Here is a 208259-nt window from a genome sequence, read left to right as displayed (position 1 = left end):
GTCCATGGCTTACGCTAACTCGGGACAACTCTCATTCCACAGGAACAGCCTCACTTGGCGTTTGAACGCTACCTTGAAAACCACGGGGAAATGGGGAAAGCCACAGGGGAGCCAACCCAAAGTGCTGGGGACCTGCCAATTTAAAAGCAGCAGCAGCTGGAGTTGGGCAGGGAGGGCGGAGGATTGGTGCCAAGAGGAATCCTGCAGGGGCAGCCCTGAGGAAGCCAGGGCAGACTGCACCCTGGGTAGCACCAGCTGAGAAGGAAGCGAGCTGGGAGGCTGGCTCTGCGTGAGAGGGGGAGGAACCAGGCTGTTTAGCAACAAAACAGGGTGTTTGTCGACATGGAGCACCGGTTGCCAGCCTCCCACAAAAGCCGGCTCATTATCCCCTAATTATTGCCTTGGCAGCTCCTGCAATTAACGCCTGCTTGAGTGGCTGCTGTAGGGGGAAATAAAGGGTTAGAGAGACATTACAGTCAATCAGGCTGCTGGAGGGTTGATCAGAGCCCAGACCACCAAACTCCTGTGCTACGGGGCCCTGGGGGCAATGGAGGAGGACCCAGAGGCATGTGGCCCCTACCTGAGATGGCTCAGGCCTAGCAGAGGTAACCAGGAGTCTCTTGGACCGAACCCCACAGAGAGTCACCCACTTCCAGCTTCCCTGATGTCATGGAGACCAAAATGCTCTTCCTCTCTTTGGGGTTTGGGGGGGATGCAGTAGAACTTCACCCCCTTGGCTGGGAGGATTCCCACCTGCCAGAAGCTGCCTTTTCCATTGCAAATCAAACAAGGAGGGACAAAAGCTTTGATTTTCCTGCAAATGGGGCATTTTTCACCACTTCACACTCCCCGAACCCCGGACCATCAGGAATGGTTCTGCATTGCTCAGGAGAGAGGAAGACTGGCAGCTAGGCAGCAGCAGACTCCTGGAAGTGGGGATTTCATTACATGAGAAGCTTGTGTTGCTTCCAGCAAAGGATCTCAAAACACTTTGCAGACACTGATAAATGGAGTTGCATACATCCCTGTAAGGTGGGTCTTATCCTCAGTGTACCGATGGGGAAACTGAGGCACAGAAGACTTGACAGTGCCAAAAGGGGCCTTAACAAATTGGGGCAGATTAGAATCCACATTTCCTGACTCCCAGTGTCTTAATGGTGACTGGTCAAGGGGATGTGAGAGAGAGCAGAACGCTTCAGTGTCCGTTTGCTTCACTCTGATGTATGAAGGTTGCATCGAAAAGGTATTTTCCCCAAAAGTCCTTCCCCCCGCCACTTAGAAATACCAAGACTCTCAAGTCTCCCTGGTTTAAAATGAAGGTCGCCTTGGATGACCCAGAAATAGGGAGTGGGAGGTTTCTTCCCTTCTTTGGGGGATTAGGGTGTCAAATCTTTATCAAAGAGCTTTTATCTTTGTCGATTTTAAGACCAGAAGGCACCCTTATGATCTAGTCTGACCTCCTGCATAACACTGACCAGAGAATCTCCCCCGGTGATTCCCGCATCCAGCAGAATTGTCTCCTGACTCTTTGAAAGGTCTTTGGGTTTAACAGAAAAAGAGAAAAATGCCTACAAAGTGTTACACAACCCAAGTACAATTTGCTTCTTCTCTTAAGTAAGTTAGCTTTCCCTGCCTTGTATCCCCAACATCAAAACACTCCTAGGTCTTTACTCTACTGGAGTTTCCCATGAAAAACAGGTTTTGACAAGAGCTGATTTGCTAGTGTAAAACCACGTTCCAAGCATCTCTATGCATCACAAAGGGCTCAAGCTGATTTCCCCCCCACCCTTCTACCTCCCAGCTGCAGGTCACCTCTAGCCACAAGTATTGTCCTTCCTTCAGCTCACTCCAGAAACTGCTCCACCCTGCACGCTGATGAACCCTGCTCAACAAGAAACAGACTCATCCCACCGCCACTCTGACTGCAACGCACAGAACCAGGGCTGCATATCAAACAGCTGCAGCCAGAGCCCTGCTGGAAGAGAGGGAGACGCTTTGGAGGGAGCTGTACCCATGGGCTAGGTTCGCTGTGGCCAAGCAGCAGGAGACAGGAACAGCCCTCTGAAGAGCTGGCCGGGCATGCCGGGGGACGCTGTCTAGCAATCTTCTTCTTCTGCCCAGCCCTGGCTTGTGGGGCAAAAACACCAGGTGCAGGAGCAGAAGTGACTCTGTCTAGTACAGCAGTTCTGAACCAGGGGTCAGAGGCCCCCTGGGGGGCCACGAGCAGGTTTCAGGCAGTCTGCCAAATAGGCCTGGCATTAGACTCATTGGGGCCCACCACTGCCCTGAGCCCCGCCACCTGGGGCTGAAGCCAAAGCTTGAGCAGCTTAGCCTTGCAATGCCCCCCATGGCATGGGCCCCCATGCAATTGCCCTGCTTGCTACCCCCAAATGCCAGCCCTGGCTTTTTTATGCAGAAAACCAATTGTTGTGGCACAGCTGGGCTGTGGAGTTTTTATAGCATGTTGGGGGGTGGGGGGTTAAAAAAGAAAAAAGTTGAGAACCCCTAGTCTAGTACACTGGCAGTATGATCGACCCCTCCAATAGATGTCGTGTCCTTTTTATTAATTAATTAATTATTATTATTACCACCTTTCTCGATTCTAATCCTTCGAGGTGCTCTCCGGTCACATGTTCCAGCTTTGCTATGCAGCTGAGGGCTTGCAACTTTCATTAAAACAAAACACAACACCCCCCCCACACACACACCATTTTCCCACCAGGAGCTGCAACTTTAAGAAATACCCTGACTACCGAGAGAGCTGGCAACGTTGCAGAGAAAAGGAACCCACCAGCCACAGTGATGGCAGGGGGAAGTGACAGGTAAGGGGGAGTGATTTCCCCCCATATGCAAAGCACAAGATATTTATTTGAAATACAGATTATTTTATTTCAGATTAAGGAAAACAAAGTCAAGCGGGAGAGACAACAAGCGAGCAGTGACTGCCTCTAACATTCCATATCTGGAAGGCAACACAAGAGAGAACTGGGGTGGCCGTAGGTAGAAGAAATTCCTCCCACGCCTAAAAGATACCCTGCACAGAAAGCTTAATGACGCCTCTCCTTTAGTTTCCCAGCTCCCACACAGAACAGGGGCGTTGGTAGGAGAGGAAACAGCAAGGCAAAAATCCTGCAGGGCTACTAAGGGTTAACCAAACCTCACCAACCACCAGGGAGGATTAGGCCGTAATGCACATGTCTGGATGGTGTTTGCACTGAATTCTATTCCAACTGACATAAGGTCTGGGCTGGAGATTGAGCAGGGCTCTGGGATCGCTCTGGCCACCGCCCAGGAGACAGGAGGGCGTGCAAACACGCACACAACCCTCTCCAAACCACTACCAGGGAAAACAGGAGACGCTGGCACTGAGCAGCACTGCAGGATGCTAGTGGGAGGGAGCCACTGAGCAGTGAGGGGCTCAGCCAGCCAGCTGCTAAGACCGTGCCCGCACGGCCCAATGCCTTTGCCCTATGCCAGTCGAGGACAGAGGCTAGGCAGCACTGACAATTGCCTGCCATGGGATTTGACAAAGCAGTTCATTGGCAAAGGGCTTGCCAGGCACTGACAGCCCATGAAGAAGCCATGGGCCTGGATTTCTCCATCAAGAATGGGGACCCTCTCCACTGGGATGTGGCATGCACCGCCAGGAGATGGCAGCATGCATCCCCAGCAAGTGAGCCCCCAGACACAGGCACCTCCAGCACCATCTCCTTAGAACTCAGGCGCCGCCCAACCCTTGCACCCCTCTTCTCTCGTACAAGATCTCTGCCTGGACAATCTCCTCTGGCCGCAACGGCGCCGGCTCCCAGCTCTGTCTCCAGAGGGCATGATTCACTGAACGCCAGGCTCATCCCCTCTCTGGCGCTCCGGCCTCAGAGAATCTCACCGTTAGCCCTTCCTTCTTCCTCCCCAGCTTCTCCAAGGCCAATTACTGCTACCCTCTGGTTTCCATGGGAACTCCACAGGCAAAGCTGGCTCCCCAGCAAGGTCAAAGATTACCCAGCGTGGATGCCGAAATGCAGCCACGTGTGCAGCTGCTGGAGGCACAGGCCCATTCCAGAGATAAAGCCTAAAGCCCAGTGCACCTCCACCCCCATCTCACCTGCCCCCCCGTCCTTTGGGAAGAAAGGGATGCAGGGCCCTACGGAGCCCAAAATTGGCGCTGTATCTTTATCACAAACCTGCTTCCCTTTCTGGACCAGAGAGCTAGCGAGGCCATAGACACACGCGGGCCAAAAAGGACAGCACCCTCGGGACCTGCTGGGTTGAGCGCTGCAATGGACGGATGAGGCAGGAGGGGCTCATTTGGGGAAGCAGCTGCACATTCGGGTACACTCGTTAGGTGAGACTTAAAATGGGGCCACGTGTCTCCCTACATACAACACCCGGCGCTTTTAAACAACGCCTCCCACCGACTTCAGGGGAACCGTCCCCCGCGCAAACAGGTTTGGGCTGAGGTCTCAGAGGGTGGCTACTGTATCCCAGCCAGTTCACCCTGCCCGACTCGTTAATCAACCCAGCTGGATGGGCCACCCTTCGCATGGACCGCATATGGTTACCAGACATGCAAGAATTTTAATATCTCTGCCCTTCTCACCAGGAGTTCCAGAGTTTACTGGGTTCTGGGAGACCAAATTTTTTCAACCTTAAGTGCCTACAGTTATACCTCTAACGAAGAGGCCTAATGGCAAAGGTTCTGAGCACCCTATTTCCAAACAGAGTCAAAACTTCTGAGAACGAGAAGTGTCAGGCCGTTGATTACAGCATCTAACGCTCGGGGCCTGAGTGTGAAAGCATTCAGCCTCTCTGTGCCCCCGTGTTTCCATCTGTAAGACGTGGGTGAGAACACTGGCCTGCTTTCATTCATTACTGACTGTAAAGTACTTTGAGGTCCTCAGACAAAAGGCACCACAGAAGCCTACTGCAGGCAGCTGAGTAGCGTGCGTGAGGGCTTGTCTATAAGGAGAGTTAGTGCACGGCCAGCCAGGGCCTCAGTCCGCAGCACGCCAAGACTTTTACTGCACGGTTGCAGCGTCCACATAGTGAGCTACTGCACAGCAAGCTGGTGGACTACACCCTACACACTGAGTAGACAAGCCCTTTGAAAGATATATATACACTCCGTCCCCCCACTGCTATCTACTGGAGAAAATCAGAATAGTTGACCTGTGTATCATACACTCCATACTGCAAACACCTAAGGGAGAGTCTCCTTTAGCTCAGGAGCCTGTGCTTTTGTAATCAGAGGGTCTAGATTGGCCCTGGGAATGAAGCTCTGAATAGTCATGGTTGTCAGCAGATTGAACACTGTCCAGGTCCCAGGTGCTGCAGATTTGTTGAAAACCATTATTATTGGGTTTTAAGGGCTTGGCAGGCTGCCTCCTGCTGGAATTGCAACTGCTTGACAGCTCCATTCCCCATGTGGCTCATTCTGTCCTAATTTGCCATTTCTCAAGGTGGCAAAAAACACACTCCAAGACATTCAGAGTGATGGGAGAGTGGGAAGAAAAGGACCAGAAGAGCAGCTGCAGCTTCCCCTCCAAAGAGGCACTGCTCTCCCCCCTCTGGACTGTGCACAGCAGCCCGGAAGAGCTGTCCACGTGGGTGCTCTGACAGCAATAAGCCTGGCTGGGGAAACAGGAGGTAATTAATTCAGATGTGTGTGTGTGGATGTGAAGAAGAAGGGGAAAAAAAGCCATCTCCCTCCTCCTGAGGGGCTCGTTCCGCCTTCACTCCAGCCAAGTGCTAGAAAGCCAATATGGTCTTATTAATTCCAGGCTGCAGAGCAACATGCAGTGCCTGATAATGTCCTTGTTCCAAAGGAAACTGTTTCCTCTGGTAAAAATAAATCCCCTGTCCAAGAAGCCCTCCCCCACTCGAGGATACTTTCTAAGGCCGCTTCAGCCACTTGTGATGTTTAAGTTTCCTGGGTAGCGGTGCCAGCCGTGCCGCCCTCCATCTCCTCCTGTACCTACGAGTGTGCCTCCCTGGAGACCTCTCAGGCTGGATTTCAGAACACAAGGACCCCTTGTGTGAACAAAGAAACATCCTTCCAGGGAACCTCCCAGGAACAACGCCTGCCTCTTCTCCCCTCTCTGCTGGAGCATTTCAGTGAGGATCTGCCACTCTCGGTTTCACTTCCGACTCCCAGATCTGTGCAGATTACACAGCCATCACAGTAGCCATCTGGCAAAGGGGTAAGCTGTGCCCAGCATGGCCTTGAGGGATAACAGGCTTGGAGTATTCACGATGGGAGGATGTCATTAACGTCATTCAGGGATCAGATGAGGCCAGGTCAGGGGTTGCTGGGCACCGTTCCAAGTGAAAGGTACTTGGTGTGTTTTTTATTGGACCAGTGAATTAGTTTATTTACACTGGACTTCAGACCAACAAAGTCCTTACACGTGAACCTAAGACAGCTCCTACAATGCACCTCCCATCTGACCTGCCCATCTCTAGTCCAGCCCTAGAGTATGCCCACCCTCAGCTCCTTTGATGCACCTTATTCTTGCTCTCGATTTATTCCTGTGTCCTCCCACAGCTGTGGATACACCTCACTCCTGACCTGCAAATCCCGCCTCTCCCCCAGTACTGCCCTCACCCCCACCAGAGCTCTGCCAATGCACCTCAACCCCAGAGCTGCAGCCTCCCCCTGCTACTCCAGTTCTGGGCTTCACCTGAACAGAGAAACAGCCTGTCATGCAGAGTTGTGTGAAGAGCTGCACAATGCCCACTCGGGTTTCTCTAATTCCTCCCAGGCATGGGTGCGAATGAGCTGCTGGCATTTTGTCGAGCCCCACTTCAAAGAAGTCTAGATACCACCAGTGTCTACACAAAGACTTCCACCACTGTGAGCACAGATGGAGCCATACTAGTGGGAGAATCCTGCGGGCAAGCAAGGCCTAGGAGCTAGAATGAGACACACACAATTCCTGCTCACTTAGGCCCCTATAAGTCTCTGGAAGAGACAGTGAATGTAACTCTTTCTGCCACTGTGGCATCTTTTAAGGGCACAGCCTTTTGCTTTGCTGACCGAGATGCTCTTTTTATTCATCTGTTTCAAACACCATAACCCACAGCACCTGGAGCAAGCTCTGTGCAGCGGGGATGGGCACATATGCAGAGTTCTTTCAGCTCCCAACTAAAACCTTCCAAAGCATCATCAACCTATCCTGAAGGACGACCCATCACTCTCACAGATCTTGGGAGACAGGCCAGTCCTTGCCTACAGACAGCCCCCCAACCTGAAGCAAATACTCACCAGCAACCAGACACCACACAACAGAACCACTAACCCAGGAACCTATCCTTGCAACAAAGCCCATTGAAAACTGTGTCCACATATCTATTCAGGGGACACCATCATAGGGCTTAATCACATCAGCCATACTACCAGAGGCTCGTTGACCTGCACATCTACCAATGTGATATATGCCATCATGTGCCAGCAATGCCCCTCTGCCATGTGCATTGGTCAAACTGGACAGTCTCTACGTAAAAGAATAAATGGACACAAATCAGACGTCAAGAATTATAATGTTCAAAAACCAGTCGGAGAACACTTCAGTCTCTCTGGTCACTCAATTACAGACCTAAAAGTGGCAATTCTTCAACAAAAAAACTTCAGAAACAGACTCCAACGAGAAACTGCTGAATTGGAATTAATTTGCAAACTGGATACAATTAACCTAGGCTTGAATAGAGACTGGGAGCGGATGGGTCATTACACAAAGTAAAACTATTTCCCCATGTTTACTTCTCCCCCCACCCCCCACTGTTCCTCAGATGTTCTTGTCAACTGCTGGAAATGGCCCACCTTGATTATCACTACAAAAGATCCCCCCCCCCCCGCTGGTAATAGCTCATCTTAAGTGATCACTCTCATTACAGTGTGTATGGTAACACCCATTGTTTCATGTTCTCTAGGTATATAAATCTCCGCACTGTATTTTCCACTGAAGGCATCAGATGAAGTGAGCTGTACTTCACGAAAGCTTATGCTCAAATAAATTTGTTAGTGTCTAAGGTGCCACAAGTCCTCCTTCTCTTTATGCAGAGTTCTGGGATCTGACTCTCCCTAGGTCAGGGGTCTGTGGATGTACATGTGTAAGAGGAAAAAGAAAAGGAGTACTTTATGCATCCGATGAAGTGAGCTGTAGCTCACGAAAGCTTATGCTCAAATAAATTGGTTAGTCTCTAAAGTGCCACAAGTCCACCTTTTCTTTTTGCGAATACAGACTAACACAGCTGCTACTCTGAAACATGTGTAAGAGGAGGGGCACACACTGGTCTAAGTTTTAACCATCTCATCTGCAGTGACAAACCCTTCGAGGCCACGCGTGGCTCCCCAATGCCGTGGAAATCTCCAGTTCCCAGTACGACACCTGAAAGAGTCAGAGGTTCTGCTCCTCAACAAGAATTGCTTCTCAGTCATCTTCCAAGCCTGTGTTTCTAAGGCCCTTCCTGCCGGACACGGCAGCTGCAAGCCACAGCCAGGAAACACAGAGCACTCTTCTCCTGCCCCTCAGGAGGGAATACTCTGCTCCCTCCATTGCCGCCTCACCCTGAGCAGGGGGAACATGGCTGTTGGGACCAGCCCAAACATTCCTGCCGCTAACGAGGGCAGGAGAGAAGAAGTGACCTCAGTGATGAGGGGGATGCTTGAATCTCATTACCAGCACAAGACAAATGAAAGACTCATCACTGAGTGAATTCATGCAGATTTATTCACACCTGGGGCAGAGACATCTTGGGATCGGTCAATGCCCACACCTGAAATGCCACCGTGTAAATGCACAGTATTCCGATTGCCTGTCTGGCCAGGGGAGACGGTGTCAGCTCCTAATGCCCCCTGCCCCAGAGCAGCCAAGAAAGCAAAGGGTGAACCAAGCCACATAGCTACTTCTGAGAGGCTGCCGTTAAGGAGCGGGGGGATCTCCCTTGGGGCTGGGGGTAGGGATGCCTGGTAGAAAAGAACAGAGCTAGCCCAGAAGAGAAAGAGGAGATTGGAGTGCTGGGTAGAAGAAACTACTTGGAAAGAGAAGATGTGCCAAGTAGTAGGAAGTTAAGAGGCCTGGCAAAGGCTGCCCCACTCACCTAGTTTTAATTCTGCTGGTCTTGGGTTTGTTTTGTATTAGAGAGGGTAACAATTCACCAGCCCATGCACCAGCATTCAGAGGCCCCCTCCACAGAGCATCCCAGACTCCACTATTGCATGGGAGCTTTCCTCCAGTCCTGCCCCAGGTGGGGAAGGGACTTTGACCCCTCCCGCTCCCATGATGCATCTCTAATCTTCATTTCACTTGGACTAAACAGAATCACGAAGGGCAACGGGATGCTCGGGGGATTCAGAGATGGAGAATTTTACCTTAAGGCCCAGTTGTTGGCCAGTAGGGGGGACTACATGAAGAGAATTTGCTGGGTTCAGTCCAACTCTGAGCAGATATGACCACAGTGGAGACAAGCCACCCACCACCCAACAGTCCCATTGTGAGCAAGCTTAGAAGAGGACTGTCTGCGCCATGGGGGGCTGAATTCCCCTTTCACCCATCGAGCAAGTGCCACCAGGCCAGGGATGAGGCACAGCAGCAGGGTGAGGCTCACCTGTACCATGCCTGCTCTGGGGACGGAGAGGCAGGTACTCTCCAGAACGGTCAAGCCAGCTCCTCACACCAGCATTAAGTTCACAAAGCAAAACTACACCACAATGTAATAGACTTGATGATGCATGCAAAATCAGCCCAGGTGATGAATCAGAACATCTTCCTTGAGGTTTAACAGTAACATACTAAAGCATCACTTGAATGACAGGCTCATAACAATCAGCCAGGATTTATTCCTTCAGCCCCTGCATAGTAGAACACCTGCGCGCACTGGCTAGTTGAGTGCATTTGGGATCTTTAATAACAAATACACATAAATAAGTATTGACCATGGCTCCTGGCAGAAGAGGAATGTGCTTGTTTTCTGGTAGAGACACCAACAATTGGAAGTCCCAGAGACAGGCTGGGGTTTCCTTTAAGTGTCAGACAACATCTCAGACGACATCGATCGTGATCTGTTTAGGCTGTAGCCTAAGCAAAAGATCTCTCCAGATCTGAGATTAGACCCAACAATGCACGGCTGTTAGGGAAGATATGGGTTCAGCCTATTACAAACAAATCGTTAGGCATAGAGGCCTTTCTGTATGTCACTAGACTGTACAATGTGGCCATTTTGGACTTCAGAGGGGCAGCAGGCATAGAACCCAGATCCTCCTGTTCCCAAAGCCCAGGCCTCTGTCCGTTGGGCTAAAGGAGAGTCTCCAACCCACTATACTAGTAGGACATGCAGTTGAGTATGTCCAGGTCCATTCAGTAGAGCACAATGACAATATCTATTACATTTATACTTCCCCTTTTTTTGCTGAGAGGTCTCTCAAGTACACATGCAGGAATCACTTCTCCAGCACTGAAATGCAGCCATGGCTGGTGCAGAGCATGACAGTTGTTGCTGGCACAGATGCATCACACAAAAACACAAGGTGATGAAGAATTCTTTATCGAACTGAAACTGCAGGGGAAATTTAGTTTGGCAGAATGTAGCAATCCACATTGGAATTTGGCCAAGACAATGGGTCCCCCCAGCCCCCAATGAAACATGCCAGGGATCTTTACTGAACATACTGGTCAGGGCTCAGTTTTGCCTGGCACCTTCTCCAGCAACATAGCACCTCTGGGGCATTGGCTACAGGACTGTCTTAGAGGGGAGACTGCCACATTCTCAATCACCACCAGCACTCCCTCAGGACAGTGCACTGACTCCAGTTAGCCCTTCCAAGCAGCATCCTGCAATGGAAGCACATTGTAGTCTAAGGGTCAGAGAACAGGACCAGGAAGTCAAGTTCTAACCTCAGCTCTGCCACATCACTTTCCCTCTGTGCCTCACTTTCCCCACCTGGAAAATGAAGAGCCCCAAAAACACAACAGATCCCCCCCTTACCTCACAGATGTGGTGTTCCTCCAATCTCACCTGATGCGTTTTCCCTCTCTCACCATATCCCAGGCCCCCCCTCTGAATGTGCTCTGTCCCTTTGAACACTGTTGCCTCGTGCCTACAGACCTTCTTTCCTCCAAGAGGACATACACTCAGAAAGCCATTTGTGCAAAGGCAGGGCCCACCCCTGGCTGCTTAGATCCCCTTTCCCTTAAGAAGGGCTTGGGTCCCCAGCACTGGTGGGATGCCAAAAACCAATTGATACAAACTGACAAGCTCATCAGGGTGTCACCGCAACAGGGACGCGAGATCACTACAGCCTCATGAGAGCTTGTCAAAGCCCCCTCTATGGACATTCGTCCACTCACAGGCTATAAACATACACCCAGGCATGCACCACAAACGCGTACAGAGCAGGGGAGCCTCTTGCTGCCCATGAAGCCGGCCGACACACACTGCCCCCAGGAGCATGCACTGGCTGGCACATTCAGCCCTGGTTGTGGCAGCAAAGCTCAGTAATATTCATGGCACAGCGCAGCAAGACGGCTGTCTATACAGAAACTGGGGGAGGGGGGGAAGGGGGGGATGCAATTCAAGTGCAGGCTGCAATAGACCAGGAATCTGGCATCTAGAAGCCTCCTTGCCAGGCGGATTCCCTGCACTGGAGGAGGGGAGCTCTGCGCTTGAAACATTTATCCTTCACCCTGGATATAATTAGCATCCTCACAGCCTCCATGATCCAGGCACCTGCCAGGGAAGCAGCCCAGGTCGGGCGCCGTGGTGAAAGCGGTTGCCAGCACAAGACTGTGCATGATGTCAGCTATTTGAGGCATTAAACAAGGACTCACCGTGCTGCCGCTCCGCGTCCCTCCTCGCCGTGTGGCTAGATCCCAAGCCATGGTGACCCTTCCTTGCAACTTCCTCCGGCCAGATCCCCTTCTCCTTCCCTGCAGAGCTCCCTGGGGAATGGAAGCCGCTGTCTCTCTCCCCCCCACCCACTCAGATCCCCCCTCCCTCCCTTGCTAGTCACTCATCTCTGTCTCCAGACAGTCACCGGGCTCAGCTCGGCAAGAAGATGCTGCTGCGGAATCCGGCATCCTTCCCTGGGAGCCGGAGCTGGGCATGCTCCATGCGCTCCCGAGGGTACTTAAAGGTCACGTGATGCCTGAGCTGTCATTTCGAGCAAGAAGTAAGTAGTAGGGGAGCAGGATTAACTCTGTCCTGATCCTAGGAAGAGCAGTGACAGCAGCCCCCCACAGCTGGGTGACCCCTTACAACCTGGCAGGCCACGCAGTTTAATCATTACTGTCACCCGCATGGAAAGGTGGCTAACGTAGGGGATGGGGCCACGCCAGGACCACTGAGCGGTGCCCAATCCTGCAGCCTTGACTCCCATGAGTAACCCCGCCACTGTCAGGGAGGCAACTCAACAGAGTAAATGCACCAGGATCCACCCCTGTACAGTGGGGCTGGGTGTGGATTTTTTGGCTAACCCTTTGGGGTTTTTTGCTGCAAATGGTTTTGGTTAAAACCAAAACTGTTCATGACACAGGGTCAATTTCTACGAATCTCCCGTCTGGAAGAGAGCTTTGAAATGGTCACCATGCCCCATGCCGACATTTTTGAACCAGAAAGTTTCAGTTTTTCGAGTCAAAATGACTTTTTCATTTAGAAATTTGAGTCAATGAAGACTTAAAGAGATAAAGAAGAAGAATCATAGAATATCAGGGTTGGAAGGGACTTCAGGAGGTCATCCAGTCCAACCCCCTGCTCAAAGCAGGACCAATCCCCACAACCCATTTCAACTGAAGCGAACTCAACAACCTTTTGGTTGGCAAAATTTGAGGTTTCAACTTTTCAGCCCAATTCGGGATGGGAAGCATATGTCAATCTTGAAAATGTTCACAGGAGAGGAAAACGGCTTCCTGCCCCACTCTCCAGTACATCACCCAAGGCATGCAGTGCCACCTCTCACCAGTGCAGGATGGGCATCAGACAGTGTCTTGTTCAACCTAGCTTTATTCATGCCATGTGACTGGGCACCACTCCTTCCCCTGGGAAACAATTCCCAGCTGGAAAGGTCTCACTACGGGGGTGTCTGTACTTGGATTCTTACAGTGGATTTTTCAATAGCACTCAGCCCTGGCTTAACTCAGCTCCCATTAAGTCAGTGGGAGGTTTACTACCTATCTCTGGTACTTATCTGCCCCCCATTGCTGTAGTATCTGGACATATTTAGTGTATTTATCCACACAACACCCCTCTGAGGCAAGGCATGGCTATTATCCCCATTGTACAGATAGGGAACTGAGGCACAGAGAGACCAAGTGACTGTCCCATGGCCACACACGGGGTCTGTGGCAGAGCAGGGAATTAAACCCACATCTCCCAAGTGCTAGGCTAGTGCCCTAACCACTGGGCCATCCTCTTATCAACTCCAATGGCCTAACCCCGTGGACAATGCTGAGTGCTTCTGAAATCCTGTACATATCCATGATCTAACCTGTGTTACTATAACAGCATTATAGAGCCTAGGCTGCAGCTTAGGGTTAAAACACTGCCGGGGCAAATGTTTGCATGTTGTCCACATTCACTTCCATCCCAGTGCTCCCAATTACACCCCCAGCAGCAGCAGGGAACACAATCGGGGGGTTGTTTGAAGACTTAGCTGCCCCCGGGGAAGCAGCTGCCCACAGCCACCTTGGGTTTGACTTGTGGTTGCTGGGAAAGGCTCTCTAAGGAGCACAGCCCTTGAGCATCTGGATGTCCAATTATTGATGCAGCATGGACGTCAGCATGAAGGGGAACTGGTAACAGGCTGATAGGAGGGAAGAGAAGCAGTGAGACAGACAGACAGACTCGTCCTCAGCAGCCAGCAGACAGACACTCTACAGCTAACTTTCAGCACAACCCTGAATGGGCACAGGCCTCTTTAAGACACTGATTAACCAGACTGTCTGGCCACAGCTGTTCATTGTTGTCCCGTTTGAGCAATAAGAACCTCACGGTACCTTGCTGAGCAGAAGGGTGAGACACCAAGATCCTGGTGCTCAGGGATCAGAGCCAGAGATTTTCTGAGCAACAGGCGGGCAGGCGGAGAGTTCTTAACTGAAGAGGGTCCCTTGCTGGTGCAGGGGCCTGGCACACAGCACTGCCCTGGTTCTCCCTGCCCTGCCGGGGACCACAACATTAAGAGAAGTCACCATGCTGGGGGGAGGCGGGGGGAGAGAGGCTATTCTCTCCCCCCCCCAGCAGTGCAGGGCTCTCTGGCACTGGAGCAGAGCCAGAGATGTGGCTGGCACAGGGTGGGGGAGGGTCACAGGTTCTCTGAAAAGAAAAACACCCTTGATCCTCTAATCCATGTTAGCCGGAAGCTTTAGGGGCTGAGAGGGGATTGGCTTTCACTGAATTCCCTGCCCCACATCTCCAAACCCCTCCCTCACCGGTGATGGGCTGAGGACCCAGGTTAACCCCCTCCCTGCCAGGCTTGTAGGGCTAAGGTGACCTTGGACCAACAGCACTGCTAATGAATAGCTACGTAGGTGCAGGGCCAGCACCATCTGGGGGCACGAGGCCTTCCAGCCCGAGTCAACAGACGAGGGCTAGCAGGGCTCATGCTCGCGCTCTAAAACGGCTGTGTAGAGTAGACAACGCTTTGAAGTCGCATCTCAGGCTGCAGGGAGCTCAGGCCCTGAAGCCTAGGGAAGGGCGGGCTTCAGAGCTCCAGCCACAGCTTCAAATACAGCTAATTTTAGAGAGCCAGCTGAGCCTTAGCCTTTCATCCTGGGTCAACAGACTCACTCCAACATCCTGTGTGGGCACCTCTTTCGCAGTCCCTTCCCCTGTTCCATCGGCCTCTCTCTTCCCCCTCCACCCAGCTCGCCCATCGCTGACCTCTGACAACCGCAGGCCCCACAGCCCCACCGTAAATTTGGCCTTGTCCTGCAGCCCTCTCCCCCACTGCCAAAATGCCCTGCTCCCCACCCCACAGTCCAGGGATTTCTAGGGGCCCAAAAGCCAGCACTAGGAGAAGGTCAAGGGCAAACGCAATTGGCGAGGCAGGCTGTCCTTAAGGAGGTGAAAGTTACATCACAGCCAGGCCCAAAGGAGGAAAAGGGATATGCCAGCACAAGAGACCAGGGGAACCTCACGAGCACCCTTGCATTGGCACCTGGGGCTGGAGGGGCAGGGGGCTTGGCACAGCTCCTGACAAGAGTCAGCCTTCAGCCGGAGGCTGTTTCAATCCCTTACCCCTCACCACAGTGGGAGAAGCCGTGGCCCACAGGCCGGTGGTCAGTTCTAGAGCCCCTGCGCCTAGAGCCCCTGCTTCCTGCTCTGGGCACAAAAGGGCCCTTCTTTTTCAGGGCACAATTCTGATGAACAGAGCGAGGCGAGGCAGCAAGAGAGGAAAGTGCTTTCTCCTTGCCGCCTCCGTGCTGGGGAGAGGAGTCCAAGCCCCCAGCCAGCACGGAAAGCAACAGCCAACGCTCCCTTCCTCCCCAGAGGGCCAGGCTGACCGAGGGGCTGGAGCAGACAGGGCAGGGAGCGATTTCACAGAGCCAGTCACACTAAAATGGTGGCTAAGGAGGACCAATACAGTAGCCCTGATGCTAAGCTGTGTTCTCTTACCACCCACCACCCTCCCCCCGCATCACACTGGCACCAAAGGACACTCAAGCAAGATTCTGCCCACCACGCATTTTAGCATGGAGGGTTGCGCCTCACGTGTGTGGAAATGTGAAGGGACACACACACACACACAAAAACAGACCTCTAAAGCTGCCCGTTGTACATTTCCTGCACACTTTGGCACCACCTCGTGGGAAGCTGTTGCAAATGCGGCCACACCACCAGCACCTTGCATGGCGGAGCACTTTGCAGGGAATATGCAGATAGTATGGAGAGCAGCAGGCAAACAGAACTACACAGAGCACAACAGACAGGAGGGGTGGCAGAGGAGGAAGCTCTAGCCAAGGCACCTGGGCAAACCCTCTGCTTACAGCTTATTATTTGGTAGCTCCTAGGAGCCCAATCAAGGCTCAGGGCTCAGCTGCACTGCGTGCTACACAAGCAAGTAACAGAAGACAGTCGTTGCCTAGAGAGAGTATGATCTAGGCCGCTAATCAGCCACTTTAGGATTTTTGATCTCTCAAGGTATTTATTGCACCCAGTGCTGTGGCCTCTTCAGATTCTGTGATGTCACTCTGCAAAGCAGATAGCACCATGGTGTAGAGATCTCCTCTGAAACGCCAGCCACAAAGCAAGCTGGAACTCTGCTTAGTGCCTTGGCAGAAAGGAAGGCTGAACCAAGTGGCCCAGGAGCCATAATCCTCCCATCTGGGGCGTCAGCATCCGTTCCACAGCAGCCCACTGCAGAGTTACAGACAAGATGGCCCCGATTTAAGGCAGGAAGTGAATCAGAGAGAAAGCACCACTGCTCCCCCCCAAAAAATCCTGTTTAAGAGATATGCAACCCCTAAGCAAGATGGGAGGATTTTGCTGATTGCAGCAGGTCATTTAGGCCTCTGAAAGGCATTGTCTGGGTATACAAGGACAAGGCACCGCATGCTGCTATCAAGCTTCTACCTAGTTTCCGACAGTGCTAACACAGGTTCCACTCCACGGCTTGTAGCAACACTGGGAGCTCTGCCACCGATGAGGTTTTGGCTGCTACCCTCCTTTTCAGCATTGTCCTTTAGTCCCACTGAGGGCAGGTGCAACTGACTCAGTGCAGCCGGAGCAATGCGTGATCTGAAGATAGCAATTGTCCACCCAACTCCACACCCCCACCCACTCACCCTCCACCAGCACAGCGGCGTCTGAAGCAATCCTACCCACAGCATAGCTGCATACTGTGCACAAGAAGCTATCAAATGTTATAGCAGTGTCAGCCCCACTTGCCCTTCCAACATTTCAGTAATTACCCAATAGTTCTGTCCTCCCAGTTTATACCCACTCCCCCAGCCCAGAAAACAGCTAAAGGCATTTGCTGGGGGGGGGGGGAGTAGCTCCTAAAGTTAGCAAACAGCAAGAAACAACAATAAAAACCTTCCCACTTACTTGATAAAATATATGGCCCCCTGGCATGTGGTGCCTGTCTCCCAGCCTTTGGGCAAGTCTGAAAAGATACAACAGCAAAAGCAGACGTCATTCATCTGTTCAAGAGCGGAACTCCCTGTTGCAGGATATTACAGATGCAATTTTTAGCTTATTACCTTTCAAGAAAGCACTCATTTGAATAAGAATATCTTATGCAGTTACATTAGGCAAGCTCAAAATTATTCCAGGATACCAGCTTTTGGGGCACAAACTGATTGCCAGCTAAGCTCAGAGGAGCTTCCCTCACGTGAGGTAGTATTGCACAGTTACCTGCAATCTTTCCAGTCTCCCACCCATCATTGGTCACTGTTGAGAAAAGGGAGGGACCAGAGAGACAATGAGCTAGTTCTAGGGAGGCAGGAGGTGGGGTACCGGAATAGAAGGGCCACTGAGTCAGTTCCAGTCTGACAACTCTGTCTGTTCCCGAGTTACAAACCCATTACTATGCACCTGGAATGTGGCATCTCAGGAAATTTCAGCTGAAAGTGACCCGTCTTGACACCCTCCCTCCCAACCCATGCGGAGTCAGAAATTACAACCCATGTTGTTTTTAGCTCTTCCCCTATGGTTTTACGAGGGTCTGGCTGAAGCACACAGAGGACAGCAGCACAGAACTAGATTGTGGGACAATTCGCTTGTTCAGACGCTCACAGCATTTCCAAGGGCCTAGTGATTTGAGCCCCTGCCTCAAATGTGAGGCCCCGTAAAGAGATCCAATTTTCAGAGAGAGCTGAGCACCCGCCCTTGGGAAATTAGGCTCCTTACAGGCCTTTCAAGTCAGGCCCAGTTATGTTCCCTGCATGTGTGCTGTGAAGTTACATAAAAACAAATACTCTTGCCAGAAGGTTGTAATGTAACATGACTTGATTTCTTAGAATTCAGAAGGATAACACATAAGAACCCCAAATCAGAGACACACAAAGCAGGCTGCACCCTAAAACTGAGAGGCACAACTGACCCCCAACTTACTGGCTGCAAACTGACACCTGCTCCCAAACTTCACTGCAGGGGCCCCCTAGCATGCAAGCAGGGCCAGGGAACCCTTCCCCCCAACCTCCACATTCAAAGAGATAACTTGCAACTCCCACAATCCTCCGTACATCACAGCTCACCCACTCCCCTTCTGAAACCCTTTGGGTGTATGCAGAGAGACAAATTCAGTGTCCCTGAATTGGAGTAGAACGTTGCAGACCACTGGAAGCGGAACAGTTTGTTAAGCTAGTTTAGTTTTCACCGCTGAGGCTACAAGAGGATTTCCAGTATTTCACTCAGCTTGGTATAACTCTTATTTCTAGCCAGTTTTGCTCTCTGGCTCCCTCTCACAGCAATCCAATGCTAGCATGTCTGGGTTCTCAGCAATACAAGGAATCAACCCCCCTTTTCAACACTGTTAGAGACAAACACTGCTAAAACTAGCCGACATTTCACATTGGCTCTTGAAAGAGGTTGATAGTATTGGCGTAAGGAGCAAAATGTATTAACCCCTTCATCTCTGGATTGTTTACAAGGTAGCTCTAGAAAAGATCCTCTAACACTGACAGCTGCAGGATGTTCTATTAACTGTGCAGAGGGGGAAGGGAAAACACATGTGACCAGGAGAGCAGCTGCAGTCTTGACAACACAGTCGGCCATTGGCAGTTTTAGCAGGCTTGTTCCTTACCTCTGCTGGCAAAGTGCCCACTCTGGATGGGGGATCCGGTGCCTGGGTGCACCCAGCTGGTAGATTTTGTGTCATCGCTGTGAGGGACAACAACAGAAAGTCAGAACATGCACTTGACTCTGGGGAGGACTCCTATCCTGGCTTCCCAAATACATCACACCTGTCTGGAGGAGCGGGGTAGGTGCTCGCCCTGCTGCCTGCAGAGGGGAGCTTTACAAGGGCCCTTTTCTATCAGTCCCCAGTAGCATGAATGGGAAGCAGAAGGTGAAGATCAGGGATAGGGCTGGTCTACAGCTTCCTCAAAGGGCTTGCCAGACAGCAGATCCTATCAGTGGCTGCACTATGGAGGGGCTCCACTCCTTCCAATAGTTGTGCCAGGCTCCAGGGCACGAGAGAAGGAGTATCAGCCAGGTCACCCCTGAACTCCTCCCAGGCAGTGAAATAAAAGGGGGGGAAGGGAATGAGGAATAAAAATGCCTGAGGTCTGTGTAGGGTCAGGTGTGGAGGCATCAAGGGGACTAGTAAGAACTGGGGGTAAACCCCTAACTCCCACAGCCCCCAGTAATTCTGTTACTCCCTACACTTGGCCACAATCCCCCTCTTCTTCTCTGTGCCATTCCTTCTGCCTTGTCCCCCTCTCCCACAGCTCTTCTGCCAAGCCCCCTTTCCCACCACTGTCCAGACACCACCTGGCTCAGAACATGCACTAGATTGTAGAGGGGGGAGATGAAAAACAAACACACACACACACTCACTGCAAGTAGGAAAACAAAGAAAGCCAGCTGAACATACTTGATGAAGAAGACTCGCCCGCCTCCACACACTCCATACGTCCACCTGCCAGGCAGGTCCAGCCAGTCAATGTCATCAGCCATGGAGCCCCTCTGCTGCAGGACACCAGCAGATGGAGAGAAATCCAAAGCCACCCAACTCAGAAGTCAGCCACTCCCACCTGAGTGCTCCTTGCAAGGCAGGGCTGGAGGGGAGAGAAGGCTGGTTGCTGCTTAGTACCTAGAGAAACCCTCTACAGCCAGTTCCACCAGGAGACAAACACTTGTTTAGTTCAGACCTTCCAGCGAGATTCTGTTTGCTGCAAACAGCCGTGAGGGGTGGGGGGACCCATAAATTTAACCCTGTCAGAGGCAACCTGCTGATTTGCCCATGACCTGGAGCACACAGGACATTCCTGCAGCACCAGCTCCCTGCATGACTCTTAGGGCTAGTGCATAGCCACTTCCTTCACTGCCTACTTTATTTAATTACTATCAATTAACTCGTGAGTAATTATGACATCTTCACTCCCTTCTCCTGTTAACTTTAAACACTGTCAAATTCTTCTGCTTTTCAGATCTCAAAGCCAAGTGGAGGCAGTATGCAGGGATCGTGGTTACTATTCACAGTAGTATCTGGGCTGTCCAACAGGTATTCGCTCTCGCTCTTCACAGCCTCTTTTAAAGGGGATAGGTGGAGTTTGGGTGGCACCTCTTACAGGGCTGGGGAGACTGGAAACAAGGTGATCCCAAGTGGCTGCACGTCTGCAGTACTTTTCAAAACCCCTGATGGCAGTAGGGGGAAGATTCATTTTGAAACATTGCCTGAAAAAGATAATGCAACAAATGAAGGACTCTCTCTCCAAATGAGTGGGACTGGACAGGGCTGAGCTCCCTGCTCAAACTGTGGGGAATGGAGCTTGCCTAAAGCCTGGGAGAGGGACATTTCAATAGCTCTTTGAATGACTGGGAGCGACAAACATGTCTGATAAGTCACAGTGTAGCACTGAAGAAATGGATGAGCTTGGTTTTGATTTAGAGTCAGTCCTTGGGTGATGGTTTTGCACGACAGAGGTGCCACCACGTTGGTGGATTGGCTAGGCTAATGTTGGTTGTGAGAAGAAGGATGGCATTACGGCTAAGGTGCTACCCTGGGAGATCTGGGTTCAATGCCTGGTTCCGTGTGACCTTTCGTAAGTCACTTAGGCCTCACTACGTCAACCACCTCCGTGTAGCAGTCCTGCTGAAATTAATTCCATTACTCATGAGCCTAAAGTTAAGCGTGCGATTGGGGCTTTAATCTCTCTGGGCCTAAATTCCCCATCATTAAAATAGGAATACTACTACTTCATTTGTCCCACCCTATGACTGCAAGAGTGAAATCCCAGCCCCATTGACTTCACCCTAAATTCTTTGGAGGGCAGGGACGGTCTCTTACTGTGTGGCTTTACCACACCTGGCACAATGGGGTCAGGGCCTCGGCCGCATACCATAACAGAAATAACAAACAGGGAGCCTTCCAACCCAGATGCTTTCAGATTTGTAGGCAAGGTACTACAGTAATATAAATAGTGAATAATCATAATAAACAGCTAAGGATTGGTGCTTAGAGCTGGTGCACAAAGGGACAGTGCGTACTGTCACTTTTGGCAGACACTTCTAATGGACAGACTCCTAGAACCACAGCAGCAGGGGTGACTCAGCCGTGGCTTCTTTTGATCCTGGGATCTGGAACATGTGGTTTCAGGCCAGGAACAGATTCTGTGATCTGTCTGGCCAAGTTAAATAGTTTCAGTCTTTTTCAATAGATGAGGAGGGAACAACAGAGTTGGCTTTGGGACAGGGATTGGGGTTTTGAGCTGGTTTAAGTTTAAAAAAAAGAAAGGTTTTAAAAGTCAAATATCACAAGAGATCTGTTCATAAGATGCCCTAATCCTAGGTGAGGTGCTGTGAGGTTTAAAAAAAAAAAATCACATTTTTCAACCCCAAACTTCTTTTCCCACCCTTGAGCCTGCAAACATACACATCCGTAACTTTACTTATGGGAGCAGCCTCATTAACTGTAACAGGGCTCCCCACATGTGCAAGGGCCCACTAGCGCTTAAGAGTTTGCAGGCTCTCTAATCCCCTACTCCTGCAAACTGCTCTGGACAGGTAAAACCTCTGTGCCCATGATTCACCCTATTTAAGTTAACAGGGCTCTATCTGGGCATAGGGGTTTGCCCTAATGGCATGGCTTCCTGGATCAAGGGCCAAACTCATTCCGTTTATTTTTCTGCAATTGAATAAACTTTGTGCATGATATAGATACCTAGGAGATGACAGGAAGAAGCAGGGCCCATCACTATTCACTGTGCAGTTGCAGGATCCTGAACCAGATCCTCATCCTGCAAACACTGGTTCACAGACCTAACACTAAACATGGTGTGAAGTCCCACTGAGTTCAATGGAACTGTTAAAAGTTAAACACAAGCACAAGGGTTTGCAGGATCAGGGAACATGTGGTATACGCTCATTTGATCTTAAAAAGAGTCTCTTCCTTCCCAGGGTAATTCTCCTGGGTAAGCTGATTCTCCCCCCACCCTGTGGCTCCTTTTCCCTATGTACTCGGGGGAAATGCCTATGGCAATTAAGAACTTGCTAATCCAATATTACCATAAGGAACCAGCATGAGCTGTTCCAGACTCCAGGGTAAATAATATGTGGATTTTTGGAGAGATTTAATACTCTCCTTGCCAAGAATCCAGAGCTGCTCCAGGCTCTGTCCTGTCAGGTGAAAAAATCAACTTTTGTTACTTTCCACAAGAGATTTTTTCCCTTCTTTATTTCTTAATCCAATGGAAACTCAAGTGGAAAATACCAGCAGGGTGTTGGGTTTTTTAAAAACCTTCCTTAAACATTCCTTCACCAAAAATACACATCTTAGGAAGTGAACAGGCACATAGACGCACCATACAAACTACTGTTGTGGTAAGACTTTGCACTTGTCTGCAGCATGTCCGCTGAGGCTTTCAAAGCACTTTGCAGATCTACATCCATCAAACATCACAACCGGCCTTGGTGGTAGGTCCGATTACTGCCCTTTTGACAGATGGAGAAACCAAGGCACAGAGAGGTGAAGAAACTTCCCAGAACATCTTGAGAAGAGAACCCAGGAGTCCCCATTCCACTTTTTCTCAGAGAGCTTCATCAATGGGCTCCCAGCTAAAAAGATCCAGATCTGTTAAGACTATGACACAAATGCAGGAAAACTCAGGAGATACAGAGAAAAGCTGAGTTAACTCACACGCTGCCTGTCAGCTTTCCTGGCATAGGCTGGTGTGTGTTGCAACCTTGACATTGCAGTACTAAAAGTGTCATTACAGTACTAAAAGGAGGGTGTAGGGAAGAATGCATGAATTACATTAATAGTAGGGCACGTCAGGGTGAGGTGCAGTCCGAAAAGGAGGAGACTTGCCAAGCATCCCTGTGCGTAAGGAGGAGCGCAGTCAATCACAGCTTATTTTTAAAAGAAAGGATGGGAGCTCAGAAATTATGTTCTGCCAATTAGTTGCTATCTGTCAGCTGGTGAGAAGTCCAGTCTGTACGGTGCTGTTTCTGTGCTGAGGCCGCTTCCCAGCCAAGCGTACTTGGTGCAATCCAGTTCTGGTTTAGGGGCTGGAGCCAGCTCAGCACTGTAATGAGGTTTGTAATACAAGTGGCTAGACTGACCACTGATTACCTCTAGATAATGCTAAAAGCCTTTGCTTGCAGAGATTGTGAATAGCAGTGCGATGTGTGTGGCTCAGTTTAAAAAAGGAAAGGGGGGCAATGCAATCTACTCATTCTAGGTCACTCTTTTAGGTCAAAGTACGTTGAAAAGGACTGTGATAGGTGGAGCACTGATGCTATACACACATAGGTACAGCTTAATGGTTGAAGAGTTAAGTAGGAAATTCCTCCCGTCCTTGGAACCACAAATTCAAACTGTCAGGGCAAACTTAGCCCTTCATCCTTCTGAGGCAGATAAATCAAATGCTCTGAGGTTTATTTTATGCAGATCTTTCATCTGGGACCTTATCTACTAAGATTCCAGGAATGTTAAAGATGTACAGGACTTCGTTCTGTATGGGAAGGAGCCACGCCACTGCCTTTGGCCCACGTTCCCCTATCTATGCTGTGCTACTGGCTAGTCAACCCCAGAAATGCATAAAGCACTTGGAGCTCCTTGCAGACGAACGTGTAGACATAAAATATATCCAGGCTGTCAACTATATGAATGCATAGCAATACATACATACATATACACACACAGTCAACAAAGGGTACTGACTATTTATTTCTATTAAGATAAAATCCATATTATATCAGTAACGCTCTCAGCAGTGTATGGTGGTCATAATATAACACACACCTCAGACTACCCTTGCTCACAGTAACCCCGGATGGAGTTCACATTTCTTAATAGTGTCAGAAAGACTATGCTGATTAGAGGAATAAGTCACAACCAGGCACCTATTTATAATCTGCACTTCAATAAAGGAATTCTGGCACCACCTTCTGGACAAAAGATTTTCTTCTCCGAATGAAAATTCTACACCAGAACTAGTTTGTCAGGAAGACATTTTCAAGCAGTCCAACGGAATGTATTGATAAGGTGTTTATAAGGGGTCTAGCGCATCTCAGTAATATACTATTAATTGTACAATAGGATTAAGCCCAGGGAATGGGCCCAATTCCCGCCTAAATAATAATTCTTCCTACCTAATTTCAAGTGAATCTATACTTGCAATTTATTCCACCATGACCACCTCTCTCCCTTAAAAAAAAAATCACTCTTGATTTCTGCTATGCAGTTTGGTTACTCTGTTCAACCTCAGAGATACGGCTCATTCAACTGCCTATGCAATTAAACTACTCTACAGTGCTTGAAACATGTTGGGGACCATTGAGGATAAGGAGGAGGTAAATTTAAATCACGGGTAAGTTAGTTGAAAGGTCATATCATGTAATGGACAATATAGGAGTCCATGAATTATAGTTAATAGAGCAGGGAATAGAGAGTCAGGAAACTTGATTCTAGAGCGAGTTTTGGAACCACCTTGCTTTATGACTTGGGTAAGTTATTTGCCCAGCTTGGCTTCACCATCTGTAACATGGGGACAATTATATTCACCCCTCTTTGAGATCTTTGGATGGTAAGTTCTAGCTAAATGGAAAGTATAATTATTCCATACTTCTGTCTGCATTGTTAAGGACTTAAAATTTAATATGTTGAGGAGCATCACAGCTGCAAGTTTTGCTGTAAAGCCCGCAGTTGATCCTGCTGTGCTTTGCTAATAGCTGTAGAATACTAACCACAGGGAGAAAACGTAGGCTGGCAGGATGGAGTCCACAGAACTGCATTCCGAGCAGATGTCCAACAGCCTTATATTGGCAAGTATTACCACCACGCATGATGATTAAGTACCACTTTCTAGGTTTGTTCTAATCTCTCTCCATCCCTGTATTTATACAATGCTTGTCACCATGGCATTTGGGAGCCTCCACAAGTTGTGATGCTCCACAAGGATAACACTGTAAACCTGTTCTCCCACCCAGAGCCTCACAGTACAAATCCCAATCCCTAGCATTTCTCTGACTCTAATACAAATTCTATCTTTTCTCTGGGAGAAGAGTGGGCTTGAGCCTGAGATTTGGCCAACAAACTCATTGCTAAGAAGCAATCTTCTTAAAACCGAAAATTTAAAATAAGCAGCCCTGGTCACTGAGACATAGTAAAATGACACGAAGTATAAATACAGTGGAAGCCTCTTATCCGCTCCCTGCCCCCAGAAAGCTTCATTCTGTGAAATTTCATTGGAACAGATTGCAACCTGTTCATTAAGATGCATTACAACATAGGACTTTCATCCAATTTCTCTATACACAGGTTTCAGAGTAGCAGCCGTGTTAGTCTGTATTCACAAAAAGAAAAGGAGGACTTGTGGCACCTTAGAGACTAACCAATTTATTTGAGCATAAGCTTTCGTGAGCTACAGCTCCTTTCATCAGATGCATAAAGTGGAAAATGCAGTGAGGATGTTTTATACACACGGACCATGAAAAAATGGGTGTTTATCACTTCAAAAGGTTTTCTCTCCCTCCACCCCACTCTCCTGCTGGTAATAGCTTATCTATTACAGGGTCAGTGTTTTCACTATAAGAGGGCTCTAGTCTGTATAATTGTGTTTTTGTGCAGTTCCTCAACTAAACAATAACTACATTTTAACAACAGACGCTTAGTTCTGGGATCAGTTTCCAGCTGCTACAAACTTTGTGTGTGACCATAAACAAATTGCTTAATCTCTGTGCCTCATGTCTGCTCCACACACAGAAGCTGCATCCATTTAACTAAAATTCATTTGCAAACAGATTTAAACTGGCACAAACATGTCACATGTGGACACACCTTTGCTTATTTTGTCTTTACAACAGACATAGCAGATTTACCAACAAGTTAAACTGCTGAAACAGTTGTACATCGATAAGTGTATTCTGCTAGGGGCGTGCACGGGTTTAACAAAATCAATTTTAAAAACCAAGATCTCTTTATACTGGTGCAAGTTTGTGTGTCAACAGGGCCTCAGTTCCCCATCAATAAAATGAGGATAATACTCCTTTCTCCCATCCTTAGCTAAATACACAAGACACGCTTATAAACTGTTCAGGACAGAGACTCTCTTACTGTATGTATGTACAGAATCAAGCACAATTGGACCCTGACCTTGGCTGGGGCTTTGCGTGCAACCTTAATACAAACAGATATTCTATAGGAACTTCTATGTACAACTTAATACAAATAGATATTTTATAGGAAAAATAGGAACTTCTATAGGCATTAAATCCCTCAATTAAAGGAACACTAATTTAAATGACCTCTCTGAAACTGTTCCACATACTATTGCAGCATCTAACATTACTATAATTGAAATTTTAGACATTAGACAGCATTCTGCATACAGCTGGTTTTCCCCTAGCTTTGTGTCTTTTCTACTCAGCTATAGCGGACAGAAAAAGAGTGCTGAACGCAAGATGTCCTCAAACAACCGGGCCAACTGGAAAGTAGCAATTGTTTTTGTTACCAACAGACCTGTCATTACGTGCTGTAGCATCAGGAAGCACTAACAGATGGATGCCTGCTACTAATAGTTTCTTGTGCTTCTTTCCCCCAAGGGAAATGGCCAGCATTTATAAGGTTGGTTTTTTGTTTTTTTTTTAAAATGTTGTCTCCCCATTGGTGAAACCACCAACCAGCCAAGAGCTGATGTAACCTGAGCTCCTTTCACAGTAACAGCTGATCAGTTCTACAGCGTGGATAAAAGGTGCGAATGGAACTTTTCCTGAATTCCACTCATTAGGATCCAGTCATTGTGCAGTGTCCCTTCCTCCATCCACATGGTGGATTTTCTGAGGAAACCTGTTCTTTGGTAGGGCAAAACTATCTCCATGTAGTAATATCAAGCAATGCATAAATGGAATTTGGTGTTGATAGAGTGAACGGTAACAATAGCAGCTAGCATATTTACTCCGTGTGTCAATTATTCATAGCTGTTTAACTTGTCAGTAGTTACTCCTGTTAGGCCTGTGGAGATGATACAGAACTAGAGGACAGCAAAAGAAATTGTGCGCTGCCTAATGTATCAGCTAAATTCAAAGTGCAGACTCTTTAGTACTAGTAGAATAAAAAGCAAAAAGTTACCAACAAGATTTTCACATTCCAGCTTGCAGCTAGATGTGCTGGCAGACAGGAGAAAAAAATAAAGTTTTTGACTCGTGAACCAACTAAAGGCTATGTTCAACTAAATAAGGTACCCTAGAGTGTTGATTTTTATTCATTATATGCACCATAAGACAGACCTTAGAGCCATTTGAGAAAGGGGTTAAAACAGCTTTTCAGAAACATTTATTGTCAGAATATGTGGAGACAATAGCTTTCGGACATTTGATAAACTATTTGTGATTAACTCAGGTATTATTTCCAAGGATTTCCACAAGCTGAGCAGGATCTCTCTCATTGCCTAAGAATGATAATTTTCCCTCTAAGCCATTGTTATGGAAACAAGTGTGGCAATCTTGGTTCAAGAGAGATCAGGGAGAGCTGTGGGCTCAGACTCAGGTGCATTTTCTATGCTGCGAGGGGGGAAAACAGTGATACCCCACAGTAATGCCTGGCCCTAGCCAACATCATTAATTCCTCATATTTGTTGCTACTGACTTGAAATTGAAAATTGAGTCAAATTTCAAATCTACAGTCTACTGAAACACTGCCTCTAGAACCACCATTGAAAGGTCCATTATCCAAAAGCACCAAGCCCCCCTGAAACAGTCACAATGGCAGTCTGCTGTTAGAAATGGTCAGCCAATTGAGCAGTGCAATTGTCTGAATGTCCATCAAGACTTTATACTGAAGGTTCCATTGTCAGCAGACTGCATGGCCTGGAGGGAAAGCACCAACAGCAGCAGACATCAGCTCCAAGCAGGCCATGTTTACTAAAAACGGAGGCACTCAAAGAATAGAACGGACCACGAGATGGCAAGGAAGCGCAGATCACCATCTGCCTACTTAAAGCTCCAGTTTACACAGACCTGCCCCATCTCCCTATTCACATCTGCCAATTCTCCGATAACTGAAAAGTGCACAAAGCAGATTAAAATGGTTATTACACCCATACAGCTGCAACAGCAGCAAATACTAATCTGCACTATTAAGAATTTGCTTACCAAGAGACATTACATATCAATAGATTATGCTCTCAACAGGAAGAGCAATGGAGTAACTGATAACGCAAGACATCTTGAAACAGTTTTCACTTGTACTGTAATACCATGTTCCTGCTTTGCCAGGCTTGTCCAATGCCAGGCACTGAAATCTGCTTCCTCAATTTATTTCTACTCTTTGGTTTTGCATTTCCCTCATAAAGCATTCCAAATGAGTATTATTACTCTTTGAATGAATCAGCGAGGACTCACTTCCCTCTTTATAGGAGATAATGCAAAAATGGTAGTTATTTGAAGCCTTTAATACAAACATCGGAAACAGTCATATTAATCCTTCAGATAATTTATTTTACTAATTAGCATAAACCCAACTTTTTTTTTAAGCCACTCCTCTCAGCAAATTTTTCAGACCTATTATCTTTAGCATCCTATGATGTTGCTTCTTTAAAACAATTTGATCCTTCCTATGCTATATTGACCAATTGTGCATTCTATATTCAAGATGGGAACCTCTTAATTCAATTGACTTAAGAACGCTTCCATTCACTAAATAGTAGAAATCCCAAATCTGATGCATGATTTACACCGTAGTTGCATCACCTGATTTTGTGCATTCTATTCTGCTGCCAACAGTGACCTCTGTTGCCCTTTTAAGAAAACAGCTGTTGTACAGTTGTGATTTTTGCACTGCCACCTTCATAAACACTTACCTAAAAAGCATATTGTATATTTGAATATAGCATTTCATTGTGGTGCATCATGCTCCTTTCCTCCCTTCCCCCCCAAATACATTTTCATAACATTGTCAACTCGCTCCCATTTTATGTGTAACAAAATATTTTTCCTTGATCTACAAGAAATTTGGAATCATGAGCAGGTTTGCATAAAAACAAATCAGTGACATGGGCTGGTACTACCATGGATTAGGTCTCCACTGAATTTAGCCACCCTCTGGATCTGTGCGCCTGCTGTTCTGTACCAATCACCACACATTCATGGTCTATTACAGCTGTTGAAACACATACAGAAGAAAATGAAAAATTTAGACAGTGATGCCAGAAAGCAACACATGGAAAACATAAGTGATTCTAATTTAAAGCAGCATTAGATGTTTAGCTCATGAAACAAAACAAGTAATAAATTCCATGGAAGGAGGGGGGGGGAGAGCAAGTCTTTTTTGGAAGATCCCGAGATACTTTATAGACTAACCAATTTATTTGAGCATAAGCTTATGCTCAAATAAATTGGTTAGTCTCTAAGGTGCCACAAGTACTCCTTTTCTTTTTGCGAATACAGACTAACATGGCTGTTTCTCTGAAACATGAGATACTTTATATATATTCACTTCACTATTAAAACACAACAGCTGTTTAACAGCATAATACTACATATCTTGACAAGAGAAGTATGTATGTATACTACATCCAGTGTCAACTACAAGGGGAATTTCAGCAGACAAAATGTATTATCCAAATAGAAATCTGATCAAGATTAAAACCCTACTGTTCCAAAAAGGGACACAAGATCTTGACTGCATGTAGCCTGGACCCTAAACTTTATATTTTGGCCAAAAGGTAGACATTTCAGCTACAGAGTATCCCTTACCACCACGCAGAGCTATTGGGTCAGAGTGAAGAGTGACAACTTCTGAATCACCAATGTCACTTTTACATCAATTTGTTTTCCTTAAGATCTCTCCAACCTCTGATCAAGCCCATAGCAGCTTAGTTTAAGAAATAACAGCACAAAACTGCTCACATATCAAATAAAACAAGCTTGTTAAAGGAAAACAAAGCACCGTATTTCTCTCTTACAACAGCTGCACATCAAAATTCTATACACATTTATAGTTTTTACTGGACCACAGCTACTGTCTGAAACAAGGGTACAAGTTACATATAGATGTTTAGCAGACTCTGTTTGCAGTTCCACCCCTCATACCTCATGTAATACCCTTCAAAGACAAACAACTTGGCACTATCTTGCAAATATCTTTATTTCAATTTACACATTAGTTCTGAATAAATTTTATTATATACAGAAATATAACATTAGATATAAAAACCCAACAAATTGGATACAATCAAATCAATTAAAATCTGTATAAATCCAATTTAGAAGGTTGTCAGGCTTCTAACTTCACCTCTCTAAAATTATATAAAAATAAAATCTGATAATTACAGCTTTGATTTAAAGTTCAAAATTAACAGGTGCTCTTTAGTGAAACACTTATACATACAAAAAACAGCCTTCCATATCCTTCATTACTATTTTAAGATATGTTGTAGAGAAAGGAAAGAGAATAGATAACTAAAATTGGTTTGCTTTTGTTTAGGGATTTTATTTTTGGATTTCTATGGCTGAGAGGTTAGTGCCAGAATCCCCCTCTTTTCATTTTGCACCTAATGCTTTGAAGGGGACAGCAATTTAGTTCGAAGTGCTTACCTATGCAGATATGTACCTCAATGAAAACTATGTTTATTGCTATGAAGAAGATGTATGGAAAAGATTGAGATGCTGTCAGGTTGAAAATTAAGCAGATTCCTTACATTAAAAACTGACAGAATTTTAGTCTAATTTTACTTAATTAGGGACAATGAAAACCCACTCACTAGTCAGCTTCACTTTTGAGCTCCTTTCTAGTTCTTTCCCCATTGAGTCAATATTTATATTCCTATAATGCTGTCTTTCACATGATCTCACAACACTAACAAATACTAATGAATTAAAACCTCACACAACCCTTTGAGGCAAGGGAGCATTCTTAATTTTACAGAGAAATAAAGGCAAAAAAGTGACTTGTCCGAACCTAGAGGGAGACTGGCAGAGCTGAGAAAAGAATGGGATCTCGTGTGCTTTAACCACAAGACCATCCTTCCTCTCACTATCACACAGTTTGGCTTGCAAGCACTGTAGGGAAACTGGTGGTTTAAGAGTTGTTGCCATTGGAATTTTTTTTTTTAAATCATGGAAGCAGTTCTACTAGCTTTATGTTTTGTAAGTTTTTACATAACCCAATTTTGGGTTTAAATTTGACCTGAGATCATTTCTTAAATTGCTAGAAGCTGAAATGCCAAAAAAGATTCCAGAGGATTTCACCAGGACACACTAATTTAAGACAATTTGCAGGAAAAGGCAATCCAATTCATGCTTGCTTAATAGGGATTAAAAAAACTCCGAACAAGGTTGGTGTATAGTTTCTGTATAGCCAATTTTATGGCTATTCAAGTTTATCAGACAAGCTCTACAATAAAGTAGACCTTTAATTTTACAGGAAGACAGTATATCTTACTGTCTTTTTGAGCAATATTCAACTTCATTCAAATAAAGAAAGATTACTACTAGTTTAAAAGAATAAATAGCTTCCGATTGAGATCGTAAACTTAGAACGTGACTAAAGAATGCATTTTTCTTCAATTGGAGACATCTTAACTGTCAGTTTCCATGTATATGGTTTTATACTATCCGTTAATTGGAGGTGCTGAGGCAGGGTGGTATTAATACTTGTTTTCTGTAAAGAACGTGTGTACTTGGATGTAGCTTTAGAGCTTGACGAGTTGGTTCAAAAGGCCAAGAACCTGATGTAGAATTGCACTTTTCACTGTCCTTTGCAGGTCAACTGCCACAAGCTGTTAAAGTGAAAACTAAAGCATAACCGGCAGATGCCTGCCCATGATACAGTCTAGGCTCAGACTGTCACCCTCAACATCAGTACATGTACTACATGTTGCATATGCTGATCAGGGTAACAGAGCTTTCCAGAGCTCTGAAAGAACCCGGACCTACTGCACAACTAGCTTTGATAAGTACCAGGCAAGAATTTTATATTTAGAAAACACAAGAACAGCAGCACTGGTAGTTTTCAGCTCTCCTGAAATCCAGCTTTAGTTCAAAATATTTAAATACATACATTATCGAAGGTGTTATGTAACAACGAAAAAACCTGATAAGCAAAACTGAATTCTTGAGAAGGAGACCAAGCACTGTTAACTAATACAATTAGCAGGAAAAATAAAAAAAGAAGTTGAGAAAAAGACAACTGAACTGCAGCAACTACCAATTCAAACTTTAAATCAGAACTGTAATCATTGGGTTTTGAACCCTATAAATATTTCAGATTCTTGTTTTTTCAAAAGTGCAAAATTCCAACTTAATAGCCACTCTTCTCCTACATATGGCAGACAGAGGCACACAGAGACACAGCAGAGAGGGAAGCAGGGTATCCCTTCTCCCTCCTGGGCTTCCCATGGACTGGGGGGGGATAGGGGTGGGTGGCATGTGCCACACAAGTCTTTGAACCACCGCCTTCCCTGGGCTGCAAAGCTCACAGAGCGCGCTAGGTACCCGGCTCCTGGTTGAGGGAAACTGCTCCAATCCCTCTGGGGTGCTCTCCCTTGCCGCTTCCGACCTATGGGGTAGGCAGGCAGTGATGGACGGCATACGGAGTGCTGCCCGGCACCCACCAGCCAGCTCTGCGTGACCTCAGGGGGCATCGTCCCAGAAGGCCCGCTGAGAAAGTGCTGCTGTGGCCTTGCCCTCTCCCAGGGATCCAGGGTTTCACTCTGTTCCCAGCATGACTGGGAGGTGGACATGACTGGGGCCACTGACTTTTTCCCTCCCCTCGTGCACCATCCCGGCCACACACCTGCATTGAGTTCCACCCCCCCGGTCCAGGGTCAGTTGCCCACCCCGGTCCTGTCGCTCCCCACGCACCCCATTAATGACCCTTCATTAAGTTCACCTATGGAAACCTTGTTACAACTTTTACTTCCCCTAGATAGTCAAGTTTGACCATCTTCTCGGTACTCCACCATAGCCATGACCGACCCTAGCAGGGCCGATCCGAGGACCTCACTAAACCATCCAATCGGTTGTAGCGACGGACAGTGTGTACAAAAGGCATTTATGGACTGGATTTTACCTGAACAGTTGAGATACAAACCGCTTTCAGAGCAATACAATTACACCACTCTTATTCTTCAAGTTGACCAAGGTATTTTTTGTTTCCATGTCAAAACTGGACATAATTAGGTATATTTTATTGGCTGAACATTAAATTTGGAAGCAGTATTAAAGTTATGCTTAGCTCCCTGTTATAGGAACAGTAGGGTAGCAGGGCTACCAAATTTAGGGGGCTAGAAAACATCAAACCTTTTGTAGTACACCTCTACCCAGATATAATGCGGTCCTCAGAAGCCAAAAAATCTTACCGCATTATAGGCGAAACTGCATTATATCAAACTTGCTTTGGCCTCGAGCATTTCCATTATTAATAGTCACTTCCCACCCCGACTGGCCCCTCAGAACCCCCGACCCATCCAAGCCCCCGCTCCTTGTCCCCTGATTGACCCCTCCAGAGAACCCCCCCAAGACCCCAACCCCTATCTAAGCCCCCCTGCTCCTTGTCCCCAATCGCCCCCTCCAGAAACCCCCCGTCTCTAATCACCCCCAGGACCCCAGCCTCACCCAACCCCCCTGCTCCCTGTCCCGACTGCCCCACCCCCATCCACACCTCTGCCCCTGACAGGCCCCCCGGGACTCCATGCCCTATCCAATGCCCCTATTCCCCATCCCCTGACCGCCCTGCCCCCAGAACCTCCGAACCATCCAACCTCCCCCGCATCTCCCTGTCCCCTGACCGCCCCCCGAGACCCTCTGCCCCTTATCCAACCCCTCGGCCCCGGCCCGGCCGCCTTAACACGCCACTCAGAGCTGCATGTCAGAGCCAGACACGCGGACGTGCCGATCCGCCAGAGTGCGCAGCCCTGCCCTCCAGAGCGCTGCTTTACTGCGCTATATCTGAATTCATGTTATATTGGGTCGTGTTATATCTGGGTAGGGGTGTATATTTCCTGGAGTCTATTAAATATCCTCTGTCTATGTTCTATGGTTAAGCAGTATCCAATAGCATCTTCTGTTTCTTGAATTCGTTTCTGGAACCTGCATCCATCCCGTGCAAGTTCTTCCCAGGGTCCTTTCCGATCTTCTTCACTGCTTACATAATACTCAGTAACTTCTTCAAGGAATGTTACCTATAAGAGATAAGATATTTATTAAAGCAGGAGCACTCCACCTTTTTCTGAGGCCCTCCCCCCAACATGCTATAAAAACCTCCATGGCCCATATGTGCCACAACTGTTTTTCTGCATATAAAAACCAGGACCAGCATTAGGGGGTAGCAAGCAGGGCAACTGATCAGGGCCCCATGCCACCCGGGGCCCGTAAAGCTAAGTTGCTCAGGTTTTGGCTTCAGCTCCTTGTGGTGGGGCTTTGGCTTTCTACCCTCGGCCCCAGCAAGTTTAATGGTGGCCCTACTTGGCGGACCCCCCTGAAACCTGCTTGTGGGCCCCCAGGGCGCTCCGGACCCCTGGTTGAGAGCCACTGTATTAAAGCACTGGACAATCATTTACGCAAAGCAATCTCATTCTTAATTAGTATTTGCAGTTACTGTTACCATATTTTGCCATGAGGGCTCTTAAATTAAGAACTGTTCCAAAAAACCTACTGAAAACATAATTCAATGTTGACTGACTTGTGCAGCGTGGTCTTTACACTAACATTGGACTATGACAACACAAGCCTGTTTTTAAATCGGTGTATTTTAGTTTCTCTTTACAAAGGTAAAAACAGGATAACTTAGTTCCTGAAGGTTACTTAAGTTGTGTACTGTTCTGAATAGACTGTATGGGTACTAAAGTGTAAACAAGAAGCCCCACATCAATATAGAGAAGAGGATGTCATACAGTTTTTAAACTTAAGGAAGCGGCACTCTTATTGCTACATGGCTAGGAGAACACAGATCAGTTATTTAGGACTCTCAGCAAATTCAGCATGTCTATTTAAATACCACGAACAGAGTTTTGAAATTACAGTAATGGTATTTTCAAATGTCACAACCCTAAGCTTCATGATGCAGCAAATAAGTATATCTTTAAAGCTATGACCAAACCTTTGACAGGCATGCTACTAAAACAGAGGCAGTGTCCCCTTCCATAATGATTATACAACATTTTCATTATATTTAAAATTCAAACAAAATATTTCGAATCACAGTATTAGCTCACCACCTAGCCAAATACTATTTTAAAGATTTAACTACTGTATTATCCTTCTGATCTTAGCTATTAATAGGCTAAAATGAATGCCATACTGTACTTTAAACTCAGCATACAGTATCTAATTATGTACCTCTTCGTTTTGCTATGGTCAGTCTTTCAGATGCAATTTAAACCTGAAGCACTGACTATTTGTCATTAAAGATCCCATAGCAATGTTCAGAACAAGTGTATTAATTCCAATTTCTTGGAAACACTCCACTTTGAACAATCAGCCCTGATCTACACTACAAACTTATGTCAGTATAACTATATTACTCAGGTGTTGCAAATCCACATCCCCAAGTGAAACAGTTATACCGACCTAACTCCCAATGCAGACAATGCTACAATAATGGAAGGGCTTCTCCCATGGACTTAGTTACCACCTCTCAGGCGGGTGCAGTACCTATGCCAATGGGAGAAGCTCTAGGCGCCGCAGCTGTGTCACTGCAGTGCTGTAAGTGTAGACAGGCCCTTATACTCTGCAAAACATTCTCACTGAGAAGCTGTTCTTTGCATCTCTCTCCTCCCCCTCCGTCCCCCCAAAATGTATGACTGACATAGCTACTATGGAATCCTTCAAGAGGAAAAGAGCTTCTATAATTTAACAAAAAGGCAAAACCTCTGATGCCAACATCTAGACAAAGGCATTTCCAATGCAAATGGATTCTGTACTCAAATAAAACCACAAGAGGGGCAATGTGAGTCTGTCAGAAGTTTAACTTAAGCTGTATAAACTTGCTTAATTTTTTTTTTAAAGCTAGCCACTCAGCCAAGAAGCACTTTATTTGCAACCTCAGTCATCCAAGAAGCACTTCATTTGCAACCTCAAAGTCATCCAGCTTTTTGTCAATTGCAAGTTAAAGTAATGTAAATGCAGAAATTGCCTAGAATAATTTTTTGTACCTCTTAAAATTACATACTTCGTACCAGGAACAGCCATCAGTGACAGCCTCCAGCATAGCTACACTACGGAGTTATCCCAGTTCAAACAGGCAAAGAGGCTATATGCACTTGTGTTCTTATCCCTGCTTGAAACAGGAGTAAAGCACACTGGTGCAGGCTGCAGCTTTGCCTTACACTGGGCATTTACTCCGGTGGTGCCAAAGATTGAAATCCCCAGTGTGCACAAGCCTTAGTTTTACACTTCCTCAAGGCTACTTCCAGGAGGTTTCAGTTACCACTGCCACCCTCACCCCACACCTGTGTACACTTTGAGCACTGGCAGTGAGGAAGATAAAGCTTCTATGTAGTGACCTACTGGGCTATTTATCAAAGGGATCATACAATGACTGATCAAAAAGAGTCATCATAGTCTTAAAACTAGTCCAGAAAACTCCGTTTTAGCTTTAATTCCCCATTGGAAGTCAAATCTTTAGTTAATTCAACACAGTGTGTTAACAGATACCCTGTTCCCCTATAAATTAAAGGGTCTTCAAGTTTTTAAAACCTGAACAGGAAAATGAACACAATGTTGTATGTTAAATTATTCAAGGTGATTTGCACAATTTGCACAAGGTGATTTGTCTAAAACCCTCTGGCACTTTTTAGCAATCTTTGGGTAATAGATCAGCCATACCTAATTAAATATCTGCTTTCAAATAAACTGGATAGTTACATCAGCCTGTCCCTTTGTGGCCTACTAATTTCATCCCCTTTACATCAGTCTACGACACGCCCTTGGGTACAATTATCAACTTTTGTAATATCAAGCTAGATATTGCATACAGATCATTGTTCATTCACTGTGTTACTAGGAAGGATTACGTAAAGGGTTTGAAAATTGTTTGAAAATTACTATATCTAAATTACCACTGCAAACAAGTGAAATAGGTAAGGTGGTCCTAAAAATTCAAGTTTCATGCACTCCAACAACATTTTTAAAAGCAGGTTTCAGAGTAACAGCCGTGTTAGTCTGTATTCGCTAAAAGAAAAGGAGTACTTGTGGCACCTTAGAGACTAACCAATTTATTTGAGCATGAGCTTTCGTGAGCTACAGCTCACTTCATCGGATGCATCCGATGAGCTTTCGTGAGCTACAGCTCACTTCATCGGATGCATCCAATGAAGTGAGCTGTAGCTCACGAAAGCTCATGCTACTTCATCGGATGCATCCGATGAAGTGAGTTGTAGCTCACGAAAGCTCATGCTCAAATAAATTGGTTAGTCTCTAAGGTGCCACAAGTACTCCTTTTATTTTTAAAAGCCTTCATCTGACATGCAGCAAGATACTGAAGATAAAAGAATAAGTACAGGAACCTTTATATAAGTGCACTATGTGGCTCTTTAGAATGCCTACACAAAGCCAAAAAAATAAAGTATAATCGAAGAACAGAAAGTAAATATCTACTTGGAGTTAATTTGCACATAACTACACTGACATTAAACTAAAAGTTGCTACTATATGAAAACATTCCAGCTGCAATATCCACTAGCCACTTTGTATGTGTATGCGCTATGTAGTATACGTGCATACTCTTTAAAACTAAACCCTTCAGGTGAGGATTCCGATCTTTGTCTAATATACTGTCCATTATAAAGTGTTAAGTATACTTTCAACATTACACGAAGTGCACTTCGCACGAAATGGTTGCTTCTAAAATGAGTCACTTTCTAGAATCTTTTTTCAGTCTCATGTCTTCACTGTTTCCACAAAACAGAATGAAAAGCTATTCAGTGTTAAATTTGCATTAAGTTTTTAATGTTAATTTGCTGCTACAACTCAGCTAATATTTTTAAAATGCAGTTACACCTAATTTGAAGAGTTTCAAATTATGAAGTGGGACTTTACAGTGAAATCCTAAGAGCTGGACTTTTGACATATACACATGTACCCCCAAGTGACTGTAGGGAAGTTCATCTTCACAGCAATTCATTAGTGCCTGCCCCAGGTCAGCTGACTGTCAAATTGCTATGTAAGCCTTCAGGCTCAGACAGGAGCCAGAGCTTTGGGACCCGAGATGACCCCCGCCAAGCCACAGTAAGCCACAGCCCTGCCTTGGGTCTTTTATTCGAGTGCTGACATATCATTAGGGGGCGCTCCTTCAAACTCACCTTTGAGCTATGGCTCAGAAAATGCGAAGGCTGATCTAGATGGCTCTACTCTTTTAAAGGAATAGGACTCAATCTGATAAGAGAGCAGTTATGTGCTATAGGCCCTCTAATCCTTCGCTTCATCTTCAAAAGTATACTAGAAAAGGACACAGGTCGAGCTACTTTCTGCTAAATAGCGGAAATGCTAAATTCCCATAATCATGGTAAAGGCTAACTTAGATATACATATAGTTTTAGGCTCAAACAGCCATAGTTTATATATTCCATCCCAGTAGCAGGAAAGGGTGGGGTCAACAGCATCCAAAGAAAACTATCAACCTCAAGCTCCCATCTCCCAGCAAGTTTGCTGTTGCAAAAATTCTGCTATTGTCAGGGGAAAAACCTAAGAATAGAAATATAATTTCTAAAATAAAGATTTTAAAGTAGAGATGTTAAAAACAAACTAAAATAAGAAAAGCAGTAGCACCTGATGCTAGGTGAGTCAGGAAGTACAAAATGCCACTCCCTGACCTAGCAGAAGTTAAAAATACAACCATCATAAGATGGTGAGGGAGAGAAGATTGGAGATGTAGTTCTCCCTAGTCAAACCTCAGGGAGGTGCTCATAAGGGAAATGCTCTCCTTTCTCCTATAAGGAAAAGCTGGCAAACTACTTCAAATCACAATCTGATCAGATCATGTCTGGAAGAAAAGGTACTTGGAATGACAGGTGAAGGACTGGGAAATTGGGCTGTTCATAAAGCTGCAGGGCACAAGCCTTGAAAATCAGAATGCCCCCAAGCCAGGCTCTCAAAGTAATCACAAAATGGCCATACACTATGACCACTACAAAAACAGATTTTACTTGTTCCATCTATTTTGATAAGCTGTTACAGTATTATGGAACTCAATCTTACAAACCCTTATATGGTGTTTGCAAAATTTGACACCATTTTACAATATGCTTGTAAAGGGACTCAATCTATAGTAGCCTAAAAGTAATGGTTAACTTTTTAGACAGCTATTTAAGCTAAATCCTAGTACACAAGATCAACATCCATCTAGCAAGCCAACTCCTCAGAGACTTGGTAGCAAAACCAGTGAACCCATACACAGATCTCCATACTTGTCTATTTGTATTTAGAAGTATCGTGTTAAAATATTTTAACTAATTCCTTGGATTACTATAAGAATACTTCAATCTCACTAGTAAGAATTGTTGCTATCATTTAAACTCAATAGAAGTGTTATGATGCATTTTTAAAAGACTCAGACTGTTTGGAAAGTCTCTATAAGAACTAAGTTCTTGACTTCTGTTACCAAGTGTTAAGAAAAAAGGTACTTCCTCCCCCCCCTTGCTGGTAATAGCTCACCTTACCTGATCATTCTCATTACAGTGTGTATGCTAACACCCATTGTTTCATGTTCTTTGTGTTTATAAATCTCCCCACTGTATTTTCCACTGAATGTATCCGATGAAGTGAGCTGTAGCTCACAAAAGCTTATGCTCAAATAAATTGGTTAGTCTCTAAGGTGCCACAAGTACTCCTTTTCTTTTTATAGTATTAAACAGTTTCCTCTCACTGCACGAGAAGTATGATTAAAATGACTATGTGCTCTTACACAAACTAGTCTAAAAGTAACTTGGCTACAATCTGAAGAAATAATTTCTGGGTAATTTATAAAATGCAAATAAGGGCCTGACACAAATACAAACATTTGTATGTCACATTAATTTTTTTGTTAAGATTAAAAGAAAACAAGGAATCTTTACTAAATCCTTAATGCTTCCAGATACTGCCAGGAGAAAAATAAAAAAAAAAACAGTAGACAGTGTCAGAAAGCAGAAAGTACAAGGAAACCCTGCTTTAAAATGAAAGTTAAATTCCAGAACTCAGAGGATTACGGAAACAAAACTTTGTTAACTCACATCATACCAACACATCAAGTTTTTGATAAAATGGCAAACAGTAATGTACACTCAAATATTAATTGAACAATTAGCTTCTAAGCTTGTTGGGGGGAGGGATCATCTCTTGCTATGGGTAAAAGTCCTGCCACCAATGACTTCAAAGGGCCAGAATATCTCCTTATGTGTTCACCTATTGTCCTAAGCAATGGACCCCTGATCCTGAGTGAGGTGCCTAGGCACTAAAGCAGAACCTCAGTTAGGAACACCAACTGACTGCTCAACCACACACCTCATTTGGAACCGGAAGTACACAATCAGGCAGCAGCAGAGACCAAAAAAGCATATACAGTACAGTACTGTGTTACACAGAAGCTAGTAACAAAATAAAGGGAAAGTTTAAAAAAGATTTGACAAGGTAAGAACACTTTGTGCTTGTTCATTAAATTAAGATGTAAAAGCACCATTTTTCTTCAGCATAGTAAAGTTTCAAAGCTGTATTAAGTCAACGTTCAGTTGTAAACTTTTGAAAGAATAACGTTTTGTTCAGAGGTATGAACATTTCAGAGTTATGAATAACCTATGAATAACCTCCACTCCAAAGGTGTTCTTAACTTTAAGGTTCAACTGTACCACAATACCAGTACATAAGTACATGAATATGAAATATACCTTTTTTCTCTTGGTACTTGTATGTTTCTCTCCAAAAAGAATGCCATGCTGCACAATATCTGAACCCCCACAGTTATGGTTCTCCAGCAGCTGCACCTGACAGGTGAATAAGAGATTGCACTGAGAGCTGACCATACACAGCCCTGATGCTCCTTCTAAGTCACGCTTCCCTTTCTTTTTTGCAGTTTGAAATGGTGCCTTGAAATTGAAGGGGTTATAGGGATCATCTGAGTTACAGAATGAGTTCCAAAGTTTCAAATTATCTTCCTCATCTGCACTATTACACTCCCATTCATCATCCTCTTCAGAACTGAGGGCAGGAGAGCCAGGAAGGCTTTCAGCCCATGAAGAATCCTCCTCTACATATGACTCACCAGACAAAACCTTCTCTGAATTATTAACAGCAGTTCGAATAGCAGCTGTAAAGTTCTGAGGATTGTAAGGATCCAAACTGCAGAAGGAGTTCCAGAGGTGCTGGCTCTCACTATCCTGGCTAGTTGAGTCTGAATCTGAGAGGGACCCCTCGCTATCAAACCCATCATCATCCCCATCCCAGTCTTCCTCACCCTCTGAACTTTCCTCTCCACTGGAACTGCCCCTGATAATGTAGTCTATCAGTTTGTTAGCACAGGCAGGCCTGGACGACACTGGCAGGTCTTGCTCTAGATCAGAATCCTCATCTTCATCCTCTTCCGAGACGGGCGCTTCCTCAGTTGCCTCCTTCTCAGGACGCCATACTTCCTGTTCTAGGGGGCTGTCTCCAGCTTGCCCCACTATGCTGTGCTCAGGCAGTTCCTCAGGGCCTCTCAGCATCCCAGCCTCTTGGCTGTTACCCCTGTGTTGCTGTTCCTCCTCCAGGCTGTGGTAGCCATGGTCCGGGTCAGGCACGGCCAAGCAATTAGTCGCCAGTTGCTGCTGCTGGAGAAACTCCAAGCGCTTGGTGCGGAGGTGCTGGATTTCTGGCAGCCCCTCCCGCGATGGGGGTCCCCGCCAGCCGTCCGCGGGGAGCTCGGCGCTCAAGGGCTGGGGCAGGTGGCTTTTGTCGGTGCAGCAGGCTTGGCCGTAGCCGGACCCCAGACTGCCGCCGGGGCCCAGCATGTAGGAGACCAGGTCCACTTGCCGGACGCTGAGCGGGGCCAGGCCGCTCCGCACCAGCCCAGCTCCCCACAGCGGCTGGGCAGGCTCCAGGCTACTCTTCCGGCGCATCTCCGGGGCGCCGTGCAGATGCCCGTCGGCCCAACTCAGTGAGGCGCTGGCCTCGGACAGCAGCAGAAGATTCGCGGCCTGAGATGCCCCCGCGGGAGGCTCCCCCGCCGCGGGGCACAGGGCGCTGCTCAGCCCCTGGCCGGGCAGCAGCCGCTGGAGGAGACCGGGCAGCGGGGAAAGCAGCTGCGAGAAGAGCCGCAGCCAGGAGAAGGGGGCGCTGAGCTGGGGCTGGGCCGCGACGTCAGGAGCCGGGGGACAGGGGCCGAGCTTCAGCCAGGTGAGTCCTAACCGGGAGCTGGCCTGGCCGAGCCCGGGGCTCGCCTGCTCCCGCTTCCTCGGCTCCATAGCGGGGCTCCTCAGCGCTCCCTGCGGCCCGGCCGCTTCTCCGGCGCCGGAATCCAGCTGCTGCCTGCGGAAGCTCGGGATCTCCTAGCGGCGTTGCAGTCTCCTCTCGGGCAGGGCTCCATAGTGCAGCGGGCCGGCAGTCCCCTCAGGCCCGCGGCGGCACCATAGAGCCCAGCCCGCCAACGGACCCAGGCCAGCCCGGCCGGCCGCCTCGCCTAAAGGAGCGAGAGCAAAATGGCGTCGGAGCCGCGAGAGCGACGGTTAAACCGCCCACCCGGCGCGAGACCCACACGAGCCTGCGAGGCGCGCGCCCGCGGCCAACTCCCATTGACCTGACAGGGCTCAGGCTGTCGCAAGGGGAGAGTGGGCGGGGCCGTCCCGCAACATCCGGGCAACTGCGTCAGCGCCCCCGGCCTGTGATTGGTTCCCTGCTGGATTGCAACCGCCCACCCGAGCTGCTGCCAGCTCGACTTACCGCCCGCACCCAGCCTGGAGAATTGCATCAGCCACGGAGGAGAAAGGGGGAAGAGCGCATGCGCTGCCCAGCCACCGCCCGTCACGCAAGGCCTTGCGGAGCCTGTTGCACGACAGCGCCCCCTCTGGACACCCTGCGGGAACTGCACTCCTACTGCTGTCCTACCTCCAGCGCCTCCTGGCTGCATCCCAGATTTCCTCCCCCCCACACTCCACCTCCCTCTGGTTCCCCGGGGGCTGCTCTGCAAACTGCCAGCTCCCCTGTGCCTTCCCCCCTTTGGCTTGGGGGCAACAGGGATGGCGAGGCACTGCTGTGGCGCTGACCACTCCTGCTCCGGGCCCAGCTTGGCTTCTCGTAGGCCGGGCCCTGTCCCACTGAGCTGAGGTTCCCTGCGCTCCTGGGAACCCCCCTTAAAAAGCAGGGCCTAGCAGTCAACATCCCATCCCCAGCTGCAGGCTCCAGAGCGAGGACTGGGGTTCCTTCCCCTGCAGCCACTAATGGGGGCTGCAGGTAGCTGCTGCTGTAGGCAGGGTCTTCCTATATGTTCACCCCCTATGTTCCCCTGAGTCCAGGTTTCCAAGGCCCTTGCTACCCTCAACTCCCTGACCTCCATACTGGCAGCTACCCCATTGGCTTACCCCTGCAGGGGCTTCTCCACCTGGACCATGGATTTAATACTTCATGAAGAGTATTATTTCATTTCCGCAAGCCTTCTTCTTGCTGCCACCCTACTAGATGTCTAGCAAAGCCCCAGCTGCAATAGGGATCAGCTAGTATGTTTCAGCAGCTCTGCCTTAGAGGATATGGCAGTGGAGCAAAACATTGGTGGTAGGAGTGGGTGGGTACCTTTCCTACATCTTGTTGCAGTATCCTTGATCTCATGGAGGGGCAGCCACACAGGCTGGGAAACACTGTCCTAGAGGCTGCACTGCAGAACAGACTGGTAAACAGAATCTGCATTGTGTCCCGCAATCCATTCTGCACTCTCAGTTTAGAGATTCCAAATGATGAGACATTCCTTCCTCTACTTTCTTGGGGAGTTTGTTCCAGAGCCAATGGGGCCATTATTCCTAATATCCATCTTAAATTTTCCTTTTAATTTTATCACATTTCTAATTACACCCCTTGTACTGTCCTGGTATCTTAGTGTTTTGCAGCTTCTCTTAAACTTATGAGAACCTCCACCTGAAACCCATGTTCTGCAGTTTGGCCAGGCTGTCTTAATTTAGTCCTTTTAATATTTTATCGTAAGTCTACTGAGTCCTTTATTTTTAGACGTGGCTAAGAGGCAAAGAACAATTATGAAACGAAATAGAAAGTGTGGGGGGAAAAGCCTGTGGTAGGTACCGTTATCAGCTGGCATAGGGTGAGACTGCTCTGCAAACAGTGATAAGAGGCTGGTAACCACATTATCAAAGGGCACATTCATCAAGGTCACGGAGATTAGGGTGAGCAAGTTGCCAAAGGTCCACTCCACTCACCCTTTTAGGACATAGCTGGTTAAAAGTAAAAGTGAAGAAATCTAGGAAAGGAGCAGATAACTTAATTGCAGCTTATTTAATTGGCTATTTGGTCTATCATAGGCATCCTAAGACTGCAATAGGGTGTCTTATGCAAACCAGAAAATATTGTATACAAGGATAAACTGTTCAGTGAAGCACCAGGAGACTTTGGTTCCAACGGGCAGAGGCTGCAGATGTTAAAGCGCAAATTTTTAATAGAAAGACAGTGACATTGAGACATCTCTGAGCTTGAGGAAGAAATGGGAAGCGTGGAACTGATTGGGTGCATGAAGATCTTTTTCACATGAGAAGATATGCAGCAGAAACTGCAAATGGTAATCAGAGACTTAAGGATGAATGTGGACTAATAATAATAATAATTAATAATAATAATGTCCTGCTCTTATCTAGCTCTTTTCAGCAGTAGATCTCAAAGTGTTTTACAAAGGACATCAATATTGTTATTCCCATTTTACAGATGGGGAAACTGAGGCATGGAGCCGTTAAGTGATTTGCCTGAGGACACTCAGCGGGCCAGCTCTCCCTAGTCTTAAGCCTACTGATTAGAACAGGGGACTAGAGGTTAGGATCACTGGGTTCTGTTCACCACTACTAGTTGTTCTTGCACCATCCATTGAGGTCCACAGTGTAGTCAGTCAGTGACTGCATGTGTGTTCTCTCTGCATGCACAGGCCAGTTAGCCTATACAGCAGGCTCTGATCGAACGGCCCAAAAGACCACAGACTCTGTTTCTGTAACGAGGGCACTTGGCCAGGTTCATTGGCCACGGAGTATGGTCCTAGCTCCCCGGATCAGTGTCTACAATTACACTATGACATGTATGCCTGTGACAATGGATGTGGCTCAGTGAATGGGGAGACTTTCCATTCTCCCCAGCCCTTGGCGGGACAAAGACTCGGACCCTGTGACCCCTCTTTTATAAAGCGATACAAACAAGTTACATATTGCCCCTCTGCCTCGTACATGTAGGTTCAGTGAAAACATCTCTATTCATCATCCTGACCTTGTCTTTAAGAGGGGTCATTGTTTCCTTGTATCATCTTCAGAGCGTTCATTTACACTATAACCCTGTATCAGGGTGTTCTGGCACCAATTGTTTTTAGTCCTTTATGATGGGACAGGGAATGTTAGTCCCGGGACCATGATTGAGGAATGTAGTTTTATGATTGAGCCTTGCGGGCACCCCCAAATAATTAAAATATATGGATATTTTATAGTTTTTTATATATTTTATTTTAAAATATTTGCAGTATATATAGATATATATGTATAGTCTGTATGTGTACGTACGACACCACCTCATATCCAAGCATATCAATCCTTTTCCAATCTGGTGTTGTAGTGTGGCCCTTTTACTTCGCTACTTAGCAACACACTCCTATTAGGGCAATTACAGTTACCACCTGTATCGTTATTAGTCGTAGGCTGAGTATTTTGAAATACTGGGTTAGGCATTATTACAATGTGTCCCACAGTGCTAAGTATATGAGAAGTGAAACAGAAATTGGTAGTAGTGACATTACAAATGAGGCCTTTATATATAAATTTCTTGTAATTAGTTACTACACAGTACTGCCCATCCATGTTACAGGTTACCCTTACTGCTGGTTGTCACCCTCTGGTAAGCTTCGCTGCGCAAAAAAAGGAACAGCTAGCTTCTCTGTCCCATTGGTTGCATTGCTCTGTGACACACCAGTAGGTGACATGGATGCAGTTTTTTCCTAAAGATGCTGTCTTCCAGCTAACTTGAATGGATAGTAGCCAATTTATCAAATATTGCTGTGTCAGGTCCTAGTATTGGTATCCAGACAATGAACAAGATTGTTTTGAATAACATTTGCCTCAGTTAGGATGCGGTGTCACTGACCCCAAGTTGTGACGAGTACTAACGGGATTTGCCTACACAATTCATAGTTACTACAAAACGTAATTTCTTTACCAATTTGTTTTTTTTCCCTTGCCTTGTTGTTTGCTGCCATTAGTTTGTTAATTTTTACCTGTGTGTTGGTGAAACAGTTTAGCAATGTTATGCACACTGTGAATGGTGTACAACAATAATAGTTGCTTTTACACAGTAGCCAAATTCATCCATATTTTGATGCTAAAGATTTAAAATCACTGACACATGAATCCACTTTGCTTAATATACAGTTTAAGTGACAGATAGACATGGTCCAGCTAGTGGTTTTTAGCTGATTGCCTACTTAATAGTCCATATACGGTAAACTGAGGTGTACTTGACCAGTCTGTTATTTATAAAGCACTTCATTTTTCTTTTCTTGATGCTTGGGGTTTTCTTCCGTGTGTACTGATATCTTCTAGTGTCTTCAGGGTGTGGTATCTTCTGGTGGCTTTGGTCTGTGGGATGCAACCTTAAACAGCTTAAATTAGTTAACATCATAATGTTTTGATTGCTTGTTTACATTTCTCTTGTTTTCAGTAACCCAAATTTAATACACAGATTAACTTTGTTTACAATGTAATAGGGACCAAGTGTTTTATAACACAAGCTATACTTTTGCAATTGTTGTATAGACGTTCATTTTCACTTGTGGGGCATTACTAATATTTTATACTAAATAAAATGTTTAACTGCTAAAATAGATGCTTACAATTTTCTAGGAGAGGGTGTATTGCTTTCCCCTGCTGAGCACTCTGTTTTAGCAAAAGAGTTAGTAAAAGAATTTTTACCCAAGCTTTTTAGAGTTAATTTGCTTGTGATACCAGTTCCACTTTTGCTAATTGTTTAGAAGCACAAACTTTAATAAACACTCCTTTCCTTTAACATAACATAAAAGAGAATAAAAATGAAACCAAAATGAATTTTAAATACAAGTCTATGCAAATACCTGGAGGCTATTAGACTTTCATGACACTTGTGTTTGGGAGACAAAGATGAAAACCTGTTGAAATTGTTTGGTTAGCTTTATGCATAAACTGTTATTTTTAAACAAACATTCTTATAACTATATTTAAAAGTGAAAACAAGTTTATAAAAACCCAAACAAGAAATTGACATTTTGTTAACATTACCCTTACCTTAATGTTGTGGTTTCCCCTTACAATTTTTCTTTAAATTAAAAAAACCCCAAAACTTTGTGATTCATAAAAGAGATTTTTTTTGGGAGGGGGGTGCAATTGCATTATTTGTTAAGGCAGAAATATATGTTCATATCTTTAAAACTGAGACCTTTTTGAACTTTGCAAAAAATAATAATTGGTGTTAATAATATTATGTTTATATCCCAACCACAATATTAAAATAGTGTGGCACTACTTCTATTAAAAAGAAGTATAACTGACTTTCATTGCAACAAAATAAAAACAAACAAAAAAAAGTAATTATGTGACACACACAACGTACATCACAGGACAACATACGTGACATACTGTACAGGACAAACTTACAATTAAAAGCAAATGGCACCAGAATTCTATTTATAACTATACAAGATAAGGCATTAAAACTTCAGTTACTAAAGCAATGCAGTTTAAAAAACAGACAAGTAAACAGAAGGGTTAAACATTTAAATAAGCAAGTTATTATCTTTTTATTGAATCTTTTAATAAAAATTGGTTACAAATTCATATTGTTATTTCCCCCCCTTTGTTGTATTAATTTAGTAACGTCAGGCATTTTCCTTTATTTTTCATTACTTTATTTAAAAACTCTGCTATATGGAAATAAGGAAAGCCCATGTTTCAAATAGCCGACAGTGGTTAGGATTAGAAGCGGAGTCGGAATTTCTGTTGCTAGGCAACCATATATTTAGGAAAGTTAGGAGTATTTCCAGCTGTTGCATTCCTGAAGGGTAGAAATAATTAATGTATTGGATTTATTGAAAGGTTTGACCTTGTTTTCTCTTTGCTTGTTTGCTGTTTTTGTTTTGTTTGCAGTTGCTTTTATGCAAGGTAGCCTGTTTCCTCTTGTTTTTTCCTACCCCCCCCCCCCAGATGTTCTGGTTTAACTTGGATTTTAACTTGAAGAGTGGTCAGTTTGGATGAGCTATTACCAGCAGGAGAGTGAGTTTGTGTGTGTATGGGGGTGGGGGGGATGTGAGAACCTGGATTTATGCAGGAAATAGCCCAGCTTGATTGTCATGCACATTGTGTAAAGAGTTGTCACTTTGGATGGGCTATCACCAGCAGGAGAGTGAAATTGTGTGGTGGGGTGGAGGGTGAGAAAACCTGGATTTGTGCTGGAAATCACTTTAGATAAGCTATTACCAGCAGGACAGTGGGGTGGGAATAGGTATTGTTTCATATTCTCTGTGTATATATAAAGCCTGCTGCAGTTTCCACGATATGCATCTGAGGAAGTGAGCTGTAGCTCACGAAAGCTTATGCTCTAATAAATTGGTTAGTCTCTAAGGTGCCACAAGTCCTCCTTTTCTTTTTCTGTAGAAACTGTAACTTTTAAAACAAAGAGGGAGACCAGGAGTGAGAAGAGGCAGGGAAAAGCGGGGGAAGAGCAGCCTAGGAAGGGAGAGATACCTGAGCCAAGAGAGATTAAGTCTATCAAGTTATCTGAAAGTACAGGCAGCAGCAGCAGTGAGTTTAGCAAACTGAGAAAGGATGTAAAGGAAAACTTAACCAGTGTGTACAAATATTTGAGAAATAAGGTTATATTATTAACTCTGAGCAAAGAGTAGGGCTCCATGGGTCAAAGCAATTAGCAACCCGCACTCCTTGTTTTTATCCTGGCTCTAAGAGGAGAGATGGGGTCATTACTTACTCTTGTGAAACCTGAATTTGTTCCCCCAGTGTCTGTTGCTTTTGTCTGCACGCCAGATGGGTTGCAGGAGCACCCTTGTATGCTACAGTTAATTGTTTTTGGGCAACTTCATGTGTTAACACATCAATTCTAGCTGTTAAATCACTCAATCTCAGTTTTTCACTTTGAAATTCTTTATTCACTCCCCTGAGATTAAGTCACAATTCCTGTCTCCTAATGTGCTCTGTGAATTGTTCCATTTTTCCCTTTATCTGATTTACCAATCCAGTGAGAGTATTATTTGCTACTTCTCCCTCCCGTGCACTTACTTTTCCCATTGTGACAGGCACCAGTCTAGGTCTCTGTTTCAGTTTTACCAGAATCTGGCTTGTATCGTACGGTAGTGGTTCCAATGTGGTGGTCCCTGTTTCATTTTTTAATTTTGCTAGGGCCACCGTCTTCCATTTCTGTCCCCATTCTTCAGGCACTATATAGGTACCTGAAGCCCGTTGTTGACTACCAGTATTTATAACAAGGGACGCACTTCTCTTTGTTGCAGATTCTTTACAGCTGTTCCCAGTGGTTTAGTCTGTTCCTGTGCTTGCGGTCTCTGGCCTGCTTGCCACCCTGCTAGGAGAGTGGGAGCATTCCAGGGCTCTGTGGCTTCTCTTGCTTCTTTTAACTCTATCTTTGTTTCTGTTATTTGGCCTGCCAATTTTATGGTGTGTTGTCTTAACCATTTAACAGCCAAGGCTATAGTTTGCAATATTCTACATTTCTTACACTTGTTTTTCAAGGCTACAGTCTCTGCCCTAGCCTTACAGATTCCATTCCATGTTTCTTCCCCACTACCTTTTAAAATTCATATGGACCTCCTTTGCTGGCAACCCAGTGCAGCGTCCATACCTTATTAAACTCTATAAGGATTTGCAAGGAGGGATTAAGGGAGTTCCCTAGCTCGTCGCTTTCTGCCAGGTTAGATTGTGATTCCTACAGAGGACGGCTCACTTACATTCAGATCAGTGGTCAGGGTCACCAGTCTAGTCAGTCATTGCCTGCATTTGGGTTCTCCCTGCGTGCTTTACTGGCTCAGGCCAGATAGTTCGTACAGCAGGCTCCAATCGAACTGCCCAAAAGACCACAGACTCTGTTTCTGTAGTGAAGGTACTCGGCCAGGTTTATTGGCCACAAAGCAGAATCCTTGCTCCCCGGATCAGTGTCTACAGTTATACTAGGACATGTATGCCCATGACAATGGATGCAGCTCAGTGAATGGCAGGACTTTCCATTCCCCCCTTGTTCGGACAAAGACACAGACCCTGTGACCCCTCTTTTATACACTGATACGAACAAGTTACTTATTGCCCCTCGGAGGTGATTAGTTACCACCCTTTATCTTGTACATGTAAGTTAGATCAAAACATCTATAGTCATCACTTTGTCAGCCTGACATTATCTTTAAGAGGGGTCAGTGTGTCCTTGTATCGTCTTTGGAGAGTGCGTTCACACATAACCCTGTATGTTCTGGTGCTACCCTCCTGGAATGGGTTTATGTGAATATGTTGGGTTTTTGCAACTCCAGCCCTATTCTTGCCAACTTCATGTATGCGGCAGGGCCTGACTTCTGCTCACAGCTTGACTTTTGCTCACTTTGCTTTATATTGGCACGGCCTACTTTAGTTCAGGCTTTAGGCCTTACATCAAGCCCCTTATACAAGGCCTTATGTCTTAGGCTCGTTCTTTCTACACACAGTATCAATAGAGTCCACTAATTTTGGGTGGCCAAATTATTTTTGGAGGTACCAACCATATGCAGCTCCCGCTGACTTGAGCTAGACTAGTGGGTGCTCAGCATCTCTGAAAATCAGGCCAAAGCCATCTCACATTGAGCACCTAGAAATTAAGGTACCAAACTGAGTGACTACTTTTGAAAATTTAGGCCTGAAAGACTCTCTGCCTCGGTTTCCCTGTTTATAAAATAAAGGATGATACTTATTTATAGCTCAGGTGTGTGATAAAGCAGCTACAGCTCCACAGGTGAAAGGTGCCGAGAGTTGGTTCTCGTTAGCTCTTCCTCTTAAGCTTCTGGTGTATTTTCAAGGACCAAGCTGTCACTGCTGAAAGAACATTATGTATCTGCACTAGTGGAGAGACTGCCCTGCTACTCCTACGGAAAGAATAGTCTCTTTGTTCATCCTCCCACAGACATAGTAAAATATATATTACTATAATTTCCCCACTAAAACTCATACTGATGGGGATGACGTTTAATTTTTGTTAGTGAGCAAACTGAAAGACAGGCAGTTACAATGAAAATTCCAATACTGACACAACAAGTCCCGGTGGACAGGAAATAGCCAGTTAATTTCCTTATTTTACCAAATAAGTGACCAGCCAGAGCATTAATAATCCTCGTGTCAGCTGTAGTGTAGGGAGCGGCTAATGTTGAGCCGTGTGTTCATTAAAATTGTAACTGGTAATTAAGAAATTCTACCCTTCAAAATATTCATTTAGTAAGGGTGAGGCATTCAGGTCACTCCAAAGCCAGCATTTAGCAATAGGTGGGCTGGAGAACATCATTAACCTAGCAATCATTGTTTCTTAGGTGTGCGAGGAGAAAAAAAGACCCAATTAAACTATTACATTGTGTTCTCGGTTTGCTCAGTGTCTTTCAGCTCCTTGCATGTAAGCGCACGCTTTGTAATCCACATTGCTCCGCTCTGCTAGTGGCACTCTCTGCTGAATCACAGACATAACCTGACCAGGCCTTAGACTCAGCCTGAGGTGCAGGATTAATTTAAACCTTGTTTTTTTCCTGACAGATGAAGGCATAGGAGGACGGAGAGTTGGTGTGGAAGTACACCATGAGGCCTTGAGCTTCTAAGGGTTAATTTGCTGTCTCACTTCCCTCAAAGGGTTAAATCTGTTAGCAGTATCTTGCCGTTCACACTCCTGCAAGCCCAACCCAAGGAACAGCCATCCTCAGCCCCAGCCTCCCTGCAGCAGCTAACATGCATCCCGGCCTGGCATCATGGTAACAGCAAAAGGTTCCTCCGCATTCCAGTTACGCATGGGAGCATGCTGTAGCTATGACTGATACAGCCCCTCGGCAGTTGTAATTACAGGTGGTAGTTTAAGAACTAAGTATGTTTGTAACGTGGATTGTGTGTTGCTGTAGCAACAGTGTCGGACAATAATAAAGCCGCTTCAGTAAGTGCGGAAGCCTGTGCTGGCCTTTCCATTCTCCACCCAGCACGCTCACAAGGAATGGATACTGTGAGCGAACTCCCGTTTCTCCATGAGAGTGGTTTACTTTTTCCTCCTCTGCTCCGTGCCCTATGTTAGGTTTTCATCTTCTCTCTTTTAATATGGTTTCTTTAGACCCCTTTTACATTTTGATTTAGTGTTAGTGAGCACTGGTTTGACAACTAAGGGGACTGGAATCCTCTCTTTATAACAGGCAAAACAGCCCCAGGGCAAGATCCCATTTCCGGGCCCCATCAGTGTGCCTCAACTCTGACTTAGAGGGATGAAAAGGGGCCTTCAGTCCTTGGCCTCTCTGCTGAGATTGCAAGCAAGAGAGCGAACAGCAATGGCAGTTCTGTGATAGGGTCCTCTCCCTAGGAAAGTGGGCTGAGATCCACCAAAATCATTTCGCAAAGGCAAGTAGGTAGCCATCCCTTGGTATCTAGTTTCATTCACTACTGAGCTGGTCGGGATTTGATGTCATAGAGGCAAAAGGCTCCCTACCTCATTCCCATTCTCCAGCGTGTCCCAGAAACACAGAGATACGGTGTCTGCCCCCGCTTCGCTGGGCTGGAGTGCAGTACAGCCACTTTCACAGAGTAGCAGCCTCACCGGCGTGATTCTGAAATGCCAAGATTGCTGCTCAGTGGGCAGGTCCACCCTTATGACACTGGCTTTGGGGATTCATGAGGCCACACGTTCTTCCATTGTATTTCATTTCCTTTTATTTTAATGCCACTATTTTACAACCGAGCGAGATGCAGGTATCTGAAAGGTGCCTCTTCAGGAGCCCGAACTGCACCCCAACACAGATTGTGGGGGAAAGAGCGTTGACTGAAGAACTTGGCTATATGTGAGGACATCTCCTTAATGCACCTCTCCCAAACCCACCGGTGGAGGTTCAGAGATGCCACCGCCCAACACATCTGCAACTAGTCAATACCATGGCATGGAGGGGGGGATCCTTTCCTCAACCCCAGCTTATTTAAACCCATTCACCTACTAGATACAATATTTAAAACTTTTAATATAAAGATAAGTTCATATTCTCGATCCTGAGAAATGTTTCATCTGTTTACGGAATTCTCACTGTAAACAAAGCACCATTGACACCTCGGGGGGGAGGGAGAGAAGAGGGGACAGGGGAGGGAGACAGCTGCTTGGGGTGGGAGGTGCCTGAGCTCTTGAACTCTGCAGTTTAGGGCAACCCCACTATTCTGCCTGCCCCATGGACGGAGCCCTCTCGCCTGCTCTCCCCTCTCTGACACCAAGTGGAAACAGGCATCCTTTAAAATCATTTTTACAATGGGAATTAGATCTTTAAAAACCAAAAAAGGTTAAGAAGGGGGTATTTCCTTTCCCCTCTACACAGACACACACAATATGAATGTAACAAAAACAAAAAAATCATATCTTCTACAAATGTTTCTCTCCCCTGAAAGGCTGACGAGAGGAAGAGCAGAGCCTCTCTGCTCTTTGCGTGACCATCAGTGGCTCCTTCTCCTCCAGGCATGGAAAAGTCTCAGTAGAAATGGCATCGTGCTCAATACCAGCGTAATTCTGATCAGTGAGCAAGCCCCACCCTTCCCAGAGGGGCAGATTGGCATTGCACAAGCCCCACCCCTATTTGGTACAAAGTGGTGGAGCTCCAAGTGACCAGCTCCTTCATGTGGAATCTCAAGCTCCAAGGAACAATTTCCAGAAGTCACCTGAATGAGGGATAAGATCATCTCCCGCTTCCAAGATTTGACTGCCTCTACCCCTAAGACTTAGCCCAGCCCAGCCCCTCGCAAAGTCTCCGCTGCTGCTTCTCCCTTGGAACAATTCAATCTAGTGAGCAGGGGACCCGGGGGGGGGGGGGGGGAAAGAAAAACATGGACAGCCAAGTATGGTAAAAGTCATGCTTCTGAATGTCCAACATCGCCACAAGGCCAGAGTAAAGGGCCTTGGGGAGTGAAGCACAGCTGGAATTGAAGTGAATATTGCTGGCATTTTTTCAGGGGGCAGGGGAGATAATCAACTGTGACAGTCATTCCCCAGGAGCAAGGTTCACAGACTTGCATGCTCTCTGGCGGGAATCCAGAACAGAAGGCTCTACACATTCACAAATTATACAGCTCTCCTTTGGAAGCAAATTCTCTGAGATGGACAGAGGAGGCAGCTTGGATCCTAGCATACCACCTCCTAAACCAGAGACAAGGAGGGCTTATCTGCTGCTTGTGGCCTTTAGGTCCCCCCTGCCCCCAGAAGTTCCTATGGATATATACATTCTTTTAAAACAAACTCCCTAGAGACAGTCCAATAAGAACCTTACTGATGAAGTATCTCTCCTCCCTCCACACCCACAGGTCTCTTCTCATCAAAGCCTCATGTCCCATCTGGACACAAATTACTTTTCATTATTTTTTAAAAATAAAAATCTCAAAAAAAAAAAGTGTCCCCGATATTCCCCCCTCCCTCATTGTTGCTCCCTTGACACAAGGTAAACTTAAAAAAAAAAAAAAAAAAGACTGCAGCCTTTTCAAGTCACAATAGGATTTCCTATTGCGATGTTGAGTTCCCAGTTTCTACAGGGAAAATGTAACAAAAAACCACCCCCAAAAATGAACAGCTTCATCTGCAGAGAGAGGGTTTGTCTCTAGGTCCTGCTTGCAGAAAACAAAATCCATCTGGATCCAGGATACAACTCCTGGGACTCGCGCCCATTCCCACGGCCTAGCACTGCAGGGCTGACGTGGTTCCAAAGACACTGCCACTGCTGTTGCTCTCCTCACATGGTCCCTTGGCTCCTGGAGCCCAGCTCAAACCAGCCCATCTTCTCTTGGGTCAGGTCCAGGTCCCGTAGCTTAATGCAGACCTCCCCGAGAAGGATGTTCTCCCAGAAGCTCTCCTCGCTCAGGATGCTCAGGCGCAGTTCCCGCTGCTGAAGGTCTCCTCTGGGAATCCCGTCGTAGACGAGCTGCAAGACAGAGAATGGGGAAGGCCCTTACCGGTCCGAACGCGGTACCTTGGCAGCCTGGAGAAGGAAGTTCTCGGTTACGGAATGGGGAGTCCCTGCTGTTGCCCCAACCATGCTCTGGAGGGAGAGTGTAGCTCAGTCTCCATGAGCCATTCAGTGCTTGGCCTCTCCGCTGAGAGGACCAGATAGGAGATGGGCCCTTTTCCCTGGAAACTGGTCTGAGACACCAGCTCATTTGACAAACTGCTGAACGTTCCTCAGTCAGCGGCGATTTTTGATCCCTACTGACCCAAGCAATCCAGCCAGTGCACTAGTAGTGGCAGGCAACTGGAGTCCACCCTCGTCCGGGAAAGATGACAAAGATTCACTTAGCTGGCCCTAGATCTAACCTAACCCCATCACAGCTGAATGCTCTTTCCATGAGCCCTATATGAGGGTCAAAGGGAATTGGATGGTACCATTTCATTGTAAGTGGGGTTGCAGGTTTTCCGAGCCACTTTGGTTTTTCTCTTGGTGGTTTTCTGGGGGTCAGGCAAGAGATAGATCTTGACGTAAGGGTCAGGGTCATTCCCATCCTGGAGAGGCTGCTACAAGAGGGAGAGACCAAAAAAACCCCCAGTCATTTCCACGGCACCAGGATACAGACAGAGCCTGCGCAGCAGCCATGGCTGCTGCTGGGATTACAGGCACCTACCAGGCCTCGGATGTGCATCACCATGATGAAGAGCTTGTTGTTCTTGTAAGAAATGGAGAGCTTCACCTCCCCTCCCACCTTCCCGATGGGCCGGGACCACGTGGCATCTGGAAAGAGGCAAAGGAAAGAGATAGGGCGCAGTGCCTACCAGCACAGGGGGTGAGCTACAGAGGCCAGCACAGGTTAGAAACCTAGCAGCGACACAGCGGTGCAGCAGCAATTCGAAACCACATGCCAGCTTCTTAGGAAGAAGCGTAAAAGTCGTGCTTCTAAATACCCAACATCACCACAATGGAATCCCCTGGAGGGGCTGTTTTTCCTTTAGGTAACCACTACTTTGACCCTCATTCTCCTGCTCCATCAAGGGGTCAGGAAGGAATCTGCCGCTGTGGTTTAGTACAGCATAGTACAGGTACATTGCGTGGGTGTGTTACACCTTCCCTTTGACACGCCTGATATTGGCCTCCATACCAGACTAGATGGACCATATACAATGAATAGTGATACCTGCGGGCTTTGGAGCTGGATTGGTGCCTGCAGCCTTCTCATCCCGCGGGAGTGGTTGGAAGAACGTATACACAAGATCACACTGCAAGGCAAGAATAGCACAAGTCTGGCTTGTATTACACAACAGAGGTAACAGGCTCTTTTCTCCATCCGTAAGCATGTTCCGCAAACTTCAAAGCAAGATATGTAACGCCACCACCAGTTATTAATATAGCACCTTCCATCCTCCAGAATCTCAAGCCAGAGGAACAACTCACCACTTCGATGGCGTGTCTGATCTTCAAATAACTTTACAAACTGGAATTAAGTTAAGACTTGCAAGCTCCCTGGGATCAAAGCTCATGTTCCTGTCTCCGTTTTACAGATGGGGAAACTGAGGCACAGAGAGACATGACTTGCCCACTTCTCACTAACACAGTCTGGAAAAGGGCCCAGGAATCCTTTCCCTTAGTCACTTGCTATACTCACTAGATAAGTTCTAGAAGGGAGTGTTATCTATTAAGCCGTGTATGCTAGATCCCTTCTCCACCGTAGACTGAGAGGCGCTGAGAAGAGAATCTTACCTCAGCCACCTCTGGGGCTGAGTGGATCAGATGCCAGATGTAGCCATTCAGCTCCTCTTTCCTCCTGTCGGCCATTGCCTCGCCTCGTGACCGGCCGATCACAAACCTACTGGGAAAACTGACCAGTTGTGTGGGTGTAGGCGAGAGAGAGAGAGAGAGAGAGAACAGTTAGCAAGTCCCCAGTTGAGGGCAGCAGAATGCACTGCTGAAGCAGTAGTACCCCTAAGTCAGCTGCTCTTGCCAGAGGCAGCCAGTGTTGCACTGAGGCACATCACACCACAATGGTGCCGAGTCGATTGTTTCTCAGCAACAGAATCTAGAGGACTTTCCGGGCCAATCTGGACAGGTGCTGCCAGCAAAAACTGGAGGATGGGTGGGCAGGGAATACTGGCAGGGTGGGAGGGCCCTAAAGCCAAGGATAGCTGGATCCTGACAGGTGTCTCTCAGCACCAAGAGAATCAAGAAGAGCTCAGTCTGGGTGGGTGCTGTCTGGAGCCAGGGACAGCTGTAGTGGGCTGAGTCAAGTTACAGTGGTCTGGGAAAGCCAGGAAGCAGCATGGGGGAAAAACAAACAAACAAACAAACAAACCACGGGGAGACTTGTCATCGTGGGTGCTGCCTGGAGGCAGGCAAAGCCCATGAGGGAGGTGCATCCCCTCCTCCCAGCATGCACCTGCCCAGAGATGAACCAAGCCCCAAACCAGCTGCAGAGCACAGCCCCTTTTCTCTGGGGGTGGGACAAGAAGTGGCGCTGAGGAAGAGAGGAGGGGCAGCAGGGCTACCTGGGCAGGTGGGAGGAGGGGAAGATGAGGCGTAGCTTGTTGTGCAGCTCCTGGAACTCCTCAAAGGTACGCTGGACATAGGTGACCTCGCAGGGGCTCTCCCGCTGCACCTTCACAACGTACGTCTGCAAGACAGGGAGGCAGAGCCTGTTACCGCTGGCATGCCTGCGTCTGATCTAACTTATTACCAGGACAGATCGGGAGTAGCCCAACTGACATCCAGATTAGCTCAGAATCAGACCCACCGTGCATGCACTGAAATGCAAGAAGTTTGAAAATCAGACAGAGGTTAAATGGTTTCTTTTGGCATCACTTCAGACCCTGTTAAAAGCTGGGGAAAGTTTTCAGGAACATGCGTCTGAAGGGAGGCAGACATTCAAGTCAAGTCACCTTTGAAGGCCTCATGGAAGGGTAAGTGGAGAGATCTGGGTTCTAATGAAATCATACATGTGAGGGCAGCCATCCACTGATAGGTCCCACATTTCCCTTCCTCCAGAGGACTGGGTTTGCCCCCTCTAAACCACTAAATGTTCCTAGTGAGGCCAGAATCAGGAACCACTGCAGCAGCCTTAATTTGGTTTGTCTCTCTGCCCCTAGGACTCCACTGAATGGCAGTAGACCGGGCCTTCCTCCAAACCCACCCCCCAGCACAGAATCCCTCTCCCAGATCTCTCATCTCCCCCGGCACGTATCCGGAAGAAGCAGAGCTGCAGTGCTCACATAGCCTTTGCTGGGGTTGAAGACTTTCTCATGGCGGCAAAGGAAGACGTCGCGGATCCGGCCAGCTGTCTTGAGTGTGTGCATGCGGGGGGCGAAGGAAAGCACAGGGCGGGTGTCCGAGCCTGTGAACTTCATTTGCGCCAGGTTGTGGATGAAGAAGTTGAGCTTGGTGGCCACGCTGCCCAGGCTAGACTCGATCAACCTGCAATGAGGGAGGGCAGCGTCACAGTGAGAGAGGGGGGACGCCATCCTGGGCCAAAGGCAGCTGCCATTCTTGGCACCCAGGCCCCTAAACTCTCCTGAGTGCACAAAGGCCCCTCAACCAGGGATGCTGAGACACAAAGAGCCGGGCTCCTTTCCTAGGAGTGGGGTGTACAGCCACTGAAGGCCCTTCCATCTCTCCCTGGTGACAGAGGGGCGCCTTCCCCTTCCCCACCTGTCGCCCAGCACCAGGTGCACTCTTTTACCTGGTGAAATAGGTGGTGGCATCAGCCTCGGAGTCCTGCGGCCGCAGGGCGTCGTAGACATACTTGAGGTCCTCGAGGTCGGAGAGCTCCGGGATACCACAGGACAGCATCTGGGGAGCAGGGCAGCCAGGTCAGTGCCAGGCGCCCAGAGGTGGGGAAGGAGCAGGGAGAGAGAGATGGACCAGCCGATCCTGGGGCCTCTATGCTAAACATGGCCCAGGTGCGGGTCAAGATGGCCTGTCCAGCATCCCCACTGAAGTCTCCTTCAGTGGAGAGGGACAGGGGCCTTCTCCCCATCACTCACATCCACACCCCATGAGATGTACTTAGCGAGCCCAGCCCAGCGCTGGGTGTGTCTGCCTGGATCCAAGTCACTCATGTGGGTGAGGACAGCGGCGTGAGTTCCGTATGATCAGGCAGTCATTGCCGCACTTCAGACAGCTGGAGGGGGGCTTGCATGACACTAAGCACATGCCTCCCCCCAAGGGTGGAGCATGCTGCTTTCATAGCGCTGTCAGATGGGACCCAAGAGCCCAGGGTAGGGGGCAGAACCCGAGAGGCCAAGGGGCAGCTGTAGACTCAGAGGGGGAAGGGAATTTTCCCAGCACTGAGGGTGGGAGGCATCTCAAGGCCTGGGCACGGAGGGTGGCCTGCTCTTTGGAGATCCTTTGGTAATGAGGCCCAGCGAGAGCAAAGCCGCCGCGGTGCCTGGACCAGGGCAACCCTCCCGTGTTCTCACCAGGCCTAGCAGGTTGAGGAAGAGGTGGGTATGCTTGCGGATCAGGTTGTACGCCTGGCAGCAGAGATCCACAAAGTCATGGAAGCGGCTGGAGGGCTTGTCACCACCATTAATAACATAGGCCATGTCCGAGGTGAAGACGAACGGGGCCCGATCCCTGCACCAGAGAAAGAGACACGCATGCCCAGATCAGCACAGGGTGTGGAGCAGAGGGGTCGACGATGGGAAATGGAACAGATAGCCACTCCAGTCTGTCCTGCATCCGACAAAAGACACCCTGATCCAGCTGGGAACAGCCAGGCTCCCTGACAGCCGCACAGCAGACCTTCCAAACCACTGTATCCACAGTACAAACTGTAGCCCTGTAGTCTCACAGAAACATGGCCATCCCGAGCACAACAGCTGCAGGGAGAAGATATTTGGTAAAGGGAGCCAGGGCTAAGTTCTGCTCCAGCGTGCAATACAATGGGATTGTAGGTATCACCCCTCTGCCAGGCGCCTGTGGGTGACACCCACCTTTTGATGTTGCCAAACATCTGGGCATGGCCCAGGAACCTGCCGAAGTCGATGTGGAACATGTGGCCGGTGGTTTTGAGCATGATGTTGTCATTGTGCCGGTCGCAGATCCCCAGCACATAGGTGGCCACGCAGCACCCGGCGCATGAGTAGATGAAGTTCTCCACTGCCTGGGAGAGGGAGAAGGGGTTAAAGCAGGTGAGAGGGGAAGAGAGGGAGAGATACTTCAAAAAGGAATTGAGAGGAAGGGGAGAGAGCATGGGAATGTTTAGTCACTCTCAGGAGCAAGCTTGGTCCGTGAGGTGGAGGGGGGCACTTAATGCTGCTCAGCTCCCCCACCTGCTTTCACCAGGAACTTGTTTTAAGTAACAAAGCATTAAAAAAAAACAAAAAAACCTTTGCACTCTTGCTGTAGGTCCTACATATAAACAAACCTGTGGGTACAGAATCACAGAAACGCAGGGCTGGAAGGGACTTCAAAAAGCCATCGAGTTCAGGCCCCTGCACCAAGTCAGGACCAAGTATATCTAGACCATCCGTCCAGCTTGTCCTTAGATGCAGGCACAATCCAGGAGCACAGGTGCATCTGGCTGGCTTGCTTTATGCAAAAGGTCAAGATCAAGTTCACTTACCAAAGGGCCTAAACAAAGCCCAGCGCCATGCCCGAGCCAGGCTCAGGGTGCATCTGTCGGCCATTGTTTATGTGGAGGGCTTACAAGAAGTTAAGCATATTGGAAGGTGCATTCGTTTGTGCATCATCCCAAACTGCAGAGGCTATTTGCCTCCCTCGGACCCCTGCTCCCTTCCCTACAGAGGGATTTGTACGACCCCTTTCCATTCCAAAGTCACCCCGCTGCACTCCCACGTCACTACCTTCTCGTACTCATCCTCCGTGGGGTTGTGCTTTTGCAGCCAGTCTGCCAGGGGGCGATCCTTGAAGGAGCCCGTCACCCCATGCTCCACCTGGATCTTGCGCAGAGTCTCTGCGTTGGGGATCATCTCCACCATGCCTGGAAGGGGAGGCAGCAGGTACCAGGGTCAGCACCCAGAATCGCCACTCACTCTGTCCGTCCAAACCCTCCCCCTGCCCCGGGTGGCACAGAGAGATCCCAGCCTGGGTCCTCAAAGTCTCAGCAGCCCTCTGAGAGGTCAGCGTTCGGGGCCAGCCATCACCAATCTGCATGCCTTCATTTGAGAGCCTGACTTGAGGCACTTCGGGCCTGATTTGCAGAAGGGCTGAATGTCTGCAGCTGCACGGACCAAAATCCGCCTCTGAAAATCGGGCCGTAAGAGTCTTCCGCAGCATCTCCCTCTGGTGGCAGCACAGAGACACCCAAAGGGACAGTTGCTGAGTTCGAGCACTGTTCATCCTGGCTCTGCAGCCGCTGGATTCCCGACAATGGCCCCATGCCGAGAGCATCACAGCCCCAGAGGAGCAGCAACTTCCTGGGAGGGAAGCGGGAGACAGTCACACCCGGGCTCTGACTTACCCCGACCCCGGCCAGTGGAGAAGCAGCGGAAGATGACCATGCGCATGTCCAGCCCCTCCTGCACCCAGATCTTATTCATAATCCGGATCATCTGCAGCGTCAGCATGTCCTGCCGGAGGTCGTCTCCACACTGGCAGTCACAGGAGGGAAGGTGCATGGTCACAACTGGCGTGTTTCCATGAAGGCAACAGCTCACTGTTCCCTCTCTGGGGTTCCCTCTCCCAGGAGCGATCTCGCACCCTCCCCACAGAGGCTCTTCTCAGATTTAAAGAGGGCACTGCCAGCTCTGTCCCTGCCCAGCAAAGCCTTCCCAAACCCCACGATTTATGAATGCAGGACCAGTCTCTTCCACCATGTGTCTGGGGCTAAGGGGGTTCACTTTTTTCGGGGACAGATGCGATTCTGTGGGAGCTGAGCAAGTGGGAACATCAGGGAGAGGTGCCAACAGTCAGGTCCAGATTGTGGAATAGGGAAGGGGTGGAAGCCTCCTCACTTGGGACACTGAAAGCGGGACTGAGCACCAGCCTGGGGGAATAGATTGTAGGGAACGACACTGCCCATGAGCTACATGATCCAACTGGCTTTTTAAACCTTCTGTGGCAGGGACTTTGTGGGTGAAGAACTAGACTCAAGTGCCTTCCATTGACGGTATCCAGAGGGCGCCCCCCCATCTTGCTATTTAGTGAGGGCATTTCTCGGGGAACTAGGTTCGTCACGCAGCCATGGCTTGCGGTGGAGCTGGTTCCCATCACCGTTCGGAGACCTTTGCTCACTTTTTGCTTGACAAGCGGCTGGTCTCACAGCTGCTGCAGGGACGGGAGCAGCCAGAGAGGAGGACGTGCCCTACTGGCTACTACTCTGCAATGAACTCCTCCGCACTTTGACCCAGAAGCCTCAGCAATGGCTGTTTGATCAGAACCGCGTGCCAGAGGTGCAGACACAGAGCCAACCGGATAAGCAGCGGCAGCAGGGCTCACCTTAAAGATCACGCGGATGTTCTCCCCGAGGGCATCCACGTTCTGGAAGGAGAGCTTCAGGGGCACGGCGTTGGAGTTGAAATAGGAGCAGTCCTGCCGCCAGGGAGGGAAGGAGGAGACTGTCAGAAAGAACCAGAGCTACCTGGGGATATGAACATTGCTGCAGCCCTGAGCATCCTAGGGTTATGATCTCAGTCTGCCGGGGGACACAGGCTCCCACTGGTCCATTGCCTGTCAGTAGGCCAGCAGCATCGATCAACCTGCCCGCTGCAGGGATCACCACCTCTGGGCCCTGGCTATCTGTGATGCGTAGAGCCACCAGGCCCAACACTCGGGCCAGAGGATTTATGCACTAGCCAGTCACCAGGCTTCTCTCTGCCTCGCTCATGCAAGGTCCTTGGAGGCATTTGACTTACGTCCCCAAATCCACACCAAGGTTCAGCTAGATTGGCACTGCTGCTCGGGGGAGGCAGAGAGCTGGACACACCGCACTGAGGCAGGTGCGGGTGGGTGCGTGGGGATGGGGTGCAGATCAGGAGACAATCTGGAATGTTGGGGCAGGTGGAGAGGAGACACAGGGCTGGTGGTCAGGAGCACATGGGTCTGAGGTACGCGGGCAGATACTGGTGCTCTTTGCGGGGTACGTAGATTAGGGGGAAGAGCTGATGGATGGACAGTGCAAAAGGTCTTCTCATTAGAATCCGTTGTCTTGGAATTCTGTGTCTCTGGGGGAATTAGCCCTACTACAGCAGGTGGGCCAGCAGCCCGGGTCCTGATTCCCTTCTCACCCCGGCTCAGTCACTCACCCTGGGCACGATCCCCTTCACCAACAGGCTGGGGCTAAGCGGCAGGCGGCAGGAGCCATTGGCACTGAAGAACTGTTTCACATGGACCAGCCCGTCTCGGAGAATGGCCTGCCGGAGACGTGGGGAGGGGTGGGTCACAGCCTTGCATGCACATCCCTGCCAGCATGCCAGCCCTGCCAGCAACCCACTCCAGCATCAATGCCCCCCGGAGGGATCGACTGGCTGAGGGGGAGCTGCAGCTCTGCAATCCCTTTGCAATGGCAGCTTCTCACTCTCCAGCTGCAATGCGGATGCACCATGCCTGGGAACCCTGCTTTGCGCAGTGACCCCTGAAGGAGCGGCGCTAGGCAGGCCTGCCTAGTCACCCTCAACTGGAGGGAGGTGCCCGTGACCTCAAGGAATTATGGGTGAGGAGGTTGGGGGAGCCTCGGCACATGTGTAGAGTATGGAAGGCCCCTCAGTGGGGGATGGGAGTTGGAGGAAAAGGGGGAACAACGCTCCTATCCCATGACCCTTCAGCAACTCCGGAAGGGTGGGGCTGCAGCCAGCACTCCTACATGGCTCCCGACAGCGCCTCCCACTGGGCGAGGTGGGAACTGGGGCAGCTGGGAGGTCCCCTGACAGCCAGCGCTCTTGGCCTGCTCCCTGCAGACAGAGGAGTGCTGTCCGTAAGCAAAGCAAGCAGCTTTCAGTCGGACCCCCCTGCCGCTCATGCCCCTCCCAGAGGTACAGGCTAAGCACCAACCTGTCGCGAGGATGGAGCGGCCTCCCGAACCTGCTGGGCCAGCTTGGCCAAGGTGTTGACCAGGCAGCACTGCCGGTCGAACTCCTCTCGCAGGCCTTTGCCACAGCAGCAGAGCAGGGCTGCCAGCAGGTACTGGTAGCGGATGCTGAACTGGGAGTCCTTGAGTCCGTCCTTCAGCAGCCTGGGGGAAGAGGGCAGCATGGAGATGTCAGGACAAGGGGCCCCCAACCCCTCTCATTCCTACTCTCCCCAGTGCAGGAACTCCAGGGTGGGGAGCTGGGGCTTGTACCTCACAGGCTAAGAGGGGGACAAGTCATGGCTGGTGATGTTAAATGGTGGGATGCCCACTCCCCAGGCACCTCCCATCACTTGGGCAGGCCTCAGCTGAGCACAGACCCCTCCCAAAGGCTGCAGCACCCACACCAACATTACCAGAAGAAGTAGTGGGTGATTCTCAGGTCACAGATGGCTCGCTTCATAAGGAACCGCACCAGGGGGCTGTCGAGGTAGCACTCATACTTCAGGGCCTGGGAGGGGAGAAGCAAGGACATTTCTCCATCAGCAGGCAGGACAGTCGGACGGGCCTGGCCCTAACCATAGGCCATGCTGTGCACATTGGGCCGAATGACTCAGTGACTCACCTGCACCAGCTGCGGCAGGTAATCCAGCAGCTCTGCATCCGACATGGAGTCGATCCAGTGTACAGCTGTCCTCCTCACTTCCTGATCCGGGAACCTACAGCCACAAGCCCCGCATCACTGGGAGGAGGTCACAGCAGGCTCTCTCCAGAGGACCCCAGCCCACCTGCCTGCAGACGAGACCGCTGGGGTCCCTGCAGAGGGTCTGCTGCTGCCATCACAGCCTCTCATGGGCGCATTGTGGGGAAAGCACAGCCGCAGCCTCCCAGGCAAACCACATCATCCCACTGGGAATGCCACAAAACATGGGAACGGAGATGCTTGGCCCATCTCCAGAAAGTCTTCTGGTCCTCTTATCCACCCTCTTATTTTCTGGGAGGGTTCCTGTTAGATCGGTTCCCCCAGCTCCCCTACTGTGCTCACTACCAGGCAGTGGGTCGTGGCTGCCATATGAAAGAGAACACTAGTAGGCAGTCGCCAGTCTGTGTCCACCTCCCCCATGCCCAACCTGTGGGCAAAGATTCTAAACCCATGTGCTAGATATGCCCAGCCCACGCCCCACGTCCCCCCAAGCCCCATTCTTCCCCCTCCCCTCCAGCCTGACACAGCACAGCTTTAGGACTGTTTGGGGTTCAGATGTTCACAGGATGTGGCTGCATCTTAATGCGGCGACTGGCTGAGAGGCAGAAGCCACAGCCCTCAGTGAGTGGCTGGGGTGAGGGAAAGGAGGGATCTCTGCCCACTGCACCTCCACCCCCCGGGACGGATTCCCCAGGCAGTGGCTTACGTTGCATGCAAGAGCCCGAGGGCATCCTGGTGGTGCATGTAAGTCCATTGCTTCAGCAGGGCGTAGATGTCAGGCAGGCAGGCCCACTCCCAGCTGGGGGCACTGGTGAGCAACAGAGGCAGCGATCCAGGCTGCTCGTGGCAGAAATAGCGCTTCTCCCACAGTCTCTTCCGGTCGGCGTCCGTCAGCCTAGGGCAGCAAAGGTCACAAGACACAGACCTCAGTCCCCTGGGAGAACAGTGTGTTTCCATCCTGGCTGGACGTCCCGGGGCCCTGAGGCCTGGAGCGGGGGAGTCAATTGCCCAGGGTCAAAGTGCCCGGAAGACAGGGCTTGACACTGGTGTTACTGGGAACAGAGTCTGGCTCTAGGAATCTCAGGAGCGGGACAAGAAATAAAAGGGTCAGTGCTCTGAGTGGCCACAAGAGAGCAGGAAAGTCAACCCTGGGACAGCCACTTTGGCTCCTGTTACTCGGGCTGGGTAGGGCTGCCTAAGAGGAGACCTGCAGCTTGTCGCTTTCACCTATGGAAACTGGTCCTATAAAAGATATTCCCTCACCCACCTTGTCTCTCTACTGTCCTGAGACGCATGCGGCTTAGTGGCTTCTGAATCAATCCCGTTTTCTGAGGAAGGCAGCTGGATCAAGTCCTGATCAAGCAGCATAAACCCTTTCACCTCAAGCCTGAGAGATCCAGGGGTCAGCTGGCTGGGCGGAGGCAAGTGACATGGATTCCTCCGGACACATCTCAGCTGATTTTCAGCTTGCATTGAAATTGAGGAAGGTGAGACAAGGGGAATTTCAAACCCCCTCTGTTCTCTCCCCCTGAAAATCCTGATCAGCAGGGTAGCAGCCTGGAGCCTCTGGGCTGCACACGATTTTCCATTCCAGTGACTGCAGGGAGTGACAATCCCTCACTCCTGGGCCTGGATCTTACAGAAGCACTAGTGCATTGTGGCCCCGGTGAAATGAGTTGGGCAGGTCTCAACTTAAGGTGTGTCTCCACTACAATCATGGGGTGCGCTTGCAGCTCTCGTAGATTTACCTGAGCTAGATTCGATCTAGCTTGGGTCCCGGAGCAGTGAAGCTGCAGCAGCGTGTGCTTTAGCCACCTGAGCAATTTTCCGGCTGCAGGCAGGATTGTACAGACCGTGCTGCTGTGGCTTCAGCACTCTGTTACCCAGGCTAGCTGGCAGACATAACCTGCGTGCCTAGTGGACATTTCTCCATATCACAGACCAGTGCACAGTCCAATGTGACTGGCAGCTCCGGAGAGCTAAGAGCGGCAAGAGGGCAGGCTGGGGGCTGGCACTGAGGTGCATCGGCAGAGCCTGTAGGGGGGAACTCAGGGCTGGGGGCTGCAGATCGGTACTGAAGGGCATCAGCAGAGCTGGAGGTGTGGGAAACCGACCCTCCCAGCTCCCAGGCCTGGGTCCATTCCCAGACACTCCCTTTCACGATGACTCCAGCGCTCGCCCCAAACAAACAAAGGCAAAGGAAAGCGAATGCACTGCCTGCGTAGGAGAAGGTGGGAACGACCCACCCTGGCAATGAACCTGCGAGCTGTGGAGCAGGCGGGCCGGGCACTGCCCTCCCAGAGCACAATGCCAGGAAGGGCTGGGTGCCTTCTGCCGGTTCCCAGCACTGCGCCCTGTTCCTCTAGGAAGTGTCCCGTTTCAAGCCAACAGCTGCAGCGTGTGTGGGGTGACCACGTGGCCTGGATCAGCTGGCAAAGGAACAGGGACAGCAAGGCCCCTTATTCCCATTCGGTCCGAGACTGGAGCATACCTGGCTGGCAGCATTCCGGCCAGCAGGAGTGGGCTCGGACGCCTCATGTCCAGCCCTCCAGCTGTTCTCTGCTGAGCCTCTGTCTGTCTCTTCTGCCAGAGGGGGAGCACCCAATGCCACCTGGAGTTGGGATTCCGGGGGTGTTTTGCAGGGGATGGGGTGGGAAGTGCAGCCTGGGGGTTTGGGACCCAGCTCCACAGCCCCAGCTGGGAGTGACGAAGATGGAGGATTGAGCTGGGCCTTGCTTGCCCACTTCTGGCTTTTTATTGCTCTTCTGGACCCAGCTGCTCTGGGAAGTTCGTCCCTGCACTAAGGCCCAACCCGCCCCACAGCTGGGGGACGGGGTGCTGGTAGAACAGTCTCTGCAGAACTTAATTCCTCACCCTCCTACTTCTCTCTCCCAAGACAATTGTCTCAGTCTCCTCCTCCCAGCACCAATATCAAGTTCTGCTGCCTCTTCCCCTCTGATGTCTCCAAACCCCACCCTGCCCCAGCTGCTTCCAGCTCCCTAGTCTCTCGCTTGCCTCCCCCGCCCACCTCTCCCGGGCCTTGCTTAGCCCAGACGCTCTGTGAGCACCTCTCTGTTCGCAGAGCACCCGGCACAGCGATGGTCATAAGGATCATTCCGAAGAAGAAGAAGAAGAAGAAGAAGGCTGAAGCAGACGCTGTGCCCAGCACAGGAGCAGCTGGCAGAGAGTTTGTTGCCTGTGGGTGCCAGCAGGAGGCGTGTGGCTGTGGGGCAGATATCGCACCTGGCAACCGGGATGTGCCTGTGTTCTGGATTTGGCCTTAGGGGGCGGAGCTATTGTAGAGGGCACACAAAGGCAGGGGCAGGAGCCAGGGGTACATGCCTACAGGAGACTGTGGGGAGGGAGCAAGGATGCAGAATGGCCCCTGAGCTTGGGGAAGAGTCAGCTCCCCAAAACCACAGGGATTGGGGGGGAGCAGGAGAGATGAGATGGGGTTGGGGGGGGGGTGCCAGGGCTCTGTGGTGCTTAGAGATGGAGAACTGGAGGAGAAGGAGGGAGAGGTGGGCCAGGTGCCATATGAGACAGGGGCTGTAATGAACCTTAGATTGGGGGTGGACCTCCCCGCTTCAGCAGGCACATGCGGGGCAGCCTGGCAGGAGGTGTGGACGCCCTGTGGAGCCATGTGTGGGGATGACTGACAGAGGGAGAATGTTGCTGGCTCTTCCCAGCCTGGCTCCAAGACACTGGGCCCTACCAGGTCCCCTGGGACCTTTCCATTTCCCACGGTCCATTAAAAAAGAGGTACAGATACTGCCCCCCTCTCCCTGCTCTGCTGGTCGGGATCATGCCCTAGGAGTGAGCTGCCTTGCGGGTGGCCAGCGACACCCGATCCTTCCTGTTTATAGACATGTCTGTGATGCAGAGGCATGGGCCTCTGGGCGGGGAGGGGGGGAAGCGGGGTGAGGAGGAGAGACGGCTGGAGACACCTTCCTTGTACACACGTCTGGAGAAGGCAGTTTCTTCCCTCTCAGCCATCTGCCAGACCACAAGGCTGGGGCACTCCGGGGAAGGACAGGTGAACAGCCTGCAAACAGCTGCCTTCAGACAGGGAGAATGGGGGGCAGCTGCACACGCGGAAGCATCAAACCTGATCCCTGACCCTCAGCCCTCGCCACTCGCGAGGGAGCTTCCCAGCTCCTTGTGTGGTTCTCAGGACCAGCACTGCCAGTAGTGGGGCCCCAGCCTGCCAGAGATGAGGGTCAGGTCCTCACATGACTCCCCTCTGGTCCTGCTGCTGACAGGCAGCACATGTGTGCAGGGCAGGGGTGGGGGGTGGGAAAGAGTGTGAGATCGGGCTGGCCTGAGAGTCACAAACCTGCCTGGCCACAGACCCTGATCCAAAGGCTATTAAGGCAGAGGGAGCTTTTCTGTTGCCTTCAACTTCTCGATCAGGACCCAAGAGACCCCTCCTCCCACAGACAGACTTCTGAGGACAAAACCCAGTGGAGATCCACCCACCCCAGCGGGCCCCCCAGTCATGGATATCCACGTGTGACTGCTTCGTTGTGCAGTGCCGTGAGCTACAGCCCCCGGCAGCTGAGCTGGAGACACCATCTCGGCTGAGGTCTCGCCTCCCCATATGTCATCCCTGTGGAGTGTGCATCCCCCCACCACGTGGGCACGGCCTCTCACCAGTACAACGATTCCTTCTGCATCACCTCCTTCAGCTTGCGCTGGTCCTCCTCGCCCAAGCTGCGGAACTCGTACTTGGGGCTGAACTCGGCAGCCGGTGGGCTCGTGAACTTCACGTTGAAGGCAGAGGCTGGGAAATCGATCTGCAGGTCGGGAGGAAGAGCAGGTCAGAGGTCACCCAGAAGGCTCTGTTAAGATGCTGCTGCCCTCCTCAAGGGCACCTGGGACACTCGGGATGCTCTTGCCTCATATTACTGACCCCAAGGCACATGGTGTTCTCAGGATACCTGCATCCCCCACCCCATGTTACTGCTCCCCCACGGCAGGTGGGATTCTGGGAAGGCCGACACCCCCTCGCCCTGTGCTTCTGCTTTGAAGCAGATGCCCAGGCTTCCTGCAGCCCCACGTGCAGTGCAATTGCTATGTATTCTCTCAACTGGCCATTGCAACGCTCATTAGTAAGGCTGTGAAACTCGTCACACATGGGGCCCTCCCAGAGGGGAACGTGAAGCCGACAGGGGCGGGATTGCCCTTACGCCTGCCTCACTGCCAGGCCCTACTGACCCAGTGAGCCACGAACTGGGAAGTGTTGGGAAACTTCCAGGCCAGGTGCACGAAGGGCCATTAGGAATAAGGACCTGTGAGAAAAGAGACACACCGCTCACCCCACTCTGCACAGTCTCTCAGTCTGGAGCCCAGTTAGCCAGGCCAGCTGACTTGGTCCCTGCCACTCCCAGCATTCCCTACTCTGGATCCAACAGAGCAACTGCTTCCTCTCCCCTGCATGTTCTGGATGCCACAGGCGGGTGAGGGGCACACAAGGACGCACAGCCGGCTGTCCCCATCTGATTGGCGTGACCAGACACAGAGTCCCAGCTGCATGGCTAGTGACTGGCTGGTGCAGTGAGATGGAGGACCAGTCCTCTCACCCCTCTGCTGTGCTAAGACATTGCCCTGGATTTGAGGGGTGTGTATACCCCAGAATGTGAGCCAGTTAATTGCAACTATATTATGTGCATTCAGCCACCCTGAAGTAATGAAATAGAACACCACATAGTGAAGAGTTAATTTGGAGACAAGCTCTCAGAAGCAAGGTCATATCGAGCTGGCAGTTTCTATTCATCAGAATAGGAGGAGGGGACAGACAAGTAAACAACTGAGACTCAAAACCTTGGTGGTTGGAAAACCTCTATTCTAGATGCCTCTGAGATGAAAAGTTTATTGAAAGTTAGAAAAGTGACGACATAGTAGGAGTCATTATGACCTGTGTGTTTTGTAGACGTTAGTTATAAAAGATTAGTGAATAGAGTCTGCTTGGGAGTAGTCCTCTGAAGCCATCTTGAGAGACCTTTTCCCTGACACCCTTTTTCCCTGGGGGGTGAGCAACTGGCCACTGCGAACCTGCTGTTAATTACTTGAGACCGTTCCGGATGTTCTAAACCTATTGCTTATGTCTGTGTGTGCTTAAATCTAATGAACTGCCGTGAAAACACACTGACTTGCATGAATCTTATCAAAGGGAAGTGCTGTGTTCCTGTTGATTTATTCCTTACACCGCCTGGAGTGAAATAGTTACGTTGCCCCTGTTGGGGGTTCTGAAAACCCCAGGTAACACTGCCATTGCCTGTTGGGCTCGGTCAGGTTAAGGAGAGGCTCCTGCTGGGGGATCCTCTCCTTCCTGGCCTGGAAGAGTTTGGGGGAAGAGTCCCACTTTCACAGCTGGGCCATCGTCTGCTGTGGCTCTAACACATTCCCTTCTTGCACTGAACGCTGGTTCACCCCAAGACCAAGCTGGGACAAACGGGGCCAGTTTCCATTCTGATCCTTCCTCAGGGAGGAAGAGGAGGTGAAGCTGCCCCAGCCCTGGAAAGCTGCAGCCTCACCCTGCCATTCCTCCTATCTGCAAGAGGAGCCGACGGGGCAGAGCAGGAACATGCTACAGCCAAGGCAGGCACCTTCACCGACAGGTCACGCAGGACCCTCTGCCCACCCACCCAGCTGCCCCATTTTCAGTTGAAACTGTGATGGATTTGTCAATGGCTTTGGGGAAGCCCCAGTGGCTTGGACACTGAAGCAGGAGAGAGAGGAAAGACCAGAGCCGTAAGGACAAACAGAGCAGAGAGAAGGCAGGGCCGAGCGCTGTTTGCACTGCAATCCTCCCCCTTTAAGGCCAGCCCCAGCAACCCACAGGGAGGAGATTCTCAATCCATCCCAGCTGGAATATTGGTCTTCCAAAGCTGCCTCCTTCCCCTCTGCTCCGGGCCACAGCTGGCGCCTTGTGTGCGGGGCTGGTTTTGCCGCTGAGCACTCAGCCGAATCCTCGCCAGCACTCACAGGAAAGAGAGAAAGAGAGGCACAGCCGAGGGTGGAGGGAATGCAGACACAAGCTGGAGGGGGGGAAGAAGAAAGGAAACAGCCCAGGGGAAAATACAGAGCATCTATGGACCTGCCAAGAGGGTTTTTTTCCGCCCCCCCCACGGATGACGAGCTATTAGGTTGGCAGCTCCTATCACAGGTGACATAGTTATGTTTTGTATCTGACTATTGACTTGGCAGAAGCCCAGAGCATAGCATCCACTTCCTAGCCCACTCTGTGATTGGGCCACCACCTCCAGGTCCCTGACCAGGCCTTTGGGACGAGCAAAGAAGAGACCGGCCCCCACAGCATCCACCCCAGGTTTCACACCGAGCCCAGCGCATGTTGGGACAGGAGTTTTCAAGAGTGGCCAGAGATGGGAGGATGTCCAGCTTGAGACCCCTTGGGCCTGGTTAGCAGAGGAGAGTGCTGAGCCCTGCCAGCTCTACCTGATTTCAATGCCCAGCTGCCTCCGAGAACCAGGCCCAGGGCGGCTCTAACTGAGTCCCCCAAAACTGAGGGATCCAAAACCCAGAGTCCCATTTGGAAGATTTTTGGCCCAGAGAGTCAGACACTCACCTGCAGGATAACGCTGTCGGGCTGGTTGAAGTTGGGGGCACTCGACCTGGCACTGGAGTTGTCCTGAGTTGCTGGCCACAAGCCCAGGAGCTTCCGCCCACACGTCAAGACCCTGGAGAAAGGAAGGGGATAGGGTGTTATGACCTTCCCTAGCAGAGAAAAGTATAGCACCATCCAATGGCTGGAAGTTGAAGCTAGACAATGCAGATGGGAAATAAGGTGTACATTTTAAACAATTTACCAAGGGCTGGGGTGGATTCTCCATCACCGGCAATTTTTAAATCGATATTGGATGTTCTTCTGAATGACTTCCTCTAGGAATTATTGTGGGGCAGGTCTCTGGCCTGGGTTACACAGGAAGTCAGACTAGATAATGACAGTGGTCCCTTCTGGCCTTTGCATCTATGAATCTAGAGCCTTGGGCATTAGAACCTGCTTTGTTGAGGCTAAGAACAAGGAGAGGACCCAGGGGACGGTGGTTTCCTGAGTACGGGTGGCTTCATTGCAGAGCCCCTCCAGGATGGGAGCAGCCCATAGTGGGTTGGGTTTGACAGCTGCTGCCAGGCTCAGCAACAAGCCTGACACAAGGGCCAACTCAGCGACCTTGGTGCCAGGCGGGTGGGGCTCTGGCACCAGGAGATCCCCTGGGTTTGGTATCCCAGCTGAGTCGGTGCATTCGGTAAACACCCTCCAACATATCCTTTGTGCCCAGCCCCTTGCCCAGGGGATGGGGACAGGGAGGGTGCACGTACTGCCTGAAGTTGAAGAGCGGGGTGGTGACCCAGCCCAGAGCCTCAGGGACCCGCCGCTGCTTGTTGGTCTCAGAGGAGCTCCCCGGAGGCGGGATGGGCACAGCATAGAGCGTGGCGCTCAGCAGCGTCTCCCGCGGTAGCCGGTTCACTTGGATCGGAAAGCAGATCCTAGAAGAAATCACCCGGGGAGCTGCGAGTCAGAGCCTTGGCTTCACAGCTAGGGGATCCCTCTTCTCATAGTCAAGGGGCTCATTGTGCGTTATATCAGCATACTGCTCCTGGTAGCGCATCCCAGCCTAATGCAGGCAGACAGTCGCCTTAGCTCCACTCAAGCGAATGTGCTAAAAATACCCAGTGGGTCCATGGTGGCATGGGCAGCAGTGCAGGCTAGCCAGCCGAGTACAAACCCACCTGGCCCCCTGGGTACGTACTTCAGTGTGCAAGCTCGAGCAGAGCGAATGCATCTGTCTACCCAGGCTGGGAAGCACCCCCCCAGCTGCTGTGCCCTCAGCAACATCAGGCTCTCCAGAGAGGGAGCTGCCTTTCCCCAGTCTGGACAGGGCTTGCACTACAGTGAACTGCTACAGATTGTAGGGCCCAACCCTAAGACTGCAGAGCAACCTCTGCAGCCACTGAAATTCAGGGGCGTTCGGGCATCGGTGCCTCTTGGTACTGAACCCAGGGGCTGGTGAGGGAATTTCCAGCCCCTGCTCAGAACCAGAGACACCAGATCTGACAGAGTGGTTTCCCCACTATGTATCTAGGTGCTTATACGCTGCCTCCCGCCCCATTACGGTCATGTCTGAGCACCTCATACCAATGCACAGGTCAGGCCCCCAGCTGGCTGAAGTCACTGCAGCGCCATTGACTTGAATTGAGCTGTGCTAGTTCACACCAGCTGATGATGGCCCGATGTACCGATCCTCACAACACGCCTGGGATCTCCATTGTGCAGACAGGGAAACTGAGGCAGGGAGCGGGGCTGAGACCTGCCCCAGGTCATACAAGAGATCCCGACTCCTGATCCTAGGCTAGCCCAACAGAGGTTGCCCTCAGGAACAGGACCCACCAGTGGAAGGAGTGGGTTCTAGAAGAGCTTCGAAGTAACATGGAGATGAGGCAGGGTGGAAGGCAGATCTGTTCGGAGAGAGCACAGCTGCTCTCCCACTGTTCATTGGGACATTGGGGATCAGAGACACTCCTGCCTGATCAGCATTGCTCCTCAGCACTGCATGGGGAAGGGCAACAGCGAGAACTGCCATGAAAGCTAGAGCAACAGGCCAACAGCTACACATGCTGCTGTCAGGGGAGAGAACCATGCCGACCCTTTACCTAAGAGAAGGGATCGGTTTAGGAGCATTCAATCCACCCCCTGCAAGGGGGGAGTGTTGGGAGGGAGATGGCCATGGATCCTATGCAGGAAGCAGCTGGGTGGCCATGGTCCCTACTACCTCTTTGGTCTATAGAGGGAAGAAGGGGGTGAGTTCCCCCTCTATAGGGGATTCCTTTAGATCCTGCAGGGGATGGGGAAGAGCATAGAATGAGCTCAGTTGATCTTCTATTGGGGAAGCCCCGCAGGCCCTACCAGAAAGGGCTGATCACTATAGATACCCCATAGGCATCAATGGAGGGGGCAAACGTATTCTATAAGGAAGCTCTGCCAGCCGACCTGTCTTGTCAGATTGCATGCTGGTGGATTTCACCTGGTCCTAGGGGACTGAGACAACAGCTCTGGGGAGCTTTCCTCACACCGGGGCTCAGAGGATCACATTTTACTTCTCCCCAATCCCTCCCCTTCTTTCCTCCCCCATCCTGTTCCCATGCCAAGGTCTGGTGGGGCCACCACCTGCAGGACTGGACACACCACCCTCTGGAGTCTGCCAGTGCTGCTCCAAAGCTTCTCAGCAAGGGGGATAGGGTGGGGGGAGAGGACACAGACACACACACACTAACCTCGACCCAGCTTGTTTGCCCAGCCCATGCAGTCACCTTAAAGGGCAGTGGCCCCCAGGGTCCTGGAGCCAATCCTGCAGGGCTAGCAGAGCCCAGGGGTGTGCCAGACCAAAGCAGTATCATAGCTACCAAGAGGGCAATGCTGGCTGAAGCAGCTGACTCCCATGGCTGAGGTCCCTCGTGTAGCCAGCAAAGGGGACTCAGGGAGGTGGCTCAGAGCCCAGCCCATGCAACCTGGGCGTTAACCCCTCTGAACATGCAGTTTTCAGGGGGCAAAGATCCACACAAAGGGAGTCATCTAATAACACCGCTCCATGCCGGCACTGCTGTGTCTCTCTCCCTGGGTCCTTCTCAGGGGATGGGCTCCTTCTAAAATTAGCCCTTTCCCCTCCCCTTTGTGGGCTTAGTACACATGCCCTCTCAGCTGCTAGGGCTATTTTTAGATCAGATCCCCTTTCTCTGGAGTAGCTAGAGCCCCCAGAACAAACAGCCCCTGCACACAGGGTTAAAGGAGAAGACCCACCAGCAAGAGGTGAAGCAGGGAGCGCTTAGTTCTACCAGGGGATCCGACACCCCTCAGAAGTTATTTCACCAGGACCTCAGACGCTCCCACTGGCTTTATCTTAAAATTCTACATCTGCTTAGTCCCTGCAGGGCTTGTCTTCTGAATCACCCTGGATGCCAGTGCAAAAAGCCGGCACTGCTTTAGGTCATGCTTAGACATGCTGGCAGGTGGGTCCAATTAGCTCCAACCAGGCTATAATTGGGGCCAGGAGTGTCTCTGGGAGCTAGGAGTAAGAAGGAGGAGAGGCGGGGGATGATACACCAACTGACGGTGCAGGGGAGTCCCTGGAATAGCCGGGCTTTGGGAGGAAGCTGAAGCTCATGCTGTGTTAGAGTCACCAGTAGAGAACACCCCAGGGTTGGGGGTGGGTGGTGTAGATACTAAGGGCCACATTTTCCCAAAAATCTTACCATATAATCTGGCCACAAGGGTCCCAAAGGGAGCTGCTGGGTGCTGAGCCCTGGGACACCAGGCCCTGAGCTCTTTGGCAAAGCTGCACGCACTCTGTGTGCTCTGCTGAGGGTGGGGTTGGCACTCGCCCCTGTTGTTCCAGAGCTGCATTCACCCCAACAGCAAGGAGTTGGGCTGACTATCGTCAGCCAGCAATGGTTCCAGAAGAGCCCCAGGGGTGATGAGTGTATTGTAGAGATGGTGCTTGTCTACCGGGGGAACTGTGGTGGTATAATTATACAGCTGTGATTATACCAGTGTTGCTCCTGGCGAGGACTATACAGTCCAACTGTAGCAGTAGAATTAGACTGATATCATTTTGCTGGTAACTTTCCCCCTATAGACAAGCTCATGGAACAAAACCTCATTCCCCTGGGCTTCTGGTTTTCCAGACCAGACCAGGGTGCAGTGTGGGTACAGGGTCCATTTCCTCAGTTCCGGGAACTCAGAGTCCCCTGAGTTCCGGGGGAACAAGTGGTTGGTATATGACTTGGGTTTGACCTACCCCACAGCTATCTCCCTGGGTACTCATTACAAAGCTTCTGGTGCTCTAATTCACCGGCAGCATTTCCCTCCAACAGAGGGTTTAAGCCCCAAGTGCTGTTCATGTTTCCTGCTGTGAGGACACCTGAAATGCCATCGCTCCCTGGCAGGGAGTGTTACAAGGGAACTCTGTGAATCCAGTTCTCATTCCCCTGTGAGATCTGGTGGGGCACTGAGCAAGAATGGAGGTAGGACCGAAGGGTGCAGCCGGTTTTCCCTAGCTTCCCCTTCTCCCCATCTCATTCCACGGGTTCAGCTCTGCCTCTGCCATAATTGCCTAGCCATCCGCATTCAGTCCTTGGCAGACTGCATCCAGCCCCCCTTCAACAGGACACCCGGCCTGTTGGGTGTCCCTCTTCTCCCCTCCCCACCGGAGGCCAAGGGAAGCAGGTCAGAGCTAAGCAGGGAGCTGCCTTACTGCTGGTCCCAGATGATGAGGTGGAAGAGGTACTTGTACACATGAGCCTTTTTGGTCTGCAGGGGGCTGCAGAGCTCCTTGCCGCCATGGGTGAGGGAGCAGGAGAGGTAAAAGTCTTCGTAACTGCAACAGGAGAAAATAAAGTGGAGAGATAAAGACATGCCTGCAACTTATAGCAAAGAAACAAAGGGGCCTCACCTCCGCTTTTCTCCAGTCACTGTGAGTGCGTCTACATGGACAACTGGTGCACTGTAAGCTGGGTGTGAATCTACAGCACATTAGCCTGCCACGCACTAACAGGCCATGTGGACCCTGCAACCGCACACTAAAAGTTCCATAGTGCACATTGACCTGCTCCCATTTCCATCTCCCTCTCCTCCAATTCCTCATCTCTTCCTTCCTTCTCTCCTCCCTGCCCCTTTCCCTCCTCCCGTCTCCTAGCAGTACCCAAAGCAGGAGCAGTGTGCGGGGGGAATGGCTTGGTTGATTCCAAATCCAGCAGGTGACAGGTAAACCGAAGCCTTTCAAATGCACCTGACCTCTTTCTAGGGGCCCCAATGGGATTGGACAAGCCATGGACTGAGCTCGGACGAAGATTCAGAGATCTGGATAAGTCTCCCTCCAGACTCGATTCCCCACTACCATGCACCTTGGGTCTGTAAAATGCTACCAGGTCAGACTTTCTCCACTCACTTGCATTGCTGTAGGGTTTGGTGCTTGCTTTGCATAGGGGTAAGTGATACCACCAGCTATGAGGCAAGGGGAGAACCAGGCCTTGGATCCTTAGCCCAGCTCTGGGGCCAAATTCTCAGCTGGTGCAATGCTCCATGGAAATCAGTGGCCCCAGAATATGGTCCGTGGGTCCATGAAACTGGGCTCAGAGATCTGGGGAGGACAGCTTCCCTCACCCGATTTCTGGAGCCTATCCAGAAGGGTCAGCAATGCTGCCCGGGGGTCCCCTGCTGTGGTCTGCGGCTGGAATCCAGAGGCGCGGGCACCTCCATGATAACGCAAGACACTGGGGAGGGGTGACACTGGACAAACGTTTCTCAGATTTGGGTGGCCAGCAAGGCTGGAATTTCAGGCCAAGGTTCATGGCAATCTTACTGTAATCCAAACTGGTTCATCTGCCCTGAGATCAGATGCACGACTCTCCCCAGAGGAGGCAGCTAAATCTGAGCGCAAACTCCATGTCTCCTCTTAGCCCATTCCCCTCCCCAGAACATTTCAGCGCAGGGTGGAGGATTTTATCCCCTTTTCTCCACCGCCTCTCCAGATCAGCCATGGGATCTTTCTCCCAGGCTGTTATCCCTTTGGGAAAGGGGTGGGAAGCTACCGAGAGAAGGCCCAACTCCTTCCACACAGCCAGATTGACATATGCCACCCAATGCCATCACATGGGAGTCTCCCAGAAGGACACGGCCATGTGACAGGTGCTGAGCGTGGATCCAGGGAGGGCCATGGGGTAACAAAGGTCAGAGGATGCCTGGATTTCCCAGGCTACTTCCTTTGTTTGGAGTCAGTCACCAACTGGAATACATTAAGGATGGGACAAAGGCGAGGGGTCCCTGGAGGGGCGGCTGCTACGACTGCTGCTGCCTCCTATCCCCGATGCCACCCCCCTTCGCAGGCTTGTGTTGCTGGAGCTGCAGAGCTCTGTAAGGCGGCCAGCCATAGCCAGGAGCGTGGTTTACCAATGGGCATCCTCCCTACGTTGGGTGAAACACACATATCTAAGCCCAGGCAGCTAACAAAGGAGCATCCCCTTCACCCCCCCTCAGCCCTCCCCACACACCACACACATCTCATTGTCCCCTTATCCAGCCAGGATAAAAAGCCCAGGCAGCCATTGGCCGCCAGGGCCCAAGCCCTCGCTGAGAACGGGCCCATCTGTCACGGCCTGTAGGGCTGCAGCAGGCAGGAGCTGCGGGGAGCCTGCTGCAATGAGCTCTCCCAGCGCATTCCAGCACAGCCTGCGCAAATGGGGCTGGGCTGGGCTACGGAGAGCGCTGCAGAGCTCAGCTGCCCCGGGCCCCCGCGCCGGTGCCACTCGCTCTCCGCAGCCTCTTTCAAGCCCCGCTCTCTGACTCCTCTCCCTGCGGCAAGAGGGAATGCTCAGCTGCCCTCCCGCCCTGCCAGCGCTTCCTCTAGCACCCACCAGCATGGCACCAACGGGCTGAATTTCCGGGGCCTCTGGCCTCCCAAGTTTTGATCCGGCCAGGGCCCATATTCCTGGCGTATTCTGTATTATCATTATGGGCCATGCAGGTAGGGAAGGGAAGGTCTCTTTTTGCTTCTAGATTATGGCAGGGATGAGACAACCATTCAGTGAACTAACTAACAGCTGCTGCAGCCTTTCCAGCTAGGAACGAACCCCTCAGCCAGCTCCAATTCTGTCTCTGACCTGTCTATCCCCAGGAGCCCACTGGCTCTGATACACCCCTCATCAGGGCGCTCTCTGCAGCCCTGCCAGGGCTGTGAGGGATGGACTATGAGCCGATATAGGCCTTTACCAGCTCTGAATTCTATGGTCCACTGCAGTGCCCAGGGCCAAGACACCCACCTGTGCATTCCCTGCAGGAATCCAGCTGGAGCTCTGTACACATCTCACCACACAGGGGTGAGAGTAACATGGCATGGAAGGGCTGGGGGGAGGGGGTAGACACACATTATATGTTCACTGCAGCCAGGTATCCACATGACTCAGTAATGCCTAAGCTGGGGCTGGAACAGAGCCCATCAGTAGTGCTTCTGGTCCTAAGAGTGGCCTTTGCCAGAAGGTCCAGAGGAAGTTGTGCTAACCTCTGGCGTGAGATACCCATACTCCACCACAAAGGGAGATATCTCCCTGACCTCAGCTAGTGACGCCCTGGAACATGAGGACCGAGTGTCCTCGTAAAGGATGCTAAAAGCCTGTCATGCCGCCCCAGCTCATGTCTTGTCCCCTCCCAGCCCTGCTGCAGACTCTTCCCAATGCTGCCTGTAGGATCCCGGCCCAGAGGAGGCGAGAGGGCGACAGGGATCGGGGGCAATCAGCCCAGATGCTCTTTGTCAGACTAAGGCAGGGCAGAGAGCCTTAGAATGAGGGCGGGATTCCTTACACTGAACATGCCTTTGAACCCATGGGCTAGACGGCCGCAGAGCAGACGGAGTGAAGGGGTATCCTGAGATGTCACTCCAGACAAGGAGCCAGGCGCCAGGGCAGGGATCTACCCCAATCAGCTGTCACCGCCCAGCAGGGACACGCGGCTAAGCCCTCGTACCTTGCTGCCCAGGTGATAGGGATGCGGTGCGTGGCGTAGACAGTGAAGGAGAGGGGACAGGTGAGGAGACAGGCCTCCTGGCTCAGGTGGTGCTTCCTGTTTCCATGCACTGCCGTCTGGAAGTCGGCGTTGAAAGTGTTGCAGTAAAGCTCCACCAGATCCAAGATGGCAGCCGTCAAGGTCTCCACGACCTTCTCTGTAAGGGAGCGCAGATGAGGCATGAAACAGGGATGCTCTGGAAGGCTGCCTCCCCTCGCCCCCCATCTCCCCTTCCTCCATGCTGGGCCTTGGTCTCCAGTAGTGCCAGCCCATGATGAAACCTGCGGTTGCCTCTGTCCTGCTACAGATGGCCATGCCCTACTCACACCCTGCACAGTGACCTGCCTAGGGGCTCAAGCACATTGTGGGACGCTTTAGGGAGCTGATTAAGTTATTTCAAGCCAATGGGACTCTGCATGTGGATCTTTTTCAGGGGGAACAAACTGGGGGCGTAAAACCCCTGGAAACTGAAGAAAAAGAGGAAAGCTTATGTTCTAAGCTTTTTCTCTGGAAACAGAGAAAAAGTGATAAATCCCCTCCCTCAAAAGGCCATTTTTCCATCTAAAAAAGTTTTTTTTTTTTTTTTAAAGATTGTCCCACTCTAAATAGGGGGAAAGGGTCTGCAGATCAAAAGCACCAAGAACTCTGCAACAGAATGAGCGGAGAAGAGAAATTACCCCGATTTTCCCTCACGGTCAGAACATTTGGATCCTGTCGAGGAAAAAGAAACCAGAAAAGCAATGTTAAGGTTATTCCAGTGCCCTCAGACACAGCTGGAAGCAATTGTCCAAGCCAGCTACTTTATGTAACAGCCTCCCAGAGCCTATCCATTCCCTGCCACTCAAGCTGCAGCAAGCAAGGAAATACAACAAAGGCAGTTGCACGGTCTTGGCTGTTCAGGAATTTTACATGTGGTATGCTGGCGAGGGGGGGGATAAAAACGGATGAAAAGGGGCCAGATTCCCTTCATTTGCACCCACTATGCTACCTAAATGTGAATAGATGCCTTCTCCAGTCTGGGAAGCTGGGTTCTCACATATGGGCTCTTCACTGTTAGATTAACCAGCTCTTGGGAGTCCTTAAAATGAGACCGGATCTCTGCCTAGGAGATACAGTCCAGTTCAGGGGCGAGCTTTAAGGCTCAGAGTTTTGTAGCAGGGAAGAATGACATCTGCAGTGGAGGGAACCACTAGGTGACACTCTCTGGCCTTGGGCTACACAAGAGGTCCGGGGGATCCTGATCACTAGCTCATGGTAGCCTATCACAGCCTTGCTGGCTTTGAAATCTATGGGCCCTATCCAGTGTCCACTGAAGGACTCCCGCTGACTTTGGATCAAGCCCTATGAAGCCAGCCCACGGAAGGACTGCTCCCCACTGTCCTGTCTGTTATGTAGGGCTTGGCCAGACTCAAGAGACGAGGCTCACACCCTTCCCCAGGGAGATTATTCCACAGCCTAGAAAGATCTCCCCAGCCAGAAGCTCCCCCCGGCTCACATACACCGCTAATGCTCAGCCTCAGTTTCCCTTTAATTTCACCCCTTTCCTCCAAGCTCAGCCCCTGTGCTGAGGAGCTTCTGGGTCCTGGCTTCTTACCTTCTGGATTTTGGGCTGCATGCGAGCAGGGCAGGCTGGCAGCTGGTTCAGGGCTCCAGTGATTTCCTGAGACTCCACAGCAGCCAGAGCATTGCAAATGGCCATGACGGACTGGATCACCCGGTCGGCTTTCAGCTGAAAGTCTCCCTGGAAGGGAAGGCAGGAAGAGGCTTACTGCACTGTGTGGCGACGCAGCCAGATGGCTTCACCTGACCACCATTGCTGAGGTATGCTGACATGACAGTTATCTTAAGGACGTACAGCAAGGGCCATAAGGAGATCCACTGGGACTCTGGCCCAAGGACGCCGGCGTTTTAGCCACCTCTGTTCCACCACAGCACATTCTATCTGACTCTGGGATAGCATCCAGCCAGTCGCAGCTCTACCCCGGCTCAGGCATCCTGGGAGAGACAGACCTCTCTCTCTCTTGGGCCAGGTGAGTGGTGGCAAGGAGGCTGAGCACAGAGGGATTATGCCTGAGATAAAGCAGCAGCCCAGGAGGAAGGGAGTGGATGGAAAGCCGAGGAGTTCCAGGTCTGGACCTGCCCAGAAGAGGTGGAGAGAAGGGTCCCATGGCAAATTGCTGCCCACGCTTCTGCATCCCAGCTACCAAAAACAGAGTTGGGGTGGGGGGAATGAGACCCTTTCCAATCTCTGCACTGTGCTGTCCCCTGTTTCTGTACCCCCTCCACCCTCGGGAGGTACATGTAGCCAGAAGGTGCCAGGAGAGGGCAGGGCGAAAGAGGAGACTCTGTGGCACCTAAAGAAAGTCACATGCAACAGGAGGTGGGGGGAATAATGTCCTGTAGGTACCCATCTGCACCTGCATTCTCGTGTACCCTCCAACAGGACACCCCAAAAGGAAAGACACAGCCACTGCAGAGCAAGTTCCCAGCCCAGTATCTGTTGCCTCGCGGTTCATCGTACGTCCTTGAGTCTCTGCAGACCTGGCTTTCCTGGTTGGGAGCAGGCCTGCTGCTAAGCAGGCAGGATCCTGGCACCTTCAACGTGTGGGTTTGGCGATGGGAGAGCACCATCGGCTCCACAGAATCCCACAGGAGCTTGAGGCTCTTCCTCGCCTGGTCACATGCAAGAGATCCAGTGGCCATACCTCATCAGCTAAGCAAGGCTATGGCTCGTTCCCCAGGTCCCAGTGTCACAGGGAGGTGGGACTCTCAGCACTCTTTAATCAGTTTGGCTTGAGACTTGATTCTCAGGACTGATTTTGGACTGGGTAGGGAGCGGATACCTACACTTATTGAAATGGAGGTGGCATGGTCTAACACTGAGGTTCCCAAGCTGAGCACTATGGACACTCATGATGCTGCCAGTTCCACTCCCTTATATGTAACTCCAGCCAGGACACCTCAAACCATGGAGCTGGAGTTGCCTCTAGGGGCTGCTGCTGTCCATGCTATGACAAAGTTTGGGAATCCTTGGTCTAGTGCACCAAGCTGGGAGCCAGGAGACCTGGCTTCCGCCCATGGCCCTCAAGTGTGACTCTGAGCGGGTCACTTCACTGGTCTGTGCCTCGGTTTCCCCATCTGTAAAAATGGCGATAATGGCCTCTACCCTCCTTTGCCAAGCACTTTGAGATCCACACATGAAAGGTGCATATAGAGCAAGTGCCTGGTCTTCTTATCAATTAAAGACTGTGTAAAAATTAATGACCAAGAATAAAGGGTCAGCTTTTGTTTTGGATCACAGTAATTATACACATTCTATAGCTCCTTCCGTCATGGGATCTCAAAGCACTTTACAATCATTAATGACTTAACTCTCACAGCCATCCCAGCAGGTAGGTAAGTTCTATCTTCATCTTATAGATGGGGAACCAAGACACAGGGAGGTGAAACGACTTGCCTGAGGGGAGTCAGTGGCAAAAACATAAAAGAACCCAGGAGTCCTGACGCTCAGTTCTCTGCTCTAACCCCTAGGTGGGGATCACTCTTCTAGACTTATTTCAGCCTCCTGTGTCTGCGAAGCTGGGCTGGAAAACTGGTGAGCACTGGCTCTGATGAGGAATCCCTGACTGCAATGAGGAAGTAGAGAGTCAACACAATGTGAAATAAGGCGGACAAGGTTCAGGTTCAGGATCAGGTCAGCAATCCTTTTACAGGCGTGGCCATGCCTAGTGAAAACAAGAGAGGCTTATTGGCACTAGGGTTTAGCAGGAAAAACCTGCATGTGGGTGACTGGCAGACATGCACCGGGTCCCAGAGGACAGGACTGAAAATGAAGTAACTAAGTAACCGCCCCCACCCCAAAAACAGAAAGCCCCATGGGACCTTCATTACAGGAATCAGCATTCCCTAGTGGTCAGAGCAAAGGACTGGAAGTCAGGAGATCTGGGCTCTGGCCCCACTCCCTTGAGCCAGTCCCTTCCCATCTCCGTAGAACGGGGAGAACACTGACCCACATATGGAGGGTGCTCTGAGATCTGTACATGAAACGTGCTATGGAGTGGCAAAGTATTGCTAGAAGCACTAAGACTGGCATTGTGGAGTCCAATCACACTCTCAACTCTGGTCTTCACACACAAATTGCACTGGATTAACTAATGGTGTGGTTTTAAACTGATTTAGTTAAGCTGTTGCAACTGTGTGTGTGGATACTCTGAAACCAGATCTACTCTACAAACTTTTCCTGGCACCACTATGTTGGTCAGGGGTGGGAGAAGATGTGGTCCGTGACTGACACAGCTGTGCAATTTTGCTGGTATAAGCTCTATCCACACTGGGGCCTGGTCTACACTTAAAATATAGGTCAACATAACTATATGGGTCAGGGGGACACAGCTATGCTGACAGAAGAACGCTTGTGTCAACCTAACTACCATCGTTCAGGGAGGTGGAGTTCCTACAGTGACGGAAAAACTCCTGTCGGCAGTGTCACAGAGTAGGGTTATGCTGGCACAGCTATGGCTGTAGCTATGAGTCCCTAGAGTGCAGACATGGCCTAGGAGCGCTTTGCCGGTATATTATACTGACGTAGCTATACCAGCAAAGTCTTCCAAGCATGGACCTGAGCTTAGATCAGTTTAAGAGTGGTTTGTTTTGCTTTAGCTTAACTACAATAAACCCCATTAAGCAGAAATGTGTGTCCACACAGCCGTGTGCACGGATTCAATGAAATCAGATTAAAAACCCATTTAAATTAAGCAGGTGCAACTTTCTCACGTAGACAAGGCCCAGTTTACAAGTGCAAGCAAAACTGCTATACGCCAGGTGGAATCTAATAAGCTTGTCCACACTGGGGTTTGCACTGGCTCTGCTAAAATTGTTTATACAGCTGATTTAAGTTAAACTGGAGCAACTTCTGTGTATAGACAAGCCCAGTCATGCCCCTCACCCCCAACTGTTAAATTGCTGCACTCTGTACCGGCGTGGGTCCAAGTACAGGGCCCATCCTGTCCCAGGCAAGCCACACTCACCTCGGCTGCTAGGAAGGTGTCAACCTCATTGTGGAAGGTGTCGAAGAGGAGACTCAGGGCCTGCCTGGATTGGAGGAGATAGGTGAGAGCGATGGAGGTGCCTCTGCACCATTTCTCACCGGACAGCCCATCCCTCTCACGCAAACGGCATGCAAATGTTTGCAAAAAAAAAAAAAAAAGTGCAAGTGCCTTGCTGCCTGGATCCACTTATTTCCCTCCACCCTCCTGCTCAGCACCCCCCCATCCACACCCCTCCACACCCCCAATGGGAGCTGTACACCTCACAGCACCACCTCTCCCCTCCTCTTTACCTGCTGATGGTCTGCTTGATTGGCCTCTCCTGCAGGTGAATGTAGTGGTTGAGCGTGGAAGGGCTCTGGTCATCGTTCACCTGTAGGAGCAAGAGACCTGTTAGGTGCATCTGATCTGCTAGCGTTAACCCCTCCTGGTCAGGGATGCTGGCTGTACCTAGTAGCACTCTCTGCTGATACTTGAAAGACTCTGGCTGACATCTGCAAAGTCACTGAAGTCATTTGAGATACCAACTTCCCACTGAAAAGTAAGTATCTTTGAAGATCTCAGCCGCGAGCTCCATGTCCGTTGAGACGCGTGTAGGGGCTCTTGGGTTCGGTGGGATCACTGAGGAGGGCCAACGGGTTCTAGCCAAGAGTGTTGTGATTAAATTAACATAAGGGACAACCTATGCTGACAATAATCGGGGAACATTTCCTGACATCAAGATCTGCAGGGCTGTGGAGTATTACCCCCAGAGCCCTGTTGCTTGGTACATTTAGAACTAGCAGGGGCCTGATGCAAGGAAGAATCTCACACTTGGCAAGGGATAGACTAGATGTATCGAATGGGTCTTTTCCATCTCTTACATTCATGGTTTCCTCTGTAGAGCCATGCCTAGCAAATCTCTCTGCATTTGGGAAGGATTCAAGGATGAATTGCTGGAGCTTAGAAGCTGTCCCAAAGGAAGCCCTGGTTGCAGTGGGAAAGGCAGGGAGTACGGAACTTTTAGCTGGTGGTGGGCAGGGGTCGAGGTGGCAAGCAGCCGCAGAACTGAACCTGCTGGAAGGGAACTGGCGAGGCAGCAATTCGCAGGGCGTCACAGTCATAGCCTTGTCCCCTCAAATCAGCAACCCGGGGATAGCTGGTGACCCTCCCCACCCCTGCCCTGACAGCAGTGGAGATCAATGCAACAAGCAGTGGCAACAGCATGCATCAGTTCAGTGCGTTCTCAGTTCCCCCTCGAGAGCAGCTGCTCACCGTCCTGGCAAGGTCACTGCGCACTGCCTTCCTCTTCATCAGCTGCAGCCGGATGTCAATGTCAAACTTCCTGCAGTGCTGGATGTATTCGTGGCTGCCCAGGGCGTGTTTGCTGGAAGGATGAACAGAAAAAAGACAGCTGTGATCCGAGGCCCCACTCCAACCTGTGGCACAGGCTTCAGAAGGGAAAGGCCTGGAAATTCAAGACCTCCGCTTTGATAAGGATCTTCCGGGCCTCTAGCAGATGGAGCATAGCACTGGGGAGCAGGAGGGGCTGGGTTTTAACTCTAGCTCTGCCAATGCCTGGCTGGCTAAACCTGGGCAAGTCACTCCACCCCCCTCCACACACACCCAGTGCCTCAGTACCCTCCCCCACCACTTTAAACCAGATGTTATGGGGATTAGTTAGTAAGTTCTAGAAAGTTGTTATTGAGGCACTTGCCCTCTCAGCTCCTCACCCACCGAAAAATGGGCCATCACTCAAGAGTGCCGTGCTGAGAGGGTGAAAAGGGGAGATTCCCCAGTTAATATACACCATGGGGATGCAGCAGGGGTGAAGAAGAACCTGGCTACCAGGGTGTCTTGGCCTCATTCTTGGTTACACATGGGCAGCCAAGGGATGCATAGCATAAATAAGAGCAACCCGGAGCTTGCACTAACTTACCGTGGGGGCTGGGCAAAGCCCTACAAGACGGAAAGCCCAAGTGGCGACTGTCACGTACAAACTCAGTAAAGACCAAACTCAGGTAGAACCAAACTCTGGCTCCAGCCTGGCCTGGCTGTAGGGCCTTATCTGGAAGCGACAGGAGCTGAAGTGCTCTGGCGGCAGCTTGCGATACAGAATCTCTCTCTGTCAGCTGCAGCAGAGGATCGCTTAGCACGGCTTTCACTGGTGCCCCCCGAAAGCAGAGTGCCAGGTGCCCAGGGAAGGGGAGACAGAGTTAAAACACCTGCAAGCTCACGGACAGGATGGCCTGGAAATAGCAGGGTGTAGGAAGGAATGTGGAGTAGGAGAGATGGGAGCACATGGGGGCAGTGCAGGTACAGATCAAGGGGGGGCTGGGGACAGCATGCTGGGAGGTGAAAATATGGCACTCAGAGAACAGGGAACAGAGCTACAGATGGGATGGGAGCAGGAGGATGGTGTCTCAGCTCCTTTCAAAGCTTTACGCTGAGGCTTTCAGAGATGCCCAGGGAACACGGATGCCCAGTTCCTATTAAAATGAATGGGAACCAGAGACCGAGCTGGGCCGGGCCCTTGCCTCAAACTCCTCTGACAGAGGGAACAATGCAGGAGTGGGGGGAAACTGCAGCAGGAAGCCCTGCCTCTCCCAGGCTGCTCCAGCAGGAATGGCTGGTTCTTATCTCAGCACAGCCTGCATCCTGACCTGCACCCCACACACAGCTGGTACAACTGCCATAACATAACCAGGCAAGATCAGGAGTGGGGAAGAGGAGGGACTTTGAGGTGGTGAGACAAAGTGCACAGTGATATCACAACCCCCTGGAGGGGGGTTGCGAGTGGGGTCGCTGGGGCAGAAGTGCCCAGACTCTGGTCCTAGTAAGAGGATTTTTAATTCAGGTTCTCTGATTTTCTCCACATCCTCAGCACTTCCAACACACCTCTTGCCTGCACTCTGTCTACAACAATAGATCATTGGTTGATTCTGTTTTCACCAAAAAGGTTAGCGGAGATCAGATAACTAACATCAGTGTAAGTGGGGTAGGATCTGAGTCTAAAATCGGGAAAGAACAAGTTAAGAATTACTTAGACAAGTTAGATGTCTTCAAGTCAGCAGGGCCTTGTGAAATACATCCTAGAATACTTAAGGAACTGGCTAAAGAGATCTTGGAGCCATAAGAGATTATCTCTGAGAACTCGTGGTGGACAGGAGAGATCCCAGAGGACCTGAAAAGGGCAAATATGCTACCTAGCTATAAAAAGGAGAATAAGGACAAGCCAGGGAACTATAGACCAGTCAGCTTAACTTTGCTGCCCAGAAAGATAATGGAGCAAATAATCAAACAACCAATTTGTAAGCACCTAAAAGATAATATGGTGATAAGTAAGTCAATATGGATTTGTCAAGAACAAATCATGTCAAACCAACCTAATTTCCTTCTTTAACGGGGTAACAAGTCTTGTGGATAGGAGAGAAGCAGTACATGTGATATATCTCAATTTTAGTAAGTCTTTTGATACTGTCTCACATGACCTTCTCATAAACAAACTAGGGAAATACAACCTAGATGAAACTATTGTAAGGTTCCAACTGGCTGGAAAACCATACTCAGAGAGCAGTTGTCAATGGTTCACAGGCAAGCTGGAAGGACATATCTGTGCTAGGTCTGGTTCTAGCATCAATGATTTGGATAATGGCATAGAGAGTACACTTATAAAGTTTGTGGGCTATACCAAGCTGGGAGGGGTTGCAAATGCTTTTGAGGACTGAATTAGAATTCAAAAAGGTCTTGACAAAAAGGTCTAAACTCGAGGAATGATCTGAAATAAACAGGATGAAAATCAACAAGGACAAATGCAAAGTACTCCGCTTATGAAGGAATAATCAATTGCACAAATACAAAATGGGAAATGGCAAATGAAGAATCCAGAAGAGTACTAATAAAGAGTACTGCAGAAAAGGATGTGGGGTGATTGTGGATCAAAAACTAAATATGAGTCAACAGTGTAACGCTATTGCAGAAAAAGTGAATGTCATTCTGGGCTGTATTAGCAGAAGTGTTGTAAGCAAGACACGAGAAGTAATTCTTCCTCTCTGCTCAGTCCTCATAAGGCCTCCACTGGAGTGCTGTGTCCCGTTCTGGGCACCACACTTTGGAAAAGATGTGAACAAATTGGACAAAGTCAAGAGGTGAGCAACAAAATGATTAAAGGTCTAGAAAACATGATTTATGAGGAAAGACTGAAAAAATTGAATTTGATGAGTCGGGAGAAGAGAAGATTGAGGGGGGGACATGATAGCAGTCTTCAAGTACGTAAAAGGTTGTTATAAAGAGGAGGGTGATAAATTGTTCTCCTTACTGAGAACAATCCACTGAGGACTGGATAACAAGTGATGGGCTTAAATTGCAGCAAAGGAGATTTAGGTTAGACCATCAAAAAAACTTCCTAACAGTCAGGGTAGTTAAACACTGGAACAGATAGATTGCCTAGGGAGGCTGTGGAATCTCTGTCCTTGGAGGTTTTTAAGAGGAGGTTAGACAAACACCTGTCAGGCATGGGCTAGATAATACTTAGTGCTGCCTCGTTGTAGGGGCCTGGACACCCTGGTAACTGGTATGTGTGTGTGTGTGGTTTTGTGACCAGCTTGTTAATTAACTGCAGACCCATCAGGGGAGCTAGCACATTGGTAGCACACTGGGTTCTGGTTTGTGTGTTATTATTTCAACAACAGGTTGTTGATGATAAAAAAAAAATAGAAACTAGTTAGGAAGGAAGGGCGGTCCAGTGGTTCGGGCATGACCCTGGGACTCTATAGATGATGGGTCAATACCAAGCTCTGCCACTGATTCCCTATGTGACTTTGGGCAAGTCACTTAGCCTCTTTGTGCCTCCGTTCCCCACCTATAGAAAAGGCATGATAACCCTGCCCTACCTCACAGGGGCAGGACAAATACACTGAAGATTATGAAGTGCTCAGATGCTATACTAATGGGGCTCATAAAAGAACTTTAGATAGATAGTTACGTAGTAGCGTAGGACCAGAAATAGTCACAGGCTCTGCATGTTTGCAGCGGCCTGACGAGAAATCTGCCATCTAATCTAGGCATTTTTGGGGCATCCAGCATGGTAACTAGGTATGGATTTAAGCACAGCCCATATCTAGCATAGTGAAGGGGCTAATGGTTATGGGGTCTTTCAGTTCAGTATCACTGACTCCAACTGAGCACCGGTGAGTGCTGACGGGAGTGAAGTGAGTTTGCTGAGTCTCAGTCAGCCTGGTGCCTCCTTCACACAAGCCACTATTGAAAGTGGCAAAGTTTGAACAGGCTGTGGAGAAGGAGTTCCCCTCTCATCTCTCCGGATCAGGGGCAAAGGACGTTGGCGACAACAGAGCAGGGGAAGCTTATGTTATATCTTCTGGAGAAGGGACTTCAGTCTTCAGCTAGGCACCCTTCCCCCCCACTGAACACTGCGGGCTCTATGTCCCTTTTGTCTACACCAGTACATCTCCACTGACTTTAGTGGACTTGCTCCTGCTTTGCACTGGGCGTGAGTGAGAGAAGAATCGAGCCCAGAGATTCCAGAAACTGACGTGTCAGTGTAGGATGTTTTCTGATTGCTGAGCAGCCTGTTTGGCCAAAACAGCTAGGGGAGGCTTTGAGCACTCCTGATGTCTACTGCATTTTAGAGAAGGGGGGGCGGGGGATCAGAAACAATGTGGCTTTGTTCATGGGCCTTCCTCCAAGGTCTTTCCAGGAGACCAGTGAGATAGACCACAGCATTCCCACCCCAGCTCATTATGGACCTTTCAGTGTGTGTGTGTGTGGGGGGGAAGATGGGGAATATCTTTGCTCTATCCCCAAGACTGCTGTTCCCTGCCAAGAGGGGACACAGCCCATAGCAAAGACGAGCCGTGTTGTTGCCAAATGTGTGCAAAGACTCGCAGTGATGAGCCGGGCATGTCGATTAGATAGCTGGAAAAAAGGACTTATTTGTATTACTCTAGCCCCAACATGCCTGGGCCGAGATCGGCTCCCCACGGTGCTAGGTGCTGTAAATACACATAAGATACAGCCCCTGTCTTGAAGAGGTCACAATCTAAACAGACAATGGATAGGAGAAAGAAAATATTACAACCTCTTTTATAGATAGGGAACTGAAGCACAGAAAGGGATGAAGTGACTTGCCCAAGGTTACACAGGGAGTGAGTCTGTGGCAGAGCCAGGATTGGAATCCCACTCTCCTAAGTTCCAGCTCAGTGCCTTAACCACAAGACCAGCCTTCCTCCCTCCCTGAAGCAAACCTGACATCAGACACCCTCTTGTGCCTGTGCAAAAGTTTTCAACATTGCCTTTCTCTGCCACCCTCTGCAATCAGTTTGTGCTTTGGATGCAAGGATGAGAGAAAAGCTGTCTTCTCTTTTTGTAACAGTACACCAGATTCTTTTAAGAAAAAAAAAAAAGCCCCAGAGGAGCCTGCAGATGACAAGTCGGGAGCATCATTCCCGCATCTGATGTAAATTACTTTTTCAGAGGGAGGCTGCTTCTGGTTAAGGCTCATTATACACAAAGGAAGACAATTTTTCTGCTGACGCTGACAGCATCAGTAGAAAAAGCCCAGCAGCTAATGAGGGGAATTTGCAGCTTGTCTTGGTCCCTTAGCTCCGAGGCTGGAATGATCTTGTCAGTTCTCAACTGGCAGAGTTTTCCCCTCAAGGCTGGCCACACTCTGCCTGGAGAGAGGCATTTCCAGCAATCCACTGCAGTTGCAATGGCAATCATCCGAAGAGTTTTTCTATATAGGTCATATTTCTATTTGCTTTGGTAAATATGGCTATTTAATATATATGGTTTGCACACGGCCCTTTCTAAAATACACACACACACACACACACAATCATAGATATTGGGCTGATTCCTCAGCCACGCAGGAGCTCGGGGCTGATGGAAAACAGGGCAAAGGTGATTCTAAGACAAAGGGCTGCTTTAAAGGGCTGGAGCAACTAGGGCCATTCTGCCAGCCGGGCAAGATTTGCTGGTGCACAAGGAGGACGGCCTCACCCTGTGCCCAATCCTAATCACACCCTTTCTGCAGAGGGCAGGGAATGGCGGGAATGGAGCCAACCAGGAGATGCCCCTGCACAAGGAGACTTCTCCACTGCCCCTTTAGGGCCTAATTCTGTGGCCAGTCAAGTCAATAGCAAAGCTCCCAATGACTTTGTTGAAGCAGAGTCAGATCCTTAGGGCAGCTTGTTCTGGTTTATTGTATGTAATTACCAGGAGATACTTTATTTGCCCATACGGCCATGTATGTTACATCAATATGATTTTGCACCCAGAGAACGCCTTTCATCCTAAGGAGCTTTACAGGTAGCTTATCTACAGAAAAAAACTTCCTCCACCCATGAAATGCAGCAACCTCTGGGGTGGAGGCAATGTCAAAAAGCAGGGAAGGGAAGTTTGTATCAGGGCAAACAGCTGCAATTACAAAAAGCACCAGGCGATCTTTAATGCCCATGTGCAGCAGTCAAGGACCTCAGTAGTACTCAACCCTTCTACCTGGGAAGGCTAAAAGGCTGAGCAGCCCCTGCTGGGGCTAAAACCTGTGGTTTCAGGGAGTCTAGTAATGCCAAACCTGAGACTTTGCTCTCAAAGCCATTTACATACAGACTCATCCCTCCATTACTGCAGAGAAAGCCAGTCTGTGGTTAAAGCTACGGTACAGCCTGCCAGGGCTGCAGAGGAACAGGAAATAGCCCTGAGACTAGAAAGCTTTTATTGCTTTCCATGCTGGACAGCAAACTGGTCTGGGTGGTTTATTCCCTTGGATCTGGTCTCCTGCACGCTCCAAGCCATCCTCTGCTGAGGACTCCATGTGGTTTAAAAGTCTGTTCACTGACAGCCCAGCCAGGATAATAGGGGGTTTCACTTGCCAGCTCGCATTCTCCGGCATCATTACTAGGCCACAAGCTCTGAAGAAGCAAAACTAAAGCCACCTTTAAAGTCCCACCAACTATGAGTAACTCCGTCATGGAGAGACTGACACTTAATGGTTATGAATGACAAGAGGGGTGACCTCAGTCACTGGCCAGCCAGTGCTCCAGTGTCCCCCTGAGCATCCTTGTTTTGCAAAATGAGAGTTAGCAAAGGAAAAAGCCAAAGTGGGGGACTGCAGATGGCTCAGGGGCAAGGAGGCTTTCACTACCAGCTCAGGCTGGTACCTGCAGGCTGTTTGGTGGCCCATGCGAAATCAAGAAGGTGGGTCTCAGTCTAGTTCCCAAAGGATACGTGTCCACATCACAAAAACTAGCCACTAGAACTAACTAGCTACCCCAAGAAGGACAGAATGGGCCATGGAGACTGAATGAAATCTCTTCCCTCCTAGACGTGGTCCCACCAGGTGAGACACGTCACAGGGCAGCATGGGAAATCTTGCATTCACACTTGTCCTGTGGCTACGCAGAGGATGTCAGTCACCGTGGCACCTTTCCCCACAGGATTATTTATTACCTGTGTTGCTGTAGCACCTAGGAAACCCAGTCATGGGCCAGGCCCCATTGTGCTAGGTGCTGTAAAAATACAGAACAGAGACGGTCCCTGCCCAAAGAACTTACAATCTCTTTGTTCCTCAGTCCCCACTGGTTCCCCCTTTCGTTTTACCTCAGACCCACCCCTACACTTTATTTGTCCATATGTTTTGCTGGCCTCTATTTTTTTGTGGGCCTTCATCTCTAATGAAGAGGGAAGCTTTGGGGTCGTTTCAGGTGTCCCAGGCCTTCCATAAAGGTTAAACAGGCTCGCACCACAGCTGGGCAAACATATTCCATTAAAATTTCCCCTCCAAGGATTCTTCTTCTTTAAACAAAAAGTTGCATTTTGTTTGACATTTTTCAGCTTCCTAACTGGGAGGAAGCACCAGCACATTTGGGGGTTTTCATCATAAAAGCAAAACATTGTCAGCAGGAAAATTTGGCAAAACCAAGCCTTTTTCAAAATCCCCTTCCCCTTCCAAATTTCTTTGTACCCTGTTCAGCTGGCTCCAGCTGGCAGCCCTTTGCCAGCCACTTAAAAATAAATACCAAAAATTAAGCTCTCAACTTGATTGCCTGCCCCAGCCACTTTGCGGAGTATCATCAGGATTTTTATAAGTATTTCAAGAGCTTTTCTTGGCCACTCTCATATTCTCCAAACATGAGCTCCCCAGCGCATGGGGTCAAGGGGAGTTACTTATATCCTGCAGCAGGAGGATAAGGCTCTTGCCTTTCTTGGCAGGAGAGTCCCCAGTGATGTCGGGAGGCAGGAAACGGAATAATCCAGGGGACTCCTGACTTGTGTTCTGATAAACCAGCTGTCGCACAGCCCCGACCCGTTCAGGTGACGCGCTGCCCCAGGGAAAGTGGGAGGGGCTGGGCCCAAGAGCAACCACAGGGCTTGTCATGTGAACATGCAAAGGAGCATGAAAGGAAGGACAAACGAAAGAGGGGACAGAGGAAGATGTTTGGAGGCTCGCTCCCCTTTCCCTGCCCCTAGCACAGCAAGGATTCGACAGCTCTCCACCACCCACCGCTCCCCCGGACACCAGGGAGTGTTCTGGTTGCACCAGGGCAGGCTCGCTGAGGTCCCTATGTGCGGCTGGCTGGCCACCGCTTGCTCACTCACTTTTGCAAGAACTCTTCCAGGCCACAGAGCTTGAGCACGAAGTCGTCCACATCAATGCCGAGCAGCTCGTCGTACGTGTAGCACAGCGTCTGGTAGATGAGCAGGTCCACCGTGGAGGAGCCTGTGGGGGTGGGGAGGGAACAAACCCAGCAGGGTGAGAGCCTCAGGCCACGATTCTCTGGGGCTCCCCATCCCACCCGCTTCTCTCTGATCAGTGACCGAGACTCTGCTCCCCACAATCCCTCTCTGCGCCTGGCTGGAGGTGGAGTCACGCGAGGAAGTGCACGCTGCCTCCACAGTGCCCCGTTCCTGCCTGGCAAGACACCAGGCAGCGTCTAACCCATGCGGCGAGCCACCGCCTAGGGCAGTGGTTCTCAACCTATTTACCATTGTGAACTGCATATGCAGCTCTCTGTGTGTTATGTGGGCCACATCCACACAATATATATAATACTCGTATGGCCCTGAAGGTGTCACATGGGCCGCAGCTGCGTGCTGATTGGGCCACAAGCAGCCCATCCAAGTCAGTGGAGACACTCCTGTTAACTTCAATGGGCTTCGGATCAGCCCTGTAATTGAAGGCTTATCTGCCTTAGTCGTATCCAAGCAACCACATCCAAAAGAGGACCAAAGACCTTGGTGCACATGCAGTGATGGAGAGTAAAAACGAGCTGAGACATCTGCACCTGGATCTTAACCCCCCTCTGGCCTTCTTGGACTCAGCATTTGGTGCTGTCCATCACAGGGTTTTGAGAAATTCAGAACCCAGGGTTTAGATGTGGGGGCCCCATCTCTAGCACATATCTGCCCATGGGAGCGACACAGACACTCTCTCCTCTGGGAGAGGAGCCACTGTCACCAGGATCATGTCTGTCCCATAGGAGCTGGAAGATGAATTTGTAGGACGAGGCAGAAGACACCACTGCTTTAGCTGCTAATGGCAGCCATCTTAGCCCCCTCGTTGCTGTGGGGACCGGCGGAGGTGTGGGTTTCTCGCCACACGAGGATACCGTGTTCACAGGTGGACACGGGGTCAGCATAGCACCATACTGACCACCCAAGCAGGGACTTACAGTCACAGGTGAAAGTGAGCGGTTCCTGCACACTGTCGCACACCACGGTCACCTTCAGGCTGATGCCGTGGCCCAGGTGCTCAGAACTGAGGTTGACCGTGCTCCAGACAAAGCCGGTGAGGGAATAATCCTTGGTGCTATAGCCGGATCTCAAGCTGCAGGCAGAAGAGGAGTTAGAGATCCCTGCCCCATCCCACAAAGGGCTTTATCCCTCACTGTGTGGTGGATTCTCCCAATCCTCTCTCCCCCTTTCCATAGAGGCACCAGAGGACTCTCTCCTGGCCTCTTCTCCTCCCTTTACAACCCAGCTCCAAGCGATCTCACTGGCTCACAGGGCCAACACCAGTGACTCCCACCATCTACCGCTCTCTCTCCAACTCGCCTCCCTCCATGCAGTCCTGCATCTCGGCCTGACTCTTCGATGTCTCCTCGCGGGTTTCTCATGGCCAGCCTGAGCTTGACCTGGCCCAAAATGAGCTCCATCTTCTCGGGCCCATGCCAGCTAAGTCCTCCTACTCCCCTCTTTCTCTGTCACCATCAGCACCACTTTCCTCCAAGCGGTTCAGGCCTGTAGCTTGGGAGGGGTGTGTCTTGGACTCCATCCTCTCTCTCTAGCTGAGATACCTGCCTCTATCACCTGTTTTTCATTTCTCCCACGAGCCATTGTGCATCCTTGCAAGCCACCCCTTATGCATGGAACACCCTCTCCGAACTAATCTGCAAAGCCACCTCCCACTCCAGAACTGAGGCTGCAACACCACTGGGAAATTGCCGGTTGGCAATGACTAAGCTACACAGGTGGCCAGCAGGGATCACCGATATCATACTTAATATTGACTTGAAACCAACTGATAGTGCAGCTAGCCAGACAGCAGGCCTCTGTTTGCTTGCCTTGGTGCATTCAGCTCCTTATGTTGGGAAACCATCCACCTAAGAGAGTCCTAAATTGTCTTAGTTCCCCCTCTTGCTTCCCCCTCCTTCCCTCACCCACATGCGTCAATCTCCCTTGTTAGGGAGGAGAGCCCTGAATGTTAAGAAGATATTTACCATCTCCCCATGCTGTCCCTCTATAAAGCTCTCCCAGCCCCAAAGTGTTGAAGAGAGCGGAAAGGGGCATCCTTATGCTGTCTCCCCGAATGCCTCTTTTATAGCTTTCAAACACCACTGGGCGCCACCCCCACCCACCTCCACTGCACCGCTCTGCACAGAATTGTGCCAAGGATTCCAATCAGGGCCCAGCACAAATGGGCTTGTTGTTTCTTCATTCGCACCCCGGGAATGACCCTTCCCCGGCGCCACTGCTTGGCTACCACGCAGCACAAACAGCAGAGACAACAAAAAGCATGTCTTCCTTCTCCCACGATTAATTAAGCCACAGTAATTAAATCCCCAGGGCATTTCAGCCACCCGTGCACTGATGGACCTCTGAGTTATGGCCTGTGCTGTAGGACAGGTTAACTCATGGAGACCCCAGAAAGACGGCTTGAATACGTCTCTATCCCTCCCAGGTACTTACACATCTAGCATGTGGCAGAAAGCAGCCACCTCTTCATCCCTCTCCTCGGAGACCTCAAACAGCTCATAGCCATTAGCTAAGGAGTGCGGTCGGGAGGCAACCTAACAGGGAAAGAGAGCAAGTGATAGAGAGATAGTAGCAACAAGGCTCACGCAAACAGCAGCCAGTGGAGTGGAAGGGCTCCAATTTCCCACTCCGCTGAGCTCATTTCCAAGTCACTGTGGGATGCTTCTTATTCCCTTCCCCCCCCCCACCCCCGTAACATGCATAGGCTATGTCTTCACAGCAGTCTACCCTCAAGTTGGGTGACAAAGACATGGTTCCTCTCCCTTTTGCTGGATCCAGTTGTGAGAGACACAAAGATTTCTGGGTGCGCATCCCATGGTTCATGGGGGAGGGATAGCTCAGTGGTTTGAGCATTGGCCTGCTAAACCCAGGGTTGTGAGTTCAATCCTTGAGGGGGCCATTTGGGATCTGGGGCAAAAATTGGGGATTGGTCCTGCTTTGAGCAGGGGTTTGGACTAGATGACCTCCTGAGGTCTCTTCCAACCCTGATAGTCTATGACAGCTCACTTGGTCACTCTGGGCTTGCTTTCGCTGAGCATTGTGGGACAACTTGGCTGGCCCCAAGAGGGATTGTGGGCAAAAGTGGTAGAGGCCTGGGAAATTCATCTCCCAGCCAGACACAAGCTGGTGTGGTGTTACCGCCACTGTTGCCGAGACTGTTCCTCTCTGAGCATCACTGTTACAAACTGAAGAGAGGGGCTAATGCATTTCATGGAAATTCCTAGGAATTTCTCCTTTGACTAGGGAGCAAGGTAAGATGCAGCATGCCAAGGAGGAGTACAGTAATTAGAGTGGGTTGAAATGTTTTCATGGTATGATTTTTTTTAAAAATGGCTTTCCAACCAAAATTAAAGTTTCTGCAGGAAATTTTCATTTGCTTTGAAATTCTAGGGTTTTTTCCAGTAAAAAAGTATTCCCGCACTCATCCCTTTTCCCCCTGGTCACCCCAATTTTCCAGTGGAAACAAAAGTGACCAGGGGAGGAGGGGAACTGAAAAGTGCTCCCATTCACATATATTCTAGGGGCAAAGTGGAGCAAGAAATGGAGTCAGGACTCTTGGAATCTATTCCTGACAGTAATTTGGGTACAGCATTTAGGGTGGATTTTCAAATGTGCCTGTCAGTTTCGGGTGCCCAGCTGGAGACACATTGGCCTGAATTGAAGAGGTGCTAAGTACCCGTTGCTCCCACTGGCTTCATTGCAGGTCCATCACCTCTGAAAATCAGGCCCCAGTTCGCTCATGTTAGGCACCCAAAAACTGAGGGCACTTCAAAATTTAGGCTTATAGGCCTTGGCCAAGCTCCCACAGTGAGTCAGTGGCCGAGCTGAGCGGGGAACCCAGGAGCTCAGGAATGCCCGTCTTTCAGTTTTGCTACAAGACTATGCTCCCACCCGCAGGCTTTGGAGATGATCAGCTGGAGGATGCTAGAGAAATGCAGAATGTTATTACTACTGAACACAGAGAACATCTACTACATGGAGTTATGTAGCTAACACACAAGAGGCTAGATCCTCAGACCTCACAAATGCCCCTGTGCGTTACTGGATCAGCACAGAGGGGATTAAAAGCTGCCTTTCCTTAGGGGAATCTTCAGCTGGCCTAGGACCGGCACCCCAGTACTCCTGGCCAGCGGATGGAGATGCTCTCTGCTGGCATAAGTTAGAACAGTTCTCAAGCTACTCTCACTTGTGCTGCAGGGCAGTTTAGTCTCCAGCAGCCCAACCGGCTGGGAAAGGGCAAGTTGCCTGGCACAAAGCCACCAATGGCCTCCCAAGTGCCATAGAGCCTTGGGCTGGGCTTTACACTGCAGGTATAAGCCTATGAAGTAAGCAGTTTATCCCACCCTGTGCACCAGAACAGTGAATGCTACAAGTGGCTTCACAATTATTTTCACGGTCGTGTTAATACAAAGACAGAGAAGGGGAAGAGAATCAGAGTCACAGCAACTAGGGATAGAAAAGCTCTGACAGGTCCCATCTGACCAGTGGAGAACAGTTCCTCACGAGCATTTTCAGCACAACGGCTAGTCATAGATTCATAGAGTCCAAGGCCAGAAAGGACCACTGTGATCATCCAGTCTGACCTCCTGTATAACACAGGCAAGAGAACTGCCCCTAAATCATTCCTTTGAACCAGAGCAGATCTTTTCGTCTACTTGTAAAAGAGCCAAGCAATGAGGCTTCCCCCGCTTTCCTAGTGGTGACTGTTCCACAGTCCCATATTAGTATTTGTACTATTGTAAAGCCTAGCAGCCCCAACTAAGATCAGAGCCCCTTTACGCTAGGCGCTGTACATACACATAGTAAGAGACAGTCCCTACTTTCAAGAACTTATAATCTAAATAGACAAGATGGGGGAACGAGGCAAAGCGATTTGCCCAGGGTGATGCAGCAAGGCAGAGGCAGGAAGAGACCACAAATAGCCTGGTGCCCTCCCCTCTGGACTACGTGGCCTCTCCGTAGAAACAAAGCACATCCAAACATCAAAAGCTAACGAAGAAAATTCCTGGTGCTTCGAACCATGAACCAAGAGGACCATCCCCCAAAGGGGTATCAGTTCCAGCACGGGCCCCCATTCCCCTACCACCTGTTTAAAATCTCTCTCTCCCTCCCTCCTGAATGCCAGCTGGGCATGCAGCAGCCTGTCGAGTGCCACGCTCAGTCTCACGCCGTGTGTGCGTGTGTGTGCACGGGTCTCAGAGCCTCGCTTGCTCTTTCTGAGCAAACAATGGGCTCGCTGTCAGAGCAATTAACCCGCCAAATAGCGAAAGAGAGGGAGAGAAAGGGAGAGAACACAACCGCCGCTAAAGACAATTTTAATACTCTTTCATGATTAGTGTCTGGCTCTGATTAAACAGAGAGTGACTTACATAACCCCCACGAGCGGCCCCCAGCTGCATCTTTCACTGACTGAGGAGAGAGGGATCCTGCAAGATTTAACAGGGAAGGCGACTTCACTTGTATTTATATCCCTCGAGTCCTGGAGGCATGGTCCTCTGCATCACATCTGAGAAGGATCCTCACTTGCCCCCCCCCCCCCCCCCACACACACATTCCCTGATTAGCTGCTGCCTGCTGATACCCTGTGCTGGGGTGTGGAGGGGATATCCCCAGCCACAGAGTCTTGGGAAGGAATGTGCTGCAGCCCCCATTCCAGCAGGAATCCAGCTAGGACAGCACTGGGAAGGGCCCGGGAATATATATATTTTAAAGGGGATGGCAGGGGAAGAAAGCAAGGTTGGATCTGAAGGATATTTTAGTACCCTCCTCCACCCCTGGCAGGAAAGCAGTCACACTGCTGCTTACAAGGAGACTCCAGTCTCTTTCCTGAGGATCTTGTGACATTTCACAAGCTGTTAGCCTCACTACCGGGAAGAGCAGATAGAGCTGTCAGGGCTGGAGATGCAGATCCTGCCTGGCTGGGGAAGGCTTTTGCTGGACACCACTTTTAGCTTGGACTTTCCCCCGGACCTTATAAATAGCACAAACAGTTGTAATCTTCAGGGCCGCAGTTCAAGGAAGGACCTAGAGGCCTGTGTCACAACAGGCCACTGACCAGCAGCAATGTACGGGCAGTGCCAAAGTGCCCCGGTCAGAAGCTTTGTTTGTTGGGGTAGCAACCCAAATCAATAGGGATGGATTCCCGAATGATCCTGGGTAGATTTTAAAAGGCATTGTAGGTCTGGGTGCTAGAGACCTGCAGCTGAGTCTTAAAATCAAGGTTTTGAACCCTGGTGGTCAATGGCCCATCAAGGCCCCATGGCAATTTTGCAACAATAAGGATCCCGGCATTCTGTGACAAAAGGTTTATCACCACCGGGTGTGGTGTACCTGGTGGGGGGAAGAGCAGGTACAGATGGGGGAAAAGGACTCTCAGACCAGACTCTCCCCTAGACCAGTGCTTGTCAAACTGCGGCGTGCGGAGCACTTTGCTCAGGATCTGCAAAGACCCAGCTGATCACAAGGTGCCAGTTCCTCATCCTTCTTTCCAGCTGCCATAAGTACAGGAACGCTTTCCCCCTATTGCTTTCTGATGCCAGCAATGGCTGTAGTTGCCCCAGGGAAGTTATGCAAGTGGGAATAGCAGGGGAAGTGGGTGATGGGAGGGGAAGGAATCATGAGACCATCCCTTGGTTTAGCTGCAGTTCACACTAGGGAAGAGTTTGAGAAGCCTTGCCTAGTCCCACAAATTCACTTGGTGGCTGTGGCCACACCCAGAACTGCACAGTGAGGCCCAGACATTGCCTGAACTGAAAGGAGAGAGGGAATTGAGGCTTGGGAAGAGGGGAATGTGCACGAGGTCTCCAGCATCCAGGCGGATCATTTCATAGCAATATCACAACCAGCTGCTGTCACAGGATTTGCATTTCTTCTCCCCTGCTGCTACAAGAGGCTGATCAGCCTCATGATCCAGCACCTCTTGGGCAATGTGTTTTCAGGAAGGAGATCTTATTGACGCCCCCAGGGAAAGGGGCCTGAGCCAGTGCACAGACGTACTTAATAAAGATGCGTAAACAACACATTGGACAACACAGAATGACACCGGGAGCCAGAGTCAAGCTGGTTTCCCTACAGTAGTCAGGGGACAAAGAGAGGGGAGAGAGAGAGAGACACACACACAGATTATCTGCATGCAGAGAAAAGCCTGAGGAGGTCAGGCTGTCTCTGTGCAAGGCCACATCCTGGCTCCCCTGGTATGCATCACTTTCCTGGCTCTTGCTGCCTCGCTGTCATTACGTCTGCTCCCTGGCTATCTATTCTAGCAGACCATCCTCCAGCAGCAGGCCTGGCCTCAGCTGTGCACAGTGCTAGTTCACAGGCATGCCATGAGCCCTGCCCTGCTAAGCCAGCAACTTCTTCCCCCATTGACCCCTGCACAGGGAGCCCGATCAAATCTCACCTCAGACTCAGGTGCACAATGCAGTGAAGACAACCCTGTGAGGCCACTAATGGAGGTGTAACCCACTCCCAGTTGAATCCTAGAGGTCAACTTTAGAAAGGGCAGTTGTGAATGGGTAGGAGCAGCCTAGGATTGGGGTGGGATTCACACCTGCTTGTCTCAGCCAAGCCTCTAAGGAGAAAGCCAAAAGCCTCTTACCGGATCCACCGAGATCCTGCGGTTCTTGTTGGGCGCCACGTTCTTCCGGTTGCCGAATTTAGAGACGTAGGTCCTGGGAGGGACTTGGGGTGGCATGGTCTTGCTCCGAGCCACTGGCTTTCCAGTGGTCTCCTTCTCAAAGATGCTCCTGCCTTCCTTCCAGCCCCAGGTGGCCTCTCTCGAAAGATCGGTGTCATACGTGGACTTCAGGTTGAGGCGGGTGATGGCGTCATTGATGCCGTCGTAGTCCATGGCGCCATAGGGGTCTTCCTCCGAAATCCTGCGGGCCAGCAGCTTTCCATCAGCCAGCTCGTGGGCCGAGGAGAACATGTTGATGTCTCTGGGCTGGGGCCCTTTGTAGGACAGTGAGGAGCTTTTGAGGGAAGAGTGATTCACCTCAGAGGAGCTCCAGATGGAGAGGCGAGGGGGCAGTGGGGGAGGGGAGAGCTTCTTGGGGGACCCATCTTGGCCCGTGGTCCCGTTGAGTGGCTCGCTGAGGAAGTGTTCCCCTGAGCCATCAAAGATGTACAAGTAGTCACTGGCAAGAGGGCCCTTCAGCCAAGGCTGGTTCTCCGGCTCAGGTGGCAGGACAGATGAGGTAGTGTTGTTGGTCCCAGGAGCTCTCGAGCTCCCTTGAACTGAGAGGGAGTTGTAGTTGAGGGTGGGATCCGAGCCAGAGAGACCTCGCATTAATTTGATGCTGTGGCAGTCATTCCTGACAGCGGGTTTGTTATAATCCAGAGCCGGGTCATCCCAGGAAATGAGGGAGCGGTCAGTGTTTTGCTTGGCCTGATTCTCCTCCTTGTCCTGCCTCAGGCGGGACAGAGCGTCATACTCCATCTGCAGGGCTTCAGCCAGAGCCAGCTCCTTCGGGCTGATCCCCACTGACTCCAAAGACTTCCAGTGCTCTCCATTGCCTCTGGTCGCAGACATCTCTCAGGGGAACAAGTGCCAGGGACCAGCTGCTACTTCCTGCTGGGCTCAGGGGTTAGGAACAAAGACATACTGCACCACCAGTGACCTGCAGGAGAGAGCAACAAAGACAGGGTCAGTGTACCAGCACACTGGCTGCTGCTTCACCGAAGGCTTCGCTATAATAAGGATCTTGCGTTTATATAGCGCCTGACTTTGAGAAGTACTAACCACAACTCTGATTAGAGACAAGGGGACAGCCAGGTACCCAGCACTTCTGGAAATCAAGCCCCTGTAGTCTTGGAACCTATAGCGTTGACCTGCCCCGTGGCAGTAAGGGAATTAAGCAGAATCTCAGGGTTACTTAATGGCACTCACTTCCCCTTGCCTCCTAAAGTGCTGTCCAGATTAACTGATCCCACAAACCATAGTGGTGATTCTAGATGGAGGGATTGCTGAGTGGAGGAGAGGCCTAATGCATTCTAACCCTCAAACACTGGGGGTTGATAACTTTGACTCAGACAGAAGTATTATTGCTTATCCACTGCAAATGGATTTCCATCTCCGCTGCAAGCTCCTTGGGGCAGGATTGGTCCATGACTCTGCACAGTGCCCAGCATGAGGCGGCCCTGATCTCAGGCGGTGCGTTATTCCATTGTGAGTTCTCTCGATGTAAAATCCTACCGTGGGGACAAGGCGCACATAGTTTTTGCCTCACCGAAGGTAGCTGAGGCCAACTCCAGACGGAGGGTATAGAGGTGACTTCAACTAGCTACATCGAGGTAAAAACTACCAGAGCCCTGGTCTCCTTTACCTGGATGTAAAAACACACCTGTTGTGCAGTGAAGACTTGGCCCCCACGCACTCCCCCCATACAAATAATGATGAAATGGCTGAGTAGAAGGCTACCTGAGCATCTTAGATAATCACGGATCTCCCACAGTTACAGAAAGCCGCTACAATGGAAGGGAAACGTAACAAGGCCACAGGAGATTCTGGGTTGGCAGGGTTTCTATTAGTCATTATAATCGATGTACAATGTGGGCCTGAATTACCCCTGCGTCACCCTGTACATTGCTACCAAGTCACAATGGCCACTCAGGGAATCCTGTCCTGTAACTTTAGACTTAACCTCAACCCTTCAGCCTGGGGGAAATCTCATGGCTGAAATTGTTCAAAACCACCTGTGGGATCTGGACACTCAGTTCCCAGTTGTACTCAGTGCCACTTTTTTTAAGGGCAGGTTGAATGATCTCAGCTCATTGGCTCCGTATTGGCTGGAATGTACCTAGCACACTTGCAGCGCTCTGTGTCAACCAAGACTAATCAAAGCCTGTTGCTAATGCAGGCTGCTCCCAAGTGTGCTGAGCAGTTTGCACGAGGTGCTCCTTGGATCGCAGAGCCTTGAAAACACAAATTACTTTCCCAAGTTCAGATGTGAAAGAAGGAGGCGAAAGAGCCGGGGGGGAAGTCAGATGCAAACCACCTTCCTCCTTCTTGGCCCCAGCCCAAAACATCTAAACCACAGTGACCACAGAACTCTGTAGCACAGAGCCAGATTCCCCTTTTCCTCCAACTGATCTGATGCCCTGGAACTCTGGTCTCAGAAGTGCAGACCGCTGAGGTCTCTGCTGGCCAACACGACATTGCTCAGAGGAAGGATATTTCACCTCCTCTTCCCTTCTTAGCAAAATAAATAACTACATGGATGTTAAACAGCAGAATGGAGTGAGACCAAACCTCGGGAGACACAGGCGTCCGGCTTTTTTAATCCCTGGAGCTGACGGCCAGGTCAGTATTTTCACTCTCCAGTCGAGGGAGTCTAACTCTTGATTTCCATAAGGGGAAAGGCAGAGGATCATTAACAGAGAGACTACTATGAAATAGAGCTGTTCTTTATCCACACTCTCACAGCTCTGCAAGGAACAGCATTTGCGGGTAGGTTAGTACAGTTTGAAAAGGGAGAGTTGGATATTTTTCCTTTTATCCTGATTTCTGGGGCACGGGGAGAAGCAGATAATACATTACAACTGGGAGAGAGAGAGAGTGAATGTGAGTGAGAGAGAGAGAGAGAGAGTGTGTGCCCACACAACTTCTACTGGATGGAATCAGCAATTGTGTGTCATAAACCTTACACTGCTGCTAGCTAACAGAGATTCTCCTTTTGCGAAAGCAGTAGGGCCCTGTACTTTTGGAACAGGAGATCTGAATTCTGTCTCCACTGCTTCCATGAAGGTGTAGAGTACATGGACAATTAGGACCTGTTACACTATTTTGTCATGGATTATAGGAAACCATATCACTGAAAGATCTGAGCCTCTGGATGAGTCACTCCAGCGAATAAAATCCGTGCACATATTATGCCCCTTTTCATGGCTAACCATCGCTTTCATGGCTGGGTGTGCCAGTGAGTCACAGGATGGTCACTCCGCACCCCACCCAATGGGACCTGGATAGTTGGATGGTAACATGGGATGGGCACGTTCTGATGGGAGAGCATTCCCCTGTGTGTCACCCTGTCCCTGCCACACCACCCCAGCACCTTTCTGAGGACATGGTGATGGAACCACTGGAAGGTGGAGGTGCTCATTATGGGGTGAGAGAGCGCTGCAAGTCATTTGAAAAGAGACCAATCCCTGACCACTTTGGAGACAGACAGACAGACAGCCTTCTTATTGCAATGTGCCCATCAGAAGCCTGGGAACAATACTGAGTTTTCATTCTACATCACTATCATCCAAGTTTTAACTACATCCCATTTCTGCTGCCTATAAATTGGCCCGCAGTATACCACCACAGCAATGAGTTTCATTTTGGAGGTGCTAATTAGCCCAGCATAGAGGGAATGTAGCACCTACAGTTTCCCCAATTGCAAGCCCAGCAGGTCCCCATCTCCAAATCCATGGTTCCGTAGTATGGAAGACACTTTCTCACAGCTACATACCCCATAGGGTTGATGTTTTGTTCCCTGGGTCTCCTCAGGGTCATGAGGAAAAATTTTCTTGAAAATCTCATTGCAGCGTAATTCAGTAAAATCAAATACCAGCGGCTCCACTTCAGAGGGCAAAGGCCTGTTCCGGGCTCGCGCACATAAACATGTACATGCAATTCCACACACACATCAGGCAACAGAGCCGACAGGCAGGTAGGGCATTAGGCACCTGAGCCACTTGCATGTGCAATCTTGCTAATTGCATGCACATGTCTTGCACCTGGACCTCAGCTTTCCATTGCTGCAAATGTGGCCCACCCTCTGAAAGAGAAGAGGGCAGCATCATGGAGTCACAGTGTCTTTCAGGCTGATGGGGTTTCTAGGAGGAACAGAAGCCCAATTCTCCTTTCACTTCCAGTAGGTGTAACTACATTGACTTCAGTGGAGTTACTCATGATTTAAGAAGAGAATCAGGCTCAAGGGATCCAACGGTCCAGTGCAGGATGCCCTTCTCAATGAGAGGGGTCCGCTCCCGAGCCTGCTCCCCATTAGCCAACCAGAGCGCCACACACTTTAACATGAACAGACTGCGTTGAGAAAAGGGGCTGGCTGCCATCTGCATTGGAAACAAAGCGGCCATCGTTCTGTGGGTGCCAAGCTCGGAGCGTCTGAATAGGAGGCAGTAACACAGCACCGCTCCCTCTGCCCAGAGAAACCCAGCCAGCCAGCGATTAGCAGCAATGGGAAGAGGGGGCCAAACGTCAGCAGGAAACAAAACCAACAAAAAATATAAAGCAGTGACTGAAATGATCTCACACCCTGCGTCAGACGGGGAGGACGAGGTTAGGAGAGGTCTCCCTCTGGACGCACCAGTACAGCGGTGAAGTCACATCTTGGAAATACTCCTCTTAGAGCTCCTGAAAAGCAACCAGAGGTGGAGGAGGGGAAATCTGGCAATGGCAGCGACCATATGCCCAAGGTATCAGGGATACGTGGGAGCAGTCCAGGGACATGGTCTGAATTTCAGGCCTTGCAAACTCTGGTCAGGGGGAAGCTTGGAATGAAGAGTTGCAGCAAAGAAAGTGGAATAGGTGTGGGGGGGGCGGGGAGAACCCGTCCTGGTGGCAGCTCAGTGTCGTCTGTGCTGTCCTATGAGGCAGGCGGGTGCACCGAGATGAGAGAAGAAGAGAAGGAGAGAAGGGCTATAAAGAGAGGGAGAAAGAAAAGGAAGAGCATGTGCAGACTCCCAGGTAAAATACACACACCCAGCCTCATTCCCCTTCCTGGACCCTGCTTCTCAGTGCCCTGCAACGGACGCGGGCTGAGCAAAGCAGCTTCCTGGGCACGTACATAAGCCTTCCCTGGGTGGCAGACAAGCCTGCCCTGTCCCCACAAGATCCCTTGCTGTGGTGAGTGACGCTCCAGCAGGATTTCCACTGAGTTATCGGTGGCCAGCCGGCACCGCGCTGAGCTGACCCCGGGTGGTCAGCCTTCCCTGTGGCCTAAACAAAGAAGCCCACAGACACATGACTACAGCATGAGAGGTGCCAACGACGCTGTGAAGCCCTGCCTGGGCTGCCGTTTGCAGTTCACTCCTACTGTGAGGACAGCTAAGGGGTGCGGAGGGGCATTCAGCCACCGCAACTGTCATTTATCTAGAGTGCGGATACTGCGAGCCTCCCTGACATGCGGGGCCTGTCCTGTGCGGCTCAGCCCTGAGCCGGAAGGACCCCCGCAGGGTGTCAGAGCGGAGTTCAGTTTCCACAGCCTGCCGAGGCCTGTGGTAACGCCATGCCACTGAAGAGGTCTATCAAAATCAGGCAGGTAATGAGAACCGATGACAACAGCGATATTGAAACCGCAACACCTTTGCCAGCGTGGGAGTGGGCTACACAGGCGAAGTGAGCTAGTCAGTGACACAGAGCTAGGCACCGCCTGCTCCTGACGGAGGGCTTGTTTCCCAACACACAGGCGCTAGATTATCCCATCGCTGCATGAGTTTCAGAGAGTCTGTTTGTTCCCTCTGCCGCCCACGTGCCAGAGTCCTTTCTTTCCATAACGTGCCGCTGAGTGCAGAGCTGCTCAGACATTTTCTGTCATATTGTTTTTAAATGGAAAACGGCTTTTCCACAAAACAAAAGTTCACTATGAAAATTTTCCATTTCGGTTGACAATTTGGGGAGAGAGGGGGTTGTCAAAAAACCGAAATCACAGATTTCTAGATGCCAAGGCCAGCAGGGACCATTGTGGTCATCTAGTCTCACCTCCTGCAGGACACAGGCCAGAGACCTGCCCCACAATAATACCAAGAGCAGAACTTTTAGAAAAACCTCCAATCTTGATTTAAAAATTGCCGGCGAGGGAGAATCCACCACAACTCTTTGTAAATTGCTTCAGTGGTTAATTACTCTCCCCGTTAAAAATGTATGCCTTATTTCCAGTCTGAACATGTCTAGCTTCCATTTCCCGCCACTGGCTCATGTTGTACTTTCCTCTACTAGATCGAAGGGCCCATTATGAAATATTTGTTCCCCAGGCAGATAGTCATAGACTAATCAAGTCACTCCTTAAATCTTCTTTTTGTTAAACTAAATTGATTGAGTCTTTGAGGCCATCACTGTAAGGCAGGTTTTCTTAATCATTCTCATGGCTCTTCTCTGACCCCTCTTCAGTTTATCAACCTCCTTCTTCACTTGTGGGCACCAGAACTGGACACAGGAGTCCAGCTGCCAGCTCTGGAATATGGAACATTCTGGAGCTTTGGCAACTGAAACGTTTTCAATTTTATAGCGAAGAACAATTCAGCCTTTTGAGTTTTTGGGTGAAAACCTGAAAAAAATTCAAAGAAAAATGTTGACCCAAAAAAGTCTGTTTTGTCCCTGTTTTTCACAGGAAAATAACATCTTCTCAGCCAACTGTAGTTGAACATTTCTGAAACAGGAAGCGGGCCAGGCTCAGAAGTGTCAGATGAGCAGCCAGGAGTCTGGATGCTGATCTGAATAAGAGATGGGCAAAACTCCATCAGCTTTCGCTATCAGTTGTATCCTGGGTGAGTGGGGAGGTAAAGGAACCTTCATAATTGGTGTGTAGCAGAGAGGGAGATGTTACACTATCAGCAGGGCTGAGCCCCGGCTCCTCTGGGCTTGGCAGTTCAGAGCCCTGGCACCTCTGGGCTGGGCAGTTCAGAGCCCCGGCACCTCTGGGCTGGGCAGTTCAGAGCCCCGGCACCTCTGGGCTTGGCAGTTCAGAGCCCCGGCACCTCTGGGCTGGGCAGTTCAGAGCCCCGGCACCTCTGGGCTGGGCAGTTCAGAGCCCCGGCACCTCTGGGCTGGGCAGTTCAGAGCCCCGGCACCTCTGGGCTTGCAGCATCAGTTATGAATGTAAAAAAATGACTTGAGCCCCAGCACCTAATTGCATGAGCCCTGGCACCTCTTTCCTTACAAATCGAGCACTGACTACAGGTAGTCTCTTCATGCAAATAGTTGTAGAGCTGTCAGGTAAGGGCTCCTGGAGGACGAGCATGATCTCATTACACACGCGGCCCGCCCTCCTCCCAGGCTGTGGGGTGGCACCCATCAGGCACATATGCTACAGGCAAAGCACAGTGTGAATGACTATGCAGGGGACAGTGGGATACAGTGGTCAGAAAGTCAGGGCTAAAACCTGCCTGGAGCGGTCCTCTGAGTCACAGCCAGGTGCAGCGATGAACTGCCTGCACTTCGACGTGGTGTTGAAGCAGGGGAGAGAACAGCAACCCCTCGAGAAACCCACTTGAAATCATAGAGCTAGGCCATGCCACATGCAGAATAAACTTCCTCCTGCAGCCAGTAACCTGGCCATGAAGAGGATCGTGTGGGATGTGACATAACCAAGACCGTACCCCCCAGCTCCTCAGACTCCAGTGGCTTTCTACGGATGCCTTCTTAAAATAGTTTGTGTAGCAGCTTTCCTCTGCTGCCGAGTCATAAGCAAATGCAGAGCCGGGTCAGTAAGATCAGTGTAAGAGTGTCTGCCGTTCTGTGAGAGGAGCCCTGTATAAAGCAACATGCACATGTGTGTGGGCAACAGCAGAGGATAAAGGGAACTGAAAAGCCAGACAAAAAACTGTTCTAACACCATCTGTGTTCTGGTTGCCTCAGCATCTTTCCTGGTCACCCTCCAGACCGCAGCTAAAGCAGTGCTTAGTATTTATCTGAAGACGCCCGGCACAGGCCTAGCAGTATGGGACAAATCTGGGGGGACTGATCCAAAGCCCACTGCACTCAGTGGGAAAAACTCCCAGTGGCTTCATTGGCCTTCAGATCAGGTCCAGTGAGATCTCACAAAAAGAATCAAGAGAGGAGACATTGCTGAAAGAAGCAAGGTGGGTTCAACCCAGTCACACCTGCCCTCACAGCAGAAACATATGGCCCCCTCTCCTGTTTCATACATTGCTCTGGGGCAGAGCTAGTTGGGAAATTTTTTGACAACACGTTTTTCCATCCGAAAATGCTGATTCATCAAAACCGAAACTTTTCACAGGAAAGGGTCAGTTCTGGTGAATTTTTTGACTTGAAAATGTTTTTGCAAAACATTTTGAAATTGTCCAAGTGTTTCAGTCTGGAATTATTTAGTTCAAAAAGGGATTGTTTTGAGCAAGTCCCCTGGCCTGTGTTCTTCAGGGAATCTGACGAGATGATGACACCAGTCCCTCCAGGCCCTGGAATCTATGAATATAATGAAAAAGTCCAGTCTTCTGGTTCCAAATGACTTTTTGTTTTGAAATTTAAGGTAATTATAACATCCAAAAAATCTAAATAAAAAGTTATCGAATAAAATGAAACATTTCAAAATTACAGAAACATTTCTACGGACCCAAACTGAAGGGTTTGGGGTTGTTGTTTTTTTCCAATTGGTTAGTCTCTAAGGTGCCACAAGTACTCCTTTTCTTTTTGTGAATACAGACTAACACGGCTGCTACTCTGAAACCTGTCTTTTTCCAGATTTCCAAAGTACAGACAGCAGAATGAAGTATTTGAGGGCTGCTTTCAAAAGCCAACCATGAGCCGGTGAAATTCACCCCTGCACAGAGGGCCAGAGTGAGGCCTAAGAACCAGTAAAGTGTTCAGCATAGTGGTGCTTCAGTCTTGTGCGAGCAAAGCCCTCTGCATAGGGGTAGATCTCATTGTTTAAAAGAAGGTGGCCCTAGATAGGCTTCCATTAGACATGGGAGCTGGCTCCTCCTCCACTAACTCCCCTGCTTGCCCCCCATGGAAAGCCAATGCCTTAGAGATTCAATCAAGTTCTGCACTGCCGAAGTGATGGGCTAGAAAATCTAATAGGTCTTTTTCCACCTCCCATTTCCATTTGTTCTCTCCAAGTCTCAGCTCTGCTGAAAAAGCCTGTCATTTGCCTTGCTTATTCTTTGCCAGTTAGGCAAGCATCCGTCTGCATTTCCATTAGAAACTCTCTCTCCTCCCAAAAAGCTATTTAAAAAATTACATAGGTCTGAAATCTGGCTGGTGAGGTCTCAGCCTAGGAGTGAAAGGAGCTGGAACCAAACTGCAAAGGAACAGAGAAGAACAATTTTTTCCTCCATAAAAGAAAATAACAATAAAAGACTAGATTTCTGACTTTGAATTTCCTAGCATTTGTCAGGGTCACGTCAGATCTAGGAGAGTCTTTAAATCAACACTTTCTGTGCCCCCTCCCAAAGAATTACTCCCCAGTGCTTGCATATTACCATGCAGGCCTGTGGCCTGGCTGAGAAGGGATAGGTACTTAGGGTGAAATTCACTCCTGTGCACTGAAATCCCTCCCACGTCTTATGGTTAAAGTTTAACCCCATTTCCTTCTCGGCATCCGCAGCTCAGAGCCAAGCCCAGCGACTAGGTTTGAATCTCATATCAGCAGCACAAGCACAGCGTTACTGAGATGCCCCATGAGGGTCTAGTCCTAAACTTTCTCTGACGAAAGACTACTGGGAGATAAAGACAAACTAGCCCATGCTGCTATCCAGCTCTTCACATGAACAAAGCATGTTGCAAATGTTCATTAAGATGGTGTCGTACAAACCAAGCCTGTTAGCAGGAGCAAGGCCCTGAGCCCACAAAGCATAGCAATGAGGGGTCAGATTGGGCTTCAGTAGAATTACTTGCATGCTTAAAATTAAGCGCACGCCCAAGTGCTTTGCAAGTTCAGCATCTTAGGACCCCGGTCGAAGGTCTCCAAATTTAGTGTTGCCAACTCTCATGATTTTATCATGACTCCTGCAATAGTTGGTATTTCTCTTAAATCCTCAGTGCCCGGAGTCATGTGATTTAGGTGAGACTCTCAGCTATCATTTAGCGGAAAAGGGAGCTCCTAGCCCTCCTGGTTGTGAGGAAGATCTTGAAAACATGAACCCTAAAGGCTCAAAGCCCAGAAGGCCAATAAAAAGAGCTTAAAATGCACTTTCCTGTGTAACCATGAGAGAATGGCCAATGGCATTTTTGAAGAGACCCACAGGTAGATTTAACCCCTGGAAAGATACATGGTTAAACAGATCAGGCTCAGGAAAAGGGAGAGGAATGGGAGACTTTAGTGTGGGGTTTCAAAATCCCATCTTTCAAGGCCTGGATTTTCGTGGTTTTCAACAGCAGCATTGAGTCTGAAAACAAACATATGGGATTTTAATTGAACAATGACAATTAACGATTACAATAAACGATTGAACGATAACAATAAAACCCTTCTGAAAAATTGTAAAACATGTTTACGTTGATTTGGGTTTTAAACATTTTGAATCAAATCCAGTCCTGGTGTGAACTAGTGCAACTCCAGGGACCTTAATGGAGTTCTGTTCATTTGTATCTAGGATGAATTTGGCCGTTCATGTTTAGAATTCTTACTGCAATTCAAATGCAATTGCTCTGGGCCACCGGGGTGGTGGGGGTGATGGGGAGGAATTACTCATTGGAGCTTTAAACTAAGTCTATCATAGCTTGTCGGCATGCAGAAGTTGTACCGCTTCAACTACGCTGGTGTAGTTAAAGCAATACAATTCCCTGAGCGTGGATGCAATTCTACTGGCATAAAAAAGCATTTACCAGTATAGCTTATTCCTGTACAGGAAGCGGAATGAGCTATGCTGGTATGAGGCATCTTTCTAATCGTGTAGCAGCGTCCTCCCTAGGGGCTGTACTGATAACTATTCCAGTTAAAAAACTAACTAACTAACTAAATAAAAATCATCCTCGCTAATAGTTCTACCAGTACAAAATATGTATAGAGAGCAGGTGTAAGGCTCTTTGTTATGCTATAAAAGGCAGTTGTTTGTTAAGTACCAGCTGATTATGAAGAATAACTTGTTTACTGAGGTTTCGAAGCTACTGAACATGTATATTTATGAGCGGGTTGTTAAACTGGAATGAACTGGTGTCACTTACAATTCCTTGATTGAGTGCAATACAAAATAGCACATAACAAACATTCCACTCAGCACTGGGGCACCATCACGCTAGGACCAGTCCGTGCCCGGAAGAGCTTACAGCTAATTTCCCCAGTTATACAATGGGGATATTGATACTAACGTGCTTTGAGATCTATGGATGAAAAATGCTTGGTAAGCAGTAGGTATTATTATTATTTCATATACAATAACTGAAACACACCTAAGTGCTGGGCCAATAACCATACCTGGTACCCTTCGGACGAAGCGCACCTGCTGCCAGGCTAGAAAAGTGTGGGCTTGATCCCCATCTCATTTGAGTCAACGGGAAAAAACAACCAACCCTTTCACTGATTTTAATAGAGAAGGATCGAGACCTAAGTGTTTGACGGTTTTTTGCCCAAGGGAAGGGAAATTTCATTTCCAGCACCAGCCTCTGTTGAACACAACAACAGGTTGAGAAGCAAAAACCAAGGGCACTGAAAGCAAAGTGGATGCTGCTGCCGAAGTGCAGTTAATGGGGACTTTTCCTTTCCAGCCCAAGGGATCCCCAAAATATGAAAACTCTGTCTGCCAGTCAGAGAATACAAACTCAGCCCTCCCATCTGGCCCATTACAGGCCTGCCACAGAATGCACAGGGCAGGGATGCGTTTATTATTACTGGCCTTTCTATTACAAGTGAACTTCCCCCAACAGGGCTGCTACATAAATAGGACCTGATTAAGTGATCCAATGAAGTCTTTCCATTATCAACATCAACAAGCTTTGGATCAGGCCCATAACGTTGCCATGCTGGATCAGGACCATGATTCATGCAGTCCAGTATCTGCCTCTGATAGTGCCCAGCACCAGCTGTTCATGAAACCTCTTCATGGAGCATTAGGGAATAGACTGCCCAGATGACAGGTTTCAGAGTAGCAGCCGTGTTAGTCTGTATTCGCAGAAAGAAAAGGAGTACTTGTGGCACCTTAGAGACTAACCAATTTATTTGAGCATAAGCTTTCATGCATCTGATGAAGTGAGCTGTAGCTCACGAAAGCTTATGCTCAAATAAAATGGTTAGTCTCTAAGATGCCACAAGTCCTCCTTTTCTTCTTATTGCCCAGATGGGAAGTTTCTTCCTGACCCCACTCAGTTAGTGGTCAGTTTAGCCCTGAAGCATGAGGATATCTATTTTTTATCCTATCCAGTGCAACTGGGGAGGTTGCTATTATTGGTAGAAATGTCTAATCCAAGGAGCGGAGACCATACCATGTGATTTAGGCAGCGAATAGCGACTCCGAGACTGAAACCCATCGGCATGAACCATTTGTGGCATCAAAATCAAGTGGTTAGATTTTCCAAAGAGTGCAGCCCTCAGCAGCCCGCATTGTTCTCGCTGTGCACGGGTCAGGGGGTGGGTGGATTCTCCATTGTCCTCAGCGGGAGCTGCTGGGGGCTGAGCCCTTTTGAAAATCTGACCCTAAGTCTGTTTGTAGGTAATTAGCGAATGGAGCAAGGGGCTGAGGAATTGTCTAATGAGCTGTTCGCTGCTCATGGTTCACCCAGATCTACAGCAATGTTTGGCCACCCAGCGCCGCGTCACAGGGGACCATCCAGACCCCACCCCCATCCCCTTGCGTGCAGATGGATTCCTCCTAGCACACATGATACTGTAAATTAACAGACAGATACCCTCAAGGGTTGACCAAGGGCATAGGCAGAGGGGCTTGGTGGGGAGGCAGTGAGGCAGACAGAACCATGCTGAAAATCTAACGGGGCGGTGGGGGGGAAGAAAGGCCCAGCCCCCTTTTCTCTTTGCTATGCATGGCTGAACTGATTGCTTTGCACAGCTGGTGTGATGCACAAGGAGGCAGCCCTATGGCTTGGAGCAGCAGGCCTTTCAGACACACGGAGGGGAAAGTTCACCACCACACACCCCACTCCTCTCTCTCTCTTTCTCTCTCTGTCTCACACACACACACACACACACACACGCTCCAACAGGAGCATTTTCTTTCTACATCTTGGGTGTCTCAGAAGAGTCAGTCCTCTCCCACATGTCCTGCAAGGAGATTTACAGAGAAATCATTTCATGCTGATTAGAGGTCCCAGATCTGCAGCCCTGGGTACTGACATCCTCTAGACCAGTGGCTCTCAACCTTTCCAGATGACTGTACCCCTTTCTGGAGTCTGATTTGTCTTGCGTACCTCCAAGTTTCACCTCACATAAAAACTACTTGCTTACAAAATCAGACATAAAAATACAAAAGTGTCACAGTACACTAGTACTGAAAAATTGCTGATTTGCTCATTTTTACCATGTAATTACAAAATAAATCAACTGGAATATAAATATTGTACTTACATTGCAGTGTATAGTATACAGAGCAGTATAAACAAGTCATTGTCTGTATGAAATGTTTGTTTGTACTGACTTTGCTAATGCTTTTTATGTAGCCTGGCAAATACTTAGATGAGGAGTTGATGTACCCCCGGAAGACCTCTGTGTACCCCAGGGGTACACTTACCCCTGGTTGAGAACCATTGCTTAGCTATCCTCCGGTACAGCACAGATGGCTGCAAGGCAAACTTCCCCCACACCGCCTTCTGCCAATACGCCTGCGCCTTGCACTGCCGGGGAAAATGACCAAGAGGGACGTGCTCCCTCCGCGGCCAGCAGTCATGGCAGTGGCTTTGGTTCCATAATGTACTTATTAGAAATTCGGGGGCAGGGGGGTTGTGAAGATGGGAATTGGACCGACACCTGCAAAGCTGATTCCAGATGGCTCACCCCACAGTTATCCGATGGAAATAATTTTGCTTGCCACCAACATGATCCTGGATTCAAACCAGCGACCTACTGGTAAATGGTTCTAAATCCCCATCACCAAAGTCCAGAATCACCCCATTTCTTTAGACCTATGGCCTGTTCGACGTTCACTTTGATTTTCCTCTCCTGCTCCCTTTTGCTATCAATCAGCCCAACCAGGAGCCACTTTCCCCCTCATAGTTGCTGTCTGTGGTTGGAATGTGGGTGCATCGTAACAAAGCATTAGGAGCTGTTATCCCACCAAAGATATTGTGTTCACGCTCTCTATTTCAGGACTTTCTATTCCCCCCCCCCACCTATAGTATCCAAGCGCATGGGGCCAGGTCAATGGCAGGTACAATTTTAAAAGGACTGGAGAGACACTTTTGTTCTCTTTCAGCCTTTCTTTACACCCTGCTAGCTGCACCTGCTGCATTAGTGATCCCATTGTATGCCATGGCATGTCTGCCTTCCAGTGGGGATTACAGAGATGCCACGGGGGGGAAGGGGGCCGGGGGGGGCAACACATAGCTGCGTCCCTGGAATAGCAGCAAAGCCAGAAGGGCAGAGGTAGGATCGCAACCGGAGTGACATTATCCGGTTTACCAAGCAACCCAGCTCCTGGTCAGACAGCACAGAACCAGGGAGGATGAGTTTAACCCTGTCCAAAGAGATGAGCATCAGAGGGGGTGGGGGATGAGGATGGGTGTCACCCATCTGGTACACAGACATGCATCTGCACACGTTAAGGGTTAAACCAGCCCAAATGCGAACAGCCTGCTGTGTGCCCGCTCCGCTCCCAGCAGCTGAACACCACCTGCTCCACTCCGGGGAGGGACAAGGGAAACCAAGCAGAAAATTGTGCAAAAATCTGTGGGAATTCACAGCAGAGTGAACTCTCTAGCGAGTCCCCACGCCTCTTGCTCAGCCCTGGAGCAGATGCAGCACATACAGCGGATGGAGGCTCTGGTGTAGGGACTGGGAGACGATGCTCATGTTGGCTTAGCTAGGAAGGGGGAGTCAATGCAGGCACATCTGCCTGGAGAGAGCCCCCGGATGCTTGCAGAGCGATGTGCAACGTGGGCTTTCCCCTCTCCCACAGCTGCTGTTCAGAGGCAGAAACGTTTGAAGCATCTGAGAAGGCATCAAACATCCAAGGTCAAGGAGGCAGAGCAGGCCCCGGAGGGAGGCCTGTGGGAGTCAGGGAGATGGAGGCTATGCCTATAAAGAGGGGACAATTCACACCCATTTATAACCAGACAGAGGGAGGAGCAAGCCTGAGAAAGGTGAAGTCCAGTGCCTTTTCCATCAGGCTCCAGCTTCCAGCTATCCTACAACACCCACCTGAACTGCATCCGCGCAGCCTCATTCCCAGCCAGCAGCTTGGAGCTGGCGGCATTCTGCCTTGGCTACTGCATCTATAAGGGTCATTCCCAGGGCAGGCCTCTCGCAGGCAGTATGGCCCAGTGGATAGAGCACCAGGCTGGGAGGCAGGAGAGCTACATTCTAGTCCCAGCTCTGCCACTTGCTCACTTTGTGATCTTGGGCAAGTCACTTCACCTCTCGGTACCTAACCTGTGACGTTGCGCGTGTGTGTAGAGGGAATGCTTCCTTGGTCTGGCTCATCTATCTAGATTGTAAGCTGTTCAGAGCAGGGACTGCCTCTTACTGTGTGCATGTACAGCACCTTGCACAATGGGGTTCCAGTCTCTAGAGTCTCTTGTAATATGAATAACTGGAGAATGGCGAAGGAGCAGAGCAAGCAGGAACACAACGCCTCTCCACCAGCCAGAGAACCCTGACATGGGATAGAGACTCAGAGTTAGTGATGGGGCTGTAAGCCAAAGAGCAGCTCCAAACTCCCTCCAAGGTGGAGGGCATTTAGATTCACAACCATCTGTACCCGAAGTGAAGGACCCAGCTAAACCTGCTGGGATTTGCTCCTTTAGCATAGGCAGCATTTCCCATACCTTCCTGCTCCGGATCTGATTCAGCATCTCTGGGGCTTGGGAATGCGAGATAACCTTAGGTTCACGTGGGACAGACACTAGTAGTCATATTATTTGTATTACAGGAGTGGCGTAGCACGTAAAGACCCCACCTGAGAACAGGGCCCCAGTGTGCTAGGCACTACACAAATGCATAGTAAGAAGCAGTCCCTGTCCCACAGCTTAGAATCAAAGTAGACACAGGCTGGGAGAAAAGAAGGGTAATTCTCCCCATTCTGCAAATGGGGAACTGAAGCAAAGGCTAACTGGTCACACAGGCAGAGCCAGGAAGTGACCACAGATTTCCTGAGACCTAGCCTGGTGCCTTAAGCATAGATCAAGGCGAAGCCCTGTGGGAAAAGCCACAGGACAGGGACAGCACCTTGAGAGGGGGATCTGACTTGTACAGAGCAGTCTGCTACAGCCAGAGCAGCTAGGGTGACCAGACAACAAATGTGAAAAATCGGGACACGGCGTGGGGGATAATAGGAGCCTATATAAGAAAAAGACGCAAAAATTGGGATTGTCCCTATAAAATCGGGACATCTGAACACCCTAGGAGCAGCTCACAGACCTCCTGCCGGAATGTCCCCTCAAGCAAGGAAATAAACAAATAAATAGCAGGAGCTTTCAAGGAAGAGATGTATCCAGGCCCGTAGTTTAACGTGAGTGTGGTTTAGCAGGGCAAGCACTCAGTGCCCAGGTGGCCTTTGCTTACATACTCCCTGCATTTCATCTGCAACCGAGAGTGGGATGCATGTATTGGTAGGGTGACCAGATGTCCCGTTTTTAAAGGGATAGTCCCGTTTTCGGGGACTTTTTCTTATATAGACACCTATTACCCCCCACCCCTGGTCCTGTTTTTTCACAGTTGCTATCTGGTCACCCTATGTATTGGTAACACATGGAAAAGTTGCACCTCTGGCTCAAAAAGAGGTGTACTGTGAGGGTGGGGTGGGAGGGAGAGAGACAGAGGGAGTCGGGGAGGGGGGCAGGAAGGTGAGAGGAAATGAAGGCCTGATCCAAAACCCATGGAAGGCAAAAGAAAAATTTCCATTGATGGGCTTTGGGTCAGGCCCTGAATGGGGAGAGCAAAGAGAGGGAGTCTAAGGAACATCCAGTGTAAGGAATGATTTGAACTACATGAAGGGGGCCCCGGACAATAACAACAACATCTGGAGGACTTGGGGGTGGAGCTGGTCAAAAATTCTCCATCCGAATACTGAACAGAAAACGGCCTTTGCAACAAAAAGGAGAATTTCACCCTAAAAATTGTCCATTCTTGGGTTTTCACTGACATTTTTCAAGTCTTTCAGTTTTTTTAAAAAACAAAAACCCAAATATAGAAACATTTCCGCTTCTGGCAACCAAAATTTTAAACAAAGAATACAAATCAGTTTTCAATGAAAACACCAAAATGTGAGAGAAAAATGTCAGTGGAGAGGAAAGAATTTTCCTTTCGGTCCAGACTTTTGGCAGCAAAAAAGAAATTCCGAGCAGCTCTCCTCCCAACAAATTGTACACTCCTGACCACCCCTCGGGGCCAGCTACTCCCCAGAACGTCTCAGTGGTAAGCCCCTGTTCAAAACTGGATCAGAGATGGGCCTGCCTGCAGCTGGTTGTTGCCAACGGGCTTCGCTACACAGAGCTATTTCTCTGAGATGAGCACCGTTACACTGAAAACGCATAGGGTGGCTGTTGGTACGTACAATAGAACTTAGATTTTGCAAACCCCAATGACCAGTTGTACAAACCATTTTTCCCCAGTTGGTGTGTGGGGCCCATGTTACTGGACAGTGCTCTGGCTTCAATTATTCTGACTGTGTCCACTGATCAATGAATGCATGATTGTAGATTTCTAACGGCCCTGCCCAGCACAATCCCTCTCCAACAGTGAAACTAACAGGATCTGCAACAGGGCCACCTGCCTCATGTCAGTTTCTATCAGAGCTATTTAAACAGCACTGATCACTGCAGCTATCTAGGTGCTAATTGCCACTGTGGCAACATCTCTCTGTGGACTGCAGGAAACCTTCTGAATCGATGAATTACGACAACATTTCAGAGGCTCACGTGAGTGTGGAATAGATCCAGCCTTAGCAGCCATCCCCTGACCCACCTGTGTCCCTGACACCTTTTCCCTCTGCCCTACATACTCTGGCCTACTTTTCAAAAGTGACCAGGGATTTTCAGGACCCCACTTGTGACACCTTATAACAGACCTGATTTGCAGAGGGCAGGTGATCAGCACCTTGAAAATCAGGCTCCTTTAAATGGTCTCAGGTGGAGCACCCAAAACCACTAGCTGCCCTTTGGAAATCTTGGCCCATGGCTTTAGACTCCCTGCCATGAGCCGGAGGCCTTTGTGTGCTATCCGGCAAGGTGTAGAGCTCCCTCTGAAGCCACGAGGCATTGTGAGTGCTGACATCGAGCAGGATCAGACCTTTCCGTTGGGAACTGTGCTATGCTAAAGCAATCCAGATATTCTCCTGCATTGCGCTATATATGCACACTGACGGGAAGGTGCCCGGGGAATAGAGAGCAGTTTTCCTCCAATCTGGAGCATTATGTGTTTCTTCCTCTTTAAGGCACGATGTTTCCTATTAATAGCGGTGCTGAGTCCAATTCAGTCCGAGGCCCTCTGGATCAGGCAGGCAGGATGTGGAGCTGCTGATGACACAGGCTCTTCCATCATTTCTCTACGCATTTCCACCCTCGGGAGGAAATCCTGCTGCGGGAAGGTGGGTAGCTGGTGAGGACAGGACGGGAAACCCCTGAGCGATGGATAGACAGAGATGGGAGGCTTCCAGCACATCTGGATTGGACTCTGCATCGCCCAGTGGCCTTGCAACTGAGCAGCTCCCTGTGATCAAAGCCAAACAAGCCTGAAAGCAGAGTGAGGGGCAATTGTGACTAGGCAGGTGGAGCAGGGTTTATATTTATATATAGCCCCACGTTCGGTCCAAGTCTCCCACCTCCTGCTGTGGTGAGGGTCCATCATATGGTTTAGGTCAGTCACTCAGGGGAGACCCTACTAAGTTCTAACTACGAGGTCTCTCAATTTTGTAGCACAGATGGGGGCTTATGCCACCTACCACTGTAACTAATAGAAGACACAACTTCCGGGCCCCATCGCTGGAAGGCTTTCAGTCAAGACAAGACTCCTTTCTCAAAAATCATGCTCTAGCTCAATCACAAGGTATGGGCTGGATGTGGGAGTCACTGCAGGAGGTTCTCTGGTCTGGGTTATGCGGGAAGTCAGACTAGATTATCAGAAAGATCCCTTCTGGCCTTCAAACCTATATCTCTAGACAGAGGGCCATCTCACCTACTGTTCGGTGGGCTGGGGGGCTTCTTGGGAATGTTGGATGTTCTGCCCACCCACTCAGCTCCGGTAAGGTCAGTTCTGCGCTGCACTGGTGCAGAATGCTGCACAGACAGGTGCAAGGTGCAATGTGCTGAGCAGGATGGGAAGCACGGGGGAACCTAATCTTGCATTAGGGAGATGCTGCTGCATAGCGATCAGGTTACTGCAGCCTAGGAGAGAGTGCCGAGGAGGGGACCATTTGCCAAGCCCCTCATTAGTACGATGGGGATCAGGCGAAGCCCATTTCCCTCTGAACCTCCCTTCCCCCCAGTTTGACTCTGCACCCTTGCAAGGAAGGGAGCAAGTGCAAAAGAGGAGCCGTGACTTCACCTTAACTTACATAGCCTCCATTTACACTGGGGTACATCAGCCCCAGGAGCCTGGTGGCACATCGTGCAAACGTGACACGTCAAGACCTCAAAGGTGTCCAATCTGTCATGGGGCAGGCCTGGCTAGAATCAGCAGAAACGGGGCCTTCTCCCCCTTTCCACATTTTCTATACATTGGCGGTCTCTCATCTCTGTCCTCAAGTGCACTGGTGCTGCAATGACACTTGGTGTCTGAAAGCCCACGATAAGCCAGAACCTTCTGCAACGCACCCACTTCCATTTCCTGTGCAAGGGTTTCGGTTTGGTTTGTAGCTCCACGGCATATGTCAATTCATACAGCTGGGGAAGGCCCCTTCCCTCGACCGTGGCCTCAGGCAAAGGGCACATCCAGGGGGCAGAGGCTCAAAAGAGCTCTGGGCCAGATTCTCAAGTGATCAGCACTCAAAATCAGATTGGGATTTTCAAGACAGCTCAGCTGCGATTGTGATGTGTATGGACAGATTGTCAGAGGAGCTCAGCACGTTGGCTGCTGGGTTCTGATACATCAATAGTCACCCTTACCCCTAATTACTCTTAATAAATCAGATCTACGTGTGGCTGTCTGCACACATACACATACCCCAATGGTATTTCCACTCTCTGCAGCCCTCAGCAGTCTTGTATCCCTTCTCAGAGCCCCTCTGGATTTTGATAGAGCCGAGTCCTTGAATGTTCAGGAGGTGCTTAGGACAGAAAGGCTATTAGCCATTGAACTGTAAACAGCTCCCAAGCAGTTGCATTAGCTATCTGGGCTACACCCCCCTCCAGAAGCATGTTTACATAGCTGATCCAGCACCACACGGTAACAGGTGCCGATTAAGAACAGGCATCCAGGAAGAGCCAGAAGAGCTCACCTGACACAAGCAGCAGCTGCAAACTGGGTGCACCTTGCAGGCCTGTTCCCTCCCCTACAAGGGGTTTGAAACCTTGGCAGCTCTGAGCAAGACAGGACTGACTCATGCCTGGACTCTGGTGCACTTGCAGTTACTGACTCTGCCAGTACTAGGCCCTGGGGACAGCGTTTACTGTCTGCTGCTGGGAATGAGGCTACTCAGACTCGGTGCTGTAGGATAGATAGAACCTGCAGCCCACAAGGTGAAGGCTGGTGCTTTATGCTTCTCAGGCCTGCTCCTCCCTCTCCCTGAGCACAAATGAGAGTGAATTCTCTCCTCTTTATAAACATAATCTCTATCTCCCTGGCTCCCCTCTGGAGCTCGCTGTGCCTCCTTGCCTTTGGATGTCTGATCCTTTCCTACACACTTCTAGCAAGGACAATGTATCCTGTGAAGGAGCTTGCATTGGAAGTCACTATCTGGTGGATCCTCCTGGATCACCCCTGTAAGGTGAATCTACAGCTGCAGTCCTTATGCAGGTGGAGTTCTTTCTCCCCAAATAAAGCATCCCACAACCCTTGAAGAAAAAGGTACTTGCAAAATCTCGCCCCACCCCCCAGTAACACAAGCCCATTGCCAATGAAATGATTGTTTTATCCTCTCTGCCTGGGTTATAGAGTCACCTCACAGAGCAGCCTGCGGCATCCCACAGAGGAACTACCGCTGGGCAGCACTGAAAGTGATGTAGGAGTTGGCCAGTACTCCTTCCTTCCCTCTCTGCCCCCCCCCCCCGCCCCTCTCCAAGTTTCTGCAAATACCATCGCCCCTCTGCAGCCCTGGGGAAAGGCCTGTGCAGTTAGCACGGTGCCAGGGTAAGGGCCTGGGAAAGGGAATTTTGAAGCTGGGTGGCACAGCTAGACCCAGACAGATCTAGTCACGGCAAGAGTGTGAGAAAAATCAGCTGAAGCCAAGTTTAAACCACAGTTACAGAGACAGTCCCTTCAGCTGTTCTCCAATCTCCATTTCCTGCTTGTACAGCGCTAGTCAACCTCTCCCTGGCACATTCATTCTTGCAGCAGAAATCAGCTGGAGAATGCTCAACAATTAAACCATTCATGATTCTCTTGGGTTTGATGGTGGCTGCAGTGGCAAGGACCCTGCACAATCCCCACGTGCCTTCAGACATCCCAGGCCTAAGTCAGACCGAGCAACCTGGCCAAGGACTGGACACACATTGTTATGCATCAGCAATGCTGCGCCAAGTGCAGACCAAACGGAGCTGCTAGAAACCAATCAGGGGGTCGCTCTCCTTTCATTTACACCAGTGACTCCATGGCTTTGATGCAGCTATACCCGATTGACATCAAGGGTAAATAAGAGGAAAATCCGCCTTCCGGTCTGTAAGTGGGACCATCTCCTAACACTTTCAGGCCCACTCTGTGTATAACAGTGAGGATTTTCATCTCAGTTTCAAACTGGTTACTCCTGATCAAGACTGGTGTAAGTGAGAGGAGAGCAGGCCTAGAGGGACTCTGTATTATGTGTGCACACACAGGGCCAGATGCACTGATGCTGACATAGGTAAATTACAGGGGGCTTCATCCCAAAGGAGGGCAGGACCCTACTACCCCCAGCCTCTGGGCTTCTGCCAGGGAGATCCTTAGCTCACAGCTGGTGCCCCATAGAACCCTGCCTATCCCACCAGGGGAGGCTGCTGAGATGGTACATTGCATTAGCATACTCCATGCTCCCTGTAAGGAGGGTGAGGCTGCCTGGCTATCTACTGTTACAGCCCCCACCCCTACCCCTACCCCTATCTGCTGCCCCAGGAACTCTGCACAACACCCTGGGAGTATCTGGCCCACTACATGTATGGAGCTGATGGGAGCACACGGTACAGTGACACACACACACACAAATGTATCCATTACCGGTATTCAGATTATACACACAAACTTGATCTATTTATCTATAAACATATGAAGGGGGGGGGGGTCTGTTCTACTGGCTGCCCACAGAAGTACAAGGCCAAAGGCAGACACTTTTAGGACCCAGAAGCTCTGCTGATGTTCTCCCTGATCCCACTTTGCCTTTTGTTTAACATTATTCATTCACAGTAAGGTGGCTAATGAGTGTTCATCTGCCCTGTTATATTGGTGGGGCTAGAAAGCCTGGTTTGCCAATCACATTTTTTCTCTCTTGAATAGCTACACTGCGGTTGATATTAAAAAGCAAGGTTGTATTTATCGGATCACACTGATATCAGCTTGCTATAGCATAGCTCCTGCAAACAGTTAAGCGCATGCTTACCTTTCTGCACATGAATAGCCCCATTAAACCCTGGTGCTTACCATTAAGCATATACATAAGAATTTGCAAGAGCAGGGCCTAGGATATTCCTTTCCAAAAGCAGGAAAACATCACAGTTTACTGTGACATGATCAATAAAATGACAAGTGCCTTCTTTTTAAAAATGCAATATCTAACACACACATACACACATTCCTTCCCCAGGCTAAGAACAGGAGCCCTGTCGAGCAGCACAAGGAATCTGATCTATGCCCCTTGTGAGTTAGGAGAAACACATATATACACCCTGCTCCAACCCAGCAGAAATCTGGAGCAGCAGGGGGAGATTGACATCATGGAATAGAACAGAAAATCTAGAGCTTGATCTCTCTACCACTAAGATCTTTGCTGACAGGCAACTTTATAATTTGATGCAGATTGCTGTATTGTCTGGCTAATAAAAATAATGCAACTTTTTCAGGCTGACTGTACACTTAATGGTCAAGTTCCAACATTTTGTTTTCATTCGATTCGATTATTTAGTGCACTATCCAGCTCTCCCAAAATCCTGTTTTATTTTGCTATTATTTTTAGGGTTTACAGTTCCGGGGGGGAGAGGGGGGAGAGGCTGGGCTTGATTTTTTTGGACTGCACACAGGAAATGAATCATAATAACTCTGTATATGATCCAATTTAGCACCAAAACTTTCTCTTAATAGGGCAGGTATGATTTTTTTTACGAGGAAAAAAGCAAGAGTGTCTCTTTCATTATGGATTTTGCTATGCTGATTATCATTTTAACCAGGCTTACAGTAGGATCCATATACATTACAGATAAAGCAGTCTATACATACAATGCATAAATAAGTTCCTTATGTCTCCCTTAAATGTAATATACAAACAGTCTTGTCACGCAACAGGGGACCAGAATGAAAATAAACACAGAAACGAGTGTCGTTAACCAATGGGAGACTTCAAGAAGGAATGGAACTCTACAAGTTCCCTACTGGGGGCCGAATTCCCCTGGTGTTTGCACATCACCTTTTAAAAAATATAATCACATACAGGAACAGATCCCAAATCCTAAACCTCTTTCAAGGCCGCCATGCACTTTCCCACTCCTTGGAGGCTTGTTTTATTGCTTGCAAATAGGAAAAAGAAAAATCTTAACAAAGGAGGAAACATTTTCTCAATCCTGCCAACTGGAAAAGTCACAGCAGAGGGGAAGATACCAGGATCCGCTCTGCTTTGTTGTGAAATGTATTTATTTTTTGTGGCCCGGTCTCCCTTCTTTCTGCTGGGAGCAGAAAGAGCCTTGGAAGGAGGCTGGAATGCAAAACAAATGTCTCCAAGGAGATCCTGGCCATTTAGTCACATGTTAAATCCACTGAAAGACCCGCTCCCCGCTACTCCAAAAGGGGAAGGGTGGGGGGGGAGATTAAAATAAAAACCGGTTTCACTTATTTGAAATAACCATCTCAGAACGCCCTGCAGCTAGGAAAGGAGGTTAAAATAAACCAAGGATTTGCCTTGCACCCCACAAACATTCCCCTGCAGTTGGGATCAGTCAACAGCCCCCCTCCTCCAGCAACCTGCTACCGACTTCTGGCTTTTGCTGCTACATTATATCTAGGGCTGGGACTGCAGTGGAAGAACCTTTTCCTTCTCCCTGTATTGTTGCACCTTCAATGTTTCCATTTTTTCAAACGGGAAATTCCTTCCCCATGTTAATCCCAGGCTCTGCCTAATCAATGTCAAACAGCTCCGAGTCAATTTCACGTCCCCCCTCCAGCCCAGTTCCACTCCCGAGAGCAGCCGCTGGTCAGTTTCTTACCTGATGTTCGCACTGCGATTTCCTGGGCTGTGAAAATAGTGCACGTGTATTATTTTGTGTGCTCCCTCTTACTCTTCCTCCCTCTGAGTCTTTCACACACACACACACCCCTCTTCCTCCTGTGGATGGTTCTTCCAAAAATCCTCAGTGTGATCTTGTCCAGAATAGATGCTTGTGCATCTGTGGGACAGATAAAATCAAAGGAGTAAATGCAGAAAAGCGTCCCTCCTCGGATGGTAGATGGCAGGAAGGGGTGAAGCCATCAGACTGCAAAATCCCCACAGAGCAAAGCGAACTAGGCACAGAAAGAGAGAGAGAAAGCGATGCAGCCAGGGGAAGACAATAGAGAAGAGGAGAAGAAAAGGGATGTGCCATCTCCTGGAGACCTCAAGCATTGCACCCCTGAAAGCTTGCTTTGAAAGAGCCAGCCACAAGCACACTGATTGCTCTCTGAAGCAACCAAAGGCAAATCAGCTCCCTAAACCCAGTGCCTCCCTTCCTCTTTCCCACCCCCTTCTCCATGGGTAATAGGGGTCTTAGATTCGTCAACCCCAGAGTTAAAAAATCATGAATCTGGTCTCAAAAATTATGAGAATAGTTTGCAAATCTTTTTTCTTTTTTTTAAGTTTTGGGTTCATTTTATTTGTTTCTGAGCCCTCAGAGTGCACTTGGGTCATATCCATTAAACTTAAATTTTTTTTAAATAAAAGCTGAGATTCTCACCTATTCACATGAATCCAGGAACTAGGGCTTTAAGAAAAACACCAAATATTGTGAGACTCATGACAAAATAGTGAGAGTTGGCAACGCTGTGGAGTGTACTTTCTATTGCATTCTGTACAGGTTCTTATATTGCCCACATCACAGTAGTATCTGAGCACCTTCCATTATGTGACATGACTAAGAGCTCTCAGTTTGTTCTGTATTTCAGCAGTAACCATGCACAGGATCCTGCCTTGTGACACAAATCTGTGCTTTTAGTGGGGTGCATGATTTTGCAACATGAATAACACATTGTGGGTTGCTGTCTCTCAGGAACAAACTATGTCCCTATATTTAACATTCACTTGTCCTTTGTTTCACTGACACACAGGTGACCATCCCAGAGGTACGATGGAAGTTCTGTCTTTTCCCCTGAGGCTTGGAGAATTACAACATTTTTAGAGTCCAAACTACCATGCTAATTTTCAAAGTGCTCCCCACTGATGAGGTGTTAGAGACTACAATAAATATCTGTAATTTCATATAATAAAAGTATTGTCCAGTTCTAGCTGAATGGTACCCATGGGGCAAAACTGCCAACCTCAGTCTCAGCAGCAAGGCCAAGAACATGGAGACCCAACTTTGCCATTCAGAGCTAGAGAGGGTCCCCAGGTTTGGGGAGCCTAGAAGCACATGACAGAGAAGTGTGGAGGACACCTGCCTCGAAGCTGCTTATGCCGGACATGCTGTGTGTATTACTAAGAGATGGGCCTTACTCCAGGGCTGTCAATCTGGGACCTTTCACCAGAAATTAATTTTAAAAATATATATTTCAAACATCAGGAATTAAACTCACCCTATGAGATCATAACAAATTGGACATTTATTCCACTGAGCTCACCACCAGGCCAGCTGAGGTTACTGTCACAAGCCCCTTTGATTTATGGGCTGGTTGGGGTCAGCACATCACCATCTGGTTATTCCAAGCGCCCTGCTCCTCCTCCAGTCTCCCAAGACACCTTCCCACACTCAGCTCATCATCTGTGCTGCCTCTGTACCGCCGTGTGTTTGATTTTGTCCCCCCCTCCTGAGTTGCAATGGCCTGATTTTCAAAGGCACCGGCAGCTCTCATTGACTGCAGTGGAGTTTGTGGTGGCTCAGTACTTTTAAAACTTGGGCCACTCTCCTAGTTAGACTATAAAATTGTTGGAACCTTGGCTCAGATTTTCAAAAATGCTCAGCACCCAAAAGTGGGACCAGATTCTCCAAAGACCACAGCTCCCAGTTGGGCATCTAAATGGGAGATTCTGAGAAGGGCACAGTACCCTGAGTTGTTGTTCTGAGTGGGAGCTGCTGAGCCCTTTTGGAAATCTGTTCACTAGATTTAGATTCCTAACTGGGAGCTGAGCACTTTTGCAAATCTGTCGCCTTGTCTTTTTAAGCACTTGGTCAAACACCATGTTAACCCTACAGCACTTTGGGGATTAACAATAATGACGGATTCTTCGACATAGGAAAGAATCTTTCATGAACTAACCAGCCCTGCAGCAGAGTTTTGCCTCACAAAGGCCAGTTACAGACAGTTCTAAAAGGTTTGGGAGAAAACCAAATCATAGAAGCCCATAGTGAATGTCATAATTTTATACCCCGGACCTTGCACCCAACATTAAGGTTTGCACATCAAGTTGTTGCCTTAGTGACTTTTTCAATAAAAGGTGTTTTCTTCCATGCAGCTAATAATCCAAAAAATTTGCTGGTAAAATCTGCCCCCCAATGGAGAAAGATAACAATTGCATTGGAGGAAAGAAATGCAAATGTTGGAAGAGTAGCACTTACTCGACTTGACTTTAGCCCTTTAGCCTTTTAGTTTGACTTTAACCCTCCCACTACACCACACTGAAGCTGATTAGTTATAGCATGGTGCTGTTAAAGCTCCCTAGGTCAGTATTCTTATTGCTGAGGCCAGAGATGCTAGAGACATCAGACCCATTAGAAATGGTCTAGTTACTCATCCTTTCCCCAGGATGGGATGGTTTTCTGCAGTTTATTTCCTAGCACTTTATCCAGAATAATTTGAAATATCCCAAATGATGTGGCTTCCACTCCTACCCTCGGGGAAATGATGCCTCTGTGTAACAGATCTCTTCTTTCACATATTCAGTCTAATTTTTCCTTTGCTTGATTCCATTCCTTCTGCCAGGCTCCCTGTGATAGCCCTATTTGGCCTGGAGGAGGCCAGCCAAAAACAAAGGAGAATTATTCCAGCTAATGTTCCTGTCGTCCACATACCAGGTCCCCTTTTGTTAATTTCCTGATGCACAGCTCACTACCCACCCCAGTCCTGGATTCCTGATCCTGGGAGTTTTGGAGAGGAAAAGTGCTGTATACATATAAAGCATCAGTATAACTACAATGATACTAAACATCCATGACTCACTTGATTGGATTCCAGGCAAAGGCATCTCACTGTGTTCCCTTGCACCTCACAGTAACCCTGTCCAACCCTCCTAATCTGAGCCCTCCAAACCCAAGGGCATTCCAGCTGGCCAGCTCTCCCCTGCCTTTACTGATGCTTCATGATTTAATCACACGAAAAATAAACTCCTCTTCCCTAGCTGCCAGGCCCCATCCTTTCTCCTTAAATAGAACCAATTGCTGGATTAAGAGACAGATCTGAATAATCATCAGCTGTATATTGATGCTTTACAATTATATAGCACTTCTCATCCCCAAGGCTCCCAGGATCAGGCACCAAGGACTGGGGTGGGTGGGGAGCAGTGCATCAGGATATTAACAAAAGGGGACAGGTTATAGAGATGACAAGAATGGCCAGCTATAAAAGTTAAAGCAGACAAAGACTTCTTAGAGAGATTAAAAAAACTCACGTTTCAGGGTTTAAACCAATCTTCATAAGGGATTAGGGAGATCTTTTCCTGGGATTATCCTGCATCTGCCACTGCAGGGTTTCTTACACCTTCTTCTAGAGCAGTTGGTGCTGGCTACTGTTGGAGATGGGATCCTGGGCTAGACAGCCCCTGGACTGAGCTGAGATGGTCATTCCTAGGTGCAAAAAGAAAAGGCGGACTTGTTGCACCTTAGAGACTAACCAATTTATTGGAGCATAAGCTTTTGTGAGCTACAGCTGAATGCATCCGATGAAGTGAGCTGCAGCTCACGAAAGCTTATACTCCAATAAATTTGTTAGTCTCTAAGGTGCCACAAATCCTCCTTTTCTTTTTGCGAATACAGCCTAACAGGGCTGCGATGCTGAAATCTGATTCCGAGGTGCCTAGACCCACTTATTTTCAGTGGGCATGAAAATGCAGAAGAGGCTAGAATTGCCATACTAATATTAATTCATTGTGAGCACCAATTTTCACAGTCCCCGCACTGTGCAACTTTAGATCCCCATCCTGCCAGGCCCAGCCAGAGTCTTACTTCTTTCCAAAGGGGGGCAAACCGGGTGGGTGCAAGGATCCCTCCAAACAAGGCATTGCAGGCTCAGGGCCCCCAGCCCGCTCCCTGGCCAGCCTAGCCATTAAGCAGTGCCCCGGGGTGGAATCCCTGGAGCGGCTGGGGCCAAGGCAGAGCTGCGTTTGCCAAGTACCATGTATACGGCAGAAAAAGCCCTCTCTACAAGAGCGCCCGGATAGCTCAGTCGGCAGAGCATCAGACTTTTAATCTGAGGGTCCAGGGTTCAAGTCCCTGTTCGGGCGCAGAAGCTTTTTCGGGGGGGGGGGGCGTGGAAGCTCCTTGGGGGGGGCGGACTCCAAGTGCTGCGTTTTTAAAAGCCCCCCCAAGTCTTTTTACCGAGCGCGCGCCTGCGTCACCCCCCTGCGCGAGCCCGGCGCTGCTCCTCCCGCCCCCCCCCGCGGGGAGTCGAGCCGGGCCCAGGGGAGGGGGGGGGAAGGCTTTGCAGCGGCTGCTGCGGGGGGAACAACCTAGGCGGAGGCGGAACAGGGGGAAAAGAGACTGAAAAATGAAGGAAGAATAAAAAAAAAAAAAAGAAAGAGTTTGGAGCATTCGCCCGAACAGGGACTTGAACCCTGGACCCTCAGATTAAAAGTCTGATGCTCTGCCGACTGAGCTATCCGGGCTCCTGGCGTCAGCCGGCCACTGGGAGAGCTAAGAGCGCTGAGCCGCAGGCGGGGCGGAGCCAGGAAGCGGCGGCTCCTCTCGCCGGGCGCAGCCCGTGGCAGGGGCTGGCCCGGCGCTGCGCCCGGCGGCGGAGAAAGCGGGGCGGGGCAGAACTGCCCCTGGCAGAGCCGGTGCCGGAGGGCGAGCCCTTGCGCCGGGAGGGGCCCCGCTGCATCACGGGACATGCTGTGAGCCCCCAGGCCTCTCTGTGTGGCGGGCGTGTGGTCAGGGCTGATCGCTCATCGTCCGAACAGACTTTAAAGGGTTTGGTGCAGACAGGACAAGTTTGGTGTCCACACACGGTGTGCTGGCACATTTTGGGACATTGCATTGCCCAGTGACCGTGTGGGGCACAGATCACACCCTGGGGGTGCCCTGCATTGCCCAGTGACCGTGTGGGGAACAGATCACACCCTGGGGGGCCTTGCATTGCCCAGTGACCGTGTGGGGCACAGATCACACCCTGGGGGGCCTTGCATTGCCCAGTGACCGCGTGGGGCACAGATCACACCCTGGGGGTGCCCTGCATTGCCCAGTGACCGTGTGGGGAACAGATCACACCCTGGGGGGCCTTGCATTGCCCAGTGACCGCGTGGGGCACAGATCACACCCTGGGGGTGCCCTGCATTGCCCAGTGACCGCGTGGGGAACAGATCACACCCTGGGGGGCCTTGCATTGCCCAGTGACCGCGTGGGGCACAGATCACACCCTGGGGGTGCCCTGCATTGCCCAGTGACCGTGTGGGGCACAGATCACACCCTGGGGGTGCCTTGCATTGCCCAGTGACCGTGTGGGGCACAGATCACACCCTGGGGGTGCCTTGCATTGCCCAGTGACCGCGTGGGGCACAGATCACACCCTGGGGGTGCCCTGCATTGCCCAGTGACCGTGTGGGGCACAGATCACACCCTGGGGGTGCCTTGCATTGCCCAGTGACCGTGTGGGGCACAGATCACACCCTGGGGGTGCCCTGCATTGCCCAGTGACCGTGTGGGGCACAGATCACACCCTGGGGGTGCCTTGCATTGCCCAGTGACCGTGTGGGGCACAGATCACACCCTGGGGGTGCCCTGCATTGCCCAGTGACCGTGTGGGGCACAGATCACACCCTGGGGGGCCTTGCATTGCCCAGTGACCGTGTGGGGCACAGATCACACCCTGGGGGTGCCCTGCATTGCCCAGTGACCGTGTGGGGCACAGATCACACCCTGGGGGGCCTTGCATTGCCCAGTGACCGTGTGGGGCACAGATCACACCCTGGGGGTGCCCTGCATTGCCCAGTGACCGTGTGGGGCACAGATCACACCCTGGGGGTGCCCTGCATTGCCCAGTGACCGTGTGGGGCACAGATCACACCCTGGGGGGCCTTGCATTGCCCAGTGACCGTGTGGGGCACAGATCACACCCTGGGGGTGCCTTGCTTTGCCCAGTGGCTGTGAGGACACAGATCCCTGCACATACTGCAGGGCGGGGTGCACTGCTTAAGTTGGGCCCAGTTCTGGTGGTTGCTTTCCTTCCTCCAGCTCGGTTTCTGCCCCAGTGCCCTTGCCCCCTCACGGTCCTCCAGCAGGGCTGGGACACTCCCTCTCCCCCCGCCCCCTCCATCTCTATGGTAGCCGCCTCGCTAGCCGAGCTTCCCCGACGCCTCCTTTCTAGGCCTGGCTTCCGGTGCTCTCTATGGTCTCAGTCCATCCAGGAGGACTCTCCCCACGCAGTCCCTGCGGAAGTGGCCGCGCCGCCATGTTGGCTGGGAGGGGAAGTGGAGGCCTGGACCCCCACTAAGATGGAGGAGAGGAGCCAAGTGGGGGCCTAGGGCCCCCTCAGGCCGAAGGGCGAGCTGGGGCCCATGGAGCAGCGCTAGGGTGAGCCCGGGGACCTGCCTGGAGGGGCGGGGAGGCCCTGAGGCCTGGGCCCTGCCCCCAGCCTGCTTGCTGGCTTGGGGGTCAGAGGGCATAGCCTGGGGCGGGGGGCCGAAGGGGTCAGGGCAGCAGGGGGATGTGGAGGCAGCAGGGCAGGGGGCAGCAGGCAGCAGCGTGCGGGGGCAGGCGGGGACATCCGCCTGCGGGGCAGGCCCTGCTGCGGGGATAGGTGCAGGCAGGGGATGCAGGTTGTGGGCAAGGCCAGGGCAGTGGCAGTGGGAGTGGGAGGCAGTGTAGGGGCTGGATTACCTGTCTGGCTGTCAAGACACCTTGCAGAGGGCACTGGCGGGAGCAGAGCCTCGCACAGCTGCTGCTACTGAAAAGTTTTAAAGTTGTGGGCTTTCGCTTTGATGTATTTCTGCTCCACATTGTATGTGTGTTGGGTGGGTGGGTGTGTGTACGTCCGTCCATTCATGTAAAAGAAAAATCTCCCCTCTGGCCGGACTCATCCTTGTTCCGAGAGCGAGCACATTCATGTTTGGGCTGCCGTGGTTTCGCGTTAGACAGCTGTGGGTGGCACAGTGCTGCTGTTCGACGTTTGTGATGATCCACTCAGTGCGACTTCGTAAAAATAGAGCCCGGGCCAGGAGAGCTGCAGTTGTGCCATTCAGAAATTAGTGTGTGTTTCTGAACACTTTTAAAATATTTATACGGTTAGATTCCTTTTCCAGCAATCAGTTTTAGGGAGCTCTGACAGTTGCCTGACGATGCATGGTTTGCTGTTAGCTGATGTTTGCTATACCTGGTCCATCAATAAAAGGAGCACTTGGCAAGTGTTTCTGTGGTTACCGTTTTCTCTTTTTTTCCCTTTTTTCTCCTAAGTTGTCACATGCCTAACAGTTACCTAAAGCATGACTTGGTACCTTTGACAGCCTTTGGAGGAACTGCTGATAGGAGCATGTTACTGCCAGATTAGGAGGGAAAATTAAGGCGGGGGCGCGCGCAGATTTGTACGTCATCGGATGCGCCGTAATTTTGACGTTGGATACTGGCACGCCTGCCCAGAAATGAACGCTGGCAAAAGCCCATCTGTAGTTTAGGAACTAGCCACTCTGCTAAGTGCAACTTAAAAACAAGGAAGCATTTTAGGAAGGGATTAGTAAGGATTTAAAAAATGAGACCGAAAAGCATGCAGTTTCGTAACTATCTTGTAAAGTGTGTGTGTCCGTTTTTAAAGTGTGCTTTTTTGGGCTTCCTGGAGTGTTGTCTATATCTTCCAAAATGATCAACAGAAACAGTTACTGCCAACCTGGTGCCGAGTTTTTGAAAACATGTTATGCTCATCGGGCTTATTTAAAAGCTATATTAAAATGAGCTGTATTGCAAGTGTCTGGTTAATTGTGACTTGGGTTGATGAAGCAGCTCTAAATACATCAGATTGAGTTTAATGGAAGAAAAATGTGAAGTTCAGATCTTTTTCGGAAAGGGAGTTGGGGCAGATAGGAGAGGGAAGTAGGGAGTGTGATGTTAAATGAGGATGAGATCTAGACAGATCTGAAGTCCTTTTTGTATCTGTGAGAGTGAAGTGTTGTTACTATATTGTGTAGATTTTAGGCTAATTTTGTTTGTGCTAGCATTCATTAGTGTTTCAATGTTGTATTACTGGCTGTGCAGCCCCAAGGTCACTGGGTGGCAGGTCAGGACTACTTATCTCTTGAGAACCCTGTGGATTAGGGTTCAAGACCTTTGGTCCCTGATGCCCACCTTGTCTCACTAATATGCTGCCTATAGTGAGTCAAGTTCACTTGTATATTGATAAGCATTTAAACTGCCCATTTGGTGTAGCAGTTGTAGAAATGCTAATGCAGAGATGGTTCCGCTGGCATTTTAGCCTCTTTAGTCTTAGACCTGGTTGGAGCAGGGTTAGACGGTGACTGTCCTGCAATAGAGCTGCCCCGACTGAAGCTGCATGGGTGGAAGTTGAACTGGGGGAATTCTTAGTAAAAATTTCTGGTCTAGACAGCGTGAGTGACCATGTTTTGGAAGTGTGTGTGTGGAGTTAGACTGGCAGACAGATATATAGCAGAGCCTGGTCATAATGAAAGCTGGTATTTCTAGAAGTGGAACAAAGGTATCTATTTGTAGTATGTAAACTTCTGCTCTAATACGCCTGTATCTGCTTACAGTCAAGTTCTCCATGACTTCAGTTTATGGGGATTCCCTTTCCTATGTCACTGCTGCTGGAACATATGTGGTTCTCAGCCTCAGTTGCTTTTTCAGTGTCTATTAAATGACTAGTAGAATGCATCTGGCACAGCACTGGTTACATCAGTTACAAAGCTATACCTGTTAAGATATGTGACGTGTGATACAAATTTAATCACTTTAATATGCACACCTGATAAAAGAGAGACCTATTTTTAAAATCTAGATTTTCTACTCATTTTAAATTTCTGTTTGGAAATCTCAGTGATTATTGAAACATTTTGTATAAGAGATACTATACAAAACAGATCTCCAAATGCTTTAGAGTTATACTGTTATGGTCATAAATAATATGACCTCCTGAGGTCCCTTCCAACCCTGATATTCTATGAATCGCAAAAGGAGAGAAATTAAGAGCCATAGGGCAAGGAAGAAGTGATTTTGGGGACATGTTCCTCTGAGCATCTTTTGAAAGATACTAGAAAAATAACCCCAGAGCAAATAGAAATGTTAATGTCAGGCACAGAAAACCACCTCTATTTTGTAGCTGCAAAAACCCTCAGCTAAAACGTGACTTGTAAAAGTGAAAGAAATGGGGATAATCTTAGCATGCCTTGTTTTCCATCCCCCAAAATGGAGGAAGCATGATGTAGTGTTTAAAGCACAGGACTGTAAGTCAGAGAGACCACTAGTCTGTTCCTGCTTGCTCTGCCACTGACTAGCTGTGTGACCTCTGTCAAGTCAAGTCAGTGGGTCAACATCAATTTAAAAATCACTGTTCACTTGGATGAGAGTGTGGGGGGAAACTATTTACTGTTGTTGCAAGTATGAAGGTTGTGTGGTCTAGTGCAGTGTTTCTCAACTCTTTGATACCAGGGACTGGCTTGCTGCCTTCCTAAACTGGTCAGGGAGATCTCAGGGGCTGGGTCTGGTCCACCAACCGGTTGTTGAGAAATACTGTCTAGTGGACAGAGCACTGAGCAGGGAGTCAGGACACCTGGGTTCTACTCCCAGCTTGGCCACTTATCTGCCTTATGCTGACAGTGAGCAAGTCACTTCCCCTCTGTGTCTCTTTCCTCCCAACCTTGTCCCTTTGTCTGTTTAGATTGAAAATAGTTCAGGCAGGGACTGTCTTTTTTTTTTTTTGTCTGTACAGCACCTGGCACAATGGGGTTCTGCTCTCAGTTGGGGCTTTTAGAAGCTACTATAAATACGAATAATAACTTCAAAACCATGATCTTGCAACGGCTTCCTGCGAGTGAACCCCTTGCCTATGCAAAAGTTCCACTGACTTCATATATATGTACTTTGTATATATGAAGTTGGGTGTCAAAAGTTATTTTACAGGCTGTAATCAGGGTGTTCTAGGGACGATAGGGACAAGCAAAAATATAGCCTAAATGAGAAACCCATCACCAATTCATATTAAGGTACAGTAATAAATATGATCAATTTCTTCAGCGTATAGATGCCTTTGGTTTAGGACAGAGAAAAAAGCAGATCTTTGCTGATACTACTTGCATAAATTTAGTCCCTACAGGTCCCTGCTTGTCTTGTAGAAGAAGGTGTTCCGAGAATACAGTGGTGGGTGGGTTATACAATCAAAGATTATGGTACCATCTATTTTTTTTTCCCTTTGACTGTCTGAATCCAAATCAGTTTACTAGGATTTCTGTTGTTCATCAAGTAGTGTAGAGACTCAAAGGACTTACAGAAAGTAATCACTCACAGCCCTGTCCTTTCAAAGGGGAAAAAAAAGCCCATTAGGATAGGATTACTGCAAACATGTTTGTCTACAGTAGATTTCTAGATGTATCACCAGTGACAAATACTGTGTCGGTGGTGGTTGATTTAGGAAGATTTGCAGAGCCATTTGCCAGTGCTTCAGTTTTTATTTTTTTTAATTGGAATAATCAACTTGAAAATAAATCTAGATTTCCCTCCTCCCCCCCCAAACCGGTTTTGCAATAAAAGAATGTTGCATCATTTTTTGCGAATCTTAATTATTAATTATCAGAGGCGTAGCCGTGTTAGTCTGCATCCACAAAAACAATGACAGGTTTCAGAGTAGCAGCTGTGTTAGTCTGTATTCGCAAAAAGAAAAGGAGTACTAGTGGCACCTTAGAGATTAACCAATTTATTTGAGCATAAGCTTTCGTGAGCTACAGCTCACTTCATTGGATGCATTCAGTGGAAAATAGAGTGAGGAGATTTATATACACACAGAACATATACACACAGAACATGAAAAATGGGTGTTACCCCTCAGACAGAGAGAAACACCTACAAGATCTCTATCAAGCATTCTTACAACTACAGTACCCACCTGCTGAAGTGAAGAAACAAATTGACAGAGCCAGAAGAGTACCCAGAAGTCACCTACTACAGGACAGGCCCAACAAAGATAATAACAGAACGCCACTAGCCATCACCTTCAGCCCCCAACTAAAACTTCTCCAACGCATCATCAAGGATCTACAACCTATCCTGAAGGACGATCCATCACTCTCACAAATCTTGGGAGACAGGCCAGTCCTTGCCTACAGACAGCCCCCCAACCTGAAGCAAATACTCACCAGCAACCGCACACCACACAACAGAGCCACTAACCCAAGAACCTATCCTTGCAACAAAGCCCGTTGCCAACTGTGTCCACATATCTATTCAGGGGATACCATCATAGGGCCTAATCACATCAGCCACACTATCAGAGGCTTGTTCACCTGCACATCTACCAATATGATATATGCCATCATGTGCCAGCAATGCCCCTCTGCCATGTACATTGGTCAGACTGTACAGTCTCTGCATAAAAGAATAAATGGACACAAATCAGATGTCAAGGATTATAACATTCATAAACCAGTCGGAGAACACTTTAGTCTCTCTGGTCACTCGATTACAGACCTAAAGGTCGCAATATTACAACAAAAAACTTCAAAAACAGACTCCAACGAGAGACTGCTGAATTGGAATTAATTTGCAAACTGGATACAATTAACTTAGGCTTGAATAGAGACTGGGAGTGGATGTGTCATTACACAAAGTAAAATTATTTCCCCATGTTTATTCTTCCCCCCCCCCACTGTTCCTCAGACATTCCTGTTAACTGCTGGAAATGGCCCACCTTGATTATCACTACAAAAGGTTCCCCTGCCCTTGCTCTCCTGCTGGTAATAGCTCATCTTAAGTGATCACTCTCCTTACAGTGTGTATGATAACACCCATTTTTTCATGTTCTGTGTGTATATAAATCTCACTGTATTTTCCATTGAATGCATCCGATGAAGTGAGCTGTAGCTCATGAAAGCTTATGCTCAAATAAATCGGTTAGTCTCTAAGGTGCCACTAGTACTCCTTTTCTAAAAACAATGAATCCAGTGGCACCTTAAAGACTAATAGATTTATTTATATCCAAATAAATCTGTTAGTCTTTAACGTGCCACCGGACTCCTTGTTGTTTTAATTATTGTTGTCTATCAAAGATTAGCTTTGTTTGGTTCTTTATTGGCAGTCCTTCATGTGTCTTGATAAACTCAAAATTCCTACCATGTGGCAGATATATCATGACTTTAAAAGACTTCTGCAAACGAAGCCCTGACTCCTTAAAGGAGATTTTTTTTTTAAATGGCAGATCTGAATTTACCTTACAGTACTTTAAAAAAAATTAAATCAAATAAGTCTTAAATGCAGTGTCACTGCCTGTGTTACGGTAAGTAATATATTACATAACTTTTTTGCAATAAAATCTGTCTCTTCACGGTTCTTGGAGGAATGTCATAAATCTTCGTCAAAGCAAAGAATAAAAAGCATGCAACTCTAAATGAGAGTAGGACAGCAAAAATTAATTTAAAGTCACATAGGTTATACAAAATGAAAGACCATATTGTTGCATAACTTTATATCAGTGCTGTACCACTTGAAGCCCTTGAGGGTACATTGTGGCTGGGTAGAGTAGAAAAGCTTACCCTCTCTCCTCCAAATGCCTGTAATCTGGTACCATATTCTGCAGTCATCTTACAAAGATGTGTGTACAAGAGCAGATAAAGCAGGGTTTTTAGTGTGTATTAGTACCTTACAGCAAAAGTCTCACCTGCACAGCTAAAATCTATTACTAGAGCCCTGCACGCATACAAATTTTCTGTCTGCATCTGATCCTCAATTTGGCAAAAATGACCCTCTGATATCCGCAAATTGGCAGGGCTTTAGATATAAAATTTGAATCTGCATCCATTCACAATCCGCAAAAATGGTCCGTGCCTATCTGCATCCACGGATATCTGGGGATTTGCAGGGCTCTATCTATTATGTTGGTAGGGTGGAGTGACAAGTGTTTGGTTTTGTGGACGGCACAGGTTTTAAAATGGTGTTCCTGAATCGGATTCATCAAAATATTATCGGATGGCAAGACATTAAATTTCGAGAGTTTAGGCGTCTTTGCACTTGCAGATAGATGCCTTTCAACCATGGTACTCAGCAACTGGATGTGAACACTTAAGCACTGACCTAGCATTGTCTACAGGGTTGTGGATTTTTCACACCACTGAACTGGGTCAAGTTAACTTTTTAGTGTAGACCAGGCCAAAGGGTATGTGCCTCCACTGCAGAGTGAGGCTGTGTCTATATGTACAGTCTTGTGAAGACGCTCTATGCCCATTGGTGTTGAAAAAACAAACACAAAAAAAACACCTCTGCGAGCGGCATAAGCTATGTCAGCAGGAGAAGCATTGAGTATGGACTAGGACTCAGGAGACCAGGTGTGTCTGTGACCTTGGACAGTTGCTTCTTGCTGGTGTCTCCTTCTGTAAAGGATAATAATCCTAACTGTGCCTAAACAGATGGGCTGTCAGAGAGTCTAACTTCATAGCTCCATACATGTCTGAAGGCACCAAAAAAGGGAACAGTCTTCCCATCCCAGGTTTCTTTAGCATCTGTGCAATATAGAACTTGTTTAGAACTTGGGTGTCGTTTGGAGTGAGGGGGATGGGGGCTCCAATGATCTTTGGGGCTCTTTGTTAAGTTGATCCCATCAATTTGAAGGGTGGGCGTTTAATCACTAGCATTTAGTTCTTCCACCCACTGTGTACCTGCCCTTGCTGACTCATGAAGCTGCTATTGTCTGTAAGGCTTTCCAGTGGGGTAAAACTGTGACTGAGCTGTTACTGTCCATTCTGACTCATTAAGAACTTGCCTCAACATGTCACAGAAGACTCTGTGTCTTTGAACAGGCAGGTCACAACAGAAAGAAGAACTGTCTGGGATCTGCAGATGAGCGTGGGAATATTTTATCCTAGCATTCGTCTCCCAGTGAGCAAGATTTTTCTAGAGCATCGTGAAGGTGGGGGGAGGGGTGGGAGTGTCACCAGTGCAGATCAGCCTGAGATGGTTAGTGAACAGAAATTGTAAATTTCATAAAAGCAAATTGAAGACATTTTTCTTGGTTGCTGAAGGATTTCTGCCCCACCTGCTCTGAGAAGGCTGCCTGTTCAGCAGCTAGGTTTAACTTACCTAGGAGAGAATTGGTTTTGGATCGCTCAGGTTATTGGCAAACTATAAAACAATTGCATGGGCGGATGCAGTAACTTTAGATTTTTTATGCTACATTTTAGGATGTACATGCGGGGAAGATGGATTTCCTAAAGCTTCTAAGAAACGGAAGTGGTTAAACTCAGGACCTGCTGCTTCTGACTTGCTACTAAACATAACCTTGTTGTTGTTTTAGTTTATACTGTAGACAGCTATTTCACTGCCAAAATGACATCTTCGACCTCTGAACAGTATCCAGCATCTGAGAATGCCTGCAGAATCGCACTTGGACAAGCTAATCAGGTAATCTCCCCTTCCCACTCTACCCTCCCCCGTCACACACTCTTGGCTTTCCTCTCTCCTTGTTAAAAATAAGGCCAGTGAAGCCATACTAGAGCAGCTTTGACTTCGAGGCATGTGGCCTCTCGTACAGGTTGGAATGAATAGTCTTCCATCTTGTCAGTGGTTTGTGAACATTAACTAGCAGTGCTGCTGGTATGGATGATAAATCGGTAACATTGGACTGACATTTGAAACAGTGGGGGAAAAGTGAGGTGGGTTAAACTGGCCACACAGGAAAGTGCATAATGTTTGTATTTCCAGGCTTCATACCTTATTTAGGCTATGTCTACATTAGCAAGCTTACAGTGGCACAACTGTACCAGTGCAGCTATGCTGCTGTAAGATCTCTTGTGTAGCCGCTCAATGTCCACAGGAGAGAGCTCTCCCGTCAACATAATTAATCCACCCTCAACGAGTGGCGGTAGCTATGTCGGCAGGAGCTTCTCCTGCCGACATAGCACCGTGTGCACTAGTGTTTATGCCGGCACAATGTCCCTAACCTCTGTTTGCCAGAAGCTGGGAATGAGCGACGGGGGGATGGATCATTTGATAGTTACCTGTTCTGTTCATTCCCTCTGCGGCACCTGGCACTGGCCACTGTCAGAAGACAGGATACTGGGCTGGATGGACCTTTGGCCTGACCCAGTAGGGTCGTTCTTATAATTTATGTTGCTCAGGGGAGTGGGCTGTTCGTACCTCTGAGCAACATAAGTGGTAGTGTAGACCTAGCCTTACACGGGACCACACAGAGTTCCTTTTTAAAAACTCTGGACTACATGGAACTGTTTAAATTATGCAGTTCCTCAGAATATGAAAAGACACTCATCCGTGTGACCTAGTTTATAAAGCCAATAACATCTCTCTCTCTCTTGGAGCTACCTTGAGTGAACACTGAACATGTGCTGTTCCCCATACCAATCTTTTCCCAGGGCATTGGTGGAATGAGTGCCAATATGTCATAGCCTTACTGCTTTAGGAAAGCTATCCAAAGCCAGCGTGGCCATTCTTTAGCATTGAGTGTGGGAATCTGGAAAACTGGCACTGCATCAACATGTTGGCTGCCAGTCAGAGAAAAATCTGCAGTGTGAGTTATGGCGAGAAAAATGCAGTCTACAAACCATGATGAGTGGGTTCTCCAAGACAGAAATGTTTCATTGGTAAGAGCATGTGTCTGGCTGGGGGTGGGGAGTGTAAAATTAAAAGGCTCTGAAGGGACTCAAACTCCCCTATTTACTTAATTTATAAATGGTAAAATCCATCTGAGTCCCATGCAGAATTGATTAACATCCTTCTTTATTCAGCTCATTCTACTGAAAAAATTGTAAATAAATAAGCAGACTTTGATGTTAGTACAGAAATATTGGCTGCCTACACCCATTATCTTGGGGAATATGGAATGAACGAACATTCTCGTCTCCAATTTGGCTTCATTGTGGTAGCTAAGGTGCTATTTTAAATATTCAAATTAATTTAGGCAATTTTTTTTAAACACAGAAAGGGGAGGGTGAGGAGATAGTTATTTAAAATGAAGAAAAATCCATGCCAGTGGTCTTTAGCTTGGAGAAGTAAAACTGTCTTGTACTTGCATTAATTGTGCTCATAAGAATATTGTATATATACTGGCACACGCTTTTACTTTCATTGAGCTTAATTTGTTATGTCCTAGCAAAATGGCTGGTGTTGGAAAGAAGAATTGTGGCATGAGTTTGGACATTCCTTGCTCCGTTTGATTTGGTCTTAAAAGATGAAAGGTTTTTTTAAGAGTGAATTTAGCAATGATAAGGATGTGGGAGTAGATAGCTCAGATTAGTTTAAGGCGAAGATAAATACATTCTTAGAATTTGAAAACAGTGTGCACAATAGGATGAATTCCTGCCTGAGTATTGTCTGGCAGCTGAGTTCTTGACCAATTAGTTGGTGACAGATAATAAAGCTCCTCTTACCTCAGGCAGGAGCTTGGTGGTTCCAACTCTCCCTGGAGGCTAGGGTGTAGAATTTTGAGTTGTCCTCTTCCCCCTCCTTTCAGGAACCGAGGGCTTTTTGCAATTGCATGTATATAGGGAGAGATCTGAGCTATCTAGACACAGCTGAGCCCACCTTTGCTGGAGAGAAGATATAAAGGGCCAGGTTTCAGAGTAGCAGCCATGTTAGTCTGTATTAGCAAAAAGAAAAGGCGTACTTGTGGCACCTTAGAGACTAACCAATTTATTTGAGCATAAGCTTTCGTGAGCTACAGCTCACTTCATCGGATGCATGAAGTGAGCTGTAGCTCACGAAAGCTTAGGCTCAAATAAATTGGTTAGTCTCTAAGGTGCCACAGGTACACCTTTTCTTTTTATAAAGGGCCAGTTACAGCAGGAAAGAGGTTCAGAGGCGTGCTTCAATAGAACAAGCCTCTGATAAGTGTTCTGAGAACAGTAAAGAGTGTTGTGTACAAAAACCCTTCCCACCACACGGCCAGCGGAAGCATCTCGCTGCTTGTATTCTAACCAGTGAATGATCTCTTACCCATCCGTAATGTGGAATAGAGCATGTGTGTACAGTGTGTACGGAGAGCTCATACCTACTTCTATATGCTTATGGAATAGCAAGATGCCACTAATGAATGGACTGGACTGGATCATTGGTTCTCTTAATCCATAAATCCTGTTTTCTTTCAAAAATAACATTAGCCTGACAGAATCATTGCTTCCAGTGATTTATTTGAGCAGAAATAATTAGAAATAATTAGGCCAGGCTAGAAAAAGCTGTTCCCTGCCACTGCTTTTCAGAACTTTTGTTTTTCCAGCCTTATGGAGCAATTTCAGAAGTGGCAGGTGAAATTGTCCACAGTCTTCTAAAGACTTCACTCGTAGTTGCTGTAGCATTATTGTAGCCCTAATTGGGTTTTGTTAACGCTGAAATGAGAAGGGGACAGGGAGAAGAAAGCTCTGACAGACAGAGCTAAAATTGTGAAAGCTGCAGCTTACATGCTGAAGGCCAGGTTCTGAGTGCAAATACGTTGCCACTGTCTCCCTGAACACACAGATGATGTTTTCTTTGGAGATGCAGCAATATGTAGTGTTTATCCAACATCAGGATTTTGTCCTAAAGTTAATCAATGTATGTTCAGAAAAATGCCACTGCTTTTGCATATATCCCTCCCAAAACACGCCATCCCCTCTGGCCTGCTGGTATTAAGTCCTGAAGGATGCAAGAGGCAAATGGGGGAAAGGTTTAATGTAGCAATATTGATTGTATTTTTAAAACACCGTAACATTCAGCTACTAATTTGAGCAATCAGGCTGGGGCACCTCGATGGTTTTGTGGAGAACGATACTGGTCTATGCCGTGGCATATCTCCCTAGGATGTTACTCTTTCAGGATTTGTGCGGATGGACTTGAGTAGGGCAGTTGGGGACTGATAACTATTTAAAACTTGCCACTGCTTTTTTCTGTAACATTCGTACTACATTAGCTGTCTCGTCTGCTATTGAGATTTGCTCAGGTGTATAGTGTGGAAGTAACCAAAGGGAAACTACCATGAAGTTGCTTCATGTTCACACTTCTTGTGTGAGTGTGTGCCCATGACCAGAGAGCCCCACTACAAGACCTATTAATACAAAATTCATAACTCTGGTGAGAGATTGGGTGGAAGTTTGGGGTCCATGGGGAGTGCAGGATCAGTCCTTTAATGCTACTTAAAATAAACTTTTATATGCTGCATCCTCTTCTTGTAATTTTTTTCTCTATTCACAAGTTTTTAATAGCCAAACATCACCTATGGGCTGTGCAGAAGGGACCTATTCTGTTCTTCCTATTCAGTGCGCCAGATTTAAACCCGGTCTAATTGAAGTTAGTGGTGTGGCCATTGCATTATCCCTCACATGTCTAGCTAGTCAGCCTCTAGGATTCCCCTCACCTATGGACTAATTATCCAGTCCTTGGTCGCATAACCAATCCCATGCAAGTTAATGGCACAGTGCAGATGACTAAGGTCTGCTGGATTGGGCCTCCTACTTTGCTGGCTGTGCTCATCTTGTATTAGGATCAATATGGTAGAGAAGTTTCACTGACTGACTTTTAATTCTGACTAGTGAAGCATACTACTATTACAGATCCTGATCCTGCAATAAGCTCTGCTTGGGTCGGCCCATATTTATTTCAGCAGGGCTCTGAACAGACACAAGGGTCCATCTGCACAAAGCTCATTGTCCCAGACAGGATTGTCTTCTCTTCAAGCATATCTCAAATGCAGGTCATGAGTCCTTGGGAGGGTACCTCAAAGACTAGCGATGTCCCCCTTGGCCAACAACTCACTCTAGAACCACTTGTCTGGACTTGCTATAATGATTGTATGACCGTCTTGCCATGAGGTGTACCCCCAGCATTTATTAGCTACATAACAGATGTCCATGGACACAGTTCTTCTCAGAAGCTCACCACATTATGTAGCCAATCCAAAACTGTGTGTTCTGTATCTTAGGTACAACCGAAACTGCCACTCCTGAAGATTCTGCAAGCAGCAGGTGCACAAGGTGAAACCTTCACATTGAAGGAGGTGAGTCCAGGACTCTACTTCGATGGTTAAACCAAGAAAGGAGCTGTAATAATGGCCAGTTAACAGATGATTAATGTGCCACCTTGTGAATTTTATATCCAGGACCTTGAAGATGGAAAATTATTTTATTATGAATTACTTGTGTTAAGATAGTGCCTAGGGGCCCCAATCATGGACCAGGGCCCCATTGTTCTAGATACTGTATAAACACAATCTCTATTAGCAAAAAGAAAAGGAGTACTTGTGGCACCTTAGAGATTAACAAATTTATTTGAGTCTCTAAGGTGCCACAAATACTCCTTTCCTTTTGCAAATACAGACTAAAACAGCTGCTACTCTGAAATCTCTATTAGGTTAGAGATAACCCTGAGGCTATGTATAAAATACACTAGTAGCTAAAATGCACTGGATTAGGAATTGGGAGAGCTGGGTTTTCTTAGTAGTTCTGCCACAGATTTGTGTTGTGGTCAGGATCTCCTCACTGAGTCCTCATTCCTGCAAGCTGATTGGTGGGAGTGTAGCCTCACTGAAGTCAGTGGGGCTTCACTGGGACCCGTTCACGTAAATCATCTTGCAGGATTGGGACCATAGGGCCTGGAAATCAGTGGGCACAGAATCGGGTCCTTGAACTCCTGTGCCTTAGTGCCTCTATCTGTAAAATAGGGCTACTTTATTATATGGGGATATGGAGACTTTTGTGAGCATAATGGCTCAGATCCTCAAAAGTATTTAGGCTCCTAATTCCTATTGAAATGAATGGGAGTTAGGTGCCTTAATACCTTTGTGCTTCTGGGTCAAAGTGCTTTGAGATCCTCTAATGGAATCCCTATAAGAGTGCAAAATATGAATTTAAATTATTATATATCTTGAGAATCCAGAAACAGCATTAGGAGAGATGTAATGGATAGCTGCACTCTTGTGAGATTGTCAGAAATGCTTTGCAATTGTTTTATCATCATTCATTGCTTGAAAGTTCTTAAATTGTACTTCAGTTGATATTTTCTCTTAAGTTTCTTTTGAAAGGTCTTGTCAGCTAAACCTAAGACACGCTGTGAATTCATTTAAGATTAAAATGCAAAATGTATACAAGATTTAAAAAATGACACTGTCTGTGATTTACAGGGGTATCCTGTCAGCAAAGAATTAAATGCGGCCGTTTTTCATTATGAATGTGTCACATACTCCCGCAGAGCTGTGTGACTTATTTTAAACTCTTATGCATTTAAACAACTTATTTAGAGTCTAAATTTTTTTGCAAAAACAAGTTGAATGCTTTGAATGGGGGGGGAGGGGTGTTTCAATATTAAATGCAGCCAGCTTCAGTACACAGTAGTCAGTCCTTTTGAGTGAATAGAAGTACTGTTAGCAAGTTCTTCGGTTGCATTTATCTTTGTTCAGGTGAGCCCTCTTTTGCTTCTAGTCAGGTGTCTAGTCCTGCTTGTGTTATGCATAAACAATTAGCTGTTTACCTCTTGGAGTCTGATGTGAGTTCACCTAAATATCCTCTTTGTCACCAGTTCTGTGGCCTTAGTCCTCAAGGGACATTTTCTATAGCAGAGAAATCATTTTCTCCCCACACTTCTGTGTGGTTCTAATGCAAAGCACCTTGCATCTGTGATCTTTGCTCTCTACCTGTGCCAAGCAAGTGGTCTTCTCCCACTTAACTTCAGCCTTCCTTCATGTTGTCACCATATTTTCTTGCCCTCCCACTTTGGAGAGAGGACAGTTGAAGACACACTTTGGTGGTTACAGAGAAGTACCAACTCTGTAGCATGGGTCTGCTGCATTGCCACTAGAGAACAATCTTAGGGTCCTTCTGAATAGCTGTTGTTACCGTGTAGGATGTTGGCTGAGCCTTTGACCCAGCCAGCTGGGTTCCATTTGGCTGAGAAGGAGCCTTTGCATAGATTATAAATAACTTCAACCTTGTCATGGTCCCTGCTGTAATCTGAGACTGCAAAGAGGTTTCTGTTTTGTTTGCTGACACTTTAAGTGGCTGGGATTAATGAAGGCAAGGCAGTAGGTAAAATCTTTCCATTTAATTCAATACTGAAGTTGGAGTTCTTGTAATTTGGCCAAGACTACACTTCCCTTTTTTGATGGATCACATGGGACCTAGTGCTTTGATTAAATGCCAGAGCCAAATAAACTGTACTTGAAGTTACCGGAATATTGGTTTTTATCTAGTGCAGAAAACAGCATCTCATTTTGGGAAACTCTGTGGCACCATCTCATTAGAGATTTTGATGGTGCAGAGGGAAAATGGGGAATAGAATGTGATCTTTACTTGTGTTTTATAGATTGTATTTCCTGAAACATTCAGAAGGGCCTCTCCTCAGTAGAACTTGCCAAGAGACTGTGGCCAAACTTTTTTTTAAAAAAAACCTGCTTGGATCATGAACCTGGCTCAGATAATAACCAAAGTATACCCTGATACATAGAACAAGTGTAGCCTAGTGGTTTACTGGGATTTGGGAAACCTGGATTGAAGTCCTGTCTCTACCACTGACTCACTGTCTGTGTCACATTGTCGCATTGTCACATCACCTCTCTGTGCCTCGGTTTCCTCATTTGTAGAAGTGTCAGTATCTCCAGTGCTTGAGATGTATGGATGGAAAGCTCTGTAGAAGGGTGACGTCTGTCCTAGATAAAGAGGTGGTTCTTCACTGGCACCGTGTCACGTCAGCTAAAGGAAGTGTAAAGTGGGAGAAGGAAATGGAACACAAAGCCCTGGAGTCCTTGCTGGTTTAGGGAGTGAGCCGGTACGACATTGTACACCCACTGTGGAAAAGAGACTGAGAGGCTTTCCCCATCGGACCGTCTGAACTGGAACCATAAACCCACTGAACATTAAATCCCACCAAATGAGGGTAGACCCATCCCCACCATCATATCCACTCACTATACTCGGCATACAGAACATAGCTGTTGTGTGGATAACTTACCCCATATCTCAATGTCTGTACTCTGACCGGTTAAACTTTTACCCCCAGTCGGGGAGATTGCAAATTATTATGTAATCCTTGCTCCACCAGCTCCTAAATCGAATTTTACACCCCTTGATAATCTGTACCTTATCCCCTGACAACCAGAAACTTCTGTGCTTGAACTCTGTACCATTTCTTATTTCAACATTGTCTTAATAAAATTATTAAATCTGTTCAACTGCAGATGTAACTAATACTATCTTACATACCCACAGGTCATGCATTATCTGGGACAGTATATAATGGTGAGGCAGCTATATGATAAGCGGCAGCAGCACATGGTGTATTGTGGAGGGGATCAGCTGGGAGAATTGCTGGGACTGGAGAGCTTCTCTGTGAAAGATCCAAGGTAGGAAGAGATGCAGCTTTGCAATGTGCTCACTGTGGGGGATGGTTCACCGTAATTACGTATTGCTGAGGCAGGGGACCCAGCTACAACATTGTTCCTTTCTGTGATGTAGATAGGACCTCGATGGTCCACCAGCGTATTGTTAGTGCTCTTGAGTGTCATTTGGCATGCCTGAATTTGATTGTAAGGAACAATTCTGCACTGTCTGGGTGGTGGACTAGTTGGTGTAACAGGTCTTTCTGGCTCTAACTTCTGTAATTCCCAGTCCCTTGTTTCTCAGTTCAGCAGGGGCTTGGATTGCTGTGGAGGCGATATCTTCCGCTTCTCTGGATGTAGGGGAGAGGGCTCAAGTTTCATGGTCACAATCTCAGGATTTTACTGAAGGGAAACTTTACTTTGCCGTGCTTGTTAGTTTGCAGAGATATTTGTGTGTTTTGTCAAAGGCTTTGCCTGTTCTTTGCCAACCCAGCATCTCTGACCTTTTGAAGGCCTAATGCTAAACTTGTGGCATGAATTCATTTCTGTGACGGGATCCCCGGGGTGCAACCCCACACCTAGCTAGATTGGATGAATGCTCGCAGAGCCTCTCCTGAATCAAACAGAGAAGGGCACGAGCCAAATCCCCCAGCTCCCAGCCTTGTACCTCAGGAATATACTGTCTTGCACTGCTCAAGACGAACTGTGCAAATTTAATTGGTTCACCACTTCATCCATGGAAAGTGGATATATACCAGCCTTTGTAAATCTGAGCAGATTTACCAAATACTTTAGGCAAACTTACTGGTAAAGATAAACAGTAACACAAGTTTATTTACTACAAAAGAGATACGTTATAAGTGATAGGCAAAACATCAGAGTTAGTTACCAAAATATAAGCATGCAGTCTAAACTCTCAACCCTGTTAGACTGGGCAACATCTAGATTAAGCAGTTTTTCTCACCCCACTGGATATTGCAGTTCATAGTATGCAGGTTTCACCCTTGAAACCTGGGCCAATCTCCTCTGTTAGCATCTTCAGTCTTCTCAGTGTCCTTGTTGCTAGTTGCAGCATAGGTGGGAGGGAGGAGAAAAGGTGACGCATGTGGCCACTATGTTCTGTTTTATACCTTAGGGTATGTCTACACTTACATTTTATAGCGCTCTAATGTGCTGGCTCAGGGGTGTGAAAGATCACCCCCCTGAGTGCAGCAAGTTTGAGCGCTTTAAAGTGCCAGTGTAGACAGGCTGAGAGCACTGGGAGCTAATCTCCTCGTGAAAGTGGATTACCAGGAGCACTGGGAGAGCTCTCTCCCAGCGCTTGCACGCAACCACAATCGCACTTCAAATCGCTGCCGTGGGAGCGTTCCCGCAGTAGCACTTTGAAGTTTCCAGTGTAGACATACCCTAAGTCCATGTGCTTGGAGAACACAAGTCCAGGCATGTCTGGGGGCATTGCTGAGTCACCAGGCGAGGTTGAGCAATTGGCCTGGTGTCGCCTTGTGCAAATGAGTCATTGCATTGTAGCTCCCTTGCTGGACAATGGCTGTTGATGGTTGTTCGAAACCCGCCCGGGGGTTGGTTACTTTTCCTTGCTGTTGTCTCTGGGGAGCTGCTGATTCCCCAATTTACAGCATGTTTTAGTGACACCATACAACACAATCTCATAACTTCATATGCACTAATGAAATACATATTGAGATGGGTTATGATCTGCTGAAAGTCATTGTTCTTTCTCCTGATACCTCAAATGGCATGCTTTTATATGCAGTATTACAATTTATATATCAATGAGGAATATGAGGATTACAGGGTACACCTGTGAGGTATAGAGTGTCTCAATTTCTGTGCTAGCAAAATGACTGATGTAAGACAGCAGACTACTACTGGGGTTGATAGATTACAACTGCTTAAGCGAGAACTCTTGAATTCAAAAGACCAATATCTTGATATGAAAACAAATGGCCAAGAAGAGGTTATCTTTCAGATAACTCCAACAGTCTCCTAAAGGGGAGAAGTGGCTAGGGGAGGGGAAAAGGCAGTGTGTTTTTTCACAGTGATTATATCAGATGATATATATTATATCAGATGAAGGGCTGCTGTATACCATGGGTGAATCTGGGCTCGTAATGTTTTCCCCACCTTGGGAGCTCTGCCAGAGGGGGGCACCTTTAAATTACGGTTCATAAGAGTTACCTTAGGAGAAGTTGTTTCAGTACTTCCCTTACCGTGCCTTCCCCTGGCCAGTATTGCTCATTTAGAGAGCTGCACTGGCTGCGAGCAAGGAGGTTCTTGCTGCTTTCTGCTGTTGCATAGTGGCTGGAATGGAGAGGATGTTAGGAGGCATGGGGCAACTGGGAGAACAATGTAGTGATGAGGAAAGGCTATCATATTTTTTGCTGTGGTTGCACTCACGAGTCCTCTTTTTCTTGCAGCCCAGTTTATGACATGCTGAAAAGGAACCTGACTTCTGTTACTATTACAGGTAGGTTTGTCCTAGTACAGCCAAGTGCATTCAGTACAATGTTAATGTAATTTGGGTAAGTAATGATATGTAGGAAAGAGAAATGTTCCTGGAGTGGAAAACTGCTTGTGGAGGCTTTGTGGGGACACACTCTGAGAATACATTCAAGTCACATGTGTGTCTGCAAACAGTTCACGTGGTTGAAAACCAATTAGCCCTTTGCCTGACTTGCCAGTGTATGGCTGGAGCTACACCTCAAAAAGTAGAAGACAGTTTACATCCAGAGGCACATCCTGGAAACTGACAGGGTTAAATGCTAGGTGTGAGTGAACTGGCTTGGCTAAAAATACCCCACTGAAACCTTTGCTCATCTCTCAACCTTTGCTAAGCTACAAAATGTTGAGTGATCTCCACCTGGCTCCTGACTATTGCTTGCGTCTATACATTGTGATCTTAGTTAGGACTACGCATAGAGGTGTTGGAAATCTGACATGATGACCTATTCCCTTAAATAATCCAGTCCAGTGTCAGAGGTCTGAATACCTGACTTACCCGCTCAACATCACAGTTACTCTGTCAGCTCATGGGGAAAGCTGTCAAATCCATCCACATAAAAAGAAATTCAGTCACAAGTTGAAACAAATGTTGTTGTTGTTAACCTAGTCCCTTGTGTTTGTTTTCCCCCATGTCACAATCTACCATTCAATTAGTACAGCTGTTAGCGTCTACTCAGTAGAGAATTCATACTGAAATAAAAGGAGTACTTGTGGCACCTTAGAGACTAACCAATTTATTTGAGCATAAGCTTTCGTGAGCTACAGCTCACTTCATCGGATGCATACTGTGGAAAGTGTAGAAGATCTTTTTAAATACACACAAAGCATGAAAAAATACCTCCTCCCACCCCACTCTCCTGCTGGTAATAGCTTATCTAAAGTGATCACTCTCCTTACCATGGTATTGTGTGTATTTAAAAAGATCTTCTACACTTTCCACAGTATGCATCCGATGAAGTGAGCTGTAGCTCACGAAAGCTTATGCTCAAATAAATTGGTTAGTCTCTAAGGTGCCACAAGTACTTCTTTTCTTTTTGCGAATACAGACTAACACAGCTGTTACTCTGAAACCTGTCATACTGAAATAGCAAGCATGTGAATCGTGAGCAAGGTGCATTGTTAGAATTGTGAGGTCACATGCCATACTTCCTAAGGCTCTAAGCAGTTTAATACCCATGACACAGTTTTCAGAGGGGCCTAGTCTATTTTTTGCACTAACAAGTAGTGGTGCATGCAAATTTAGAGGCCATTTCAGAAACTGTGGCCAAATGCTGTGTAGTTTTCCGCTTTTCAGACCTGGTTAGTGTGCATCAGTGCTTCTGGAGATCACCCATTCCTGTCTGTAATGGAGAACCTGCCTGAGCACTGTCTTGTCTAACCACCTACCTGTATCTGCAGAATAACTGTGTGAGTGCTACTTTCTATGGTGGTGATTCCCTGGCTTACTCACAAGCAGCATATGTGGAAAGTAAAGAACCCTAGGGAAACATTTTCTCCTGCTAGCAACCTCCCCTCTGCTAGAGGTGTGTATGTGCGCGTTTGTGTGGGTGAGCTTGCATTTGTTCATTCCAGTCATGGTGTAACTATTTTTAAACTTGCCAAAGGAAATAATGTTCCTTAAGAGAGTAGGTCACCAAGTTATACCAGTGTGTGTGTGTGTGTGTGTGTGTGTGTGTGTGTGAGGGGGGGGAACAAAACGAAACAAGCTTGGCAGACAGATCCCTTATTTTGTACACCCAGTCGTGAATTCACAAGTGTCTAGGAAGGATGCTTGTGGATTTATTTAATTTTTTCTTAGAACAGGGCAACTGGAAATAGGATTCCATTGCCTGTCATACTTCATAGTCTCTCATACTTCATGTTCGGGGACAGCAAACAATATTCACTGGCCAGATTTCTGCTTCTCAGTGCCTCACTCTGCAAATTATTGAGGCCACTTCTATAAAGTGCACTTATAGAAGGAAAAGTGACTGTGGGATAAGAACATATCTCCTTAATAACACCTAGCTGTCATGTAGTACTTTTCATCAGTAGATCTCCGTATTCAGCCTGAGTCATACAACATCTACTTTAGGCTATCTGCTTTCTTTAAATTTTACATTCAGTGTTTTTATTTATGTTGGCAGAGACATTTTCCAGTATGAAAGGTGTTTTTTCAACCATTGTAAGAATAGTGTGTTCTATATATAATATGTTCAGACAGAGTTAGACTTCATCATAAAGCCATTCTTCCTCTTCTAACACTGTGGAGCCAAAGCAAATATGGATGAGTGAGTTGAAGTCTCTTTTGCTTCAGGCAACATCAGCTAATCTCTCATTTCAGAATCTTTACTGCTGATGATGATGGAAGAGGCAGAAGAAAATGGCTGGATTTTCAGATTTGCTTTGTTGGGCATTAGAAAAATCAACCATGGGCTTGTAAATAGAGTATATTTGATAGGGACGTGAGTGGGAGAGAATATGGGATCCAGCAGTGTTGTTTTACAGTCACTTTTCTATCTGTAACTGCACTTCACTGTGTCTTCCTGTTTGTGTTGTGAAGTACAACAGGCATAGAAACCCAGTCCTGCTCTCCTAGAAGTCAGCGTTGCCATGGAATTAAAAGGGAGCGGGAGCGGTTCCTATGAGCCATTCTGCTCATTTAGTCTTTTCTAAAATACGGGTCTTCGGTTTAGTTACAATCATTTTTGTTAACCTGGTTGCTTTGGCTTTTAGCTTAGACTGTAAGGTTTTTGGGGGGCGGGGGAGTTTTGATTAACCTTTGGGGCCTGTGTATTTGTCTGCATTAAGTTGTATTGAGGACATGTACACTGACTGTGAAGACCGAGGGAGGAGTCTGCCAGGATGTGGACCTTCCCCTATTTGGTCTGGTTTCTTCTTTCTTCAAAATGACATCTCCCCACAGCTAGTCTCTGTGGCCAGTGACAGAGAGTGTATCCGTCAGGCATTTCCCTCGTGGCCTTGTTTTTCAGCAGGGAGCTGCTCTAGGCTCCATGCTGGAGTCACCACCTCTGCTGCTGCATTGAGCTTCCCTGCCTACAACCTGGCAGCTTGCAGAGGGAGGGCAGGCCATGTGCGGGGTGTTAGGATTCTTACCTGCAATGAGGTGTAAGGTCTCCCAGTGGCCACAGACACTTCCTACTCCCTAGTCCAGTGCCCTCATAATAAGAACAAAGAAATAAGCAGTCCCCCTGTAATAGCCATCTGGGAATTGGCCAGCTGCCTAAGCAACTAGAATCCTTTCTTCTGTAAAGTGCTACACACCTGTCTGCCAAGCCTGGCTCGTTGGTTGCTTGCTGAGGGCCCTCTGTGTTGTGAGAATGGTTATTACCAGGGAAGGTTTTTTCTTTTGTTTTACTTGCCATATAGATGCTGCACAGACTCTTGCTCTCGCAAAGGATCAGAGCGTCGATAATCCAAGCCAAGACCAGCTGAAGGTAAACCCACTGCCTGGTGGTTTCTTTTGTTGTACAGAGCGGCCCCTTCTCTGTACCTGTGCATGGTGGACTGCCAGAACTTTTTACTGCTTGACTGGTAGGTCTTCGCCTTCCTTAAAAGTTCTTGGGAGTCCACAGACCAGGGACAGAGTGACCCTTCTCTGTTCTCTTCATAACAGAGTTCCATTCTCTGGGCGCGTTTCTCTGGGATGTAACACTTCCTGTCCTCAGTCCCTCCGGCTTGCACTGTGTTTGGATTTTTTTTGTGAGTGTGTGTGTGTTGTTTTGTTTCTCCCATTCTTCAAACAACAGATTGAACTTCCTAAAAGCGTAAACTGGTTTTGCTCAGTGGGATCATTTTCGAAAGCTTCCAGGCAGAATCTGAAAACCTGGGAAAAATCTTTGTCTAGTCCTAACTTGTTTTGGGCATATACATGGGGAATAATACAGTTTGGTATGGGAAGTGCCTATGCAGTCTGGAGTGTGGGGGTGGTGGGGGATGAATATCACAATATTACTGCATTAAAGATGGCAACTTTTGGTTTCTTGCCAATCTTGAGATTTTTCCTGGGTTGAAAGTACTCCTCGTGTGCTGATAATAAATCCATAGCAGCCTTCTGGAAAGGTTAATACTGTGTGTTGTGCTCAAAAAACTTTTATTCTTCTATGGAACTCCTTGGTGTTGCACTGCAGCTGGTGACTCAGAGTGGAAGTGCTACATCCCCTTGTCCCTATAAGCTCTGATGGACTAATGGCTGTCTTTTCTGCCTTCCTTCAAGCAGACTAGCACAGGGAGAAGCTCTGACACTGAGGGAATAGAGGACAAAAGTGGTGCTCCTGCTTTGTCTACCTCACAGCTCAACTATGGAAACTACGAAGGTGAGTGCAGGTTGTTTCCACATTGAGGGGCAAGCACAAGCCCACCTACACATTTGTGAATACTGCACATGGTGCTCTGGATGGGAGAAGCCGATCAGAGTAGGATGCTGGGAGAGTAATAAAAATCCTATTGTGGAAAGTAATCTTCCAAAGTCATGATTTTATGTGCAAAGATTTAGAGAACCATAAATATCTGCCGTAGGTATTGCATAATGTACACGCTTTTTAGCCCGGATACTTGGCCTCATAAATAAACAAACACTTGGAGGAAATGGCAGGTTAACACCAAACAGGACATCTATCACTAAGCAACGCCACCAAAAATCTTAGAGGGGTATTTTAAATGCTGAAATTATATTTGTATCAATTTATCTTCCATGGGGACTTTGTCTTCTAATTAATTGGAATACAGACCGAGCTGTCTGCAGTCAGTACCCGCAACCCTATCAGAGAACTGAATAACAATAGTGTTAAGTCTTGCTGTATTTTTCATCCATCCTCATAACTAGAAAATTCCTCTCTTGAAATTTGTTTTAATGTCTCTTGGGGCTTTCTTGCTAGTTCAGTGGCATGCGTATTATGGGATATGGAGGGTTTGTTTCCTTTTTGCTCATTACTCCCAACTCCACCCTGATATCAAAGGGTCTGATGTTCAAAAACTGGCTCCTCTGTTCGCAGGCTCGATTATTAGTTAGTCCAAATGAGGATGGGTAGATATTTACCTGATTGCACGTAGAGGTGGTCCTTGTCTGTGCCTTCAAAACGGCAGGCCTGAATAAAGAGCTGGAGTGAAAGTTCTTTGGAAATGAGGCCCCCATGTGTTTGGGAACAAAGGTTGAATTCTGTGGGCTAAAGTGAGACAAGGAGTGAGAAGACTGACAGATTGCCTTCATTTTGAAGAGTTTCTGGCTGGGAGCCTTCTCATGGAATCAAGGAGCACTCATTGCTGGAAACTGGGGCCAAATCCAAACCTGGTGTGACCAGATCTAACTCATCAGTTTAAGTGTCAGTGTGCCCAGTTTATCGAAAGCTGAATTTGTCCCCAGTGTATTGTACGAGTTTTATTTGTGCACCAGGTTTCACAAGCATGTCCCTGTAGGGAGTGTCACTTCGAATCTGCAGTGTAGTGGTGGTGTTCAAGGGGATGGTCAAGGGAATCAACAGGGCTGTACTCCATGTCCGTGTGCACATATGCGCAACCTGTAAATAATGCACATGACTGCTCTGCTAAGCAACGTGAGCATCCAAAAGTACAGGAGGTGCAACATGCCAGTGTGATGCTGTAATAAATACAGCCAAGGGCTTGTTAACCTAGCTCAGGCAGAAAGGTATGGAATTAAAGATTCTGTAATACACAATGTATTAGACTTGGATGGTTCTGCTTTGCTGGTGCCACAAGCTGCATATGCCTGTCATGACCTAGATTCTACTTGGCTTTTGCAGACAAAGACTTAATAGAAAACCTCTCAAAAAGCAAGAAGCCCAAACTGGATCTGGTATTTGAGGAGTGGGATGTAGCTGGCCTTCCATGGTGGTTTTTAGGAAATCTGAGAAACAACTACAAGTCCAGAAGTAACGGGTCAACAGACATACAAACCAACCAGGTAAATGGATACTTTAAACAGCTAAAAATGCAGTGTATTCTCTTCCTATCCACTCTTGTGTGGGTCAAGTAAATATTCCTGTAGTCATTTTTTTCCCCACAGTTCAGAGTCTGTCCAAGACCTGCAACTTCTCCCTTCTATCTACCCAGTTAAAAGTCTTTTCATGAATGCAAGGTTTGCTTTGGTATGTCTGGACAAAATGTCCCCGCTCCCCAATGTTTTCTTCTCCATGCCAAAGTGTTGACTGTATTTCAGTGGTGCCGTGTGCATATATTCTGTGAAGGTCATTGGGATCCTTTGGGATAAAAGTCACTAATATATAATGAAGATATATGTAGCATGCTGGCTAGCCTGTGTCAACTGTTAACAAGGGGACTGAATTGTAGAGCTGGTCAGAAAATGGACACTTCTGAAAATGTGTCTCCATTTTTCAGCGTGTTCTACTGCATTGCTTGTCACCCCAAGAGTCACTGAGAGAGTTTGAGTGGGGAGAAGTCTGGTATAAAAGAAGAGGAGAGCATGCATTAGGGCTGCAGTTATGCCCCCTCTCTCCTGTTGAGAGCACTGGAGTTCCGTATACCCACACCTGTTGAATCACTAATATCCCAATACATGCATATTTTTCCCCATCTCCTTTCTACTAGGACATAGACACTGCCATTGTTTCAGATACTACTGATGACTTGTGGTTCCTCAATGAATCTGCGTCTGATCAATTCAATGTTGCTGTCAAAGTGGAGACGGTGGACTGTGAAGAAGTGGGGAAAGAGAGTGAGAAAAAGGTATCTCCTAGTGATACACAGTACGGCTGTGTTAGCTGATCTAATTTATGTTGCAAACCTTTGCCATTCATTTCTCTTCTCCTGTTCTGCTTCTGTATTGGGAACAGTCAGTCCAATGACCAGCCAACTTTGTAAGCCTTCCTTAGTAAAGGAACCCCCCTCAATAGTCTCTTGATGGGATGTCCATTAGAACCATTTTTCTCAGAAGCTATCAGCTGTTGGGAGTCCTACATCTCTGCTCGTTTTGACCCATTGAAGTCATTTTTGAAGGCACACAATCAGCTGAAAATCACACTTCTGAATTTTTTCTCTACCATTACTAGAGCCATTACTTTAAGATTCAGCACTGAAAAATATTTTTCTTGTGCTTTTTTGCGAAAACTTTGTGCACAGTCAGTTTAATGGTTTAGGCCTGATCCTGCAAACTTTGTCGATGATCAGCAGGACCGGTCACATGAGTAAAGTTACCCACATGCATGTTTGAAGGATGAAGAAAAATCCACAAATACATTTTTAGAAAAGTCATTAGTGAGTTTTGCATACAATTCTAATAACTTATTTACTCTTCCTAGTTGATTGAGGTTACGTGTACTGATGACCTCGAGGATTCTCAGTGCCTAAGTGACGACACAGATGTAGAAGCTGCCTCTGAGGTATTCATCTTTAGCTCAGCATCCCATGCTCTGAGTGTGCTGTGCCAGCTTGTCTGACTAAAATGTACACTATTTGTTGTGCTAGGAGAATGTTTACTATATCCCTTTCAAAAGCCATGATAAGTGCTCTGTAGCAAAAAAGTACATTCCCTTTGCTTGGTCACCTGTATGAAGTTTAGGGGTGTCTCTCAGTCCAGTTTGCTTTGAAAAGGTGTCGGTTTAAATACTGACACCAGGATTGGCACAAAATGGTCCCCTTGTTGGCAGCCTGAAGAGTAGTCAAGCATTGAATGGGCCATGGAGACGGAACACACCACTCACAACAGAACAGTCCCTTCGCATGCAGGTTTAGGCAGTGTTGCTGGGCAGTGTGGAAGAGTTTGCACCTGCCTGTGCTGTAGCTGTTCCCTGGCTAGATGATTCAGGGCTTTCTTCTGTGTTATGCTACGGCCTCTTTACGCAGCCAGAATTGTGTAAATGGGAATCGGGCCCTCAGTGTCTGGCGCTGTCAAGCCAGCACTAAATTAATTAGAATGAAAAAAAAAACAACTGGTTTTGTTATGAGAGATGAAAAATGTAAATATGGATGTGTTTGCACACTGTTCTAGGGCCAAGTCTGTATTGCAGTCTGAAAGGAAATCTGGGATATTATCCTTGATGAAAATTCAGAAGTATAAACTAAGCCCCCGGTAGCCAGGGAAATAGCCAGATCAGAGTTAGTCATATCAGAAAACATGCTGCTGAAATATTCTGTATTCCAATCAGAGTTCCAGTGTATCCTGAGAGCTCCAAACCAGCTACTAAACTGCTGGTTGCTTCAAGGTGGTCCCCAGGATGGAGAGAGAATCCAATTGTCACTCTAATCTGTTTTAGTTACACACATGGCTCCTGTCACAGTAGCATCTGGGTGCCTCACCATCTTTAGTGTATTTATCCTCTACATCCCATGAAGGTAGGGCAATGCTGTTATCACCATGTTACAGATGGGGACCTGAGGCAGAGAGGGATGAAGTGACTTGTGCAGGGTAACAAAAGGTGTTTGTGGTGGAGCAGTAATTGAACCTGGGTCACCCACAGCCTACTTAGCACTTGAACTACAGATCCAGCCTTCTTCCGCATTTCGTCCTTCGGTTTCTGAACAATGTGGAAAAGAATTGTACCTTTTGACTCTTCTCCAAGAGGCATCCTTCCTAGTGTATCTTAACTGACACCAGATCTATGTTCTATCATCTGTGCTCTTTTTTCCCCAGTCCTTGCAGGCTCTCTTTTGAGGGTTTTGCTGTATGTCAAAAAAAAATATGTCACACTGTTCCTTGCAGCTGGCAGAGCCAAAAAAATTTTGAGCACACTTTTCTAGACTGTGCTGGCTTGACAAATCTGATTGTCCCTGGCATAGGACAGCAGAATTATAGCTCTAAACTTGAGTAGCCATTGCCCTTGGAATATAGGGTAATCAAGTAAGCCACTATCAATTGTGTAGATCCAGTAGATGCTAAATAATTAATGATTCTGAGAAATACACTTCTAACCAATTCAAGGAGCTATTTACCCTTGAATTTAGAGTGGGGCACTTAAATTTCAATAAACTGCACAGAATGAGAACTTTACTTTCCTCCAAAGACATGAAAGTTGAGAGGTGGGAAAAGACAAAGTAAACTCTTAAGCAGAGGGCGTGAGTCTGTAGGTGTTATGAGCACGGTGAAATGTTTCTTAGGCTCTCTAAGTTGCCACTGTGTATCATGCATCCGGGAGCCTTGACACACTGCCATTTTTGATGACTCTTCTTTGCTGCTTCCCGCACATAAAGGAAAGCAGCCTTAGCAAGAATGCACTGACTTGCTCTTGTTTTTGTCTACTCCGTTCATTCTTCAGGACTGCTGGCAATGCACCAAATGCAAGAAGTTTAACTCTCCAGTCAAACGGTACTGTTACCGCTGTTGGGCCTTACGGAAGGACTGGTACTCTGATTGCCCCAAACTAGCTCATTCTCTCTCTCTGTCCACCATTGATACTATTCAAGGCAAAAAGGATGATGAGGGAATCGATGTCCCAGACTGCAGAAGGACCGTGTCTGCTCCAGTTTGCCGACCCAAAGATCTGTACACAGAGGAATGCGAGTCACATGTAGACCCTGGCAGCTCCATGGAGTCCCTGGGTTTGGCAGAAGAATGCAAGGGCAAGGACCAGGAGCCACAGATGCATTTTGGTGAACACAAAAAGGAGGAAAAAGTAGAATGCCAAGAGAATATAAAAAATTTGTTGAATCCCTGCCTTCTATGCCAGAAGAGGCCGCGGGATGGGAATATTGTCCATGGAAGGTCTGCTCACCTAGTGGCTTGCTTCAAATGTGCAAAAATGTTGAAGAAAGGGAGATTGCCATGTCCAGTGTGCAAGAAACAGATCCAGATGGTGATCAGAATCTTCATGGGATAGCATGCTGCTGCAAGGTGCTTCAGGGATTTAAATGGTCGCTTGTCAGGGGACAGCTGCCACAAGGTTTACGTTGGTGTCTATGGTGCTGCAAGGGAGGCTAACCACGTAACTCAGCTAAAGAACAGGGGTCCCAAACTGACAAAGGAAGTTGCGGAATCCCAGTAATGAAATTAAACAATGTTCAGTTTTTAGTGTCAGTTTACGTTGCTGGGGCCTGACTGATCTGCCCTGGATTTTAGAATTTCTAAATCCTTTTCTTTCCAAGGTCTAGAGATGATGATTTCACCCGGATGGTCTTGTTTTCATAACTGATCCTTACAGAAGCCAGATGGTTAATGAATAAGTATGTAACTCTGGTTGGTTGTATGCTCTGCAGTAAGCTAAACTCTGTGCAGTGCCTCAAAATAGAAAACACAGGGCGGGAAGAGCGTGTGTCTGTGTGTACATGTATGTAGGCTGAATTCTCCAAGGATTAGTTCTCAGAAGAGTAATGGTAAACGGGGGTTACAAGACTTCTGACTCTCTGCAGTATTTTGTAAGATCAGGATGAGAGACTCTCCAAAATCCTTAATGAAAAACAAACCTCCCCAGCGTTTAATCAATATGTAAACCACCCTGTATGATTTAGCAATCATGCAACAGCAAGGTGTCATGTCTTGCTTTCTTACTGGATCCCTTTTAATTAAGATATAGAGTTGGGGGGCCAGTTCCTTGGCTGCTGTCAATCGGCATAGCTCAGTCAACTCCATGCTAATTGACACCAGCTGAGGATTTGGGCCTTAGGTGAGGTGTGCGCTTGCAACAGTTGTGCGTGTACATGTGAGCATTCTAATGCTCATAATTAGCTCCTCACACCAACAGCTGTTTTAACTGCATACCTGCCTTTTTTAAGCTGGCTGATCATTCGAGAAATGTCTCTATTTAAAGTGCTGGAGAGATTTACTAATGTGCAATTTTGAAAAATAAGGTCGTCTTAGTATGCCACCTTAGTATCTGTTGTGTGGTGTTGGTCACATTTGGACCCTCTTAAATTTGATGTAGTTTCTTACAGGTTTTAACGCTTCTCAGAATCCTTCTGCGGTATTCTTATCTGCACAGTGCAATAGAGGGTCCATCGGCCGTTAGAACTCAGCTAGAATTTGTAGTTTTAAACTGTTGTTAAATTCTTTCTTAAAGAGCACATCCTAGTATCTGCCCAGATCTTTCTCAACCCCCATCTGCAGGAAGGAGCTCCAGGGGTTGGAAATCTGTGAAGACTGCCTCATGGAGAGCATCCTCTATTGTCCCTTGTGGAGGTTGGTCAGGGTTTGCCCACATGGAGATGGCTGTGGGGTGCCTGTCCTCAAGCTTGGGGGATCTGTAGGGGAACAGGGTCATTCACATTCCACTGGACCCAAACTACCGGAGACTCCCGCCTGCAGCCACAGCTACCCTGGGGACCCCTTAGGGTTTGAGTAACTTCCACTGGGCAGGTAGAGAATCACTGTGCAGCACAGACCTCGGACCATGTGCAGAGGCATCTGCAGGATGCAAAGGGAAGAGACTGTGCTATGGAAGCACACGATCTTACCAAGTGCAGGGTCTCCTTCAGGTTAGATCATTTCCCAATAGATCTATGCATATCAGTTGGCTGTAAAGCAGGTATATAGCCCTTCTCCTGCTGCACTTTCCCTTCTCTCCTGCAGAGCCAGAGCCACAAATACAGCTCACTATGTGGAGTGAATTTACTTACCCCCATCCCTCCTCAAAACACACACTCCTTTTGGCACCTTTGTTTTATTTCCTACTTATTTTAAATAAATAAAAATCTAGAAAAATAAAGATGGCCAACACCTGTTAGGTCCCATTTAGCCCAGCACTCCTTGGCCATCACAGGTTTGCTCTCAACAATCTGTTATCCAAGGCTTTGTCCAGGCCTGTTTAAAATAACTCTAGGGTGGACTCTGTCACTTCTCTGTTTTAAATACCAAGAAATGTGCATTTGGTGTAGCGTCTCAATACACTGGGAAGCCATAGTTCTGTGTCCATAGAATACACATTGAAGGGCTGCGTCTTCTGCTGTGAAGACTATGCTCTCCTCCAAAGAGGTGGATTATTTGATCTAGCAGGTGTTTACCCTCTAACTGTTAAGATCCACATACCTGCCTTCTGCTGTAAAGTGTCTATCCAGTGCAAGTTGGGTGGGGATTCCTATTACTTGGGTCACCTAGACTGCCCTGTCTCTAGCATGTGGTTTGGGGAAGATTTTGCCTCCCCCTTCTGAACCATCACTGCCAGTCATTGCAGCTTGTGCTGTACATCATAGCCTTATTGCCCAGAGTTCCTGAGGGTGTACAGTTCAACTGGGCCTGAAGAGCTGCGGGAGGCTTTACATATTCACAAAGAACTGTAGTTTCCTCTCTAGCGACATTCCTTTTTGATATAGTATTTTTATTGTAGTCTCTCTAACTCCCTTCATCTCCCTGGTAGAGAGACAAAGCAGGTACAGGCCCCCCACAAGGTTCCTTAGAGCAGCGCTTAGCACACTGCTGCTGAAGCAGCTCTATCTCCAAAGTTTCAAATGGGAAGGGAAGAGAGAATATATAGCATTGATTGATCAGTACCCTCTTAGCTATGTTGTATGCAGAGAGGGCAGTGGCTCTCCTCTGGTTTAATCTTGACCTTGGGAGGAGGAGAGGGGAACGGATCTCTTTTCCATGGTTATAATCCAGGCTTTTCCTCTCTCGCTGTTGATTTGTGGCTTTTAGTTAGAAAGTGCTTCTACTTGGCATAGACTGACCAGCACAGCGCCAGTCCTGGATGTACTAGCTGACTAGCAGTGCATTGGGAGCTATGAGTGAGCAAGTCTAAGCAGAAATGGGAACCATTCCAGGCCACTAAATACTTGATACTCTTTCAGGTGGTTCGCAAAGCAACTTTTTCCTTCCTTTTTTCACTCCCTCTCAAGTCAAAAACCCAGTCTTTACCATGTGTTCAACCCATTCGTAACAAGCCAGCCGTGCGTCTGCATCTGCCAGGGAAGGTCACAAAACCCAGCAGCACCAAAACCACGTTGAGCTTATTCTTCTTCTGTAGGGACATCGGAGGAGATGGGATGTGTGGGATCAGAGCTATCACTGCCAAAAGCACACCAAACCTGTTGGTGATTCTGCCGCTGTATTGACTTGATGTTGTTTTACTGTGTGATGATTACTGCGTCTGTTTTTGTTTGCTGTACATGTATAAATGGAATGAGTTTTGTTTTTAAATCACAAGTTAAGCTGCAGTGCACCAAATTGCAGTTTCACAATATTGTTTTGCAAACAGGCCAGATCACCGACTGGTGTAAATCAGCATAGCTCTAGTGAAGTCAGTGGCGTTATGCTGACTTACACCGTTGGGGGTTCTGGCCCCATATCTGAAGCACACTTGTTACTGTCTTGCTGAAGGGTCACTAAAATGAAGCTGACGCACCTTTGCCTTCCTTTGGGCCGTTGAAGATTCAGCAGGGTTTCCTTACAATCGTATAGAAGTGGGAACTGTTGGTTACCAGCTAGCTGCCTTCCTTTCTTTCGATGTTTGTGCGCTCGGCAAGGTGGATGCTTGGACGTAAACTTGAAAGCACATCTTCTGGACACTGTGAATTTTGTTTGCCCGGGTGCCTTGAAAAAAGTGCATTTTGTTAAGAGTTCTGTTTGAATAGTTTTCAGACCCAACATGTTGTGAAGTGTGTAGTCCATGTTGATCAAAAAAGCCTGAAAGTACAATGTATTGGGTCAGGTGGGGATATAATATCCTTACTGAAACCCTATGAAGATGTGTAATATATACAAAGCTTGAGATACTTGCCTCTACTCAGTGGCTAAGAGTTATAAGGAGTCTAAGCGGAAATCCCCTTGTGTCAAAGGAAAGCCACAATGAACATTAGACAGCTTGGAGATTTATTTTTATTATGTAGCAGATATAAAAGTGGTATTTCAGAAGCATCAGCTTCTTTTTCTTACCAGTATAACTATCTTGCTTAAGGATATGATTTTTTCCCCCCTGAAATAGTTATACTGGTGTAATGCCTCGTGTCGATGCAGGTATACCGGTATAAAGGTACCGTAGTCCGATGTAGCTTATTCCCCTTCCCATAGATGCTTACACCAGTGTAACGGTGTCCACACTAGGGGTACATCTTCACTACCAACGTCAAAGTGCTGCCGCAGCACCAGCGCTGGGAGAGAGAAGAAACCACCCCCATGAGGGGAGTAGCTACCACGGCTCCCAGCGCTGGGGCACTGTCTACACTGCCACGTTACAGCGCTGAAACTTGCAGCGCTCAGGGAGGTGTCTTTTCACACCCCTGAGCGAGAAAGTTTCAGCGCTGTAAAGTGGCCATGTAGACAAGGCCTAAGAGGGTTGTACAGCTATATGTCTTAATAGTTAGAGTGGTACAACCTTTCTGTATAGACAAGCCCTAATTCAATCAGAGCTGCCGTTTTACTGACATTTCCCAACAGGAAGTATGTTCTCATGCCTTAGTTGCAGAGACAGGACCCAAAGTATTTCAATAAAATACCTAGCTCTTGTATAACTCTTTTGATCTGTAGATCTCAATGCGCGTTACAAATGAAGTCAGCATTTTACAGATGGGAAGCTAATACAGGCACCAGAAAGTTAACCACCTAAATCCAGAATTAGGCACCTTAATTCAGTGCCCTGATTTTTCGGAGCGGCTGAACACCTGGATCTCTTGTTCACTTGAGCGTCAGTTGTGAGCTACTCCACATCTCTGAAATTCTGACTGTTTATAGCGGTGCCCCCTTTTGGAGCCCAGGTTGGAAAGGGTCGGCCAGGGAGGACAGCTGAACGTATGAGAAGCAGTACAGTTGCCTGAGGTCCTGTTACTAAAAGATAATTGGTGAATGTTACGCATGTTAAACGACTGTTAATACATTTTAAAATAACACAGCTGCTTTGAAAATGACTCCTGCTTCCATACATCCCCTGTGTCCCAAATGGTCATTCAGCTTTCAAGGTGGCAGCTTCCTCGTTCATTCTTAACTCTTTGTATTCAGACAGTTTACAAATTATTTGTGATGACCTTTCTCTCTAATAATATAGGGTGACCAGAAGTCCTGATTTTACAGGGTCAGTCCTGATATTTCGGGCTTTTTCTTATGTAGGCATCTATTACCCTCCACCCGCTGTCCTGATTTTTCACATTTGCTGTCTGGTCACCCTGTAATAATACTTAATAAAGTGCTATAAGAGCTAAGGTGCTGTGCAAGCAGGAATCCTTCCAACACCCCTGTGTACCTATCTGAGAAAGCGCTTGAAGATGTCTGAAATATTGTGTAGGTAGCAGAAATGTTTTATGCTCTTGAATAACAATAGAAAGACCAATTCCCTTCCACAAAAGGTAATTTCTTACTAAATCCCCTAAGCACCCTTCCCCTGTTTTGCACCTAAATATATTTTCATCCAGGAAAAGTGAAATATCTATGGAATACATGCTCCCTACTTGTATCATAAAGCTCACCAAAATACTTCTATTTATATTTGCACTATTTTACAATGCTTTGATTGGAGTAAATTCATGACTTGTTTGTTTCCCATGCAAAATATAATTGACATTTGAAATCTTGTGATAGGGTAACTTAGAAGGTTTAGTTTTTAATTTGTACTGTGTTTCGGCAAAGCTTAAATAAAACCTTTGTTACCAGTATAGCAACCTTATTTATTTCACTTTGTGTGTGTACATGTGCAGCTTAACAGATCAATAGGAAATCCTCTGCAGCTCAAGACCCTCTTTCATATGAGTAACTTATTTGCTTGTGACTGTAGGAGACTGAATGAGAAGATCTTGGAAACAATTGGACTGGACTAGAGCAAAGTATAGAAAAAGTACCCTGAGACTTTCTATTGCCTTGTATGGTACAGAGTACCATTTTGGTAACTGAGGTGATTATGGCTGGTTAGGGCAGGAGGTATGGGCCAGATTCACATCTCAAATTGGTGATTTCGTTGAATACTGTGGGGTTAGACCAGATTTATAGCAGTGTAACTCAGATCAGAGTCTGGTCCCGAACCGTCTGTGACAGAATGGAATGGGGAGAGAGTTTTGCCTAACCTGAGATGTTAGGAGTGCTGTCCCTTTGTAAATGGGTGGGCATGGAGGAAGCTTAGGTATCTGAAAAGAAACATACTCCTCTATAGAACATGGCAATGTAAATTTCACCTAACTAGGTATCGGGAGCTGCTTGCTAGAGCTGCTCAGTCATAGTGTTAGGAAATCTCAGCTGCCAACTGTGCAGCAAAGCTGGCGTCACTGAGGTACGTGGGTATGTACCTGTGGAGTGTTTACATTGGCATGAGTAAAATTTAACTGTTTGTGGGACATGCAGTCCACTTGATTAGGGTTATCTCCTATTCCTGTGAGTGTCACTCGGTAAAATGATAAAGACACTGGTAGCTGTAATGTGGGTTTAGTAGAGAGACAAGGGAGGGGTGAGGTAACATTTTATTGGACCACCTTCTGTTGGGGAGAGAGACAAGCTTTCAAAAAGAGCTTGTGTAGCTCGAAAGCTTCTCTCTCAACAACAGAAGTTGGTCCAATAAAAGATGTTAACCCCCCCCCCCCCCGTCTTTCTAATAACCTGGGATGGACACGGCTATAACAGCACCACTGTGCTTTTATTGTGACATGATTATGATTTGTGGTAGCATCCCTGCTGTACTTTTCCAGACATTGAGGAAAAGACAGTCGCTGTTGGAGGAGCACAGTCTAAGTACAGGCAAACAGGTGTCAAGGAAGGGGAAAAGCAAGAGGGACTCTACACAAATTAACCAGATGCATTAGATAGATATAAAATATTCTCAACTACATGTGTTATATGTGTCAGAAACTCATGGGGGTGATTTATCACTAGTCACTGGCCCAGAAGGAGATGCAGCTTCATAATAAACAGCAGATGGAATGCTCCCTAAGAAAAATAAATAAATAAATGCAACCGGTGTTGGTGAAAGGTGGCGGAATAAAAGAACTGGAGACTGAGTTCTTTAGCCATAGCACAAGGATGGGGCAGTGGAAGCTTGCCCACATCATACTGTGCTCTGTCCTCTCTTAAAAGGACCACTTCCTGGGGGTAAAATTATTGTTCAGATGCCACGCTGCCATTTAGTCATTGACCGTTGCCAGGAAGGGAGCTCTGCAGTGATGCTTTGCTAGCGAATACTTGTTGGTTAACACCTGGGCTATGACCACCAACCATTTCAGATGCCAAACAGCTGTCGGAGAGCAGTAATTGTGCTCACAAACTAGCGATTTACATGGGAGAGCCTCCGGATCTCCATACTCAGTCTACTTGCATGGTCTTCTACCTAAGGCAGCTTTTTCTGCACTCTGCCAAGAATTTCATAAGCCTAGGCTTGCAGCGTAAAGCAGGACCTTCAGTGGGAAGATAAAAACCCAAGCTCTGCAGGGGGCCTTCCTGCCTATCTCCGGAAGACTCCTCACAGCCCCATGTGCATGTCTGGTCAAGAGAAATTGTCATTTTACAGGCTGGCAGAAACTTCTCAGATCTTTCTTACATGCCCCCCGCGCGCACACTCCCCCCGCAGCATTGCTGGCACCTGTACACAGAGGGTGGGACGCTGCTCTTACCCTGTATGCAGAGCTGCCGTTGACATTTCTGCATGCGGGTTCCGGTCGGGGTGTGATAAAAGAGAATGGACCCATCCTTAAGTAGAATTGCCCTTCCCATCTGCTATTGCTTCTGCACCTCTCTTCACCAGGCGAATCACATTGGACAACTAACCACTTCTCCTGGGTGCCTGCGTTGTGTTCTCTTGCCCGTTCACTCTGCCATTGCTGTGGACCCTACACACCTGCCACCAGTGGCCTCTGTCACTTGTAAACAATACCCTGAATAGTTCTTAGCATACCTGGTTCCCCTAGCTCCATCAGCTTTCCCTGACGAGGAGCTGTGCAGCAGCACGCTCACCTCGTGTCTACAGCTGTCCAGATGTTTAGAGCAGCCTGGCCAGAGGCAGGTAGAATCGATTTCAGAGAACTTGCGTCAATTCTGTTCCCCATAAGCTATGTTCTGCTGGTGAGATTTCCCTTCCTCTTCTCTACCTGCCCCTGGTTGAATAGCAGCTGTCTGTCACCAGAGAGCCCCGCAGGCAAAACAAATCTTCTGTTTAAAATGAAGCTAGAAAATGTATTGGAGCGAAATGGAATTGTTCACCCTTCCATCTGACTTCTGGAGAGGAGGACTTGTCAAGTAGATGCATCCAGTTCCTGTCAATGTGCTCACATCCTGTTAAGAGCAGCCGAACAACTGGCATCTGATCCTCTTTACAGACAGGGCCATGATACTTTCCTTTTGGGAGAGGTTGCTATTTGGCATTTTAGCAAACGAGAAGGGGAGCTTTTCTTGCATAGTGTGGTGTAGCACGTCAAGGACTGGGACTCGGGAGACCTCAGTCCAATTCCTGCATCTGCTTCTGCTCTGTGCCTCTTGCTTACCCTCCCATCCTTTGTTGATCTTGTCTGTTTACATTGCAAGCTCTTTGGGGAAAGAAACTGTGTTGTACTATACATGTGTACAGTACCTGGCACAAAGTGTCCCTGATCAGTTTTGGACCCTCTAATTTAATACAAATAACGATTCACAGCAACGGCGTCATGCAGGAAAGCTCACTTAAAACTGGTGGAAACCTGCTTTTAGATACATTGGTGAAAAGCCAGTCGCTCCATTGCAGTCAGTGGATTTGCTCCTGATCACCCCTGGCACTGTCTGTGCCAGAATATTGTTGAAAAGGCACATGCTGACACGATGCATGCACTGCTATCCACTCAGCAATTTATAATGCCATTGAAAGCTGACCTCAAGCCTCTTTCTTTGCACTGACACCCAAGTGTTTCCAAGCCCTTGTAAGCTTACACCAGTTTGGGCTTCTTACAGCCGGATCCTCCACTCAGTGAAACGGGTGGCAAAACTCCCGTTGCTCTTCATGGGCGCCTTTGGCTGCTTTCTGCTCTTTCATACAGGTATATAGATAGGTCAATGCAGTGCAGAGTCTAGGTTCTCCCTTGTCTTTGGACTGACTACTGCTGCAGGAAAGCTGGCTGGCTGGCATGCCAGATTGAAGCGAACTGGGGAGGGGACCGTGCTACAGCCCTATCGCAATCTCCACCATGGAAGTCTCCAGAGGAAAGCAGGCGGGAAAGGGAAGGAAGAGACTGCGTGGGACTCTCCTTTCCCCAGTTTACTGACTCCCCCTCCAAAGCAGGGACGAGATGTGGATGAGAAAGGCCATCACTCCCTGTGTCTCACCTACCCAGGAAAGGTGACCAATGCTTTGAGACCTGAAAGCCCCCAAATTTTGATTTTGTTTCCAAAACAACAACAAGACCTAAGTTCAATAGGAATGTTTTGTTTAATTCTAATTAATTCAGTTATAGGGGTGGGATTTAAATCTTTCCCAGCAGAATTTGCAACCCCTACATTAAAAGTAAGTAAACAAAAGCAGCTATTATTTGTATTGTGGTAGCACCCAGAGAACTCAGCTGAGCTCAGAGTCCGTTGTGCTGGGCACTGCACAGACATGTAGTAAGAGACCGTCCCTCCCCTGAAGAGCTTGCACGCTAATCAGACAAGACAGGCAGAGCAGGCACAGAGAGATTAAGTGACTTGTCTAAAGTCACACCAGCAGTCTGTGGCAGAGCCAGGAATCAAATACCTAGATGACGGTGCACTGGACTGGGGCTCAGATCTGTTCCTGGCCCTGCCAAGGGCATGCTGTGTTACTTTGGGCAAGTCATTTACCCTCTGTGCCTCGGTTTCCCCTGTAAAATGGGGATGATGATACTCCTTTGGAAAGCATTTGAGATCTGATGAAAAGCGTGGTATAAAAGCTAGGCATTACTATTTGCTAAATCCTAATCCACAACCTTAATCACAAAACCATCCTGCCTTTCTAGCCTAGAAGAAAAATTGACTAATCTGTTTTCAGTGGCCAGCTGGAGTGAAATGTGAACACCCTGCTGTAATAATGCAGTCTACACTAGATTTTTAGAACAATTGCAATAAGGTAAGGTGAGGCTGACTTGAGGATGGTTTCAGAAACCAGCTTTTGATGCAATGAGCTGAAAATTCCCCTTCAGATGTTAGTATTTGACAATGGGAAGAGTTCCTTCAGCTGCTAAAGAGAAGCCTAGATTAACCTTCCGTTTGGTGTTGGAGCATAACTGTATCCCAGCAGCATTTTCATAAAGATTTGGGATGCCCAACGTGTGGCTAACTGGTGACCTCCTTCTGTAACAGCAGCAGGTGCTGAAAGCTAATCAGCTGGCCAACTCCCAACAAGTAATGTCTATTTATCTGACAGGGTAGATTCAGGGATGAGCAAGGGTGGTGGTGTGCATTTAGTTTTGATGTTAAAAATTAAACAAATGTAGTGGGGCCTTCAGGATCCTGGCAGGTTTCTAAGGTGTCACTCAGTTTTGCAAGGTTTGAGGCCAAATTCCAAGTCTGAGTATGGTCTTGGGGTTAAGGTACTGAACTGGGATTTGGGTATAATTCCCAGCTCTGCTACAGACTTCCTGTCTGAGCTTGGGCAAGTTGCTTTGGCCAATATTTTCAGGATGGCTGAAGAACCACAGCTGGAGCCACATTTTCAAAAGAAAACATCACTGTGAGTGCTGGGCAGGTCTGACAATCTGGCTTTCATTTAGGTGCCTGAATGGGAACTGAGCTCTTTTTGAAAATTGGGCCACAATTGCAGGTGGTGAGCCCTTAAAAATCTGGCCTTTACACTCTCTGGGGCAGGATCTCAGTTCACTCCTCTGGAAAACGGAGATAATTTTTCCTTTATCCTGCCAATAATAAGCTCTTTAGGGCAGGGACTGTCTCTTATTATGTTCATTTACAATGCCTACTGTAACCCAGTCCTGCTCTCAGTTGGAGCAACTAGGTACTGCAATAGAAATACATAACTCCATTGTGCCTGCTTGCTCCATGCCTGAATGTTCTTTTGAGTTTCCCAGTTTTCGGGCATTCATTGCAATCGATCAAGTCCAGTTGCAAGGCCATGCAGCTCTCCAGTGATTTAAGTAAACAGTGGGTGTGGCACAGAGGGCAAGGGACGTGTTCAGTGACCAAATGCTTCAGGTTAGCAAAATGCACTTCTGAAAACTTCTGCCTCCTGTTGTATTTCATGCTCCCAGCTGGCAGCTCCAATGACAGCTGTGTGGTTGATGTTGGCACCACCCCTCTCTGCATTTTTCTGGGTTCTGGTGTCCGCAAAACACCCCATTTTAGAACTAAAGTAATTTACTAACTGCACTGAAGTCTATGGGTGATGTTTACATTTGCATTAACGGACAGCAAATCTCCCTATAGATGCTGAAACAAGAGAGGAAGGTTGTTATGTTTGTCTAATCTTAGCCTGCAACACAAACCCAGATCCCAAACAATGCCAGAGCCAGGCACCCTTAGGAATAGAAGCTGAAGCAGCACAACTGCTTAGGGTTTTAGCAGCGGGCTGGAAGGTGCAACCAGCAAAAAATGAGGTACAACAGTTTGCTGCCCTAGTGACGTGCTAATTGGAGATCGGTTAGTTTATAGCACTCTCCTTTCTATCACAAGCCCATCCCCACTGACCTTTTCTAATCCACCGGTGAAGGATTTTAATTGTAGCCAAAGCCCCAGGCAAAAATTGTCTCTTGCAATACACTTGGTGGGAAGCTGCAAGCTGATATTATTGTTTGTATTCCAGTGACCCCCAAGTGAGATCAGGTCCCATTGTGCTGGGTGCTGTCAGACACACAGTCCCCACCCCAAAGAGTTTAAAAGAGAAACAGAAAAGACAGCCAGAGGAGGGACTATTATTAGTCCTTGCATTTTTTGGGTCTTCATTACAAGCCAAATTCTGTAGTTCTTAGCCAAAGTGCCACTGAATTCAATTATGACTACTGCTATTACCAGCAGAGATCAGGGCCCAGTGGTGCTAGGTGCTGTACTGCTTCCAGCAGTTGACAAGAACGTCTGAGGAACAGTGGGGGGTGCAGGGGGGGAAATAAACTCAGACGTTCTTGTCAACTGCTGAAAATGGCCCACCTTGATTATCACTACAAAAGGTCGTGTCCCCCCGCCCCCGCCGCTCTCCTGCTGGTAATAGCTCACCTTAAGTGATCAATCTCGTTACAGTGTGTATGGTAACACTCATTGTTTCATGTTCTCTAGGTATATAAATCTCTCCTCTGTATTTTCCACTGAATACATCCGATGAAGTGAGCTGTAGCTCACGAAAGCTTATGCTCAAATAAATTTGTTAGTCTCTAAGGTGCCACAAATACTCCTTTTCTTATATCGCTATGCTCCTTGGAGTCTCAAGGGCAAGGTTTCTGGGGTATAAGCAAGAGATCCCCAGTGTTTAGCCTGGGTTAGCCCAAACGAATATGTAGAGCTTGCTTATTACGGAAACCTCTGTTACCTTTTGAAACTTACGACTAACTCATCTGTGTGTGTGTGTGTATGTTTATCTGCTTTAACCTAGTAAATAACATTCTTATTTCCTTTTCTTATTTCATAAATCTTTAGCTAGTTTGTTATAGGATTGGCTACAAGCATTGTCTTTGGTGTGAGATTGACGGTTTGTGCCCTGCCTCTTAGCAGTTTGCCCTGAGGTTGGTCCTCATAGTCTTAAGCCACGACAGGGTGGCTTGACAGTGACGAAGGAGCAAAGGGTGACTCTGAGGCAGTCCGGAAAGTGAGGCCCCGTCACTCCCACTCTCCTTTCCCTTGACAATTGCAAGCTACCCCTCCTGGTTTCCAAAACTTCCCCTGCTCTGTCTCCAGGGGTGGAGCCGAGAGCTGGAGTCATACTGCAGTCTCACGGATTTCAGTGGGCACTCCAGGCCCTTGCTGCTAGCAGGGCAATCCCCAGGTGCCCCCTAACTTGTCCTCAGTCTCCTCGTCTAACTCTTACCTCCCAGCAGCAGCTCTTAGGGAATCAGTTTATTCCTGTCTTTGCTGGCAGCAGGATGTTTTATTTATCTCCTCCGTGACTTTATCAGGATTGAATGTTCTACAGGTGCCACGTTCATACATCTTCTCCCCCTCCGATCTCGGTAGTGTAATGACTGTGTCCAGATTAAATATTTACCATCTCGTCTGTACTCACTCGCTTCCCTGTTCCATTCCTCTTTTAATTAAAGATTTACTACGTGGGCATTGGGACTTCTTCTGGACCTTCAAACCAGCCTCCCTTGTTAGTTTTTTTTAAGTGCTTTGTTATCCTAGCTCTGGCGGAGCAATCTGTAAATTAGGTCTGAAAAACTCACACACTTATACCGCCTTGATAAATTGATGCAGCGCTGAGGCAGGGAGTGTTTGGATAACGCATAGCAGCAGCAGCCGTGTGCTGCCAAGACAGGGATCCTAGAATGGATCTGTGGTGGGGCTTTGCTTTCCAGAACACACACATCTGTCTGTGATTCCAGCCAGGGTTTGTGGGTTGGGAGGGCAGAATCATCATCCAAGGAGTCCAGGAGCGGACGTGGGGCCAGATTTTCCAAAGAACTCATCTCTCATTTAGGCATCTAAACAAGTGGCTGGATGATTGGAGACCCAGCACGTTGGACACGGAACAGATCTGAAAACCTGCTCATCAGTGTCACAGCGGGAGCTGCTGGGTGCAGCGTGCTTCACGTCTCTAGCCACCTTCGTCAAGCCAGAAAGAGTCGAGGGTGCTTGGTCACTTGATTATCTTTTTGTTTATGTTTCTACTCCTGCTCAGGATCTCTCCCATGTTGAAGGCCTCGTGATCCAAAAGCCAAGTTCCACTCATTGGTGCAGCATGACACTAGCTAAGAATTGTGCCCCTCGTAGTGCAACGGAGGCTTCACGGCTGGAAACCCCACAAGCTCAGTTGTTTGGGGATGCCTGTGGGTTTTGTTGGGAGTGAAGGAGGGTGGGCTCAGCAGGGGAGCCATGCGCCACCCTCTATCTAGAGGCCAAGAATGGCTTAAAGGAGCTGCTATCGGGAAAGGCGGCCTGGTTTGTCCTCCACGGTTTGTTTGTTTGATTTTATTTGAGGCCTCAAAGCAAGCTCCCTCAAATCCAAATGCCGAGAAAGTCTGACCCTAAATCTCACAGCGTGGGCCCAGCGCCACACTGGGCTGAGCTAAAGCCTGGCTCCAAACACCCATGAGCTGTGGGGGACCACCATAGCTTGGGAAAACCTCTGCTAACACCCAGCCCCTCACCCCAAGAAGGACTAAGGGACAAGGAGACCTTTTCTCCTTGCATTGCCCGTGCCAGTCATTCCACTTGGCCAGAAGGTGGCACTGTTGCCCCAAGCACCGCTTGGCATGGCAGCATGACCACGGCAACTGAAAACACTTCTCCCATCCCTTTATCTGAATAATGTCATGGGTTGAGGGAAGCGCAGTCCTGGGGTCGTTCGTTCTTGTCTCTGGGCTGCTCCCCAGGGGGCTTGCGCCATGGTGGCTGCATGTGGGGCAGCGGAAGTCACCCTCCAGGGATATGGCTGTTATCGCTTCTAATTGGGCTTGGGGCCCCCTCAGTCTCTATCCACCCAGCCCCCAGCAGCACATCCCCCCAGAACCCTCACAAGTGGGGTGTTCCTCTGGGGATCTGCCAACTGCCTTGCTTTCCTCCTGTATCCTAGCCCAGGGGCTGATCTGCATGGGGGGCAACCGGTGACATGGAGCCCCCCGCTGCCTGGCAGAGCCCTGCACAAAGGCCAAGGATGCACCTAGCAGTATAAAAACTTTACGCTGTTTGTTCCCACAGCTACAGTTTCTCTGTCACTTCCCAGGAGCTACATGCTCACGGTTGCACAAGGCATCTGGTGGAGCTGGGAATATAACTCAGGTCTTCTATACCGCAAGCCTACACCTCCCTCCCCAGGCTGTGACTAGATTAGATGGGACCCCATGCAGAGACCAGCAGCTACACTCTGAATTGACAGGAGATGCCAGTTCAAAACCAGTGCAATTGCTACCCCTCCTTCTCCCTTCCCAGCCTCTGCTAAGGAGCCAGTCCTGCACCCGTGCCCTTGGAGTACTTTGCAGAGAGCTAGAGCTCTGTCCCTCAGAAAGGGCTGCCTGCAGCAGTGTTCCAGTAAGAGGTGTGTGAAATGGGTTTAGATCAAAGAAAACCTGGCCTGGACCTTCACCTATAAACTTAAACAGGAGACACATTGCTTTTTTTCATATTGCTGCCCTTCTGTGCTTCCTGGTTCTGTCTGCGATCCGGGGTTGCAGGCCCCAGCAGGGCTAGGCTTACAATTTTCATGGCTCCGTGCTGCCAGAGGTGGGGATGTGGATTGTGAATGGACTCCTACCTCCAGTCCCACCAGCACAGAGAACACTGGGCTGTGAGTCCCTCCTCCCTTCAGGCTCAGGAAGGGCAGGCTGGGCTACCGGCTGCTGAGTCTACCAGGACAGCAGGGCCAGAAATTGCCCAAGAACGCTGCCCGCACTGATGTTTCTACAGTTCTCAGGAAATCAGATGAGTCGGTGCTGCCATCTGGGTGCTCTGCTGCACCCTGTCTTGTGAACTCTTCCCAACCCTCAGTTGTCAATTTAAAACATCAGATTGTCTGATTTCAGTTGACAAAAAAGAAAAATGTGTGAGTTTTCAGTTTTGTTTGTATTTGTTTATTTTATGATGAAGACTCAACATTTTTCCTGGAAATTTTTTGGTGAAAATGAAAAATGTTCCATCCTCATCTAAAATTTTCAAAGGCAAAACCAATAATTTTCCATCCATCTCTGTTGCCTACTGGAGAAAGGTCCACTGCACAAGATACTGAAATAGCCTTCAACTTAGGGAACATAATCGCTGGTACACTATCGATAGTATTTCTATAACATATCATCCGTCCAGCCATACTATATTTGTATAACAGCCTGAACAATCACTAAAACGAAGAGCAAGCCAAACGAGGGTGACCATTTCAGCTTTATTCGACAAACCACTGACAGAAGTCCCTACTGCGATGTCTAAGCATTGAGAAGTCATGGCAGCTTATTCTCACTGACTCAGCCCGGTGTTTTCACAGCCCCAGAGCCAGGCGCCCAGTTCAAGGTTTGCTTGGCTTATTTATGTCTTCTCCACTCACTGTAAATGGGAATACAATCTATGCTTCCATCAGGGTCAGTATAATTATCCCCTGATGTCCTGATGCAGCAGATTAAAAGGGCACATCAGTAATTCAGGCAGGAGAGGGCTTAAGGGCCTGATCCTGCACAGTATCAAACACCTCTTGGAAAGATGCTGAGGCCATTTCAACTCCCCAAGTGCTGCAATTTACAGGAGGCATGCAGCACATTGCAGGATCGGGCCCTATGTGCCCATGTATTTGGTCACAGAAATGTGTCTAAAGAAGCAGCGGCTATAGTTTAAGTCTTGCTGATTAAAAGGCTGCTGTCCAAGTTTAAAAAAAACCCACAAAACAGTTAATCCATCCACCCATCTTCCTTCCATGTTTTATTAGATCAGTGCTCCATTGCACTAGGCACATACACATAGATGCAATCGCTGACTCAAAGAGCTTACAATCTAAATAGACAGGATTGTAAGGAACATGGAGAGGTGATGTGATTTGCCCAAAGTTGTCCAGGAAATAAATTGCAGAGCCAGGACTAGAACGCAGGTGTCCTGACTCCAGTCCAGTGCATTAGCCCCTCTAAATCCACCACTGACTCACTTTGGGACTGTTCCTAGAGTGATTTATATCTGTAAGTAGGTAATTAATAAATATGGTGCTGGTAGATGCCATTCAACGATATATAGTATATGTGACGCTGGCAGACCAGATGCCAGCTCATGCCAAGGTCCCCATGCCTCAATTGAACATGGAAAAAATACACAGCTGGAGTGAGTCTAACTCACCTGTGTGTTAATATTGTTAAAATAGGTATTAGGATTATAAGCATGTGTTTAGACTTTATTGAACGCATGTGAGTTGCTGCGTGCATTAATCTCACTTAGAACAGCATCTGTATCCCATATTGTAAGCACTTATAGTGAAAGCCTCTGTGACTGTGTAAACCACCAGACAGGAGAGAGACATTAACTAGTGTGAAGTGCCGGTCTCCAACAGAAGGTGTTATGACTGCCCAACAGTGAAGGTCCATCAACACCAAACAGACTATTGTGGGGCATGGAAGAGGAGAAAAGACCTTTGTTCCTCTGCTCTTCCCCACTGCCCCCATAGAGATGAGTCATACTAGTGGATTCCTCCCATCAGCTGAATTTGCCAATCAGAGCACACAGGATAAGGGGAATAAAAACCCCACACAGAAGGAACTGAGTACCTCTGTGCTTCTTGGACTCTGGAGGGCAAGGTTTCTAGGTATAAGCATGAGATTCCAATCTGCTTAGCCTGGGTTAGCCCTAAGGGACATAGAGAATGTGCTTATGGTAGAAGCTTCTATTACTTTTGAAACTTAAGATTGTGATTCATTTGTGTATCTATGTTTACCTGCTTTAACCTTGTAAATATAACTCTGTTTCCTTTTCCTATTAATAAATCTTTAGATCCTTATCTTTGGAGTGAGCTCTAAGGTGGAACCGACCTGGGGTAAGTGACTGGTCTTTTGGGACTGCGAGTAACCTGAATATTGCTGTGATTCTGGGTGTAAGGGACCATCTATTGCAAAGGCACACTCATCTGGGTGGTGAGAGAGATTGGAGTACCCAAGGGGACTATCTGTGACTATCCATGTTTAAGCTGTTTTAGTGCCTGAGGAGTTTACACTGGACACTTGGGTAGTGAAATCTAAGTATACAACTCGCAACCAATCTGGGGTTTGTGCCCTGGTTCCTAACAGTTTGCCCGGAGGTTGGTGCTCAAGCTCTTGAGTCCCTGCAGGCAGCTTGACGGTATAGTTCCTGGGTTTTGTTGGATCAATAAACTGTCTAGTTGTGTACTATAAATGGCTTCCTCTGTGCGGCTCTTAACAGGGACCTTAGGCAAGTGATGTAGCTTTTCAATTACCCCATCTGTAAAATGACAGTGATACTTGACTGCGTCATGGGGGAAGGAGATTATGAGACTTCAACAATGATTGCAAAGTAACGTAGGCTCTTAGCATGCAAGTTGCTACCTAAGTGCACAGCGTACATATTACCCAGGTACCTCATTCCCCGGCATTCCTCATGTCCCCAACACATGGCTCATGTACAGAGTTGCCAACCCCAAGCATTCCAAAAACATGAGTGAGGCCTCAAATAATCACGAGACTGGTTGGAAATTCATGAGATTTTTAAAAGAATACAGGATCTTTATGCCTTCTGAAGCTTTAAGGGGTCGCGTATTTCAAACTTTTCCCCATAAGCTAGAAGTCTAGAAATTTACTTTTGTTCTTAAATGAAAGATGAGATTCTGGGGTATTCACGACTCCAGGAACTGGGGATTTAAGAAAAACACCAAATATCCCAAGACATTCTATCCCATTTCCCCTCCCCCCTTTGGCCCTTTTGTGCATCTCCCTCCCTCCCTAACAACATCCGAGAGTTTCCATCCTGGTCTTCCTCCAGGATTGGGTCAAATCAGAGAGCTGCCAAAGTCCCAAGAGAAGCTCAGTGCGAGCGGAGGAGGAGAGCCCCTCCCGATGACTGATGCTGCTGACACTGGCTGATGGACCAAGAGACAGGCGCTGTCTCTTTTTACTAAATTAGAAATGCAGCACATATGGATCAGCAGCTGCAGAGGTGTCTCCGGAGAACTTCCATGCTATTAGGATTAATCAAATGTAAATAGAAAGAAGGGTTGTTTTTTTTTTCCTCCCTCCTCACTGCACTTCCATTCTTCTCCCTATGCTTCTTCTTGGTCAGGATTGGCATTGAAGCATTCCTCCTTGGATGCATTCTCACCACCGTGCTGACTAGGGCACTCTCTATCAGCAGGTCCACCTTGCTCTGAGGGCCCTCGGTGCCTGAGGGTCTTCAAGGGTCTGTGGGCTTCAGAGAGGGAGGGTGATCTTCTGGGTAAGTCACAGGTCTGGGACTCAGGAGAGCTGGATTTAATTCCCGGCTCCTCCAAAAAAACCCACCTCCCTGTGTGACCTTGAGGAAGGCACAGGACTGGAAGGGACCCCCTGAATCAAAGGCAGCCCTGTCATAGAATCCCATTCATAAACTGAGCAAGCTCCTTCAAACTAGTTAGATTGTGCTGCTTAGCTTCTCTGCCTGATGAGAATACAGCTTCCTTTGTACGTCTGGTCTGTCTAGAATGATACGCTCTTACGGCAGGAGTTCACGGTGCGTATGCAGAGCCCACAGCATGACTGGGCTCTGATCTCAGCTGGACCCCAAGGCCACTACTGCAGTATAAACCACCACCGTGCCTGGGTTCAATTCCTGAATGTGGCCCTGATTTCTTGTGTGAGAATTTGATCATCTCATGCATTGATGCATGGGCCCGGCCTCTTTGAGAAAGAATAGCAATGAGGCAGCTTTACACAAAACCACAAATGCTCCACGTCCTCGCCTTAATATTTGTAATTAGCAAACTTTTTGGACTTTTTTTTGGATCAATATTTTATTAGGTAGGAAGCAGGGGTAATTCTTGCTTATGGCATCTTTTCTCTGTGTGACTGCAGCCTGGACTGTTGGGAATAATTAACTTTTTGATAGTTGCCTTTAGTGAACTAATGAATCTTTAATGCTAGCTGGGAATTGGGCAATGGAAATCTAGTCAACGACCTCAAAACTTAAAGGAAAAGGAGGGGAGGGGGAAGAGAGAAGTGGGGGAAACCTGTAAGGAGGAGGTGGTTTGGGGCTAAGAAGTACAGTAATGGAATTCAACTGAGACTGCTCTGGTGATGAGAAATGTTAATATACAAATGAAAACAAGTCCTGATGACGAACAACAAGGGAGCTGACTGTCGAGTGGTTATATGCATTCTCATCTCTTTCTTGCGTTAATTAATCATAATTAATAACACTATAAATGAATAATAATTTAGTAATAAGCGATGGATTGCTCGGCTGAGAACCAATATGATAGATTAGAACTGGTGTGAATGAGTCAGTAGGGGGTATCTTCCCTCTGAATCAGTACTGATCCCAATGTCCCAGTGCTGGCCTTGGGGGCTCGCTACTACTGGAGGTTTCAAACCAAGGTGCTAGGCACTGCACAAGGCCAAGCACACAATAAAAGACAGTCTGTGCTCCAAAGAACTCACACCCTTTGGTTAAAGGGAAGACTTTGGGGCCCCTGTGGGTAAAACTGACACAATGGAAACACTAGATTTTCCAAAGAAGAAATTCAGGGTGCTGACATCCCTGGTCTGGGCTTGTAAACATTTGATTATTTTTGTCCAAGTTGCAATAAAAACCTCAATTTTTGAAACCTGCCACATTTTTGTCATCTCCTGACACCAGACACAATAGCAGAAGCTCAATACAGCAGGACAGCATCTTCCACAAAGAGTCCCCAGGTATCTTGCAGTTTAAAGACCAGTAACAAGCAACATCCAGCATAAACCTTCCCACCCCACCCCCCCCGCGCCTTTGTCATTGTGATTTAAGAACTGTAACGGATTTGGCTTTCCAAATTTCAATGGGAAGACAATTCTATAGCCACCAGGCATCCCTGTGGATAAAAAACAAAACAAAGCAAAGCTCGCTCTGAGGGTTTAGATTGCAAACCGCCTTTGAATCTGCTAGTGCAACATTTAATTTAAGAACCTGTTGGGAAGGCAGGTATGGTGCCCTGCTGAGCCAGGAAGAAGTGGAAATGGTAGTGAAATTGTGTTTACTGGTGTCCTGATCCAAATTATAAAACATCCAAGCCAGCAACCTAAATATGACCCATTGTCCCCTTTCGCTGTGGGGTGAAGCAGAGGGTGTTGGCTGCATGGAAGGGGTTTTGATCACAGATTAAGTCAGTGCTGCATTAAAGGCATAGTCACTACAGGCCCGTGCCTAGCGCCCCAGTTCGTGGAGTCATGTGATGAGATGAGAATCTCAGCTTTCATTAAAAAAAAAAAAAAAAAGTAAATTTCCAGCCCTCATAGTCAGGAAGAAAAGCTTGAAAGTGTACCCGAGTGTAACCAATGCCTGAGTCTGAAACAGCAGCTCCTAGAGGGGTGAGCTGTCCTGTGCATTTCAGGGGAGTATGAACTCCAAACTCTCACTGTTCCGGGGGAGTCGGGGGGCCTCCACGCACCAGCAGAGGGTGTGAATGGAGCCTTTCACCTCTGGGTGGCTGGTTTAAATTCAGTCCAGGTCGGCACAGACCAAAAGTTGTTACTGTCTGATAGCTCTTCAGTTGCCCCTTTCCAGAAAAAAACTGGGGCCCCCAGTCCAGCTGTAGTGGACAGGCGTCCCATGAAGACCCTTCCAATTAGCACTGATCACCCCACCCTGCTGGCAGGCTCAACAGTGACCAAAAGGGCTGCAGAGACAGACCTCCCCCTCAGCCATAGAGGTGGCTTTCCTAGGGGAGGGCTGAAGCACAAGGTGGCAGAGCACAGTTTGTCCTGCTGGTGCCCATGCCTTGTCTGCTCTGTGGATACAGAGGCCTTCAGTCTCCAGGGCTGTCAGGCTGGAAGCTTTCGCCAGAGGAGGAAGCTCGATGGAGATGTGGAAGGAGGGTTTCTCTGTGGCTGTGGGGCATATTTCCTTTCTCCCCTAAAACCATGTGTCTGGGCAGAATTTGGCTGGGTAACATCCAGTAATTCCCTAGATTCTTTTTGGAACAGGGGGCTTTGTCCAGTGCTGTCTGCCAGCTGTCCCCTTCCGATTGCCTTTCCATAGGCTTTAAGGCCAGAAGGGTCCATGAGATCCCCTCATCTGATCTCCTGTATGATACAGGCCATTACATGTCCCCCGGTTACCCTAATATTGAGCGGAATGATTTCAGATAGACTAAAGCGTTCCAGGCCACAGACTACACTGTGATGTGCCACAGGCAGAGAACAGGTGGGACCAAAGTGCCACCAATGCCTTAGGGTCCTGGAATGGCAGGGAATTGATTAGGTGGGATATGCCCAGATGCGAGCAAGACACACTAGCCAGACATCTAGAAAGAGGTTTCTCCCAGCCACCTCAGAGCGCTCGGCCACCCTGCCCAGTGCCCCATCTCCAGCTGTGGCCAATCTCTGATGCTTCAGAGGAAGACCCCCGCCACTCCTAAACACATCTGGCCAACTGCATCGGAAGAAAAAATTCCTGCCTCACCCCTGCAGGTACATGGCTGAAGCCCTGAAGCATGAGTGTTGATAATACTTATTGTCTCAGTGCAGAGCTGCAAACCTTATGAGCAGGTTGAGGACAAGGCAGGCAATCCTGTTCCCTACCATGGCCCTTTGATTTGTCTGGTTTTGCATTCTTTGCTCCCTGTAATGAGTTGAGCTTTGTTCTTTCATAGCCCTCCCCCTTCCCTTCCTTCTTGTTTGCTGAGAGGTGGGTGTGGGTGTGTGTTCGGACCCTGCGGGGATCCATTAGGGTGGAATCTTTCATCAGTGCTAAATACACTTGAAAAACTGAAAAAGGGGTCAGTGTTTCCTCAAAACTGCTTGGGGCACATTCCAGTCCTTCTCTGTTAGCCTAGTGAATGGGTTAATTATAGATGGGAGAGTTGTTACAGAAGAACTGCCCCTCCCCACCTACATGCCCTTCCTGTAGGGCCAAACGTCAAATGCCAGGATGCTTCGGATCTTGCTGTCCTGTTTTTCTGGGTTATATTTCATGTTTACAGAAGCCTCTGCACTTCCAGGTTCCAATTGCAACTGGAAACCCTAAAACCCCACCCCCAGGAAGGACTGTTATTATGATTGTTTATATATATTGCAGTAGCACCAGGAGGACATGGGCCCATTGTGCTAGGCGCTGTACGCTCATATATTCATGAGACGGTCCCTGTTCCAATGGCATTACCCACCCCAAGTGGCAGCCGATGCGGAGCAATGCAGGATCTTTCCGATTTGGGCCCACTGGCCGTAGGTCACTGAGAAACCCAACAACTCTCCACAAGGGCTGCGAGGGGGGAAGCAGGATCAGGGAGACTGAGAAGGGGAGTGGCTCAAGGAAGATGGGAAGAAGATTTCCCTGATAGATTCTTAGATTTTTAAGGCCAGAAGAGACAATTGTGATGATCTACTCTGACCTCCCGTATAACCCCAGCTAGGAAACCTCCCACTGTGATCCCTACATCCAGCCCAATAACTTGGAGGTGAGCTAGAACATCTGCCTTAGAAATCACATGCTCTTGATGTAGAGTTTTCAAGTGAGGAAGAATTCACCATGACCCTTGGGAAGCTGTTCCAACGGTTAATTACCCTCGCTGATACAAATATTTTATTTCCAGTTTGAACTTTGCCAACTTCATCTTCCAGCTGTCAGATCTCATTCTGCCTGTGCACGGTAGATTAGCGAGCCCGCTAGTAACAGATAGCTTCTCTTGGTAGGTAATAATTACAGGTCGCCTCATAGATCCAGGCCCCATTTGGCCTTAGGCCACCAGAGTCCTAGAAATCTTTTCCAGAAGATGAGATCTTGCTAGATTTCCACTCTAGCTTTGCATACCCAAGGGATTAAGAGACACTTAAACGTGCAGCTCCTTATCTGAACCTACAAAATAGTATGATTCTGTTCAGGGATGAATACACTTTTATTCTTCTTTATTCTCCCCAATACCCCAGGGTTTTGCTTTTTGCAAGGTGCCAATCATTTAGCAAATGCCAAACCCCCTCTCTTTCCCCCACAGCAGATGTCTCTCCTAGTTTGTCAGCAGTGGAATGTCTGTCAGAGATCTACATTATTTATCCATTCTGTAACATTTACTGGGATTTAGTGTTTAATAACTGTCACTCCAATATATCTTTTCTTAATCCCCTCAGATCTGGCGCTGTAGCAATTTTAAATATTTATCAACGCAGTTTGTGTGTTCACTGTTCAGGTTGCAATTTTCTTGTAATTAAAGATTTACAAGACACTGCTCAAGATTTAGAAAGGACTGGTGAAGATCAAAGCTGTTTAGTATTCGTGCTGGAAGTCACCAGCTTCCTGGAGGTATTAGGTAGGACCTGAGAGTTCTCCCTACGCATGTAACAGCTCAGATCCCACTAGGGCAGACAGCTTGTTTATTTTTGCCTTTGCTTTTTCTTAATCTTTTTATGCCCAGCCTTGCTCTTTTCGTGGACATTTATTTGGAGTGGGAACTCATGACAGCAGAGCTGAGTGCATACACTATGCACAGTTCTCCTGATACACCTCACTCCTGCCCGACAGTTCTCCTGATACACCTCACTCCTGCCACGGCAACTCAGGTCCCAACCTTGCTATTCCAGTTCAAGGATTCCCCCCCAGCTCTATCAATGCCCCTTAATCTTGACCTGTGGCACTCCCTTGTCAGCCAGTGGGCTAGAACACTCTCCAGGAACCCGATTCCTGTCCCCTTTCTTCAGGACCCAAGTTTTATTTCTTCAGAATAAAATTATTTAATGCTCGTTCAGCATTTCAATTGTCTCCTTTCCCCCTGATCCCAGGTCCCTCTGCAGGTGCCTGTCTAATTCCTACAGTGGCGCTTTTAAACCTTTTTTCATTTACAGACTGCTTAAAAATTTCAAATGGAGGTGCAGACCCCTTTGGAAGTCTTAGACCTGATCTGTGACCTCCAAGGGTACACTGACCACAGGTTGAATACCACTGCTCTCCAGGATGACATTCCACAGCCTGTCTGCCTGGGAGTCAAGACAAACCTCTCTGATCTCTTCTCCTTCCTTAGCCTGCTGCTCCCTGCAAGATTATCCGTTATAAGCCATCTATCTGGAAATCACGTATAAACTGAGTTCTCTTTCCCCTGCCGTACAGTCTCCGGCAGAAACCTTCCTGGGTTGCTCCCTACAGCTCTCACTGGCAACCGAGCTACTTGCTGGCTTTTATGGGGACCACATGATCTCCAAGCCATCCCTAGCCTTAGCATCAGCTGGGCGGCAACTGATTAGCCACAGGTAGGGCTGGACTCAACTCCCCTTAAAGGGCCAACCTCCGTGTGACACTCCTGCTCTCCCAGGGGTGCAGGATGGCATGGTGGTGGAAACATGGCACTATGCCCTGCTCAGCACAGGTGCAATCCCAATAGCAGGTAAGCTTCATTTCCTGGAGAGGCGAGTGCTCTGCACCTTTGGAAACCAAGCCGGACATGAAGAATACTTGTGTAATTGTAGATGCAGGGTGTTACAGGCATGCTAGGGAATTGCAAGATTGGGGCAGTCAGCCTAATGCACACCCTTTGCAAGGGATAACACAGAGGGGTGGGCAGAGGGATTTTTGTGGCAGTGACAGCCTATGCAGTGAGAACAGTGCCTTAATTAAATGGTTGTCCCTTTCAGATAAAGCTCATCTGCATATTGGATTGACTCTGGCCCTTGTTCCCATTAGCGCTGAACCGGGTCTCTGGAAAGGCCAGGATGCCAGGCTGGGAGAACCATGAGGTCAGATTGTTCTACCCAGATAGCTCTTATCCCTCGCTCGACAGAGCCAAAGCCAATCAATTGTGAGGTGCTTTCAAGAAGCAGCCCTGTTTACTTTTCCTCCTCTGAGTTCTGTATTCCGTGTCAGTTTCCATTGCCTCAGTGCTGCGTGCACAATTGTTACTGTGTTATTGTTATCTACTCTTAGCCCAGCGGAAGAATCTGTCCTATCTCGGGGCCTCTCCCTCTGCCCCTCCACCCCCACAAACATGATACAGTTCTGTGGTGACCTAGAATCCTATTTTCAATGTCTCCGACTCAAGGAATATTTCCAACACACCTCTGAACAACATACTAATCCACAGAGACCTCCCTACCAACACTACAAAAAGAAGGATTCTGGGTGGACTCCTCCTGAAGGTCAAAACAACAGACTGGACTTCTACATAGAGTGCTTCCACCGACGTGCCCGGGCTGAAATTGTGGAAAAGCAGCATCACTTGCTCCATAACCTCAGCCGTGTAGAACACAATGCCATCCACAGCCTCAGAAACAACTCTGACATCATAATCAAAAAGGCTGACAAAGGAGGTGCTGTCGTCATCATGAATAGGTCGGAATATGAACAAAAGGCTGCTAGGCAGCTCTCCAACACCACTTTCTACAAGACGTTACCCTCTGATCCCACTGATGGTTACCAAAAGAAACTACACCATTTGCTCAAGAAACTCCCTGAAAAAGCACAAGAACAAATCCACACAGACACGCGCCTGGAACCCCGACCTGGGGTATTCTATCTGCTACCCAAGATCCATAAACCTGTAAATCCTGGATGCCCCATCATCTCAGGCATTGGCACCCTGACAGCAGGATTGTCTGGCTATGTAGACTCCCTCCTCAGGCCCTATGCTACCAGCACTCCCAGCTATCTTCGAGACATGACTGACTTCCTGAAGAAACTACAATCCATCGGTGATCTTCCTGAAAACACCACCCTGGCCACTATGGATGTAGAAGCCCTCTACACCAACATTCCACACAAAGATGGACTACAAGCCATCAGGAACACTATCCCCGATAATGTCACGGCAAACCTGGTGGCTGAACTTCGTGACTTTGTCCTCACCCATAACAATTTCACATTTGGGGACAATGTATACCTTCAAACCAGCGGCACTGCTATGGGTACCTGCATGGCCCCACAGTATGCCAACATTTTTATAGCTGACTTAGAACAACGCTTCCTCAGCTCTCGTCCCCTAACGCCCCTACTCTACTTGCGCTATATTGCTGACATCTTCATCATCTGGACCCATGGAAAAGAAGCCCTTGAGGAATTCCACCATGATTTCAACAATTTCCATCCCACCATCAACCTCAGCCTGGATCAGTCCACACAAGAGATCCACTTCCTGGACACTATGATGCTAATAAGCGATGGTCACATAAACACCACCCTATACTGGAAACCTACTGATCGCTATTCCTACCTGCATGCCTCCAACTTTCACCCAGACCACACCACACGATCCATCGTCTACAGCCAAGCTCTACGATACAACCGCATTTGCTCCAACCCCTCAGACAGAGACAAACACCTACAAGATCTCTATCAAGCATTCTTACAACTATAGTACCCACCTGCCGAAGTGAAGAAACAGATTGACAGAGCCAGAAGAGTACCCAGAAGTCATGTACGACAGGACAGGCCCAACAAAGAAAATAACAGAACGCCACTAACCATCACCTTCAGCCCCTAACTAAAACCTCTCCAACGCATCATCAAGGATCTACAACCTATCTTGAAGGATGACCCATCACTCTCACAAATCTTGGGAGACAGGCCAGTCCTTGCTTACAGACAGCCCCCCAACCTGAAGCAAATATTCACCAACAACCACATACCACACAACAGAACCACTAACCCAGGAACCTATCCTTGCAACAAAGCCCATTGCCAACTGTGTCCACATATCTATTCAGGGGACACCATCACAGAGGCCTAATCACATCAGCCACACTATCAGAGGCTTATTCACCTGCACATCTACCAATGTGATATATGTCATCATGTGCCAGCAATGCCCCTCTGCCATGTACATTGGTCAAACTGGACAGTCTCTACATAAAAGAATAAATGGACACAAATCAGACGTCAAGAATTATAACATTCATAAACCAGTCGGAGAACACTTCAATCTCTCTGGTCACTCGATTACAGACCTAAAAGTCGCAATATTACAACAAAAAGACTTCAAAAACAGACTCCAATGAGAGACTGCTGAATTGGAATTAATTTGCAAACTGGATACAATTAACTTAGGCTTGAATAGAGACTGGGAGTGGATGTGTCATTACACAAAGTAAAACTATTTCCCCATGTTTATTCCTCCCCCCCCCCCCGCCACTGTTCCTCAGATGTTCTTGTCAACTGCTGGAAATGGCCCACCTTGATTATCACTACAAAAGCTTCTCCCCCCCTCTCTCCCTCCCACTCTCCTGCTGGCATTAGCTCACTGTAAGTGATCACTCTCCTTACAGTGTGTATGATAACACCCATTGTTTCATGTTCTCTGTGTATATAAATCTCCCCACTGTATTTTCCACTGAATGCATCCGATGAAGTGAGCTGTACCTCACGAAAGCTTATGCTCAAATAAATTTGTTAGTCTCTAAGGTGCCACAAGTCCTCCTTTTCTTTTTACAATTGTTATTGTGTATTAATATTCAATTCTCATCAGCACAAATGCAGCCCTTCTTTTCTTTTCTTTTCTTTTCTTTTCTTTTCTTTTCTTTTCTTTTCTTTTGCTGCATGCAAATCTGAAACCGATTTTTCTCCTAATTAAGATGGAACATGGTTCCAGAATAACATGGCAGCAGTGAGATTATAAAAAGGTCCCAGGTTTTTCCACGTGACCGGCTAAAAGCTGTGAGCGGACTCAGAGGTGGAATCTGCGACGCAGCACGTTTGCTTGCAAGAGGTTTCTGAAACATAACCACAGCCTGTTCTTTCTCCTGGTCATCTTTCAGCAAATGAGAAATCTTGCTGCATGCCGGGCTATGAATCCATGGAGAGGCAAGCGCACAAACGATCCCCTACCGGCAAGGAGAAGCTTTGAACTTGTGACCCTCAAAGATCTTGGGGGAGCCTTTAGTAGGCTGGAGGTGTCAAATGCTGTGTCCTGGCCGAAGTCTAGGGTGAGAAACAATTTTGGCTTCTTTTGGTCCTATTTTACACTGTCTGTTGGAAGATCTCAAAGCACCGTAACAGCATCTGCGAATCTAGCATTCCTGAGATGTAGCTGGAACCCAAAGCAGTGAAGTGTCTGGCCCAAAAAAGTCTATAGCAGAGCAATGAATAGAACCGAGATCTCCTGACCTTCAGCCCTCTGCCACAGCTACGCTGCTTATTTTCCTCCCCGAGAAGGAAGTCTGCTGGACAATGGGCTGTATTTCAGTGCAGGTGTATATTGGCATAACTCGGCTGATTTTACTGATTTTATTCTTATTGTTTGTATTTCCGCAGCACCTCATCGTGAACAAAGACCCTATTGTGCGAGGCACTGTTGTGACCCAGGATCCTCCTAGGAGGCCCCGAGGGGGTGCCTCGGGGTTATGTGGATCTCCTGCATCTGGTATTTACATTCTCATTCACAAAAGGAATGTTATGTGAGGTCTCTAATAAAACCCTGGGCCACGCTGGTCATTGATATCATTGCGAAACGCACATACGGCTATTGTGTAAGGGGTTAAGTATGTACACCAAAAATTTTGTTCTAAAGGTCGGTGTCTAGGGACAGGGCCCCAAGAAAGGTGAAAAACAGGTTTTCTTTCACCCAGGAAATGTTTATCTATCTGTTTACATGTAAATTAAGTATTGTCCAGTTCACAATGGGTCTCCTCTCACCAGTCTGAACTGAATGCTAATGAAGGACTGTGAAAACTTCAGAGAAAGAAAAGAAACCAGAGGAACTAAAGGGTGGGAGCCCGGAGAGACTATCTTGACATGCACATCAAAGGGTTTTTTTGGGGAGAAGGAAGATGCCCTGTCATCTTTCACCTAGGAAATAAACGGACCATGAATTTGCTTCATGAAAGAGGCTCAACCAGGCTGAAGAGAACTTCAGGTGAGACACTTTGTTAGACAGGAGAGGAACTTGTTAATGAAGTTTAGTCTCTAGGAAGCGTGGTATGATTTTGTTTTACATGTAACCATTTGTTTCCAATATTCTTACTCACTACCACTTGAATGTCTGCTCTATGGTAATAAACTTATTCTTGTCTTCATTATAAATATATCGGAGTGCCATGGGGTTCAGAAAAATATTGACCCAGAGTGGTGCCTGACAAGCTGGTGTGTGCTGGTTCTTTGGGAACAGCAGGCCTGGTTATTCTGTGACTGTTGAGTAGAACAGAGGCCAGGCATTCAAAAGGGCACTCCAAGGACTTAGGCGTTAGTGTGTGCCTATGGCTAACCTACAGAGAGAGAGCAAGGCCCGTGGGGCCTGGAGGACAGTGCTTGTGTCGCCAGAGGCTGGGGGTTTCAGGGAGATGATTGACAGCAGGCACACACAGGACTTCCTCGCGCTAAGGGCAGGTGGTGCAGAGGGTGCCTCACAACCCTGGGGGTCCCTGGGGAGTGTGACAGCTGTATCAGCAGAGAAGAAAAAGACAGCCTGTGCCCCCAAAGAGTTTACAGTCTAAATATAAGACAAGAGAGAACAGACAGACACAGACAGATGGGGCAGCATCCGGAAACAGTGTGCCAATGCTGTTGCCAGAGAGGCACATGTCAGCCTCTCTTTGGTGTGCATTGCAAGACACCCTGGTATCATGGCGTGAAGGATGTCCAGGAGCTTGTGTGATTCTTCCTAGACTCATCAGCGGGAATCTCCAGCATGTTAGCTATTCTGCATAACTAGTCCTGGAATGGCCTGTAGTCATTTGGGGTGGATGTAGATGACTCGGGGACTACAGCCTCATCCAGGCTGTGAGCCAGGGTAGAAAGATCCTCTACTTGGGATTCTTCATCAGAACTCTGAATCATCTGCTCTGTTGGAGCACACTGAGCTGGTTGCAAAGCTCCCTTCTGAGGTGAGGAAGAGGATCTTGCCCAGGCCTGGGAAGCAGACACTCGTCTTCTGGCATGGTGCATCTCCCACTGGGCCCACTAAGGCCAGGGATATTGATAGGCATGAGAGGAGAGTGGCCAAAGGCAGGAGGGAAGAATACCAGGGAGAAGTGTCCCTCTTTGAGCTTCTATACCTAGGGTAATGAAACTCAGCTCTTGACTTCCCCTTAGGTGTAAATTGGCCTGGATACCTGACCCCAGGGAGCACACGGATGATACCAACCTACTGCCCTCTCAGGAGGAGGGTGCATAAGAGGAGTTGTACCAGCTGGTGTGCTGAGAACACCTTCCAAATGTGCTGTGATTGATATTACTCATGTCCTCGGTTCCGGGGTTGGAGCAGCCATCAGTACTGGAAGAGGCACCTTCTCCACTGCAAATGAGCAGCTGGCATTGGTAGTAGGGTAGACAGCGCCAGACATATTGGCACCAGACGCTTCAGTGCTGGGAGGTTGGTACCAGGCACTTTATGTGGTGCCAGAGGGTCCGGGGCTTGTGCTACTCTTAACCTCTGAGTCTCAAGAGGTTTTGTGGCTCGCAGAGAAAAGACCTGGTGAAGGAGACCTTCTCCTTGTGAACTCGATGCTCTTTCTTCCCCCATCACCCAAGATTTTATCAGATAAGGAGGTTGCATTTTTGGCAGCAAGAACGTCAGCCCACAGGAAGAGGCGCCAATAGGAAGCGCTTTTAGAGGAGGTGTGCTCCAAAGTTTCTGCCCCTTAGATGTTGTAATGAGGCTCACTCTGTATTATGGTAACACCCTGCTAAACAGCAAGATCTGATGACTATAGTCCTGCATAATGTCTCTTTAACCAAGGCTAACTGTTGTAATGATTGTTTTGTTTCTGATATTTACATGGCAAGGATTTGTAAACTTGTTAAAACATCCTAAATAAAATAAATAGTTCACAAACAGACAAAAAGAAAAAGAAGACGATGAGCCAACTTCCTGTCCTAGGCACCCAGAATCTGAGGGATGCATTGATCCCTCCAAAAGAAACCTTTGGAAATAAACTCCCTAGCTTTCTGGGTTCTCTCAGAAAAAGATTTAGAGATGGCACATCCCTCTGGAGTGTGCCTCTCACCCCAGCCACAGCAAGTGTCTGGATACCAGTCTGGTATAAAGGGCCATTTTTGAAGCCTGGAGTCGAGCCTGGTACCGGGAGGAACTCACAGACAAAACAGAGAAGCAAGTTTCCTTGTAAAACTATCAAAAATCACCAACACTAACCCTGATCACCAACTCTCTGCGAAGGACCTAGCTAGGCACACAGTGAAGAATAGGCTGCACAGTGCGCGAAGAACCTGGGACACGGCAAAGGTCTGACTTGTAGCCACAGGCACTGAGAAGGAACTGAAGGACCATTGGGGTCACCTGCCCTTTATACCTTTGCTCAGAGGCTTCACTCGGGGCACAGATGCAGCCACAATGGATGCTGCTGGTCAAAAAAAAGCTGAACTCTAGTGCATGGGGATGCATTCACCCTGACAATGGAATTTACACACTCAAAGAAGAACCCATTTCATTCTAGCTTTTTTGTGTTTGTCTGAATCTTTCTTGGGGCGTCTGTCCCTGCCATATTGCCAGCTGGCATGCGGAGCCCAGCAGCAGCCCGGCAGCCCTTGCCAGCCCGCGGTGATTGTACCACTGGGGTGGAACATTGCTTCCTTTCACCGTGATTCCATTTCCCTGGGATTTTGCTGCAGATCATATGCTGCCTGGGCTGCTCCCGCACTCCGGCTCTGCTCTGGGCACCCGAAAGGGAAGCAAAGCTTGGATCACACAGAGAGGCAGCTCATCAGCACTCAGGGCATGTGCTTGGCAGAGAAATAAACATGGCCCTGAAGAGATGAGCAGTTACAGCTGCCGGGAAAGAGCAGGTGACACTTTGGTCACACGCGTTCTAACCACCACCTGGATTAGGCCTGGCAGGGCCTTGGTCTAGTGCCACAAAGGTTTTGTCGCCTGTCTCAGGGTGGGAAAGATCATTGCTATCTTTGCTATCATCATTGCTATCTATTGCTATCATCTCTGGAAGGGAGAGCTTAACGGCCTCTGCATCAGGATGGCTACACCCTCTCTTCTCTTGTGAGACACATTCAAGACCCACAGGGAAGGACCCTTTGTCCTTCCATGGTAGCGGAGCCGAACTCCATGCAGCCGAACTCTTTGCAGCTGCTAAGGATCCTGTGGCACGTTCTGTGAGATCAGGAGGCTTGTTCTGGGGCGCTTGGGCGGAAATCTCCCCCCTCGTCTCTGTGCCAGTTTGCCAGTGTAGTGTTGTCTTGCCCCCCACCCCAGAGATGGCCGGGATAAGTTTTTCCTCTGTGTGTGTAAAGCCCTTTTAAGATTAAAGTTGCTCTGTAAGCGGAAGCTTTATTCTTACCATACAATGGACTGTCTCATTTTCATGTCTCTCAGAGCTATATTTGAGGCAGACTAGATGGAAGTAAGTCCTTCTTGGCCAGGATCTTCCTTTGTCGGAAGTGCCAGGGCAGGGGAGGGTGGTGGGAGAGAGAATCCAGATTCTGTTCTGGCTTTGCGGCTGCATGTCCTAGGGCAAGCCACTTCCTCTCAATGTGTCTCAGTTTCCCCGTCTGTAAAGAGTGGTTGATCATCTTTACGTACCTCCCAGGGGAGCAGTGAGGCTAAATCCAAGGTTGCAAAGTGCTGCCGACCCCTGTATACAGGTGTAAGGTTGTTGATCAGGAGGAACCATTACTTGTCATAGAGAAGAAAGGTGGCCTTGTGGTTAAGGCACTGGTTTGGGACTCAGGAGGTCTGGCTCCAAATCCTGACTCTGCCACAAGCTCCCTGTCACCTAATCTCCCTGTGCCCCAGCTCCCATGGGGATGATAATCCTCTTTTTCTCCCACTCTCTCTGGTCTGTTTAGATTGTAAGCTTTCAGGGTAGGCGCTATCACTGTGTGTATGTACAGCGTGTATGTACAGCACCATGCACCAGCGGGCCTGTAGGCGCTGCTGTCATACCAATAGCAATGCAGTGTGACTAGCTAAACCCCTGGGAAGAGGCCCATCTTGTCTCTGTGCCTGGCTGTTGGCTTTCTGGATGGTTTATGATCCCGCTCAGCCCAGAGGGGGAGTTTGTCCATCAGCTCCTCCACTGTCCCATTTGAAAACCCTGGCCATCCACAGCAGTATTCAGCAGTGTCTGGCTGATGGCTGAACATGGAGCTCTACCCTTTGGAGACCGTTAGTCGAAAGGTACAAGCTGGAGCTGTCACTGCAGGCAGCTGGAGCTGCCTGCTTGCAAAAAGTCACTACCCTTCTCTCCCTTTCGCCTCCGTCCTGGGCCTTTCTCCCTCCTGACGTATGTTCCATCCTTCCCCTCCCTGACATCTCAGATGCCTTCCCCAGCTAAGCCAGACACAGCCCAGTCAGCCTGCTGAAAGCTGCATTGTGCTTCTGCCTTCCCCGAGGAGGGGCTGGGGCCGGGGCAGTGGCTGGGAAATCACTAGACGATGGGGCTAGTGATCTAATTGTGGCCATCAAGGCTCTTCCTGGTGACCCAGAGAACAAAATGCTCCAAGATCCAATCAGCACAGGGATGAGCTCTAGTCTATTCTCTGCATCCCTTTGCTCACCAGCAGGTCTTTACACCCAGGTTCCAACTAGCCAGGTTCATAACTGTTTTGTTGATCCTGTCCGCGATGCACACAGTACTGACTGTATCCCCAGAGTCCTGTCCCAGTGTGCACTGGGCTCAGCATACGAGGATGGAGGATGGATATCTCTGCTTGTTCCTGAGTCTTGGCCAGTAACCACTCCCTCACCATACATGTCCATCTGTCTGTCTGTCAAGGTGTGTATAACTTGGCTGGGCTGCCCTCAGGATGTTCCAGGGCCTGCAGAATGAAGGGCTCTGAGAACCAACAGGAAGGAAGGGTTCAGCCAGAGAGAAGGTGCCAGATGTCCCGCTAAAATCTTACAGCCACCAAGTCAGGTGCTTGCTAAAGCACAGAGGCTTGATCTTGTGTGGATTTTACTGTGTTCCTTCCGTGCTGCTCTTATCCACTTTAAACTGGTGATTCCCTGATAGGAAATACCGCCACTTCCCAGTGTGGTGACACTCCCATGATTTATACTTCAGGGGCCCTGGCATCCTCTGCTAGGGAATGGGCTTTCCTGTCTTGGTCTGACAGAGCCGGAGATTGGTGACTGTCAGGGCACCCTCTACAACTCATCTGGTTATTCAGACTTTGCTTGATGAGCGTCTGTCTGCTGCTTCTGTGGCCCCTATCACTATGCCACCTAAGCACCCGACAAAGATCCCTGGGCTTATCCTCACAACCGCACTCTGCACATGGGGAGAAGGAGAAATAGAGAGGTGAGGTGGGTGGCCCAAGGACACAGAGCGATTCTGTGGCAGAGCTGGGGATAAAACCCAGATCTCCCACTTTTCAGCCAAGTGTCTTAAATCAAAAAAAGAAAAGGAGGTCTTATGGCACCTTAGAGACTAACACATTTATTTGAGCATGAGCTTTCGTGAGCATCGGAATGCATCCGATGAAGTGAGCTGTAGCTCACAAAAGCTTATGCTCAAATAAATGTGTTAGTCTCTAAGGTGCCACAAGTCCTCCTTTTCTTTTTGTGAATACAGACTAACATGGCTGCTACTCTGAAACCTACCATTAAATCAAAAAGACCGCCCGAGGGCTGGGGAGTCCCCGCTTGTCATGCACTGGCATTTGTTCTGTCCAGCTATGGCCTCTCATTTAGGTCATTCTTAAAAGCCTTTGTTTGCCCCTTCCCCCACTCCCCACACACACAATGATATCCAGGCTCCCTGCCCGACGGAGCCTTTCAGTAGCTCATCAGAACACACCGCAGGTACTCTGTTCTCAATCAAAATGGATTATTCCATTAAAGCAAGTCGTCCCCCGCTCCCCCCACCACTCATTTTAGAACATTCTAAGCTACGCTTTAAATTCAAATTGCAGACATTCTCTTGAAAGGTCACCGGGCAGGGCTGGGTTTGCACTGCTGTTGTATTATGTTGCTGTTGTTCCTGTCCAGAGATCATGTTAAATGCTACACCACAGCACAGGTAATATTCCTCATCGCCTGATAGAATGTTAGCATTGCGGAAGGGAGCAAGGGCTACAAAAATAATCTCAGAACCGCTGTACCATGCGGGAGCCTGCAAGTGCTCGTCTGTCTGCAGTGGGGCATGTCACATCCTGGGCTGAGTTCTTTTTCTTACCCTCCTGAGCACAGGAAGCCCAGCTCCGAGTCCCCCAGCATACAGAACAGCCCAATGGGGCGTTTGATGAACAGGAGAAAGTTGATGAGTCAACTGACAGAGTTTGCACGGGGCCAAGACCGATGTGATTCGAAATGTGTAAAGTGGTTTAATTGCAAATCAGGACTGGGGAAGGATTATTCATCCCTCGCCCCAGACAGCTTGGAAATTGACCCTGTGCTGCTTTCCTAGCCCTGGCGCTTTTCAATAAGCATGATTTAAAAGTAAATTGCCCACTTGAATACAGTAGAAACCACTTAATTGGTACAAGCTGGGTGAGGCCTATTGTTCCAGTGGAGAGGGGATATAATTTTAGCTTTGAATTCTGAAAAGACCTAGAAGGAAATAAATGAATTAAAACAATTCCTCCCTGATTTCCAACTCCATCTCGTTCTCTGGTAATTGGTGTACTGAAAGGCCAGAGCTCAGAAATGTTTATCTCCTGGCCTGAGCATGGAAATGAAAGGGAGCAGAGGGGTTCAGGAACACCTGGGTTCTCATCCCAGTTCTGGCACTAACTGGCTGTGTGACCAAGGGAAGTCACAGAACCTCTCTGTTCCTCAGTCTCCCGACCTGTGCAATGGAGATAATAATTATGAGATGGGGGAGGGGGCGGATCAGGTAAGGTTTCTAAAGCACTTTGGAGAAGACAAGTTCTATATATGCTCTGATACATAACTATCACACAGCACAGTATGGGGAGGTGAGCAGCCCTCAGTGGTGAAAGAACAGGTTAAGGACTATTTAGAAAAGCTGGACATGCACAAGTCCATGGGTCCAAGTCTAATGCATCCGAGGGAGCTGAATGAGTTGGCTGATGTGATTGCAGAGCCATTGGCCATTATCTTTGAAAACTCGTGGTGATTAGGGGAGGTCCCGGATGATTGGAAAAAGGCAAATGTAGTGCCCATTTTTAAAAACGGGAAGAAGGAGAATCCAGGGAACTACAGACCGGTCAGCCTCACCTCAGTCCCTGAAAAAATCATGGAGCAGGTCCTCAAGGACTCCATTTTGAAGCACTTGGAGGAGAGGAAGGTGATCAGGAACAGTCAACATGAATTTACCAAGGGCAAGTCATGCCTGACCAACCTGATTGCCTTCTATGATGAGATAATTGACTTTGTGGATAAGGGGAAAGCGGTGAACTGAATATATCTTGACTTTAGCAAAGCTTTTGATATGGTCTCCCACAGTATTCTTGCCAGCAAGTTAAAAAAGTATGGATTGGATGAATGGACTATAAGGTGGATAGAAAGCTTGCTAGATCATCAGGCTCAATGGGTAGTGATCAACGGCTTAATGTCTAGATGGCAGCCGGTATCAAGTGGAATGCCCCAGGGGTCGATTCTGGGGCCGATTTTGTTCAACATCTTGATTAATGATCTGGATGATGGGATGGATTGCACCCTCAGCAAGTTCGTGGATGACACTAAGCTGCAGGGAGAGGTAGATATGCTGGAGGGTAGGAATAGGGTTCCGTGTGACCTAGACAAATAGGAGGATTGGGCCAAAAGAAATCTGATGAGGTTCAACAGGGAGAAGTGCAGAGTCTTGCACTTAGGACGGAAGAATCCCACGCACTGCTACAGGCTGGGGACCGAATGGCTAAGTGGCAGTTCTGCAGAAAAGGACCTGGGGATTACAGTGGACGAGAAGCTGGATATGAGGCAACAAGGGCACACTGTTGCCAAGAAGGCTAATGGCACATTGGGCTGCATTAGTAGGAGCATTGCCGGCAGATCAAGGGAAGTGATTATTCCCCTCTATTCAGCACTGGCGAGGCCCCATCTGGAGTACTGCGTCCAGTTTTGGGCCCCCCACTACAGGACGGATGTGGACAAATTGGAGAGAGTCCACAGAGGACAACAAAAATTATTAGGGGACTGGGGCACATGGCTTACGAGGAGAGGCTGAGGGAACTGGGCTTATTTAGTCTGCAGAAGAAAAAAGTGAGGGGGGATTTGATAGTCGCCTTCAACTACCTGAAGGGGGGTTCCAAAGAGGATGGAGCTCGGCTGTTCTCAGTGGTGGCACATCACAGAACAAGGAGCCCTGGTGTCAAGTTGCAGTGGGTCTAGGTTGTATATTAAGAAAAACTATTTCACTAGGAGGGTGGTGAAGCACTGGACTGGGTTACCTAGGGAGGTGGTGGAATCTCCATCCTTATTGGTTTTTAAGGCCCAGCTTGACAAAGCCCTGGCTGGGATGATTTATTTGGGGTTGGTCCTGCTTTGATCAGGAGATTGGACTAGTTGACCTCCTAAGGTCTCTTCCAACCCTAATCTTCTATGATTCTATAAAGCTGTCTAGGATTTTGTAATGTACCCACTTCATAATAACATCGTCACGCACATGGAAAACACTGCCAATGTTTCACAAATACGTCTGCAGTTTGAATGTGTACTTTAGAGACAAAGGGGTGCCTGCTTTAGTTCTAATTTAATCAGACTAATTGTGATTAATAAATATGTACCTGCAATGAGTTGTTCTGAGATCTGGAAAGTCTCCCTGTAAGGCTTGAATGGAGCCCAGATACCATGGTGATAAGCCAAATAAAGGGTTGTAATAATGAATGAATCCATGTGACAGACACAGAGTGCATTCAATCAATGGAATGAATGGCAGCTAATGGTATTAAAGAATGTGGCCTGCCCATCGGTGCCCCATTTTCCCCCACCCAGAGCTGTGGGGACAAGAGCAGAGAAAAGGTCCTGGCTTCTAAAGAGTGTCATTGTCAGCAAGGTCTCCATCCCTGAAGCTATTCTTGTTGTTTGTATGATAGCTGAGCCTTGATGCCCCAACTGAGCTCTGGGCCACACAGACACACTGTACATCTCATTGAAGTCAGCCCCAGGCAGGGGGTGTAGGGTTGACCTTGACTAGCCACACTGAAGTACAAAGGGCTTGGGCCGCTTGTCTCCCCTGGGATTTGACATGGTGATAGCTATAGCAGGGGCAGCACAGGTGTGGCTTCACCGGGCAGAGTCTGCACCCACTGTTTCCAGGAGTGTTTGCATTAGCCACGCCACTGCCCGCGGCTGCACGACTATTTCTCACTATATCTCACCCAGCTTGTGTACGCGAGCTGGGGAATTCCACCCCCTCGCTCGCAGTGTAGAGGTAGCCTTAGCATGCAGGACCCCCCAACATTTCAGCAGCACTCAGTCCAATTACCTAAAACTCCAGCCAGTGCCATTGGGGGATCCAGGTCACACCATTTTGGAAAAAGGACGGCAGAAAGTTTGGGTGGGTAAGTCACTTCCTTGGCCACGCTTTGTCATGCTGCACCCTGCTGGTTCATCTCACAGGCCACCTTCTCCTCTGATACCCCTTCCTCTGCCCCATGGACTCACAAGCCAGCAGATGAGGTGCTCTTTAGCTGGCACTGAGATAAAGAGATTCCCTTGCAGTATAGAGAAGACAGGACTCAGCTGTGAATGAGAAGGGAATTCTTTAGCGAGGCTGCTGGACACAAGACAGCTCCTGTGGTTCTCTCTGGCCCTTTAGTGTCCTTACACAGGGCCTCCCTATGACCTGGCCACCATTAGGCTCCCATGGGATGAAGTGCTGGATCTTTCACCCAAAAGGGCTTCTTTGCAAAGGAGCTACTCCTCTGCAAAGAGATAAATGTAAGAGCCCAGACTTTCAGCCCCCTCACAGTGACACCGGGCTGCTGCCTGCAGGCACTTCCGGATGCATCAGTGAGTGGCAACCTGCCTCCAGTGCTCGCAGCTCTTTCAGCCTATGAAACCCAAAGCAATCCACCTGCAGAGTGGAGCATCTGCCTGCAGCCTACTCTAGTTAAACCCCAGGGCGCCAGCAGGTCTTGGAGCTCATCAGGCAGACAGCTCCCCATCTGATCTAATGTGCCTAGGAAACATGTCTCTAATGAATTCTATTACATTGCACGCGGATGTTCTTAGATCACTGGGGATTTTTTTGAATCCTCCAACCCCTTAAGCCTGAACTGCAAAGTTGAACACACTGATGTACCTTAGTCACGGCTACAGTCACAGCAAGTGTTCTAGCCGCATGCCTCATTCCAGACGGCAGCATGTCCCGCTATGCCAGACCTCTCCCCACTTCATTTGTTACCATGATGTATGAAGAAAAGGAGGACTTATGGCACCTTAGAGACTAACAAATTTATTATTTCTAAGGTGCCACAAGTCCTCCTTTTCTTTTTACGGATACAGACTAACACGGCTGCTACTCTGAAACCTGTCATGATGTATTAGTTGTGTTTTGGTAGCACAAAAATCCCCCCAGCTGAGATCCAGGCCTCATGGTGCTAGGTGCTGTGCATATGCTTAGTGAGACACAGTCCCTGCCCTGAAGAGCTTGCGATCTAAACAGACCAGACAGACCAAGGGTGGGTGGAAAGGACGGAGTCTTAGCCTCATTTTATAGATGGAGAACTGAGATCTAAAAAGAGTAAAGGCCCCGACTGAGCAAAGCACTTAAGCATAGGTTTAACTCTAAGGACGTGAGTAATCCCATCCCTGTTCAGCAAAGCACTTCTTTTGGGTAAAGTGTATATCCTTCTTTGAAGGCAGAATGGTAGAAACACACTACTCTCAGGAGAGGCAGTATAACCCAGTGGGTAGGGCACTGGACTGGCAGTCCAGAGACTTGGGTGCTATCCTTAGCTCTACCACTGACCTTGGGCAAATCTCTTTCCCCCCCTCTTTGCCCTTTGTCTCCTCTTATTATGTGTCCGTACAGTGCCCAGTGCAATGGGGCACCAATCTTGATTGGGGCTTTTGGATGCTTCTATAATGCCAGTAATCAGATTCTTGCAAAAGAAGAACACAGCCCTGGGTTCATTCCAAAAACATTTTTATTAGGTGCTTAAAATAGAATCTGGCACACAATGTTCTCAACTGGATTTGTCAAGAAGCTAAGTTGCATATGAAATCCACAATGCTGTTTACACCGAGAAAGAGGGGAAGAAAGAGCAGAAGGAGCGGTAGCAATTGCTTCACTGTTATTCCTAAAGCAAATAGAAGTAAAACAGGAATGAGGGGCAGGGTGGGAGGTGGACAAAAAGCCAGGAAGGACTGTGGTTTATGGGAAAGAAACCACAACACAGGTGTTAAACCTGATTGGGGCAGGATGAGGGGAAAAGTATTTTAAACAAGCCTTTTCATTGCAAATGAAAACTCAGGGTGTAATAGTAAAAAGAAAAGGAGGACTTGTGGCACCTTAGAGACTAACCAATTTATTTGAGCATAAGCTTTCGTGAGCTACAGCAAGTGAGCTGTAGCTCACGAAAGCTTATGCTCAAATAAATTGGTTAGTTTCTAAGGTGCCACCAGTACTCCTTTTCTTTTTGCGAATACAGACTAACACGGCTGTTACTCTGAAACCGGTGTAATAGTACATACTCATTCTTTGCCCTTTGATAGTCACCTTCAAATAGATCTTTCGCCCTTACTCCCATTAGTATTCCCTTAAGTGAGACTCAATGGAACCCAAAGACTATCCCTCCTTATGTTCATAGATTTGTAGATTTCAAGGCCAAAAGGGACCATTCTGTTATCTAGTCTAACCTCCTGCATAGCACAGGCCAGAGAACCTCATCCAGTAAAATTCCTGCATCAAGCCCAATAACTTGTGGTTGAACTAGCCTCTAGAAAAGCAGATGTAGAATTGCAAGTGATGGAGAATCCCCCACACCTTTGGGGAAGCCATTGCAATAGTTAATTATCCTGCCTGTTAAAAAGTTGTTCTTTGTTTCCAGTTTGAATTTCTCTAGCTTCATCTTCCAGCCACTGGCTCTTGTTATGCCTTTGTCCTCCGGATGAAAGGGCCCTCACATATAGAGTCATCCTAGGTCAGACACTCACCTAAAAATCTCCCCCTTTTTGAAGCATCTTCAACCATTATTCTGTGCTGCAAGCCTCATTCTCCCAAATAAATGAGCAGCAGACTGCAAAGGTAAAACTTGATTGAGCAATTTTCTGTTCATTCAGTGTTTCAATGGGTGGATGCTTTCCCTCCATGAGGGACTGACCTTGAAATGAATTTAAGATGCTCTTAAGAGTTTGCTGTGCCTAAACTTTTCTCTGCATTAAGTACAGCCCCTGGCTAATGTCATGTCAGAATGGGAAACACCTTCAGGAAACGGGTGTAGCTTTATCTTCATGGGGAATATAGTTCAACCAGTTCCACTCTCAACTTCAGATGCTTCTGACTAGCGGTACACTGGGGAGAGCAGGGGTAATTGGTAATATACTAGCTTTGGTTATGTGAATGATATCAGCCTCTACTGGATAGCCCACAGGGAAGATAAAGGACCTACTACTACTTTCCACTTGGGGAGCTCTTCCAATTTAAGTGGGTAGAGGCTATTGTTTCGGGACCAGGATGTTAAGGAGTGGGGCATAGGTGGTCTGGCCTAGTGGGCAGAGCAGGAGTCAAGTCTAGTGGGCAGAGCAGGTGTCCAGCTGGGGAATGGAATCGAGGGTCAGCACCAGAGCCAACTGCTGATTACCAGAGTCAGAGCCAGGAATTGAAGCTGAGGGTCGGATACAAAATGCCAAAGCCAGGACTGATATGGCTGGAAGCGAGGTGTAAGGGCAGGAACTGGAAGAGAGACAAGGATCAGGCATGGAGCAGGAGCATGGTGGGAACCAGGAGCAAAGGCCCTGGTGAGGCAGGAGAGGATTAGGAATCAGGAAGAGAGTTGGGTGAAGGCACAATCAGGGTCCAATGCAGCAGCGGCAACGGGGAATCATTTAGTTGCTCAGATGAATTCCTGTGCCTCCTTCTGGCTTAAATAGCATGGGTGGACTAGTTGGTGAAGCTGAGCAATCTTCCAATCAGCACTCCCATGGGTGGTGTCTTGGCTGACGCTCACCAAGCTTCAGCAGTCATTGGGTGGAGGCCAGGATGCAACAGCTGTCTGAGAACTCCCAGGCCCGGATTTGAGAGCTGGGATGTCAGACAGGGTTCCAATCCCAGCTCCGCAGCTGGGTCTGCCTCCTGCACCACATCCGAGAGTTGACCACCACTCCAGAGCAGTTGGATGCTCCTGCCTCACCAGGGCCTTTGCTCCTGGTTCCCACCATGCTCCTGCTCCATGCCTGATCCTTGTCTCTCTTCCTCGCTTCCTGCTTCTCCACGTGGGCACCAATGATACTGCCAAGAATGACCTTGAGCGGATCACTGCGGACTATGTGGCTCTAGGAAGAAGGATAAAGGAGTTGGAGGCGCAAGTGGTGTTCTCGTCCATCCTCCCCGTGGAAGGAAAAGGCCTAGGTAGGGAGCGTCGAATCGTGGAAGTCAATGAATGGCTACGCAGGTGGTGTCGGAGAGAAGGCTTTGGTTTCTTTGACCATGGGATGGTGTTCCATGAAGGAGGAGTGCTGGGCAGAGACGGGCTCCATCTTACGAAGAGAGGGAAGAGCATCTTTGCCAGCAGGCTGGCTAACCTAGTGAGGAGGGCTTTAAACTAGGTTCACTGGGGGAAGGAGACCAAAGCCCTGAGGTAAGGGGGAAAGCGGGATACCGGGAGGAAGCACAGGCAGGAATGTCTGTGAGGGGAGGGCTCCTGCCTCATACTGGCAATGAGGGGCGATCAACAGGTTATCTCAAGTGCTTATATACAAATGCACAAAGCCTTGGAAACAAGCAGGGAGAACTGGAGGTCCTGGTGATGTCAAGGAACTATGACGTGATCGGAATAACAGAGACTTGGTGGGATAACTCACATGACTGGAGTACTGTCATGGATGGTTATAAACTGTTCAGGAAGGACAGGCAGGGCAGAAAAGGTGGGGGAGTAGCACTGTATGTAAGGGAGCAGTATGACTGCTCAGAGCTCCGGTACGAAACTGCAGAAAAACCTGAGTGTCTCTGGATTAAGTTTAGAAGTGTGTGCAACAAGAGTGATGTAGTGGTGGGAGTCTGCTATAGACCACCGGACCAGGGGGATGAGGTGGATGAGGCTTTCTTCCGGCAGCTCACGGAAGCTACTAGATCGCATGCCCTGATTCTCATGGGTGACTTTAATTTTCCTGATATCTGCTGGGAGAGCAATACAGCGGTGCATAGACAATCCAGGAAGTTTTTGGAAAGCGTAGGGGACAATTTCCTGGCGCAAGTGCTAGAGGAGCCAACTAGGGGGGGCGCTTTTCTTGACCTGCTGCTCACAAACCGGGTAGAATTAGTGGGGGAAGCAAAAGTGGATGGGAATCTGGGAGGCAGTGACCATGAGTTGGTTGAGTTCAGGATCCTGACGCAGGGAAGAAAGGTAAGCAGCAGGATACGGACCCTGGACTTCAGGAAAGCAGACTTCGACTCCCTCAGGGAACGGATGGCCAGGATCCCCTGGGGGACTAACTTGAAGGGGAAAGGAGTCCAGGAGAGCTGGCTGTATTTCAAGGAATCCCTGTTGAGGTTACAGGGACAAACCATCCCAATGAGTCGAAAGAATAGTAAATATGGCAGGCGACCAGCTTGGCTTAATGGTGAAATCCTAGCGGATCTTAAACATAAAAAAGAAGCTTACAAGAAGTGGAAGGTTGGACATATGACCAGGGAAGAGTATAAAAATATTGCTCGGGCATGTAGGAATGTTATCAGGAGGGCCAAATCGCACCTGGAGCTGCAGCTAGCCAGAGATGTCAAGAGTAACAAGAAGGGTTTCTTCAGGTATGTTGGCAACAAGAAGAAAGCCAAGGAATGTGTGGGCCCCTTACTGAATGAGGGAGGCAACCTAGTGACAGAGGATGTGGAAAAAGCTAATGTACTCAATGCTTTTTTTGCCTCTGTTTTCACTAACAAGGTCAGCTCCCAGACTGCTGCGCTGGGCATCACAAAATGCGGAAGAGATGGCCAGCCCTCTGTGGAGATAGAGGCGGTTAGGGACTATTTAGAAAAGCTGGACATGCACAAGTCCATGGGGTCGGACGAGTTGCATCCGAGAGTGCTGAAGGAATTGGCGGCTGTGATTGCAGAGCCACTGGCCATTATCTTTGAAAACTCGTGGCGAACCGGGGAAGTCCCGGATGACTGGAAAAAGGCTAATGTAGTGCCAATCTTTAAAAAAGGGAAGAAGGAAGATCCTGGGAACTACAGGCCAGTCAGCCTCACCTCAGTCCCTGGAAAAATCATGGAGCAGGTCCTCAAAGAATCAATCCTGAAGCACTTGCATGAGAGAAAAGTGATCAGGAACAGCCAGCATGGATTCACCAAGGGAAGGTCATGCCTGACTAATCTAATCGCCTTTTATGATGAGATTACTGGTTCTGTGGATGAAGGGAAAGCAGTGGATGTATTGTTTCTTGACTTTAGCAAAGCTTTTGACACGGTCTCCCATAGTATTCTTGTCAGCAAGTTAAGGAAGTATGGGCTGGATGAATGCACTATAAGGTGGGTAGAAAGCTGGCTAGATTGTCGGGCTCAACGGGTAGTGATCAATGGCTCCATGTCTAGTTGGCAGCCGGTATCAAGTGGAGTGCCCCAAGGGTCGGTCCTGGGGCCGGTTTTATTCAATATCTTCATAAATGATCTGGAGGATGGTGTGGATTGCACTCTCAGCAAATTTGCGGATGATACTAAACTGGGAGGAGTGGTAGATACGCTGGAGGGGAGGGATAGGATACAGAAGGACCTAGACCAATTGGAAGATTGGGCCAAAAGGAATCTGATGAGGTTCAA

General features: G+C 48.3%; 3 protein-coding genes across 4 annotated transcripts; 1 reads left to right on the top strand and 2 right to left on the bottom strand.

The window, feature by feature from the left end:
- Nucleotides 1-33898: 33898 nt before the first annotated feature.
- Nucleotides 33899-42945, bottom strand: PPP1R15B (protein phosphatase 1 regulatory subunit 15B). Its single transcript, XM_084611246.1, has 2 exons — nucleotides 40953-42945; nucleotides 33899-34274 (listed from the first exon to the last, which is right to left on the bottom strand). Exons 1-2 carry the CDS (start codon nucleotides 42501-42503, stop codon nucleotides 34068-34070), a joined length of 1758 nt encoding a protein of 585 aa, XP_084467372.1. The 5' UTR covers nucleotides 42504-42945; the 3' UTR covers nucleotides 33899-34067.
- Nucleotides 42946-53160: 10215 nt separating this feature from the next.
- Nucleotides 53161-128151, bottom strand: PIK3C2B (phosphatidylinositol-4-phosphate 3-kinase catalytic subunit type 2 beta). The gene is made up of 33 exons (XM_084611468.1): nucleotides 127835-128151; nucleotides 103112-104132; nucleotides 97948-98048; nucleotides 96432-96586; nucleotides 95359-95479; nucleotides 87016-87127; nucleotides 86055-86134; nucleotides 85744-85807; nucleotides 82311-82457; nucleotides 81394-81427; nucleotides 80678-80873; nucleotides 77415-77537; nucleotides 73486-73653; nucleotides 72734-72845; nucleotides 69799-69941; nucleotides 65852-66040; nucleotides 65068-65161; nucleotides 64859-64953; nucleotides 64427-64607; nucleotides 63682-63789; nucleotides 62876-62968; nucleotides 61899-62028; nucleotides 61282-61418; nucleotides 60409-60578; nucleotides 59893-60049; nucleotides 59154-59263; nucleotides 58687-58888; nucleotides 57967-58091; nucleotides 57185-57302; nucleotides 56622-56703; nucleotides 56115-56221; nucleotides 55879-56007; nucleotides 53161-55420 (listed from the first exon to the last, which is right to left on the bottom strand). Exons 2-33 carry the CDS (start codon nucleotides 104042-104044, stop codon nucleotides 55232-55234), a joined length of 4905 nt encoding a protein of 1634 aa, XP_084467594.1. The 5' UTR covers nucleotides 104045-104132; nucleotides 127835-128151; the 3' UTR covers nucleotides 53161-55231.
- Nucleotides 128152-134397: 6246 nt separating this feature from the next.
- Nucleotides 134398-168426, top strand: MDM4 (MDM4 regulator of p53). 2 transcript variants are annotated; one of them, XM_084611019.1, is made up of 11 exons: nucleotides 134398-134536; nucleotides 142461-142567; nucleotides 147072-147146; nucleotides 150349-150482; nucleotides 152894-152943; nucleotides 156348-156415; nucleotides 157198-157294; nucleotides 158738-158898; nucleotides 159543-159680; nucleotides 160253-160333; nucleotides 162206-168426. In XM_084611019.1, the coding sequence occupies exons 2-11, from the start codon at nucleotides 142493-142495 to the stop codon at nucleotides 162764-162766; spliced, it is 1440 nt and encodes a 479-aa protein (XP_084467145.1). In that variant the 5' UTR covers nucleotides 134398-134536; nucleotides 142461-142492; the 3' UTR covers nucleotides 162767-168426. The 2 variants fall into 2 exon arrangements, with proteins under 2 accessions (XP_084467145.1, XP_084467144.1); XM_084611018.1 differs by having other exon boundaries at nucleotides 157195-157294.
- The last annotated feature ends 39833 nt before the right edge of the window (nucleotides 168427-208259 follow it).

This window comes from Lepidochelys olivacea, assembly GCF_965140295.1.
Source record: "Lepidochelys olivacea isolate rLepOli2 genome assembly, chromosome: 21".
Classification (NCBI taxonomy): Eukaryota; Metazoa; Chordata; order Testudines; family Cheloniidae; genus Lepidochelys; species Lepidochelys olivacea.
Note: the sequence above shows the minus strand (reverse complement) of the source record. Positions and strands in the feature narration are given on the sequence as shown.

Bases quoted from the DNA above. Each gene is read 5' to 3' on its own strand.
- MDM4 (XM_084611018.1), top strand. From the start codon at position 142,493: ATGACATCTTCGACCTCTGAACAGTATCCAGCATCTGAGAATGCCTGC. The intron at 142,568-147,071 runs GTAATCTCCCCT...TCTGTATCTTAG, and splicing joins CACTTGGACAAGCTAATCAG to GTACAACCGAAACTGCCACT. The intron at 147,147-150,348 runs GTGAGTCCAGGA...ACATACCCACAG, and splicing joins AAACCTTCACATTGAAGGAG to GTCATGCATTATCTGGGACA.
- PIK3C2B (XM_084611468.1), bottom strand. From the start codon at position 104,044: ATGTCTGCGACCAGAGGCAATGGAGAGCACTGGAAGTCTTTGGAGTCA. The intron at 96,587-97,947 runs GTAAGTACCTGG...TTCTGCCTGCAG, and splicing joins TTCTGCCACATGCTAGATGT to CTTGAGATCCGGCTATAGCA. The intron at 62,029-62,875 runs GTGAGCCCTGCT...TGTGACTGCCAG, and splicing joins ACATCCGCGTGATCTTTAAG to TGTGGAGACGACCTCCGGCA.
- PPP1R15B (XM_084611246.1), bottom strand. From the start codon at position 42,503: ATGGAGCCGAGGAAGCGGGAGCAGGCGAGCCCCGGGCTCGGCCAGGCC. The intron at 34,275-40,952 runs GTATATTTCATA...TATCTCTTATAG, and splicing joins CAAGTACCAAGAGAAAAAAG to GTAACATTCCTTGAAGAAGT.